At 37.0% G+C, this 264237-nt stretch overlaps 31 protein-coding genes, 4 long non-coding RNA genes and 1 pseudogene across 59 annotated transcripts; 13 read left to right on the top strand and 23 right to left on the bottom strand.

Annotated features, from left to right (window-relative positions):
• Positions 1 to 5432: 5432 nt before the first annotated feature.
• Positions 5433 to 6890, bottom strand: LOC135803784 (uncharacterized). Its single transcript, XM_065317477.1, has one exon. It carries the CDS (start codon positions 6888 to 6890, stop codon positions 5433 to 5435), a length of 1458 nt encoding a protein of 485 aa, XP_065173549.1.
• Positions 6891 to 19840: 12950 nt separating this feature from the next.
• LOC135789652 (uncharacterized) lies at positions 19841 to 25666 on the top strand. Of its 2 annotated transcripts, none has more exons than XR_010547631.1 (4): positions 19841 to 20098; positions 23907 to 23992; positions 24070 to 24356; positions 24477 to 25666. It is a non-coding gene; the product is annotated as an uncharacterized lncRNA (long non-coding RNA). The 2 variants fall into 2 exon arrangements; XR_010547632.1 differs by lacking the exon at positions 19841 to 20098 and adding an exon at positions 23633 to 23824.
• Positions 25667 to 27479: 1813 nt separating this feature from the next.
• LOC135804057 (uncharacterized) lies at positions 27480 to 32331 on the bottom strand. The gene is made up of 3 exons (XR_010550964.1): positions 31970 to 32331; positions 30663 to 30701; positions 27480 to 28462 (listed from the first exon to the last, which is right to left on the bottom strand). It is a non-coding gene; the product is annotated as an uncharacterized lncRNA (long non-coding RNA).
• A 621-nt stretch (positions 32332 to 32952) lies between these two features.
• Positions 32953 to 46147, bottom strand: LOC135803906 (cell surface glycoprotein 1-like). Its single transcript, XM_065317640.1, has 6 exons — positions 45994 to 46147; positions 40723 to 41009; positions 39981 to 40346; positions 35546 to 36673; positions 35108 to 35203; positions 32953 to 35045 (listed from the first exon to the last, which is right to left on the bottom strand). The coding sequence occupies exons 2-6, from the start codon at positions 40897 to 40899 to the stop codon at positions 35016 to 35018; spliced, it is 1797 nt and encodes a 598-aa protein (XP_065173712.1). The 5' UTR covers positions 40900 to 41009; positions 45994 to 46147; the 3' UTR covers positions 32953 to 35015.
• Positions 46148 to 47185: 1038 nt separating this feature from the next.
• On the bottom strand, positions 47186 to 50418 carry LOC135803909 (sphingosine-1-phosphate phosphatase 2-like). Of its 2 annotated transcripts, none has more exons than XM_065317642.1 (6): positions 50028 to 50418; positions 49858 to 49962; positions 49505 to 49785; positions 48377 to 48627; positions 48144 to 48316; positions 47186 to 48078 (listed from the first exon to the last, which is right to left on the bottom strand). In XM_065317642.1, the coding sequence occupies exons 3-6, from the start codon at positions 49782 to 49784 to the stop codon at positions 47661 to 47663; spliced, it is 1122 nt and encodes a 373-aa protein (XP_065173714.1). In that variant the 5' UTR covers position 49785; positions 49858 to 49962; positions 50028 to 50418; the 3' UTR covers positions 47186 to 47660. The 2 variants fall into 2 exon arrangements, with proteins under 2 accessions (XP_065173714.1, XP_065173715.1); XM_065317643.1 differs by having other exon boundaries at positions 49858 to 49948.
• A 692-nt stretch (positions 50419 to 51110) lies between these two features.
• On the bottom strand, positions 51111 to 51651 carry LOC135803910 (mitochondrial translation release factor in rescue). The gene has a single exon (XM_065317645.1). It carries the CDS (start codon positions 51649 to 51651, stop codon positions 51193 to 51195), a length of 459 nt encoding a protein of 152 aa, XP_065173717.1. The 3' UTR covers positions 51111 to 51192.
• Positions 51566 to 51940, bottom strand: LOC135803912 (mitochondrial ribosome and complex I assembly factor AltMIEF1). The gene is made up of 2 exons (XM_065317647.1): positions 51773 to 51940; positions 51566 to 51705 (listed from the first exon to the last, which is right to left on the bottom strand). Exons 1-2 carry the CDS (start codon positions 51938 to 51940, stop codon positions 51667 to 51669), a joined length of 207 nt encoding a protein of 68 aa, XP_065173719.1. The 3' UTR covers positions 51566 to 51666.
• A 172-nt stretch (positions 51941 to 52112) lies between these two features.
• LOC135803905 (uncharacterized) lies at positions 52113 to 55259 on the top strand. The gene is made up of 3 exons (XM_065317639.1): positions 52113 to 52249; positions 52388 to 53033; positions 53116 to 55259. Exons 1-3 carry the CDS (start codon positions 52124 to 52126, stop codon positions 55035 to 55037), a joined length of 2694 nt encoding a protein of 897 aa, XP_065173711.1. The 5' UTR covers positions 52113 to 52123; the 3' UTR covers positions 55038 to 55259.
• Positions 55035 to 57416, bottom strand: SCOT (Succinyl-CoA:3-ketoacid CoA transferase). The gene is made up of 9 exons (XM_065317641.1): positions 57075 to 57416; positions 56889 to 56991; positions 56608 to 56834; positions 56287 to 56543; positions 56041 to 56209; positions 55641 to 55975; positions 55506 to 55581; positions 55275 to 55445; positions 55035 to 55213 (listed from the first exon to the last, which is right to left on the bottom strand). Exons 1-9 carry the CDS (start codon positions 57135 to 57137, stop codon positions 55073 to 55075), a joined length of 1542 nt encoding a protein of 513 aa, XP_065173713.1. The 5' UTR covers positions 57138 to 57416; the 3' UTR covers positions 55035 to 55072.
• Positions 57417 to 57545: 129 nt separating this feature from the next.
• Positions 57546 to 69443, top strand: LOC135803903 (DNA-dependent protein kinase catalytic subunit-like). The gene is made up of 7 exons (XM_065317636.1): positions 57546 to 57935; positions 57993 to 60440; positions 60505 to 60698; positions 60756 to 67424; positions 67476 to 67929; positions 67983 to 68616; positions 68672 to 69443. The coding sequence occupies exons 1-7, from the start codon at positions 57815 to 57817 to the stop codon at positions 69366 to 69368; spliced, it is 11217 nt and encodes a 3738-aa protein (XP_065173708.1). The 5' UTR covers positions 57546 to 57814; the 3' UTR covers positions 69369 to 69443.
• omd (integrator complex subunit 5 omd) lies at positions 69369 to 75386 on the bottom strand. 2 transcript variants are annotated; one of them, XM_065317638.1, is made up of 8 exons: positions 75186 to 75386; positions 71866 to 72417; positions 71669 to 71807; positions 70923 to 71583; positions 70613 to 70863; positions 70323 to 70534; positions 69683 to 70264; positions 69369 to 69625 (listed from the first exon to the last, which is right to left on the bottom strand). In XM_065317638.1, the coding sequence occupies exons 1-8, from the start codon at positions 75231 to 75233 to the stop codon at positions 69407 to 69409; spliced, it is 2664 nt and encodes an 887-aa protein (XP_065173710.1). In that variant the 5' UTR covers positions 75234 to 75386; the 3' UTR covers positions 69369 to 69406. The 2 variants fall into 2 exon arrangements, with proteins under 2 accessions (XP_065173710.1, XP_065173709.1); XM_065317637.1 differs by lacking the exon at positions 75186 to 75386 and adding an exon at positions 72480 to 72845.
• Positions 72908 to 73650, top strand: Phf5a (PHD finger protein 5a). The gene is made up of 2 exons (XM_065317646.1): positions 72908 to 73146; positions 73200 to 73650. The coding sequence occupies exon 2, from the start codon at positions 73220 to 73222 to the stop codon at positions 73550 to 73552; it is 333 nt and encodes a 110-aa protein (XP_065173718.1). The 5' UTR covers positions 72908 to 73146; positions 73200 to 73219; the 3' UTR covers positions 73553 to 73650.
• Positions 75387 to 98172: 22786 nt separating the features above from the next.
• Tpst (tyrosylprotein sulfotransferase) lies at positions 98173 to 119341 on the bottom strand. The gene is made up of 5 exons (XM_065299147.1): positions 119112 to 119341; positions 105702 to 105791; positions 100219 to 100597; positions 99397 to 99948; positions 98173 to 99328 (listed from the first exon to the last, which is right to left on the bottom strand). The coding sequence occupies exons 3-5, from the start codon at positions 100566 to 100568 to the stop codon at positions 98977 to 98979; spliced, it is 1254 nt and encodes a 417-aa protein (XP_065155219.1). The 5' UTR covers positions 100569 to 100597; positions 105702 to 105791; positions 119112 to 119341; the 3' UTR covers positions 98173 to 98976.
• Positions 119342 to 119515: 174 nt separating this feature from the next.
• On the bottom strand, positions 119516 to 133286 carry dom (domino helicase). The gene is given in 21 exon segments (XM_065318058.1): positions 119516 to 119693; positions 120182 to 120457; positions 120512 to 120855; positions 120921 to 122655; positions 122739 to 122774; positions 124846 to 125067; positions 125130 to 125465; positions 125701 to 126012; positions 126267 to 126639; positions 126879 to 127638; positions 127867 to 128131; positions 128352 to 128538; positions 128758 to 128894; positions 129083 to 129363; positions 129366 to 129759; positions 129955 to 130482; positions 130690 to 130892; positions 131090 to 131284; positions 131287 to 132298; positions 132364 to 132573; positions 133073 to 133286. Coding segments are annotated over 20 exon segments (7752 nt in total). The 5' UTR covers positions 132511 to 132573; positions 133073 to 133286; the 3' UTR covers positions 119516 to 119684.
• A 153-nt stretch (positions 133287 to 133439) lies between these two features.
• On the top strand, positions 133440 to 135455 carry LOC135804263 (uncharacterized). 2 transcript variants are annotated; one of them, XR_010551006.1, is made up of 4 exons: positions 133440 to 133771; positions 133830 to 134472; positions 134563 to 134674; positions 134809 to 134839. XR_010551006.1 is itself a non-coding variant. In XM_065318082.1 (2 exons), the coding sequence occupies exons 1-2, from the start codon at positions 134532 to 134534 to the stop codon at positions 135327 to 135329; spliced, it is 678 nt and encodes a 225-aa protein (XP_065174154.1). In that variant the 5' UTR covers positions 134481 to 134531; the 3' UTR covers positions 135330 to 135455. The 2 variants fall into 2 exon arrangements, 1 of the variants encoding a protein (XP_065174154.1); XM_065318082.1 differs by lacking the exons at positions 133440 to 133771; positions 133830 to 134472 and having other exon boundaries at positions 134481 to 134674; positions 134795 to 135455.
• A 314-nt stretch (positions 135456 to 135769) lies between these two features.
• On the bottom strand, positions 135770 to 146077 carry Ttd14 (TRPL translocation defect 14). 3 transcript variants are annotated; one of them, XM_065318072.1, is made up of 9 exons: positions 145502 to 146077; positions 145108 to 145175; positions 144780 to 144817; positions 144470 to 144507; positions 138914 to 139006; positions 138437 to 138702; positions 138043 to 138376; positions 137453 to 137842; positions 135770 to 137389 (listed from the first exon to the last, which is right to left on the bottom strand). In XM_065318072.1, exons 1-9 carry the CDS (start codon positions 145545 to 145547, stop codon positions 137238 to 137240), a joined length of 1425 nt encoding a protein of 474 aa, XP_065174144.1. In that variant the 5' UTR covers positions 145548 to 146077; the 3' UTR covers positions 135770 to 137237. The 3 variants fall into 3 exon arrangements, with proteins under 3 accessions (XP_065174144.1, XP_065174145.1, XP_065174146.1); XM_065318073.1 differs by lacking the exon at positions 138914 to 139006 and having other exon boundaries at positions 145502 to 146071; XM_065318074.1 differs by lacking the exons at positions 138914 to 139006; positions 144780 to 144817 and having other exon boundaries at positions 145502 to 146073.
• Positions 146078 to 146779: 702 nt separating this feature from the next.
• On the bottom strand, positions 146780 to 149332 carry slim (scruin like at the midline). The gene is made up of 3 exons (XM_065318075.1): positions 148919 to 149332; positions 148634 to 148845; positions 146780 to 147634 (listed from the first exon to the last, which is right to left on the bottom strand). Exons 1-3 carry the CDS (start codon positions 149330 to 149332, stop codon positions 146992 to 146994), a joined length of 1269 nt encoding a protein of 422 aa, XP_065174147.1. The 3' UTR covers positions 146780 to 146991.
• Positions 149333 to 149673: 341 nt separating this feature from the next.
• Positions 149674 to 151456, top strand: LOC135804264 (uncharacterized). Its single transcript, XM_065318083.1, is given in 7 exon segments — positions 149674 to 150124; positions 150176 to 150406; positions 150409 to 150457; positions 150553 to 150698; positions 150934 to 151039; positions 151098 to 151299; positions 151348 to 151456. Coding segments are annotated over 7 exon segments (870 nt in total). The 5' UTR covers positions 149674 to 150063; the 3' UTR covers positions 151423 to 151456.
• On the bottom strand, positions 151319 to 152188 carry LOC135804268 (zinc finger matrin-type protein 2). The gene has a single exon (XM_065318087.1). The coding sequence runs from the start codon at positions 152062 to 152064 to the stop codon at positions 151465 to 151467; it is 600 nt and encodes a 199-aa protein (XP_065174159.1). The 5' UTR covers positions 152065 to 152188; the 3' UTR covers positions 151319 to 151464.
• A 216-nt stretch (positions 152189 to 152404) lies between these two features.
• Positions 152405 to 153393, top strand: LOC135804267 (elongation factor 1-beta'-like). The gene is made up of 2 exons (XM_065318086.1): positions 152405 to 152582; positions 152746 to 153393. The coding sequence occupies exons 1-2, from the start codon at positions 152506 to 152508 to the stop codon at positions 153326 to 153328; spliced, it is 660 nt and encodes a 219-aa protein (XP_065174158.1). The 5' UTR covers positions 152405 to 152505; the 3' UTR covers positions 153329 to 153393.
• A 457-nt stretch (positions 153394 to 153850) lies between these two features.
• Positions 153851 to 155465, top strand: LOC135804261 (putative protein FAM10A4). The gene is made up of 3 exons (XM_065318077.1): positions 153851 to 154012; positions 154106 to 155058; positions 155113 to 155465. The coding sequence occupies exons 2-3, from the start codon at positions 154129 to 154131 to the stop codon at positions 155320 to 155322; spliced, it is 1140 nt and encodes a 379-aa protein (XP_065174149.1). The 5' UTR covers positions 153851 to 154012; positions 154106 to 154128; the 3' UTR covers positions 155323 to 155465.
• Positions 155452 to 156305, bottom strand: LOC135804265 (tetratricopeptide repeat protein 1-like). The gene is given in 3 exon segments (XM_065318084.1): positions 155452 to 155694; positions 155697 to 156180; positions 156183 to 156305. Coding segments are annotated over 3 exon segments (831 nt in total). The 3' UTR covers positions 155452 to 155470.
• Ctns (lysosomal cystine transporter cystinosin) lies at positions 156305 to 161978 on the bottom strand. Of its 4 annotated transcripts, none has more exons than XM_065318078.1 (10): positions 161678 to 161978; positions 159443 to 159723; positions 159307 to 159362; positions 159128 to 159218; positions 158006 to 158170; positions 157787 to 157927; positions 157332 to 157722; positions 157159 to 157276; positions 156988 to 157099; positions 156305 to 156493 (listed from the first exon to the last, which is right to left on the bottom strand). In XM_065318078.1, the coding sequence occupies exons 3-10, from the start codon at positions 159344 to 159346 to the stop codon at positions 156454 to 156456; spliced, it is 1098 nt and encodes a 365-aa protein (XP_065174150.1). In that variant the 5' UTR covers positions 159347 to 159362; positions 159443 to 159723; positions 161678 to 161978; the 3' UTR covers positions 156305 to 156453. The 4 variants fall into 4 exon arrangements, with proteins under 4 accessions (XP_065174150.1, XP_065174152.1, XP_065174151.1 ...); XM_065318080.1 differs by lacking the exon at positions 161678 to 161978 and adding an exon at positions 161265 to 161462; XM_065318079.1 differs by lacking the exon at positions 161678 to 161978 and adding an exon at positions 160336 to 160474.
• Positions 160606 to 163383, top strand: LOC135804269 (uncharacterized). Its single transcript, XR_010551007.1, has 2 exons — positions 160606 to 160850; positions 160919 to 163383. It is a non-coding gene; the product is annotated as an uncharacterized lncRNA (long non-coding RNA).
• Polr2B (RNA polymerase II subunit RpII140) lies at positions 162537 to 166705 on the bottom strand. Its single transcript, XM_065318059.1, is given in 6 exon segments — positions 162537 to 163297; positions 163300 to 163354; positions 163556 to 165663; positions 165666 to 166167; positions 166228 to 166451; positions 166542 to 166705. Coding segments are annotated over 6 exon segments (3519 nt in total). The 5' UTR covers positions 166561 to 166705; the 3' UTR covers positions 162537 to 162686.
• A 296-nt stretch (positions 166706 to 167001) lies between these two features.
• On the top strand, positions 167002 to 211764 carry LOC135804258 (phosphatase and actin regulator 1). Of its 11 annotated transcripts, XM_065318068.1 has the most exons (14): positions 167194 to 167336; positions 167864 to 168525; positions 168635 to 168703; positions 174909 to 174962; positions 195098 to 195262; positions 195365 to 195463; positions 195523 to 195840; positions 208013 to 208198; positions 208334 to 208576; positions 208641 to 208881; positions 209039 to 209071; positions 209230 to 209585; positions 209674 to 209950; positions 210016 to 211764. In XM_065318068.1, the coding sequence occupies exons 4-14, from the start codon at positions 174911 to 174913 to the stop codon at positions 210029 to 210031; spliced, it is 1986 nt and encodes a 661-aa protein (XP_065174140.1). In that variant the 5' UTR covers positions 167194 to 167336; positions 167864 to 168525; positions 168635 to 168703; positions 174909 to 174910; the 3' UTR covers positions 210032 to 211764. The 11 variants fall into 11 exon arrangements, with proteins under 11 accessions (XP_065174137.1, XP_065174140.1, XP_065174138.1 ...); XM_065318065.1 differs by lacking the exon at positions 167864 to 168525 and having other exon boundaries at positions 167002 to 167336; XM_065318066.1 differs by lacking the exons at positions 167194 to 167336; positions 167864 to 168525; positions 168635 to 168703 and adding an exon at positions 168942 to 169570.
• An 11197-nt stretch (positions 211765 to 222961) lies between these two features.
• Positions 222962 to 230550, bottom strand: LOC135803665 (uncharacterized). The gene is made up of 4 exons (XR_010550846.1): positions 230098 to 230550; positions 228344 to 228381; positions 223378 to 223481; positions 222962 to 223300 (listed from the first exon to the last, which is right to left on the bottom strand). It is a non-coding gene; the product is annotated as an uncharacterized lncRNA (long non-coding RNA).
• Positions 230551 to 231285: 735 nt separating this feature from the next.
• Positions 231286 to 232590, top strand: TBC1d7 (TBC1 domain family member 7). Its single transcript, XM_065317330.1, has 4 exons — positions 231286 to 231562; positions 231623 to 232085; positions 232144 to 232273; positions 232336 to 232590. Exons 1-4 carry the CDS (start codon positions 231376 to 231378, stop codon positions 232438 to 232440), a joined length of 885 nt encoding a protein of 294 aa, XP_065173402.1. The 5' UTR covers positions 231286 to 231375; the 3' UTR covers positions 232441 to 232590.
• EMC6 (ER membrane protein complex subunit 6) lies at positions 232187 to 233032 on the bottom strand. The gene is made up of 2 exons (XM_065317338.1): positions 232795 to 233032; positions 232187 to 232729 (listed from the first exon to the last, which is right to left on the bottom strand). Exons 1-2 carry the CDS (start codon positions 232922 to 232924, stop codon positions 232521 to 232523), a joined length of 339 nt encoding a protein of 112 aa, XP_065173410.1. The 5' UTR covers positions 232925 to 233032; the 3' UTR covers positions 232187 to 232520.
• A 76-nt stretch (positions 233033 to 233108) lies between these two features.
• LOC135803658 (PR domain zinc finger protein 10-like) lies at positions 233109 to 236965 on the bottom strand. Its single transcript, XM_065317327.1, has 5 exons — positions 236785 to 236965; positions 235958 to 236716; positions 235481 to 235639; positions 233873 to 235417; positions 233109 to 233681 (listed from the first exon to the last, which is right to left on the bottom strand). Exons 2-5 carry the CDS (start codon positions 236691 to 236693, stop codon positions 233662 to 233664), a joined length of 2460 nt encoding a protein of 819 aa, XP_065173399.1. The 5' UTR covers positions 236694 to 236716; positions 236785 to 236965; the 3' UTR covers positions 233109 to 233661.
• A 137-nt stretch (positions 236966 to 237102) lies between these two features.
• LOC135803659 (nitric oxide-associated protein 1) lies at positions 237103 to 239818 on the bottom strand. Its single transcript, XM_065317328.1, has 2 exons — positions 239368 to 239818; positions 237103 to 238980 (listed from the first exon to the last, which is right to left on the bottom strand). Exons 1-2 carry the CDS (start codon positions 239685 to 239687, stop codon positions 237129 to 237131), a joined length of 2172 nt encoding a protein of 723 aa, XP_065173400.1. The 5' UTR covers positions 239688 to 239818; the 3' UTR covers positions 237103 to 237128.
• Positions 239819 to 239880: 62 nt separating this feature from the next.
• gammaCOP (coat protein (coatomer) gamma) lies at positions 239881 to 243035 on the bottom strand. Its single transcript, XM_065317326.1, has 5 exons — positions 242822 to 243035; positions 242635 to 242759; positions 242184 to 242578; positions 240186 to 242128; positions 239881 to 240123 (listed from the first exon to the last, which is right to left on the bottom strand). Exons 1-5 carry the CDS (start codon positions 242859 to 242861, stop codon positions 239993 to 239995), a joined length of 2634 nt encoding a protein of 877 aa, XP_065173398.1. The 5' UTR covers positions 242862 to 243035; the 3' UTR covers positions 239881 to 239992.
• A 1000-nt stretch (positions 243036 to 244035) lies between these two features.
• Positions 244036 to 251978, top strand: LOC135803663 (transmembrane protein 47). 5 transcript variants are annotated; one of them, XM_065317331.1, is made up of 4 exons: positions 244036 to 244654; positions 245873 to 245949; positions 248757 to 249093; positions 249160 to 251978. In XM_065317331.1, exons 2-4 carry the CDS (start codon positions 245896 to 245898, stop codon positions 249384 to 249386), a joined length of 618 nt encoding a protein of 205 aa, XP_065173403.1. In that variant the 5' UTR covers positions 244036 to 244654; positions 245873 to 245895; the 3' UTR covers positions 249387 to 251978. The 5 variants fall into 5 exon arrangements, with proteins under 5 accessions (XP_065173403.1, XP_065173409.1, XP_065173404.1 ...); XM_065317332.1 differs by lacking the exon at positions 244036 to 244654 and adding an exon at positions 245337 to 245801; XM_065317337.1 differs by lacking the exon at positions 245873 to 245949 and having other exon boundaries at positions 244038 to 244654.
• Positions 251723 to 254080, bottom strand: Snm1 (DNA cross-link repair protein snm1). The gene is made up of 2 exons (XM_065317329.1): positions 253938 to 254080; positions 251723 to 253833 (listed from the first exon to the last, which is right to left on the bottom strand). Exon 2 carries the CDS (start codon positions 253807 to 253809, stop codon positions 252517 to 252519), a length of 1293 nt encoding a protein of 430 aa, XP_065173401.1. The 5' UTR covers positions 253810 to 253833; positions 253938 to 254080; the 3' UTR covers positions 251723 to 252516.
• A 131-nt stretch (positions 254081 to 254211) lies between these two features.
• LOC135803655 (zinc finger protein 418-like) lies at positions 254212 to 258441 on the top strand (annotated as a pseudogene).
• Positions 258442 to 258619: 178 nt separating this feature from the next.
• Positions 258620 to 263157, bottom strand: LOC135803656 (DENN domain-containing protein 2B-like). Of its 2 annotated transcripts, none has more exons than XM_065317325.1 (6): positions 262988 to 263157; positions 261071 to 262343; positions 260870 to 260953; positions 260047 to 260460; positions 259235 to 259984; positions 258620 to 259176 (listed from the first exon to the last, which is right to left on the bottom strand). In XM_065317325.1, the coding sequence occupies exons 2-6, from the start codon at positions 262265 to 262267 to the stop codon at positions 258730 to 258732; spliced, it is 2892 nt and encodes a 963-aa protein (XP_065173397.1). In that variant the 5' UTR covers positions 262268 to 262343; positions 262988 to 263157; the 3' UTR covers positions 258620 to 258729. The 2 variants fall into 2 exon arrangements, with proteins under 2 accessions (XP_065173397.1, XP_065173396.1); XM_065317324.1 differs by lacking the exon at positions 262988 to 263157 and adding an exon at positions 262423 to 262908.
• Positions 263158 to 264237: the final 1080 nt, after the last annotated feature.

Here is a 264237-nt window from a genome sequence, read left to right as displayed (position 1 = left end):
TTTATCTTTAGCTTGCAACATTTATCTTTATTTTGTATTGAGTGGGATTAAATAGTTGTTGCCAATTGTTATATATGTATTTGTAATAAAACTAAAAATAAAACATTTGTCAACGCAAGTGTAGTTGAGAGTGTACAACAATAAAAAATATGTAACAATGTTATGAGTAACTTTTATGTTGTTATTTATTTATCTAAAGTTAAATTTACTTTTTCTACTTTTCTCGGTTTCGAAGCACGAAAAGTAGAAATGTAATTATATTTTATTTAAATTTTAATTAAAAAAAAAGGAATTTATTAGTGTTATGCGAACAGATTTTACAAAGGAATTGTCAATCAACTTTAATTTATTTGATCTGTACCCATTTATAACGAAGCTACTTGTAATTTCAGCACGCAGGAAATTAAGAAGTGCTTTAGTTTATTTTTAATTTCTAAAACTGGCTTGGTAAACACCATATATTTCCGGCATGAATAAATCAATTTTAAATTGCATAATGTTAAATGATAGCTTAAGACTCCCTTTATAAGATAAATATATTTTATATCCATCAAATCATTGGCATATGATCCAAAATGCCCTTTAACACTTGCTGTTTTATACAAATTTCTGAAATTAGACGTGGAAAACACCTTATATGTCTGGTACTAATCGATCAATATGAAGTATTGCAATGTCGTAGGATAGTTTAAAAGGCCTTTAATATAATGGACATATTTTATGCCCTTTAAACACTTAATACATACCCCAAATTGCCTTTGGAAAATTGTTGTACGTACAATTTTCTGAGAGTTAACCTAGAAAACACCTTGTATCAAAGGTATTAATGATTCAATTTTGTGGTTTTCAACGTCCTATCACAGTTTATGAATCCCTTTACATGATGCGTACACTTTGGACCCGCAAACCTTCGAGTAAATGCCTTAAAATGCTTTTCAAATATTTTTTTAATATTTTAAAAGTTGGTGTGGAATGCACACCGTAATTTAGGTACCAATGCACTCATTTAGACAACCGCATCATCCTCTTATAGCTAAAGAGTTCCTTTATAATATGCGTATTTTATCAACCCTTTAAACCCTTAGAAAGTTTCTTAAAATGCCCATTCAAAATTGTTATTATTTTAAATTTTTTAAAGTTAGTGTGGAAAACGCGCTGTATCTCGGGAACCAAAGGTATAATTTAAACAATTTTACTGCCATATAATAGCTAAAGAGTTGTTCTACAAGATTAGTACTTTCCGTCTCTAAAAATCTTTAGGAACTGCTCTAAAATGGCCGACAAAAATTGCAAATTTTTCACTATTTTTCATTTCTATGTTGAATATTTCGATGAAATTAATTTTGGTAGACAGAGGGCGCTCAATAAGAGTTCTCGAGGGCCGCACTTTTGCGTTTAAATTATTTTTGGTCGAAAGACAGGGCCGAACTTTTCCGTTTAAATTATTTTTGGTCGAAAGACAGGGCCAAACTTTTACGCTTAAATTTTTTTTTAATAAACACAGAAAACAACTTTTTATTATTCGTAGAAAGGATTACATGATTTATAAAAAATTGGCGGATGCGCCGGACATTTTAATTGGTTATCGTAAAAATGAATAATAATTGTTTAGAACCTTCTACTTAATTGAAGCAAGGATTTATCGCATAGATGCAATTAAAAGAAATGTCAACTTGTCAACCATTATCTCAGAATCTAATAATGATAATCAAAAACCGAAAACGGTGTTGAGTTTAAAATAAAATTCTGTATCAGATAAGATGTTAAAATTTGAATTTGTAAGGTAATGAAAACAGATTTTCCAACACAATTTTCTCGGAAACTATAAAAGTTATAGCAAAACTTTTTGCATTTTCTTCATGTCAAGATTAAGATCTGTAAAATGGCAGATTTAGATTTTTCATTCTAAGAAGTTCACAAAAACCAATCGAAAAGAGTCAAGTGGTTAACTTGACTACTTTTTGGCTTAAAAAAATAATGTTGAGCTAGAAGAAAATGGAAAACCCCAATCGATAGAGTATTCCAAGGGGTGGAAGATATTTAGTCTGTTTTCCGATAGCATCAATATTTCGGAAAATGCTTGGTAAATTCAAAACTGATGAAATAAAACCACGTCTCCGATTTTCGCCAAACTTTCCATACCAATATAAAACAATGCCAGGAATCCAACAATCCAGATTTGGTTGCGCTATCTTATTTAGTTTTTAAGTTATTGTCCATTTTTAATTATTACATAAATGTCGATAAGTGAAAATTTTAACTTATATTATGTAAAATTTAAATCTACATACGAATATGGAAACCGTTTTTCTGTATCTCTAATGGTTATCAATATATGTTCGAAAAACTAGTTTATTAATTGTCTCCATCATTTCCTATGTAAAAAATAAAAACTGAAAATTTTACTTTTTTATTATCGAATATCGAAGAACATGTTATTCTACATACTTTATCTTAATAAAATTTTGTTTTAAAATGAACTCTTTTGATAATAATCACCTTAACAAAGTCAGGTTTTGTCACTATTCAAGTTACATTAAAACTGTCATTAAAGCCTAAATTATTAGTGTTGGAACAATGTAACACTTAAATATTTCAATTAAAATTTAAGAATCTGTCTGAATCCGAAATCAGAATTTAAAAATACCAATTTTTAATTGTTGATAATAAAAGTGTCATTCAACAGATAATATTTTTATTAAAAAAACTTCGACCCTGTCTTTCAGCATAAAATATTTTAATTAACCCAGTTTTGTCCAATTCGAATTTGTTGACTACATCATTATAAAACAACAAATAATTCAAATATTAGACATCTATACTCAATTAGTTGGTAATAAAAATCTCACCACAAAATATAATAATTGTAATAAAAAGTGCACCCATCCAACAATAAAATATCCCTTGAATCTGATCAAAATGAATTGCTTTATGTCCACCTTTCGGTGGCTCTCTTTTATATCGTTTCAAATAAATATAGTATCTAAACTCATTTGAAATTTTTTCGTAAATACCAGTTTCGAATACATTAACCATAATTTTTTTAATCTGTTCAAACATTGGATGACCTTTTTGGAGTATCATTATTACATTGTACAATATCTGACCATCAATCAACGCAAACATAGTTGGATTAGGATTTGTTACTGCAAATCTATTGGAAGTGATACCTTTGACCACATTCTGGCTTTCACTATTCCTACGAGTAGTAATTCCGGTAATATCTCGTTTAACTGGAATTCTCTGCAGTATTGCATTCAATTTTAACGCGTCGTCTACTTGAACTGAGTGATTATAGATGTATTGTTTTATTGGGTCTGTGGGGTCATAATAAGATTTCTTGACTGAACCTGACATTGTTATTATAAGTTTGCTATCTATAACATCTTGAATTGTGGAAATTTGCCGCTCATATACAGGCGTTGTCAAATTGCCAAAAAGTGCTCCACTGAATGCTCCTCCAATAGTAAAGACAAAAATCAGTGTTGTAATGTGAAGACATTTGAGTTGAATAGATTGTGATGAATGCTGTTCTACTTCACCACAGAAATTACGAAAAACTTTAGTGGTGACATTCCACATTGATAAATAATATGGGTATTTTACCGGCAGCAATCTGGGAACAAAGACCCACGCAATCGTTAAACTTGCACTTGTTATAAGTACCAACATGAAAGTTTCTCTATTAAAAACCATCACTAGATTTACTAATGAAGTGTATTCCAAAGCTATAGGTACAACCCATATTGCTGCATCATCATAATATGCGTCAATGATGTCAAAATCGTCGTATTCATCAGCATGTGTGTACATTGCACCGCCTAGTAATATGTCAGCTTTTTTACTTTTAAGATCACCCATACCACCAATGTATGCTCCATTCGGTAGCTTGGTTCCCCAATAAGTGGATTCCGATAAATTCGTAGACATTTGCAAGCGAGGTTTTAATACTGATTCGACCAGAATCACATCAGAACCATTTCGAATAGCTCCCAAATAATATGGAAGCAGAAAAACGTAACAAGCTGTTATTGTGGTGTTTCTCCAAAGTTCCGGCAATTTGTTCGGGAAATACTCCGAAGTTGTAAATTCTTCATAGGTTAGTAATGGATTGCGCACATTTTCATACTTGTATGGATAGTATGTTAATGTTTTATTGTTTGAAACAACAATCACGTTATAAACGTAATAGTATGCCAATGTTTTAAATAAGGGAGTTAAGATTTCATCATTTGACTGTTCCATGTGAATTATAAATTTTGCACGTGAATTCCACAATCTCATTATAGATATTTTTTCAAATATAATAGAAATGTCTTTTGATTCTAGATTAATCACATAGGCATCTATTTTTGGAAGAATGTAGTTGGCATTTAAAATATTTGAATTTTGTGTTTGATAGTTATATACCAATGTTGAATGCGACAGAATGATGGATGCAAAATCATTTTGGATATTGCTATAGTAAAGTATAACGTCTTTTGGTAATAAAACAGTTTTCAGCACAATTTCCATTTTCAATACACATGCTATCAAACTTATATTCAACATTATGATTTCAGGAAACCAAACAAACTGCATAAACATCGGTATTTATTACATTGCTAGAATGTGCGTGCAAACAACAGCTCATTTTATTATCAATTTGCCGATAAATATTTTTCACTAAAAGCAATAAAGTCCTGGTTTCAATTAATAATAAATGATTTTTATTCTATTGTGGTACTACAAGATATGCCACTCACATAAATATATTATAAGATTAGGACATTTCTACTAGTATTTGTTTGTTGTAATAATAATCATTTTTGTAATAAATCGAGGAACAAAGTATGATTAAAGTTTAATTAAGTAGGTAATTATTAAAGTATGGTAGTACCGGGAACCATTTTTGCTTTTACATTATAACAATTCAATAGAGATTAGAGTATTCATAAAAATCAAAAATAGTTATATTAATAAAAATTATTGCTTTCTTAGACAAAAAAAATATTAAAAACTACTGCAAAGTTTCGTACAAATTTGATCGGTGGCTTTTAATAACAAAGTCAACTAATTGCACCCTCCTTACTTTATTAAAACCCAACTTGCAATACAAGTCTGCTTCTAATATATGTATATCGGTTATACATTAACTATTTACTAAAAACTTATTAATATTATATGAAGGTGTGATAAACATGCCATAATAACATGCGCCACTTTTTTATTAAAAAACACGTAGGCAAAATCACAAGCAAAAGCCAGTTTGTAACGAAACTTAAATTGTTATAAAATTATTTGTGTAATGGAAAATATAACTTTTTCTTTTTTATTTATTTATGTATAATTGAATTGACTTTTACGTTAAATTCAAATAAGCATTAAATACATCCAAATCCATTAAAACAATAAAAACTTCATAAACACACTTTGATTTGATGATAGCATTATTATAACACAACAAATAATTCCAACATTAAACATCTATAGTCAATTACTCGATAATAAATAATCTCACCACAAAATACAACCAATGCAATAAAAAGTGCACCTATCCAACAATAAAATATCCCTTGAATCTGGTCAAAGCGAATTGCTTTATGTCCACCCTTCGCTGGCTCTCTTTTAAATTGTTTTAAATAAATATAGTACCTAAACTCATTCGAAATTTTTTCGTAAATACCAGTTTCGAACACAATAACCATAATTTTTTTAATCTGTTCAAACATTGGATGACCTTTTTGGAGTATTATTATTATACTGAACGGTTCTTGGCCATCAACCAATGCAAACATAGTTGGATTTGGATGTGCAACTGCAAATTTACTGGAACTGATACCTTTGACCACATTCTGAATTTCCATGTTTCTACGGCTAGCAAATCCGGTAATATCTCGTTTAACTGCAATCCTCTTCAATATTGCATCCATTTCTACCGCATCGTCAACTTGAACTGTTACATTATAAATGTATTGTTTCTTTTTGTCCGTAAATCCATAATAAGTATTTCTCATTACGCTTGACATTGTTATTATAAGTTTGCTATCTATAACATCTTGAACAGTAGAAATTTGACGCTCATATACAGGTGTTGTCAAATTGCCAAAAAGTGCTCCACTGAAGGCTGCTGCGATAGTAATTACGAAAAACAGTGTTGTAATGTGTAGACATTTAAGTTGAATGGATTGTGATGAATGCTGTTCTACATTACCACAGAAATTACGCAAAATTTTTGTGGAGACATTCCATATTGACAAATAATATGGATATTTCACTGGCAGGCATCTTGGAATAAAGATCCACGCAATAGTTAAACATGCACTGGTTATAAGTATTAACATAAAAGTTTCCCTAGTAAAAACCATCACTAAATGTACCAATGAAGTGTATTCCAAAGCTATGGGTACAAGCCACAATGCAGCATCATCATAATATGGGGTAGTGGTATCAAAATCATCGTAAGTATCAGAATGTGTGAACATTGCACCGCCTAGTACTATATCAGCTTTTTTACTTTTAAGATCACCCATTCCTCCAATGTATGCCCCATTCCTTAATTTGGTGCCCCAGAAAGTGGATTCCGACATATTCGTAGACATTCGCAAGCGAGGTTTTAAAATTGATTCGACCAGAATCACATCAGAACCGTTACGAATATCTCCCAAATAATATGGAGGCATAAAAACATAACAGGTTGTTATTGTAGTGTTTCTCCAAAGTTTCGGCAATTTGTTTGGAAAATAATCCAAAGTTGTAATTTCTTCATAGGTTAGTAATGGATTGCGCATATTTTCATACTTGTAAGGATAATATGTTAATGTTTTATTGTTTGCAACAACAATCACATTATAAATATAATATTTTGCTAATGTATCAAATATGGTAGTTAAGATTTCATCATTTGACATTTCAATGTTGATGAAAAACTTTGCCCGGGAATTCCACAATCGCATGTTCGATATTTTTTCAAAAATAATTGGGATGTCTTTCTGTTCTAGATTAATAACATAAGCATCTATTTTTGGAAGAATATAGTTGGCTTTTAAAACATCTGAATTTTTTGTTTGATAGTTATATACCAATGTTGAATGTGATAGAATTATGGGTGAAAATTTATTTTGGGTATTGCTGTAGTAAAGTACTACGTCACCGGGTGATAATGCTGTTTTCAGAACAATTTCCATTTTCAATACCAACGCCACTAAACTGATATTCATCATAATGACTTATTGATAGCAAAAAAAAACGTTCACTGTAGTATTTGTTACAATTTCTATGCAAGCAGAAGCTCATTTTATTATCTACTTTTCTATATGTTACTGCAAAAGTTGAAAAATCCTTGTTTCAAATACTAATAAATACTTATTATTTCATAATTCTAGTTCAACATATGCCTATCACATAAATATATAATAATATTAGTATATTTCTAGCTGCATTTGTTGTAATAATACATATTTTTATAATAAATCAATAAATATAGCATGGGTGTCACCTAGGCTTATCTATGATAATGTGAGATAATGACTGCTCAAACCAGACATATCAATACAAATTAGAGTATTTGTTAAAAAAATAAAACCTTCATTATTAAATAATTAATGTTGAACAATTAGTTGGAAACAAACTCGTTATTATACTAATATATACTAACATTATATTGGTGACAATAATTATAAAAATGTGTTCGTTTACTTTGAAATAGATTCTCAGAATTTTAATATAATAGTAATGAATAAAATTATTTTTATAATTTTAGTCTAAAGTCTTCATGTCATAATAACAGGCAAACGCTAATTTGTAAAAAAACTTAAACTATTATTAAATTATTTTACGACACAGGTATAATTAAGAATATAACATTTATTTTGTCATTTATTTAGTTAAAATTGAATTTGCATTTATATTTAACTCAAATATGCATTAAATATGTCCGAAACCACCCAAACAATGAAAACTATTTAATCAAGACATTGTGATTTTATGACTGCATTATTATAGCACAACAAATAATTCAAACATTAAACATCTATACTCAATTACATGATAATACATAAGTTCACCACAAAATACAATAAATGCAACAAAAAGTGCACCCATCCAACAATAAAATATCCCTTTCATCTGGTCAAGTCGTAATACTTTATGTCCACCCTTCGGTGGATCTCTTTTAAATCGTTTCAAATAAATATAGTATCTAAACTCATTCGAAATTTTTTGGTAAATACCAGTTTCGAATACATTAACCATAATTTTTTTAATCTGTTCAAACATTGGATGACCTTTTTGGAGTATCATTATTACATTGAATAATATCTGACCATCACTCAAACCAAACATGGTTGGATTAGGATTTGTAACTGCAAATTTACTGGAAGTAATTCCCTTGACCACATTCTGACTTTCACTATTCCTACGAGTAGTAAATCCGGTAATATCTCGTTTAGCTGGAATTCTCTGCAGTATTGCATTCAGTTTTAGGGCGTCGTCTACTTGAACTGAGTTATTATAGATGTATTGTTTTATTGGATCTGTGGGGTCATAATAAGATTTCTTGACCAAACTTGTCATTGTTATTATAAGTTTGCTATCTATAACATCTTGAATTGTGGAAATTTGACGCTCATATACAGGCGTTGTCAAATTGCCAAAAAGTGCTCCACTGAAGGCTGCTGCGATAGTAATTACAAAAAACAGTGTTGTAATGTGAAGACATTTAAGTTGAATGGATTGTGATGAATGCTGTTCTACATTACCACAGAAATTACGAAAAACTTTAGTGGTGACATTCCATATTGATAAATAATATGGGTATTTTACCGGCAGCCACCTGGGAACAAAAACCCACGCAATCGTTAAAATTGCACTTGTTATAAGTATTAACATAAAAGTTTCTCTATTAAAAACCATCACTAGATTTACTAATGCAGTGCATTCCAAAGCTATGGGTACGACCCATATTGCAGCATCATCATAATATGGGTCAATGATGTCAAAATCATCGTATTCATCAGCATGTGTGTACATTGCACCGCCTAGTACTATATCAACTCTTTTACTTTTAAGATCATCCATTCCTCCCATGTATGTCCCATTCGGCAGTTTGTTTCCCCAATAAAAGGTTTCCGACAAATTTGTGGACATTTGCAAGCGAGGTTTTAAAACTGAGTCGACCAGAATCACGTCAGAACCGTTACGAATAGCTCCCAAATAATATGGAAGCAGAAAAACGTAACAGGCTGTTATTGTGGTGTTTCTCCATAGTTTCGGCAATTTGTTTGGAAAATAATCCAAAGTTGTAATTTCTTCATAGGTTAGTAATGGATTGCGCATATTTTCATACTTGTAAGGATAATATGTTAATGTTTTATTGTTTGCAACAACAATCACATTATAAATATAATATTTTGCTAATGTATCAAATATGGTTGTTAAGATTTCATCATTTGACATTTCAATGTTGATGAAAAACTTTGCCCGTGAATTCCACAATCGCATATTTGATATTTTCTCAAAAATAATTGAGATGTCTTTTTGTTCTAGATTAATCACATAAGCATCTATTTTTGGAAGAATGTAGTTGGCATTTAAAATATGTGCATTTTTTGTTTGATAATTATATACCAATGTTGAATGCGATAGAATTATGGGTGAAAAACCATTTTGGGTATTACTATAGTAAAGTACTACGTCTCTGGGTGATAATGCGGTTTTCAGAACAATTTCCATTTTCAATACCAACGCTACTATAGTTATATTCATCATAATGATTTAATGAAAACAAACAATCCGTTCACTGAAGTATTTGTTAAAAGTTGGGTGCCAGCAGCAGCTCATTTTCTTATCTACTTATCAATACATTACTGCAAAAGTAGAAAAATCCTTTTTTCAAATACTAATAAACACTTTTTATTTCATAATTCTAGTCCAACATATGCCAATCACATAAATATATAATAACATTAGTATATTTATAACTGCATTTGTTGGAATAATAATCATTTTTATAATAAATCGATAAATAAAGCATGGGTGTCACCACGGTGTCACCTAGGCTCAAATCAGGCATTTCATTTCAAATTAGAGTATTTGTTAAAGATATAAAATTGTCATTATTAAATAATTAATGTTGAACAATCAGTTAGAAACAAAGTCGTTATTATACTAATATACACATTATATTGGTGACAATAATTATAAAAATGAATTCGTTAATTTTGAAATAGGTTCTCAGAATTACAATAAAATGGGAATGAATATTATTATTATTAATATTGTACTACACTTGCCATAATAATATCCAAAAAACTAGTTTGTAAAAAAACTTAAACTGTTATCAAGTTATTTTAGGACACAGTTATAATTAAGAATATAATTTTTACTTTGTGATTTATTTATGAAAAATTGAATTTACATGTTCAACTCAAATATGCATTAAATATGTCCAAAACCATCTAATGATTTAATGACTGCATTATTATAACACAACAAATAATTCAAACATTAAACATCTATACACAATTACTTGATAATACATAAGTTCACCGCAAAATACAATAAATGCAACAAAAAGTGCACCCATCCAACAATAAAATATTCCTGTAACCTGATTAAGCCGTATTACTTTATGTCCACCCTTCGGTTTCTCTCTTTTAAATCGTTTCAAATAAATATAGTACCTAAACTCATTCGAAATTTTTTCGTAAATACCAGTTTCGAATACAATAATCATAATTTTTTTAATCTGTTTAAACATTGGATGACCTTTTTGGAGTATCATTATTATATTGTACGTTGACTGACCATCAACCAAGGCGAACATAGTTGGATTGGGATGGGTAACGGCAAATTTACTGGAAGTGATACCTTTTACTATATTCTGGCTTTCCATGTTTCTACGAGTTGCAAATCCGGTAATATCTCGTTTAACTTGAATCCTATTCAGTATTTCATTCATTTCTAACGCATCGTCAACTTGCACTGAGTTATTGTAGACGTATAGTTTTTTGGGTCCGTGGGATCATTAAAAGTACTTTTAACTATACTTGACATTGCTATTGTAAGTTTGTTATCTATAACATCTTGAATTGTAGAAATTTGACGCTCGTATACAGGCGTTGTCAAATTGCCAAAAAGTGCTCCACTGAAGGCTGCGGCGATTGTAAAAACAAAAAGCAGTGTTGTAATGTGAAGACATTTCAGTTGAAAGGATTGTGATGAATGCTGTTCTACATTACCACAAAAATTACGTAAAACTTTAGTGGTCACATTCCACATTGACAAATAATATGGGTATTTCACCGGCAGCCATCTGGGAACAAAGACCCAAGCAACCGTTAAACTTACACTTGTTATAAGAACTAACATGAAAGTATCTCTATTGAAAACCATCACTAGATTTACAAATGAAGTGTATTCCAAAGCTATGGGTACGACCCATATTGCTGCATCATCATAATATGCGTCAGTGGTATCAAAATCATCGGATATATCAGCATGTGTGTACATTGCACCGCCTAGTAATATATCGACTTTTTTACTTTTAAGATCACCCATACCACCAATGTATGCCCCATTTTTTAATTTGGTACCCCAAAAAATGGATGTCGACAAATTCGTGGACATTTGCAAGCGAGGCTTTAAAACAGATTCGACCAGAATCACGTCAGAACCGTTACGCATTGTTCCCAGATAATATGGAAGCAGAAATACGTAACAGGGAGTTATTGTGGTGTTTCTCCAAAGTTTCGGTAATTTGTTGGGAAAATAATCCAAAGTTGTAATTTCTTCATAGGTTAGTAATGGATTATGCACATTTTCATAATTGTATGGATAATATGTAAATGTTTTATTGTTTGTAACAACAATCACATTATAAACATAATAGTTTGCCAATGTATCAAATAAAGTAGTTATGATTTCATCACTTGATAGTTCGATGTTGATGAAAAACTTTGCCCGGGAATTCCACAATCGCATGTTCGATATTTTTTCAAAAATAATTGAGATGTCTTTTTGTTCTAGATTCATCACAAAAGCATGTATTTTTGGGAGAATATAGTTGACATTAAAAATATTTGAATTTTTAGTTTGATAGTTATATACCAATGTTGAATGCGACAGAATGATGTGTGAAAAATCATTTTGGATATTGCTGTAGTAAAAAACTACATCACTGGGTGATAATGTTGTTTTCAGAACAATTTCCATTTTCATTATCAACACTACTAAAGTGATATTCATTATAATGATTTAATGAAAGCAAATAAACCGATCGCTCGTGCGGTATTTGTAACAATTTGCGTGCAAACAAAAGCTCATTTTGTTATCTATAATATATAAATATGTTGCTGAAAAAGCTGTAAAATCCTTGTTTCAAATAATAATAAATGATTATTATTTCATAATTCTAGTGGAACATACGCCAACCAGATAAATATGTAATAATATTAGTATAGTTTTAGCTGACTTTGTGGTAATAATATTTTTTTTTATAATAAATTGATAAATAAAGCATGGTTGTAGATAATAGATAGATCAATACAAACTAGAGTATTTGATAAAGAAATAAAACAGTCATTGTTAAATAATTAATGTTAAACAATCAGTTAGGAACAAACTCATTGGTATACTAACATGTACTCGTACTACAAGTTTGAATGGACTCGATAACGCAAATAGCCCATAGACTACTGAATAAAATCCACGTGAATAAAGCAAAAGCTAATTTTATTCTTCATGAAATACAACCTAATTAATTCCTGTTCATAATATCTCGTGGTTTAATTTTATTATAAATTATTTCGCAGCAAAACACAACAAACGCAAGAAATAAACCAAGAAACAAAAAATATAATACTCCCTTAATCTGAATATAACGCAATGCTTTTGATTGTTGAAGGTCACTCAATGGTTGATTTTGAGAGTCACGTACATATGTTACATACAAGAAATCTAATATAATTTTCTGATAAATGCCGGACTCAAAAACATGCGTCATAATCTTATTGATTTGCATATACATTGGGTGTCCCTTTTGCAATATCATTATCACATTCATATGAAAGTGTCCTTCTTCCAACGGAAACATCGATGGTGGTTGGAATAGTGGTAAATTACCTACAGTATTCCCTTGTACTAAACTGGTGCTTACCATACCTGTTTTTGTTGCATATACTGCTATGTCACGTTTGAAGTGTAATCTCTCCAGTGATTGTACAATTTCACCAACATCGTTTTGTTCAATCGATATATTAAATATTTTCTTATGCTTTGTATCAGAAGAATTGCGATAGAAATTTCTTATAAAAGCCGGCATGGATATTATGAGTTTGCTATCAATAATCTCTTGGAAAGTAGATATCTGATGGTCATATTCGGGAGTTGTTAATTTACCGAAAAGTTCTCCCGTGAAGGCAGACCCAACAATAAATACGAAAATCCAAGTAGTGATGTGTAAACATTTCAGTTGAAACGTTGGTGGTTGATGTGGTTCGATTTCACAACAAAGAAATCGCAGTACTTTTGTGATTCCATTCCATAGTATAATATAATATGGATAATTTTGTGATAACCACCTGGGAATATAAATCCAAGCTAGTGTTAAAGCTGCAGTTGAAACCAAGATTAAAATACTGGCTTCTCTAGTGAAAACCTTTACTAGACTATAAAATGAAGTACTTTCACGAGCAATTGGAACAAGTAACACTCCAACATCATTAAAATACATATTAGTCGTGTCAAAATCAAAATATACATCAGGATGGGTAATAAACGCTCCACCCATCAACATATCAGCTTGTTTTGTTTCCACTGCTTGTAATCCGCCGTCGTAATGACCGTTGCTTAACTTTGTTCCCCAATAAAGCGAATACGAGAAATTTATATTTGTATCCAAACGTAGTTTTATTATTGTGTGCATTAATGCGTCATCTGAACCCATCCTGTCACTTGTATATGGGTAAACTGCGGCATAATTTGGCATAAGTGTAGTATTCCTCCAAAGTTTTGGAAATTTGTTAAGAAAATATTCTTGAGTTGTGATTTCTTCATAGTTTGTATTTGGTTCATGTAGATTTTCATATTTGTATGGAAAATATGTAAATGTTTTATTGTTTGATACCACAATCACGTTATAAATATAATGTTTCGACATTGTATTAAATAATTCACTTAAAATTTCATCAGTTGATGGGTCTATGCAGATGATAAACTTTGCACGAGAATTCCATGAACGCATAATTCGTAATTTATCAAAAATTATTGGAATATCGATTTGTTGAAGATTCAATAGATAAACATCCATTACTGGAAGCAGTAAGTTTATATTTGACAATGCAGGTGTTTCCTCTTGATAATTATAAACAAATTTTTTATGTGTTTTTAATGAAGTTAAAAAATAGTCGTGGTTGCTTCCATAATAAAGTAAGTTCTCGTTTGGGGAAACGTTACACTTTTTAATAATGTCGTCTATGATTGAAACGTTTACTATGAACGTTAGCGTACTGATATTCATTATGATTTTAACTGATGATGATACAATGATTTCGTTAATAAAAGTAGAACGTAGATTCCACACAAATTGTATTATTAAAACAAATATTTTGGTTTACATTTTATTTAAAAGCAAAACCGTGTTACTAGTAGTTATTACTTAGTGCTTTGCTACATTCTATTATTATTAATATATAATACATTATATCATAATTAAACAAATACAATAAAATATATTAATTTAATTGTTATTTTTATAAATTTATTTTTAAAACAAATCTGTATAACATATTTTTCATTTTAGAAGCAACTTCAGTGCAATAACAATACTATTTAAAACCCGAGTGCAAAATACAGGTAAATATTTAATTTTTTTCCATAAATTGATGTTTAACTTATCAGCCGGTCCTGTAAGTGCGAATTTAATTATATGATTGCCACATATTTAGATAAATTCATAAAGTTTATTTGCTTGCATCACAATATATTATAATTGTGCTATATTTGCAATAAGAGTAAAGTGGGAATCGGCATATTTACTTCTTGTAATGACTAGAGTTACTAAAAAAATTACGGAACTACTAAAATTTCTCCGAAATTTTTTCTATTCAATAGAAGTTCAAAACAAAAAACCACAAACGCAACACCAAGACCAAACATCAATATATAAACCAACCCAGCGATTTGATCATAATTAATCGCTTTACTTGTAATCCTTTTAACGTCAACAATGTGATCATGCACACGAGCGCGGTGTAAAAGCAATTCCATAAAATTCAGATATATTCCACCTTCGAGAACTCCCACCATCATACGATCAATCTGTTCAAACATCGGATGCCCCTTTTGTAGAACCACTATTATAAAATACAGTATTGCAAAATCTTCAAGAGGGTACACAGCAGGCGTACCATCCGCATAAACAAAATCATGCAAGGTTGTATTTCTTCGCAAAAGAAAATAATTGTAGTTTCTTTGCGTGGTACAGAATGTTACATTACGATAGCGCTTCAATGCAACAATAGTTGCCTCAACCTGCTTCACGTCATCTGTTACAACTGTATTATTGTAAATATATCTATCTCTAGGATCATCCGAATCAAAGGAGGTGCGTATGAATGATGGCATCGTAATCGTCAATTTGTTGTCAATTACTTCCTGAACTGTTGATATCTGATGTTCATATTCTTTCATTGTTAACTTACCGATGAGAGCACCTTCAAATGCACTTCCAATCATAAATGAAAAAACCCAGGTCAGCAAATGAAGAAATTTTAATCTTGTGGTTCGCGGTGTATAAGACTCTACTTCAGCGAAGAAAAATCTTAGTATTGTAGTGCTAGAATTCCAAAGATGTTTAAAATACATCAATTCTGTGCTTGAACATTTAGCAAAGAAAATCCATGCTGCAGTTAGCACAATACCAGTAATCAATATAAATATCCAAGTAATTCGATGAAATGTATATACTAATTGAAAGAAATCAGTTTGTTCACGTGCTGTGACCACCATCCATAAGACTCTGTCATCATAATACATATTCGTTGCGTCAAAATCAATAAATATATCTTGATGATTGTTTGATACTGATCCAATTAAAATATCTGCTTGTCTTTTTTGCACCACAGACAAACCACCATTGTAATTTCCATTTGGCAGCTTGGTGCCCCAATAAGAGAGAAAATTAATTCTCTTTTCCTTCAATTTGAGGTGTTTAATAATTATTTCATTGTACATAGTGAAATCGGTACCACTTCTCCCATCTTTTAATTTATTATAGACTGCATAATATGGTAAAAATTGTATGAACTGGGGACAAATCGTCGAGTTTCTCCATACGGATGGAATTTTTTGTGGAAAATATAAATTATTAGTTATTTCTTCATAATCAGTTTGTGGATTGTTCAGATTTTCATATTTATACGGATAATATGTATAGACACGATTATTTGAAACAATAATCACGTTGTATATGTAGTGTTTTATTAAAACTGTAATTAATTCTTTCCAAATAAAGTCGTTGAATTGTTCTAAGTAAATGATAGATTTGGCTCGAGAATTCCATGATCGCATTTTAGACAATTGGTCAAATGTATAGCTAAATTTTGGTTGTTTAAAATGAAAGAAATAAGCATCCATTCTACCAAACATTAATTTTAAGTTTAAATCATAGGTGATATTGTTATTTATTACTGTTACAATTTTATAATAATTTGAAAATACATCTATATCATTGAGATTGTTATCACTGCAATATAACAATTTCATATTGGGATGTAATACGTCTTGAATTATATCAGAAATGTACAATAATTGTAATGATGCACTCAGAAGTGACATAATATTAGTGGCGATTGTGATATTCATATTGCTAAAGTTTACTTTATATTTCGTCAGATTTTGCTATAGTACTTACTGATGCAACGTGTGAAAACAAAGTAATGTAAATTCAGAGTTACAATAAAATTAGTTTAATTTTATTATTGATTTTTATTTGATTTTTCCGTAAAAACATTCGAGATTACTTTTTTGAGACATTTAAACTACTCATTAAGTTAAGTTGCCATTAAATGTAATATAATCATAATTATAACTAATATTCTTTATGCACTTCTAGGATGTAAAAGAGACTACTCGTATACTTGTATGTTAATTAACTTGGATGGGTACGATACTCGTGCATATTTAGTAAAATGACTCTTATATATATGACAGGATAATGGATATACATTTCTAGTAATACACATGATTTGTGTAAATACTTTCACCAGGCAGGTTTACACATGCATTATGATGGTTTCCATTATTTTATGAATTATATATGTTTTAATTTATAAATATATGAATAAATGGATGGTACGCATATTTTTTTGAAAGTTTTTGTCTCAAACTGTATTGAAAATGTTCAATAATTGATACCAGCCTTGTTGCCGAGGGGCAAACATCCTACATCTCTTATAGCAAACGATTACGATTTTCTCATTATCTAGTAAATTGTTTCTAAATTAAATTATACTTGTGAGTTATGTTTATTAACTGTAGTTTATTATTGCAAGTAAACTGCAAGCAATTCTCCAAAAAATATCAGAATTGAAAGTGTCAAACCAAGCAACCAAACATACAGCAACCCGGAAATCTGCTTATAACTAATCGCTTTGCTCACAATTTTCTTCACTTCCAAATTTTGTTCAAATACCCGTGAATTATGCATAACTTCCTCTAGAAAATGCAGATAGATTCCACTTTCAAAAATCCTACTTAACATATTATTTATCTGTGGAAATATGGGATGACCTTTTTGAAAGATCAAAACAATTGCCAGTGACATAGAAAAGTCATCCAAATAATATACGGCAAGAGACCCATCCGGAAACACAAAATCATGCGTTGTTTTGTTCCGCAGTGTAATCATATAGTCGTAGGACCTTTGAGTTCCCAAAGTGGTAATGTCCCTGTCGTGAATAAGTCTTGCGATGGCTTCCTCAATCAATTTCACATGATCCAATTGAATGGTAACGTTATAAATGTATTGCTCTCTTGGGTCGGAAGTAAGAAAAGATGTTCGAAAAAAACCAGGCATGGAAATCAACAGTTTTTTGTCGAGAACTTCTTGTATCGTAGATATTTGATGTTCAAATTCTTTCATTGCAAGTTTGCTAATCAGCGATCCTTCGAAAGCGGATCCAATGGCAAATGCAAAAATCCATGTTAAAACATACATTAGTTGCAATTGTCTTGTTCGTGGCATATGATGCGATAATTCAGCAAAGAAATATCTTAACACCATCGTGCTAGCATTCCAAAGCACTTTAAAATATTTTAATTCCATAGACGAATATTGTGCAATAAATATCCAAGCACACGTTAGTGAACCAAAAGTTACAATTATTCCTAACCATGATAATTTGTTAAATACGTAGACAAATTGAAAGAAATCTATTTTTTCTCGGGCTATTGGTACAAGCCAAATGACTTTATCATCAAAATACACTACAGTGGTACCAAATTCCATCATGATTTCAGGATAATTATTAGAAGCGCCACCGATTAAAAAGTCCGCTTTCTTTTGCTTGACCAAATCCAAACCGCCATTGTATTTACCATTAGGAAGTTTTGTGCCCCAGTAATAAAGGTATTCAAGATTCTGCGTAGACATATGTAGTTGTTTTACGAGTATTCTATTTAATAACAAATAATCTGTACCTTCAGTACTTTTAACTTTTCTAGTAGTGTTTGCACAGTAAGGAGCAAGAATGATAAACTGCGGATGTATTGTAGAGTTCCTCCATAATTGTGGTAGTCGTTGTCAAAAGTATAAATCATCAGTAATTTCTTCGTAATCCGTGTTTGGGTTATTGAAATCTTCGTATTTGTAAGGATTATATGTAATTACTTGATTTTTAGTTACGACAATCATGTTATAGATATATTTATCCAATAATGCATTATATAATTTATTCCATATAAAATTGTTTAAAGAGTTCAAATAGATAATGAATTTACCTCGGGAGTTCCATGAATGCATTTCTGAGAGTTGATCAAATGTCAAAGAAAAATTATACATATCAAAATGTAAAAAATAAACATCCATTTTGCCATATATTAATTTTGATTTTAAATTGTTAAACACTGATACATTGTACGTATATTTAGGAAAAGATGAAATTGCAGCTATGATATCGTTGTTGTGATCACTATAGTATAGTAATCTATCGTTGGGTTGCAATATATCTTGCATTAAACTTGTGATATAAGATAAATGCAATGTAGTGCTGACAAATGTGAGCATATCGGTGGTCAATGTTACGTTCATAATGTCGTAATAATTAAACAACCGAATATACTTTTTTTTTCATACCTTGAACAAATATACAATGTAAATATATTCATGATTGATAGATGTGACAACCCAAAATTTTAATCACATTATATTTATTAAAGGGAAACAATGAAGGGTCAAATTATGCTTCAATGTTACTTCGCCACACGCCTTTTGACGAGAAGTAATATTCATTTCATTAATTTCGATTGGTATCATTTCCAATTTTCACTTTAAAATCTCACGAAAATTAAACGGATTTTAAATACTGGATTCTTGCATAATTATTATGTTTGTTGAGGTTTAATCAGTAATTTAGATTAATTTAACACTATAATAGTTAAAGAGTTCCTTAACAAGATAAGTATAAAAATAAATGGTGCAATCTGGGTAGCATATGTCAATTCAGTAAGATGCAATGCACAATAAGTAAGATACTCTATAAGAAGATGCAATACAATATAGAAACAAGCACGAAGTGGCGTGATCAAGCGCGATTGTGGATTTATCTCTTATCTTAGTGCACAACATACCGATGAAAACAACTTCACGCTGTGTTTACCTGTACACGAACTGCACTCTGCAGTTACGTCCGGTCTGTTTTTGGTGCAGGGTGGTACAAACTCAGCTCGCGCAGGTTTATTAAAAATTTAATTTGACGAATCTAATTTAATTATATTAAAATTGAAAATATGTTATTTGAACCGGGCGTCTTGAGTTAATAAGTCTGTCTGTGATGCGTTTGCTAATCCGGTGCCGAAGTGATGCGTATTTATAATCAATTAGCACTCTATTTTGGATCAGGTAAGTAACATAAATCATTTATTTCATGTCTTAATGACATTACAAATATTTTTCTTAACGCAAAGGGCAAGAGTTAAGCGACGCCTGACTAGGCAAACTGACCGTTGCACGTTGTATACAATTGGGAACTAATATTACTTACATTACTCACAATTCTGGCCGGCTTATTTAAGTTTTATATAAATGATTACACATATATGTATATTTGCAAAATTTAATATCGTCAAGTATCTGATTACTTGGATTTTATGCTTTGTTTAAAAAACGCCCTCGCAGTTGATTTTCGGTGCAAATTTTATTGCACCAGGTTGAAATTTCAATGCTTGTCTCGTCACGTATGCTGCGTGCGCGCGTGCCATCATTCGGCTCAATTTGTTGTTGTCGATCTATTAATGGACAACCATCCTATGCTTATAGTTTATATGTTATGTAGTTACAAACATATTTGGCTTAGTAAAAATGATTCCCACGTGAAATGTTCTCAAAACGCTATGGGGTAAGGATCGCAATAAGGAATAAATCATTTTCAATTTTCATCTCTTGTGGAACCAAGTTGTTGACAGTCGTGCGAAATGATCTTAATCTCTTTTTTGTTTCATCACTAGCATTTGATGTGCGGCATGCAATATGCTGATAAGTTAATAATTAATTATCCATGTTATACTTATATATGCGCGTAGTACCTACATGCATTTTAGAATTGTATTCGTTTCTTTCTATAATCGCTTATCAGTGTTTGTGTATAAACAACTTTTTTTCTTTATCGAACTCGACTTTCGCGTGCCGTTGCAGTATCCACAACGTGCTTTGAAGTATTTGACTAAAATGCTATGTTTATAATCGATGTTGGTACTAGTATAAGTTCTTCAACTCCTTTTCCCTAAATATAATTAACACTTCAGAACTATTGCGCACAGAGATTCTCTATTTCAAATCGAATTGCCGCCCCCCGAAATCACGCTAGAAATGCCCTAAAATCGCTCTGACATTTTTACAATTTGTGTGAATTTTAAAAACACAAGGTGGAAATTTGGCTGTATCTCGGGAACGGTTTGTGCGATTTTAATAATCTTTGAAAATTTAGGTAAAGCGATAGGTATTATATGCTATACGACATTACAGCCCCCCGAAATCCCGTTAGAAATGCCTTAAAATCGCTCTTAAACATTTACGATTTGTGTGAATTTTCAAAACATTTGGTGGAAATTAGGCTGTATCTCAAGAACCGTTTGTGCGATTTTAATGATATTTTCAAATTTAGATAAAACGATAGGTATTTTATACGATGCGACATTGCCGCCCCCCGAAATCACGCTAGAAATGCCCTAAAATCGCTCTTAAACTTTTACTATTTGTGTGCATTTTTAAAACACTCGGTGGAAATTTGGCTGTATCTCGAGAACCGTTTGTGCGATTTTAATGATATTTTCAAATTTGGATAAAGCGATAGGCCTTTTATAAGATGCGACACTGCCGCCCCCCGAAATCACGCTAGAAATGTCGTAAAATCGCTCTTAAACTTTTACTATCTGTGTGCATTTTTAAAACACTCGATGGAAATTTGGCGGTATCTCGAGAACCGTTTGTGCGATTTTAATGATACTTTCAAATGTAGATAAAGCGATAGGGATTTTATGCGAAACGACATTGCTGCCCCCCGAAATCACGATAGAAATACCTTAAAATCGTTCTCAAACTGTTACAATTTGTGTGAATTTTCAAAACACTCCGTAGAAATTTGGTTGTGTAGCGGGAACCGTTAGTGTGCTTTTAATAGTATTTTCAAATTTAAATAAAGCGATATGCATTTTATGCGATACGACATTACTGGCCCCCAAAATCACGATAGAAATACCTTAAAATCGTTCTCAAACTTTTACGATTTGTGTGAATTTTTAAAACATTTGGTGGAAATTTGGCTGTATCTCGTTTGTGCAATTTTAATGATACTTTCAAATTTATAAACATAAAGCGATAGGTATTTTATCGACGCGACATTGCCGCGCACCGAAATCACGCTAGAAATGCCTTAAAATCGGTCTCAAACTTTTACAATTTGTGTGAATTTTTAAAACACTCGGTGGAAATTTGGCTGTAGCTCGAGAACAGTTAGTGCGATTTTAATGATATTTTCAAATTTATATAAAGCGAGAAGCATTTTAAATGATGCGACAATGCCGCCCCCCGAAATCGCACTAGAAATGCCTTAAAATCACTATCAAACTTTTACGATTTGTCTGAATTTTCAAAACACTCGGTGGAAATTTGGCTGTACTAAGTTATAAAATAAATAATATATTAAAAAATTACTTTTGTTGTTATTAAGTTAACATAATAAATTATATAATTATTTATTTCAATTTTAAAAAGTGTAGTTACAATACACTAACACTGACACTGAAAAGGAAGTAAATATACACTTTATAAAGATGCCCTCAGGGCAAAACATGTTATGTAAATTGAAATTCCAATATTCACGCAAAGTTTATAAATAAATATTTCAAATAAAATATAATTCATAAAACATAAATATTTAAAATTTTATTTTTGTTTTTGTTAAGTTAATGTAATGACTTTTGTAATTGTTAGGTTAATTTTATATGGTGTTGAGTTACAATTATAACACTATAACACAGAAAAGGAAATAAATATAAGTTTAGTGACATTCAAACGTGTTTTATAAAGTGTAAAGTACGCTTACAATCCACGTGTGTGTTAGCTTAGCCTCGGTATTTTGTCACAATTATACATAAAATATCACTACATAGTATAAAGTAAAGTCGCTTTTTTTCCGGTCCCTTTGTGAGCTTAAATCTTTGAAACTACGCAACGGATTTTGATGCGGTTTTTTTTTAATAGATAGAGTAATTCAAGAGGAAGGTTTGTATGTATAATAACATCCATTAAATAGTGGAGAAGTACTGTTATTTTTGAGGTTTCTAATGTGATATCGTAAATACAAAGTTTTCGATTATTCCCGTCTGCTCTTTGTGCGATGCTTCGTAGCTTCCCCCTCCAAGCATAGACGTGTGTATGTGTGTACGTGTGGGTTGAAGTTGACCGGTAGATGTTTTTGTTTGGAGAAGGAAAGTCGCTTTCTCTGTCTGTCCCTTTGTATGCTTAAATCTTTGAAACTGCGCAACGGATTTTTTTAAAATTGCGGACGTAGCGTTTTCGGCGGTGCCGGCCGGCCGCCCGGTGCGGCAAGAGCGTGCCTATAAATAGCGCGTCTGAGGCCGCGGTTTTCCCTGTAGCACTTTGAATTTAGCAGCGAAGATATTCCAAAGACAGCAGGAAATCTTCATGGTATAGGGAAAGGTGGATAGTTTTACTCCAAATTTAACGCGTGCGGGCCACGGGCAGTAATGAATAAATCAAAACTACTGGATCGATTTTAATCACATAGGCTATATATTTTAAACCCGTGCGAAGCCGTAGCGGGCCGCTATGTTTTTATATACAACGTTCACAGTTTTTCTGTAGTGTATTTAGTATCAGTATTGCAACCGTGCGAAGCCGGGGTGGGTCGCTAGTAATACATATAACATAAATATATAAAATTTTACTATTGTTTTTATTAAAATTATATAATAACTTATATAATTATTTATTTCTATTTTACAATGTGAAGTGTTATAATTCTATCACTGTTGCAGTGAATTAAAAATAAGGAATATTTTACTGTCCTACACACACATAAAAGAGTGAAGTAACCTTTACAAAAATGTTTGTGTTCTATATGAGCCTTAGAAGTTGTACATAAAAAATACTACTATAAACTACTATATTTAATTCTCTTTTCTCATAGTTCTCGGGAGCGCCGTCTTAAGAACAACAGAACAGTTTTTAAAGATGGGCTGTTAAATTGATATTCGGATTCTAGTCTACTTTGCGGTGAGTAAATTGGATGTAAATTGTTTGAATTACTCCTTGTTCGTTGTTATGCTAATGCAGTTTTGTTTTCACCTCAGGTGGATGTGGAAGCGACCTATTAATCTGCACGGGGCTATCGTGTTCATGACGATAAGCGTCTTTTGGTTTCCTCAGAACGCACTAGGATTTTCGGACTTGTTTCAAAATGTAAGTGATAGAATTTACTGTTTTCCTAATTTTTTACGCAGATTATGGTGCCGGACAAAATGATTTCTTGCCCTGTATTGGAGAGAGTTTTGTTGAAAATATAACAAGCCTAACAAGAAAGCATCTTTAGGTTTCTTTACAACGTGTTCTCAGGACACTGCCTAATTTTTCCCAAAATGTAAGTAATTTTATATAATATTTTATTTTTGCTATAATTTTCCATATATTTTCGGGCATTTCTTATGACGAAAGACTAAAAATATGCATACGTTTCATTCTAATAATGGGTGCGTTTTAGGTTTAACGCGGCGCCGTCGGTTGATGAAAAGCAGCACCGAGGATGAAACTACCGAATGCTGCCTTTGAATTTGAATGCGAAAAAAGAAAGACCAAGCACTTCTTGACCTGACCTGTTTGAGAAGTGAAACCAGCTCCCAAATCCAACCAATTGTGCAGGATAAGACTCAACAAGACTCAACAAGAACTGATGAATTGTTACCTGCGCTTTTAAGAATATTTGTTTATATAATATGAAAACAACTTGATTGAAAATTTAATGCTGCTGGAAAATAGCGCCAAATTTAGTTTTACGACGCACTTTATTTCAAAATGCAGCCCAAGATTTAATCCCAAATTGTTGTTGCAATATATGTTAGATTGTATTGTTTTTACTATAGACATATTCAATTCCACGCCGGGAATAAAATTGTATTGTTCTATATTTTATATTTTCGTTATTCTTTAATTTGACTGAGATAAGTAACGTAAAACTTTAGTTATAAATTTAATTTAGACTACTCCTAAGATGAGCAAAATTCGGCTGATTTTGATTCTGTGCACAAAATGCTACAATAATTTTAAATTGTTTGAAATATTGCTTTGAAAACAGTGGAATACAAGTGATAACATAACAAAAAGATACGGAACGCAGAGGTATGCGAAAGAGGCCTAAAACAGGACAATAATTGTTTATCAAGTGTAAATTGTTAGTTTTCATTTACTCTTTGCTTTGTTAAGTACAGCGTTAAAGCACAGCACTGTAAATAGTCGATTCAAAATAAAATTTTACATTTCATCAACAAGTATATTAGGTAGCCATTTACTGCTATGGATGTGTTGTCATGTGTTGCAAATTGCGTTTAACATTAACTGCACTATGGCGGTACAGAATCGGCACTTATATTTGCTTATTACAAGTCGAAACATGTAAATTTTTAACTTATAAATGTATTTTCACTGAGAGCGTTTTTTTGTCTATTTGCACTGGTTTAATTGAAGGATCTGCAATTGTTTCGCCGGTGAGGACATCGTCAGGACTATCAACACGGCACTTCAAAGACATTGCTTAAATAATATTTCTAGACTTAAGTCGGCGGAGACGCGTACTTGGATGGAATAATATTTATTTTGTGATACCTATTTAAACTTTGCGACTCTACCACAGGTAGGATTTTTAATTTATTTTTAAAATGTATGACAAATAAGCAAGTTGTAAAATGATGTACTTAATTATTTAGGTTTATTACTTTCTTTGGCGAATATGTAATCCATTTTTATATTTGAAATATTTATTTATTTATAATTTTTCGTGAATATTGGATTTACAATTTATATTTGGAGTTGACATGTTTATGAAGTTTATGAGTTTATGAAGATGCCCTCTGGGCGAAACATGTCAACTCCAAATATAAATTGTAAATCCAATATTCACGAAAAATTATAAATAAATAAATATTTCAAATATTAATTATTTAGGATTATTGGAACACAAGCGGAGCGGTAATCAAATAAAAATGAATGAATCAAAAGTAATAAATACTACCCTGATGCTTTTAATTTTGTTTTGTCTCTGCTATGCTGCTTGTGTCGGCGCAGCGCGTAAGTTTTCTTGCTTACATATTTAGATAGTACTAGTAGGGGCTATCTGCTTTGTTTACGTTTGATGTCAATTCTCTTTACAGTTTAGTCGATCGCGCGCTGTGCTACGGTTAACACGTGTTTTGTTAGTCGATCGTTAGTCGAGCGACTTTTCGCGTTTCTTAATTTAATTCTGTAATTGTCTTTATCGGCCTATCTTAACAGGCTAATGTGGCGCAGCCTGTGCGCTTGGGATGTTCCGTCGGCCGTCGTAATGGAATTATCTGCAATGGTTTCAATGGTTCATCGGCAGTCGTTTATCTTTTCGCATATTGGCAAAACTAGGATTTACTATAAATTCCTGCTGATAAACAACGTTGGTGCTCAGTTTTTGAGTTTGGGAGGCATGGAATCTGCGATATACATGAAAGAAGTATAGGAGGTGCGCACATTTTAAGGTAAGTCTTTACTGCTACGATATTTGGGATTCATCAATGTTTTTTATTTGAAAGATATATGTATTTTAAATGTTGACAATAAAGCATATTGTAATGTTATAAACTAATTCTTATTTATTTTCGTGGCTTCCCTTTTGTTGTTTTCTGTATCGATGTCTTAAATCATATAGTATATAAATCTTATGTGCGTGAAGCGTGTACAATGCATTGCTGTTGTCTAAATTGTGTTGATGTTTTTAAAACATGATAAAAACTGAAACATATATAGAAGAATCAAATAACAACAATAAGAACACTCGGTGGTCGAGTGGAGACGTGCACCTGCTGGCATGCTAGCAGTCACGGATCGAATCTCAGGTATGGAAGGCATTTTTCTCAAATATAAAAATAACAGATGTAATTTGGGTTGCATATATGAATTGCAACGAAATATAAGAGAAATTACAATACAGAGAAATAGGAGAAGTAGAAGAAGGAATAGCAGAGAAGAGAAGAAGACAGATGGGAGAATAGAGTAGAGAAGAGGAGGAGGAGGAGATATAAGAAAGAGAACAGGAGAGGATCGGATTTTTAAATTTTTTGGCCCGTGTCGTTAGACAGTCTAAGCCCACTGCTTCGATGCGTCCATTGCTCCCGGCCCATCCTACAGCTACGATGCCTCTGCGCTTCATCCCCGAAATTATCAGGCATATCGACAATTTTTATGGTGGGGGATCACCCCCAGAGAGAGGGAACTCCTTATAAAAACAATCCTTATAAGGTCTTGTTTAAATATTTCTAAGTTTTAAGTCGGCTTAAGAGAGGCGACACTTAAAAATATTCTTACAAGTTTTGACCTGTAGCTGAAATGAAAGAAGGAGTACACAAATCATACAGGTTACTTTAACAATTTCTATAGAGGGGATCATCCCCTGAGAGAGGGAACTCTCTTAGAGACCTGTTCCTGAAATGATAGAAGGCGTTCATACAAATCAAAGAAGTCAGCATATCATACTATTTCTTTATTAACAATAGAATACTAGTTTAGACTTTTCAAGTCAACAGAATATATGTCGCCATATTGAAACAGGACTTACGACCTGCTAAGCCGCGCACATATGAGCAGGTAGCACTTCGTACAGTTCTGTCGGAATAAAGAAATTAGCAAATAGTTCATTTTCTTTGAAAATGAAAACAAATATACAGGGTGTTATTTTAAAAAACAATGCTGCAAAAAGAAACTCACATTAAAACAATAAACTTTTCTCATTTATAGCTGGATTTAAGGGAAATGTGATATACTGGGTGTTACAAAAAGTATTTAGAAAATTAAAGAAGAAAAAATCTGGAAACTTGAAATTTTATTAATGTTTGTAAATTCAAGGAAAATTAATATACAGGGAGATACAAAAAGAAAATTACTAATTTAAAAACAAAATCAAAAGTTCAAAAAGAAAAACGCCAATAATAATCAGTTTTTCAATCAAAAGGAAAGAAAATAAATACACAAGGTATTATAAAAAAATATTACTACATATATTATTATATTATCATTGGAGGACTTCCGATAGAGGATGACCCAAGAAAAATACAACTACATTTTGTATAAAGTACTAAAGCGATAGAAGAAAAACAAGAACAATGATACCTGTTTCTCCATGGAAGTCAAACAAAAATTAAAATAAGGTGATAGATATATAAAACACCAATAAGAATTTAAATCTTTTTTTTTGCAACGAGAGTTCCCGGTACTCTACCATCAAAACGAATTTGGAACATGGAAAACGTCTTTTATATAATTAATTATCAAACTATTAAACGCGTTAACCCGATTACAGAATTAAGAATACAATAAAAAAAGGGTGTGCTGACAGGAGTAGTAGAAAAAGTTCACGCTACATCATGAATATAATAATGATGTAATAACACACACACAAACTTACCTATTTAACAGGTAATCAGAACAGAACAGGTAATAATTCAGAAATAACTGAAACAGAAAAAAAAAACACTTGAGTTAGAACTCGCACTATGCTGTATAATTAAATATTATGTTCGTTCCGTCGGATAATACACTTGTATTGCATGTGGTATTTTGACTCACAATGATCTGATCATTACGAGCAAGTACTTGTAAACTTGCTTAAGTAGAATCTCACCAAGGACAGAAGTTAATTATATGTACTCGAAATTAACAGTGGTATATATTTTATTGAAACACTGCACCTTGTAAAATAAAAATAAATAACTACATAAGTGACTTCTTTAGCTCAATAAAACTAAAAAAACTAAAGTAAAATTTTATTTATTATATTTTTTATGTACAACTTCAAAGGCTGCCTTAACACAAACATTTTTGTAAAGGATATTTCACACTTAATATGTGTGTAGTATCGTAAAATATTACTTTTTCTATTTCACTGTTACAGTGCTATATTTGTAACACCGCACATACGTATAATTGTGTCAGTCTACCAAAACTTAGTTAACACACCCTTGGTGTGTAAAACGTACTTTGCACTATATAAAACGAGTTTATACGAGTATTTCCATCTCCGTGTTACAATGTTATAAGTTTAATACTACACCATATAAAATAGAAATAAACAATTATATAAATCACTTCGTTAACTTAACCCCCCTTCCCCGTTTGATAATTTATTTCCACGATTTTTGATAGTGAATATCTTATAAAACTTTATCTAAATAAAGTTTCTTAGCAACTTGAAAATTATAAATTATTCCAAGCGCCACGAGTACTACAGCGCAAACACACAACTTTCAATATAACTCGCGTTACGGAATTTTCTCGCAATAAATTTCAATACAGGGAGAGACAAAATAATATTCTGCATCTGGAAATACCATTACGAACTTATTGTGGCACTGCGTTCGCGTGTAATATTAAAAACTACAATTCCTAGTGCAACGAGTACTACGACGCACACACACAACTTTCAATATAACTCGCGTTACGGAACTTTCTCGCAATAAATTTCGACACAGGGAGAGACAGAATTAAATTCTGCATCAGGAAAAATCATTCCGAACTTATTGTGACACCGCGTTCGCGTGTGATATCAAAAAACCTACAATTCCTAGCGCAACGAGCAGTAGTGCGTATACACACAACTTTCAATATAACTCGCGTTTCAGAATTTTCCTGAAACAAATTTCCATACCGGCGGATACAGAATTTAATTCCACATCTATAAAAATTATTCCGAACTTATTGCGACACCGCGTTCGCGTGTTATATTAAAAAAACTACAATTTCTAGTGCAACGAGTACTACGGCACACACACACAACTTTCAATATAACTCGCGTTACGGAATTTTCCCGCAATAGATTTAGACACAGGGAGAGACAGAATTAAATTCTGCATCAGGAAAAATCATTCCGAACTTATTGTGACACCGCGTTCGCGTGTGATATCAAAGAAACTACACTTCCTAGCGCAACGAGTACTAGTGCGTATACTCACAACTTGCAATATACCTCGCGTTACGGAATTTTCTTGCAATAAATTTCTATTCAGGGAGATACAGAGTTAAATTCCGCATCTGGGAAAATTATTTCGAACTTATTATGACATCGCGTTCGCGGAATTTTCTCGCAGTAAATTTCAATACAGGGAGATACAGAATTAACAATGAGTACAACGGCGCACACACACAATATTTATACAAATTTTCGTGGGTTATTAATAAATTGAAATGGGTAGCGGAAGAAGTGACTCCCATTCAGTTCACCGTACGAGGCTAGTGGTAAGTGACTCGTGTTCAGGGCACCGTACGAGGGCAGCAGTAGAAGTTACTCCCATTGCGAAATAATGGGCCAAGGGTGTGCGGTATCCTGTTTTTTGAGAATTTAGGAAATATTTTTTAAACTAAAAATGCTAGCGACCAGCCGATCGAAGATAATATAATTAAATACGGAAATAATTAAAATACGGGGTGTAAAGGTTTTGAAATCGTGTCTAAAAGTACAAAAAAGTGAACTTTTTAATTTTTTGAGAGTTTTCTCCGATTGTGAATATCTCGAAAACTAAAAGAGATACAGCGGATTGTAACCCGACTGTCTTGTGTCTTTGCAACACGCGGTGGAACGTGAAAAAAAACTACTTAAAAACTACTAATGTACGACGCAGAAATTAAAACGAAAAATATAATTGAATTATAAACTTACCAATGCAGAGACACATCGGACTCCAAGGCATGGCAAATACTGTAAATAAGAAAAGAAAACATTATATTCATGTAATATTATATTCAAACAGCGGAGAAAAATAAATGGCACAAGAGCCCGTGACGGCTATGTGTGCCCCCAACACGGGTAAGCACGATCCCCAATTATGAAACCTGGATTGTGGTTCCTTTGGCAGTTAACAGCCAACAAAGATGAACCAATTATAATGTCAAATACGTTATTTTAGTAAACTATATTTTTGCATATTTTATTCGTAACATTATTATAACATGCGCTGCTCATTGCCAGACACTTGGTATGGTTTCAATTCCAGCCAGACACCCCAAAACTATAATATTTTTTAATTATAGTTACGTCATATTAGGAAAGCAGAATTTTATATATAAATATTATTCAGAGAGCTATTAAACTTAGTCGCCAGACAGTTTGGTGGATTCTATCATCCTGCCAGACGCATTGAAAGTGTGTAATAGTTGCAAAAGTTAAATTGTTCAAAAATTTTACCGAAAAGTAATTTTATTTTCAAATATTTAATAATTTTTATGATTGTCCTCAATATCTCCATCTGACCTACATGTTTCGAGTACGTACCTACTTCCGAGAAAACATTCGGGGCGGTTTTGGTAATCCATATACATACTCGTATATCCGACAGCCGATCGAAAATTAATTCTCGTAATTCTCATGCACAATAAATAAAACACAATCAAATATATAGACACCGAGGAATCACGAAACACGACGTCTTGAATGCAACAGAGTCTAGTTTAACGCTGCGCGGAGATGTAAACAAACAAGTACCTGATAAAAATTGCACACGGCACGCGTTTGCTATAAAATGGCAATGTGCACTACCTCAACAAGCAACGAGTTGCGATAAACGCGTATAAAATTAATATGAGCATGCATGCGACATCTCTGATCACCTAAACTTATTTCAACTTATGCTTCGCTATGAATGATGCACCGCGAGAATCGCACGGACAAAAGTGTTGCACTGATACACTCATAATCTAATAAACGCAAAAAGTAAAGAATTTCACCACTTTTTTATTAAAACTGCGACATGTTTCGGCATACATATAAATACCCAAAGATCTCTATTTTATTAAAAAATTAATAATAGAATTTCATTAAGTAAAAGCCTCAACAATTCAAATCATTGAATATTTAAATAAAACAATAATTACAATTCACTTTTAAAACGCGAACCACAACTCCACGGCACCATGCTATTCTATGTTGCGACGGGTCTTGTACTTGCTGGTTAAAAGTGTGGGACTCACCTTCGTAAACATGCTATGCTAAAAAAACTACCATTCCTTTGAATATCACTCGCATCACAGAATTTTCTCGCAATAAATTTCGATACAAGGAGATACAGAATTGAATGCTGCATCTGGGGAAATTATTCGGAACACGAGAAGGTAATAATGGATACAAATAGAGTATCCGACGGCCGACGGAACATCACTCCCGTTTTACCTCTGCGTATAAACAATTCGCATTTAACGAACGCCGCACATCACTCGCGCACAATGGAAGGAGCATTTAGAAGTATTACGTAATGACGCGAAGAAATTAAGGAACTCAAATTATTGTGAAGAAAATGTGCGTGCAAATCACCCGACGACAAATAAGAGACTGACGTGGTAGGCAAGCCAACCACGAGGCGAACCGCGTGGCAACCGCTCAAAAATTGCACGAGATAAGAAAACTGGTTTGTTTGTAAACACTGACACATTCAGTGTGGTAATGCAGAACATGAAAAGAATTGTACTCGTTCAATGCATTAATTTCGATTAAATTATGAATTGGAGACCAGTAACAAAATTAGTAACCAGTAACCAGTAACATTATTATATATAGGTGTGTAAACACCTATTTTTTTTAAATTAAAATTGCAAATAGGTCATATACGTTCAATGTTAGGATAATAAATACATTATGTAATTAGCTCATATATAGTTGTTAAACTGTAGCCAAACTACAATGATACAATTTCAAAATCCATTACCATAATTATTTATCTGAAAATGTATTATTGGATGTTGTACGGTAGGAATGCATATCAAGTATACTTTAATGGCTTATTTTACGACGACGTCCATTTTCAATATGTATAATGCTGTATGGTAGGCATGTAATTTTAAATATTCCAAGCATTCAATTGCACTTCATTGTATACTGCACAAATATATCTATTTTACTGCAACAGAAATGTAGGAAAAATGGGCAAACATCTAGGAATAAATAATAATACAGAAAATATCTTTATATATCATGTATATTTATATAAACACATTCACACGTACATATTAGTAGTATTTAAATCGTTCTATACACAGCCGTTTTGATAAGTCGATACTCTAAGTGATTTGGCGAGTGCAATCTTTCGAATATGCATTTTGCTTGCTTTCATCTTCTCTCAATTTAGCATGTTTCAATCGGTTCAATTGCGAAATATCAAAGAGCTGTGTGTGTAGCAGTTGTCAACAGCAGAACATAGTTTCGAGATAATTCACCGTATCGTCCTACAAATCGATTAAATTCAAAACTAAATTCCATTGGCAGAGATGTCCCTCAACTTGATCTTGCTGCATCAATTTGTTTGCTTGCTTGTTTCTTACATACAACTAGACTAACATGTTCAAAAACTCATTCGCGTTCCTTCCCCATTCTCGAACTACCCCGCTAAAGCCATTCTAATATACCATCGTCTAACATTCGTTGTTTCAATTATAATGTACATGCAGAGAACGTGTTTAATATAGAATTTGCCAACTATACATTATCATTATTAGTGTTTAGTGTAAAAAGGCTTTGGAATGAGATCCAGCGGCGCCCGCCCGACCAGTCGCGCCGCCGCCGCCGGAAGCATTCAAGCTGCACTGCCGTTATTATCAAAATTATACTAGAATTTAAAATTACAGTCAAAAAAACGAACGAACGTATACATTTTTCCTTTTCATCACCATTCGGCATAGAATGCTATTCATCGGTTTGTTTGCTGGCTGGTCGGCGCGTGTGTGTATGTGTTTGTTAAGTTAAAAATTCTTTGACATGACTTATCGCTGATTAGATTATGACAAATGGATAAAATTACTGACGTACGCTTACATCTCACATCCCTCGCTTCCAACTCGCAGCTTTCTTTCTGTGTTCTTCATATACTCTTTATTATAATATTATGTAAAACGTATTTTAAAAGTACAACCAATAAAATGCACTTTTCAAGTGTTCAAGAAACGATTATAACTTTTATAATACACTTTTAGATATACAAACTACAGATAGATAGATATGTAAGAACTAATCTACTATTTATATATTTTAGATTCGTCGAGTCTCCGTCCACCTGTCGCTTGCTCCCGTATCGGAATTTTTCGTGTATCATTTTTTTTTGTTCGTCCAATTTTCCCTTTATTATCATTCTCTAGCGCACCACGATGATGTGAAATTTCTAAACTTAATACAAAAATATATAAAATCCGAGACAAACGATCCAAGTAAAAAAGCGTGTTCGTGTATAATTAAGATCATTATCAGTTTGATTACACTTGTGCAGACTGCGCAAACCATAAAAGACGCAAAGCGCGTACGATCGACAATACAGAATTGAAACAATATGCATACTTGTCGTTATCATTATATCAGTAATATTACATTTTTACAAAATTTCCGCTTCATCAAAACTGCGTTTCGTTCAATAGTTTTTAGTTTGTTTTCATTTGTTTAAGTTTCATCGTACAAAAGTTCGAAAATGTATCCAAAACTCGCGGCCACCGTTGCAAATATCCAACGGGTGGACGCGCGAGCAATTCGTTATTCCTTAGGTTGTTGGTTGTCGTGTATATTGTTACGATGACGATTTCTCATTTCTAATGTGTATAGTTTTAATTAGTAATATTAATAATTAGTATTATTAAAAAGACATACAGTATAATGCATATAAAATGCCTTATTTTAGTAAAAGACGAGTATTTTTGCGTTTCTTGTAAAATCCTAGATAAAAACTATCGGGTTGTTGTTCTCGCGTGGACCATCGCAGTGTCGATTATTTTGTGCGCATGATGACAAGTAGATCGCTTCGCGTGTCCGTAGATAATTGGCGAATATCTATGATTTGGTCGGGCCCCAAGTGCGGCTGCAGCTTGACGCTAGTTTGCACTGCCACTGTTTGTTGTCTTTTCATTCTTTTTTGTTCTTTTGTTTGCACGTTTACGACGACCACATGTTGTGTATTCGAAATGAATGTTGATTTTCTTCCGCAATGTAAGCAGTTATAAAAACGTTTTAATTGATCTTTGTAGAATTCGCTCGATCGTCCGCTTATTCCTCGGCCGCCACTGGTGTCGCCTCCTGTAAATAAGATGGCGGCTGTTTAACAAAACCGGGTACGAAATTTCATATTATGTGCATACCACTGGTGTCTCCGCCTTCTTTACTTCGGCGGCGGCTTCTATCCTCTCCTCAGTCTGTTGCTGCTCTTCCGAGATCACATCGGCTGGTTTCTTGACCTGCAAATGTCAAGTTTCATTTAAGTCGCGAGACGACAATCAAATTAATGTGGCGTTAAGTGGTAGGCAAGTCAATTCAATTCAATCGAGTGCATTCGCTTATTAGTAACAAACAAGTCTCGAGTTAGTAGGGATTCATATACATGTTAGAAATCAAGACTCTGAAACAAACAAACAAACAAAACGAACAAGGAGTGTCCAGAGCGTGTTAGCACATTGCCGATTTGCAATCAACCAAAAAACGTGTAAACTGAAATCATATTAAAACCATAAACAACGCCATTCTCTGTTAACGCAAGTACTCTCTTTCCGGATTCTATTCTGGTGCACACGAGTATTCACCTGTTTCAGAGGTTCGTCAACCGCAGGCTGCGTCGTGGCGTCGCCGTTGACGTACTCCTCGACGGGCGAAATATGTCCGTTTGTTTTGCCGTTGGTCATGGCGGGTTCTTTTTCGGGAGATTTCGGCGCAGAGTCTTGCGGAAGCTCGGACGGCGGTTCGGGAAGCGCTTCCGCGAGTGGCACCGGTACAGATTCAAGAGGTGGCAGTGACATGGTTTCGGGCAACGTCTCGGAAACGGGTTCCGGCAGCGAGGGCAATGACTCGGTGGAAATGTCGGGAATGGAATCGGCATTAGCAACTGGTTCGGAGATGGGATCAGGAAGCGACGTGGGTTCGTCCGCGGGCGGCTCTGGAAGCGATTCTTTAGTTTCAGGCGCTGCGGGAGCAGGAACTTCGGTAGGTGGCGTTGCCGCCGGTTGTTCGGGTTCTTTGGGCGTCTCCGGCGCTGGACATTCGGGTTCCTTTACTGGCTCGGGTGTGGGTTCGGGCGCCGGTGCTTCCGGCTCCTTTGGAGTTTCTTCTTGTTTAGGAGGTTCAGGAACTGTTTCAGGAACTACTTCCGGTTCTTTGACCGCCTCCACAACCGGCTCAGGCACAACCTCCGGCTGTGGTTCGGGTTCTTTAGGTGCTTCTGGTTCTTTCACTGCTTCTGGTTCGGGTACTTTAGGCTGTTCTGGCTCTTTGACTGGTTCGGGAGCAATCTCCGCCGCTTCAGGAACGGGGACGGCGTCGGCTTTTGTGGACTCGGCGAATACCGTAATAGGGTTTGGAGGGTTCGAGGACGGCAAAGGCGGAGGGACTTCCTCACTACGCACCTCTTTGGTCGGTTCCTCGACCACGGGCTTAACAGGTTCGGATACCTCGTTGTTGCTGGGAGCAGCAGGGGGATCCGCTACTACAGTGGGGGTTTCCTCAACGACAGGAGTTGGTTGGGGTTCTTCTTTAGGCGCCTCGGCAGCGACAGGTGCAGGCGCTTCGGTCTTTGTGACCTCCTCGGGAACTGCCTCGCCATTTGTCACAGCAGTGGCGGCTTCCTCAGCAGGCTTCTCCTCGATTTTCGCCTCTTCCTTCACATCGACAGGCTTATCCTCAGCTTTCGGGCTTTCAGCAGTGGGTGATGCAGCATTCTGTAACCGACAAACATTCCATTTCAAACCCACGATAACCACTGCTGGAACTGCATGACCAATTGCAAATGATTAATTAAACTCTATTAAGATCCTTAACGTTAGTACATAACTTCAGTCTAGACGTCGACAAACATTCGGATATACCACTGCACGGAACGGATAAAAACATAAAAGCAACAAATAAAAATTGTGGAAAGAAAACAAATCAATCAACAAATCAAGTACCCTCTGTTGCGGCCGCTTCCCGATTAAGTAACACACGATAAATTTGACGCCGCTCGCGATCAACACAGAGGAACACAGAAAAATGATGATGGATGAAGTGACACCGAGCCATTCGGTCGTTTGAGTTACCTGGCTGTCCATTACGATCGAGAGCGAGCCGCCAAAGTGCGCGCGGACTAATCAACGAACAACACGGGAGGGCAAAAACTTCGCTAAAGGCACTTGTGAGCTCGGATGTCTCAACTGCAAGCCGGCGTCTTCGCAGAGCGACTGGGAGCCGCACCGAGATTCCTCGCGTATTTATAGCCGCCGCTCTTGAGTTGGCACACACCGGCCGGCGCGCCGCGCTTACACCCTACACGACTTTGCGGACCGCGAATTCCATCGCCACCGCCGGAATATGTATGCATTGCTATGTCTACGCGCACTCATTCATACGCCATGTGCAGATAAACAATTTTTGCAAATATTTCAGCATAAACAAACTCTGTAGAAACGTGAAACGCCTTCAGAACGAGTTTACAGATATTAGAACGCAATTTGTTCCCAAAACTATATCCCAATTTAGCACAAATTTTGCAATAAAACGCAATAATCTAAGCGTTGGCGGGCTGGCGAGCCGGAAACGTGTGAATGCACACACTACACGATTTTATTTACGCAAATGCGCGTTATTTTTATTACGAGTTTTCAATGACTACATATTTCTGTGCTCTGGCCTTAGAAATGTTTTTCTTGCATATATTTTTAGCATGGATTCACGACCAAAATCCGCATCCATCAACAGCTCCACCGCGCACGTGTAAACGAAAGATAATATTCGATAGATATCGAATTGTACAACACAACAGTGTCAAATATCAACGTGGGAAAACGTAAATTGTTATTGAGCGTGCGACTTCAAGGATGCGAAGCAAAGTACCTACGCCGAAGGAGCAAATATTTATATCAAAAAACAGGTGCGAATCAAACCCATTTAATTTTAGGTTTGATACTGACCTTAAAAACCCACTACAAGTTAAATACTTTTTCTACGAAAATGTAGCAAAAATTTTCTGGCGAATAGCAAATAAAAGTCATGTTTTCGGAACACTCGTTGGAGATAAATCAGACAGCGCAAACACTTGATCACACATGTTCAGGACAAATTCTACGCATTTATCGAAATCGTCGGGAAACGCTGAAAATCCGTGTTTTCATCAAGGTCGATCAACGACGCAATTAATTGGCATGAAATCTCATATTAAAAATAAACACAAAATTAAATTAAATCTAACAAATCTGTCTCTGGAGGATGTGTGCATTTAATCGCGATCGCATGCAATGAGTACAAAAATATCGGTACCAACTCGCCGGACTGGTTCAAGAATGTGCATCGCGAACGACTTCATCCAACTTCACAACGATCGCAATCAATTTCAGCGCGCAAGAGTCACACATACCCAATGTGCGAGTGGGTAACGTTTCCGTTCTAAGAATAAAATTATGCATGTAATTACATCGACGGTCAAATAATTTGTCGCCGAGAATGCACTTCTGTTTACATTGGACAATGGCCCAAAAAACACGCGAATTCTCAAAGTCAAATAACAATCCCTGCTAATTCCGTAGACGCCGGTGACTAACAACTACAAATGCTAAACGGCTAAAGTATTGATAATCCAGTCGTTGCACTTTGACGATTAGAACATGAGCCCGTCAAAGTTCAATAAACCTTTGCCTTACGCACATGTAAATATAACCAACCTGCGAAACCTACGCGCCGCGACCTGGCGATAAAGATTTATTAATGAATATTAAGGTGGCGCGCATGCACCTAATATCGCCTTGTCCAACATGCACCTATTAAATCAATCCATTTTTCCCTTCAGCGAATATTAAAAACGCGAGTCGTGCAGGTCGCGCGGCGTCGTCCCACGTGCCGAAAACGAGTTCCATTCGTCGCTCATCGACGAATGGCGCGCGCGCGCGCGCGCGGCGCAACAAGAAGTTCTAATTAGAATTCGCTTGCGCGTGGTATCGCGCGCGCCGGAGTATGTGTGATAGCGCGCTCGAAAGTCTCGCGGGCCTGCGCCGGGCTATTTATAAACATTCGCCCGCGGAGTGCGTCTAACAGCGCGCAAGCCAACTGCGAGATAATTGCGGTAGGTCGGGGCGGATGACCGCGCGCGCACGGGTGTGGTGCTGAAGCAGCGCTCCTCGCCTACCCACGTCGCGGCATAAATTCAGCGACGGCACGGTGCCGCCCTCGGTAAACGCGAGTGCAGAACTATTATACGCAAAACCTGTATGCATACATACTAGAAACCAGTATTTGACACCGTGTGGCGCACATGTGCGCACTAATCGCAATCTACTTCACAAGATTATTACCTACTTGTACAAGCAGTCAAAACCGATATTATCACAAACAAACAAAAAAATAGTTTTGAAGAGCATTTTACTACGATGAGTCGCTTTCCGATCGCGTGACTCATAAGATGTCTGGCAGACGAGAAGAAATCGTCCGCCCACGCTGTGTCTGTTGTCAGTCCCGACAGCTTCAGAAAAATGTCTTGCGCAAAACCCACGCAGAATGCAGCAAACGCAAATATAGGCAATTCTAATAACACTTAGAAGCAGTAAATTGAAATTTCGAAAGATATACAAGTGTGGTTTGTTGGGAAAATTGCTGAATCGCCATGACAACCGGCTTTATCGATCGCAAATTATTCGCCGACCGCCCCTGGATAATGCTAAAAACTTGGGGCTGACGAGGGTTGAGATTTTCAGCGCATACAAACAAACAAATATCGCCCGATAGATATAAAAGTACAAGCAGTTAACACACAATGTTAACGAGTAGCTAAAATAAACCTGGGCGTCACGTCCGTTGAATTTGTATTATATTTGTACGATGTGGTGATATGGATGCACCCGGTGTCCGAACGACCGGAAGCAGCAGTGCGTTACGCGAGATATTAACATGCAGCGCGCGTGCGTTTGCGATACATTGAAAAATTCAATGCGATTTCAATCATCATATTGAAGAAGCAGCAGAACCAAAAAAAAAAAAAAAACGCGTCCTCCACACACTCACCTCCTCCTCCTCCTTGACGTGTCCGTTCTTGTCGCCGTCCTTGTTCGGCTTGGACTTATCCTTTTTCGAGAACGAGATGGAGCGGAAGGACCACTTCTTCTTCTTCTCCTTCTTTTTCTTTTCCTTCTCGAGCGACTCCTCGATTTTCTCGTCCGTCTTCTCCTCGATCGCCTCCTCGGACTTCTCGGTGCTCTTCTCGATGTTCTTCTCGTTCAGCTCGGAAGTTTCGTTCGTCACGCGCTCGGCTTCCGGCGTTTCGGGCTGCTTGCCCTCGTTGTCGGACGCGTCACCGTTGACCTTCATCGCGTCGCCTTTCTCCTTCTCCTTGTCGTCGCCGTCGGCCTCCTTGTCGGTCTCCTCTTTGTCCTAAAACAACACGACATCAACATTCAGTCAACATATATCTTCATCGCCACACAACTTGACTGTGTGTGTGTTGAACAATCAAACATTTAAATCGAGTATAAAGACGCAGGCGTTACTAATGCGCATTGTTACTTAAATTGATCAATGAAGTTAACAAGAATCAATCGCAGTGAAATACGGGCGGAATTTTTCCCAGAAGAATTACTCACGAATTAAGCTACAAAACACGACGCCTGATAAAGTCATAAAAGTCTGTTAGAAATACCAATCTGAGAAAATATCTAGCGCATAACAATGACAAATATTTAGTTTTCCACCCATCTATCTATATTTACTTATATAGATAGATAATAAATATTTGAAGCTGAATACTTACAGCGTATTCGATTTCCGCATGATTGACAGACCCGTTGGTGGTGACCTTGGCTTCCAGCTTGGCGTCCAAATCGGCAATCTTCTCCACCTTGCCCTCGCCCTCGACCGGCGACTCAGCCTCGCCCTTCTTCGGCGTCGTCGTAATATCCACCGACCGCTTTGACTGCTTTGCGCCCATGCTTATACTCTTCTTTTCAGTCTTGTGTAAAACAATTAGCGAGTAGTAAAATTATCCAATTCGCGCGATGCAGACGGTCCAAAACGTGAGAAACGTGTGTGATAAAATCGCTGAAATCACCAACCAACAAACAAACATAAGTCAACAAATCACCGAGAGAGGAGTATTAAAAAAATATTACAAATATTATATATAACGGCTGGTAATGCAATGATTCACGTGAATACACCCGATAAGAGTGTACACATCTTGCTGACGATGCAAAGTGCGCTTATCGCGAAGGAAACGCGAGCTATTTTTAAAGCGCATTATTAAATGTCCCCATAATGTTGGACAGCGATAATGCGCGCATTGTGCGCGAGTCGTTGATGAGAAAAATTAACATGGGCGGATTTAATCGTGGGTGAAAAAGCGCCACGAATCGTCCACGAATTTATTGTAGCGAAATTATTGCAAAACATAAAAAGTAAACATAAAACACGCCGCGCGGTGATACAATTTGATTTCTTGAAATTGATTATCATTTATTTGCGCTTTTTCAAGCTCTTAATGATTAATTCTAGGCGAAATACCGCGTGTTTCTGTGTTTAGCGTTTACTCATTGCGCGTACCTCACTGGTATTTCACGAATATCAAGCAATTGAGTCATTTGGAATTTCAGCGTCGCCTCTGTCACTTCCGTTCGCTGTTTGCTACATTTAGCCGGTCTTTGTTGGCCCATTCTTATTTATATGGACGCAATGAAATCACATTATATCCCTACCATGCCTGCGGATGTTTCAAACATTGAAAAACTTTTATGCATTGTCTGGCTAGCCATGAAATATGCCAGCAAACTACGTTTCTTTGTTATTTTCAACATATTTTACCTGCACGGCTGACATTTTTTTGACACGGATAAGATTAAAATATGATATAATAACAACAAAATAGAAAGTTTTTCGTGAAATATTTTTTTCTGAGAATTGAAAAATATTTCGAGTACAAAACAGTTGATGACACATTCCCCAGCTGCTTCTCTTAATGACAACGATCGCAATCTCCCATTTAATTAACACGCTGCTTAATTAATATTTGACACGCTAATGGGCATGTCCAACCCAGAGATCTCCAGTGAAGATTCTACCCTTGAACAATATGTTATTGACACATTGTCAAATCAATTAACATTAATTACAATAATGACAGTTAAAATGATTATTCTTATCGTTCTGAGTTTAACTACCATGTTCCACGCTCAAGATCTGCCCCAATGCCACGAAAAACTGCGCACCTCATCCGGTGGCATCATCACCTCGGTAAACTACGACCCCCATTTGCTGGAAGCCCGCACGGATGGCAGCTGCGTCTACAAACTGCTCTCATACAGCAGCTATCTGCAATTCCACGTCGCAAACGTCGAGCGCACACTGCTGGTCAACCACACAGCATGCACAAACGCAGCCGACTGCTGCCATCACCTGCAGCTGGTGGTACGCAGCGAAGAAACCCAGCATATATCCTGCGCCCACAATATCACCACCACCACCTCCACTGCGGGCATAACCATGCGTGGCAGCGTCTTCGAGTTCAAGTATACCTGCAGTGACATCTACCCGTACGCGGTGCGCATTGCCTTCACCACGTCCATGCTCTGCAAGAGCCATCAATATCAATGCGCTGACATGAGCGGATGTTATCAAAAGCACGAGATCTGCGATCACTACGCGCATTGCATCGACGCCAGCGATGAAATCCAATGCGCACGCAGGACTTGCAATAATTATTTCATTCAGGATGATTTTTTCCGATGTAAAAACGGTAAATGCGTCAAACTTTTACTTCTGCGAAATGGTATAGATGACTGTGGGGATAATAGTGATGAAAATGTTCCAATACGAAAAAATGCATACCTTTCAATAACGCTGGTGGCATTACTAATGACATTCTTAGGATTAGTCATGCGTTGGTATATCAACCGACGCGATATGAGACACCTTCTGAATAATCTGCCCGAGTTCCCGCTTCCGCCCTTCGTCGCGCCCGGTGATTACTCCGAGCGAGAATACCGCGGTGGTGATAATACGCAGCGGAATTATCAGGCGGATGTGCGATGTGGCGGGGATATCTACGAGGGATACGAGGAAGGAATGCGGACGCGACCATCGATAGTCGATTCGAAGAGTAAAAGTCAAAAGACTGCCACAAGTGCTGATGATGCGGACGATAATGTGGTCGATAACAACTGTATTGCTTTAAAAAACGAAGAGCCTGAACATAAAGAGTCGATTTTACGTACAAGAGAAAGAGATGGAAGGCATTCCAAGCAAACCAGGCACGATTCATTAACGGACATTGAAGAACTAGAAGATTTGACGACCACAGGTTGTAAAATGAAGGATAACTTTGAAGAAAACAAGATAGAAGAGATAAAACAACGTTCACAAAGTGCAATATATAATAATCCTATTATTTTTGAAAAATCCAGAGCCATCAAAAGTAAAAGTGCTGGAAATATTGAGTATAAAGAAAATTTTCTTGAAGCTTTGCGAGAGATTAACAATTCGTTGAGTTTAACATCAAATTCATGCTCACCGAAACAAATCACCGCGGATGTAATTGTTCATAACATACCAGAAGCGGAATTATCTAGCACCAAAGACCCGAAACTATGAAGATGTATGAAAATGTATGAAAATGCCCCACCTTAACATGAGGAGCTACTCAAAACCCACTTAACTGTAATCTAAACTTTGTTCTCAAACACGTACGACCTCAAAAGCAGAATTGCAACCGAAAAGAAACGCAAAGAATGCAAATAAAAGTTAATTTTAAACACGCGCGCAAGCTTCAAGTTGGTGCAGCACATTCTTACGTTTATATCAACATACAAATTGTCAAAGAAGAAGAAGAAGAAAAAACGAGGGAATCATAATTCTCGATTCTAAACGGTCGAGTACCACTACACGCCGCCGACATAATAACATATGTTAATGCGTACGTTCGTCTTTTTTTCCTTAATGCGTGTTTTAATTTATGTGCTATGTGCAGCGCATAGTCATACACACACATATAAGTCATAGGCTTATGTTTGCATTTGCACAATTGTCGAACGCGGGCAGCTAGAAAAGTGCACAGTCATAAAATGATGAAAGAGAGCCAATCGTCGCACTCTTATCTTGCGAATTGCAAATGGCATTGTACAAACACCATCTGCTCTGCGCGCGGTTTTCTCACGCGAATCTCAAACACACTGTATGACAAGTAAAACAAATAAACAAATGAATTAATTCGTTTAATAACAACACCAAACGATAAATTACAGTAGGAATATAATCGAGTGTTTATGAAATGTGAGTGAAACGAATTACTGATGTAATTACCAGTGAATTATAACTTGCGTTACAATTATTTCATTAACGCAGACGTGTGCATTAATCAAGCTACTCGTAATTGTTGATAATGAAGCGTGAAGCGTTCGAAATTCAACAAACACGTGTAGCGAAACAATTGAGTCATGCATTTACACGGAATACGCAACTAGTACATGAACAATACAATAAAAGAATATAAACATTTTGGAAGTTTTAATAATAAAATAAAATCGACATTTTGTCGTTGTGGACGCTCGAACGGACGACTTAAGTAAGTGCGGTCACATTCAATTGTTTCGCGTCGTTTATCTATCAGTTATAATTACATCGCTGCAATTGTATCACCAAATGTCAACGTTCTGGATGAAATGTGATTATTTAAATACTTGGCATAACATAATCGAGCGTGTAAACAGTTGCTCGAATTGCACGACATGTAATTCCAGTGATATATACACTTGATAGCCATAAGTGCGTAATTAAAGTCTTCGTATCAGTAAAACTACAAACTTCACGGAATGAATAAATATAAATAACATTTTGCGCGTTTGTTTTTCGTTTGCTGTTGTAAATATTGTAGCATGTAAGAATTTGCTTTGATTTGATTGGTTGGCGTTGACATGTGTGCGTAAGCGCAGTAGCGAAGATGTTGCGCTCGCAGCCAATTGGGGTTACAAGGTCGACATTGTAGATATGACACTTGCCAGCCCTGCATTGCAAGCTGCAGACACAACGCCAACACCAAATGCAGCAGTGTTTAAGTCAAATCAACTCGTATTGACTTAAACATGCAGGCAGCAAGGCGAAACAAGCATCATCTTTGGTCTGATTGATCTAATTTATCATGTATCGAAGGTTGATGCTTGATTCAATTCGCGCATGCAAGAAAAAACATGGATAGGGTTACCATGCGGTCTTACACTTTGTAAACATCGGCGAACGCAGGTAGAAACCGCTGGGGCTTCGTCTATTTTTTCGAATTATGACTTAATTAATTAGCGATAACCTGTTTTTCTTGAGAAAAACAACGAAAAACAAACGAGAGTGGCGGCCATTTGTTATTTTCGGTTTTCGCGTTTACGTTGGAAATTTGCAAGCGTGAAAACAATGACATCTGCGTGTTTGGTTGCGTTGGGCTTTTAAAGAGTGTCGGTGTTGTATCATGTGGGTATCAGAGGCACTTAATGCCCAGCCAACAACCAACACCCTTCCGTGTGACAGCTGGGTGCACACACGCGCGGCGTGCGATGCGCGACCAAGGCGAGACATGTCCGTGTGCGCATGAAGGGCACCCGGGGAGCCACAACCACCCGACAGCGGCTAGCGACGGGGCACATTGCGTGCATGCACGATGCGAATCGCCGCCCGCCCCGATATTGCGACTTTCGCACCGTAGGGCACTGCTCATCCATGCAAGACGGACTTTTGTCGCGAAGAACTTATCAACTTCTACGTTCAACATTCACACGAACATGATAACTTAAAAACCAGAAAACTCTTAAATTCAATTGTATCTAATACGATTTAGTCTTTCCAATGGAAAAGTACAAAACAAGGGCGAAACCGATTGGATTGCTGCGCTCCGTGCACCAACCGTCTTTCATTTGTCGTTTTTTTTTTTTTGTTTTAAATCGCAGATATCTTTCACGGCGCTCGCTAATCGCATGCCGCTGCGTTTGCGGCGGATGGAGATTTGTTTTCGGCGCCCGGTTTAATTCATGAAAATGCGTACGGCACTCACCTTTGGCGAACGTAATCCGGGTAAAAAGTTGGCTCTGCTTAAAAACGAACGGCACTTACACAGAAATCGGGCTAGGAACACACAAAGCCGGTCGCACCGCACTAGGAGGAACGCTCGGCTGCGTCGGAGTGCTGTGCGCGCATATAAACGCGCACGCAAGTTTGAAAGATGGCGGCCGAGTCCCCACCAGATGCACGCGAGCGATTGGTGCGTTCAAACCGGCGACGCTGCAGTGGTGCCAACAGTGGCTTGGAAAATGCACCAGCGGCGCGCCGCCCGGGCCACAGGGCACCAACAGGGTGTGGTGTCACGTGGTTGCGGCTGATTCACCGGATTCACCCACGGTAACTGCGAAAATCCAGGGGGTGGTTGAATCCTGCTAGCGGTGATCGGCCACGTTGTTGAGTAAGGACTAATCGCGATGTGAGTTGCATACGTATTGTCGTTTTAGGCAAAAACAGTATTTCATTACAACTCACGTACGCAAAATAAAACTTTTAGGCTTATTTTTCTCTTTGACAAACGATAAATAATAAAATAAATGTTATAACTCGGTATTTTTGTTTTTATCCTGAGAGGAACAACGTGCGATAATTTTGAGGTTAGTTCAATATCACCGGTAACCAAATTTAAACAAAATGGCCTCTGCTTCTGCGCATTAGTGCACAAAGTCTCTTTTTGCTATTTTTATACAACAAATCAACTTTCTTTAACTATATTACTTTCTTTTCTTTAACTATGTTTACTAAATTTAAAGCACTAAATAACAAAACACTATTATTTAATGATTGTACTATTTGCAACGATAATAAAATTCGTTTACGTATCCAAATGACCCCAAAAATGCTAATTTATGCAATAAGTACAAGCTCAATAGCAGGCATAGGCAGTAAATAAAGAAAATTGTAGTGTCACTCTGTAAACTACGTTTTTTTTTTGTATGCGTGTGTTTGTAGAGGGTGGCGACGCGAGATTAGGGGGCGCCGAAATAAATTGATGATTCATTGCCCCACTACAATTATCCGTATGCAGCTAGTTTACAAGAACCTCAAGGGTCACAAGCAGCGAACAGTAGCCCGCCTCTTCAAAAATCAATAAAGTCAAACGCATTACAGCTTAAAGTGCATTTTTAAACCGAAATAAATTGAAATTGATAGCTGCCGAAAAATGTAAGGTTATGTAAGGTCACAAATTGTTGAATTCAAGAATTTTAATATAACAGTTATATAAGTATCTAAATTGCGTGCAATTATTAAGTTTGGAATTATATTGCTCAATATAAAATTCGTTCTTTGAACATGAAATTGCATTGCTGATTGCTCAATTGACTAGTACTAGTATTGACGATTAGATTGCTATCCCGGCGATCAGTGGCAACATTGCTTATCAATAACTTACATATGCGTACGAACGCGTCGTAGAAATTACGAACGAATTATCACTTGATTACATACTTCTAGATTGTGAATTTGGTGCATTATAAACATGTTGATTGTCGTACTCATAAAACAATGAGTACATATGCATGCTTTGAAGCGTACAGCATCTACTCTCTTATCTAAATCGGTTCATCGATTTGGAAGCATCGTGATTATTCATGATTCATCAATATAGTTACTAGATGTGTGATGCTGCGGCGTAAAGCGTATAGCAATAGCATAAATTTATCAAATCTCCGTGTAGAATGTGGGCCGTTCAATGCCCAAGGAGCGGAATAACAATGGAATGAAGTAAACGATGTGTAGCCCGACAATGGCGCAGGAAATAAATTTGCAGCTCAATTCCACGAAGGTTTTATGCTTGTTATCCAGGGAATTCTCGCTGTTTTTAATATTATCCGGATTTTGACCCAGTAATGCGCATAGCCAGTTGTATGAGACGCGTTTGCATGTTGTTAGAACCAGTGCGATGATCGCCAGACCCAAGATCATTCGCATTATTATACACAGACACATGTATTGTGATGGCCAGTAGATTTCGTAAGGTGGAGATAATTCAGCGACGGACATGTTACCGGTTTGATAATTCAACCATGCGCCGATGTGTAAACCCACTGTAACGGAGATAATCATTGTTGTATCACCCCTAAAATGACAAATAATGAAAGTTAGGTTGAATTCAAAATATTTTCAGGTTATGTATGTATGTACCTAGTAGGCGTCCATTTTTCACTATTGGGATAGTAAACTATCATAAGAATCGACGACATCAGTATCAAAATCGGCGACATCGGATTTGTAAGGAAGTAATTGTCTAAGTAATTAACGCATGGCACCAATGGGAACATAAGTATAATGGCTAGTGCAAGTCCTGCCAGAATATCCTGTAAACCAATCAAAATTTTAAGAATTTTTCTAATAATGTGATTAATTTTTATTCTTACCAGCACAGTGTGCATCCCCAAATAAACTCGACTAACACAAATCAATAAACACCATAGCACCGCGAATGTGAGCCCGATCTCCGTGGTGTATTTGTACCTGTTCAATGTGAACAACAAGACGGAGAAGGGAATTGACACGCCGACCATCGCATGAGTTGAGGGCATGCCATATTCGAGCGCCCATTTCTGCTGGACTCGAACCGCCGGATATCCGGGCCTGGGCCATCTTACTATGTCTTTGATTCCTTGACCTTAAAACATAATTTATATAAGACAATAATCTTAGTCTAGAGTAGATAACATCAATGTTGAGTAGGGTAATTGTTTGATTATCTTTGAATGGAAATATTTGTGTAGTACTACTTCATTCATACAATAAATGTAATTTTTATCAACAAAATAATATTATGAGACATTTATGAGTATCACTGTTTAAGATCGGGTTACGAGGCACAGCAACGCCACTCAAAAATATTGCTTTTTGGTTTTGCATTTCGAAAGCAATGCAATTATTTATAATTCACTAGCTTTTGCCCGCGACTTCGTCCCGGTAGTGTTTAATAAAAATGTAATTTGTTTTTACTCTCTTGTTCTCGACATAGTATGTGTTAACTCTATCAATAAGATTCGCTATTTTATTTTAAAGAAATTAATTATATAAAGAATTGCTATTAATGCGCATCAGCGCGCCATCTCGGATTCAACTATTTAACTATAACTATAATTGAAACTCAATGCCAAATTATATCCTATAGAAAAGAGCTGTTTTTAGGGTTTTCCCGGCAATGATTCAGATTTTTCTCGCCGTAAAAACCATCTTTGCACTTTAACGAACATTTTAAAAACAGAATTGGCCAAATTGATCTAGGCGTTGTTGAGCTATGCGCTTACTAACAGATTTTGCAATTCATTTTTATATTATAGATTATGTGCATTTGATGAAGAATTAATTTCTCTTTAATTTAATATGCATATCAATGCTGTGCATTTTGTATATTCTTAGATATTTCAGGTTAATTGAAAACAATTATGAAATTTATTCAAAATCTATCAAATAAAACCATTTTGGTTAAGTTTAAGTTATAAAATAGAAATAAATGATTAATATATTATTAATTTGATACTAACCTGTGTACATAACAATTGCCCAAGCAAGAACAACCCTCCTCCCAACATATCCATCAATATTCCAAAACCAGAATGGAATAAACATGGAATAAAACAATTCATCGCCCAACTCAGTCCCAAACAGGAAGAAATAATGTAAGAACTTTGAGGCTATCGTAAAACTCTCTTTGTCTGTCTTCTCTATGCTGGCTTGTTTTGTTGAATCCACTCGCTTGATGCCAAAAAATGTTTGTACTTTATACACCAACTCAGGGCTCTTTAAGTACTCAATAGTTTCCATTCTAAAAACATTCAAATTAGTATAAGTTTAAGTTGTGTCATATGACCTCATGTATTAATTAATGTCTACTTACTTGAGGGTTAAGAATTGTAATTAAATTGTAATGTAATATCACAGTCAGCTGTAATTCTGAATGTTTCACGAGTTTGAGCCTGGACTGCAGCCTTCACGCACACCGCTTCGCATTAATAAGTGTGTTAATTAATTGTTTAAATGGTCGACATGAGGGCGACCCGTGCATACCTTTGAATCAATGCAAAGTTCGAGGGTTTCAGTGCGTTTCAATGCGTAATTCCGAATGTCTAACCCAACCGAACCCAACCATAGCACGCGATACGTACGTGCCACACGACGGACCAGGCCAAACTGTTTCCAATTCACAGCCGCATGAATTCACAATTCCGATTCCGATATCAATGTGCGTCGAATCTCGATGTGCGCTGCGGCGGTGGTATTCGCGTCTATTCGCGATATCGCGGTCGTTAGACTCGTCGTGTGCGCAGTCTTTGTACACTTCGTATCTCCGGTTTGTGTGTTTTCGTGTGACGAAACGTCGTAAACTGTGAAAACCGTAGACTTGGAATCGTAATAGATTACGTGCGCAGCTTTATCACTTGCTTTATTATTTAAAACTTGGGATGTGCACGTGCGCACTGCACACGGTTCTCAATTATATTATCAAATGGCAGGTGTAAATTGATGTGTTTTCAGACACAATGGATTGAGAATTCGAATTGCGTCGTCAAGTCAACATTTATAATCATATTTATGTGTCTATGTGATTGCAATTTGTTTTTATTATATTCAAATTGATTTTATTATGTTTTAATTACAAGAATTCGCAGTTTTTTTATAGTTTGTGTAATATTGTACGACTTATTGCGATGTTTATTGGGTCGTCTATATTGAGAAACTAAATAAGAAGCAAAATAACTTCTTTAGGAGCTTTAGTTTCCAAGTTGTATTGATTTTTACTTCCTTTTCGAGTGAGATTTCGGAGTTGCGACGAATCTGGAGCAAAACAAGATGGCGACACGCGCGAATAAATTATTATCTGATAGTTTCATTGTTATTATATATTTTAATGCGCAAAAGCAAATAATCCTATAAATAATCCCCACCTCCTGAGTTTAAATGTAAACAAATTGATTGCGCGCAGGTAGAGCAAAAGTTTCGTGGGTTTTTACTAAGATAACTCATATTATCAAAACCACTTACATTATTTACTATTTTCTGAACAAACTAATAAAAAATCATTAATATCGTCATTCAGAGATACTATCTTTCTTTTTTCTCACGTGTAAGTCAAAATGAATCATAAAATAATTAAGTCAACTACATAATTTTTACTACTTCATAATGTACATAACTTTATACCCAACAAATCCATTTATTATGCATTTATTATTTATTTAACTACATCTACGTTTTCTTTTTCACGTTCCTTCCACTTCTCCTTTAATTCGCCAAGTTTTCGACGACGTCTATCCATTTCATTACTCTTCTTACCATTAATTTTGTCCATTTGTGCTTGGACACTGTCTTCTTTATTTATTAGGTTATCTAATTTTGTAATCAAAATATTCCTTGCGAGTTTCCTATTTTGATCCAATGAACGACTCTGGTGGCTTTTGACAACAATTCCAGTGGGTAGATGTTTGAGGACAACACAATTTGATGTTTTGTTTGTGGCTTGTCCTCCTGGGCCAGCTCCTCTTACATGTTGCTCATCTAGTTCTGATTCTCTTAATATGGGTACTTTGGAGTAGTCTATATTGGTGTGTTTATAACATATGTAGGTGTTGTTGATGAAAATATTAATGTGTTTTACAATTTGATGGTTTCTAATTACAGTTGTGTTCAACATTTTGTATTGTTTAAGTTACAGAACTGAATGTCTTTCAAGAAGAGCTAAACCTTTCTAAAAATAAGACAAAATAGTAAATAATCATGATAGAATTGAACATTGTAGTGTTGCAACAACTTACATTATAATAATGATTGATATCTCCTGGATTATCCAGGTTTTTGTTAAGTTTAAACTCTGATTTGATTTTTTTATAAAAGTATGCTTTATCTGTGTACTGGACTTGCTGACTGTAGCGAAGGAGACTTTTATAAAGCGATAGCACTTGACGACTTGCAAGTACGCACATTTTGCAAGTTTTGAAGAGTTTTAAAGAGACCAACAGCCTCGTATTTAGTTTTTATCAGCTGTTCACTATTGTTGCACACAATTTCTGTGTAGTTTGAGTTCATAACCTTAAAAATACGCAATAAAAGCGTTAAAATCAAGTTGACAAGGCACTAAACTCAAAAACAGCATATTAAAGAGTAAAATGTTTGATCAAAGTGCTGAACTTGAAGAAAATCGTCGTCTTGATAAATTACTTGATGTCCTAGCGAGTCAAAACAGTGATGACGACGATGATTCTGATGATGATTCAAGTGATTCTGATTCAGATGTGAGTATTTTCAATATTTTCTTTTAAAACCATATAAACAACAAGAGATTTATCTTTATTCTAACACATTTCATCAAATAATAGTTATTAATTAATAATGTGACAATTAAAAAGTGATATTAATGTATTTCTTCTTAGATACAGTCAAATGATGGAGATTCAAGTACATCCAAAGCAGCATTCTCAGTTTTGCCAATTCAACCATCGCAAATCGCACGTGTGGATATTTCTCACATCGCTACATTATCAAACCTATTCCAACATATATCATTTGAAGAATTTGACCTGATAACAGACTGTAAAGACCCTGAGTTAAAAGAACTCATGGTGCTCAATCGCGCTAAACATGTGCAGATAAAAGCGCTCATCACAAAATACACTGAAATGCTTGCTGACTGTGAAGACAGTTTACGTTTTCATGAGCACAATATACAAAAAATTGAACCGCTCATCAGAGGAAACCTCAGACTGAACCGATGTGGTTTCCCGTATTTTAACTACAATCAATTTCGGCCACCAAACAACCCGGATTATTTCCGAAAGAAACAGGCGAATATTGTCAACTTGAACTACGTAGTTCGACGGCAGAAGGCTTCAGTGAGAAAAACCACACGTCTAAGAACATGCGTGCTTTTTCATTATGTGATGCAACACGAAAACCGCGATGTGTTGGGCGATATTTCCGATGAAAATGCCATGGTTAATATTAGTAAAGTTAAACCACCGGCATTATATGATGATACTCACATAAATTGGCATACGATTGCTGAAAATGATTTCGGTGGTGAGTATTTGCATGATGTACATTTGGTTGCATACTAACTTAACCTCTTCTAACCATAATAATTGTATTATATTACGTTTAGATCCGGAATTAGCTGATTGTTTGAGGGGATTGTGGAATAACTACGTCCATCCGAGTTTGAATACTTCGAAATTCACACAAGAGGAAACTGATAAAATGATAGCATACATCAAAGATAATCCAGGGGCATATTGGATGGATGTTGCGAATATGTTACAAACAAATCGTAGTGAACATCAGGTTTGTTCACATTATCATTATTTCACCAATGTGGATCATACAAATACTGTTGTACCCGATGATGAAGTTGATTTAAATCAATGTCAACGGATCGGGTGGAAGCCATCTTGGTTTGCATTCAATCGTGCTCTTCGTCGTGAGCGATATCTAAAAGATATAGTAGATTGCAAAGCAGGCGCTTTTTCTATGCAAGAAGACTACAAAATCCTATCATTGATAAAGAAATACGGCGTTGATTTTCATAAAATAAGTGAATGCATGCCTCACAGATCAAAAGCGCAGATTTCTCAACGGTATAAGAATAATCTCCAACTTTTTGACCACCGTTTCGGCAATTACAAGCTCCATGACGACGAAACTATCTTAGAACATGTTAAAAAACACGGTGAAGCAAATTGGATGATTTTAGCGGAGAAATTGCATCGGAACCCGGGGCAAGTGAGGCATAGATATAAAAGACTCCGGAAGTACATGGACGAAAATGGCAGAGTTGATTTACAATCAATTCCACGGCGAATTGGTTATGGCGAACGAGCTAAACGCCTACAGATAAAAATCATGCACGCGAATAGCTTGGACGAATCAGAGATTGATGCACTAGCGATGATGCCAGTTCGAAAAGTTCGCATGCATTCGGATATTGATAATTTAATCGTGCAGTTTTTTTCACCTACTGCGCAATTGAAGAAAGTGAAACAAGTGAAAACTATCGACGAAGATAGATTGGATCATTGCGCAGACAGTGTGCGCATAATATTGAATATTTTCCAGGCAACTTTAAATATTCCAGAGGATTTAACTGAATTTCCTGAATTGGATAAAGTTGATATGGAAATATTGGATGAATTAAGAAATGAAACTTTTCAACAATCAGATAATATAGTAATACCACCGAATGTCAGCTCAACTCAAGCATTGAGATATTTCCTGATGCAGAGTTTTTGTGGTGGTAGTGAAATACAATCGGAAATTGGTGAAATCACACCAGAAATGCAAAAGTTTAAGGATAGATTTAAAGCATTCTTCAAGATACCTTCGTTGATGTCGATTGTAGAGCCGCCCGATGCTATCAGAGAGTGGATATCCGCTGCCAAAGCATATACGAAGCCAAAGGAAGCACCGCCGAAGCGCACACGTGGTAGACCAAAGAAGGACTTGACGAGGATTCATCGAATGCTTGAAGCTAAAGCTAGAAAAGCAGAAAAAGCAAAAGGAGTTAGAAAATCACCGAAAGATGTGCAAGTAAAGGCGAAAAGTCCAAAAAGGAAACCGAAATCTCCTAAAAAAACAATAAAATCCCCTAGGAAAACAAGAAAATCTCCTGTGAAACAAATAAAATCACCTAAAACACGAACAAAAGTTGTTAAACATGAAGATAAACCAACAACTTCAAAACAATTGAATAACAACGCTAACAATAAACTTCAACAAGGTTTGGCGTTTACATTCGACGGTAGTAAATTAATACCTGATGATAAACCTATTATAACTCCTGCTCCTCAAGTTGCACCGAAAGTAATGATACTGAAAAAACTTGATAAAGCAACCATTGAAAGATTGAAACAAAAGAATCTCCTCAAATCGGCAAAACCAATAAATGTGATAGAAAAAGATGTTGAACTGGTGCTTTCGACTGCGAATGACAAGAAACGTCCGTGTGATGCATCACCAGAAGAATCAGTCGTTAAAAAACTTAAAATTACCGAAGTGGTTTCCCAGGCACAAAATGGCGACTGTAAATAATTATAAAAATTTATATTATCTTGTTATAAACATGTTCATTGCATCTGGGACATCTTTTTGAGTTCCGGAGCCACTTGGAAATTACATCCGGTTGAAGAGAGAACGTCTTCGACGTTTACGCCTTCGGCAAGTTCGATTAATGTTAATCCATCTTCAGGATGAACATTAAACACGCACTGTAAGAAGATATTTTTCTTAATAAGAATCTATTTTTGATTAAAATATTATTATGTTTACCTTTTCTGTGATAATCATGTCAACGCATCCTTTTCCAGTGATTGGCAGCGTGCAATTCTCGATAATTTTCGGACTTCCATCCTTGGCGTTGTGTTCCATGCATACAACGACTTTCGTTCCGGGTGCAGCGACTAAATCCATCGCACCACCCATGCCTTTCACCATTTTACCCTTAAAATCATAGAAATTATGTTTTAACAATCAAATGTCTATTAATTGATAATTTCTTACCGGAATCATCCAATTGGCTAGGTCGCCATATTGCGACACTTCCATAGCGCCCAAAATGGTCAAATCAATATGGCCGCTTTAAAAAATAACATTTTTCAGTATAAAAATTTTAAAATTTGTAATTTTAAGACATACCCACGAATCATAGCAAAACTATCATCACTGCCGAAATAGGAAGCACCTGGCAGAACAGTAACAGTTTCCTTTCCAGCGTTAATCAAATCAGGATCGACTTTATCTTGCGTAGGGAATGGTCCCAATCCAAGAATACCATTCTCAGATTGCAGGAAGACTTCTACATTAGGCGGAATGTAATTGGATGCTAGCATTGGCATACCAATACCTAAATTTGCATACATTCCATCTTTGAATTCCATGGCGGCACGACGTGCTATTCTTTCACGCATTAATGCAGCTGGAGAACTCTTGGCAAGAGATTTCGGACCGCCTTCTTTCGTTACTGTCACTTTCTATATAATTAGAGCATTTTTATATGAATATTAATTATAAATTAGGTTATGTTATAGTTTCTAACCTCAATTCTCTTTTCGTAACATGGCCCCTTAATAATCCTATGAACGAAAATACCTGGCAAGTGAATCTCGTCAGGTTTCAAATCTCCCACTTCGACGATTTCTTCAACTTCTGCGATTGTGATGTTTGCTGCACGCGCCATTGCCGGATTGAAATTTCTAGCTGATTTACTAATAATAAATAAATTTACAAATCCAGTTAATTATAAATTATTAAAAAAAAAACTTGATATGTAAATGTAACTTACTTGAACACAACATTGCCGGCTTTGTCGGCCTTGAGACCTTTGATCAACGCATAATCTCCTGTGATTGCAGTCTCCATGATGTAATTTTTACCGCCGAAGAGACGCGCTTCCTTTTGTTCGCTCGACATAACAACGTTTCCCTTGGTGTCGTATTTGATTGGTGCACCACCTTCATGTACCAGTGTACCATAGGCAGTCGGAGTGAAAAAGGCTGGGATGCCTGCACCACCAGCTCGTATTCTTTCCGCTAACGTACCCTAGATATCATAGCACAACATAACCTTTAATATATTAATCTAACCTATGTTTTATGCTGCTTACTTGTGGCGTTAGTTCAACTTCTAATTCTCCGCACAAATATTGTCGCTCGAATTCAGCGTTTTCACCGACGTATGACGAAATCATCCGCTTTATCTTTTTCTGGTTTAATAACAAACCCAAACCAAATTTATCTACCCCAGCATTATTTGATACCATTGTGTAATTACCAGCTTCATGTTTTAATAGAGCAGCAATTAGGTTTTCAGGGATTCCACACAAACCAAATCCTAGAAATTATTTTATGATTTTATTGCATTGTCATCAAAATAAAAGACATTTACCTCCAACAAGAATGGTTGTATCACTCTTGATATCACAGACTGCTTCCTCAGCACTGGCATAAACTTTCTTCGAGGTTTTAGTTGCATAGTTACATGAACTGATCTACAAGTTTAATATTTCAACAATAAATAAATAAATTAAAGATTGATTGTTTCTTAATTGTTTGTAAATCAATAGTTTTTTACCTTATAAAGAGCTCCCAACAACCGTACGTTCGGTCTTTTGTTTAAAATCTGTTTGATTAACATTTTTATCAACTAATTCGTTTCTAACCTATTTTTCTACTTATTTACGCAATTAAAGTGTTTTAGCAAAAACTTAGTAACCGATTAACAGCAGAAATGATTCGAATGTATGTTTTCTTCAAAGCTCGCAGTAAGTATGATATAATAACTTGTTTCAATTTATTTAAATTGCGATAAACTGCGCACCAACACCACAGCAAGGACAACACATTCTACATTTGCATACTCGAACCGGGCGACTAAAAAAAGCATTACGTATGTACTATAACGGTAGTATATAGGCGCATATGCAATAAAATGTTATGTTCTGATCTTTGCTCCCTTCTTTAATGTCACAGCAATTTATTGTTAAACTGATAACATTTAGAACAGTACAATTTCATAATAAGTTTTAAATATAGGCAACCAAAACATCATATAAAGTTTATATTTTTTTACTTGAAATAAAATTATATTTTAAAACATTTAAATTGCAAATTTATTCTAATGAATTTTAATTTGATTCAGTTTCCATTAAATATATTTGATATCAAAATAAATATTAAGTTTGCAACCTAATATACATCTAATCATCGTTTCTTGAAATTGTAACCTACAAATTCATCACCGGTTGTGTAAATAACCGACTTCTATCATCTATTACACGCGATAAACATTAAAATAAAGTGCTTAAGTGTAAGATGGAGGACTTACAACGTAAAATATTTAGTGCTCTACAAGAGAATGACTTGGATAAAGCCAACAATGATATGTGCCTATTCTGCAGCACGTTATCTGAGGACCTCAGCTCATCATCAATAGGTGAGTGCTTAAATTTCAAGCAGAAACAATAATACCTTCTATATCCACCACTTTCAGATGCATACATCAGTCTATTCTTTACTAAAGGTGCCAGTGTCATGACATACCTACAGAAAGTATTTGATGCCAACACTTCCAACAATTTCAATGAATACCAATCGATCACATCATGTTTGAGCCTCATTTACATGCTATTAAAAAACTTCCCTGCACAAATGTCTGATCACATTTCTTCCATCATCACAATGAGTTGTGTTATGATATCTGAACCGAGATATTCCAAATTTAAGCAAAGAAATGCCGAAATTTTATATTTAATTATTTCATCCAAAGAAATCGAAGTAGATGAGAAATTCACCGTGTTTATTTACGGAAAGATAAAGACTAGATTAAGCAATGATAAATCTACATATGCGTTAGCTATTTACATTCAAATAATGGGCGCTTTCACTGGTAATAAATACATGAAACTAAAAATCGAAGAAATAGCAAATATCATCTTGAATTTTATTAAAAACATCCCGGGGCACAAAACAGGCGTGCAAAGTTTACTGCAGGGTGGATATAATGCAGCACATGAACTCATGGCCCACACAGAATTCACAAGTGAACAAATTCTATTATTATACCAATATATGAAAAGAGATGTTTTATTCAATGAAGATCTTGGACGTAGGCAAGGTTCACGAGCTGTTGTTGATTTCACAGCCGCAAATTCAGAAAGTTTCGGGACTTGCATCCAAAACGACGTACAAATATGGACAGATATGTTATATTCGTGGTTCAATTCACAATCAAACGATGATTCTAAATCTGGATATGAAGCATTGATATCAGTCTACAGAGCTGTTGGTAATGCTTGGTCACAAACCGAAGATTACCCTCAATATTTCCCAACAATGCTTGACAACGCAAAAGAAATATTAGAAAAGAATAACAATGACAATGAAACTAAACTGGCAATTTATACGATAGGTTTTCTTGCACCAACAGCAGCGAAATTCATGACAATGAAAAACTTTCGTGATTTATTCTTGTTTCTTCTGCAAAGAATTGAATATTTGATTTTTGTTAAAACAGACAGTAATGCGAATGTCCTCACAGCGAATTCATGCGATTACGTTGAGGCAATTTCTCCGTTTCTAGAAACACTTAAAACCGACATTCAACTACACATTAATCAATTCAAACGTGTTACAATCATTCTAATCAAAATGTTTCCTAATATTTTAGTTAAAAAACACGATATTGTTGTCAAAACTCTACGTAGTATGTTTAAAAGTATTTCAAGCAATGCTGTATTCCATGATTTTGTTAAAGACGTCGTGAAACAAGGTGTAATTTGGACGTGTTCACATCATTTAGCGGAAGAAGTCGAAATTTTAAACCTGGATGAAGTTACTTATAAAAAATACTTACCACTTTGGCAAGGTATACTTCACAATTCAAATAAACCCGTTTTGGAAGATACACAGAAAGAATTATGGAATCAATTGATAAAAAATCTTTTATATATGAGTGATAAGTTAGATTTGAGGATATTAATTGATGTTAGTGATAATTCTGACCAAATGCAACCGCAAAAATGTAATGATTTGGTTATTTTTGCGAATTTATCAGATTTTTACTGCGATTTATTGAATTTTGCGAATGCAGAGTGTATGAAACCTTGGTTGGACACTCTATGTGACCACATGATAAGAAAATCAATGCAATTGCCTTTAATCAGTGGATTTTATAAAATAATGGCGACCGTAATGAAGTTATTCGATAAAGTAGACCATTTCCATCAAAAACGCGTCGATCAAAAGGAACACGTGCGTGTAACTTATGAAAATGTAAAGAATTACTTTCAACATACCTTGAAACAAGTCCACCGCTTCAAGAACGATCTTCAAATGTCTTGTGTGTTGTTAATATTGCATATGCCGATGTCAATAGTCAAATCAATCCATTATGATTACAGTGGATTTTTCATAGCGGCGTTTAAACTCGGCCAACATAACTTTTCATTGGCTAATGAAGCATTGGATACATTATCAAAGTGGTATCATCAGTTGCCTGAAGATGTGTCTTTTGATTTATTAAAGAAAGTTGTACCGTGTTTGGATGCGTACTTACGAAATCAGTTTGTTGTTGGTGATAGTTTTCATGTTGAAGGGCGTAAATTGAAGAAGTATAGCCAGAGAAAGCTGGATGTTGAAGTAGAGCCGGAATTAGTACAATTACAGCATAAAGTGTTGAAGTTCTTGGCGATTGTACCAAATGAAATCTGTTTGGAGTTGAATTCGATTAGTGGTGGTTTGAAATTGACGAAAAGTGATACGAAATTGTTGAAAGTTAACTTACCATTTGCGGAGAGGTGTTTGAGTTTGTATTTGGATCCATTCTTGGATAGAGTTTTGATTTTGAGCATTGAATGTACCGATAGAAAGGTTAGGATCACCGCTTGTGAGCTGCTACATTCGATTGTCATCGTGTTTCTGGGCACAAGTAAACTTGCATGTAAGTATATACTGAATATTTTTATAGGTTAGCTTTGGTTATGTGGATTTTTATATTTATTTAGCCATACAGAATAGTGCAAATGAATCGGATCCACAATTGGAGCGGATATTATCCGCCATTTTGCGACTAGCGAGCGATCAAGACACTACAGTTGTTTCCCTTTTCAACCCTCTTTTACTACAGATGGCGCATTGGTATGCACATCCTCTACATACAAATTCAACACACGCGGAAATTTTTATTAAAACTCTAATGGTAAGTTTATTTTAAACTTAATAATTTAATAGAATTACATAAATTTATATTAAAAAGGATGGCGTTTCAAATGAAAATGACGGTGCAGTCCGCGACATATCCGGGAACATTCTGCGAGAATTCATAGCTTGGACACGCAAACAAAACTCGAAAATGTCACTCAAGATTAACATAAACAACGTGAAACTAATCATTGCGTATCTAATACAATTTTGTCTGCATCCAGACGAAGCTAAACGTTTTGGTGCAACTGTAATCTTCAATAATATCTACCGTGAACTCCGCGAAGAAGATACTTTTGTAGATTTCTTCTGGTTGGAGATTTTGTACGCGTTTGTGATGAATTTATCACTAGTAACACCAGCGACAAATGATAATAATCTACTGAATGAAATCAATTTGTGTTTGGACCGTGTAACCCGTTGCCTTCTTCAGAAACACACATTATTCACCAGGGTGACAACAGAGCGTAGAACACCACCGAAATTTAACGGTAATACATTCGATGATGCAGCTTTGTTTCTTCTGCAACACACCTGGCAAATCAACACACATTGCCGCACGAAATGTATGGAAATATTCAAGAAGTTACCATCGGAGACTTTGGTGAAAGCACTGGGGCATTATGATATGAATTGTTACATGCATGACTTGCACACGACGCCATTTTTTCACTATGTGACAAGTATAGAGGATGTTTTGAGATATTTTGCAAGTTTAACTTGTTTTATTGATGGATATATTTTTATTACGGAATTATCACCGAGTTTTGACCACTCTGAGAATATAATATGGTCTATACTAGATAAATTAATAGAAGATGATTTTAAAAAGACGAGTTTAAAGGATATTCAGAAGTCACTCGATGTAAAAAATGATGTTTTGGTGCGAAGGATCAAAGATGAGTTTGTTTACTACCGTGCGAAACTAGTTGAAAAGATACTTTCACTTTATGAAGTTGCAAATAGCGAGGTGATTAATGAAAACGTCTGGAATTTCCTGGCGGATTTCATTTTTGACTATCACAAGTTGGGATTGATTGATTTAACCCACAAAAACTGGGAAGATAGAGCTACTAAACTGATAAAATTGTTTATGGATACGACAAAATTTAATTCCATCACTGTACAAGTGTTTGCTTTGACTTGTAAATGCGCCATTTCAAAAATAGTCGAAATGGAGAATCATCTAAGTCCAGATTCTGAAGTGGAATGGTCTAATCGACAAATATTGAAAGGATTGATTGTTTTACAACGTATTGATAAACATAACGAACTAGAACTACCACAAGTTATTAATTCATCACCTTTGGCCACCATTCTCAATGTATTAAGGTTAGATAAGATGGAAGACGATGAAATATCAACAATCACAAAATTAAAAGACTCCCAACGGGAATATTTCACGTTGAAACTTGAAATGATGTTGGACGAAGCCCATAATCCCGATTACAATCAAGATTTTGATTTGTTATTGAAATCTTTATGTTGTGAACAATTGGTTTACAGTACCGAGTCGAATACTACACTCCCACAAGGTGTTGTTATATTTTTATTGTTTAAGAAAACAATTCTCAAACACACTGTACAAGAAAATCGACTTTTTACTACACTAGGAACAATTGCAAATGAATCCAGTATTGAACTCCGTGTGAAATATTTCAAAGAATATTTAAAATATATTTATAACACACCAGTACTAAAAAATAATCATCAAATTAAAGAAGAACTAGTAAAAAGTATAGAATATATTTGGCCTAGGAAGCAAGCTGATATAGAAATGTTATCAGACGCGGATTGCATGGAGTTAATCTATGATCTGCGATTGATTGTGGATGAATTGTCGTGTTTGACAATGTTAGACACAGTAGCGGCCATTTTGAAACGCAAGCAAGTCTCAGACACGCAGCAAGTTCATCATCTCACACAAGTCGTGCGTGTGTTGGGAATGGTTGCACCACGAGGGATATCCTTAGACATTGCAAGAGTTTTGTATGAAATGAAAGCAGATAATTTGGTTTATTTTCAAGCACAGACTAAACGTGTCACTACCACATTGTTTATCAAGACTTTGTTTGACGCTACACATTATTCTTACTGTTTAAACTTCTTTATCACTGCGTTGGACTTTTATATCATCCTAGAGAATGATTTTGAAGTAGACACAGCGTTTTGCAAGGAATTCATGAGTAAACTTCCAAAAGATTTACAAGCACCGTTGATAAATGAAATTTTTGGCATTGACAATGAGTACACATTCAAACAACGGATTGTATTGGCGTTATGCTTGTGTAATATAATGGCATATTGTGAATATGAAGTGTTTGAGGACTTTTATGTCAGAAATATCAGTATTATCTTGGAAGGATTTAGTATGGATTCAGTTATGAGCAAAACAGTGTCTTGTATTATGTTGAATAGATTGTTTGGTAACATAAACGTCGATAACTTTGCCAATTTAACGTGCAAGATCACCAAAGCTGCTTGTGCGACTGTAAACACCGGAAGGGAGCTGATTTCACGCGTTGCTACTATTCTAATCAGCATTGTCAAGGATCATTTCAATCCTGGTGATGATCCGGAAGAGTTTCGTTTGTATCAGTGCTATGCCTACAATGCATTTGCAACTTTTGTGTGCAATGCACGAATGAATAAAGAATTCTACAGTAAATTATTTATTCGTTTAGGCAGTGATGGAGAAGACATTTTATGGACTAAACTTGTACCACTGCAGAAATCTTATGATTTCGAAATAGTAGCTGATGACATTCCGAAGAAAAAGAAGACTTTGTCAGATATAAGGACACAGATTACAACTGATATTAAACCAACTGAATATATTGAAAGTCAAAATTTGTTTCTGAGTACTCTAGCTGAAGATATTACTAATTATGACTTTACCAATGTCTGCGTACGGTATGAAGAAGGCAATAGACTTGATACATATAGAAACGATGCAATGGCATTGGAAATTTACGATGAAGACATCAACAAACACGAATGTATGCTGCAAATTTGCGCTGTGATCAAACACATGTACGAACACGACTTGTTACAAGCTGATGTACCACCCAAATGGGTTTATGATTTTACAAGTATGTTATTCAAGGGCAACACAGCGGTAAACATCCGGCAATACCTCTGCAAAGTTATAGAAAACTCTCAGGAGTATCTGAAACAATATGCGCACATTTTAATCCCCGGTGTGATTCGTACAATTTGCGAAACTTGCAAAGGTTTGAATAGTCTTGCGAGTGATTGTGTTGTTATGTTGTTAACAACTTGGAGTGAACATTCACCATGCCGGCATGATGTGCAAACATTAATTCAATATTTGATGATTAACTTATGGAATTATCGCACGGATGTCTTTAAATATAACGTTAATCTGTTGAAAACCACGATTGAGACTTATAAAACGTTTGAATTACCCGATGGATTCTTAACTACACTGTTTGCTGATAATGTGGAGTGTAAATCGAACAAGTCTGTCATTCATATCATCAATATATTGCTTGTGAATAACATTTCACCATTTCCAAGCAAATTGAAGACATTCTGTACTAAAATGTGTAAATTATTGACTTGTACTGATCGGTTGATTTATACTGCAACAGCGGAGACATTGGGTTTAGCTTTGAAGTTTTTGGACGAAAATGGACACAGCAGTTTGACGCCATTTAAAAAAATGGTAACTGATGAGTTGCAGGCTATTTGCAGCAGTAAAGATAATGCAAAAGGGAAGACGTTTGTTTATATCTTAGAAAGTGTTGTCAAAAACTATCCGGATATATCTGCGACACTTTTAACGTCGATTGAAAGACTGATTGCTTATAGAACTTGCACAGAAATAAGCAAAACAGCGTATTTGAGGATTTATTTAAAGTGTATTGATAGAGTTTGTGAAACTGGATTGATAAATAGATTATCCCTGACTGATTGGGTGTCATCGTCTTCTTTAGACACAGTTATCTTGACTCTTGAGATAATTCTACAAGGAGTTGATTATTTCGATGGTGTTAAGGCCGAAGCACTTGTAGAAAAGGTTGTTAACCTGCCTAATAACAACACAGTCTGTCGTAGTATAAGAATCGATATCCTAAATGCATTTTATAAGAGGTTTTACCAAGGGCAGGATAATAGAAGTGCGATTATTATGAATATGGTTAAGGAACCTTTGATAAATGCTTTTGTTGAGGTTGAACAGGAGATACGCAACAAAGTTTATGCATTTTGGACTGGAGAGGATATGTTACCATCAAGTTTGGAAGAGAAATTGTTGTATCTCTTGGAGAATTTGTATGACAAAGCAAATGAAGAACTATTTTTGACGTTCTGTAACTTTTTAATGTTACATGACCTTAAAAATTATGATCAACCAATCTTTCCGGATGCTTTGTATAAATGTGATTTCCATGAATATGAAGTGAGCTCTCATTGGAGATCCAGGAATTCCGCCATGATGCCTTTGTATACTGCTTCATCACAGTCTCAAGGCACACAAGGATTTTATCTGCGTGCAACGCAAAGTTATGAGTTTGAACAGACACAACAATTGGCCACACAAAGACAATCTTATACACAATCTGCATCTGCGATGACTTTTGGTAATATGCCTGAGTCAACACGTCCTGATAATAATCAATTTAAAAATCCTAATGATTTGAATATTTCTATACCAAAAGTAAAGAAATGGAGGTTTTTCAAGAACAAAGCCGATGTGAGCAGGCAACATGCTATTAGAGAAATCCACAAAGGACAGAATATTGAAAAGCAAAAACATGATGCGAAAAAAATGAAAGAAGTACAAGTGAAAATCTACAGAAAGTATAGATCTGGTGATTTTCCTGATATTCAGATTGGAATCAAAGCTGTGACGGATCCGCTGAAAGAATTGAGTAAAAACGATGGACATATTGCACAATTACTCTACAAAAGTCTATTTGATGCGATTATTGACACTGCGATTAATGAAAACTTTCTGGAACAAGGCAATACAGCAATCCGTAATATTTTAGCTACAAGTGCAATGTATGATCCTGTGTGTATGGGTGCTTTTCTTCAAATTGCTCTGGAACACAAACACAAGATGCGTTTCACACCAGATTTAATCAAAACTGTAGCTACTAAAAGTGGTAATCTTTCCTATGGCTGTTTACTCCTTGAAGAATATTTGATTAATCGTGAAGGTAGTGAAATAGAAGGCAGTACATTACATTGGATAAGACTTGCTGATTTGTATAAGAAAATGGAGGAATGGGATGTCGTTCAAGGTATTTTCGCTAACAAAATGACATGTACTGGTAATTTGTTAAAAGAAATCAAGATGGCGATCAAATGTGAATCGGAGAATTACTGGGACACCGCACGAAAACATTATTTACAGCTAATACAAAAAGATAGTGATGTTAATCGTAAAGATTTCTATTATGAATCGTACTTTAAATGCTCGGAGGAGTTGTCTGATTGGCAAGAGATTGAAAAACGCTGCGCACAAACTACAAGAAGTAATCCATTGCTACTTTTTGATTCATTATGGGTTACGGAATGGAACAAAGAGATTCTTCTGCCGTATTATATCAAATCACAAGTGCGTATGGGAGATAATCCAACGAGTAACAAACCTGAGTTTACGACTACGTTATTTGAAGCGATGAAAGATGGCGGCAAGAAATTACATCTACGCAATGAATTCAGTGATGAGTTGGCACTTTTATATCTTGATAAATTACGAATTAAACTCGCTGGGAGTTCGGCTGAGAATCACGCAAAGCGGTTTCTGAAGTTGTGGAAATTTACACAACCTTCTTATACTTCTATGCAAAACAAAATGATTTTGGCGATGAAAAACACCGCTGAGATTTCTGTACTGCTTGAATTATATGACAACATCGACGGGGAAACTTATGAACCAATAATTGGACATCTTGAAACACTATGGACGAAATCAAATGTAAAAGATAGCGTTATTCCTACACAACATTTAATCACCCGAATTACTTTGAGAGAATCTTTTGTAAATCTAACAAAATTAAAGTTACAAACTTTATTGTTGGATGAAGATGTAGTTGAACGAATGTCTCATAAATTATCAGCGTTATCTTTCGGTGCTGAAGTTAATATTATACAGAAAGCTTTACAACAGAAAAATTTACACCTGGCGAAATATTACGCCCGCAAGAATTGTAATAGAACTGATACGAATGGATTAGATCAATGTATATCTTGGTTATTGTACAGTAAAGTTGTACTAATGCGAACGGATTTTCCAAAGGCATTCAAAGGACATCACAAGTGCATTACACAATTGAGTTTGATTGACGAGCCTTCTATTGCTATCGATGCAGCGTTACACCTGACTGATTTATGTAAAAGTCTTGTAGATGCATCGGAAAAGTATGAAATTGACTTGGGATTGTACCGACCTTTTGTTACCACTTGCACAATAACTAGATTCACTGATTTGTTGAGTTATAGTTTTGAAAACCTGCGTGATACTTTGTATGATGTTGATCGCCATGAAAAAGTTAATGGCGAACAGTTAGCCGATGCGTTTTTGAACTTGGCAAATGAATATGCTGCTAGAGGCGGCGGATATGAGAATAGATTTATTGAGTGTTCACTGAAAAGTATGAAATACGGATCGGAAAAGGCTAGATTAGTCTTTCCGAAGTTATTGGCTGTTGATGGATTACGAGCTATTCATAAAACACAGTTTATTCAACAGGTATTTTATGTTTTTACCTTTTTGTAATTTTATTAATTAATTTTGTTTTAGTCTTCATCTGTACCGATTTATATGTTTATTTCATGGATACCACAATTGTTGGCTTATTGCGACACGGATAAAGTATCAGTGATTAAACATATTGTGATAAACCTGGCTAAAGAGTACCCGAATTCCATTATCTACGCTTATAAACTCAGCAGGGCTAAGTTTACCTATGATTTTGAAGAGACTCGTGATTTGACAATTGAATTAGACGATTTACTGAATAATGAATTGGTGGATAAAATGTTAGCGGCGTTGAAATATGTTGCTGTGCCTTCTACAATCATGAAAACAGCGCTGGATAAATTAAAGAAGGCTTGCAAGGAGTCACAGGAGGCTTTTACACAAACTGCTCAAGAAGTTGTTGCTTTGTTTAATAATGAAGATGATTCCATGTTGAGAGGAGAATGTTATCAACGCGTCATCGAGTGTAAAGATGAATTGCTGTCTATTATAAATTGTAAGTTATTTAAAATTCATAATAAATAGAATATTTTAAAGAAATTATTTCAGATTCTCCATTTGATGAAGAAACAATTTTCAAAAAATTGTGTGATTTCACATTGCCAAGTCACCGTTCAAATGACTTGGGGCATTATTCTCTCTGGTTGAAAGATTTTCATGCTTCTGATTACGAACAGGAGATAGAAGTCCCCGGATGTTATACTGGTAATTGTCGACCATTACCACATTACCATCCAAAGATATCCAAGTTTTCCACGGATGTCAAAGTGTTTCAATCGTTGCAAAGACCAATTCGCATATCAATCTACGCGAATGATATAAAAGAATATCGATTCTTGGTTAAATACGGTGAAGATCTGCGACAGGATCAACGTATCCAGCAGTTGTTTAAACTGATGAATGTTGTGTTATCCGCGGATGTGAAATGTCGCGAGAGGAAGTTGACGGTGTCGACATTTGAAGTCATTCCGTTGACTGCAGAGTTGGGTTTTATACAGTGGGTTGATGAGACGGATATTTTAAGGAATGTTATCACTAATCGATCAGGGTATCCCAGCGTTGAACCGAATATACGAAAATTAAAAGAAACTCATCGTTCGAGAATGAATTTAAGATTAACTAGTGATGAAATACGTGATTATTATAAACAACTTGTTGATGGTATACCATGGGACGCTTTACGGTAATTTTTTTTGATTAAATTAAAATATTTGTTTAATTTTAATTCTTTTTGATAGAAAATCACTTTGGAAAATGGCACCAGATCCAGAAGCATTTTTCGCATTGCGCATGACTTTTATCAGGAGTTATGCAGTGATGTGTATAACAAACTGGTTGCTTGGAATTGGTGATCGCCACTTGGATAATATCCTACTCAACATGGACACTGGTAATGTGATTGGTATAGATTTCGGACGCGCGTTTGGATCAGCTACACAACAACAACTTATCCCCGAACTAGTACCATTCCGTTTGACGCCACAGATATTAAATGTTATGATGCCATTAAAAGAAAATGGACTCCTACATCAAGCAATGGTACATTCCCTAAGAGTACTACGCGAAAATTGTGATATATTACTATCTACAATGGATATATTCATTGTGGAACCCACTTTAAATTGGTTAACGTTCAATGAAGCAACTTGGAACCCATCTATCATCATGCAACTAGCCAAGAGTAAATTTCAAGGAAAGAATTCAATCAGTATTATGATAGAAGAAGTCAAAGCAAGACAAATTGGTTCACTAGATGATAATAACACTTACATTGAATGTTTGGAGAACTTGTTGGATTCATTCGTTGATGATACAGATGATGATGATCAAAATGGCGGCCTGAGTGTACATGGACAAGTCAAATGTTTAATTACTCACGCGACTGATGCAAACTTATTAGGACGTATGTTCTACGGCTGGGATCCATGGGTGTAATTGTTGTTTAACTGTAAGTTTGTATATTTTTCAAAGAATTAATTATTAGCTGTAATAAACATTCGCGAATATAAATGGCCGACTGTTTTGATGTTGCGCTGCATAATCGTTCGCAGTGTTTTCGTATACACATCGTCAGGGCGAGTTCGTTTCGGGTCTCGCCAGCTTAAACCATTTGGATCTTTCTCGAACAACGCTGGTGAAGGAACATTATCTCGCATGTAGCACCAAATACATTCTCGGAGAATTGAAACAATCTTGGGAGAAATATTAAGATTATTATCAATTTATGTTTAATATATTAAATAATTTACCTCATGGGAATTTAACTGTGTGATGACATCACGGACGTTACAGAGAGGAGCTGGCAGTAACTGTCCAAGTGCCATTACGTCCAACACAGCAATTGTTGTACCCATTAGATCTTTGTAATTTTCTGTATCAGTTGACTTGCGCTGATCGCCCATACTCGTCCATTGGTGAATAAGCGTAGCTGTCAACGCCCGTAAGAGAACTGAGCAATAGCATAGTGATGGGCGGTGCTGTGCGACTAGATTGAGCAAATCCCACAACAACGGTACACTGTTAAACAGTCGCCGGATGAGGAGGTCACGTTCTATTGTTACTTTACTAAACTCCTCCTCTAACCACGGCAACCCGTTGTACATCACGTCCGGACTGACGAGTTGTACAAGCGTTAACGATATCAGCGTCAAACTTGCGTCCGAGTCGGAAGGGCGAACGCACGACTCTTTAATGGCTGTAATTAATTCTTCCGAGTTGCCAGCGACCAGATCCACGGGCAGACGATACAAACTGATTGATTTCCGTTTCCCGTGCCCGATTACACCGCCATTGTATACGGAAGAATGTTTTGAGAGTGGAATAGTTTTGCTCTGTGGATATTACAGCTTGTTACAGTTTAGATAACTTTGAATAGAATTTATTACTCACGATTTTCTTGTTTTCCGTGATTAGATCTTTGTTGCTTTCTGCTGGTTCTTCTTCTTGTTTTGGTTTAGCGCCGAATAACACAGCATCTTTTGAAAACAGCGCGCGTTCTAATAATTGACGTAGTGCTAAGTTTCTTGCCACTTTGGAAGATATACAGAGTTTCTTCAAGATACTCCTTGATTGTTTAAAACCGCTTATTCTTTTCATTAAATCTGAAATAAAATTAATGTAAAATTAATTATGTAGGCATACCGTTTCACAAAGCGGCCATTTTCTTATTGAAGACTTACCGGTTTCATTGCAACATTGAAAGAAATAATTAACAGCTCCATGTACATAGTTAAGAGTGACTTGTACAGACATTTGAGAACTATTTGCATTGGGTATGTCCAACAAATCCAAAACCTCACACAACATATCAGTGCATTTAGCGCTTAATACTTTGTTTCTAAATATACCAGTCAGTTCAGTTAAATTGAATTCAATTCCTTTTGAGATGCATTTTGATTTTAACATAAATATGTTGTTAGTTTTCTCCCACCTATAAAACACGATTTAAAGCTTTAAATTATCTTTTAAAAGTTATTCTAAACAACTTACTTTAAAAGTAGTAAAATATTACTCCACATCTGCTCAAACTTCTCATACTCTGAATCAGTAGTGCATCCTTTCATCCTCACAAAATCCTTATCAAGAATATGTTGTAATACAATCGAGAAAGGTCCTCCTTTCTCAGCATACGGTGATTGATTCTTACAAATCAACTCATTGTTCAATATCCTCACAAAATACGCCAAATGCGATGGTTGTTTAGCATTTTGCAATAAAAACGACAGCGCCTGAATCAAAAGCGGCGGATTAACAACACCGATGTAGATAATTAATCGCGCAGCGGTTTGAGCAGTAAGGGCATCATCATGTAGAAGAAGCAGGTAAATGTAATCAATGTCGTAGATCAATGAGTTGAGGAAAGCCGCAGGCATCATGTGATTCGAGCTGTGGAAGCGCACTTTATAGTCGACTTCCTCCAATACGCACTCTAACAATTCGCGCGTCCAATTGCTAATGTCTTCGTACTTCCTCCCCTTGCCCTTCTTGTTCAGCGCGATGCACTTGAGCAGTAACTCGATGATGTGCTCGCCGCCCTTTGAGCACTTCATAATGAGAGCCACCATTGTTTCTTGGAGTGCGTCAATCGAACCGAAGAACTTGAACCAGTCGTTTGTCATGTTGTATAGTTTCGTTATAGTGTGCACAGTCACTAGAACAAATAATTAATTCAATTAATTCAATTAATTAATATTTGAAAACATAAAAAAACAAAACAAAAAAGAAAAAAAACTTACGGTTTTCTTTTATTTGGTCACTAATCGCGTTTAACATTGTATCTGACAATACAAAAAGTTGTATGAGGAAGGGAACAGTTGCTTTCCGATAAATTTCATTCTGTGGAGATGAATCTTGTTTGTCTTCATTAAGACAAGACTAAAAAACAAAATAACCTTTTAAAAATCAACTCAAAATGATAATTTTAACCTAATACCTTAAATAAATCCAGCAAAGCATTTTGTATATTCCCCGGATGACTTGTTGCAAGATGCCCGACAATACCAACAACCGATTTTAACTTCGGCGACTCAATTCCTTGTCGATATGATTTATTCTCACAGTAATCCTTCAGCCCACAAAACAGTACACGTTCAATTACTGTCTGTGGGAAACAGCTGCCAACATGAGCCACCACCCAATCGAAATGCGGTGAGTGTTTTACGGACGTATCAAGCAATGCACTAATGCACGCCTCGGTATTCGTGTGCATTAAACATGCAAGACATTGTGTGGTGATATCAATCAATGTTTTGGTGGCTCTGCAGTTCATCCATAATTGAAGCGACTCATTCAGTCCATTAACACATGCTCTGCCTGCATAATGGGTGGATATTTCACCTAATAATTCAAGAGACCATGTGCTGATTATTGGAGCCCATGCTTCTCCATTTGATGATACAAAACTGATGAGTAGACTGTAGATGTCATTTATCATTAGTTCGTCATACTCATTTGGAGGAGAAGACTTTCCTGTACTCATTTCCTTCTGAAATGAGATTTAAATAGTTTTAAATAGGTTTTTATTTGTTTTTGTTTTAACGGTGTTACCTCAAGGTGGATGATGTGATTTAATGCAACAGAGTCAAACACTGATTTTAAGCAGTGTAAAGAGGCTGATCGACTTGCTGGTAGGTGTTTTAAGAGGAATAAACATGATTTTGTGAGTTCAACAGTTGTTATTTTTGTTTTTGTTGTGGTTGCTGTGATGAACAGTCGAAGATCGTCGATTAATGCGCCGTGGGTGGTGCTTTTCACCGTCATTGATGGCTGGACACTCATTTTTAGTGTTTATGTTTAATTCATTCCAGTGGAAACTTTTAAAATTAAGTATTTAATTGTTAAAACTTAAAAGTTTTCACAACAGTAAAGCAGGCATAACCTTTGTCTGTTTTGTGTGAACTGATGTTAAGGTAGCATACGCTTTCTGTTAGGCAACCAAATTCACGTAAGTAAAATATGATTAAATAATAGTAAAACACTAAAACTTTTACTGAAAAACTTAAAGAACATTAAAACGTATTCACATTAAATGAAATTATTGTGTTATAAAAGTAAGTTTTAAAGATTTACTTTGTTTCACTTAAAATTTAAAGTGTGTAGATTCTGTCGATGGTTACATTCACACACGGATACAAAACGTTTTTATTGCGGTTATGTTTACTACAAGCCGAAGCACGACAAAACAACGTTTCATCACTTAAATTTATTTAAAAAGGTAGTATTTTAAACAAATTTAACAAAACATTATAATTAAAATATTTTTTTCAGATTCACTTCAAGTTTGAATAATGGCAAAGCATCATCCAGATTTGATCTTCTGCAGGAAGCAACCCGGAGTAGCTATTGGTCGATTATGCGAGAAATGCGACGGCAAATGCGTGATTTGTGACTCATACGTGCGTCCCTGCACATTAGTACGTATTTGCGACGAATGCAATTACGGCTCTTATCAAGGACGTTGCGTAATTTGTGGCGGCCCAGGTGTATCTGATGCGTACTATTGCAAAGAGTGCACCATACAAGAGAAAGACAGAGATGGTTGTCCCAAAATCGTAAACTTAGGAAGCTCCAAAACAGATTTGTTCTATGAACGCAAAAAGTACGGGTTTAAGCGACGATAGGCTAATTCTTTTTATAGATTTTGTACTTTAAACATTATGTGAATTTAATTTATAAGTAATTGCAACAAGAAATAAATGCCTGCAATAAATCACTTCAATAGATGAGAGGTTATTATATAATCCATTTAGTATTAGTACTTCTTTAGTTTGTATAATATTTTATGCACTATTTAGTACTTAAATAAGGAGCAAAACCATTGAAAATATTTCAACGGGTTTAATTCTATTAATAAAAATTAATTGCCACTTGTATCACTTGAAACTGACTTGTACGGATGGAATGAACGTTTTCCATGCGCGATTTAAGTAAAACCAAAGACGCAGAGAGCTGAGACTGCACTACTGAACCACTCGGACACGGCTGAGCGCATGGCGTAGGTAGTAAACGAAAAAAAAAACACAAAATACGAAAAAAAACACACTGCGCACTGCGCGCTCCCCTTTTATACTCGCGGCAAACCCGCAGAAATAAGTGGGGGAAGAAACACTGTTTCACGGCACGAACCAGTGGTAGTGGTGGGGGGACATGTGTCACCGTTTGCGCAACCCGATGTCGTCCACGTAAGGTCAGACGTCTTTGACAAGGGGTACCAAGGAGTACTCTCGCCATTTCAAACATACGACCCCCAAGGGGGTCCCTTGTTGTTAATATTAGACACCGCATCCGGCCATTCATTATCCTCAAGTGATTACATGTGCAGTTTAGCTTTAAACTCAATATAACACAAAAATAACTCGAAATGCTATAAAATTTACAGAATTCACTTTACCAATAAACCGTAAACACAGCCAGTTTTACGACTACATATTAATATGCTTTTTATAGAAAAATACATACCCTCTAAATTAATATATTCCAATAAAAACAGTTTTAATAAATCACGTCCTTATTTCGCAAATTTAACAACCCGCATGCCGCAGATGCTCTCAAAATTAATATTAACAAAACCTCCTCCAATGCGGTACGCATTACAAGCCATAAAAACCACGCTTCAGTTTTTGGTCCGGCCGCAAATTCACAAATCCATGCAGTATGAGTAATAAAGTGTATTATAAACGCGTGTTTTCGCCGAGCTTTATAGCGCACTTCGAACAAAGTACACTCGATGTCGACGGAAGTTGGCGCGAGTTAAAAAACTCGTTCATCACAACGTTTGAATGGATATTAATTCAATCGTTGGCGCGGTGCGCAACGCATATTTGCCGAAAAGTTTGCATGTAAAACTCGCTCGCGAACATCAAATACCGAATGTTTCACAACTGAAACTCATTCCAAAAGTTCTAGTTATTATTTAATATTGGTGATTATTAGACAAAATGGCTGACTAAACAGTCCAATCAAATTTTAGCTGGTAACAAGCATCGTCAGCGCAATTTTCAAACAATTTGTTTCGCAAAACGTGCACTTTACAATAGCTACGCCGGTGGATATATACAGGAGGAGTCTACGGACGCAGTCCTTCTTGTTATTGATTGCGCAGGACGCCAGGACGACCGAGGACAAGTGCGAGTATACCGTGTCGCCGGCGGAAGTATAACTCATGTGTGGCAGATTTGTGATTTTATTTGGCGAACCCTTTTGTGCGGCGATATTTCTTACGCCTCATAAATTGACACGCATGCCGAGACTCACCTCGCAAATATTTACGTCCTTGTCCTCCTTGCCGTCGTCGATCTGCATATTGCTGCGCGAAAAAACGTGGAAAACATTTCGCGTGTGTTCCGGGACATCACAACTTACTTGAATATTTTATGTCGCCGAAGAAAAATGGAGTTAAACACGGCGGAAACATGAAATTCGAATAAAATTTGACAGAGTTGAAATCATCTGAGTGTAAAACGTGACGCCATAGTTTATATAACCGTGCGCCATCTGTCTAAATGCGTATAAAGTTTTATACCAAAAAAACAAACATTTCCTCGTTTTTTTTTTTTTTTATTTTATATGTAAATGAATGTCTTGTGCGCTATTCTTGACGCTGGAAAGTCTTGCGGAAAAGTTTTAAATTAAAATCCAAGCGTATTAATTAATAGCATGTTATTTCCGGTTGGCGCAGCTGTAATATTTCTTCCAGCACCCTTCGTTGGTGCGTTTTTTGTTCTGGAGCTATTGCGAAGCCCGCGGGCGAAAAGAATCTTCTCCAGTTGGGGCTGTCTGTCCACAATTCGTTCGGTGTGCGTTAGCCGGGCGGATTTACTTAAATCCGCACACCGCGCTGCAATTTTCTGAGTCTTATTGCGAAGCTGGGTCTCGTTGTCACTTCCTGTCCCTGTTGTCACTAGGCGACTGTCAAATACATTCTACTTTTGCATTTTTCTGAAACAATATGGTGTATTGTGTACAAAAGACACAAAATTGCGTTTGTTTAACATTTCCAGTCATCAATCAATACTCTTTTGCATAAAGTATACGTTTTTTATGACTTTGGTGAAATATAGTGTCATACAATGTACAAAATTGACAGAAGATGGAAGTGTATATTTGGTTGACAACATTCAGGCGTTAATTTTAATTTTTGTTCGAAATAATTGATTTGATGCGATATGAAATGTGAAATGTAATATGAAATAATAGCATTAGCAAATTATATGTTCCCGCAGCGAGGGTAATTTAATTTTCCACGATGCGCGAGAGTAAACTAACGCGGAGGAAAGCAATTTACGCTCTTCGATTCGAGATTATTTCATTTTCCCATCGCCGTAATTTCGGAATTTTATTTTCGATGCAAAACAAACAATTGCCAACCGCACTATTCGATTTGTGATACGATCAAATTTATATATCTATATCGAAACTAACCGGGAATTTATTATCTAGCAGAGGTGAATTAATTTTACGGCCGAAGTCGCGGCTATTAAATTGGAAGTATATAAAAATAATATTTGGAGCATTCATCAAAATAAAGTTTAATATGTGTGTGATTTAATATGAAAGTTTATACAAAATCCTGCGGAAACTTCTCTGCCGGGTTATTTCCAAGGGCGAAGCTTCCGGGGACAATATAATTATGCCGGATGCAATTAAAACTTTTCACTCAATAGATTTATTTCTAATGCGCCAGTTTCCGCCTCTGCATCGCGTTCTGATCATAATTACATCCTGTTAATTACGACAATTGATTTATAGGAGATTCAATTCTTAAAAACAATTTGTGTTTATAAATTTATTGAAAATTTTACGATATCTTGATGTGAATTATAAGTTATATTCATTTAACCAACTTTTCTCTCTTATTTTACTCTCTTACAGTTTTATTTTACCAATATAAAGTAGTTTATGTTCTTTGCAAAGGTCTAACATACTTCTATAACAAATTTTATCAAAATCGGTCCAGAAGTTTAGATGTTAAAAGAAAAATTCATAGAAAAATTGATTTTTAGGTTAAATTTCTGTAAAATATAATATTTTAAACCGGATTATGATTTTAAATTGATTAAACAAGCATCGCAAAGTGCGATCATGTACAGATATCATTAGGATTGTAATTAATCATGGACATGAGCACGGACTCTCCGCATCTTAGCTATCAGCGCAATGCTTTCCCCAAATGTGTTGCACAACATTCTAATTACACCGAATTAAATTAAACCAAATAACTTTGGTTGCCAACAGCCGTCGGGTCGCTATCCTGAAATTCACCCGTAATGGCATGACGCAAATTAATTAATTTATTAATAACACCGCCCTTACATGCGATTCGATAAATTTAATTGCGATTTTTTGTGCTTTGTGATTGTGTCAGAACATTAAATTTAATTGTATGATGTAGGTAGGATGTACTTTGTGCAATTATAAGTACAAGTACTCGCAATCGGCAAATTGTAATTGGAATGGCCGTTTGTTCCTGGCTAACCTAATCGCCGCCAGCAGCTTGATTACATTTGGTCTCGTCCGCGCGCAATGAAACCTGAGCCAATTAACTCGGATTGAATATCGTCACATACGCCAAATGCCTATTTGTACATTTCATTATGTTTTATAGCTAAATTGGTTAGAGAGGTTGTCAAGTGAGGTTATGTAGTTTAAAAAATGATTATTGTCATGTTGGTTGCAGTATACGCGACATATGTTTGTGACCAAACTTCAATACTGGTAATAATATTGGCATTTTTCAATTTCGAGGATGTGGCACCGTTTACGCGCAAATTGCAACAAACCATCGATGCTCCACGACCTCGGGCGATGTATATAATCTTGACTGTACATACTGCTTTTGCTGTTGGTTGATTTCGGCGACAAGCTCCAACGAAACGGAACACGAAGCCGTGGGGTTTGTTTGCGATATGGTCTAGTGTGGTGTGGTACTTTTGGTCGGGTGCGCATGTCGTCGGTTGCCATGCGAGGAGACGTGGCGGACGGGCGCGAACTATTCGCTCGCAATAATGGACGCCGCGCGACGACGGAAGGTATTTACACTCCATTCGGTCAACATGTGGCATACGTATGTAAATACGCCCACGCGCCAGAGCAAGCAACATTCCCAATTTCCAAGTTTCATTTCGCCACAACGCCCACATCCAAATAACGGACGTAACCTCAAATGAGAACCCCCACAAGATACACACACGCTATATATTTTAGTATCTATCGGAAAAATGACGCACGATTGAAATTTTGTTACACAACCCCGTCGCAATTTAATCATCTTCGCAGATTTAAGCATCGCATATCTCTTTTTTATGACTACTACTTCCGATATCTGCCGGCGCTTTAAGAGGAAAGTTAACTCGTGTCACTCTTCAAAGGTACCATTAAACTTTAGATCTACACGTGCCGGTTTTAAACGACTTTAAAGGACATTAAAATTAGATTAAGATGCTTTAAGCGTACGAATGTGGGGATAATAAAGGTGTTGAATGCGAAATGTGGTAGCGCACAATTTCCATGCATACGAAGAGACCGTTTCTCTCCGCGGCTGCGAAAAGTCGGCAAATTCCAATTTCGGTTTGCCGTCCTAAGTCTATAAGGCTTTAAGCAGAAATATAATCGTGGAATTCATGAATGCGTACTCCACCAGAAACTTTTCGCAAAGTTTTTGCGCTCAAAATATGTTAATTCTAAATAAAAATATACGTAACCTCAAATTTCGACTGCGGGTGAGATATGCTAGAGATTTACTCGGATTGCGGATAGATGTCGCCACGTACACATCGAACAAATTTGCTCAACGTGTCTTTCTTATGTCGGATCTGCGTGGGCTTTTCGATGACAAAGAACCGCCGGATATGCGGAAAATGCGGCGAAAAAGGTTGCACGCATGCAAAATGATAGCGTTAGTTTCCTCAAGGGCTCGTATTCTCTAACGGCCTGCAGGAAAAAAGCGTGTTCGGGAATTTTAGCAGCGATCCGCTGCGATAAAACGAATTTTCTTACGCTGGCGGCTTTGCGTTTGTGAACATGAAACACATTGTTTTACATAATTTTAAACCTCGGCGATGCGCTTTTTACGTTTAGATTTTCATCAAAATGTTAAACAACATGATTTTTATTTCGTAATATTCACGTAGGTGAATACGCCACGCTCATTTATCGTACTTATTTCTTGTTTTATGATTTTCCACTTAGAATTCAGATGTGCTTCGTGTATGCAAACAGGAACTATTCTAGTTTGTATGTTTTGTATGTTTGGTTGCCTAGACATGTCTTACTTATTCTGCACGTGCTGCATGCGTCATGTTTATTTACATATTCGTTTCTTGTATTTGTTGTGTGCTACACACATGAATCGCAATTTATTTGCGAACTTGTTCTAAGCATCTGCACACATACTCACACTCCTTAACTCTTTGCACACTGAGTGTTTATACATGATATCAACATAACCTATATGTAACACTATCTAATTTAGATGATGCCATGTTGAATTTGTTTACCGTAACGCTTCGTATGCATTATATGCATCGCAATTTCCATAAAGTGCTTGGGGAATAAATCTTGGAATGTTTACGTTCTCCGGTTTTGGATTGAGCTAGAGAAGCTGCTGCGTCTCAGTCGTTTGCAGGCGCCCTCGGGGGACGACCCCTTCGGAAATAATATCATGAGCCGCGCGCGACCGGTGCCAAAATATTGCCGAATAACACGATTACTGAATCATTGAATCGCGTGTGTCATAAAAAAGATACTGAACAGATCAAAGGGCTGTTGGTTAGGCAACTCAAAATGCTCCCGCTTTCATATTGTGCGTTTGGTTTCATACCACTGACAAAAAACAAGTTTATCCATTTATTTCTTTTGATTGTGAAACAGACTGTATAATAATAATAATACATTAAAATGTAACATCTGGTTTGATGTTCTGATCGATTCTGGATGCGATGAAAAATATAGTTGCAGACTTATATTTCTACATTCTTTACCGAGTAACACGAAACTCTTCTTTTAGGGTAGCGCGGAGCCGCTGAATATGAGATGACTTTATGCAATTTATGTAAATTTATAACCGACTCTTCCAAAAACTTCAGCTGCAAACATCTTGCCTTTCCCGTACTGCAGTGCTATCATACATAAGTTACAATTTTAATAATAAAACAAGGAATGCGATACTTTATACTTTGTAATATAGTCCTAATGTTATTTATCGTAGCTACTGTAAAACACGGCGCATTAGTGGGGATATTTGGGTCAATGCGCGGAATAACACTCGTAATTTACGTTCATTTGCATTTCGGGTAAAACGAAAGGTGTTTATGACGTGCGCACACCTATTTCATTTACAAACTGTGTGTGCAGGAAGTTGAAGTGCGGGGGAGTGAATGACTGACACTTGTGTTTACTAAAATAACACTAGACGAGTGTCTAGGGATGCCGGGGGTGAATACAGTTGTTACGTCGGATGGAACACAAATATTATATCTACATCACCTTTGTGTTTGTTTCGTACCATTCTTTGTTAGGTGGAGTAACTTTAATGACGTCACTCCTTCAAATCATGCAAATATACTAATATACAGTACCTGCGACTTTGTTAGAATTGATTTTGATTAGAAGCCTCCCAACTAAAATTTTATTATAAATTTTAATTTAAATACACAAGAAATGTTAATAATTTACTTTTACGCCATCTAGACTTGAATTATATAACTAAATCTATGATTAAATCTTAATTTTAACTCTTATACTTTATTTAACGCCGTTCCAGTTTTATTTTTGCAACAAAAAGTAGTTTATTTGTTTTTCTCGTAGTTAAAAATATTTTTACACCAAAATTTACCAAATTTGGTTGAGTGGTTTTTGCGTGAAAGTGTAACAAACACACAAACCTACATTTTTACTCGAATTTTTGATATTAGTTTGGATATAGATAATAATATGTAGTAAATATTGTTTGGAAAACCTCCGGTATGATTTTCACAATACGCAATATCGGTATGTTTCCTCGCTATGACTTTTGGCCCGAAGGCAAAGATGCACGAATGCGTAAAATAGGCAGCTTCAATTTTCTTGATATTACAATTTACTTCCTTGTATTAGATGCCAGCGAGGCTGCGTGCACTCCCACTGCATTACTCTATTACATTTATGATCCTACGTTTTACAACCAAACGGAAAGCAATAATCTTTGCTAGGTATTTGTATCTTCTTACTGAAATATAAATATAAATACACTTTTAAATATATTTTTAGAAATGGTGAATTTCTCATTTATACAAATGCGAATAATTTTAATGAGAATAACGAAAAAAGGAAAATTGCTTTTCCCCTTAATATTAAAATGTGCCCACGGGGTAGACGACTAATGTTTAACCCCAATTTTGTTGCTGAATGTCGCGGACGTTTGTGAATACTAAAACGCAGCAAAAATTCGCAAAGATAAATTTATGCGCATTTACAGAGCGGGATACGATCGAATGTGAAATGGATGCTGAAATTTAAAGTGTTCCCGAGTACACTTGATGAAATAAACGCCGCTGCAGCATAGCAGGATGGCCGTGGCAGGATAACCGCTTAGGATAAGCGCCGCTCTGCGCCGCGCCGACGATGAATTATGAACATTCATTAGCGCTGTCCGAAAAAAACACTCGCTATCACCGCGCGCGAGCTTTTGCCGGCCGCCCTCGGGGAAAATGTCATTTGAATAATTTTTAAATTAAAATACGATTGATTTTGTCCCGAAATAAATTTCGGACATTTTATGAAGTTTTATACTTTGACCCCGAAACAGAAACAGTTTTTATGTTCCCCCTGCCAGCGATGGAGGTTTTATGTTTTTCGCCGGTGTGTGCAGTGATTCGTCGCGATGAAATATTAATACGAATGCCAGATGCACTCGCGTCATTTATACTTCAAGTAGCGTTCAGTCTGACCGGGCGGCGAAAGTTTAACGAACTAAATTTCGATAAATTTGACAACTTTCCAGTGGCTACATAAAACCGGCCGGAACTCAATTCCTCTTTGGCATGCCAGCCAGACGTGCTGAAAATGGTCTTGTTTGCCAGTGGGCAAATGCTTCCATTTCTATTGTATTAAAATCCAGTTATGCATATCTGTGAATAATTTAGCGCGAGGATCGTGCTGTTGAATTTAATGCTCTCGGGCGGTCAACCAAGTTTACGGCCGTCGAACGAAACATTTAATTGCATCAGACCCTCTAAAATTTATTTAAAAATATAAAAAAAATCATAAAATATTTAAAAAAAAAATCAGATATTTGAAAATATTATTTGTCTGTTTTTTTTATTCATTAGCTTTAATGTGATGTAGCAACTGTACGAGTATGTGAATTGTGATACTCACCCTTTTTTACTACAGGACAAACAATTCCGACATTGTCACAGAGCATTTCCAAGGCAACCAAATCTAATCAAGGGTAATGTATGTTGTGTCCAGTTGAATTCACAACAACAATCCATTTTCCAATACAATTACTGAACGACAAAAGGCAAATTATAATTAGCAACATGTCAAAATTGAAGTAAATAAAAGTGAATTTTGAAAAAAATTTTAAAAATTAATTTTTCCACTTTTAATAAACTTGTATCAACATAAAAACTAATTATAAACAAGAAAAAGGCATACTAAGTTAAAATATAAAATAGGAAATTAAATTTATCGCTATAGTAAACAATCAATAACACTTTCTTCAGTCAGCTGCTAAGCGTTAGCACTTTATAATTATGTTTCGGATAAGTGCACACATTTTTTACTGACCCTTCACTTTGCTCGCGCCGACCCCGAAGAGCCCGCAACTTTGTTTCTTTTCCCTCGCCTCGTCTTCGCCGCGTGCGCTTGGGTGAATCGCAAACTTTACTGCAACATCCAACCATTTGTTTATTGGCACCCTCTTAGTATCGGAAGCGAAACCTTATAAATTACCCAATTTTCGACATTCCATTCTCTGCTCCGTCGCCGCTCGCCCAGCGCACCCGACGTCCAAATAAACTCGCAGCATAAGCCCCGAGAACCTTTAGGCCAACCAAAACAAATGAAGCGAATTATTTTCGTTTCGACTCTTTCCGCCAACGCCGATGCCGCCTCCGCCGCCTCCACAAACGCCCTCATCAATTCAACCGAAATGACTGCGCGCAGCCATCGTTATTCTTTCACATTCTCAACATTTCCTTCGCACTTTTTTATTGCCTTCCATTAACTATTTTCTTGACATGATTTCATTACGCGCGCCTTCCCACCTCACGCCGCACTTTATAATGCCGGCACCCTTTTGGCTGGTTGATGTAATAACATGCCAAGACGTCGTTTAAAATATTATTAAATCATAATGCCTCCAAACCTCGGTATGGGTTAATGGTGATGATGGTTGTTATTAATTCTCGCATCGGCTGTGCGTTAATTAAAATTGACGCGTGCGGCGCGCAAAAATCTTTGTGTTTTTATGAAAAGTTTTTATGAAAAGTTCACGTGAACCTAAATAAAAACGCGTACGTGAGTTCAACAATAGCAATAAAACGCAGCGCTTTTTCTACCTTGATATTTGAATTTGAATGCGGCAGCGGGGGGTGGCAGTGCTTTTATGTTACGGGCCGGTATTATTAGGTGGCGTGTGTAATTTTTTTACGCGCCGCCTGGGATACCCGCACGAACGCATATTTATTTTTTCCAAGCAAGATTATACTTCTTTCAGAGTTTTTGAGCCTAAAGTTGTGCGGTTTTACGATGCGCAAGGGAAGAAAGAGATCACGTTTACAACATGTTTGGGTGTGCTTAAATATTAAAATTTTTAAATTATTAACGGCGAGCTTGATTAAATGCACAGCAACATAAAAACGACTTAATTTTCTTATCAATGAATATTTTATATTTTTCTCTGTCGTTTTTATGATGCTAAAGTTGTTTCTAACTCCCGAACAGCAACATATCATCTTAATCATTTTAATAGCGCTTGTTTTTCACTCAGGAGACGATTGCGCTTGATTTTCCTTCCGCTGGCAGATATACCTATAAATTATACCCAGCAGGCACTCTATTTGTGTAAAATATCATCTCTCTAGTTGCCGGTAGTTCGGCGCGGCGGCCGGAACATAAGAATAGGATATACGAGCACATAATGTCGCGGCAGCAGTTTTCTAACTTCGCGTTTACTTACGAATGATTTATTCACTCACGATTGAATTCCACGTGGAGTACGAGGAGGTACTCGACTAACCCGCCGGCTGGAGGGATAACGCAGGTATTTGCTTACTCATTGTTTTATAATCATTTTCGTCACAGCAGACGCCCGGGCGTCGCCGACAAATGAAGCAAAACAATCTGAAAGCCACCTGGGAGCTTTAAATATTTACGCTATTTGCCAACAAAGCCGTGATAAATGAAAACTTTATTTTCTGATGTAATACTGCCAACCTAGACGCAAACTTATGCGAAATTTATATTTACAACATTGCATATTACACTTGTATAACTTAATTTGTCAAATAAATGTTGTACATGATTCCTGCCAGTTTGATGAACTCAATTGTTAAATTATGGTGTGTATGTAACAACGTTACCATGGAAACGTATTAAAGTTACATGGCTAAGTATTATGATTTTAGAATTCACCTGCGTGTTATGATAAAGAAGTTAAACATAATACAACGTTCATGTAACTTGCAAGATTGTTGGTAGAATAATATTTATCTAAAGTTGCTGTTCATTAAGTTAGTTTAACGTAAATATGTACAACTGCAACCTGATTTCATTCAATTTTATTATTCCAAACTAGCTTTTGCCCTCGACTTCGTCCCGGTATTGTTTAATAAAAATGTAATTCGATTTTAGTCTCTTGTTCCAGACATAGTATGTGTCAATTCTATCAATAAGATTCGCAATTTTATTTTAAAGAAGGTAATTATATAAAGTATTGCTAATACACTTCAGCGCGCCATTTCGGATTCTACTATTTAACTATAACTATGATTGAATCTCAATGCCAACAGTCTTTAGTCTTTCCTGGCGATTATTCGAATTTTTCTCGCTGTAAAAACCATCCTTGGACTTTTACGAACATGTAAAAAAAAGAATTCGGCAAATTGGTCTAGGCGATGTTGAGTTATGCGCTTTCCAACAGATTTTACTATTCATTTTTATATTATAGATATTTTCCTACTCTCAATAATACAGTCCATAAACTCCCGTAATCAAGTTTAGTAATCATGCGAGTTGGAGATAATGCAAAATTTCCACATCTCTGCATCTTATTACGCGCGATCGTCGTCATACCGAGCCGAATTATTGTTTGCCATTCATTAAACTGTCCGAAATCGATGATTTGTTGATGGTAAGATACTGCAGCGCAAGCAGTGGGTGTGTGTTGGTGCACTGGCATTCGAAAATCGATCGTCCAGATATATGCACCTCGATGTCGCGCTGCCTGCGCGCCACCCCGGCGGCACGTTTATTCATCTCGCCATTGAGCAATCTCACAAGCGCTGCCTCCGGCTGCGGCGGCGGTGCGAACACGAGCGCTTTACGATTAGACCGTAATCTATTTTCGCCGCGCTCGCGTTCGCGTTCATTCATAATGTCATCGATTTGCGAGCCGCCTTGAGTGGTGCGGCTCCGTTACTCGTTCAACCATTCACCAGCTCACTCAGCCACTCAACTACCACTATACCTGGCGGCGGCACTGTGTGTGTGTACGTGGCTGTGTGGGGAAAAACTTATAACGTCATGACATATTTTCATACCACACCTGCAACTAGCATATGATCGTGGAGGAGATGAGTTGAGGAATATTCCATTGAGGTTGTAAAAAGCGGGTAACTCTCTTTTTGGAATATTAATTATTTCGTCTTTCTATCATTTTTCACATCTGCGGAACACGTTGTACCAACGTGTATCCTCCTACAATTTTTATCTACATTTTTGGGGTGGTAGTTGGATTAAAAAAAACAGAGAGTGGTCAGTGAGTCTTGAATCACAACCCCGAAAACACTAGTTCTACAAAAGTTTTTTCTCGAAGTTTTGTGCATAGATGATTTGGCGTGGGTGATTTTCAAAACTGCAGTCAATAATCAACAAGAGCTTCTATAAAGGTACATCGTTAATATTTCTTATTATATTTATTATTTATTATTATTTGTTATTTCTTATAATTTTTACAAAACATATTTGTGCAATATTTGTGTAATTATTTTGCAATTTAAAATGCAACGAACATATTTATCCGGCTCGGAAAAGCGAAAACTGAAAGTACAAAAGGAAAAAAGAAATGATCTTCAAAAAAATTCCTTGTCATCATATTTAATACGACCATCATTAAATCAGGATAATCCTCCCCAAAGCACATCAGAGCAGATTAACACGGCAAATCATGTTGAAATTAAAAATCAGGTAGACAACCTAGACGTGGGTGATAAAGTGGACGACAGAAAGGAACATCACACCACAAAATTTCCAAGTGATATTGCTTTGTGGCCAGAAAAAATAAGTGAAAGTATGATAGAATATTTCATAGTTAACATTCCCCAGAACTTTGGGAATATTGAAAATTTGAAAACCGAATTTGTTGACAGAAACAGAAAATACTTTAGAAATTTTACTAATGCTAATTTCTATTGCACTAAAGTTAATGGTTCTAAAGAAATAAGAGAATGGTTAAAGTTTTCAGACACGAGCAAATGCATTTACTGTTATGTTCAATAATACAGTCCATAAACTCCCGTAATCAAGTTTAGTAATCATGCGAGTTGGAGATAATGCAAAATTTCCACATCTCTGCATCTTATTACGCGCGATCGTCGTCATACCGAGCCGAATTATTGTTTGCCATTCATTAAACTGTCCGAAATCGATGATTTGTTGATGGTAAGATACTGCAGCGCAAGCAGTGGGTGTGTGTTGGTGCACTGGCATTCGAAAATCGATCGTCCAGATATATGCACCTCGATGTCGCGCCTCCCTGCGCGCCACCCCGGCGGCACGTTTATTCATCTCGCCATTGAGCAATCTCACAAGCGCTGCCTCCGGCTGCGGCGGCGGTGCGAACACGAGCGCTTACACGATTAGACCGTAATCTATTTTCGCCGCGCTCGCGTTCGCGTTCATTCATAATGTCATCGATTTGCGAGCCGCCTCCTTGAGTGGTGCGGCTCCGTTACTCGTTCAACCATTCACCAGCTCACTCAGCCACTCAACTACCACTATACCTGGCGGCGGCACTGTGTGTGTGTACGTGGCTGTGTGGGGAAAAACTTATAACGTCATGACATATTTTCATACCACACCTGCAACTAGCATATGATCGATATGATATCATTAGTTTGTGTTCTCCCTGTCGACGCCGACGGCACTATTCATAACCAGCCGTAAAATATGCTGTGTGAATAGTTTTTGTTTCAGCCGCATACATTTTAAACTTTTAAAAGGTTTATTAAAGCATAGAATTTTAACTGTTTTTGTCGTATGAGTTTTAAGTTGATGTTTAAAGTATAAATTAATTTAAATTTAATATATACTGCATATTATATTATATTATTTTTGCAATATTTGAAGAATTTAAGGTAAAATCTACCTTATTAAATTCTCCCACTCATCTATTTTCCATAAATCCCGGCATGCTTCTATGATTTTCCAGGATAATCTGAATATATCAAACCCGGAATGATTTGTTGGCGAAAGGTCGAGACCGGCGAGAATCCACGATTCGACAGAAATGAAAAAAACAGCCGCGGCGCAACCAACACGCAAACGATTCCAATTCCATATGAAGCCGAATTAATGGCCTGAATTTAAAATAGATTTGCGCACAAAACTTAGCATATGCACGATCCACGAACCAGCTGGCGCATTTGTATCCGTCCGCTCACAGGTATGCTGCACCGAAAGCAATCTGCAGATGATATTATGAAGCGCCTGAAAATGAAATTGGAAGAGATATACCTATACAGGATTCGGGACGCATTGGACTGCACTATCGGGAAAAGGCAATATTAAACTTGTAATTTGATTGGAGCTGCATTTGCGCATGCATAATTGATGAGGAAATGTCGAAATAGAAACGCATGCGGAACGGCGTACCTCGTTTGTTTGTCCTTTGTTTAACGTCGTTGTAATCACGCGATAAGTTGTTGAAGACGAGGAGACGAGCAGGATTGCATTGTCGGGCGTGTTGCTGTAGATAATATGGCACGGCGTGCTAGAAAGTTTGCCAACATGATAACCTGCATAATGTTGTATAATGCAGTTTGCGCAAGGTCCGATGCACGTGAAAGGGTGACGTGCAGTGACTGCAAACGCATTGTTGGGCCGTTAAGGGAGCTTTCGTAAACTAGTTTCATGCGGGTATTAAGTAGGAAAGTTTATGATGAAAGTTCATTAGGATTCATTGACATTTGACATATTGATCTCTTCGGTATTTCTTCGTACCTAGTAATGAGTATATTTCAAAATTACGCAAGAAACGCATTAATAGAGCATCTTGCCTACCTTCTCCATACCTTTAGTATTAAATTAATTTAGAGTTTTTCAACGTTTTATAACAATTAAGAGAACCCTTTGGCATTGCAAACCTTGAAGGACTGCCTTAAAATGCCCTTATAGCTAAAGTGTTTCTTTGTATGATGCGTTTCTGTCCGACTATTTTAATCCCTAAGTAGTATCTTAAAAAGCTCATTAAAAATTGTTCTTTTTTCAAAATAACGATATGTTTTCAAATTAACAATTTTTTCAATTCAATTAATCATCTATATATATAAAATTTGCGTGTCACAGTGTTTGTTTCCATACTCCTCCGAAACGGCTTTACCGATTTTTACCAAATTTTATATGCGTATTCAGTAGGTCTGAGAATCGGCTAACATCTATTTTTCATACCCTAAGTGATAAGGGTTGTTCACCCTTAACTTTTTTAAATTTTTGGACAAATTCTTTTGTTTTATTTTTTTATAATGTGGAATTAAAAATACATACAACCCTAAATTTTAGTTTTTATCACCAACCCCTATTTCTTTATAGCCATTTTAGTAATTTAATCATTTTTCATCCCGCTCAAAGAAAATTTTTATATGCGTATTCAGTAGGTCTGAGAATCGGTAACGTCATATCTCTAAGTGATAAGGGTTGTTCACCCTTAATTTTTTTTAAATTTTGGTCGAAATTTTTTGTTTTTAATTTTTTAATGTGGCATTAAAATATACATACAACCCTAAATTTTTGGTTTCTTATCACCAACCCCTATTTTGTATAATAAGTAGGTTACTTTTTGTCTACACTAAAATTTATCTAGAAACTAGAAACTAGAAATAATGTATATGGCAAAACAACGTTTGCCCGGTTAACTAGTTTTATATAAAATGTAAATCCAGTAAAAATCACGTAAAACTTTAATAAATATATATTTTTAAACTATACAATGTTTTTCGAACATATATTGAAAACCATTTGAGATAAAGAAAAACGGTTTTCATATTCGTATGTAGAATTAAATTTTACATTATATAACAGGTTAAAATTTTCACTTATCGACATTTATGTAATAATTAAAAATGGACAATAACTTAAAAACTAATTATGATAGCGCAACCAAACCTGGATTCTTCGATTCCTGGCATTGTTTTTCATTGGTATGGAGAGTTTGGGGAAAATCGGAGTAGTGGTTTTATTTGATCTGTTTGGAATTTACCAAGCATTTTCCGAAATATTGATGCTATCGGAAAACAAACTAGATATCTTTTATCCCCTTGGAAAACTCTATCGATTGGCGTTTTCCATTTTCTCCTAGCTCAACATTAATTTTTGAGGCCAAAAAATAGTTAAGTTGATTCTTTTCGGGTGGTTTTTATCAATTTCTTAGAATCAAAAATCTAAATCTGCCATTTTACAGATCTTAATCTTGGCATTTAAACAATGCAAAAAGTTTTGCTATAACGTTTATAGTTTCCGAGAAAATTGCGTCGAAAAAACCTTACAAATTTTAATTTTAAAATATTATCTGATGCAGTATTTTATTTTAAACTCAGCACTGGTTTCGGTTTTTGTTTATCATTATTAGATTCTGAGATAATGGGAAATTAAATATCGCTGGAAGAAGAAAGAAAGATCTTTTAATTGCTTATATACGATAAATCCTTATTTCAATTAAGTAGAAGGTTGGGTATATGGTAATGAAACAACCCTCTAAACAGTTATTATTAATTTTTACGATAACCAATTAAAAATGTCCGCCGCATCTGCCAATTTTTTATAAATCATGTATTCCTTTCTACCAATTGTAAAAAATTGTTTTCTGTATTTATTATAAAAAAAATAATTTAAACATATAGGACTAATTTTAGCTGGTTTTAGGGATTTTGCACCAGAGTCTGACATTGTAGAAGGACCATTCTAGCATCAGAATGTAAGTATTCAATTTCATCATCATTTTCTTAAATAACTTCTATGATTATCTCACAAATTGACCCCCAAAATTGAATTTTTATGTTCGAATGACTAATTTTTGCTGGTTTTAAAGATTTTTTACCTGAGTCTGACATCGTAGAAGGATCATGCTTACATCAGGTTGTAAGTATTTAATTTCTTTATCATTTTCCTAAATAACTTTTGTGATTATCTCCCAAATTGACCATCAAAATTGCATTCTTATGTTCGAAGGACTAATTTTTGCGGGTTTTAGAGATTTTTCACCTGAGTCTGACATCGTAGCAGGACCACTCCTACATCAGGTTGTAAGTATTTAATTTCTTTATCATTTTCTCAAATAACTTTTGTGATTATCTCACAAATTGACCCCCAAAATTGCATTTTTATGTTCGAATGACTAATTTTTGATGGTTTTAAAGATTTTTTACCTGAGTCTGACATCGTAGAAGGACCATGCTTACATCAGATTGTAAGTATTTAATTTCTTTATCATTTTCCTAAATAACTTTTGTGATTATCTCCCAAATTGACAATCAAAATTGCATTCTTATGTTCGAAGGACTAATTTTTGCGGGTTTTAGAGATTTTTCACCTGAGTCTGACATCGTAGCAGGACCACTCTTACATCAGATGGTAAGTATTTAATTTCTTTATCATTTTCTCAAATAACTTTTGTGATTATCTTACAAATTGACCCCCAAAATTGCATTTTTATGTTCGAAGGACTAATTTTTGCTGGTTTTGAGGATTTTATACCTGAATCTGTCATCGTAGAAGGACCATGCTTACATCAGATTGCAAGTATTTCATTTCTTTATCATTTTCCTAAATAACTTTTGTAATTATCTCACAAATTGATCACCAAAATTGCATTTTTATGTTTGAAGGACTAATTTTTGCGGGTTTTAGAGATTTTTCACCTGAGTCTGACATCGTAGCAGGACCATTCTTACATCAGATGGTAAGTATTTAATTTCTTTATCATTTTCCTAAATAACTTTTGTGATTATCTCACAAATTGACCCCCAAAATTGCATTTTTATGTTTGAAGTACTAATTTTTGCTGGTTTTAGGGATTTTTCACCTGAGTCTGACGTCTTAGAAGGACCATTCTTGCATCAGATTATAAGTATTTAATTTCATTATCATTTTCCTACATAACTTCTGTGATTATCTCACAAATTGACCCCCAAAATTGCATTTTTATGTTTCAAGTACTAATTTTTGATGGTTTTAGGGATTTTGCACCTGAGTCAGCCATCGTAGAAGGACCATTCTTGCATCAGATTGTAAGTATTTAATTTCTTTATCGTTTTCATAACTAATTTTTGTGATTAGCTCATGAATTAGTGACGTAAATTGCATTTTTGTGTTGCAAAGGACTACTTTTTGCTTGTTTTAGGTGTTCTGCACCAGAAGTTGACATCGTAGCAGAACCATTCTTGCATCACATTGTAAGTAATTAATTTCTTTATTATTTTCATACATAACTTTTATGAATAACTTATGAATTAGCAAGAAAAATTTACATTTTGTGTTTCGATGCACTGATTTTGCTGGGGTTTAGCACATGAACGCGTCATCCGCGTAATATCAGCGAGGTCCCTAAAGATGTAAAATTTAATTCTTCATGGCGTTATATTCTAATGTTGTAGGAGATGTACCTGTAGAACGTGTATTGTTGGATAAATTGTACGTTTCGTACGTTGTTCCATCGATAACTTGTAACTGTTTGTTTACATTTAGTCATTTCGAATAGTTTTTGGATTACATATAACATGGATTGTGTTTTATTAATTTTCGTTCAAGTGAGTGAGATAGAAATACCAGGATGAGGTGATAGCAGGTGGGTTAGAATAAGAGAGTAATAGAGAGTGTTTCATGTTTAATCCATGTTCTCTATATGATCTGCAGAATTTTCCCAACTTTGTTTATGCTTTCAGTTCGACCTTGTCTTACGCAGCACGCTGTGCGCTGCCATTTGAAATTTGAACAGTACCGCATAGCTCGCCGTGTGTCCTCGGGTTCAAGTGACAGTTCGCTATACTAATGCGTACATCTTGCGCTGGCGTATTGGCTATTGTTTTTTCCTGTTTAGTCAGACGGTGATACGCAATTGTGCTGTGTGCGTGTGTTCTCTTTCTTCTCTGCCACTGTTCGTTGCGACTGTTAGTATTTCGGGCGCTTTTAATACGGTGCGAGCCTTATAATTGTTTAGTCATGGAATAAACTCGAGATTTAAGACACCACGTGCGTGTGTGTAAACCAAGGCTGGCCAATGGATTTTCCTGGAGGGCCAATTTTTTTAGAATGCGGCAGCACCGGGCCACAGACTATGGCCATTCATACATAAAATATTATACATATACAAAAGTTCCAACTTTGGTTTGTGCGGCGGGCAAATTCAAATGTCCTGGCGGGCCACCTCGTGGCCCGCGGGCCTGGGATTGGCCAGCCATGGTGTAAACCATCAGCCGCCAGCCGTCGAATCTCTTACGTTGGGCTACGGATTCCAATTGGATTTATAGGCCAAAATGGTATTGATAATTAGAAGGGATAAATCACGCGTTTTCTCCGTGTGGCATAGTTGTTAGTGCAAAAGTTATACAGTGACTAGTCCATCAATTCTAATAACAATTCTACTTTGTGTGTAACGTTTGATAAGAGAGTGTTGTGACTCGATGGTATGTAGGATTTGCCTTGGATCGTATGTACGTTTGTTTTATTAAAAAGAAAAGAAGAATGTATTGTTAAATATAATTAATAAAACTCAATTTAAATTTAAAATCTCATTCATATTTTTTGTGATATCCTCTTTGTCGTTTTCAGGATATGCGTGTTAAATCATATATCATATGAAGCTTATGTGAGTGCAGCACAGCAAAGGCTTGTGTTGTTGTTTTTAAAAAGTTGAATAAAATAGAAACATAAATAGAAGAATCAAATATAAATAATAAAAACACTCGTTAGTCGAGTGGGCACGTGCACCTGCTAGCATGCTAGTAGACACGGATCGAATCTCAGGTGTAGAAGGCATTTTTCTCAAATATAAAAATAACAGGTGTAATTTGGGTTGCATATATGAATTGCAACGAAATATAAGAGAAATTGAAATATAAGTGAAGGCAACATGAGAAGTAAGAAAGTAAAAGGAGAACGGGAGAACAGAGAAATAGAAGAATGAGTAGTAGAGAATAGGAGGATAGAAGGAAGAGAACAGAGAATAGAGTAGAGAAGAGGAGGAGATAGAAGAAAGAGAACAAGAGTGGATCAGATTTTTAAATTTTTTGGCCCGTGTCGTTAGACAGTCTAAGGTCGATCTCCCAGAGCGCCTCCGGCGATCGCCCACTGCTTCGGTGCGTCCATTGCTGCCGGCCCATCCTACAGCTACGATGTCTCTGCGCTTCATCCCCGAAATTATCAGGCATATCAACAATTTTTATGGTGGGGGATCACCCCCAGAGAGAGGGAACTCCTTATAAGGACATCCTTTTAAGGACTTGTAAAAATATTTCGAATTTTTGAGTCGCCTCAAGAGAGGGGACACTTAAAATATTCTTACAAGTTCTGACCTGTAGCTGAAATGAAAGATGGAGTACACAAATCATACAGGATACCTTAACAATTTTTATAGTGGGGATCATCCCCTGAGAGAGGGAACTCTCTTTGAGACCTGTACCTGAAATGATAGAAGGGGTACATTCAAAGCATAAGACATAAGATTTCTTAACATTTCTTTATTAATAAATACAATGTAAAATAATACAAGTTTAGATTTTACAAGTCAACAAAATTCATGCCGCCATATTGAAACAGGACTTACGACCTGCTTAGCCGCGCAAGCAAGCGCGTACCACTTAGTGAAGTTCTAACATTTAAAGAGAAAATTCAAAATTCAAGTAGGGAATTATATATCTAAAACAAGTCAAATTAAAATCAAAGGAAATTAATATACAGGGTGATGTAAAGAGAAAACGACAAAAACTTAAAGAAAAATCCTAAGTTTAAGTAGCATGACATATCTTTTATATCTTTTCCCTTTTGACAAAATCACCACGGGAAATTAGTGTACAGAGAGTTACAAAAAATTACTACGGAAAATTATAATACAAGGCAATACAAAAAGAAAACAACAATATTTTAAAAGAAAATCCTAACTTTAGATAGGATAACATATATCTTTCCCCTTTTGACAAACCCATTACGGAAAACCTTAATACAGGGTGATACAAATAGGAAACTACCTACAATATTTTAAAGAAAAATCCTAAGTTTAAATGGGATAACATACATCTTTCCCCTTTTGACACCACGGCAAATTAATTTACAGGGTGTTACAAAAAGAAAACACTTGGTTTTAAAAATAAAACGCCCAAACACTAAGAAATATGGTATATTAAATGATAAGAAAAATATATCTACTGAGCAATAGACAAAGAACAATTAAGATTTAAGTAGGAAAACCTATGGAAACAATTAACAAGGCAACAACAACAAGATAATATAAAAAGAAAGCCATCTAGAATTTTAAAAAATCAAAATGTTTAGACATTTAAGTAAGAAAGTAAGAAAACATAAAAATAACATAATTTTAAAAATTTTAAAAATTTTATTTTCTTTGGATATGAAGAAAATGTGATGGGTTGGATATTACAAAAAAAAAAGCACAAAGCAGAATTTTATTTTAAGGGGGTATTCTACTCTAGAGGTTTCAAAAAATCGATTTTTTTTGTTGATATTTTCAAAGTTTAACTATTCAAGAATACGTGTACAAGAGGATTTTTCAAAATTTATATTATTTTCCGAGATATAGCCGTTTTGGTGACGCGGCATCCGTACTGGTTCGCATTGACGCGAAACTTTAAACGTGTTTTTCTCGAAACTGTATTTTTCGAGACGGTACCCACGATTTCTCAACTTCTACTGAACCGATTTGAAATTTTTACCGGGTCTTCTTTATAGACTTTTCTTTAAAATGAACTACGCTTATCCCCAAATTCCGATTTTAAATATTCCAAAAATAATCTAGAATATCAAAAAATAAGGGTAAAAAAATCACTATTTTTTCAAACAATCGCCATTTTGTGAAAAACTTTTTTTTTCACTTGCCCATAGTTCATATGATTGTGACATTATTCTAGATTAATAATTAATTATTCTAGATTAATTCAGATCACTTGGAGGGCTAAAATCATGAGTACGGTCACGTGCCAATTTTTTGGGACCTCCCACTTCATCACCTGCTGGAATTTAAAATTTTGAACTTTTTTCAGTTTTTATTTTTTTTTTGTATTCTCAAAACATTAATAAATAAGTGTTAAAAAAATGGATAGTAAAAATATTAATTGATTTTTTTTACGGCCTTTCAAAAATCACATGAAATTCATGCCTCTAGAGTAGAATACCGCCATAAATCATATAAAACAACCACCGACCAGCCCGGAAAGGTGCCAGAGGACCAAGAACGCAGCCGACGGCATGCGACTATCTTAATCTTTTTAATTTGTACATTAAACAAAAACAAAACAAGGTATCAAATACGTAATGCAAATCAACGGTATTAAAACAGAGACAAAAATTATTTGTAGGCTTAAAGACCACGCAGTTAAGGTAGAAACAAGTAAAGGCAATAATGGATTTGATTTTCCAATGGCTTAAGAAATGCGAGAACATACCTTGATGCAAAATTAATTTTTGCGCTTTTGGCCTATCCAATAAATTGTAAGGGCTTCAATTATGCACAATGTAGAAATTATGAAATACGCGTATCATACAAAAAGAATATCCGACGGCCGACGGAACATCACTCACGTTTTACCTCTGCGTATAAACAATTCGCATTTAACGAACGCCGCCCATCACTCGCGCACAATCGAAGGAGCCTTTAGAAATATTTCGTAATGACGCAAAGAAATTAAGGAACTCAAATTATTGTGAAGAAAATGTGCGTGCAGATCACTCGACGACAAATATGAGACTGACGTGGTAGGCAAGTCAACCACGAGGCAAACCACGTGGCGACCGCTTAAAAATTGCACGAGATAAGAAAACTTGTATTTTTGGAAACACTGATACATTCAGTGTGGTAATGCAGAACATGAAAAGAATTGTACTCGTACAATGCATTAATTTCGATTAAATTATGAATCGTAGAACTGTAACAAAATTATAGGTTAAAGATGTATCACCTTTTTTTAAATTAAAATTGCAAATAGGCCATCAACGTTCAATGTTAAGATAATAAATTCTTAAACAGTTCTTTTAATTCTACATCGATTATTTTGGTAACTTTTTTCCTAAGATTAACCGTTTTGGCCCTATTTGCAAATTTTAGTGAAAACTGCATTCGACATAAAAAAAGAGAAATCTTTTGCCTTTTTAATAATAAGAATTTTTGAATTCTGCTTTTGGTTTTTGAGTGTATATTAAATTCTAAATCGGAAACATGTAACACAATTGCACATTAAAGCCATTTTGGCATGTAAAATTCATTTTTTTTATAATTAAAATTGCAAATAGGGCCTAAACCGGCAATGATGGTGAAATAATAACTTAAATAATCAATTAAGAATAAAATTATCTTTCAAAATCTGAAAACAAAATTTAAAAATTCCAATTATTTCTAAAGCTACACTAGCTGAAAAGAAGATTTCATCATAAAAAAGGCAAAAGATTTCTCTTTCTTATTTTCGGAATTAAAAATTGTATGTAATAGTAGTGGTGGGTAGTGGGTTTTGCCGGAAAAAGCCGCCAAAGAATTAAAAACGAAACCGACGGCACACGACAATCTTAATCTTTGTAATATGTACATTAAACGAAAACGAAAAAAACGGCAAAAATTATTTGTGTTGTTAAAGACCACGCGGTTGAAGTAAAAACAAGTTAAGTCAATAATGGATTTGATTTTCACATGGCTTAAGAAATGCGAGAACATACCTTGATGCAAAATTAATTTTTGCGCGATTGGCATATCCAAAGAAAATACGAAATAAATATGAAATACGCGTATGATACAAAAAACGTATCCGACGGCCGACGGAACATCACTCACGCTTTACCCTGCGTGGGTTCAATCCGCGCTTAACGAACGCCGCACATCACTCGCGCACAATCGAAGGAGCATTTAGAAGCAGTATGTAATAACGCGACAAAAATTAAAGAACTCAAAATATTGTAAAAAAATGTGTGTCCAGATCACCTGATGACAAAAATGAGACTAACGTGGTACGCTCACCAACCGCGTGGCGACCGCACAAAACTGCAGAAGATAAGAAACTTGTTTGTTTGTAAACACTGATACTTTAAGTGTGGTAGTGCATAACATGAAAAATATTGTACACGTACTATACATAGAACTATTAATTTTTATTAAATTCATAATCGAATTCTGAGAGATAATTTAACTCTACATCGTTTATTTCAGTTACTAACAATAACCGTTAAGACCCCATTTACAATTTTAGAAAAAAATGTATTTGTTTTTCGCAGATCTTTATGTTCTTGACAAAATCGTCAAAAAATTTGAGCCTGTTCTTCGACCGAAAAAATGTTAAGTAAAAAAGTTCGACCCTGTTTTTCGACGAAAAAATTTTAACAAAAAAATTCGACCGAGAAAATTTTAAAGGAACAAATTCAACCCTGTTATACTGCTTGAAAAAGAAATACATGTTGTGAGGGTTTCAAAAACTACGATATAACTAGGAAAAACTTACTTCTATTGTATAAGACTAAGTGCTTACTTACCTATTATATTTCCTAAGCTGTGAAATTACAAAAACATTTGCTTGAAATAGGTGCAGATCAAATAAATAAAACATACTTGGAATTCTGTGATAAATGTTATAATTTATATTCTTTATTAATATTATGTACATATAGTTGGTTCACAATTCCTTTGTGAAATCTGTTTCATCTCAGCACAATTCTTCACTCTAAATTTATTAAATGCTCGCATAAATTCATTCGAATTCTGCCATATGCAGACTCTTACTGGCCCAAAGTTCGTGTAAGAAAATCGAAAAAAACCGATGCGACTAATAACAACTTTGCATTGCTTTCAAACACACTAATAAATTCAAATAACAGATAGAAAGAATATACAAATGTGGCAGCAATGTATATGTAGTTACAAAATGACTCATTATCAAAAAAGTATTCACACATTAAAAAATCTGACAACATAAGACCTATTAACTATAGCCAGGACAATTCTAGCTAGACAGTAATTGTTCGTTAGCGCATCCAACAACCTGATTAGAGTGAATGCTCAAGCCTCAAGTAAATTCGATATGTTATCAATAGCCTAGAGAGTTTGTACATTCGTTCGATAAAAACGCTCGTATCCTCAAACAAACTTAACAATAAATAGATCATTAAACGTTTTAAATTTCATAGCAAGTAATAATTAACTATATTCAAGTGTCCAAATAAAAATCCGTCATTTCAAAACAAAAATCGTTTGCGTCTTTTTGTGTGTGTCACATATAAAGTGTTGTTAATGTATAAAAACAATCGTCCTTGCACTCTCCACACTTTTGTTCCCGATGCGAATGATGCCAACGTCCACTAGTTGCCGATTTGGGTGAGAAAAGGTGAGAAATGAATAAATTACTTAAGCAGTTAACATGTATCACGTGTCATTGTTGTTGTCGGTGGCGTCGTTAAAAGCGTCGCCGTCGTTGTTGCCGCCACCGGCAGCATCAGCAAGGAGTTTATTGTTGGCAGCGTTCAACTTGAACATCTCGCGCGCCTTCTCCTCCCAGCGCTTACTATTGCGCTGAATGTCGCGAGTATTGTCAGCGACATTCGAGTCCGGTGTACCGTAGTTCGGTGGATTCGCGTACGGATCGTAGCCGAGCACGGATAACATTGGAGCGATATCCGCCATGTCTTTGATCACGTCGTCGGGAATGTTACCCACCCACTTGGTGAGTGCTTCCAAGTTAACCGGTTTTATTACCTGATCCGATGATCGCTCCACTCTAAGTCAAAAACAATAAAAAGAATAAATAAAAATGAAATAAAACGAAACCACTAGTAAACAACTTACTTGCTCAATTTTATCCCATTGTTAATAAAATCCTCATGATGCAATACAGACTCATTCCACGGAATGTCCAAAAACTTCAACACTTTTTCCATCCACTGCTTCGGATGCAGCACCAATTGCTCGTAGGGAACCCTCAGGCATTTTCCAGGACCCAACTCCTTGCACTGCATATGCATCGACTCGACAGCACTATTCCACTTCTTCAAGCACTGCCGATAATTGGTCAGGTCAAATCCGGTGATGGTCACTTTGCGCGAGATGATTGAGTGCACAGTGGCGCGGCCATCACGAGTCATAAAGATAAACTTGGCATTCGGAAAGAGCTCCACCACATACGTGCCCATCTTGATGGTGAGCGGGTCCTTGTTGCAAAGCCGCGCCGCAGGCTCTCCATGTTTGGCTATGATTTCCAAGCTAAAGGCGGCGATCGCCGAGTCGAGCACGGCTTTGCTCACGCCCGCCTGCTCCAGACGCATCGACTCCTTCTCGGATTTTAGCCAGTGGCGGCTGATTTGCAGGAGGCGAGGGATTACGCGCGTTTCCTGACCGCATCTGGAAACACGAAGGTTTTTCAAAAAAAAAAAGTGGCTTATAGGATACAAAAAATATTACGGTAATGGCGCAGAACACACCGAAATATATGGCTTAATACTAAGAAAACAGAAGTTATGAATTTTTAATGATAAGATAACTCAAGCAAATATTATGTGGAAACCCCGGGTACTTCTATCTTAAAAGTAAATGTAAATAATGATACGAATGCGCTCATGTTTCCCCGACAATAATAGATTTCAAGTATTTCCTGTAGCATCTAAAACAAACCTGATATCAGGATGAGCATCCAACATGGCTCGCATGAGCGTGGTGCCAGATCGTGGCACGCCGCCAATGAAGATGAGCGGCATGTCTCGATTGTATTCGTACACCTTGCGATCAGCGCCAACGACGTACTTGTCGGCGGTGATCATAGCCGGAAAATCGTTCTCATTGTAGTAGAGCAGTGTGAAGCGTAGGAGTAGTCCGGTGGCAGCTAGGAGCGCAATGCCGTAGAACATGAAGCGCCGGCTGCCCATCATCCTCTTGAGGCGCATCGTCATCTCGCTTACGCGTAGCTGGCTGCACGCCGATTGCACATACACATTATCGCGCGTGCTGTGCGTGTGCAAGAACATACACTCGCCGGAAATCACATGCAGAGGATCTGAAACAACAATAAAAAAAAAACTTTGATCCAAAATATTGCCAAACTAGATGTTTTATTTTTGTGACGCCAGATTTGAGCTGAAACAAAGATGTTATAAAATTTGCCAAGTTTTCATCCAAGATTCGCAGCGAAATGATTTCAATTCGCAACATTGTCAGTGCGCAAATGTAAAAACGCAAAAAAACATCAGCGCTAGGAAATGAAACAAACTTGCGTCCTCCAACTTTGGGAATCCGTGAGCGAGCAAAGAGTAAAGAGGAAAAACGCATTTTCTTTTGCTCGCACTTCTTTGCGCTTTATTCAGACTTTGTTTCCACTGGGATGATTTAACAACTCGAAACTTTCTTCTCCCCTTCGGGCGTCTTCAAACGCGTCAGTCGGTAGCGAAGAGAAGAAGAAAACTCAAACGCTCGCTCGAAACAACAACATTGTCGCGGCAGCCTTCACATTGATCCTCCCGCCGAGGGACTACGCAAGGATCGAGGAGAAATTCCTCGCTTGCACTACATTTCGTAATTGCGCAAATGCAGAAACTTTGCGCTGTAGCCGGACATTATTACGCTGGAGCATAGCACACAATGCCCAACATAGTTTGACATATAAAACTTACATTAAAATGGATATTTATGTATCAAAGCATTTAAGTTGTGTGTAATTAAAACAACTTTGATGCGAAATTAATAATTTCCTAATATTTTCCGAAGCTTACAATACAAATATTTGGTTCAGCGCAATTTATAAATTTTATTTTGCCTTAAATTTCTAAATTATTAAAGTATTTCAACGCCACTATGGAAAAATACCTTCTACCAAAAAGGACACACGAAGATGGGAAAAAAGGCCAGCGAAAAGAGCAACCTGATTTTTTTTTCTGTGGTGCAAAATGAACTGCACCAAATTTAGAGGTTTTCGTTACAATTTAGGTAAATTAACTGTTCCATGAATTTTGAAATGCATTTCATGAGAATACCCGACATTATATTCATAGCCAATTAAAACAAGTGTAAAAAAACCTATAAAAATTAAAAATTAATAACAAATATGGTTGTATTCGAAATGTTTTATAGTAAGATTTAAAACATATTCGCTATCATAAAAACGATTGAAGTTAATTTTAGTATCTTATTTAGAAAAAAAGAATATTATTGACTATGCAGTTAAATTTGGAAAAGAAAATTAAAAAATTATAAATTATTTATAGCCATAAGCTTACTTCACAGAAAGATTGAAAAAAATACGTACACCTAAATCGATTCTATTCAATATTTTTCATTTGATAAAAAATTCAATTTTTCATTTGTACCGTCATTGCTTTGTTGGCGCGTTTGTCAGACATCTCCGCGCGTGGGGCATCAAAGAAAAACCAAGATTGTGTGCAGCGAAAATAGTGTTGCGTAGCGCGCCAGCGGGGATATAAAAGTGATGGATGGCAGGTAGGAAAATAATAGAAACGTCGGAAATATCATCATCGGCGTTCCTCCCATCCGCTTAATACAGGCCGCGCTATTTTCCGCCGCCCCTTTGTTGCTCCCACCCGTCTTTTCTTTGCCGCCAACTCGCAACAACCCCACTGCGATACACTCTCTGTGTCTAGCGCTGTCAAAGTAATAATTTCCTCTGCATCTTTTGCGATCTTTCATTAAAAACACCGCCAGGCAACTGCGAGTTTATTAGTTCTTCGTTGAAATTTCATTATTATCAAAAACGAAAGAAGCAGAAACTTGCAAACATAAAATGTATACTTTATTACGTTTGATCATTTTACGTCGTGTTTACGCTATGCCATTTCAATCAAAACGTCCTGCACTTTTGAACCAAATAAAGTATTTAGGGCGTCGTAATACTCATGATATTCCAGTGCAACTTTAGGACAGACCTCATCACAAAATAGTTGCAAGCAATGTAGCGACATGTCTCAACTAAGAACTCTTTGTACAACTAAGTTTAATACGTGCAATCATTTCTCGTTCGATAATTAAATTGATGCATTAAGCATGGCAAACTAGCAAATTAAATTACGGAATTTGTCGTCTTCAACAAAGTGACCATTTCTCGAGTCCATTAGGAAAATGCGCACTGAATTCTATGTTCGTAATTTCCGCAAAGAGGACGTTTTATTCGTTATTACAGCGAATAAATGTCAGCAACTCGGCGAATAAATAACGCTAACGTTGGCATGCGGCCCTGGCGTGCCCTCCGGATGAGCAGTTATGTACCGACTCCAAATTGTAGCTTTCGCGCATTTTTTCTGGGTCCTAACGTAAGAAAACAAAAGTTTTCGCGTGAGGTGTAAACATAGCGATAAAAGAAAACATCCAAAACACCAAAGTAAAATGTACCACAACAACAGTCCAATATTTCACCCGCTAATTAACTTGTATTGAAAACATGAATGTATTGCCCACGCATGCAATAAAAAATATGTTTGCGACGACTTACAATGTATTGTTATAAAGCAAAAAAAATGTAAGAAACTACGTAAACATATCGCAAATAAAATGTCAACAATAACGTCCATATAATATCAGAAACAATAATTTTTTTAAAGTAGCGCATTGCGCACAACAAAAGAAATTTGAAGCAATAAATGGACCGCAATTGAATGTCAAATCAAAACAATCAATATATTCCCTTCAATTTACTGCAATAACACGATTGCAGGAAGTGATACGCTTTAAACGCATGAACAGATAAAACAATTGAATTTAATAACCTTTTGCTGTATATTTTTTGAACACAAAGATTTATTTCCTGATTAAAATAATAATATTGATTTTTTTAACAATACACGTTTTGTTCCGTTAGTGACCAAAGATAATTGCATGCTATATCAATTAAAACTCACTTACGATACGAATTGAAAAGGCCATCAAATGTTTGTCATGGCTGAGTTATGAACAAATCGATATAATCGCAAATGAGTTTACCTGTCGCGCGCTCGAGGGGCTTACTGCCAGCATTAAAAGAACACGCGCAAGAACAACGACGTCCGAGGCGCAAAAACGAGCGCCCACGGCCAACTTGAAGCCCGTAATCCCGCGGGCATTAAATTTAGGGTTCCTCGGCCGACGCGAGCGCAGCGGGCCGTATCGTGTAACTCGTGTAACTAGATTCTAATCGACGGGCAACAACCGCAGCTTAGTGTATTAGGGCGCGAGCGAGTGCTTATCGGGCGAAATATATTTGCACATAGCCTGCGGCCGGCGCGCAGGGTATCGGGCGTGTGGAAAAGCAGGTGGAATTTACGTGAGTGCGCAACAAATTTTTGGATGCCAAAGTTTGTTTAAGCGCACAGTTGACCCCACGATCGTTGAGACTTACAAGTACCTGGCAAAAGTGTGATAAACTTGATAAAATCACATAGGTCATTCAATTTTCCAGCGAAAAAATTAACAAAACTTGGAAAGTAAAATATTTTCTAAAAATTTCTATCTACATATCATACAATCTAAGAATTTAGATGTGAAACAAATTGTCTGTTATCCGTCACGATTTATAATGACAGTTATAGCAGTGTGCGAAATTCTGGCAATGCAAAGATATTCCCAGAAGCGGAAATATCACTGGCGCGATGAAAGGCCTTTGTAGTCTCGCGCACACTATCGCGGACATTGTTACGCAACAAACTGAAACTGGCCGTGCCGGAGTTTGAGCGGCATAGGTGGGTCATTCGCAGCAGCAAAACAATGCCATAAATAAAACTATTTCTTGTATTACATAAATCGGTCCCGGCGGACCGCTTAGGTGTGCGCGCAGGAAATATTATACGGGCGGGAAAAATACAAAGCATAAATCGCCGACCCCTGAAACTCTGGAACTCCTAAACTCGCAATGGCTTCGCGCGCAAAACAAAGCTTAATAAATTCCACTTCGACTGTCAGAAAAATGTACAGTACACGTCCAAGTTTTCTTTTTTCGTTTTCCTTTTATGCACCTTGTTACATTTTGTTTGAAGTGTGGAGAAGAAGAAAAAAGAACAACTTGGTGATTTAAGGGCAAAAATTAAATTCCCCGCACAATCCGCAAAATGAGTCTTCTCGGCGTGTCATTGAGGTTGATTGATTTTAATGTAATATCGCGAGATTTTTTCATCCTGAACATCGCACGCCCGCCGTTCCTTACGCACGTCCGCTCGAAACTTTTACGTCTCGCCAACTTTAGCCTCGACTTGCCGCTACAATTTGCGCGCCTTGCCGCGGCGGCACACGCCGCCGTCGACTTATTCGTTCGGTTTATTCCTTTATTCCGCCGACGGCGCTCTCGGTGACCGTGGCGGCGTTTGGAAAATTCAATTTAAACTTGAATATTACGCAATGAATGATAACGAAGCGAGGAGTTACGCTGCCGGCACACGCCGCCACCCAGCTCCCCTCCAGCTAGGGGCTCCAATCTACCCCGCTGGCCCGCCGAACGGATATCAAAGTTTATTATAAGGCGGAGCCGAGTGTTTTTCCATCTTGTACTTATTTATGCGGTCGCACCACGCCGCCACTGCTGCCTTTCTGCTCTTCTTTATTAAGCGGCCGGCAACCGCCCCCGACCGCCACGCCGCCCGCATATTAATTTGAATTATTACAGAAGCCCGCACGCTGCGCGAGCATACAATGAATGAATTGGAATGATAATAAAGTCCTACAAGGTGTTAGAATTTCCGTTGGACCCTTCGCGTAATTAAATTGTTGAAACATTGATTTCAACCAGATTGAAAGACACAACTAGATTGGCTTGTTGGGAAAATGCTATTATTCAGATTGAAAATTGTGAATAAAATATTATGCGTGCGAATCTCGTCACGATAACAGGTTTATTGTGGTGATGCGGTTCAAACGCGGCAAAAAAAATCGCTTTAAATTGGACATTTCCCGATTGGATGCGCATAAATTTAAATAATGCATGTAATAAATAAAAAGCGTAAAAATATGAAACTGATTGCCGCTAAAATATTCAAAATGTCACATTCCTTTAAATATTAGTTCATTTAACTTGAATGGAAAAAAATGTAAACTCGATTGTGAAATATGCACGCCAAAAAGTCAATTTGAAAAAATAATTACCCGCAATATGCCAAAATCAAAACGGGATATATATTGCAAGCACTCACAGTATTAGTCCGGTGGTCGTCGAGAATGATGAATTGTAGGAGGGCACTACATTTATTAGCCCCGATCGTGATTGATTGACATCGTATTATCTGCAACAAAACACACATGTTAATCAATCGAAACCAAAAAACTCGCAAAATTACAGAAATATAAAAAAAAATTAATTTTCCCGAACAAAACAATGAGCAACATTTTACGCACCATAAAACAAAATATGGCAATATTATTTTTTATATAAATAATCGCAAAAATACATAAAAACCAACTTGACCGAAGCACAGCACAAACCACAAACAAGTATAAACAGAATTTAATTTGCCTTATATCCCCAAGAAGGCAACACAATTTTACAAACGATGAACTAAATAAATTGGGCAATCCTTTTATTGATTATGTTTATATTTCGATCCCATACGCGGTGGAATGCAATCTGCCATATGATCCTCAATGCGGTGACGGACCATTAGCCGTTACCATTGTCCAGTAAATGCAAAAATTCATATCATCACGTATGTACCTAATCATTATCCCCGCATGCCATGCATTCGCTTATCGCACCGAAAGCGGTTATGATCACACCACCCACAACTTTTAACAAGTGCATTACAAATTGGATTAATTATACCGTGGCGAAATAAACCCACCCGAGCAATGCAACGGTAAATTAATATTAATGCGCACTAAACACGTTCAAATTTATTGGTAATGTTTTCAACAAAACATAAAATTCGGGGGGCACAATCAGGACATAAAAACGTGGGTGATATAAATTATCCACAAGAACAATAACAAATGATAAAGGATAATTACATTTTATAGCGAGTACTAAAATAAGTAAGCGCGCAATTAATCGGCACATTAAAAAAAAGCTCTCAATTTTTTTTCGTCGCAGTTGCCACGTTAATTTCCATTTAGTTGAGTCATTTTTTTCACTGTCATCATCGTACACGACTTGACAATTCACCGCAGCAGCCCTCATTGACCAAGACCGTTGTTGATCGCGGGAAATAAACGTTCATTAGTTTGTCGAACGTGGAAAGCCCCACGTCTCTCGCAACCGACGCAGCGATTACTCCTCCGCGCAAAACGGGCACCAGACAGGCGCAGTTGTCGCCGCCGCCGACGTCCGCCTGGTATCAGTTTAAGTTCACGTTCACGACTGTCAACATCCACCATTATCCGCGCACATAAAACCTTTTTCCTGTTTTCCGCCTCTCTCGCTGCTGCAAACCACTCGAGCTCCTCGAGGACGACGTCATTAATCACTAATCCTCTCGATAAAATCTACTCCTGTATTCGCCCATCGCTAAATTCTTCCACCCGCGCACATATTTTTCAAGATGGCTGCGTTTCCAATTTCCTCCCGGCAAGCAAACAAACGCAAAAAGCGCTCATCATTAACCCGCATTAAAATGAATTATTAACTTTCTCATCACAAAAGAAAAAATCATCACGTGTATTTTATGTGCGCATTCGGAAATCGATTTGTTTTTATGTTGATGCGTGCTGCTGGCTCGTTTGCGCGCGGAAATTGAACATTTCGAGCTCGGCGACATTTGTTGCATTTGACGTAAAATGGCGCTAGAAAATTGTAAGATGTTTGCGCGGTAGTTAATGGCCGAGCGAATGCGACCCCCGAGCGGCGGGCGCTTTTTCAATTATGCCGCTCGTCTGCGCTCCGCGACAGGCAATTATGCGATAAATAAAAAGCTGAAATGTGTGGACATTAAATTAAATGGCAAACGTTTAACTTGATTAAACACGGACACAAACTGACGCAAACTGCCGGTATTTTATGCAATTAGCCAGCTAAGAATAGAAATAATGCATCGAAACAGCAAAAACTATGTACAAATTGCAATTATTCACATAAATCGCATAAATAACGTGTAAATTATGCGTACGTGATTCAAAACAAGCTATTTTTAACAATACGCCATGTTCCTGTATCTATATCTACTACGAAGACAATGAACCAAATAAAAAAGCCACCGTCGAATCACGAAATCAAAAAAAAAACACACAGCGGAGCATCATCACTCCTCGCTTGATATATTACGCCTTGCTTCCGCTCCACAACGTCGCCGGCGCCATCACCTTCGCTCACAAACAATGATTACAAAAAACTCGCACGTCACTCTTCGCCCAGCTTAGGGGCCACCATCTCTCTATTCGATATGCCGCATGTGAAATTAACAGATGGCGCAATTAGTGCAACCACACGAAAACGCCGAGCATTGCAAAGATGAAAAAACCGCGCACAAACAAGCCCACAAAAACAAAACAAGTTGGAAAACACGGAAGCCAGCGATGAAATAAATAGTTATTTATACATCAACGCATTGGACAAGGAATTATTTTTAATAGTGCGTAGAAATAATAATATGCAGTACAAAGATATAAACATTTAAGAATAGGATATTTAAAATGATTTATTGTGAAGTTTATTAACATAATAACAAAATTTAACGATAAATAATTGATAAAAGATATTTTTAAACATCGTTTATTTAATTTTAATGCTTTAATTCTTTTGTCTATCCTCTTCATTATCCGCTGTTAACATGCTGCGTAAATACAGGTTTAAATTTTTAAACCATTAATTAATTTCACCGGAAATCCGTTGCGTGACATATTAATCAGTCCACAATTCGACTCTATAAATTTGCTTGCAATTGCTTATAAACAAAAAACTCTGGGCGTACAATAAAGCATAAAAATTCGCGGTCTATTAAATTAAAACCAAAGCTGGCAAACAAAAATTTTATAGCGTATTTAAAATGTTCGAAAAAAGCATAAAACCGATACTCACAATATTTACAATTCCTCGACAGATTGTATCAAAACAATGGGAAATATATAAATTAGGTTATTCTTAATTTTGCGCATGATGAGATTAATTTTATTGAAATTTAAATATCTGGCTTGACAATAATATTAACTGTGTTTACGATTTGGTACTCTGTGAAGTAGTAAATAAGTTTATTTATATTTTTAACAACCTGGCCGCTAATCGCTATATAAAATAAATCGCCGAGTGTAATCAAAAACGCGCCGAAGCATAGACAAATAAACCCTATGCCCACACAAATTTCCACGTGTGTGTACTATTTACATTACAGTGAAGAATGTGCGGAATAGAATTTTCGGCGATAAAAACAGCGCGGCGCGTTTTCATTAATCGGGTTTTTCGCAAATTCCGCAAACAATAGACGACGTCACGTTTCCGGAGCAACATTTAGATTTCAACCGGGTCGACGGGGCGAGCGTCGACGCAAGGTAGCTTTAAGTGAAATTTAATTACTGCGCCGTGGCGCACAAAGTCGATTAAGCATCTTTTTGAAGTAGGTACCAAGTGCGGGAGAGCACCCAAAAGTCACGCAAAAAAAGTGCCGACACAAAGAACTTTCAACTCTCATTCCAGAGCCTCACATTCGTGCCGTGAGTTCAAATTCTAAAGAAGGAAAATACACAACGTACGCGAAAATCACCAAGTGTTCTTTGCGAGTGCAACGTGCGCGCAAATGAACACAAAAACTTGAATAATTACTTCGAAAAAAGGGGAATAAACACTCTTCTTCTACACAATCAACTGAAAAAGAATTGGGGAAACTCGAAATAAATACACTTGAACGAATTGCAGCAGTAAAGTTCAGATAAATCGGGTATTCAAGTAATACTCGATGAAATTGAATCAGTGAAAACAAATAAATATTTTATTTTGTTGATAAAAATGCGTAACTAATTTTGGAATTGCTGCAGTGAAATATTGATAAAAATAGCATGAAATTAAAATAAGGGGCAATTTACTGCTCAATAAATAAATTCAGTTACAAATAAATAAAAATTCAACAAAGTCACAAGTAAGCGTAAACTTGGGCATAATCATGAACTTTACGATAAAATTCATAACTTCTTTCGTTACATTTTTCTCCCTACGTATTCAGTACGAATAAATTATATGCACTTCAATAATTCTGATAATAATAGCAATGAAAAGAAATGTTTTGACATAGAAATAACTACGACTAGGTAATATTTCGGAAATTATTTCATTATTACGTCAAAAAAATAAATATGATTGACATTTCAAGCATAGTAACAAAAAAGATTGAATGCAATTGCACGTGACATCGTAAATTACTCCACCAAACGCAATTAAAGCCCATGACGCAGGATTTAAACTACGAGTACGACACACAATTGTGAAAAATCGATTAATCGCGAGCCAACTGGTCCCTATAGAACAAAATCGCCACGCGTTTTATTCCGCAGCAATCAGTAAAGATAAATAATCACTTGAACACAAAAAAGATACCAAACCAAACAACGCAGAAGCAAAAAAAAATGATTGCAAATAAACAAAGGTGTGAACAAACACAGAGGACACAAATTTGTAAAACATTCGCGATAATTAACCAAATAACAAAAGCAGCTTAAAACAACATTCATTAATGCAAGTAATGCGTGAAACATTACAAGATTGCCGATGTAAACCTCAAAAATCTCAAAAACATCAAATTTTAACCAGAAATAAACAAGAACACGTTATGTTAAACCACTTAATCCAACTGTACATACACCGATGTCAAGTCAAATATAGGTATGAACTGATTGAACTCTTTTGCTCGCGCTACTTGATTTCCTCGCGTCTCGCACGTCAAATTTCACAAATATCACAACTTGACATTTGACGATGTGAATGCGGGATAACGGTACTATACAACCTAAACATATTCACAACGCGTTGAACTTTATCAAAAAAAAATCACCTCAAATATATTTTTATCTATGTTGTACGTAATCAGTCGGTCGTAATCTTAAAAACCGTGTGTTTTCGGTAAATATTTAAATTACGCGTGAGACATTGTGATACGCCCACGTAGAACAATGCAAACACAGAGAATTCAATGAAGCGAAAAAAAAAACAACAATAATTGGCATATATGTCAAAACCTCACTTTACCAAAATTGCACTTGCCGATAAATCTCCTCGCTTTCTGATTGTGGAAACATTGGTGAAATTCTTATCGCCTTGTATTAATCACGTTTTTATTCACGCGCGCAAATACGCGATTAATAACTTAAATTTCCGTTTTCAATTCAATTTCGATTGTTTACCACTTTTCTGCACTCCCTGCACTCCAGCGATTCAAATACCAATCGTGCGCAGACGTTCAACCTCTTTGCTCAAATTCCTACCCGCCGATTCCCAAATGAAAACTATCAATCTTGCGCCGATCCCGAACACAACTCTCGACATTGTTGCAAATACGCAGTGCGGCGCTCGCAGCAATTGTTCCAATTCGTTTTCATTTACGTGCAGCCGTGCGCTTTGCAAATATGTAATAAATTGCAGTTTAGCACGAGAGCGCGTTCCTCAATAGAAATTTCCCATTAACAATATGTTCTATTATTATTATTATTGTAACAATATCAAAGAGCACGCGTGTGTGTGCTGTTCGTTGGTTATCAATCGGTGTGCGCCAACATGAAACGTGCAAGAATGATGAATAGAAACTTTTTCAAACATCAAACTCAAACATCCGGAACGGTACTATACTAGTACACTCGTACTCGTACGACTCCACCGGGCTGTTGTTGATCTTCAGCGTAATGCATTATTTACATTTGCCGGCGCAGTCTGTGCCATGCTTTTTTCATTTTATCAAACTCAACACATTTCTCTTTTTAAAATTCTGCTTATTTATCACAATTAGATAAATATAAAATGTGCACGTTAAAAAAATAAATAAATCATGCACATGGTGGTAAAATATAATCTATATATATAAAATTTGCGTGTCACAGTGTTTGTTTTCATACTCCTCCGAAACGGCTTTACCGATTTTTACCAAATTTTATATGCGTATTCAGTAGGTCTGAGAATCGGCTAACATCTATTTTTCATACCCCTAAGTGATAAGGGTTGTTCACCCTTAACTTTTTTAAATTTTTGGACAAATTCTTTTGTTTTTATTTTTTTTATAATGTGGAATTAAAAATACATACAACCCTAAATTTTAGTTTTTTATCACCAACCCCTATTTCTTTATAGCCATTTTAGTAATTTAATCATTTTTCATCCCGCTCAAAGAAAATTTTTATATGCGTATTCAGTAGGTCTGAGAATCGGTAACTTCATATCTCTAAGTGATAAGGGTTGTTCACCCTTAATTTTTTTTAAATTTTGGTCGAAATTTTTTGTTTTTATTCTTTTAATGTGGCATTAAAATATACATACAACCCTAAATTTTTGGTTTCTTATCACCAACCCCTATTTTTTATAATAAGTAAGTTACTTTTTGTCTACACTAAAATTTATCTAGAAACTAGAAATAATTTATATGGCAAAACAACGTTTGCCCGGTTAACTAGTAAAATATAAAATTCATTGAATTCACGCTGCAATTTAACGCGCATCAAAAGATAAAAGTAATTATAAATTTAACTGTACAATACCATAATGTTTCCAATTGCATGCAACACAATTTCCACCAAAGTTATCAGCGAAACCAACTTAGTTTCATTTCATTCTCGTTACCGTCCGTTAATATGAGCAAAAAAAAATATTACTTTCAGATTTATGCGCGCAGAAAATGTGTTTTATGCAATTAGACCGTATCTAACCAGATTCGAAGAATGGGTGAGATAATTAATTGCCAGTTTTATGATTTCGCCAGCTAACCGGTTAATTGGTGCTGGCGCACGCGCGGGTACGTAATGAAGGTTGGAATTCCGCCGAGACCGACCACCCCTTGTTCGAAACTGCTGCGAGAGATAGTAACGACACGATATTTAAATTAAATTTTATACCCGTTCCGGTCATTTCCGCCCCCTGCTGCCATTTCCTAATGTAAACTAATATGAAATTAATTTCTTACAGGAGAGACATTTAAAAACGCCCGAATTAAATTTAGCAATTTTGCGAAACAAATTCGCACTAATTCCGTAAAGCAACTTCATTTCCTCTTCCTTTCTTCCCTTACATTATGTACACTACTCTTTTATCGCAAACTTCCTGAATGGTGGGAAAGTTAGACGCCGCTCCTATTCATCAGGAGATCGCTCGACGTCCGCCCCATGATCGCCCACAGTTTCATTGTTATTTTTGGTATTTACTTTCAATTTTCCCACCGTGTGAATGCCGCTATACGTATTTGCAGCTATTGCTATTTTCCGTTTTCGGGGCGAGCGTCGAGACGAGACACGTTCCAGTACTTCATGATTATTGCGGGGTTATATCGGCGCCATAAAGGCAAACGATAAGTCCAAGGCTGTGTAAACACACACGCCAACGACGGCGGGCGGCTAGTTCATCCCAAATTGTTTAACAAAAAGTATAGAACCTCTTCCTCGCTCGGGAAAATATACCCGAATAGATAGCTCTGCCAGTTGTTGCCGATGGGAGGGTAATCGCCGCCGAAAGGGGAAACGAATCCTCGAAAATATCCAAGGAGGTGCCGTACACGAGAAATGGTTTAAAGTGGACCGCTGCTCTCCAGAGTATTAACATTTATATATTTATACAGGGTGTTGCATAAAAACAAATAAAATCCGCCGAAATGTGGAAAATTCGCCCGAGAAGTTTAAATATTTCCACTCGGATGGATTTTACTTGCATGCAAACATAATAATTGGATTTTGAGCGTCTGAAGTTTCCCAAAACTCGTGTATCTAATAACTCGTCTACGTCGCCGTCTTTTTTTTGTCATTTCGTTTTCCGCTTTTCATCGCGTCGCGTCGCTGCCGTCGTTTCGCTAGATTTACCCCGGTCGCGCTCGCTCGCATCTTCGGAAAGCATCTCGTAATGATTTCGAGCATCGTGCACCGCCCGTAATAGTAAACTTCGCTAAACGGCTGGACAGTGGACGCGCGGCGCGCAAAAGAACCTACAGAGCTACTCGTCCACTGCTTGCTTGCCAGGATGCGCACATTACTACCCTTGCTCGTTTAGATTATTGGCGCGCGCGCGTCGTGATACCACCGCCGCCGTCGCCGCCGACGGGAGGCCATCCATTGACATAAAAAGGCCCCGCAATCCCCGAAGCGGATCCCACGCATATATGTCCACTCCGCTTCGTTCGGCATATGCCAAACAAACAGCTTGCAAGAGTTTTTCCCGTTAGACCACATTACAAACAAGAACAGAAAAAAGAAGAAAAAATCCAACGCGCAACAAAAAATAACAGCATGGCATTTACTTAATGGTGGAATTAAAACAAACAATGCGCAACCAAAACGCCACTGAAATGTAATCAAAATTAATCTAAACGCAACCACAATAGCCATCAAAAAACCACACACTCTTATCACTTCCATATCTTTCGGTTATTTCAGCAAAAAGCAGCACTCTCACGATTAGCATGTGGCAAATGTAACGATTTTATGATTGTTAAAACAATTTGGCAGTCGTTACGTGTTTTAAATTCGTTTCGTTGCGGGCCACATCAAATGATGCGACATTATGAAGCGCGCGCGCGTGTGGAATATATTGCGTTGTATGTGCACGTGAGTAATGTCCGCATGTCATTGTGCAGATGTTGAGATGACGCTGATTATGAGCAACAAAACATATTTGCAGTACGACAGTCAACACAACTCTGCTCGACTCAGCGAGTGGAATTATGCATGACTGCTTGTCTTTGTTTTGTGAATTCATTTATTAAACGGGGCCATTCATTTAAACTATTTTTATATAAAAAATTCAGATAAAATTTTTGGCATGTGAAAATAAAATTCAAATACAATAAAATATAAATTGCATCCGAACTCAATAAATTAATAATTGCACATGTCGATTTGGTGTGTTTACTAATTGATTGCAAAAAAAAACTATTATTCGAATTTTTCCTGAATACGAATAGCAATTTTGCTATATAAAAGTTTTTTGATGGCATAATATGCCGCCGACAAGAAAGTGTAATGCAATGTCAACACTTCTAACTTTGCACTATAAATATACGCTGATGTACTTTTTGGGAAGTTGATAAATTTATATTACGGCAGCGGGCACACAGCCCAAGAAAACGGGGCCGCCGAGCTCTCAAGATAAAATACTCCGGGTTGTCATCAGCGTATTTTTACGGACATCCGGCAAAATGACGCGCTTATATTTCATGTTTAGTGCTTCAATAACCACGCCGACAAAAACAAACTAAAACAACGCCGCATGTGGTGCGTGTGTACACAATCAATATCCATGCATAAATTTAAAAAAAAAAACAGCTTCTGTTTTGCTTAAACTCCACTTTTAATGCACTATCGGCTGCCTATAGTGGCACGCATGCGTGGTCAAACACATAGGCGGAGCTCCCGTGCTGACAGCTTAATTAAATCTTCATTAAAGCAGCTTTGTTCACATTTCACAACGTTGCTAAAAGCATATTGTTTAATGCGCCTCATTACACACGCAGAGCAACAGATCCAGCTAATGTTGACCAGCATGCGTACGCGCGCGCGCGCGCAATGTTTAATTGAATGTCAATCTGGCCGCCGGGATCTATTGTTAATGCGTTGAATGGGCCGTCGGCGGCGTGCCAGCCGGAATTAATGAGCGCCGCCATTCGATATACTCGATACAATATCGCGCGCCGCGTTGCGCGCACACATATTACTACAATAATCATAATAATATGCTGACGCAGCGGTACAAAATCTGCAGCCGCTATAAATAGAGATGCTTTATTTATTTTTCGGCGCGGTAAACATTTTCTACATTAACTAGATTAAAATTTATTAATATGGAACAAGATTTAATCACTCTGGAATAGTTTGAAATTGCATTCCAATTGCAAAATTTAATTCCTCACCGGTATTACAAATTTGCATTCCAATTATGAACAATGAATAATTTAGTGCTGGTTATAACCCGCCGAGTATTTTGACAGTTAATATCAATCAATACATAATAAAAAGAGTTTTATTGCCTGTGCCCACTGCAATAGCAGTGAATTTACAAAATTTAAACAACAATTATTTTCGTATTTCGGTGTTTAACAATCAAAATAATGCAGTAATAAAAATACTTTCGCACAACTCTTGCAATAAAAGAAACGATAATCGAAAAGTTTAAATTTCTTCCACTGCGTATTCGTGTTTTACGCGTTTACATCGCTCTGGGCTCGGAATTTACGAGTCCCGCGCAAACGAAGAGACGGAGAAGTAAAAAAAGTTCCGAGCTATAAGCGATCCATAAATTCGAGGCGATTTAATGACATAATCTTTAAAATTGGAGAGGCATAAAAGGCAACGCGCGCGCTCGATTGCACCACCTGAAACACGCTCCAGTTTCAATCAATATCACAGCAGTCGCTTCGAAGGTGAGTTTAGCCTCACACACAAACCTCCTACAAACGCGCGGAAAGCAAAACGAGCGGCTCGGTACGCCGTGCGCGCAGTTGGAGCGAAAAAAGTGAAAGTAAAGCGAATTTTTCGCACGCTTCTTTCTCGCGCACAGCAAGACACCAACACACGCCCGCGCACGGATCTCTTCTCAGCAGCGATACGCATTTACATATTCTACGGCTCATTCATTATTTCGTATATTAGCCATGAGCTTGCGACTTGCGAGTATAATTTCCGGAATTTCACACAAATTTACACGCGCGCTACACAATCCGAAAGGGGAAGGAAAAAAAGTAAACGGAACAAATTATTTACTGGTTATAATTGGTTATATCATAGGAAACTTTCCAAATTAACGATTAAATTATTAAAACGCTTTCATTTGATTATAGGGGAACCTTCGATGAATATTATCGTAGGGTTAAGTTGGTGTAAAAAAAAGTGTGTTTAGGCCTTGCAAAAGTTTAGAAAGGAAAAGATCAACAATATCGTAAATTAGCTTTATCAGCTTACATGGAAAATGTCACCAATGTTAAATTTTTATTTTTATAATTAATATAAGCACCTTTTGAGGACATGAAACGAAATGAAAAAGGGCAGGCTCATTAAGTGACAGTACGTTTACCCCTACCACTTTTAGCGGGTCGCACATACATACTAAAGGCTCCGTCGTGCCCAAGTTGTCTAACAGAACAATTTTAGTCATATTCTTCTTCCTCTACTCTTTTGGTTTTCATATAAAGCATACCACCACCCACTTCTATGCTCGTAAACTCTTCTAAATCACTTCTGCCAAACCCAATTTGTTTTTATATGTAAATATTTCCCAATTCATTGAACACGAAAAAAAGTTTCGCACAACTTAAGCAAAGTTGTCGCCGCATTGTTGGCGCCCTGATGCATTTTACAAGCAAATATAAATCAAGTGGCAGTCGATGCCGTTGGTGCCGCCCGCCACACCTCTCTGGACGTCTTATTTACACATCGGCGCAGTCGCACATTACTATTGCGTTTATAAAACCGCAATTTATGTATAATACATGGCGCCTGCCCGCGCGCGCCAGCTGAATTCCCAAACGGCCCCGTGCATTGCAGTGTGCGCTCGCATTACTTATTTTCCACTTGGCGCGAATGATAAATTCCTCATGAATAAGTAACGCGATTTCGACGAACATCGACATCCTTAAATTCTTTCCTCGCAATCTCGCAACTAATGCCATAATGCCCACAAACGCCAAATTCCGCGCCAACTTCGCACCAACGCCATCAATCAATAACTTGTTGTGCTCAGCGCGCTTTATTTTTTATTTTTTGTAATATAAATAGAAAAAAACGCAATTAAATGGCCGCGCACAAGAAATAAAAGAAGAATGAATCTTTTATTAGTCCGTCGGTCGTTATGTGTCATAAAAAATTCATTAAGACCCTTTTTCCATTTCCCTTTCTTCGCAAGCTACAACTCCCGCCTCCGCCGCCGCCGCCGAAGAAGAATACGCACTTTGCGGAGCATTGTGTGCGCGCCGATGAGTACAAACAACTCGCCTCCCGCAGAGATTAACTAGCGCTCTGGATGAACAACACACGCACGTACATCGTTTGTATTTATCTCTGTCGGCAGATTTTTTTATCATTTTTATTATGCGCAAGAGAAAAAAGTTCATTAAAGATGTAAGAAAATACATCATCGCCATTTTATCTCTTTATTAACGAAACGAAACAAATTTGTGAGAATATTCAATATTCTCGGCGCAAACAAATAAACTTTATACATAATATCAAGTTTAAGACGGCTAAACATTCCCCAAACTCCAATCTAAATCATTTTAATCCAAAGTTGTGTACCAACATCTTTGGCAATTAACGAACAATTAAATCGCAATATAATTCGCAGCGCAGCTGCGCGCGCGCGCAGAGTTATGACGGCTAAAACAAATCAACAAACTAATTAATTCACGCTTGAAATCGTCAGACGTTAAATTGTTAAAATCAGATTAAAACTTAAAACTGCGCAGCGACGTGCGCGAAATCCCGATGGCGGGATTTGCTGCCATCCGCGCGAGAGCAGGAACGCGGCGTCAAGCTCCCAAATGTCAATTACCTTTCAATTTCGTTTTCGGTACCTACGCCGGCGCGAGGTGACAAATGTTACAATGGATTAAGCAATTAATCAAGCGGCATGGGATTACAATGCGACTTATTTGAATGAATTGCAACGCGAGGCGCGCGCAGAGATTAATCGTTTTGATATTTCACTTCAAAATTCATAAAAAAAACAAAAATTTTCAACTGAAAATTTTATTTTTAATGCAATTCTGTTGTGAATTGTGCGAACGCTGAATACAAACGAAGTGTCGCAATCGCAACATCGCGGAGATTAATCCTTTTGCATGTGTGTGTGCAACTTGTCGAAACGCCACTAATGGAATTCCAGCTTCCAGCATCCAGCCGACCGCTTAGTCTCTGTAGATGTCAGATTGCTTAGGATAGTTGAATTAAATAAGGCCACGCGCGCGGCGGCGGCGATGACTGGCCGAATCCGAGTGAGCTGATTATTCGATTAGGATAATTGAAGTGCACATACGTGTAAATCGAATCCTCGCATGCGAAGAGAACCACATCGACGACATGCATACATATCCACACACACACACAACTTCAACATTCAAGTTATTAGTTAGTCAAACGCGCGCAGATAACCTCGCCGAAATTGTGCGCTAATATCGTTGCTAACGACGCGTCAATTTTCGGCCGGCGCGTCGGCCCAGTGGTAACGGTAGTAGACTAATAGAATTAAATTTCGAACCAACTAATTAACAAACGCGTTAGGACTCTTCTATACCTGCGTCGATCGTTCTTCATTTACATGAGCAATGACCTTTTCCTGCGTTTGGTGCCCTTGCCCGCCGGCGCGCGCTAACGGCATCACATCGACACACGACATTCAGCAAACAACGTTTGTTCAGTTGCGCACAGGAAAGAAATCAACAAATGTTTACATAAGACGCCGACGTGCATGTGATGACAGACTCGCGAGATAGTGATAGTAAGATGCGTGCACTTACCTTGGCAGAGGACCGACGTGTCTTCGGCGTACGGCAGCAGCGTCGATTGCAGAACGCACCTCCGCTGATTGTTTCATTTATTGCGGCGCGCACAGTTGAGGATCGGCGAACACGACCGGATTGTACGTCCTACATGTGGGCAAGTGGCGATAGCACGCGCGAAACAACCTGCCGCTAGCGCTGCGACGCGAAAACTGACTTCTTTGCGTCCGAATCGCACAATGATGGGCCGACCAGCTGTCAAGGATTTATTACCTGTGTTCTTACACACGCGACATCTATTATCTAAATTCTAAAACTAAACACATGTCGCACATTACACGCAACCAAACATACACCTGAATTAGACGCATCTAAAACAAGACAATTTTGATATTGTTTTCAGAAAAACAAATCCCAAAGAATGCAGTTTTTAAATTATTTATTACAAAAAAAATTTACATCACAATATTTTATTAGAGTTAACTTTGTAATTAAATTATTCTAGCGCATTTATACTTTTTTTGTTTAATGACGAGTGCGTGAATGAAATTCGCATGCCGAATCACGCACACAGTGCACATCCTCTGGCATTCAAACCGCCTGAAAGCAAACGAAAATGTTTTTGATCCGCGACAACCGCCTCTGTACACTACTAGGCTAGGAGGTACTCTATGTATATACAATCCGTATAAAAATATCGACTATATACAGTGAACTAAAAAGAGAGTGAAGCCATGATCATCTAAATAACTCTACGAACGAAATTTTATCACAGCAGAACTTAAACGTTAAGATTATAAAATTAAACAATAATGAAATGTTGGGCATGTAGACACGTACAGCTTGTGAACAACAAACATAAACGCACACCAAACAATTGCGGGTCAGCCGGTGGATGATGATAAATGAAAACATTATTTTTTTTCCTCTAATTTCATTTAGTGTTTTTTTTTTCGTTTATCGGTTTGGAAGAGCTTTGCTTATCTGGTAATACTGAACGGAAATAACTTGAAAAATACATCGACAATTCAAGCAGGATCGAAAACAAAAGTTCATTCACTTCACGGTTTCTTAACGAATCTACTCACGTTATCGTTGGGCTTGTCGCCCGCCCCAGGCTGCAGGCTCGGACTAGTGGATTGCTGCACGGTGACGGTACCGGCAGTCTGGAGGCGCACCGGGGAGCTTTGGCGCACGTTCTGCCCCAGCACAGCGGATACATGCGAGAGTATCGCCTGCTGCTGCGAGTGGCTAGCGCCGGCGGCATTCGCCACCTTGATACCCGCCAACGTCGCCGCTGTTAAGGTCGATGACGTTTGCGGGCGTATTGTCGTAGTTAAGCCAGGTGACGGAGATGTAACAACCTAGAAGTGCATTTATTTAATAAAAATATTTTGTTTTAATTTCATGTAACTTACTTGAATAGTAGGTTTAGTGCCCTGGCCGGCATTGACAGGAATCATGCGTGAAGTAGTTTTCGACGCCGCCAACACCACCGGAGGAACCGCGAGCGGTGAACGTATCACCTGCTGAAATTGTTGCATCGTCATCGCCGTGGCAAGCGGCTTGTTGCCGACGATGAGCTGAGTGGCGACGCCACCTTTACCCGTAACTTGAGTCACACCAGCAACTTTCTGCTGATGCAACAGTTTCTTTTGCATCAATTGCTGGATTTGCATTTGTCGAATTTGCGCCTGTGTCGCCTGCGTTTTCAGGCCCGTAGGCAGCGTCTTCACCTGAGTTCCAATCATTGCTGGTGTCACTGAACATTAAAACAAAACAAATATAAAAAAAACTGCTTTTAATTCATAAAAATGTTAAAATTACCTCCAGAAGTAGAAACACTTTTAACAATCGTGGCCACCTGAGTCCCAGAAGGTCCCGCCTGTAAGGTTTGCGTAAATACCTGTTGATTCGCAAGCGTTGTCGCCTGCCCAGCGAGTTTCTGATTCTGACTCTTCAGTTTCAAAAAGTGGGCAACTTCACTTTCAGTCAGTGTACGCGTCACTTTATTGTTGGCCACCGCCACTGTTCCGCTCTTGATAATATGTGCACGTGGTTGCGCCTGTGTGAATTGCACAACGGCTGTTTGACCCGGCAAGTTCACCACAGTGGTGGTTTTTAACGCTTGTTGAGTTATCCCAGCCGTCTGCAGACGCATATGCTGCGTTTGTTGCTTGAGCGTCGCATTGCGCAACATCATAAGCTGGGCCGGACTCAAAGCCTTAGCAGTCATCGTACCGGTACCAACCAACGTTGCTTTCGACTGTCCAGCAGTACTGGAAACAATCAATCGCTGCGCTTGCAGTTGACCTGCACTAATACCTGGCAATGAAACAACTGATTGGTTTTGCAGAGTGGATGCTGCGACAATTCTCTGCATCCTAGCTGCATTAGGTGGAGGCGTATTCGGAGTAGAGGTCTGAACCGCGCTGACAATCGTCGGCACTGTAGTAACCTGTATTGTCTGTGAAACAGTTTGAACCTGCTGCTGTTGTTGTTGCTGCTGGATGACCACTTGCGATGTACTGGGTGTTGAATTGGGCGAGTTACCAGCCTGAGCCGCTGATGCAGCTTGCGCTTGCACCTGTTGGCGTATCAACTGCAACTGCTTCTGCATAAGCAATTGATCAGGCGGCTTCTTGTCACGATTACGCTCAGCACGTTTGCTGGCAATATCCACCGCGCTCATCGGATGATCCAAATCAATTCCATGCTCAATTAAAATACCCTCATGTTTCGGATTTTTCAAAGCAATGGAAGCAACGGTAGGCGTTGCTTTTGGTGGTACTTTTTTAGTTGGTGTGATCAGCTTAAGCGCATCGTATCTCTGCGTCATTAGCGTGGTAAACGTGCTATTATTGTCTTGAATATACAACTGCGAAGTGGGTCTGTTTGCTTTCGGTTGCACCTGGAACTTGAACATCATGCCACTGTTCATAGCGCTCTTCTGCTTTTTCTTCTTAGGAGATGTATCGATAATTTGCTTGCCTTCCTCACGCGGAACTAATATACTCTCATAACGATTACGGCATTGTTTCGGAGATCTATAAGTGTTCGAGACAGTGTTTACAAAATCAGCAACAAAGTCCCAATTCGGTGTGTGCCCAGCGTGAGTAATAGCCAAGCTAAGACTAAGTCCCTGATACGATTGTATAACTTTCAAGATGGCGGCATCTTCATGAATCGTCCAATTGTGTCCGGGTGGCTCCACATGCGGTTTAATCCCGGGGTATTTCACCCCCGGACCCATGGGCGCCATTTGCGGTCGCATAAGTCCACGGAATTTCTGAATGCGTGCATCCCTACGCATCTTCACCGCAAGCGATGTGTTGAATATAGACTTGGGTGGTTGCATAATATCCTCGCGCTTATGCACCTTCGTCGGCCGTCGACTATCCACCAAACCAGCATCCACACGAGTGCGTTTCGTCTCCTTTCGAATGTAGACATTGGGCAACTGCGTTTCCAGCATGACATTGCTGGTATCGTAGAGAAACGCCACCGTATGATCAATGTACACGTCATCATCCTGCTGTGGTGGAGTCGGCGGACACCACATCTAAACAAAGTTCATAACATTCAGCACCATACGGCCAACCAGAGAAGAGAGATGTGCGAATTCAGTATTATTTCTACACTTACCGGCATCTGTTCGCTCGAGTTTTGCGATACCCAAATCTGTAACCAACGCGAGAGTCATTGTAAAAACAAGTCAGTTAACTTTGCTGAAAGCGAGCCGCACTGCGGATGAAAGGTGTGAATTGGCGCCGGGGAAAAAAGGATGTGCCGAATGGGAAAGGATAATCGCAAATTGATCATGGAACGCGTTTCTGCCGGTCGCGGGGTAGGTCGAGGGTTTTGCGAGTGCCGCTCAGACGCTTAAAGAAGCCCCCTTGCTCTGTGTCCGGTTCGTGTCCAGCGGGGCGAGTTTTGGTGCCCGCTGCGGCACGCCGGAGCAAGTTGGCACCAAAACCTCCGCCCACCCCGCGCACGCGTTCCGTACCATCTGCCAGTTTCACATAAATAAAACGACGACCAGCACACAGTTTGCAAGAGAACTTCTTTATTTATCTGCTAAATATAATAATTATCCATTAAAATAACTATGTACATGGCTTAAACATACAACAGAACAGAAATAATCACTGGTAGTGTTAAAGAGAGAGAGAGAATTCGTTTACGAGACAACGTGTTTGTTTAAATATTTTACACCATCGGTAAAAATCAATTCGGTGGTCGGCTGAACATTCGAGCGCAGACACATAATATAGCTTCATTTTTGGAATGTGATTCGGCATTCTTGTATGTATATATGTGAGATATTCTCGTAATTGTGAAAAAAATATGATGTAGCGAGACGCATCATTGAAACTAGTAAAAATAGTATACGCAAAAACTCACATTCATGCTGGAATAATTTACATTCTGTACATAAAATTAGATGAATCGATAAAAAAATTAACTCTATTTTGTTACTTTTACTATGTACAAGTGTGTATGAGGAACGAGACACAGAGTTCCTTCGAAACTCGTCGTTTACTAAGCGTAGAAAGATTAAAATCAACGAATCACAAGCATCATTTGGGCGGTTCTTGTGACGACTCGTTTACTACTACTCCGATTTGATCGCTTGATCACATACACTATCAGCAAGTTCCTCATCATTGACAGTCTTTTTCAGCCAGCCGTCTAACGTATTCACACAATTATTGAATTTGTTAAACTTGGGCGCAACGCGTCGCTTCTTTCGACTCCTATCCGGCGACAACAGCGAATTCTCGTCATCGTCGTCGTCTAAAGCTGTATTATTAGTGAGATCGCGACTGTTTTCGTCATTTGCCGATTCGTCGTGATTATTTGAATGGCCTACATCGTTCTCATTGTGATTCGTCTCATTTGCTAGATCTACGGATGTGTCGCACTCGGGCGTGCAGTTCGCGTCCTCACTGGTAACAGACGCGAGCTCCGTCACATTATTTAATTTGGTACTATTCACAATGTTTTCATGGATACTATCAGTCTTCTCTTCGTCGCTAGACTTAATTTGATTCCTATCATCGTCCGAACACATCGAGCTATCCACCGACATTTTGCAATCCTCGTCGGTGCAATTGCTCTTGCTATCGTTGGGCGCAAGACTGTCTTTATTAATTTTAGCACGTGCGCGATTAAAACGGCGACGCTTGCGCAAACGCCTGCCGCCATGGACAGACGGTTTGCCACTTTTACCGCGACCGACCTGCATGTTTTCCTTTTCCTGCTTGTCGTTCGCGTTGAGTGTTTCGTTTGAGTTTGTGCGCCGAATGTGCGGAGTGGAGCGCTTCGTCGGCTTGACACCGGGTAGAATTGGACTCACGTCCAGCGTCCACAGATCGATTGCGACCGTACCACGCGATCGCGTACGAGGAGAATTATGATCTAACTTATTGATCTTAGGACTAACTGCTTTCTGAATTTGGATAAGAGGCTGTGAGTCTTCCAAGTCAGAAGAGTCGTCCTCCGACTCGGATTTGGCAGTGTGCGGTGATTTACTACCGTTCACCGCCTCCTCCTCGGGAGGCTCGGGACTTGTATGAGAGATGCGCGGGTGTGAACGCGTTAAACGTCGATCAGCGTTATTTACTACACGATTTGTTGCGTTACTGCCACGAGTTGGCTTATTATTCGACGTATCCAGCGTCGGTACCGTTGCTTTAGAAGCTTTGCGTTCGCGAGGCGGTTTATTATTTAGTTTTTGGTTTTTGCTGACCTGATTCGTTGCGTCCTCGCGGCTAAACGTGAGAAGCTCGCTCTCTTCCTCTAGCTCGCGCGCCCGACGCTCCTCCTCCTCGCGCATTGTCGCTATGCGGTTCTCTTCCCACTCACGCTTCTTCTCTTCAATTTCGCGTTCGGCGGCTGCAAGTTGTTCGACTGACCAAGCGGATTCGGTCTCTTCGATGAATCGCATTGCGTACCTCTCGATAGGCGTTAACTGGCAAAACAAAAATATTAATAGAAATAATTCTTCAATAAAAATGCAAAAAAAAAACTTACTTGTTTGATGAGATTGACAACTTCTTGCTCTGCCTTGCTGATTTCTGGCTCTTTTTCTTTGTCTTCCTTATCTTCAAGAGGGATGTTTTCGTCAAACTCTGCTAGTTCAGCTACAGCTTCCGCCTTTGCTGTACAGGCAGCAATGACGTCTTGGTCATCCTCGGCAGCGGCTAGAGCACTCTCCAATGCACCCATCGCAGACTTCTCGTCCGATGCTGATACAGACGTCTCCTCAGCGTGTTTTTCACGCTCGCGACTACTTGCAATGACATCAGACATACGTGTCGCCGCTGATTGTTCGCTCTGATCAATACTGAATAGATCTTGAATTGTTGTCTGCAAAATAAATTACAAACATTAATATAACAATAATAAACAATCCCAACACTAAATCATCTTCATTCAAAGTAATGTTTGAATTAACATTGAGGACCATAAGATTTTAGACACTTTGACCACACCCGTAACTCAATTTATTATTTCCCTTAGAATAAACAAAACAACATGCAAGTTGAGTTATAAACAATTCATTAGGGACTTGGCAGTGAATAAAATAATAATTAACACTCACGCTCTTGAAGTATGCAGTAGTAAAGTTGCCACCCTCAATAGCAAGATCACCCAATAATCGCTTCTGATTGGCTTTCTTGAGGATGTTTTCCTCGATGGTCATCTCGCTGACCAGGCGATAGATGTGCACATCTCGTGTCTGCCCGATTCGATGACACCTATCTTGTGCCTGCGCGTCCATGGTCGGATTCCAGTCGGAATCGTAAAATATCACAGTGTCTGCGCCCGTCAAATTCACACCAACGCCACCAGAGCGTGTCGAAAGGATAAACGCGAAGATTTTCGGATCTCCATTGAAACGCTCCATGAGTATCTATAAACAAAGCCATGATTTATTATTTTAAAAAGTTTCAAACATCCAAATTTAAACTAATGATTTAAAATAAAAGAAATGTCTGCGGAGTTCTAGAGGACTTTTAATAGTAGAACATAAAAGCCTGCTGACATCCCAGTTACAAATAATCTTGCATTGATGCAAAAGTAAGAGTAATAACCGAAGTCTACAGCTTACTGATCGTCAATGCGTGAATAGAAATGGTTCGTATTTATTTTGCTTTGACAACTAACCTGTCGTTGATCGATTCGTGTCGATCCATCAAGTCGCAAGTAGATATGTCCGTGGAAATTCAAGAACGCTTCCAGCACGTCCAGCATCTTTGTCATCTGCGTGAAAATGAGCACGCGATGCGAACCGTACTTGAGTCGTCGCAGCAGCCGGTCGAGCGTCTGCAATTTGCCACAGTCATACTGTATGAGACGCGGATGCGGAAACTGTGTTATCATGCTGGACGCAATGTGATGCAGCGGCTCGGTAGGTTCGCTCAGCTGCAGCGCAAACTGCTTGCGCTCCTGTATTCGGCCCCAGTACGTGCTTGGGTTAGGATTCCACACTTGCAGCTCGGGTTCAGGCGCGTAGGCAGAAGGCACGTAAACAATAAATCTGCAAATGAAAAATTATCTTAAGAATTGCTCAATGTGCAACAGCAAAATAAAATGATAAAAGATTAAATAAAATGTTTGATACAAGTCACCCAATTTTGGCACTGACTAGTCAAAATCGGTTGGTAAAAGTATCCTTTCGATCTCCTTTCTTTGAAATTGTAGAAGACTTGGAAGTCATCAACTACATTGGATGAGAAAGGAATGAAGAATAAAAAAAAATAACAAAGTTACACATACCTGTCAAATATATAGTTAAGTTGTTCTATAAGTTTTGTCGGTGTGTAGATGATTTCCTTCAACGTATCCGACGTTTGTCGTTCATTCAGACCATACTGCACTTCATGACACACTCGCCTGCCATTGCTCCATGAATTATTCGCACTTACAGCGGATCCAAATTTCCTCAAACTCTCTAACAAATCCATCCCGTAAATTGGTTCGCCCGAGCAACGCGTCTCATTGAACCGCGCCAGTTGATCCAGCTTATAGCTCTGCCACGTCTCTGCATCTTCCTCATCCTTCTCGTCTTCGCTCTGACTGAACGTTGACGCATACCGTACATCAATACTTTTATTGCTATTCGGCGCCTGCATGTACAGCCGTTCAATAAACTTCGAGTCAATCGATTTACGCGCTGGCGTAACGTCAACATTAATGTTGTCTTTGGCGATTGGCGAGCCCGCATTGTTAGGCAATGATGTGAGCTGCACCTTTACAACTGCCTTTGCAATAGCTGATGATTGATTGTTCGGTGTGGTGGATGCTATCGACTGTTTGGGCAACAGAGTAAGTTTTTGTCCGCTTGATGTCATTACAGTCGTTGTGCCCGTAATACCCATGCTGTTTGTATTGATGTTGCAGGTGGGCGTGAACAGGATGTGTTTGCCTGTGAGAGTTTCCACGAGTTGAGCATAACTTGGTACGGATGGTGTTAGAACACTGGATAAATTAATGGTACCTGTTGTTGGGGTTGTTGATCCAGTTGCTATTTGCACAGCTAAACAAGAAAATACGAAATATTAGAAAATCAACATTCCAACAAAACATAAATTAATAAAATTGTATGAATTATGATTGAGGATGTTATTTATGAAGCAATAACTTCCACACCTGTAATTCATCATTAATCTAACCCTCAATGGATAAAATATTCCAACAATTATGAGTAAATTAAGTCGAAATATTCAGAAGGTAAAAAAGTAAAGATTTAAATTCAAGTGAATACCTTTAATTCCACCTGGATGTTGAATCAGTTTCACTTTCGGTGCTGATTTAACTTCATCTTTTATCGACGAGGCTTTATTAACTGGATTTCGATGCACTTTCAGGCATAATCTCGACGGTGGGCATGAAGGTGGCTTAGTACGAGTGGAAATTACTTCGATAAGTTTTCTAGTAGTTTTTAACTGCCGCTGACGATAACACTGATAAGCACCAAAGTGAAACTCCAAGTGCAGTAGATTCAAACCTATAGTTTTGAGGTCTACGTTCTAAAATTAAAGAAATACGAAATTAATTTTTAATACAAAAATGACATCACCAAAGAAATATTGTTCGAGTTATGATTGAGGGCGTTATTTAGATTCAAACAACATCCACACCTTTAACACGTTTTTACTCTGCCTTCAAATTTAAAATAAATCCAACAGAATATAAAGACTCAGTTGGATGATCCGGAAGGCGTGACATTTACAACACAATCATGCTTACCTTCCACACGTCGTAATCTAACGCCGAGTAGACTATAGCCGGTACGTGCTGCACGATTCCCTCGCAGTGAAACGGCGAGATCGTCGGGCGTGCCTCGAACAGATTAGGATGGTTGCACACTTTTCGTAGTTGCATGAGCACATTGATAACGCTGAGCAAGTTTCCGGTCGAGAGGGTTTCCTTCGTCCTAGAAACAAGAGATAATTAATATTTAATAACTAGCTATTTTTAAAAGAATTTTAAAGAATGTTTTATACAAGTCACCCGATTTTTGTCACTGATCAGACAAAATCGGTTGGTAAAAGTATAACTTTAATATTCTTCCCGTGAAATTGTGAAAGACCGGAAACAATCAATCACAGTGGATGAGGAAGTAAATTTCAAAACATTAAAGAAAATAACTTACTTCGATCGAGACATGTAGTCATCGTAGAGAAATCTTTGTCGCTTAGACAAGCGACACATGACGACGTGCTCAAACTTCTGGGGCATCTGCTTCTCCACTTCACATTTTAACCGTCGTAGTAAAAACGGTCTTAGCACCTGAAATAATAGGCAACAGTTAAATATTTGTGATATTTTGTGTTACACTGAATGTGAAAGCAAAATACGTCAGACAAATGCCTCGATGTAATCACTATTAGGAAAAACCTGAATGGATGTTTATTCCATCAGTCAATCGAATCATCATTTTGTAACTAACACGCAATATATTTGGTAATTATTTTTACCTTGTGTAATCGCTTGATGATATTCTCGTTATACTCCGAATTGCCTTCAATCATGCCAGTCACCGGGTTCGAAAACCACTCCTTGAACTCCCGATGTGATTGAAACACATTCGGCATCAGAAAGTGCATCAACGACCACAGCTCCATCAGATTATTTTGCAGCGGTGTACCAGTCAATAACAACCTCTGCTGTGTTTGAAAGTTCAACAACAGTTGCCATCGTTGCGACTTGAAGTTCTTAATGTTTTGCGCCTCGTCCAAGATGAGATATTTCCACTTTTCCGGCGGAAACTCTGATGGTCTTGAATCACCAGTTTGTACGAGGTGATGCAAATGTGAAATGCGTTAGGCTTCGTCCAACCGGTACGCTTCAGCTTACGCTCCTTCTGCGAGCCATAGTACGTGAGGATCTTGAAGCCAGGACACCACTTCTTGCACTCCATTTCCCAATTGAGCATTACCGATGTGGGTACGACTATAAGATGCGGGCCCCAGTTGCTTTTCTCGCAAGCAAGGTGCGCGAGCAACGCAATCGTCTGGATGGTTTTACCCAAACCCATCTCATCAGCCAATATGCCATTCAGCTTGCGTTCGAACATCGTCACCAGCCAATCAAGACCAATGTGTTGATATTCTCGCAGTGTGAATTTCAACAGGAACGGAATCGGTGTAACGACCTAAACAAAAATTTACTTAAATTAGAAAACAATTAAATAAGATAATAAATAAAATTGTGCAAAATTTAATACATCAGACAAATGCCTCAAGCTAATCATATACCGATGAGATTATGAATGGATTATCTACATCGTCAGACCGTGAACTCATCATTAAACCAAAATTTAAGTATCAAGAAAAGATTAAATACTTACACTTGTAGATGACAGAGTATTACCCTTCGGCTGTATACTCTCGGCGATGGCGGCGGCATCGTTAATCAGATCGTTGTTATCAGTCTTGATCTCCTCTCCTTCCTTGGAATCGTCCAAGAGTGATTTCAGGCCGATTTCCGTACGCGATTCCTTCTCGGACGTCGTGGACATCTTGTCCTCATCGACTTCATCCTCGCTTTCACTCTCACCCGAAACATCATCATCGTCGCGCTCTTGATCTGACGTTGCCGCCTCATCGCCACTGGTCGGCGTCATATTGGAACTCTCGTCGGGTGGTGGTGACTGCATGTTCGCATACTTCCGCCGCAATTCCTCAATGTCCATCTCTGCCTCATCATTCAAGTCGTCAATTTCGGCCTGATGATCTTGCTCGCCTTCGGCTTGCTCCTGTTCTTGTATAGTGTTCTCGTCATCTTCTCCACTAGAGTCCATTGTGAAATCCTCGTCAATGACTTTTTTCGTTTTACTAGTTGTGGAAGCAGTCGTAGACGCTTCATTGGAATCGCTCTGAATAAAAAAAATTAATCAATCATCTGTTTACGTGTAATTTTTGATTTAAGTGTAATTTAAGAGGGAAATAATCAGACAAATGCCTCATTGTCTTCACTGATAGGTATTGTTATGAATGGATACAATACCCTCATAATTGTTAAGTCATCATGTTAAAAATAAGCGAACGTAAATAAAGAAAGAAAAAATCAAGTGTTTACTTACAGATTCCGATGACTCACTGAGTCGAATCTTGTCTCTGTGTATCAGGTAGTCCTTTGGCAATTCACTTAAGAAGTCATCGAAATCCATTTGCGATTCCCGCTGCAACGCAGCAATCTCCTCACTCTTCTCGCCTTCGTCTTGAGCCTCCTCTTGTGCAATCGTCTCCTCATCATCAGTACTGTCAATATCTGGACGAAATTCATCTGAAATAAGTAACAACGATATTAAAATGATATCATTTCAAAATAAATATTATTGTAATCTTTAAGTTGAAATTTCAGACAAATGCCTCGATGTAATCATTACTAGGAAAAACCTGAATGGATGTTTATTCCTTCATTAAATCGAATCATCATATTAATATAGAGCATTAAAATTCAATTCTGTGAAAATATCTTACCATCAGAATTAGCATTCGATGCCGGATTCGAGGTGCTATTTTGTTCGGCAATCGGCTTATTCATGCCCTCCGCAAGTAATTGCGAGTACTTCTCGGTCTGGTCCACGATGAAACTGAGATGTTGATCGAGCGCTTGTTTGCGTTTCTCCTCCAGCCGTGTGTTTTGCTTGTACTCAACCAACTTCTCGACGTTCCCCAGAAGTTCTTAATCTCTTTAGCGACGAAGGCGGCAACGCGTCGCATGTGCTGCTCGTGCGCCTTCTCGGCCTTTTGCGCCGCCTGCGCCTTGTCCTGAAAGTACTTCTGTACCATTCGCGCGCATTTCTTCGCCGCCGCCTTCTTCCACTTGCGTTCCTGCGCAAAGTCAGCGGCCAGCCATACCATCTCCTCCAGCAGGTAGTCCCAATGCGCTTTCACCCGCGGCATTTCCTGCACTTTAGGCAAACGCTTCTCCGTCCAGAGACCCTCCTTCTGCAGATCGGTAATGCGCTGCACGATATAAGCTTCGTGCTTTGCCTTTTCAACAATCTGCTCTGGATTGGTGGGCGTTGTCGGTGCCGTGGGTTGTTTGGGTACCTTCACGGTCGGAGTCTTTGTATCCAGTGGCGGTTTTGACGCACTGGGGACAGGACTCGACACCGGCGTGGAGGAGTTCATAATCGCAGAAGTAGTCGCCGTGTTCGTGCTGGTGTTGCTTGACATACCAGGCAGGGAGCTGGCCGCCGTAGCCGTCGGAATCGGCGGAGTGGTGGCCTCTTCGACATCTTTGGGATCGATACTATTCTCTTTCATATACAAGAGAAATTGCGCGGTTTTCGGTCGTTTGGCAAACTGGTACAAGTCCAGCAAGCTGCCTCCCAACTCCAGGTGGTACATCTCCAACAAGTGCTCGTTATACTTCTCACGAACGTACTTCGAGCGCACATTGCGATGATTGAGGACGCGCTGCAGTTTCGTGGCGTAGGTTTCCTTCTTGTCTTGCGGAGTTGGTAGAAATCGCTTGGGTGCCGTACGAGGGGCTGGGGTTGATGTCGTGTCGTTGGCATTTTGAAGCAGTAGTCGCACATTGCTGGCTGGTGACCTGGTCTTGGTAAGGGCTTGAACAATACTTTGATTGGTCAAACTGGGTCGCAATGGCGTTGTTTGGTTAACTTTTGTTGGACTTATGTTAATAATACGTTGAATGCCTTGTTGTGAACCAGCAACTGACTAATGATGAAAGAAAATACAACGTTAAATTTAATTTCGATGTTTAGCGCTGTTTAACGACTTACCTGAGGTATATACGCAGGGTTTGAACTTTGCGATGTGACGACGTACTGCCCACCTGCCATCTGAACGTTACGAACCACCGCCGGCTTGGATGCCAAGCCCTCCCGGGGCAGGGCACTCTGTCCAGCCCCCGGTGTTTCATCACTCATCGCCTACTTTGCAAGTATTTGTCGAAGGTCAATCGTTTCCCATTTAAAACGAATAATAGGCATCTGAAATCAAACAAGCTCGAAATGGAGGGAAAATTCAAGATCACCTTCAAAACTTTTTCTACTCCACGTTTGAAAATAAAAAGGCGCCAAATTAAAATTTTCAAATATCACTACAATCTCATATCAGAAATTCTAAAATAAAGCCGCGCTTTATTTATTCTAAAATGAAATTGTACAATAATTTCTAAATATTGCACCACGCATCGGTTGTCGCAAAGCTATGCGGCTATCGGCGCTTGACTATCGCCAGCGCCGCCGCCTGTATTTGGTAGCACGCTATCCAATGTAGCTAAGATAAAAGCGCAAAGAAACGTTAAAATAACAGGAAGCCATTATATTTAATAGTGATAATCTAATTTTTCGACGCCGGGCGTCGATTCGCCGGTTATTTACCGAAAAACAACGTACGCAATCAAATCGCCCCGGCGCACAAAGCGAAGCGCATACCGATGAGGTGACGCCATTTTCTAATCGAAAGCGAACAAAAACGGAAACTTACCATCATGAAATCCGCGAATATCGGCGCACTGGTGGCCCATCCACATTTGAAAACACTGCCACGGATCGTGTCGACTGACGGCCAGTCGTCGAATGCAACGCTTGACGCACGAAATGAATCACATTCGTGTTCGTTGCATCTTACACGTTCGCAGAGAAGGACGCTTCATCCTATCCAAACATGGCGACTGGCGCTTCTACACGAATGGCCAGTGCCGCGCGCCGCACCGTACCGCCTAGTAGCTTGCGCGCGCAGCCATATCCGCATCTGCGCAGTACATGCAAGCGCTTGCCTTCCGCTTCGAACGTGCTCGATCTCACACGAATCAAAAAGCGGCGGATTTAAAACTGAAACGTTAACGTTTACGCGCGGTGAAAACAAAAATAAAAAGTTGTTTGTATTCGGTATAACCTTAAAGAATTTAAGAATTTAAACAATGGTTGAGTTAACAACGGAAGTACATCCGTTATTAACACAAGAGTTGATTAAACTTTTAAGAGATAAGTGTGTGTCCACGATTTACCAATTTCTGGAGCAAGACGCACAGGTTTTGAGCAAAATCACAAAACTACCATTCAAATCGATTCTTGTCATCAGAAAACACATTTTAAACAAAAACGCGGCAGTCACACGTAACGGATTGGACTACTACTATGAAATGCTTCAAAAAACAGCAATTATTTCCACAAATCATTCCAAGTATGAATCATAGCATGAATAAAATAACAATAAAAGTAACAACAATTTTATTTGACAGTTTAGATGCCATTTTGGGTGGAGGTTTTTACACTGGAAGCATTTATGAAGTCTGCACACGATCCGCACAACAATTACCAATGTTTATTTATAAATTCATGCTTGATTTCTTAGAGAAACACAAAAATCAGCAAACTCTCATGTATTATGACACAAAATTCACATTCAATCCTTTATATTTAAAGTATATCTGTGATAAACAATTTGGTATTGGTAAAGAAGACGAAATATTTGCTAATTTATTCGTTGGGCAAGTTAAGGACATTGTTCAATTAATTGATGGCATGTATGAACTCAAGCAAAAACTTGAAAGGAAGAAAACAAAAGTGAGAGTAGTTGTGATTGATTCATTAACAGCCATTTTATATTCTAGCATAAGAATTGAGAAGCATAACATGTTGTTGAACTGTTTAATCAATGTTATGAGATTAATGGCTGTAGAGTATCATATTTGTTTTGTTATCACTAGTTTACTGACTGTTGAGGGTGATAAAGTTTATGGTGGGAAGTATTGGCAGACTTTGCCTAATGTTAGATTAGTTTTGGAAGCTAAAGAGAATCATTTTCAAATTAATATTGTTAAAAATAACTTGGGTGATGCCAATCAACATTGTACTATCGTTTTATAATTTATAAGCCAAGCAGTAAGCAAATGAATTTTTTAAATTAAAAATCAATTCCTAACCTCAATCAATTAATAATCATGTCGTTGGTCGCTGCGTATGGTGATTCAGATTCTGAAAACTCGAATAATTCTGATAATTTCAATGGAAATAAAGATTCGCCAGAGAGTTCAGGGCGTTCAAGTGAAGATGAAGAAGAAACGAAAGGCAATAACTTAACTAGGTAATGTATACAGCACTAAAATGTATTGAAACTAAGTCCGCCTAAACCATCTCCCAAATTCGGAATGCGTAGTGTTAGTTAAAGAGTGTTTAAAAATCCTTCAGCTGCATAACATTTCAGTTTACCAAACCAAGATACACCATTACCATCAGCTGATAAACTGCCCATACCAGGCTTCCTAGCAAAAGACAACAATGGCTACCTTCCAACCACATCAGTCTTCTCAAATCCGTTTGTTGAGGCTGAAAAAGCCAAGAAATTGGCTCTGGAGAAGCATGTAAAGATGGTGGATAACGGAGCGGCCATTACTATCAACGGGAAAAAAGTCTGCTGGAATTATCGAAAAGGACGCTGTCGGTTTGGCCACAACTGCAAATATGCACATGATTCAGATCTGCAAAAGAGCACAGCACAACTGGCTGCAGAGAATCAGATTCAGGAGACTGTGGTGTGTCAGAGTGACAATACAGGGCCGAAACGAAAACACAACGCAAGATTACAAGAAACGAATGGAAACATATCAGATGAAGAATTGAGTACAACTATGGGGAACAACAAGAGAAAACGGCCGGGATTATCACAGAGACTGCAGCCTGGAAAGAAAGTAATCAAACAATATCAGAAACTTAAGAATAATCATAATCATCATCAGTAATTAGTGGTAATTTAGATTTAGGGTGTAATATCAATGCAAATGAGGAGACTTAAATATTATGTACCTAAGATTTTGAAACGTTTAACTTAAAATGTTTGTAGACACATTAAATTCGATTAATGTTGAGTTTTGTGTGTTTTGTTTAAAAACCCAGATATTTTTGTTTAATGGTGGCTATTATATTGACGCCATTTTGTGTTGATCAAGAATGAGTGTTTAAACATAAAAACTTAAGTTCTATGACTAAAAAAGTTAAAATTAAAATTTTATCGTTGTGGATCGCATTTCATCTTTTTCAAAGGAATCCAACAGAAAATAAAGCTTTCTAGAGGGTTGCATACCTAAAATGTTAGGTTAACTGTCGCTTTTTGAATGTTTTACGAATTCTTAGCAGTTATTTGCATGAAATTAAATGTTTTATGAGATAAAACAATTCGCACTACAAAAATCATATCACTATTTACTCTAAATAACTAAACATAACATATTTCATTACATTTGTATGTTTAGTGATAGAGAATACTTTATTTTATGACTGTTCGACTGCTGCTTCTGACTGGATTACACTTCGTTCGCAGGTCTGACAAATAAATTTCGTGCCTGCAGTTTATACAAAAATAGTTGAGATGATTTTCTGTTTACAAGTTTCGAATGCTTAAATATTTATATGTTACATCAGCGTATATATCATACATCTTCAACGCTCTCAAATTGAATTCCGTCATCAAAAAATACCCATAGAAAAAGGCGATACAAGTGTTTTTGCTTCTTTTTTAGTTGTAGTAGTATTACAGTAATACAATTGTTGTTGGTTGTTTCATCAATAAGTCGAGAGAACCCAGCTGGTTACATAATCCACAATCATCATGTTATAACATATCAAACAATATGCCGATTATTCATCGACAATCACATTCATTAGTAGGTAAATGTTCTCGAAGGATTAGTGTGTTTAAAATCGAGACACCGCGCGCGCGCACGCGTACAATTTATTATAAGCGTATCATACGAAAATAGAAATTTATTTTCATATTTGTCATTAAAAATTTATTAATACCACTTAAGTCACCAATATATCTGTGCAAGTGTTCTGATATATCCAGGTACGATTCATGTGAAGCACTCGAAACCACTGGTTTTACAATGCGCATCAATATTTATGTACATTGATGCACATTGTAATCATTCGAGACAAACACCGAGTGCTTCTTTGCGTTACTTCAAAAATTCCAAATTATTACTGCCTACGATTCTCTAAATCTAATGTCTTTGATATTGCCACGCTAACTAGGTTGCATCTGCGTGTTTTTTTTTCTTCTTTCATTAACAATTAACAAGTATATTTCCACTAAAATTTCTGACTGATAAATAGTTTTCGACTAACTATTCAACTAGAACCACCATGTGGTGTGTGTGGCTATGTATCGGTGCTAATATGTATACACTCATTTTAAGAAATACTGCCTTTCAAAACCCATCCACTTCATCCCGGTCATATTAATAATAGATTGGTCTTAGCGTTTTTGGCCTGATTGCGCAACAAAAGTGTTTCGACAGGCACTGAGAGAATCAACAATGAAAAAATTCTAGAATCGGATTGCATTGGCACCAAAAGTGTATCAAAATTTCCAACCAAACTTAGCATCCCACGTGACTATCAAGATTATCACTAACTTAATTAAAACTAACGACATTTACACATACACGTTTTTTTTTGCTTGTACTTACATACGGTAGAAACAAAAACCGAACAATTATTTGAGCAAAATAAACCGTAATCAAGTAAAGATCAAAAGAATCCATACTCTACTCAAGAATCAAATAAGGAAAATAAAATACGATTAAAAAATAAAAACGACCGCAAAAGAAAATTAAGTAAATCGTCGAATACATAGCGTGATTTACACGTTAATAGATTTCCGGCTTCATCTGCTTCATGTCCGGCAGACCATTCGTCGGTTGAATTAGTTTAAAATTCAACTGGCTGCCGGTGTACAGATGTCCGTTGGTTTTCTGCTCGGCAGGTAAGTGCGGCTCAGAGATTGGTGGACTCTCCGAATCTAGAGAACAAAAACACAAAATTAAATAATATCCATTAAAATAACATAATATTATGATTATACCTGGTATGGATCTCCAAAATTTTTTCGACGTCTTCCAATCCTCCCGCAGTGACAGATTATACATGGAATAATCCGGATTTCCAGTGACTTCCTTCTCGATATTCAAAAACTCCGGCAGCCATTTATCCACGGCATAATCAAGCGCAGAATAAGTCTCAAGAAGAATCAAACCTTTACATCTCGGATGCCCTGGTTCTTCATAGATATCCAACTGGAAGTACTGATTGTTCACCAGGAAACAACGACGCTTCTTGTAGATGGTGAAATGTGACTTATCCTTCTGCGCAAGATGGTTGATGTAGTCACGATGCGTGATCTGCGTTTTTACTTCGACAATCTGACCACCAGGTTCGCGCTGCCGGCGCACAGTGTGAATGTAACTGAAATAGCCTGCAAGCACGAGAAGAGGACAAGAGGTGAGACCGCGTTTCAGGTCTGTATAAAATTTGCAGAGCAATTAGTAGGAAACTAACAGAGAATGTTAATCGTTCAATTTTGTTTTTCTCATGTAGAGCAAACAATCGCAACTTGTTTTAATTTAAAACATACAATTTAGATGTATCTGATGGCGTATACTTTTCGATTCTCACCTTTCTGTCCGCGCTTGCGCAAGCGCACCTGATTGGGCGAGTTGCTCTGCAGATAGGTATGCACCACTTCAAAGTCCTGGAAGCGTGGAAACACCTTGTTCTCCGGTAGAGGGCCTTTGATAAGAAACTTCAGCTTGCGAGATGTATTCAACAAGCGATCGCCGGTGTCCAATCCGATCTTGTTACAAACCGAACCGATCATACGACGCATTTTACCGTCAAAATCGGTCGAGTTATCGATGACATCAAAGTATGGATGACCGATCCAGGCGGCAGCAGCGTTGTAATCAAGTTCTTTTGCCAATTCAACACCTTCGGAACGACATGAATGATCCTAAAGTAAGAAATAAATCAATTTCAAAATGGCCGCTTTTATATGTCATACAAAACTAACCTCAGTTGTGTAAAACTCTTCAGCACCATTAGCAGCCGAAACCATATGAATAATCTGATTGTATCGATTATCTCTGAGCTCAACATCATTCCAAGAATTATCCCGGAGAAGTTTCTCCCATTTATCCTTGGAGATAAACGCCGAGGCATCCATAGCACCACGATCACAAATAATCATACAGTTGCGCTTGCAGGTTTTTCCAAGTTCGAAGAAAGTGTTTTCAATCTGGATCATAGTCCGTAATAAATTCTCTTGAAATTTCAATGCTGCAAACACAAAACACAACACAAATTAACACAAAATTATGATTTTTAGGTGTAAACATGGCGGATAGACGGTGCTAAATTAATTAGCGTACCAGTTAGCTACAACAACGCGAATCAGGTACAAAATGAGAAGAGGACAATCGTAATGTAATGTATTCGGTTAGCAATACAATATGGATGCATTGATCTCTGATTTACGTTTGTCTCTCACCCTCGCTACCCGTAAACGCCACCCGGCAGCATTCTTCGCAGTCGTCCGTATTGTGCAGCTCGCCAAAGAGAGACAAACGGCGCTCTTTTTCGACTGATTGCATATTGTTTGTTACCGATTAAAATCAAAAAGAAAATCATTGTTAAAATAAATGCATGAAGTGATACAAAAGAAAAGAAAAACAAAAAATCAAGTCAAGGTAATGTTGTATTGTGTAAATCTGTGTCTTATTTCAATAATAATTTCCATAAAATTGTTTTTTTAGGTTATGACAGAGTGCTAATGCACCGACGCAAAACACGTGTTTCTACAGTAATTACATTGACGTTGGCAACTTAAACACTTGAATTTTTGCAATCTAATCGATTTTAAATTACAAAATCTGTCGCAATTACATGCAATGATATTGCAAGTCATAAATAATTAAACACACACTTGGCACGTGTGTATTACAGTGATTTTTATAAAATCAATACAATCTGAAGCCATAATATAAGTAAAAATAACATCTAGAAGCCTTAGACTGCTTCCCTAACTCAATTAATCACGCTGATAATAATAGTAATCATAAACTCCAACTCGCAGTTGTCACCGCAAGTTTTTAAACTTTGTAAACTTTTTCGTGCGTTTCCCGAAAATATTTTCTCGCCCAAAAATACGCGCCGCACCAATGCGGGCGGCCATCGCCAACAATTCGACCCCATAACGCGCGCCGCCAATGTATTATTTTAACTTTAACATTAGCGCAAAGATAGGAATAGAATAAAACATAACGCGACGCGTGCGAAAAGATTTCTCCGCTGCTCTCAGTCGACCAGAGCGCAGCATCATGATGAGGATTAGCGTCTATATTATAAAAGCTCAACACTCTGGTGGCGGAAATATTTTGGCCGGCGTTCAAGACGATGCTCAATCAGGACTTTAGCGTATTTTTAGCGCAGACGTTTCTAAATAGGTCTGTCCGCGTGCGCGTACGGCCGCCATCTTGTCCAACTCAGGTGATTTGCTATTTTCACTCAGAAAAAAATCAGAAATTATCAATTTGTTGATTCAATATTTATCGATATCGATGTATCTCTCATCTATTTCAATATTTGCTGATGTACTTGAAGATTAATTCATAAAACAAATATTTATGCGTATTTTGCGCAGGAAATTCAATATTGTTTGAGTGCAAATTTGAGGTCATAAAATAAACAAAATCAGTTGTAAAAATTAAATTGTCGATCGACAAAATATGATGATTTTACTGATTCATTACCGCGTAATTAAACTGGCGTCGCTCCAGACATTTGTTTATATCCACTGGCATTCACGCGAGTACTACTCATCGATTTAATCGAAGAATTATTTGTAAACAATGTGGAAACATTTCGGCCGAGTTAGTGTTTTATCGCGTCAACAACATAAACAATACGCGTTTTTAATTATTTGTAACCAGAGTGCGAAAAATGTCATGTGACACATCGTAACAGACGCGTGTCACCAACTTCAAATAAAATATAATATCGATATAGAAATTTATGCAATTGTTTTGTAAATGTTAAAATTGCAGCCGACATAATATAATGATAAGTTTTGCAATAGGTAACAGCGATTTGCATGCAAATGCAAAGTTTAAAAAGCGCGATATCGACGTTTAATGCGTTACATGTTTCGTGACTACTCGAAACTTAAACACTTTTCTTATCAAATTGTTGAAGTTCGAGTAATTTACATTTTTTGTACTTTTGGAGTGACACTTTTATTTTAGAGTTTGTATTAAGTAACAAAGAAACAGACGATTTTAAAACTAAAAATGTATGTGTCGATACAAAGTTGTCGAACTTTTACACTTGACCCAAGTAAAAAAAAAAACACTCATTACACAACTCTTTTGAAAGTACCGCTAATGATTTCAAATATGTACAGATATAAATCTATCAATCGTACAGTATATTATTGTATTATTTGAAAAATGCTTTGTATGCCTTCGGGTATTATAGAGTAAATATGTTTGTAATGTGACATGTTTGATTATAGCTGTAATTTATTTAAAGTAGACGAAATTCCATGTAAACTATTTATGTTAATGAGATTACTTAAATTTGAAATAAAACCAAAAACCAAAAAGGTTTATAAAATATTAGACTGTTAGAATGTCACTAAAGCGGAAAATAAACTAAATGGTATTTTGGCTGTCTAGAGTTGAAAGTAGATAAATTGCAGTCAAAATAAAATACGAATATGAACATCATGTTTGCGTAATGCATAACTCTTTTCATGATCATTTAATCATTATAATGTGATTTATATTATAATAACCTTGGACTAAAATACGTGACAACTGCCTCTTTTTTAACTAAACAAATTAGTAAGAGTTTTTTTTCCTGATTGTGAAATAGTTTGGTTAAACTTTAGTCAAAGTATATTTCAAAATCAATACTTGTGGGACTTTTAATTGAAAAAATGTAATTATTGTTTGAAAAATGTAAACATTTTGAAACTTTAATGAAAATATGTACTTTTTAGACTATTTTTCAATCTTACTTCATGAAAAACTGTGTTTAAACGAAAAATATACACAAAAAGTCCAAATCAACTCATTTTCGGAAAGTTAGACATTTTAATAATAAAAATATTGAAAAAGTGTAAATTTTCAAAGACTTAATAATTAACTTTTAAAAAGCAATAGTTCAGTTAAATTTTGTCAGAATAAATTTCAAAATCAATAAATTTTCTGTTCTATTATTTGCAAAAACAAAACAAAAATATTATTTTCACAAAGCACGAAATGTTAAAAATCTCCTTAAAATATTACGATTTTTGACTATTTTCAACCTTATTTATTGAAGCTAAGCTAAGTTATAGGCATTTGAAGAATAAATTCAGTGAAAAAATGATTTTAAAAAATCTATCATTTAAAAAAGCTGAAGAATTTTTAGATCAGAAGTATAGAATTGAAAATGTAAAAGTTAAATGGACAAGACAAATTTGAACATGTTTCAAAAAATCGCTTTGAATCACTTTGAAGTTTCTCGAACATATCTTTATGTTACTTTCCTGTTATTCTCAACGAGATTATTTCTAAATTTACTTTTCTCAAACTTTTTCCCCTTCAACAATCACACAAATGATTCAATTCAATTAAAATAGCAGCAATCATAACGATAACTCATTCACAATTCACAATGACGTATATCTCGTACATTCGCAGCATTTCCCGTTTACTGTTATTGTGCATATTGCACAATTTTGCATCAGCCAGCATGAGAAGCGCAATTTACTAATCACGCACGTGGTAAACTCCGCACGTGATTTGCCACGCTAGCAAAAGTTTCAGCGCACAACCAGCAACAACACTGACGTGCGTGCCGCTGCGCTAATTCACATCTGTACGCGGCACACATTTTCATTTTCATTCATAATATTTATACGATCCATTAGGAATTTTGGCACTATTTCTGACCTACGTAAATACGCAACTACTTTTTGCTTAAAGAAGAGAATTTACATTCACAATACCGACTCATACAGGCAGTTTTCTCAAAGGTTTAAGTACAGTAGAATAAATTTAGCACAAATTACATGTGAGAGAAGCCAAAAATTGCTTATCTCTTGACGTTGGTGCAATAAATCACAATGGATTAATATGAACACCTCTAAACTAGACTCAAAAATTTTATGAAGGCTTAAAATAAATATTTAAAAAATCAGTTTGTACAAATCTATAGAATTATTTGTATTGGGTAAACAATATGAGAGATTTTAAAACTGATAATGACTGAAATAAAGTTGGATTATTTTTTGTGAAGTTCAATAAACTCTGCAGCTACTGAAGCAGTAAAAATGTGTGTTTAAACATTAAACTCAGACATAACAGTTATTGATGTTAATGTTTAAAAAAGGGATTTTACAAGTGTCGAAGTCATATTATTTCCCAGCTGATTCATAACTGGAATCGATAACAGCAAAAATAACACCGCGTTGACATCATGACTTACTTGGTATTAATATTAATCGCAAGAAGTTCAATTCAACATCGTATTACATTTTAAAGAGAAAAGTGAACGTCAATCGGGTTTTTTGTTTTGTTGAAAACTTTGTTCAATCGAATTGCAACTATGTACGTAATATTAATCGGTATCTTATAATATAATATTACCGTAGGATATTATTACTTTCATGATATTTTTTTAATCTTAATATAAACACGGCGTTAAGGCTGCTAAGAATCAAATTATTCATTTTTTAATCGCAAATTCCGGGTTTAATTCACTTCTGACCCATTTGATATCAAAATTTAAGCTGTCAGCAGAATTATATTAATGTTATCGTCTGGTACATATTCTAGACATACTGACACAGTTTCTTTCGATGCCAATAAATAAATAAAACGTTTTCATTCGTGAAATACTGCACCAGATTAAATCATACAATAGAAAATTTAAAATTTGCAGGAAGTATTGTACTCACAGATTAAATAAAACTGTTTTGACCTAAAATGGAACCTGCCAAAATTGTATTAAATCAAAATATCCATGACAATTGATAAGGATAGCCTTAAACTCTGCATGAAAACTATCTTCAACCATAAAAGTATCGAAAATATTAAAAGTCTAGACTTTAACTCAAATTCAATATCAAATTAAATCAAAAACTATAATCTAAAATATAAAAATGAATCGGAAAATCTGTTGGTAAACGCATAACTCAACAACGCCTAGACCAATTTGGACAATTATTTTTTTTAAATGTTCGTTAAAGTCCAAGAATGGTTTTTACGTCGAGAAAAATTCAAATAATTGCCGGGAAAACCCTAAAGACAGCCCTTTTCTATGGGATAATTACACAAATTTTTATAACACACTACCGGGACGAAGACGCGGGCTAAAGCTAATCTTTAATAAAACCTGTGAATATTAATAAAAATAATCAAATTACCAAAAATTCCGAGAATAAATACCAAATCTAACTAATACAAAGATTAATTTTCCTATTAGTTGTCCCCGAGTTATTTTTACCTACACACAATAATTGGAAACGCAATAAATTCCTATTCGTAAAAAAACTGTCATCGATTCATAAAGAAGCCCAACCTTGACTGCGCCTCGAAAAGTCGTTAAACCCTATTATCTCCGCCGCTCACGTGTGCCGTCCGATTATTGTACAAACATTAATATTCGTTAATAAATTTTTTCGTTGATCCGCGCCGCACGAAAATCTACATACGACGCGCACGCGAATATCGTGTTCGAGCATAATTCACCTTCGAGACCCAATCGAATTAAGTAAACAATACTAAAAATAACAACAAACCCACACTGCGACGTAAATTAATCGCCAATTAATCAATTGTCAGCAGGTTGCAACCAACATGCAACGCGGCATTTAATAATCAACACTCGGCGATATTTTCAATTCGTATTGTGTGTCAACTCTGGCCTAATTACACGATTGTTTGGTGTTATTTTGTTTTGTTTTGTAATCGATGTTGTGGTGTGGGGGGATAATTGCGCACAATTGTAATCAACTACTAGTAATAATAATAATAAGATAAAAGTGGGTGTCTCTCACCTTCCGTTTCGCTGAGATCGCTGAATTTGATTCCGCCACTGGAAAATGAAACAAACAAAACAGAGCGCAATTAGTTTCGCATTGTGACATGTCGTTCCTTCGGTTTTTTTTTTGCTTAGATATTAATTTACTATTACAAACTTGCGGAATATGAAACCGAAGGATGTAATATGAGCATAAAAATAACAAAACGATCAATTATTTATCTGAATTCACGCCTTGGAGTTTACTTTGAGATAATTTTTAATGCTTTTGTTTGATTTTTAAGACTTGAAGTCGTGAAAATAATGATGGATGAGGAAATACCTACCTGAGTAGCACGCTTGCCGTCTCAGGTACGCGGAATACCTGCAAACAAGTACGAAATGCCAACATTGTTGTTGCTACACCCCCCAAATATTCACATTCAGGTTGTGAAAAAATTCAATTTCTCAACAAAAAGACCCAAAAAATATTTAAAGAAAGAAAGAAAGACGAGTCATGTGAACAGAATATACCTGTGTTTCTGTTCGTGTAGCATTCGTCTTTCTGTGTTTGAATGTTTTTAACTTGCAATCTTTAAATGGCTTCTAAATACTTGTTCTTTTAAAAAGTCGTTAATTTGATTGTATGTCATTTAAAATAGAGGTCATGCTCACCTTCCATCCCAAGTTCTCAAAGAATGTACACAGCCTGGACTGTCCTGTTGTTTTACCACCGCAAGGACCTAAATTTAAACAAATAGTTTATTATATTATAGCACAAATTAGTGTGATGCATGTGTATTAGATGTATATTGGGTTGCATAACAGTGGAAATGTGCCCGCGTCCAAAAACGTGGTCTATTCCCGTCGATTTCGCCAGATTCGCACTGGATTTGACGAGTGATTTCAACCGCAATTAACATTGCGGTGTTAATAGTTTATGGCAAGCACAAACAATCAGCGTGACCTTCAGTACAACGCAATTTCAACAACCTGATGTAATACGATTTTAGGTTAAAGCCGCATGATGAATAAGTGCATGGCTGAGTTTTAAATTATTTTAACTTACCGCCTGTTAACACAAGTTTATACACTCGCTTCTCTTCTTTATCCATGATTGCGAATTATCAAGTCGATGTGGAATAAAATAACGTTGAAAATTTATTTCACCCTTCACAGGTGAAAATTAGATGGACGTTGTGTGTGGTGTAGTAGTGCTGACGATGTTGGTGCGCTACTGGATTTTGCCCATGTTGGTCTTGTCGGGCGATGTGTGGGGCCTCTTCAACACTCACTGGTCGTTGTCGTCATTGTGATTTGAATGACACTGGTCGAGTTGTTGTTGTTGCGTTGCAGTCCCACGAAGGGGGTTGGTTGTTGCTGACGAGCGAACGAGCGCTGCTCGACTCGACGGACTCGACGACGTGCGGCCGAATGCGCGGCGAGACGTGTGGACGACGTGCGCGACTGCGGCGACACCGACGAAACGGTGACGGGTGACAATTTTTTTTAATTTATCGGCTGCGCTGCCTGGCTGCCGCCTTGGGCGACGTGCGGCTCGAGAAAGGGACAATTCACGAGATTTGGGAAGCGAGCGCCCGTCGGCGCTGCGCGGGACGGGACGATTCGGATATTTATGGCCATCGGCGCGAAGCGGGAACAAAGCCAGCGTGCGTGCGGCGGCGTCGTTGTTGCCGCCTCCGATTGCACACGCGCATTGCGCAGTATCCGCGGCGGTTTTCAAGGCGAATATCCTAATTTAACTGCAAGAAAAATTTCCACAATTAAACTATCGGTTAAAAATGGCGCATGCTGAAAACAAAATTATTAAGTATAACAATCGGAGTATTGTTATAAACAATTACCTGTTATCATTATCCACATAACAACTACAATTACACAAGCATGCCAAATATTATCATTTATACTGCAACAGTTTATAAAAACAGCAATTTAAACAACTTTAGACTAATTTTTCAGGTTCGGAAGTGTCAGCCATGTTTGAAAAAGTTTTGACATGTGACAGACAACCAATCAGCGAATAGCATCGCCATTTTAACATTTTCTCTAACAGAAATAAAGTTTTTCTAAATTTTTAATGTTTTTCTGTTAAAAACGTAAATAAAAAGCTTGTGGATACAAATATAGGTTATAAAACGTCCTCCCGCGCATGCGCTTTTCCTATATTTCGCAAGAAACGAATGTTTTCGACTCTTGTTTGATAATTTTAATTAAACAGCACATTATCTCAACAAAAACACGGCTTTACTCGCATATCTCATTTGTTTAACAACAAGAAGCATGGTCTGATTACACAAAGGTAGGAATAAACTGAGCATGTTGCACATTTCAATATTTAACATTGTTTACTGTTTTAATGAATGCAGAATGATAAAACTGTACACAATGCTTTTAAAACACAAACAATTTACGCATTACAAGAAACGCCTTGTATCAATTGTGACATTGCAACTTGTTATATTATATTATTTCCTTCAAATTATCATAATCATATAATTCAAGTGCAGTCTACAGTCAAATTCGAAATTGTAAGATATGTCACTGCTGTAAACGATGGATGAAATGCCGTGGCATGCCAATGCTGATCAACTCATCGTTGTTATACTTGGTCAATACTGGTCGATAATGCAACAACGCCTCGAAGCACATCTCGCTCAGCTTGGGTATCCGCAGCCATGTCGTGTACACCCAATTATTGCGTTTGATCTGCCCCATTTGCGAGATGATTCCACCAAAAATGACTAATTTACCCTCGGGGGTAACCGCAGTCGAATGAAAATATGTCGGATTCGGTAATATACACGTGTCTATTCGTGTCCATACGCTTGTCCTGAGATCCAGTCGCCATAAATCGGTGAAGATTTCAGTGCCGTCACTGCCGCCGCAAATGAACACTTCTTGGTCATTTTGCACAGCGCCATGACACCGACGGCCTTTTGGGAGACCATAATGTGGCGTATTTGCGTCCGGGTGGGTTCTGACTGAGCGCCATTCGCGTTTTTCGAGGTTGAAGACTGGTAACTCTTTAAAATCGTAGGCGACTTCGGCGGTGCCGCCGCCTAGGATGTACACATCAGTACCGGTGAAGGCCACTTCGTGTCGGTAGCGTCCAGGTGGTTCGTGCTCTTTGTTTCCCTGACATATGTAGACTTGCTCCCAGACACGGGTTGTTAAGTTTAATCTTTAACAAAAAAAGGAAAAAGATTAATATTATTGTTATCAATTTATGGGTAGTGTTAGTGTTAGAGTGGATCAATGTAAATATTTATGATTTAGCTTTTGAAAGCAATAAAATCATGAAAAGCTTATCAAATAGATATAAATTCATCGAAAACAATATGAAAGTATTTAAAAAACTTATTTACGCATAAATAAAGACCGAATGACGCTATAAACACGCAAATAAAAATAAATACCGTTATAATTTCGGAACTAAATGTAGTAGAAGTATAATTATTGTTTCTAAAGATAGATTCAAGCCGAACTTTAAACAAACTAACAAAATATTATGATTCATAAGTATTTTCCATGAAAACGTTGAACAACAAAGAAAAACACATGTATTTAAGTGAATTAAGAGTAAATAATGCTCGAAAAATAAAAAATAAACGTAAAAATCACTGTAACTCGAAAACTAAATTCGATAAAAACGTCATTTTTGCTTCAAAAGGGAGATTATAAGCTAAACTATTGAATTTACTAAGAAAATATTGTACATAATTCTTAAATATTTTTGAAAACGTTGAAAAACAAAGAAAAACGCATGTTTTTAAGTGAATTAAGAGTAAATAATGCTCGAAAAATAAAAAATAAACGTAAAAATCACTGTAACTCGAAAACTAAATTCGATAAAAACGTAATTTTTGCTTTAAAAGTGAGATTATAAGCTGAACTATTGAATTTACTAAGATAATATTGTAATTCTTAAATATTTTTCATAAAAACATTGAAAAACAAGCAAAAACAAGCGTATTTACATGAATAAACATCAAATAAAGCGGTGGATGCGGAAAAAATATAGAAATCGCTATAACCCGGAAACGAACGCAATAAAAACATAATTTTTGCGTCTACTAGTAAATTGTAAGCTAAAATTTAATGTTGGACACAATTTTCCTAACAAAATCTCACAATTAACACATTTTTAAAGATAATATTGAGAAACTTTTCAATATCTTACCTATGAATATCACAAGAGTACGCATATCCTGTCGTCCCACCAATCGTGTATAAATAATTATTGTGATAAACTAAAGCCTGTCCATACTGAGGTATTGGTAACTGTCCAGTGGTATTGATCTCCATCATTTTACTGGTGTCGTCTTTTAACGAACACAAATACAACGAATTGCTGCATCGTGTCCCAAACGGAGATCCTGTTCCTCCATAAACCTACAATATAATAAAATATTTAATAATAAATAAATTAAGGATAAATAAATAAATTAATATTTGCAATATTTACCATTAAATAACTCCCCAATCTAACAACCGCATTGGAAGCTAACTCCAAAGGTAAAGTTCCACAAATACTAAACAAACTCCACTCCCTGGAGGCGAAATTAAACTTCCACAACTCTTGAAACAATGGAAAATCTTCATCCTCGCGACGACGCTGATAATCAGCGGGTATTTGTGGATTGTAGCCACCAAACGAGTACAAATACTTGCTGTCTGCGACGATGCGATGTCCGGATCTCGCCAACGGTTGCTGTTGTTGTATCGTGTTGGATTCCACTTTGATGTACTTGAAGACTTTAAACACATACGGTTCGTTTTCGGTGGCATGCTCATCGGTGTTGCCCATGGCGAATTTGTACAACTTTGCCATCAAAACAATGACAAAGGCGGTAAAAATGAAGAGACTTAGGTGAAACATTCATTATACTATCGTCGACGATTGCGAGCAGCAGACTAGTGCAGGTTCCATCACTACCATCGTGTATTTGTGTTGCTGCCTGCAGCGCGCAATTAATGGAGTTTAAGTGCGGATTGCGACAACCAGTGTCGACATCACTCTCGATTCTCTCGCTGGACCTGGACGCGAGCTGCGCAAGTGCAACCTTCACTCTTGACTTTTTTTGTGTGTTATTGCGATATTACGCGGCGCGTGATGTAATTGAATGAACGTGCGGCACACAAATCGCAAATTGCAATGCGACGCTCACGGGGAAGGAGTCTGCAGCGCTCGGGTACTTTCCATTATGTGTCGACCTTCAAATGTGCTGCGGAAAGAATGTCAAATGTCAAAATTTGAAACATGTTATGTCAAATTTGAAAAGTTTTAAAGTTTTCAGAAGTTTAAAAGAGAGAAATTTGTATTTAAACTATGTATTAATTTGTTTTATTATATATTATTAATGTAGTACCTAAATATTGTTCAGCCACCAATTCTTTTTAAAATTTTATGTCAAAATTCATATTTCTTGTTAGTTTTAGTGTTTTTAATTGTTTATAACAATTAATACACTTTCTAAGTATAGTTTAATACAATTAGTTCGCATGAAACGCTCCAGAAACGATTTGTACAATAAAAAACAATAATAATTACAATTTGTTTCTTCACAAAATGTCAAAATGTCACTTATAACATGTTTGTGACATAGTCAAATGCATGTAGCCCATTTATTAATTTATATAATCATTTTTAAAGCCTTTATACACGACCCGGGTATGTAAAACATGCTAAACACACTTTGTACTTACAAATAATTTATTCTAGTCGAAGCAACCATCTTGGATACAATCAAACAGTTCTTTACTCACTCAACAAGTGACGACAGTCAGGAAAAAGTCGAACCTTCTTTCAAACGAGAAAATACACAGGATCATGTTAATATAATTCAGCAGACAATTAACAAACGAATGACTTGCTTGATGAAACGCGAAGCGATGAATGTGTGCGACGACGAGGAACTGATGGTTTTCCTCGCTGAATTGCAAGTCACCAATCCGAGAGTATTATTAACTTGTCCACGCAGGAGGAACTGCCAGTTATTTGCAAGTATTTATTATTATATAGACACGCACATTTCTAAAGTATTGTTTATGATTTTCGTGTTTTTATTGTAATTTTGTTAATTTTGTTTGTTTTTATAGGCGCGTGAGTGATTCTTTGGCGGGAATGGAAAATTATCTGAAAACTTGTACTTTGCCTAGTGGGAAAGATTTATATGTGCAGTTAATCAAAGGAATCGCTCAGTTTGTGGATGTTATGTGTGAAAAAGACACGGAAATAAAGAAAGGTATTTGTTTGTTAACGTAAAAAGTAATTTTAGTTGTATTCTGCTACATTTTGCATCAGTTTTTGTAAATTTCTTTAAAGTGAGGTTAAATAATAACAGTAAACATGATATTTTATGTTTTTTGGTTATGATTTAAACATTATTCCACAAAAACTAAATAAAAGTCCAGTTAAATGTTATTTTGAAGCAAGATATAACCTTTAAAAGATGTAATTAATGCAAATTATCACTTTAGCATTCACTGAATGTTCGCCATGTTTGAAAAGTCTCCACTCCGACTTTGAAAACTGCTACGGCCCATCAGATTGGACTGAAGACATAAAAAAGCGTGACATTTGTTGGTAAATCAAATATCTACCTCCTCAATACATAAACTTTTAATTTCTAAAAACTTTTTAGTGCATATAAACAAATTTCCGACTGTTACTACACGAAAGCAGCCGAAGTATGCGGAAAACACTCTGCGCATGTCATGAAAAAAGTTGTCATGAGTATTATAAATGTTATTATACCAGTGCATTGTGCAACCATTGTGCTGGAACCCTGTGTGGATAGTGTGGCACCAGATAAAGGATCACAAACCTCCTTAAAAGCAAACAAGGTATGATACATTACCTTAATAACTTTTTCTTGATGTTTATTGTTTCAGATATTGGTCATTGTACTAGTCATCTATACAATCACTAACAAATGCAATTCCTTTTTACAATTATTATACCTATAAAATATGATTATTTATTAATTTTAATGATATTTAATTATTTGTTTATTTCTTTTTTGAGGTTCCAAAGCCACTGAAACCCATAATTGCGGCCATTTCATCATTTACTTCACCAGAATCATCAACTTCATCAATTTTTCTTTTGCTTTCTTTTCTTTTTTCTCTTCTGTATTCTTTTAGTTTCTCTTCTTCCTCTGCGAGTTCTTGCATTCTTGCTGCCATGTCATATTCTTTCTTCTTTTCTTCCATTTTTTTCTTATTGAAATCAAATCGTTGTTTGACTGAATCCAATGAACTGCGCTCGATGCGCATTGACATGCCTAAATTACGCTGATGTTTCTTGCCATTGATGTGATCCAGGAAGTTTATTGAATCTTTGACAACACAATCACACACATTGCAGTAATATCCGCCTGATTGGGATGTTGGGGTGCTTTTGTTAATGACTATACTCTTGCCGAGTTTGGAATCCAAGTCGATTTTATATTCGCGTTGTTTTAAGAGTTCACGTTTTACTGGAGGGCCTTTTTTGCCACTTTCTTCTTCTTCTTTGGATTCGCGCTCGTCGCGTTTGCGGTCTTCGGCTAGTTTTTCGTATTCTGCGCGGTCCCATTTTCGGCGATGGTCGTCAGGTCTTTGGGACATGTTGGTTGATCAAAAGTTAAGTTTATTTAATAAAATATACAATCGCAAGAAATTATTTGTTGTGATTTATGTTACTTCAGGTTAACTAGACACAGCTGACAGATACCTAAGTGGTGAATATTTGGTTGCATAACAATATTAAAGCATACAAGTAAAACTAAATAAATAGATAAAAGCAGTGAATAAAAGGCAAGAATTTCTTTGTGTTATGTACAGTTGTAATTTAAATATAGTAAGTATAATTCCTATACTTTTTAATCTTTTAAATGAGAAGAAAATACACGAATGTAATGCGCATGTGCAGTATTTCGACAAGCCAACACGCGACAATCGCGGCGCACGCTCTGTTTCCGGCCTTTTCCTCTCCGCAATCTTGGCAGACACCACGCAGGCACCGTTCCAATTCGTGTCCAATAAAATTCAATAGAATCATCAGCAAAAATGGGTTTCGACGTTAAATCAGACAAAGGTCTTAAGGAATTCAACGCTCATCTCGAAGACAAGAGCTATGTCAATGGGTATGTTGAGTATATTTCTACAAATATTCATTTCTTTCAAAGAATTTGGAAAGATTTTTCTGGCTTTTATCCAGATTTTCATATTGACTTTAGTAAAAATTATTCATATATACTTTACAACAAACTAAAATAAATTGAAACTTATTTCTGTTAAAATTTGCAGATATACTCCATCCCAGGCTGATGTGGAGACTTTCACAGCATTTGCAAAAGCTCCAGCTGCATCCCTCGTCAACGTCTTGCGTTGGTACAATCACATCAAGTCATTTTCCGCTGACGAACGCAAGAAGTTCGCCGCTGGTGGTGCTTGCCCAATGAAAACAGCCAAAACCACCACAGCTGCTCCAGCTGCTAAAGACGACGATGACGATGTAGACCTATTCGGATCCGACGACGAAGAGGAAGATGCGGAAGCCGCGCGTATCCGCGAGGAACGCCTCAAGGCCTACGCTGACAAGAAGAGCAAGAAACCCGCCCTCATCGCAAAGAGCAGCGTGCTCCTTGACGTCAAACCATGGGACGACGAAACCGACATGAAGAAAATGGAGGAATGCGTACGGAGCATTGTGGAGGAAGGTCTCTTATGGGGCGTCTCCAAACTGGTTCCAGTCGGTTACGGCATCAACAAACTTCAGATTATGTGCGTCATTGAAGATACCGTTTCGGTGGATCTTATTACTGAGAAAATCGAAGGTTTCGAGGATTATGTACAGTCTGTTGATATTGCTGCCTTCAACAAGATCTAAATTGTCGATGTTTTTCTTTTTGTCAAGCTTTAATAACTAATAAATTGTTCAAAACAAAAGTAAAATTGGTTAAACTTATCTGAAAGTGAATTTTATAGTGCGGCCATTTTGAATACAAAAAATAGCTGCAGTTCTTACTTATTTAACTGCTTGTAGCACAAGTTGTAGTGAATGAAGTTGAATATTCGTTTTGTTGATGTGTTGTTATTCAAATACATGCAAGTTTTGAGCAATGGTGAATTTTGTTTGATTAAAAAGATAAAAGTGTAACATTCCGTGGAAATATGTATATTGGGTTGCCTACCTACTTAATATTTTGCACGTTTTGTTGTTTGCTACTAGTTAAACACGAAAAATTAAGTTTTTCAATTAATTTTACAATTAACAAAAGAAATATTGTTAATCTAAGACAATTATAATATTTTTTCTTTTAATTTTCTGCTCAATATAAGCATTTATCACAGCGGTGTTTAAATATCGCGCTTCAATATCATTTCCGTTCCCTTTTGCAGCGCTTCGTACCGGCACTGCAATGTTTTTGTGCTGAGTTCATGTTGGAACAACGCATTGCATACTGCACCACCACTGCATTTTCACGACCTTACTCTCTCACTATACTGTTACAACTACGACGTAAAACAACAAACTTCACTCAAAAGCCGGCATTCAATTTGTTTTCAATCGGTATGTATGAATAATTGATTGTTCTATAAATAACAGTATCCAACAATACTGCACGCTACTAACTGCGCAAGTATTCCGATTATTTATTTCCAGTTGCATCGCAACCGTCGTAGAAAATGTCGTGCCCATTTAACGCAGAGAGCTTGGCTCAACTCAAAGCCTTCACGTCATTTTGCCAAACTCGCCCCGAGTTACTCCACACACCAGACTTACTCTTCTTCAAAGAGTTTATCGAATCTTTTGGCGGTCGCATTCCGGAACCAAAAGCAAAACCTCAAAAAATGGATGACACCAAACCAGAATCGCCAACTTTAAGCGATGAAGATCTCCCGGATCTCGAGGAACAGAGTGATCCAGAGTCCGATCTGGAATTGGACATGGAAGGATGCATCGAGCCGGACAAGTTCGACGAATCGCAAAAAATGGGCGACCCGGACAAGGAGCCCACTGAGGAGGAGCAGGACCAGGCTGATGAGATAAAACGCGAAGCTCTCTCGGAGCTGGGCAATGGTAACATCGAAAAGGCGATCGAATTATTCACAAAGGCCATTGAAACAAATCCGAAACTCGCCATTTTGTACACCAAGCGCGGCCAGGCTTTCCTCAAGCAAAACAAACCAAATGCATGCATTAAGGATTGCACACATGCACTTGAATTGAACCCGGATTCAGCAGCCGGGTATAAATTCAGAGGCAGGGCGTACAGATTGATTGGTAAATGGGAGGAAGCAGCGAAGGATTTACGCCAAGCTTGCAAGATTGACTTTGATGAACAGTCAGATGAATGGTTGAAGGAAGCGCAGCCATTCGCGTTGAAAATTGAAAATCATCGCGTCAAACAAGAAAGGAAGAAGTTGGATAAGGAGGAGAAGGAGAGAAAGGAAAGACTGAGGCGGGCGAAGGAGGCTCACGCCAAGGCAGCGGAGCAAAAACAAAAGGGAGAAGAGTCAGGAGCTGGGGGACGCGCACCAGAAGGTGGTATGCCTCGAGGAATGGATGATTTCATGAAGTTGATGCAAGATCCTGAAATTATGGAAGCTTTCCAGGTAATAATTTAAAATTTTCCTAATAATAACAATTTTACGATGAAATTTTTGTAGGATCCGGAAGTAGCAGCCGCCTTCCAAGACATTTCCTCAAACCCAGCGAATATCGCCAAGTACCAGTCGAATCCAAAGGTGCAGGCGTTGCTCTCCAAGCTGACATCAAAGATCGGCGGTGGTGGATTCCCAGGTATGGGCGGCATGCCCGGAATGGGTGGCATGCCAGGTATGGGCAACTTCCCACCGCAAGATGACGGCCTAGACTAAACTATAATCTAAAAAAAAATACGCGTCCAAACAGGAAAAACCTCATCTAATCGTTCACATTCGTCTGAAAAAATTGCAATATCGATTTATCGTGCAACATCATTGCCATACAAGCGAAAAATAAATTCATTTATATAGTCAAATTGATTTATTGTTGAAAATTCACTGAATAACCGCCCGTGTTCGGATCTTGCTGCATTTTAAAGTTGTTGGTTGATAAACCAAAGGGTTTTAAGAACATGTTTCCTAAATCTTTTAGTTTACCCAACATTTCATCTTTTAACTTCTCGTTTCTTGCTTGTATTAAAGGCGGAAGGCGATGTATGGCTTCCCGTGCGTCTTTCTGACCTGGATCTAACTCTAATAATTTTTATAGTCTTCCAGAGCTTCATCTAGTTTATCTTTTTCTTCGAAAGCGGCAGCCCGTCGAAGATATGCGCGTTGATAACCCGGATTCAATTCGATTGCTTTTGTGCAATCATCAATAGCTGCTTCAATTCGTTTCAGTTTGATTTTTGATGCAGATCTATTGCAATAGAGAATAGCTCTGTCATTTTTATGTTTTAGTGGACATATATGCAAACCATCTGTGTATGTTTGAATTGATTCCAGGTATAATTCATCACGAAATTCTTGATTGCCTTTGTTTTTGATCTCAATTGATTTTTGGTGTCTTTCTGTTAATTCTGCTTCTGTCAGGGTGGATTCTTCTTCTTTGAGGGCTTCTTCATCAATGTAATCTTCTGGTATTGCGGGTTTATTACCGTTGGGTGATTCGCTAGTTTCTTCTTCGTTGTCATCTTCGGTTTTATCGTTTAGGGCTTTGTTAACTAGTTCTTCTACAGCTGATTCATCACTTTGTGTTTTGATGTTTCTAGAATATTCTGGGTTGTGGCAGGTTGAACATCGTTAGCGACACAGTGGTTTTCTAAATCTTTGGTGAGGTCGTCGATTATTTCATCGCAAGTCGGCACTTGTGACATTTTGGTAATTTAATGTTTCAATCGCGAACAAAAATCAACATTTCAGGAAATTGTGGTGTGGATAACTTGTATTTATAACCTCGCTTTTTTCGTGTATGTGTGAAGTGACATTGACAGCAATGACGAATCCAAAACGATGAAAAACGAATCATGGGTCGGGAATGTCCGAACCTTCGATGGCAATAAATCTGCGAAAAATTAAACAAATTATTAAATTAATAATTAATTCTACCAACTCTACATGCAATAAAGTTACTAGGAAGGGTGAATATAGTTTAAAACAAGTATATTTGGATATATATTCATAAATTAAACGTGTTTCCGATTTCGATTGTCATTTGTTAAAAAGTTTGTTAGCTGACAAAAACTGAAGCCATTTTGAAAACGTGCCTCAAATGAAGAATCATCATGATAAATCTCGAATAATTTAAAAAATAAGGTACGTTTGAGTTTAATTATGCATTAAACCTATAGTTTATTATGATTATTGCACAAAAATCCCAAAACAAAATTTAAAACAAAATCAAATGGCCTTATTACTGGTTTTATTGGACAACATCAATGGTTCTACGCTTTCGTCCTGTTTAAAAACACACATGCATTTATTAAATAAAATTCAAACAGGATTCGAGGATTCGCAGGGTGTGTAGTATAATTTATTTGATGTCATTTCGATTCGTACCTCGAGTGTGTGTAAAGAACGTAGTGTTGCACAATAAAAAGTATGTCGAACGCCACCGAAAACAATCCCAGGCCAAATTTCGTCAGGTCACTGAATATCGACACCCAATCATCTAAAAAATCAAAACCAAGTATATCATGGTAAAAATTCAACAAAATCAACCAATCATACCGTAATTATACGCGTTTACAATCATTTGTAACATGGATAACATTCCTCCGGTAAAATCTAGTAGAATATTACCAATACTCCATCCAACTGTACTTTTCCGTTGATAATTCATATACGCCTACAATTTACACACAAAATAATAAATTTTATAACAAAATTGTGATAAATCATACTTGTGGGACGTATTTTATCAAAGTTATCGTCAGTTTGACATAACTGCAAATATATAGAAAGTCCAACCATTCTAAAACTTTGCATGCTGACAATATCACACTGATTATGATCACGGCAGCAAAGAAACCAAGAATTAACCGTGCTGTCGTCGAAACTCTTTGCTCTGCACGCTCGTAGATAAAAGTCTGTGTAATTGTGAATGCACATACAATGGCAGCGTGTACAGCGAAGACAATATCGTTCACTTGCACCGGATTCAAACCACCCGGATGGCGGTCGAAGTACTCTTCTTTAATATCTTCAGAAAAGTACAAACCCAAGTTGAACACGCCATAGAGAGTGAATCCAACGATGTTTAAGTACAGAAAGTCGAAATTTAATCCGATAACGCTAAAAATTTGATAGTTTTTAGTTTAATTTAATATTTTCTTAGGTTTTTGATTGATTTTTAAACCTTTTTCGTTTATAATTTGTGTAAATCTGTGGGTAGAAGGACACAGACCATGCGATGAAGTAGATCCATCCGATAACAACAGAAAAAACGTCGAGACCAATGTTTTTGAGGACGGTGACACGTAGTAGTACCTTGTCGTCACTGAAATAAACAATAATCAGTCACAATCAGTCAGTTTGATTTATAATTATGGTGTTTTAGGAGAATGAATGTATTTACCCATCGAATTGTCCGTTGATGATGACATGGCCAGCTCCGACTGCTTCCACGAGGACAGGATAACTACCGTTGGATGATTTTGGTATAGGGATTTGATTTGGTGTTAATTCGACGATGTTTTTGGCTGAACGTGTGAGATTTAATGTACCGCTGGTTGCTACATTTCTGGAAAAAGGTAAAATATTAAAATATAAATATTATTTGAATAATCTATCTATAATATAAAAATGAATCGCAAAATGTGTTGGTAAGCGCATAACTCATCAACGCCTAGATCACTTTGGCCAATTCTTTTTTTAAATGTTTGTTAAAGTCCAAGGATGGTTTTTACGGCGAGAAAAATTCGAATAATTCCCGGGAAAACCCTAAAGACAGGCCTTTTCTATAGGAAAAAGTTGGTATTGAGATTCAATCATAGTTATAGTTAAATAGTTGAATCGAAGATGGCGTACAGAAGTGCATTTTTAGCAATTCTTTATATAATTAATTTCTTGAAAATAAAATTGGGAATCTTATTGATTGAATTGAGACATACTATGTCTAGAACAAGAGAGTAAAAACGAATGACATTTTTATTAAACACTTCCGGGACGAAGTCGCGGGCAAGTTCTAGTTATATTATATAATTTCATCTCTAATTTTACACCCTGTATGTTATGTTTTTCTGACAAAACCTAGATTACTTGCATTTCCTAGCTCAAAACTATCTGTATACCAAAATGTATCTAAATTGCATTGGATTTTGCAAGAAAACGTCAAAAATATGAAAACAAAGTCATATTCGCATTTATAATATTAACTAAAAATAGTAATTGATTAATTACCGGGACATTTACTATATATTAAACGTGAGGGCTTAAAATAGCTATTTTTCTACTTATAACTTGTTACCCAACCAAGCAACAAGTAAAATACTCAGTGAAAACAAAAATATAAAGTGATATTGATCGCAAAAGACACATTAATGCATATTTACTGCTGACACAGAGCAATATCACTTATTACACCATAAAATATTTATGGTAATGCACATTATTATATTTTCCTATGAAATACACCCATACCCCACTTAATTAAAAGTACATACTTTAGAAGTAGTAATAATTAATTTAATTCACTTACTTAACAATAATTGTAATATTTTCCTTCTCGTCAACCAATAACTGCAGATCTGTCACTGACGCTTCGAAAATGGCACCATTAATATACGAAACTAAAAGAAAAAACACAATAAATTAAATATATTCATCAGAATATAATTAATTTAATTAATTATTTATATATTGATGTTTAATACTTACAGATTGCACTTAATGTCACTAGTTTAAAAAGTAAATTCATCTTGAAAACCTCACAACTAAAAACAAATTTATATTCATTATAATTTTATCCAATTTAAATTTATATGAATTTATAAAAATTATATAAACCACTAACCTTCATTAATTATTAAGATAAAATAGAATAAAAAGTTCTCGTCGAAAACATCGTCTTCGACATGAACTCAAAACCGTGCTGCCCGTGATCTCCGCACCGCATTCAGCGGTGTTATGATTCGTTCTGCTGTCGATCGTCGAATCGCCAACGAAACCGGCCGCGAACTGCGTTGTTTTAATGAACTTTTACGAGTTCTCGCGCTGCCCAAACGCCCGGCGAGCAACCGTTTCGAATTACATGGAATTGCCTGCCTTCAACTCGTCTCTGCTCCTCGCGCCACGCTAAAACAGAGAAATTTAAACGTACTCGCACTCGCGTCGGGTATTTGCGAAGAAAAGAAGTATCACGCGTAATACAATCTGTCCAAAGCGGCTGATAATCTAACAACAATAACAAATTATAAATCGAATAGTCTAGATAAATTCATTTTTCGTGCTGATAAGATTATTACTGTGAACAGAAACTAGTGTGCGATTAATTTTGAAATTGGTACAGTGTAGTAGACATGATTTTTTTAAAATCGTAAATGTGGAGCGTGTCCGACACATTATTTTCCGATTGTTAATTTTGTGAGTTTCGTGATTTTGTGACGTTTTGAGTGGCTGGATGATATGGCATGTATTTACTGATTGTATACGAGTACTTCCGTTGGAAATTATAATTGGAGCGTATTTTAGCGGATTTTAAATAAAATAAAAACTAGAGTCAAGGACGTGAGTTAAATCATTGCTTGTTATATTATTCATATGAAGCTAATTATATAAGCAAATAATTTATGTTTAATTATATTGTCGGAACATGGTGTATGTGGATAAATGTAAGTAAGTTTGTTGTAAGAATGGTTTTTGATGTTGCTGGGCTTTCTGGGCTTCTGTTCGAGTTTCGTATGTTACCTTAATGTTAATTAACGCATCGCAAGAGTGGGTTACTGGTTGCTCTTCGCGTCTTCGACCTACTAATTTTTATTCGAGTATTCTGTCACTCTATTCGGTTTATTATCGATGTTTGTGTGATGAGAGTGGATGTTACTTGACTCATCTTGACCACAGATAAATAGAAACACATTGAGGCAATTGCACAACTCGCGTATTAAATCTTGCGATGTTTAATTGTTTAATTGCAGAGTCATGCAAGATATTAAATGGAGCGTCTAGAAGTTTTAGTTTTGGGCTAATAAATTATGATGACTTAACAGAAAATTACTAAACTTTATTTAGTAGTTTGTGTTTATTTGAAGAAAGTCAAGTCATGCAATACCCAAAATGCTGGTATTTATTGTATTTTATCAAATGTGAAGTAGTTGATTATTTCAACATCAAGAAATTGTGAAATTGGAAAAACCGGCAATCAGGAAAAATAACTCAACATTGACGTCATTTCCCCTATTCAGGTTCAATCAGATATTAAGGTAGATGACAGGCACTCGATAGTATTTTGAATTTAGATTTTAAAGAATTCAACTTTGTTTATTTTTAGTTAATAAAATTTCTATGAATCTACTCCAATATGCGTCCAATTTTCCATTTTGTCAACTAAACTTTGACGTTACAACTAAAATCATTAATTTTGGCACAAATTTAAAAACTATAAATTTAAATCTAATTATTAACCAAATAAATCAACATATTTTATAATAACATCCGATTCATTGTAAATAAAATATATTTCTGTGGATTATATATTTTTTCAAAAACAATTATCATGCCAACTAAATAAAACGACTAAAAATCTACTTAGGTATTTATTAAATAGTTAATATCATGGTCATTGCTCTTAGTTTTCCCTGCCCATGCAAAAACAACAATGTCATCATGTCACTTACCTCCGTTTTAACTTTAATAACAATAAATGTTTAAATAACACCGACACGACACTTAAATAATCCAAAAATTGTGCACTTACAAAAACACATTACTTCAATAGCTATAATAAATCTATTAAAAACGTGCTAGACTATTGTCACGTAAAACTCATAAAAAAGTTACTGCAACAATTAAATTTACTTTGTGAATCATCAATGCACCAATGCATTCGTGTGCATTCATGTTTAATCGGCTTTTGTATATACAGTGCTCTATACAACCCATACAATTGTTCTTTTTCACTACTTTCGTGATTATCGTTATCAAAATTTCAACATGACTCAATAATTTATACTTATATTTATTAACAACTCCTCTCAGTAGTGAATAATAATGGAATATTTGAATGACTTTTATTGGAAACTTTACTCACCCAAAACTTCCAAGAACTTAAATATTAAATATTCTTCACAAATGTTTATCACATTTTGTTTATAAACACACTAATTGTCTCAGACACAAATTACACTATGTATATCAAGGTAAAACAATAACAATCTTCTTAAATCTAGATCACTTTAAGTTTTAAGGTTATGAATTCATATAATATCCCGTCGCATGAAGATATAGACACAGTTTATGCGTTTATAGTGTTAATTTACACTTATTGTTCTCGTGATAAGGTGTTTTTCATTGTATTTACTAAGATTGCAATCAATTTGTATGCACTACCTATTGTCATCACTTGTTTATAGTATTTACCTTGCTATTGAAGTAAAAAATCAAAACAGAATACAAATTAATGATTTCATTATGTAGTTCAATATCACTTGGTCACACTTTAGTGAACAAACTAAAATAAAAACGCGCTATGTGAAGCACATTATGCGAAATATGTCTTATCAGATCATGAATGTTACCACATTTATGGTTTTGTTGTCATATGATTCGTTATTTCGCATTATACGCTGTTTTATTTTTATTACTAATGATAACAGAACAATTGTGTTCCGCACAATTACATTGTACATATACACTACTATATAAATCAGCGTTGATTCTCTCCCAGTAGGTAATTATAATCATAATCCCAATGATTATAATCAGTTAATGCGGTTTAATACAACCTGTCTGCTCCTCTGACGAGATTAGTTAGATTACTTGATAGTTGTTCACCTCGTGCGCTTATCACGGTCATGCACACGATTAGCATCATTCGCATGACATTTTCGAATAGAAATATGCCATATATCATAACTCACAATCAACGTTATTATCGCAGACACAAAAAATCAGATTCATCCTTTATTAATAGGACAACGTAATCATAGTAAATATTATCCACAGATAAAGAAAAACTACTACAACTTATATGTATCCATCTTGAAATCATTCATATAAAACTATTATTTATCTTATACATACTAAAATTAACTTAATGTTTAAATAACCATCAATCGCGGTGCAATATTCATCGACATCAATTCCTGGAAAAGCAACTTCGCCGCATACGGTAATTTCACCTGTGAAATCTGCGTCTTATTCTTACAACCCTTACACTCAAACGTATTATTCCTCATGTTGGCAATCGCAATTAACCCGCAGAAGTTACAAATGTGTATACGATACGGATCTGACACCTCAAAGAGACGCTCTTTCAAAAACTGCGCTGCGCCGTGACTGATTTGACAATCACGCTCCATCTCACCGAAACGCAAGCCGCCATCACGCGCCCTACCTTCCATAGGTTGACGAACCAAAATCTGCACAGGACCACGCGCTCTTGAGTGAATTTTATCATCCACCATATGTTTCAAGCGCTGATAGTAAGTAGGTCCAAGGAAGACCTGCGCGTTGATTTTCCTTCCTGTATGACCATTGTACATCACCTCATTACCACGCAAGTGATAACCGTACTCTTGTAAAAGCGTGGAGATTTTCTGTACGTTGACAGCATCGTTAAATGGAGTAGCATCACCGATTTCTCCTTTGTTTGAGGAAACTTTACCCTGGATACATTCAATCAAATGACCAATTGTCATACGTGAGGGATAGCGTGAGGATTGATGATGATATCCGGTGTAAGACCTTCGCAAGTAAATGGCATATCCTGAAAATTAAAGATTATGTTAAAAATGATTTAATAATAATTATTTAATTATTTATTTCTATTTTATCACGTATTGTGTTACTTATTTTTAATTTAAACATGTTTCTCCTAAGATAAAATAAGTAACACAACACAATATAAAATAGAAATCAATAATTATATACTATTCACTCAGTAGCAAACGAAAAAAAAAATTATTACCTCTTGGCGATATTGAATCCCACAAGTACCTTTCTGTCCATGTCTTGACGCAAACTTATCGCCAATCTGTGGAATCCGCACAGATCGCACCCTGATTTTACAAAACTTGTAACCCTCAGAATTCAACGTCAACATGACCTGATCCACAACTCCTGTCTCAGAATTCCTCAAGAAAGTAGAAGCGTCACGTTTAGTAAACCTCTTCGTGGTACCATCCAATTCATCATCATTCTCTGGTAAATTAATCGTCTTACCAATGACTACATCATCACCAGACACACGAATCCCCGGCGAGATAATCCCATCATCATCCAGTTTATCATACAGCGCATTACGCATACCCTGACATGTCTGCCTCGTAGGTTTCTCAAACTGTTCATCCTGATCACCAATACGTTTAGATTCAGCATCTTTATACGACCGGTAAAACACCGATCTAAAGAACCCGCGCTCAACAGCTGAGGCGTTCAGAATAACAGAATCTTCTTGATTATAACCAGTGTAACACAAGATGGCGACGATACTATTAATACCAGCTGGCAATTCTCTGAATCTTAGATATTCCATCGACCGGGTTGTTACCAGCGGTTTGTGTGGATAGTATAAAACATGCGCGAGTGTGTCCATCCGCACATGGAAGTTGGTAATATACACACCCATGGCTTGCTTACCCATAGCACTTTGATAAGTATTCCTGGGACTCTGGTTGTGATCAGGGAAGGGAATAATCGACGCACACACGCCGAGAATCATCGCCGGGTGAATCTCACAATGTGTGTATGTTGTACAATAAGCACAATCTTTTTCCTGGCGGAGATCTTCTGGAGACATTGCAATCATCACTGTTTCTTCTTCTAGAGTATCAATATATTCAACCACACCTGATGCAACTAATACTTGCCATCCGTAATTGTATTCTCTGTCTTTTAACATGTCAATATGTCTTTTCTTTAGTAGCAGAGTACCATTTTCTACGATTAACAACGGACGACAAATACGACCCGCATCAGTGTAGATTCGTATCTCTCTGTCACGAATATCACGAATCATGGATACTTCAGACACGATGATGTCCATCTGTCGACGTAGTTTACGTAAAGTAGCCATTAACTGTTCGGGATCTCTATGGATACCTACCCAGCATCCATTGACGAAGATTTTCGTCGCGTCTGCAATGGCTGAAGGTGCAATTTCTTCAAGATTCTCCATCGACCATTCTTCCAAGAACTCAAGAATAGGTGATGGTTGCGAACCGACGGAAATATAAGCCATCAACGCGAGATTTTTTACTAAACCTACAGCAGCGCCTTCGGGTGTCTCCGCTGGGCAAATCATACCCCATAAAGTGTTGTGTAACTGACGTGGTTTAGCCAGTTTACCATCACGACCAATCGGTGAGTTAACGCGACGTAAATGTGACAATGTCGAAGCGAATGTAAGTCTATTCAATACCTGGGATACACCAGCACGTGCCTGATGCGCTTTCTTTTGATCACCCCAGTTACCAGTAGCAAGAGAATACCTCAACCCATCAGTGATTAATTTGGTTTTAATGGCTAAACTAAAATTGAAATCTTTTCCGCGATCGATGAATTTCTGCGCAAACATTCGCACCTCTTTGATTAAATTCTTGAATAATCCTCTAAAAAGGAACGCGAGTAGCGGACCAGCGAGATCCAGGCGTTTGTTACCGTAGTGATCACGATCATCTAACTCACGACGACCTAACGCTGCTAGTAATAATCTATGAACCATGTAACCCAAAAAGTAAGCTTTTTTCGTTTCGCAGAAATCGGACACGCCGACATGCGGTAACATTTCTTTCTGTAAGATTTCTCTTGCGTATTTAATACGTTTTTCACGAGTTACACCCGGTCGTGCACCTCTGGCTCCAATAAAGTTTAACCCAACGTTTTGTTCTTGGATAACAAAAGCTTCATCAAGGGATGGTTTGACCATTTCCATCATTTCTGGATCGTCGAAGTCGTAGATGATGTGTTCGAGGATATCTCGATCGGCGACGAAACCCAAAGCACGGAAAACAATCATGATTGGGATTTCCTGTTTGATGTACGGTAAGATAGCGATGATTCTTTGACCGATTGCTGCTTTTTGATAGCTTGACCACCACGAGCCATCATGTTTACCCAGAGGGTGCTTGTAGGTCTGGAACTGTGTTCTAAACATGAGCGGATTTCTGCTTTGAATGCGTATTTTCCGTCTTTCATTGCGAATACATAAACTGTATTCGTCGCCATTTTTTCTTGGGCGATTAGAACTTTTTCAGAGCCGTTGATGATAAAATAACCGCCTGGATCAAGCGGGCATTCGTTCAACTCAGTTAAATCACGATCTGTTAATCCAGAGAGTAAGCAATAAGTGGATCTCAACATAATTGGAATTTTGCCAATGAATGTTTTTTCGTGTTCAGTTATGATTGGTTCTTCGTTTTCTTTGACGATGGTTTTACGGATATCCACGTACAACGGGGCGGAATAAGTTAAATTTCTTAATCTGGCTTCATTAGGCATCATGGGTGATGGTGCACCATCTTTTTCCCAATGGGTTGGTTTTGATAAGTAAATTTGTTGAAATTTAAACAAATATCTTGGCTATGAAGAAATAAATAAAATTATTTAATTGTTTATAGATTAAATTACGTATTTTCTTACAGGATTTTCAATTTCTCCACTGGTATGCTGTGCTTCTGCTTGTAAATCAATTTGTGGTGAATCTTCAACAATTCTCTGGACAGACATCTGAATGAATTCATCAAAACTGTCCAGTTGTTGTCGGACGAGACCTTTTTCGTCGAAATATGCGTTGATGACAATCCAGCAGGCTTCCTGCCATAGTTCAGAGCTGATATCCTCACCTTCTTCATCTTCGAATTGATCTGCGTAGAAAGTGTTGAAATTTAGCGGTTTTGTTTTAGGTTAGGATCAGGAGTAACGCAATATTGTTTAATCATGAAAATGTGCATTACCTTCTTCAGTGTCATACATTTCTGCGGGTAATTAATACACTTTGCAGAGTTTAGTCAGTTTTTATAGTGGATTTCTCATGAATTCTCGGAGAAGAAAGTAACCGACGTGCACAGACCCGACGCGGTCCGGTTTCTAAATTTTTGTTTTTACAGCAAGCACAACAGTTGTAGCGCTTGTATACAAAGTGGTTGGGTAACAACTAAATTTCAAATTTTAGACCCAAAATCAGCTTTAAACGTACTTTAAGTACTATTAAATCCAAGTATATAAGGTATTATTTAGTGTGTTAAAAATTTAGTCCTCAATTATTAAATTTTTATGACTTATTTAATTTAAATAACTTTATAAATATGTAGCAATCTTGTAGCACTCAGTGTAATAACTTGACCGCAGCGCCACAAAAAGCTGTTTTACGGCAGACATATAAACTAAAAGTGACACAACGCGTTTCAAACACATGCAGAAACTAGTCGCACACATACGACGCTCGCGCGAGCTACGAACGCAGCATGAACGCACACTGACAAAACAACAACAATCGGCGCGTTCGACGTGAATCTCTAACTTTTCGGTGGCGTGTGCGGTTGGCCATCAACATCACCAGCGTCGGCGAAAGATCGCGCGCGTCGGGCGCGTGCTACCCACGAAAATGGCTGAGTGCAGCAGCCAGGAGAAGACGCCGACGACCGACGACGGTCGCAGCGCGTCCACCAGCGCAAAGTTAGTGCAAAAAGTGGACGGCACCACCACGGCCGAAGAGGACGACAAGGACGAGAGTGAGCATACGCTCAAAGGTGATTATCTGTGCCCATCTTCAAACATCTGTAAACATCATTTGTGCCATTTCTGTTTGTAACGACGGCTGGATTTTTACATCCACCTGTCGTCAGCATTGCCAATGTGCTAACGCGGTAAAACAAAAGTGTTACGTTCGCCCAATTTTAAAACCTGTTTGGGTTATGTTTACAAACGAAAAATTCATATTATATTTATATAGTAATATTTTATTACTATACAAACGGTGAAATGATAATTTCGGGGGTTGAAATCACATTCTAACGAAGAAGTAAAAATAAATCAACAGGTTATTCAACTGTTTGCTTCCCAACCAATCAAAATCCGTGATTCGGCCGGCGACCATTGAAGCATAGCGCGCGAAATTCAAAATTCCACACTTCATCACATTGTGTGTTCATTTGTTTTCTGTGTGTTTCTCTCTCTGTGTGTGTGTATCGTTGCAGTACAGTTAAACCTCTCGTTAATTATGGTAAATATAATTTAAACAATACGAACTGAATCGTTGATTTTTTGATATTTTTAGTGACATCTGTACAGAGCCCTCTGTTGATCGAAGAGATCGAGGGTGACAACGAGCCTATTTCCTATGCGCTCGTGCTGGAACGTCTGGAAACATTGAATAAAACACCCAGCGCACTCAATAAATACGATATCATCGTGTGTTTCATCTTTGTTATAATGCTAGAGCAAGGTTTCATACCGCTGCATTGCGCTGAAGAGTTTTCATCAGTCGGCCATTTTGAATTCGACAAGCAACGCGTACATAACCTCTGTAAACGTCTTCCTGACACATGGAAGAAATCAAATAGTTTGTATGAACTTACATTCGTGTTGGGTTGTTTTCGTCGACAACAGTGTAGATTACTATGCACTATTTGTATGGACGATTTATTGGTTAACTGCAGTGTGCAAGGCGTGCAAAATGGCAACTACTCGATGTTGATTGATCCATCGCAGTATGTGATTGACTCGAGAATCTCACTGCGCAAAAGATTTCAACACATTAAACATTTTGCGACTAATTTTAAGAATTCCATCGCGAATCCTGCAAAATGGGACGTTCTGCAGGTGAATGATGTGCCAACACCGCGGTTGCAGGATTTACCGCCGGAGTTGAAGATTGAATTGGAGAAGTTGGTTAAAGTCGAGTTCTTTAACGATTTGTGAATTAATTGTAGTATTTATGTAAGCAATAAAATTAATGAATAATTGTGGTGTTTATTTATTTATTTATTTTATGTTTAAATATTGTTTATTTTTATTTGTTTTAATTTATTTTATTTTTATTTTGCAGTTAATGGAAAACATGAAGATCATCACAATGATGATGGACGAGGAGATGAACCTCATGTCAACGGTGATAGTAAGTTTTTTATATTTTTTTAAAATTGTGGTTAGATTTGAAGTTTTGGGGAATTTTTGTACGTCCACATGTTTTTTATTGCGTTGCTATGGTAACTGGTGTGACGTAGTCGCGCGCCCTCTTCTCTGGCGGCGGCAGGGAGAGATGCCTTTGCATCCCCCGACAGCATCCCTCGCCACGTTGCGACGGCGCGTTCCCTTCGCTCTCCCTTGACGTAATACGTGTATGCGTGTGGGCGCCGCGTTTCTATTGTACGGGAGTCGGGATCGTTTTCGGGATCGAAATCGTTTTTCGGTTCGACTGTACCACGCGTAGCGCGCAGGGTGCACGGTGCGCGCTCCGTCGAGGGCAGGGAATTTTGGGGTTGTGAGACGCAGTCATCTCGGGAGAGTGCATTATCCGCTTTGTTATCTCGTGCATTTCGAGTGGTCAATAAGCAATAATTATACTATAGGATTAATCTCCGATCGCTTCCATTGCATTTACATTTTGAGCGCGTTTTTTTTTGTGTTGTTTGGTGAGTGTGTGTGAAGTTCCAAATTTCTGGAGCGTCTCTATTGTCTACCCGTGTGCGAAGTGATTCACAACTGTACACGCTGGAGCCTGCGGAACGCTTCGCCAAGCTGCCACAAACAGCGGCTGTTGTGCAACAGCTGCAGCGCATTCACAATCAACAATTGCAACAACAGCAGAATCACCACCAGCAGCAGCAGCAGCCACAACAGTATCAACAATATTCCCAACCGCCCCAGTTTCAGCCGCAGACGCAATCGACAGCGGACGGCAGTCAGGAGCGTTCCTACTGGAACGGTCATCTGATGCTCACGCACAGTCATAGCGATGGCGAGTTTCCAGTTTATAGTCAAGGTAAAGTCAGCATAAATAGAATCCTGTTGTCATCCTGTGAGTCATTCAAGGTTATATCTGTACTTTGAGGCGTTTGAGATGCTTGGGAATGCTGGGAACGGAGGAAGTCATCAATAATCTAAGCCTAGGGATGAACGTGTGTTGTGTTTCGGGATTGCGTGCTTTTGAGCATTCCCCTAGCTGATGATGATACCTGGCTTCCAGCAGTATGTGTCGTATTGCACGTTACATCTGGGGGATTCATTGTTACGACCCATACAATCTCACAATGTGTAGATAAAACACTTTGAAGTTTCAAAAAGGGAAAAAATGAAGAAAAAAGTTGTTTGAGAAGAGATCTGAGTTAAATAATTAAAATATTTCTATTTGGTTAGATTAAAATAGATTTTACGAGAGTATTTAATGGTTGCATTTTTAGCAAATTTGGAGTATAAAAAGGGAAAAATTTGATAAAAATATGAATTATTTAAGAGATATGAGTGATTTGTAAAATAGAAATTTGGGAAGCTAAAATAGAATTTGCGAAAGTATAAAATGGTTCACAATTGCATTTTACTGAAATTTGAAGTTTTAAAAAGGAAAATAAACGATAAAAAGTTGTTATTCAAGAGGTTATAAGTCAATTAATTGAAATAGAAGTTGATTCATACAAAAATAGAATTTGCGGAAGTAGTAAATGGTTTAAACTTGCATTTTTGTGAAATTTGTAGCTTAAAAGGGAAAAAAATGATAAAAAGGTTGTTTTTAAAGATATAAGTGAATTAATTAAAATAGAAATTGGGTTAGACAAAAATAGAATTTGCGGAAGTAATAAATGATTCAGAATTGCATTTTCGTGAAAGTGGCGCTCCTGGGTCGGAATTGGAAATGTAATTAACCGGAAGTTTTTTCGGTGAGGATATCGCCAAGCACTTTTTCACACCTTTTCACCACACATGTGAATTTCTCCTTTCTGAATTTAAAAATCAGCGCCAAACAAAATTTACATCTTTTCAATCTTTTCGAATATAAAAAGGTTTAAGTTTTCTTTTTCCTTTTGGTTTACAAACTTTTGATATCTACGCTTTATAAGATAGGTAGTTGGGTATTGAAAGACCCTTCCGATGTGAATTAAGCTTCTTAGATGAACTGTGTGCGCATAAATTTCGCGCCGTCGCCGTCGCTGGGAAATTTACTTTTGCGAATGCGATTGAAATCGTTCGAACGCCGGAATTGAATTGAAAACTGCGCGAAATTTAGGTTAACGATACCTGCTACGCCATGCGCTTCCGTCCGATTCGTGAATAACGCCCAATTCACGATGGCTAAAACAAAGCCAATTTCATTATTCCTTTAGACTTTTAGACTAAACAATTCCTGAAGCAGGCCGTAAACCCGACCACTCTTCTGTTGTTGTTGTTGTTTTATGCGTTTTGTGTTTGTGTATAATTCAATTTGTACCGCGTTCTATTTTGAATATGTTGCAGTTTGTAGGCGTATGTATTACGAGCGCAAAGAAGTCGTATAAATATTTGCTAATGCGACTTGTGTACTGGAAATGTTTGCTATAAAAATATATATCGCTGTCTTGTCGGGGCAGTAAGTGCCACACAACAGTCACAATAGCCCGCAACACAAGTATTTATCTACGAAGAGATAGAAGTCCCACATATGACTTTTCTGAAGTTTATCAGAAGTTTCCGCGATTGTTTTCTATTTTCTGCACTCGAAACTTTTGCTTTGTGGTCGCCGGAAAGCTCTGTGGTTTCATTTCTTCAAAGTTAACTTTCAGAAGCCTACTAAAAGCCACAATTTAGTCCACTGACAAGGATTTTATTTCTTCATTACTGTGTAAGTTTTCTTCTATTTTTTGATATTTTTTTGTAGTGAAATAGAGTTTTGGAATTTTGGTGGCAGGAAGGAAGTCAATTTGATTTTTGTTTCGGATTTCCGCTTGCCAGTCGGGTAGTAGTCTAATTTGGCGGGCGTATTCACCCGTCTGGACGCATTTCCGCGCAATGACGTTTTGATTTAGTTCCGAAATTTTCAATCGGCCTACTGCTTGCAGCAGCGGGGTTAACGAGTGATTGGCAAACATCTGATTGGTTTTTAACTAGCTATTTGATTTGATTGCTCACAATCATAATCAGCAAAATTCAAAGAAATTAAATTACACTTTTCCATTAAAAAAAACAGTTTGTTTTTTAATACAAAGTTCTTAAAATGATAATAAAATACAGAAAAATTGCATGAGAATTTTCTTTTGAAAAAGTGAATTTAAACGCCATCTAGGCGTCAATTATCTAATTTTTACAACGAGATAATTTAAATATTAACATTCAACCCTTATTTTTCACCCTTAACGCTTTATTTTTACTACAAAAAGTACTCTATGTTTTTTTCCATGGTTTAATCTATGTCTATACCAAAATTCATAAAAATTTATTGATTGGTTATTGCGTGAAAGAGTAACAAACATACAATTTTCTTCAAACCTTCACTTTTTTAAATATTAATTTTATTATGATTTCAAATTCATAAAACCAACACTCACAATTTCCTGTTTGACAACCTTTATCTAAATATACACATAAATTGTAAGATTAGATACTAAATAATACTCAATTTAATTCACACCAAACAATTGAGTATACCATTCCATCCATTCCATCAAAATGCGTCGAAGCGAGAGTTTCAAAAACGGCCGTGATCGCCTTAGTAAACTAGTCCGATCTTTATCACACCGTGAAGATCGCGCAAGCTGGCGCAAAACCTCCATCCGCAGCAACGCCTCGTCATCCATCGATAACACCGACTCGCAGAGCGATAGTGGTCAATCGACAAGCACCAATTCTTCGCGAGTATCACGCGCGCGTCGCAAACTCGTGCGATCCATTTCGCTCAATGGCGATTACAACTATCGCGCGATCTATGAAGATGATGACTACATGACCATCGCCGAACGCATCGAAATAAATCGCGAGTTTCAAAGTGAAATGCAATTATTACTCGACCGGTTGAATGTAAACGCCAAGACAGTCTACGATGAGTATAAATTAAATCATGGGATTGTTATCAGTAGTGGATCGGAATATTTACATTCGGATACACAATCCGAATACAGTGATGGTAGTTTGGTTGAGTATAATATCAACGACTTAGAATTGGAATATGAAATGAATTTTGGTAATTATTTTATAGTGATATTTATTATTTGCTATCCACCTGTTATCTAATCATGTGTTGAATGTTTGTGCTTGTTTCGAGTGCTTCGCTGAGTCAAACTTTGTGCTTGCAACTCCGTGAATTCGATTGCATTCAGTTGCGATCAGTCATTTACAGGTGAATAATGTGTGCTTAGGGAAATAATGATTCGACAAGTGCGTAAGTTGGTGAAAAAACTATCGCACAACGAAGATGGTGATGATGTGCGTGCGCGGATGGCAGACAAGTCGAATATCGCGGTGGATATGGATGTGGACGTGGCCGACGACGCCCAATCGATATGTGCAAATCAAGTTAAAGAGGATGTTGTGAACGCGGTGAACGTTATAAATCGGCTCGACTCGCGCAAGGCGACGCCGCTCTTATCGCGCCGGCATCGGAAACTGATAAAGACGACTTCGACAGCCACATCGGAGGTGGAAACGCCTGAGGTGAAGGTGATGCGTGCGGAGCACGAGGAGAAATTGCAGGAATGTGTTGGAAATGTTGGAAATATTGAAAAAAGCAGAAGTGGAAAATGTAGAAGAAGAAAAAACAGCACATGAGGCAATTTTGCACGCAAAAAGTGTTGATAGAAAAGAAGTAGAGGATAAAAATGAGGATGGCAGTGACAGTAGTGACGATGAAGACGATTTGGAGACCAAAATTAGGAAACTTTCGGAATATTTATCGAGGAGTACTGAGATGTTGAATAGTCAATTTGAAATTGATGAAAATAAAGTAACTAGTGATAATGTCGATGGTTTTAATGAAGAAGCCAATGGGAATATTAATAAAGAAGAAGAAATTAATATTTCTGAAGAAGATAAAAGTATTAACGAAGTTTTGCCGTATTTAGAGACAAATATGGATGATTTTGTTGATAATCCAACGTCAACTGATGAAAATATTAACATTGGTAAATTTAAATCAAAATTAAAACTAATTTCTTTTATGGTTTAAAGAATGTAAAAATGAATCGCAAAGTATGTTGGTAAGCGCATAACTCAACAACGCCTAAACCAATTTGGCCAATTCTTTTTTTAAAGTGTTTGTTAAAGTCCAAGGATGGTTTTTACGGCGAGAAAAATTTGAATAATTGCCGGGAAAACCCTAAAGACAGTCATTTTCTATAGGATAAAAATTGAGATTCAATCATAGTTATAGTTAAATAGTTGAATCCGAGATGTCGCGCTGAAGTGCATTATTGCAATTCTTTATATAATTCATTTCTTTAAAATAAAATTGCGAGTCTTATTGCTAGAATTGACACATACTATGTCTAGAACAAGAGAGTAAAAACGAATTACATTTTTATTAAACATTAATAAAAGTAGTGATTTTTCTATTTTTACCTCTTTAACTTAAAAAATAATATTTATCTGTGTGCGATTTTGTGTCACAGTGTCACACTGTCCTACATTTTTCTCGCTTTCAATGTTTCAATGCAGCCGACATCTCATTCAGCGCGCCGCTGCCAAATTATTTGCGCGTTTCAGTTTGCCGATTTCGCCTGGACTTAATTTCTGCCGCTGTTTTTTTCGATTCCCGATTTGCGCCTTGGATTCGGTTCAAATATTCATTACTGGTGGTGTTTGTACACATACAGATTATGTGTGTGTGTGATGGTAATTCGTAAGCAGTGCAAATACTCGGCGTCGTTCACAAATAGCGCAACGCGACGACGACGCCTCGAACTCGCATAAATTCGTAACGAGCTTTAATAATCTAATAATAATATGCTGCTCTGTGCTTTCCGCCGAAGTTAGTTAACGGCCGGCGTTGACATTAACTGTTTTCTTCTCTTGCTTGTTTTATTAAATATTTAAAAATTGATTTCATTGAATGTTTTTGTGATTGTTATGTGAATAATTTGTGTTTGTGGTTTACGAATACGATGAAGAAACACTAGTGGAGAAGTAAGGAATTAAATTGTACCTACGAATTTGATTGTTTAGTTTATTGCTTCGTTGATGTTATGGGCGGTTAATTAACCGTGCGTTTTCTAATTAATTGCCTGCTTTGCCTTAAGTAATTAATTGATGGTCGTTGCGGGCATTGCGTGCGCATTCAATACTACGATCATTGGATGTAAACTGCAATTGTTTTCAAGGAGTTGAAATTGAGTTGAAATTAATTTTCTCGTTTGTTTCAGGTATGTGCAATGACCAAGAAATGTCACAAAACTCACAAGACACATCTGAAAGTGGTAAGTCAACACAAACTCAACACTGTTTACTTTTTACCGTCTTTTTAGTCCCAACCAAATTTACCTTTTGCTTTTATTAATTAAATGTAACGATATTTTATTACAACATGGTTAAAGTCTATAAATTTTGTTAATATGCGCAATGCGCATAATAATCAATAACTCATATGTTTGAACGAATTTTTACATAATCCTATAATCGTATTTCGTATGAATGTCGAAAAATATGGATAACAAGTGTTCGTGTGTGATCAACGGTAAAAACGAAAGTGAAAGTGATTTACGAGTATAACGCGCTGTTTTCTGCGCGTATTATGGCGAGATCTATTGACATAATCTTGATAATGTGGAGTATTAGACCAACTCATAACATATGGGAGATTTTTTTAATAATCGCGTGTATGTTATATATTTTATTGTAGTTTATTGGAGTCACTTTTTTTTATTTGTCTGAAAGGTTTTAGTAATATAGATTACGATTTATGGTAACTCGGTTTAGTTTTAAAATTAAAAGTTTACGAAATAAGTTAAATAAAATAAAATAATTGAGGTGGTTAATGTGAGTGTTTGGTTAAATTACTGTTAAATTACTTCTTAAGTTTTGGAATTGTTGATGGAGGAAGATATTGTGAGAAATAGAAACAATAGGAGATGATAACAATACAATTAAATTCACATGATGCACGTGTTTCCGCAATTTGCGCAATTAGTGGGAGGAAATAGATTTTTTTACCAGTACTTTTTTGTTGTATTTGAGTATTATTTGAATAATTAAATTTTTGGGTGCTTAACGCAATCATTAATTTCAACGACGCTAAAAATGACTAAGAATAGAAAATCGAAATACAATTCAAAAATTAAAGACAAGACCATTAAACAATGTTGGATAAAATGAACGTGAACGTAAAAATCAAATTGTAGAAACTGACAATTGAATTTATCGCCATTTTTGCACTAATTTACTCTTAAATTTATGGAATATTACACTTTAGGCTATTGCTGCAATATTTTCACACAAGAAATTATTGTTACGTTAATATTAATAAATTTGAAGATACTTTTGTATGCAAATTCCGATGTATGTCATATTTTCGTTTCAAAAAACGTATTTTTTTATTCTTTATTACATTCAATAGCTGATATCTTTTGTGTATCACGTCAAAATAAGAAATTAATCATTAAAATAATAGGAGTTACATTAAATACCACTCAAATTGAACAATTACACAAATTAAATTCATTTTATTCTTGAGAATTCAACTCGAATACAAACAAATCGTATTTTCATGTTAATTTAGGTAATTGTAAAATATTTTCAGAGCATATACATCACCTAGATACTACTATTTGGCTTTTATTTGATTGTTTGATTGTTATTATGTTCAGTTCGGAAAACTTTCACTAAAACTAGTACGTTATTTCACAAGCGAGATTGATGCGCCTCCACAAAAGCAACTTTTGCATATATTTTCGTTTTCATTATCAATCTGGGAATAAAATTACGCCGAGGATGTTTCACACGTTGGCGCTGTCATGTAACGCTTTCATTTGCGCATACATTATTAGATATTTACCGGCATAGAATCGTTACTTGGAAATTTACTGATTCATGCAGGCAGACATGTGAACAAATAGACTCGCTATGCAAAGCATAATGTTTGTAATCAATGGAACAATCAAAATATTTGTAAAGACTTGTCGGATTTTTGCGATACGAGTAATCTATTTCTATATACATACACAAAGGAGAATCTTGTTAGTTACAGCATTTATTACTCAAGAACCGCTGGACAGATTTTGTTTAATTATGATTTTTTGGATTCGTCTGGATTTGTAATAATAGAATAACTATTAAAATATCAAAAAATATGTTTTAAAGGGTGTTAAATAGGGGATGAAAGTTAATATAAAAAGCAAATGCTAGTTTTAGTTATATAATTTAAATTTAGATGGCGCTAAAGTGCATTATTTGCCGTTTTCATTTATCTATAATATAAAAATTAATCGCAAAATCTGTTGGTAAGCGCATAACTCAACAACGCCTAGACCAAATTGGCCAATTCTTTTTTTTTAAATGTTCGTTAAAGTCCAAGGATGGTTTTTACGGCGAGAAAAATTCGAATAATTTCCGGGAAAACCCTAAAGGCAGCCCTTTTCTATAGGATAAAAGTTGGCATTAAAATTCAATCATAGTTATAGTTAAATAGTTGAATCCGAGATGGCGCGTTGAAGTCCATTATTAGAAATTCTTTATATAATTAATTTCTTTAAAATAAAATTGCGAATCTTATTGATAGAATTGACACATACTATGTCTAGAACAAGTAAAAACGAATTACATTTTTATTAAATACTACCGGGACGAAGTCTCGGGCCAAAGCTAGTTTTTAATAAAGTTACTCATTTTATTGATGAAATTCGCAAAAATATAAAAAATTAATTACATTATAACTAAAAAAATTACGAGGACAAAGTCGCGAATGATTAAATTATTTATTCATAACAATCGTGGTCCCGTTGATGACGTCGTTTGGCTGCAAAAGTAAAAGTATTCCAACGATTCGTTGATTGAATCAAGCGTGCGTCGACAATTGAATTACGCACACGTCACATTGGCGTGGGAGGTTGCGAGTTGTAACTGTGTGTATGTAAGTAAGTGTACGTGAAGTCGTCGGGCGGGCGGTTCAATGATTCAGAACGCGCCGTCGTCTCGCCCGCAAGTCGTAAGCCTCTAACGCCACGACGACGACAACGACAACGCGACGCGACGCCGCATTCAATGAGTCGTTCATTTAACAATTTATCTATTTTATTCTTTGTGTGAGAGTTTGAGCTGTGTGAGAGATGCATTCAAGGCATTCAAGAGTGGGTGCATGATATGTCTGCAAGAAAAGGAATCAGAGTCAATTTATGCATGAATTGAAGATAATTTGCTTAAGGTTTATGGTTTTGTAATGATAAAATTTGTTTATGTCTTTGGAAGAGTAGAAAATTTGAGATTTTTGGTTTATTTGATATTTTTTTGGAATTCCACAATAAAACTTGGAAATATTGGCAAAAATAACAAAAAGATTAGTTTTTAAGTTGATTTTTTTTGTGACGCGATTACTCGGAAACTACTCGACTAATTTTGATAAACTTTGGCATAGAGCTAGTTTTACTCAAAGGAAATCAAATAGGCTACTTTTTATTACAAAAATTTAACTTGAAGGGTGTTAAATACGGGAGGAAAGGTAATATTGAGATTAAATCATGTTTATAGTTATTTTATTTGAATATAGATGGCGCTAAGATCAACATATTAGCATAAAATATCTTGCGTGTTAAAACAGTGGTAGTTATAAATATAATTCACAATTTTCATGCGCATTTATTTTATTTTAAACGCAAAAACATTAATAAATAATTAATTTTAAAAAATGTATTGCTTTATAAAATGTCTGGTGGGCGGAAACTGAATAGACACAAATGACATTAAATTTTATATTCCGCCCTTGGCACACACAATAAATATTTCCAACCGAGGATAAACAACAGTTGTATGTTGATTTAATAATATTTTCGGTTATTATGTCATCAATTAGTCTATTACTTAACAATCCGCCGACAATTTGTAGCCACATTACACATTATTCAGCCCGCTTCTTGTTTGGACCAACGCATAATGGCCGCATAGCATCCCGGAAGTGATTATGCTAATGTCATAATTGTTGACAACGTTCCGTTGTGTTTTTTTTTCTGTCTGCTTCTATGTGTGTACGGGTATCTCAATTCGTTTACGTCACTTGAGACACGACCACGGTTTTGTTTTTTGCTTGTGGAATTTTTATGTCTCTCCGAGTCTGTGTGTTTTTTTTCTTGTTTGCTTTTTGCGTGTGTTTCCCAAAACGAGTCAACTGCAGCGTCGACACGTTTTTCCTTTTTCTCGGCGCCGCGTGTCTATTAGCATTTATCCTGCTATCTGGTCGGGTGGCTGGCCTGATCGTGTGTAATATCCGCTTTAGAAAAGGCATGTTGCCACCGTGGAGGCCATCAAGGCGAGCCTGCCGTGCGAGATTTCCATGGCAACGCGGGGCCTACCCTTAAACTATTCGGGAGCTGATATGCTCAGAGTGGAATATTTTTGGGGCAGGAACTGTACAAAAACCCAGCACGTATTTATTATGTTTTTCTAGTTATTTATATAACAACAAAAAATATTTGGTATTATCTAGTTAACATTACTAATTTATTTCATAAATCTATAATATAAAAATGAATCGCAAAATCTGTTGGTAAGCGCATAACTCAACAACGCCTTAATCAATTTGGCCAATTCTTTTGTAAAATTTTTGTTAAAGTTTAAGGATGGTTTTTACGGCGGGAAAAATTCGAATAATTGCCGGGATAACCCAAAAGACAGCCCTTTTCTATAGGATAAAAGTTGGCATTGAGATTCAATCATAGTTATAGTTAAATAGTTGAATCCGAGATGGCGCGCTGATGTGCATTATTAGCAATTCTTTATATAATTAATTTCTTTAAAATAAAATTTGCGTATCTTATTGATAGAATTGACACATACTATGTCTAGAACAAGAGAGTAAAAACGAATTACATTTTTATTAAACACTACCGGGACGAAGTTACGGGCAAAAGCTAGTATTTAATATTTCTTTTTTAATTTACTCAGCATATAATTATTTATTTCATTATTTCAACCGAAAATGAACAAAATTTAAAATTAGTAACCCAAAACAATATAAAATGAACATAAATAATTAAATCTTAAAAATTAAAAATATTTAGTTAAATATAAATCCGGTCCTGATATATTCGTATAGGGTGGATTCCTGTTACACATACGTACGGAATACTACCAATTTTCTCCTGTCTACAACTCTACACCGTCTGCACCCTCACTCAGTTCGCTCAGTTATTTCTCAGGAACGCAGGATATACTCTTTCTAGTAATAGGACTATGACTTGCAAGGCCTGTGTCTGCCCGCGCGGAATTAAACAGAGAAATAAGAACACGGCGTTTACCTAGACGAGCAAATTACAAGGGGAAAGAAAACGCGCGTGGGTAACCGACCCCGAATCAGACGTTACGTTGTGTTATGCCCGGAAAAAATTGCTTGTAAGATTTCTACGCGGAATAAAAAAATAATAAGAACCCGAATCAGAATCTAGCGAATATTCATGGCGTTTAACGGGCCATAAAATTAAATAAATCGTACGGAATCTACACAGCATTCAGTTTCAGTATCATAAATATGATTTATGTTGGACGGATTTTTAATTACTTATCACAGGAGAATTGAAAATTGAGGATTTTTTTTAGCTTTTTTAGCTTTTAAATTTAAAATTTTTATTTTCTGGAGTTTAAATCGATTTTATATGGGTTTAAACTCTTTTTGAAGTGATGAGGGTGTTGACGGTTTACTATTACTGCCACTACCACTACCTCACTGCGCCTTATCTTGGGTAGGGCCATTTCGTTGCGGCGCGTTTTGGGGATTTCCTCGTCGATTTTGTGCACCATGTTTGTGCACTGCAGGTTGTTACGGGTTTAGGCAGGTCGGTTGGGTTTTATACCTGACTCTTTGTAGGCACGTGTAAAGGGCATTATTATTTCGTGCATGTACACATACTCACGATATACAAGACTTTTAGAATTAGTAGAGAATTTTAAAGGTTTTTGGAAAAAAGAAAAGAAAAAAATGTAAACGTGTAACTATCATAAGCATACAACTGAAATTTATTACCTTTTTTCTTTGTTTCATTTTTTGACTGTACGTACGAAGGAAACAAAGGTAACAAATCAATATTTTGGTTTGGGAACAAAGCGCAATAGAGTTAAACGTGTGTTTACTGTTACCATAGCAACATAAATACCTGCGATATGATTATTAAAGTTTAAAAACTTGTTTTGCTTCTTTTAGTATTTGTATTTTCATTTTTGAAGTTAATCTATTGTAGAAATTAATATAAATATAAATAAAAGCTGAATTTTCTAATTTTTATCGTAAATTCTTACCAAATTTTAACGAAAAAACAAGTTTTTTTATTTTCTCAGAGTTTTAATACTATTATTCGATTGGAAATATTTATTAGAAACTGTATAAATATAAAACTGATATGAATATTAAGTTGCGCAGCCATGACTTGCGCAGCACAACAAAACGCACATTCTGAACGCTGAACGCATCGCAGTGCGTGCGTACCACGCGTACGACGCACAACTTTTCCAACTCAAGCTAGCATAGCTTAGAGCTCTACTCTACGACTACGAGTCTTACGAGACAAACACAACCCTGCCAACCGGCGGCAACGACAACCGGTCGTCTCGTCGTCGGGCCGTTCCGCGTTGTCGTGCGTGCCCACAACTCGCCGACGTCGGGCCTCTCCACCGCGCACGTTGCACGACGTTCAGTTAACCGCCGCGCGCGTTGGTGTGCAGACACAAACTCAAACTCCGCGAACACCAACAATTCAAATCCACTACAAACCAACCGTCGCGCTTTCATATTTCATATTTCTGCGCATTCTATTCGCTAAATTTATTTATAACAAACTGAAAGTGAAACAAATGTGCTGGAAGTTAAATTGAGTAAAATTAATTTAATCGTCATGTAAACACTTCCAAGGTGTGCCAAGGTGACTGTATGTGTGTTTTCTGTTCTGTGCGCGGAGACAATTTAATTGTTTCATCATTTTCCTCTCTGCGTGCGCACGCAACGATGTTAAATTACGATCAAGATGAGGATCATGACACAACACAATGCATACACATCTCGGAAACTCATCGGCTGAATAAATAATAGACTTGTTTGTTATTTGTTGTGCTGTGTTGTGTGTGTGTGTGTGGATGATGCAAGCAAGCGGGAACGGGAATTAACCAGGCGACAATCGAAGCACTTTTATTTTTATTTATTTTTTAAATTTTGTATTTGTGTGATGTTTTTATAAATACACGAAGAAGTGGAAGGATGGAGATGAAGAAAAAATGAAAATCGGCAACGCTGCGTGAACGCTGCTGCATACCACTGCGACGCTAACAGGTGTTTACAAACAAACACGAGAAACGTGCGCAAGCGTTACCAGGCAACTATATCACCAGAATGTTACCCACGTCGTTGCTCACCGTTGGTATGATAAACGATGAACCAGCGGTCGCCACCCACGCGTCCACCGGCGGCGATTACAGATCGGGTGCAGTCAGTCCGACGTTGACCACCACGGTTACCATGATGGTTAATATGGGTAATGGTCATCGCAATGCCGGACACTCGAATAATACGACGAGTTCTTCTTCTGTGCATAATGATACTTTACCAACGTCTAATGGAAGAACTAAAACGAAATCTGTGGCGATTGTTGCACCGCAACGGAGCAACAGTCTGGATTATTTGAATTTCGAAGAAAGGCGGCAGTTAATCGCATCGTCTTTATCACTATCTGATTTTTTGCAATCGGCTGCTTGCAATGGCGCCAATGGGAATACGGTGAATAATAATCAAAAGGAAACAAATGGCGTTGCTGCAGTGTATGTTAATAGTGGTAAGTTGAATAACTTGCAATAATAAACCTGTTATCTATGTGGATTGTTGATGTGAAGTGTGTGAGTAATTAGAACAAGTGAAACTTGTAAATATTTGCAGTGCAAGTGATGCCTGCGGTAGCTGTTAGGTGTATTATGTTTGGTATTGCTTACAAATGACAAGTTGAGGTTTTATTGCGTGGAAAATATTGGAGAGGAATGTTGGCGGCCTTGGGATGGCATGCGAAATATTTTAGAATTTAAATGCGTGTTGATGTGTTTAGAATTTCGGGGATTTAAATTTAACATGTGTTTTTTGGATGAATCATGTATTTTCTTATTTTGGCACGTATAGAGGAGAAGGATATTCGGTTGGGAAGAGAGTGAATATCCGGTACAATATTTTGACCATGTCGATTACCGTTTTTGGCGATGTTTTAGAGATGCAATTCGTTAATATTTATTTTTGGAAATTTGTGAGTATGTTTTTCCTATCTACGTCATCTGTACGTTATGCAGTACTTAAAATAAACTTAAAATTGCATTACAATACGATAAAACACAATATTAAAAGTTTTTCCTCGGTTTTGCGGCACTAAAATACTTTAGTCACGGGCTTTAGTCACGGGGTGGAGCTTGCGCATGCGCTCTCAGTCAAACAACACTCGATACGCTCGTTTTTAATTAGTCTCGTAACAAAAACTTCTCTTTAGCCACTTGATACTTAATATACTAAAAAAATGAAAATCAGTCATTACGTTATTTGAAATATTTATTTATTATAATTTTACGTGATTTTTGGATTTTACAATTTGTATTTGAGTTGACATGTTTCGCCCAGAGGGCATCTTCATAAAACTGTCATTACGTTAATTAAAATATTCCGTATTTTTATGTTTCATTTCATATTTTGTATTGTTATTCTAATATTTTTCATCGTAATATTTTCAATGCCAATTAATTTATATAAATGAAATAATAGACCGAATATTCGATGTTTTTTGTCCAATTCACCGACTATAAAAGCATTCGAATATTATTATTTTTCGATTAGTTTTATTTCACTTAAAGCAAAAAATATGCATTATTTGAATTACTTACGTAATTTGCGTTTTCAATTATATTAGCTTTGAATGTTGATTGACGAATTCAAGTCAAGGCCATCCGAGACGACTTTAAAATATTTAAATATTTAAAACTATGCGCACATCATTAGTATTCTATATAATACTTGTTGGCTGTCATCTCACTGGCATTTTTTTTCCAAAGGTAACCAACTTTATGATGTGTTATGTATACGTTTTATTTATGATCATCCAATGAGCACAACCGTGTTTGTTTTCAAGTATGTTAGCTTTATTATTATTTTCCCCGCTGCTCGCACGCTGTCAAAGTCAGTTTGCAGCAGATCTTGTCGCCGCGTGTTAAAAATACCCAAAGATCAAACAAATTTTCGTGCTTTTTGCGCCTACAAGAGTGCTGTAAAAGTGTAAATATTTTCGAGTTAAGTTCACAGTATCATAAAGTAGCTGGAGTAAAAGAGTTTGAGTTGAGTGGTGTACTTCCAGGCTCGGGTGCATTGAGTACGACTACACTTGATAGACGATAACGTTCTTGTTCTCTCGTTTGTAGGAGTAGTTGTATAGTGTATCGAAAATCGAGATGGTAGGCATCGCGAGGCCTTGCAGTATGCATGGCACTGGCGTGTTGAGGGCTTTATAGGGCACTCATCTTGAAATTGTCGCCTCAAGGCGCTTGTTATGCGGAGTTGGGTGCTGTTGAACGACATCCGAGCGCTTAAAATACAGCGCATTGATTAGTATGCGCGGCGTCGCGACGCCGTGGCTAAAAATACGCGTCGCGCGACGCGGCCGTATGTGCGGACTCATTAAAGCGTGAATAGAGAAAACGAAAGGGAGGAAAGTAAGCAAATACAGGAAATGTATCCGCTTTTTTTGCGCGTCTTTTTCTTCGATCTGTTCTGTTTTTAGACTTTTTCATTCATTTTTAAATATAGAATTCATCAAGAAATATGTAATCCAATAGTTGGTATTTTTAGAAAATATTTAATCATCTCTAGGGTTTAATTATCGTTGGATAAATGGTTTATTCTTTCGTTTTGGTGAATTTTGTATGTGTATTCACCTTTTTTGATGACATTTTCGGCAGCAATGCTTAATAAAATTGTTAAATTTTACTTTTTCTGGATAGGAATGAAAATTATAATGGAAAAGTTGGGATTAACCAATTTTATAAGACAAAACTTGGTTAATTATTAATAATTTATATGTAAAAAATGATTTTATGCATTAATTATAATTCCATAAATTGTTTGAGGAAAATTTTCCATTTTTATTATGAATAATAAAGGTTTCATTGCAATTATGCGCGTTTCGCATGCAATTGGTTTGTGGTAATCCAACGCGTTGATAACGATAGGTATGCGTATCGAATTGTGTTCTTTGCGAAACGCGCACTGTTTAGATTACGCACACATAATTTCTAATGTTTGATGCATAAACGCGGCGCCATAAGATTGTTTGCTTTAATCGTGCGACTAATATCGCGCCGCAATGTTTGCTGTTTAATTTATGCCGGCAATTGCGCACTCGTATTGCGCGCTGCCGTGGTACAGTACGCTAATTATGCGGGTGTTTATTATCACGTATAGTGTTGTGGGGATCTTTACCCAAAGCTTATTTCTGTATTTCAAAACTTTATAACTTTCTTCATCTTTATTGTATACCGTAATTCTTCATCCAAAATTCCCAAATTTCCTAATATCTTTTATTACCTTGAAAAACCTAATCCCCGAGTCGGACGGTTTGGCACGACTCGGATTCCCAGAATCCAATGGTCAGCTTTCCCTCTCTTCAATGTCATACACTTTCTTCTACCAATCCAATCTATTACTTTCTTCCTACTTCCAAATTTCTTGTCACCACCCATCAACCTGAAGGGTTGCTGGTGGGTGACAAGGGTTTAGGAAGGACAGTTCTTCACATTACTTCAAACACTACAGTTCTTAACTATTCTTCTCTACAATACTTCTTAACTATACTTCTTCAAGACTTCTTAATAAACATTGTTCGTGATAATAAACATCGTGTCTTTTAACACACATCAATTATAACATTTGCACTCACTCACCGATCCCACAGTGTCACAGAAAAAATAGAAATCAAAATTAGAAATTAGAAGAATAAATAAACACTCAGTATGAAAATATTTATTTCTTAAAAAATTACGATAAATTTAATAATTTTTGTGTTTTAAACATTTTTATTGCCTGTAAAATATTTATTTCTCGACATTCCAGTGAAAGATCAAAAGAAACAGTGATTATTTACGCGTGTACTGACACAACTTTGATAATTAGCTCGAATTAAGCAGTCATGAATGCAGAATATTTCATAATCACAGCTTTACACACGAGACTATCAGCTAAATTTATGATTATCGATGGCAATTGCATAACGAAAATAATCACCTCTCTGGTAATCACGATCTACACACCTCTAGAATTCTCGTTCGTTCGTTGGTGGTATTACGAGTATATGTGTTGTGCGTGGCAATTCGTACCTAGGCTACGAACACTCTGAGAACGAAAAAAGTGGATACATAAATTAACGCAATTAAATATGATTCATTGATACTCTCGTCGCGCCGCTTTCAATTGACTCGCCGGCGCGGCATAATTATTGCTCATTTTGGCCGCTTCGTGCGGCTCATATTTTCGCGCGAGTGTCTCGTGCGCGTGCAACACTCGAAGACGTCGGGGCGTTGCGTAATTGCGTAAATAACATCAAATGGTATTAATTAGTGCGGCGGAAAACTCACGTGATCGCTGAATTACTTCTAGAGCAATTAATCCCGGTTGATATAGTGTCAAAAGTTCATGACGATTTTAATTAAACACAGTGCAAATTGGTGATTACTAAAAATAGCAGAAGAATGAGGAAAAAACAATAGAAATTGGTGGAATAAAGTAAATTGAGTAAACAGGAACAATTGTGGATTGATGATGAATGCGTCATGTAGTGTAATTAGTTGTACGAGAGCGAATCACATGATTTCCACTGAGGTGTTGTACAATTCAAGTGAGGTAATTAAGAGAGGTTTATTATCTTGAAAGTGCAATTAAAATGCAATGAATCGCGATTGTTTTTTGTGTTTTGCTGAAAATTTATTTGTAATTGAGAAGAGTAGGGGATTTTTTGAAGAATTTGTTATTAAATGGTTTTAAGATCTTGTGTAAGTTATATTTTACTTCCTTGATAATAAGGAAGAAGGTTAGCTTGGTAGAAAGGTTAAAAATTGATGAATATTGTTGATAATTTCACTAGGATAGCTAAAAATCATTGATTTTTGTAATAATTGTTTGTTTGTGCCGCTTTTACGCAAAAACCATTGAATCAATTTTGATACATTTTAGTATAGAGATATTTATTGGCTAGGAAAAGCTAATAGAATAATTTTTTATGCAAAATTTTAATTTTAAGGGCGTAAAATAGGCGATGAAAGTTTTTATGGAGTCTCTATCATAATTATAGTTATATCTTTTGAATCTAGATGGCGCTCAGGCACACAAATTTGTGTTTAATTATTATTAAGTTATTTTTTGATAATTTCCTATTTAATTTTCATTAACTCCCGAAAATAACATCAAATTTCCCAAAAACTATAATTTCACACACTTTGAATTCAGTTCATGTAATTTTCTATTCCACACCAAAATGACACCAATTTATTCCAATCTGATTCTATGTTATTGTGACTAATATCTTGTTGTGTATTGCATTAGCCTCAAAACTGCGTGTATTATTTCACCTAATTCATTGTTGCATTGTATGCATCGGCATTTAACATCTCATTACGCATACATCTACGTAAATATTTATCTGCCCAATATTGTCGAATGACTCAACTGAAAACTCGACCCGACTCAACTGTACTCGTATTTTGTGCGCGCCGACTATAATGCACTCTGTGGGCAAGTCGAACACAATGCTGCCGAATTGTTCACGCCGTAAATAGTCAATTGTTATTTCAATCTGTCAGTCTCACACGCACTTTAAAGTCCATTTGAAAGTGAAGCACGAAACAATGGCGGCGGGTTTAGACTAGACTGCGTGCTCGATTTTTAGGCGGCGCGAATGTTTTGTCAGCGCACTTTTTACATATTTGCTCAATGGCAAGCAATGAGAGTGCAGTGACAGACGGGTTTTAATAATTGGGATAAAATGCATGCGAAATACTTTTACCGAGTATTGTTTAGAGATTAGAAAGTTTGAGGAATTTGTATGTTTAGAAATATTTCTAAATATTTTTTAAAAATATTTTCTTGAAAGTGGTTTACGCCTGTTTTATAGGAAAAGAATTTTTATTATAATTTCAGAAATTTGTTCGATTTTATAAATTTATGTATAACTTTTTGCCCGCGACTTCACCCTGGCAGTGTTTAATAAAAGTGTAATTTGTTTTTACTCTTTTGTTCTAGACTTGCTATGCATCAATTTTATCAATAAGATTTGCAAATTTAACTTTAAAGAAATTAATTATATAAAGAATTGCCAATAATGCATTTCAGCGCGCCATCTCGGATTCAACTATTTAACTATAACTATGATTGAATCTCAATGCCAACTTTTATCCTATAGAAAAGGGCTGTCTTTAGGGTTTTCCTGGTAATTATTCGAATTTTCTCGCCGTAAAAACCATCTTTGGACTTTAACGAACAAGTAATAAAAAGAATTAACCAAATTGGTCTAGGAGTTGTTGAGTTATGCGCTTACCAACAGATTTTGCGATTCATTTTTATATTATAGATAGATTAATTGACTTTCAGCTTTCATCCTATATTTTACCCCTTTAAAGTTTTATTTTGTGACTATGTCCTTTTATAACCTCAAATCTACCTCTACGACAAAATTCATCAAAATTGTACCACTGGTTTAGCCGTGAAAGGAAACAAACACTCAAAATTCGATTTTTTTTCTTCTGTTTTTCTTTCTTTAAATTTTTATCGCATATTTAATGACAATTACAACGAAAATTTATTATGAGGTAACAAATTTAATAGTTTCCTTTCTAAATATCATGAATATAAGGAACTAAATAAAAAAAACTCCATTTGTTTTGTTAATCTGTGATGATAATAATAATAATAATATATTAACATTCAAAAGGTATGATTTGCGCTCGCTCACGTACATGTTGAAACGCTCGCTTTACAACCCTGCGCAGTAATAACTTTTTAACGACTTTTTGTGTCATAAATATTTCCGTAACGTGATATCGCAATATTTATGCATTTCTGACGCTCATCGGTAAATGATTTTTATGATTGCCTTAAATATCATTCCATACTTCAATGGTTGACAAATTAATTTAAACTACAATAAATCAGTTTATCAATGTATGTAGGTGTAGATACAATTACTATTATTAAATGCGTGCGTAAACATCTCACTTTACACACGCAAATTTACCTACCAACGCATTTACGTATTACGTAGCTGGAATAAATGTGTTACGATTCTAGAACATTTGTGGATTACTTTAATCTTCCTTGATGCTTATATCGAGGCAGCTTGTCACATGTCATGTTGTGTTTCTCTTCGTTTTGTTTCCACTTTCTGGCATCCTGATGGTGACGCCGTCGACGCGCGCTGATATTCGAGAACGTTTTTCGCACAATGTGGACGTCGAAGGGCGAAAACGGCGACACATTTTAATACGGATGTACTGCACATTACCACTGAGTGTTTTGCAAATTTTAAAAAATGCATTTATTTCATACAATTCTTTTGTTTAATGAATTTTTTAAACTTTTTTTTCATTCGTTGGTCTGCTTTTATATTTTCTACATTGTTGCATGTTGATAGCATCCAATTTAGTTGTGGTGCATATGTGTGATTATAGTTTTCATAGCAATCATGTGCTATGTGCACGTTATGTTTGACTGTGTGTGACCGGCGCTAGATGAAGGGTTCATTGACTTTGCTCTTTCGCGGCGCGCGTACGCGTCACGAGAGTATTCGTACGCTCCCAGCGTTTTCTGCTCGGCGATGCTTTCGTAATTTTGCCTCACATAATCCGATCTATTCGACCAGACGAATACGATACATACATACGCTATACTAAAATGGTAAAAATTCATGTGTTACGGTGAATAAAAACACATTGTATGTAGGTTGGTGCGTGAATGTAGGTTTTGTGGTGACAATTGGGTGTGTAAAGTTGTATTTATGTGCACTAGAGCGGAAAAATGCATATTATAATCGTATCCACACAAAAATTAATTTTTTTTTGGTTAAAAATGCAATTTTTTTTATTTTTTCAATTTTAAAATTACTTTTTTTCATTATTTCGCGTTTAAAATTATTGCTGAGAATTTCCAGCTATAATATTAATAAAAAAGTTTTGTTATCAAAGAATTTGAGGATTTGGCATCATTATTGTTAATTTTGCTCGTAAAAATCGACTTTAAGTTGAAAAAATCAATTTTTTGTATTTTCTTCTAATTATAGCTTTAATAAAGTACTTTTACACACTAGAGCACAAAAGAACAACTTTCCACACGTATCCAACTACTCCAAAATACTCTTTCAGTCCAAACTGTTTAAAAAACTAACTTTTTCTTACAAATTTTAATATTTTATGCAAACAAAACATGCACCACATAATTTCGACGCAGAAATTTTTCGAAACTTTTACTTTTATTGCCCAAGAAATGAGATTTTCTACCTAGTTGTTAGATTCTGTGGTCGCGTCCATTTCCTAGCTTCACCACAGCTTGTTTCACTCCATTTGGCAGTAGTAGTGGCTCATTGTGCGTCTATCCGCACCGTGCGACATGAAGGAATTTAAATTGCCAATAAAGAATGATTACACCTCGAACGCGCCGAGTGAAACTTGTCTTTTTCATTGACGCAATCACCTCTTTTATTTTTTTACGGCGATCCCTATGAATTTATAAGGTGTGCGCGCACATCTTGCCGCTTTTACCCCATATGGCAACAAATTCGAGCAGAAGCAGGTGCAGGTGTCTTCAATTAACTGCCCGGTAAATTGAATTTCAACGAATAAATCGGCCTCCACCCGGAGTAATTTACTTTCCGGAGTTAATAACGTAATTATTTGTGATTTAGGCGTTATTTTTAACTTTTTTTTTGTGTTTATGCTTTATATACGAATTTCATTTTGAATGATTAATGATGCGTGCGGGATTTTACGCGTCCGCACATAGATTACTATGATTTATCTGTGTCTCGGACGGAATTTGTTGCGGTGTGGAATTTTGTTACACTTGTTATACTTATTGCGATGCAATTGAAATTCAATGAAACGAGCAAGAGCAGTGCATCCACTATCCACATTAATCATATTCACATTCTGCAAGTTATTATTAACCACTAGCTTAATAGCAAACATGGAAAAAATTAAAAAAATCTCGTGAAATTTATTGCTTTTCCATTTATTAAAAGAAATTTATATGGAGTCATTTTTTAAATAATATTCTTTGGTTTTTCTGTGTGCTGCGTATCTTCTTCTTGTGTCTGTTCTGTGAGGATCCGCGCCTCTGCGAGGAATGTTGTTATGCGCTTATGTAGTAAGATGTTGTTTATTTGTTTGTCGATGCGAACGCGATGCGATTCGTGATAGTATGCTGGCGCGAAGATGTGCGCCAGCGTGGTGCTGTGTGTGCTGATCTCGGTTGATTCTTGATCGCGGCGCAATTGCTGCCATCAACGGCCGCCGGCGAGACGAAAGTGGGAGGCAAGGCGACTCGTGCGAGAATGTGATATCACCTTTGTTTTCGTTTTGTTCTCTTTGATCTCGCGAGGAATGCAATCATTTTTATTCTGGTGTAATGAAACGGCTGCGTTTTGTTTATCTCATTTTAATTGAATTCTTATAACGCTTGTGTAACGTGATAAGGGTGTACAATTACGCGTTATTTTAACTTTTGTTAATTTGTTATTTATTTGTTTTCGTGTTACATTAGGCCAGGTGTAATATTAAAAATAAAAGTTAAAAGTCAATTTAGATAACAAAAATCAAAAACACGCATTGGAAATTAGGTTATATCTCGGGAATCGTTTTAGTTATTTGTATAATCTCTTCATATTTAGATAGTATAAGAATTGTTCTAAACGATGCATGTTTACCGCCCGAAAGAATATGACGGGAATATTCCTAATAACTCAGTCAAATTTGTCACATTTTTCGAATTTTAGTTTTTCGATTCAGGTCGAAGAAATTAGGCTTTATCTTCCGAATCATTTTAGATTTTTGTATGCTTTCTTCATATTTAGATAGCCCTAGAGTTGCTCTTTACGATGCATGCTTACCGCCCCCAAAAATATCACTGGAATACTCTTTAATACGCAATCAAAATTATCCAATTTTTTAAAATAAAATTATAATATAGGTAATAATAAATAAGTAAAATTCAACTTATATTACTCGCTGATATTGCAGCTTTCTAAAAGTAACAAGAATCCATAAAAACGCCAAGAATTTTCTCTTGATCATATTAAAAAATGTTCTCTAGTGAAAAAAGCTTTATGTACAAAAAAAAATACCTCAACGTTATAAGGGCGTATAATGCCCGCTCTGCGTTGTGTATAATTTCTGAATTTAGACCAGGTTTACACATGTAAGTCGTAAGTGGTGGAACGCGAAATAATTTTTTTTTTATCTCTCGTACCAGCCGGAATCTAACGGATGTAAATAACCATGCTCGATCTGCGCGCATATTTCCATTGCAGGCGTGCAGCGTAAACGGCGCGAACACGCGAACATGCAACAACGTTTCCAACGGATTTCTAATAGCGCCGAGGTGTTTTAATTATTTTTGCGCGCTCTTGAATACACAAACGCGCCGAGCGGCGAAAAGCATTTAACGATTCGTTTGCTGCTTTTTTGAATAATAAATAAATTACGTATTGATTGCAAAAATAAGTATGATTAATGCCTGCCAGATTCCAGCCGTACAAGGAGAATATTTCTACGCGAGAATACATTCCAAACTAATTTCTAACTGAGTATTAAATTGAAAAATTTCGTTTTTTGCTCTCTTCGTTTTATTCTTTGAAATAAATTGTTTGTTTTATTATTATTAGGCTGAGTGCTTCTTGTATTTTTTATTTTTTTTTTATTTTTATGTGTATTCGTGAGCGTTTTGTATGTAGTATGAATTTATGATGATGTTCTCATGACTTGTTTCCTATTAGCTACTGTTGTGAGAGTTAATAGTCGGGACGAGTGAGTCGGTGGCTTGTAAAATTGTACAAGATAAAGAATCTAGTCGACATGGCGCGTACTCGCGCGTTGTGTGAGCAAAAAGAGCGTGATATATTTCGAATGGGATATATAGAATATCCCATCGCTAATGTAGCCGCTAATGAGGTGAATTAATCTATGTCACTGCGCACGATTATGCTACTTACGGCGATGCGGAGAGCCGCGTCTCTCGTGGTCGTGCGTTTCCGTCATGAAGGTGTCACGCAAAAAGTTGAATGGATAAGAAGCTCAAGGAAAAACTTTTGATTTGAATGGATAGGTTGAAAAAGACATGGAAATTGTTTTTATTTTTTTTTTTGTTTTTGTTAAGAATGAAATTGTTTTGTTGTGCGCTAGTTGGGTTAGTGGACAAAGTGGAAAACACAGGTACTTCCTCGTTGTAGTTGTTTAATTGCATGATTTAGGCGAGTCCTGTTGCGTTCGGTGCTCCACATAATTGCCGCCGTGCGCGTAATTACGCACCGCGTTTACTGTATTAAACTCGATGGCTAATGAGCAAGCAATCATCTTTGTTCGCTATCTTAACGGTGGAAAAAAGTTGAAAACTCATAAAATGGAGAAGTATTTGATTTGATTTGGTTTGATTAAAGTCGGCAGGAGACAACAAACATACCTAATTACTATTTTATACCAAATTTTACAACCCAAAAATGAAATTTTGTTTCGTTTACTGTAGTTTTTCCAACGAATTACATATGCAACCAATAATACAGTACTTTAGTTGTAAATTTACCGGTAGGGGACCAGAAACATAAGCTTCGACAATTACCTATTAGAATATTGGCGTTAAACTGTTGTTTTCGGAACGAATTGCTTATGCAACCAAAAATACATTACTTTAGTTGTAAATTTACCGGTAGAGGGCCAGAAACATCCTAACCTTCGATAATTATACGCGTTATTTGCGTTGAAATATGTGTGTTTTTGGTATACTAATGATAATGAAGCTTAAAATTACTTCAGGTAGTGAAATATTAGAAGATTCACGCAGTAAGTTGATTGTTTATGGTTTTACCACGACTGATACCGAAATTATCTGTGCATGTTAACGGTTGTTGTAAATGCGAATCTGAGTGTGTTTGGTTGTTCGACGCGTTTACACTTAAACTGCTCAATCATTTTGGAAAATAGAGAAATTTTTGACTTTCATTGGGCAAGCAGGCAACTTGTTATTGGGAAAATATAGCTTGATGGATGCAAAATAAGTGATAAAAGTTGCTAAAGAGATTTAATCATAGTTGTGGTTATAATATCCAATCGAGATAACGTTAAAATGCACATTTAGCATTTCTCATTTCTTAAAAATAAAATGAAATTCAAGAGAAAAAAGTAATTTTTATTACAATTAACACAGACGAAATCGCTGCCAAGTAAGTTTTAAATTAATCCTAGTTTATGTCCCCTTTGCGCTTTAAATATCTGAATATTTTTTGTGGTATTTTGTTAATTAAGAAAGCTAATCTCGCTAATTACTAATAATTAATAATGTACCATCGAATGAATTAGTTTTCTACAGATTTCTCTTATTCCTGTCCCAGTTATTATCGTAAAACACATTCACGATGTTCTCGATACACAAGTGAACACAACACGTCGATGACTGATAATAATTTTCCAATGATTAATGAGTAATGTTGATGGCGTTAAATGATTTCCCGTGTTTGTTCTTCACGCTGAAAGTGCATAAACATTTAATACATATGTGGCGCTGGCGCACTTTGTAACATAGTTACTCACGAGTACGACTATGAAATGAAATTATTATTGTTTGCTTGGCATTAGATTTGATTGAGAGCGTAACTAGCCACCTCAAGGTCACTCGGCGCATTGCATGCATAAACACGCAGCATAGCTGTAATAATAATACAAGAACGAATTTGAAACACGAAGCCACGACACGACATTTAACAACTGCGCGCGCGCGGGCGGTTATATATGTAATAACAATAACGTTCGACTTTGTTGGCGGCGTGCAATTAATAAACACACAGGAAAATATTACTTAACACAATATGAGTGTATGGATATCGTGATATTCCCCGAAACGTGTTGGAAACAACGCACGCCTTGAACAAAAATTGAATTCATGAACAATTTGCATTTATATCGATTAGACATTCATGCGCCGTGTGCCGTGACACTAAAAATAAATACGCTGAATATTTAATTTTTTAATTTCAATTTTTGTTTAACTCCTACCCAATCCTCTCTTTATATTTAATAATTTATTATTTTATTTTTATTTTATTTTGCTATAAATGTTGGCTGTTTGTACATTTGTCGTTTGTTTGTTTGTTTGCAGCCAAAAAACAAAATGGGAACGCGTTCCGAACGAATAGCCTCGGGAGCGGCACGAGGACGCCGCCCCTGGAGCGCAAGAGTAAACTGTCGGCGCTGGGCAAGTTCTTCAAGCCGTGGAAATGGAAGAGGAAAAAAAAGTCGGACAAGCTGGAAGCCGTATCGCGAAGTGAGTACTCCATACACGTATCACGAACTCAAACAAAAGTGTTTGCCTTATTATTGATGTCGGTAAATATTATCAATAACGTTTGTTTTTGTTTTTTTTTAGCGTTAGAACGTAAAATCTCGGTCCGAGCCAATCGTGACGAACTCGTCCAGAAAGGTATTTTATTACCGGAGAGTCAATTCGCGCCCATCTCCGAACCAGGTGAGAATTATCTACTTATACTCTTCTTTGTTTTGTTATTTTAATTGTGGCTTTTTTAGGAGAACCAATTCCGTCTCCAATGTATCCAAATCTATCGTCGTTGAATTCGAGCTCAACGACTACGACGACGATGAGCCAAGCAAAGTACCAGCCTCAGCAGCAGCAGCAAGCTGGGCATCAGCAGCAGCAGTCACATTATCTGCAACAACCACAGGGACAGCAGCAGCAGCAACAGCAAAGTCCGCAGGGACCGCCACCGGCGTATCCTTCGCTGCCGCCCTATTCACACTTCCAACATTCGATGCTCCAGCAGCAGTTGATGCAGAATGCCCAGTTTAACGCCCAGGCTGGTGCTAACAATATGGCAAATTCCAATGGTGAGTACAAATCTATTTTTCACTAATTTTTCAAAGAAATATTGCGTTAATGTTAGTTTAACATAGGCAACCAATACTACATCTAAATTCTACATTGATTCAAGTTACACTAGAAAAACATTTCTATAGGCAACCAATGTTACTCTAGTTGAGTTGAAATGTTTTTCTGCTTTGAGGGTGCATATGCACACAGTATACCTTCCGAGGGTTGTCCGTTAGGTGTCGCTAGGGCGCGTCGCATCGCAATATCGCTGCGTCTCTGCGCGCCGCCCCCGGCGCGCGTTCGCCCGGCGTGCTGTCGTTGTGTTAGTCCTTCGTGCGGCTCAACGACGACGGCATCGTCGATCCGAATTATCCGCGTCGTTCGCGGCGGTTGCCCGAACCCACCAAACAAATACACCACACCGCCGACAATCGGTGGGCGGCAGTCGGCGGTTCGTTACCTCCGTCGGCCGGCGTTGTTCTCCGTGCTGGAAAATCAGCTCGTTGTGCTTGCGGCCGCACTAATAGGCGAATATCGATTGATCAAAAACAAGCTTTACACGAAGAGAAAAACTAAAAAACATTTTTTAAATTTATTTATTTGAGGGTTGCAAAATTGGAATGTGCCTTTGAGTTGCGTGTTGTTGTGTGTTGTCAATCAAATCAATTCGCTTCGGTGTATTCTGTCATCCCCGATCGCATTTGGTTTCGTGTTTTGAAGCCATAAAGCAAAAACGACTCGCTGTGAACTTGTAGTGCCTCGGATTTTTCACCCGGCAATGACAACAACTACACGGATTGCAATTCGTCTTTATATACAATCTGTGTCCGTCGCCGGACGAGCGAGACATGTATGCGTGTAGGAAGTAATAGGAATAACGCCGCGACCTGCTCCTCCTCGCGCTGCACATTTCGGTGGAGGTGGCGGTCAGCGTCACGCTTCCATTCCGCGCAATTCAATTTTATTCATCGGCGAGCACCGCGATCTACTGTTATTTAATTTTCTAGTCTCGCAGTCGCATTATAAAAAAAACGTAGCAGAGTGACATTGTGTTTGGGTCACTACTTGATGCCCGGCGTCGTCGGGTGGGCGTTCAGTTGACTCTCGCTGCTCGTTGTGAGCGGCTGGTGGACAATATGCGAATCATCCGCGTGTGTGATCTATGTGCGTGCGTTATGCAATAGCCGGGAGAATTCTTCGGGACGTTGAGAGCGCTGGCAGTGGCGGGCGCGCTCCCGTCCGTCATCAATGATGGGCTACATCATGGGTTGTACTTGCTTCAAAGGTATCCCTTCACCACCTGCAAACTCTTAGTTTAGTTTTGCGTTTTTGTGTAGTGTTTTGTGCGTAGAAATGCAATTTCTGAGTGATTGTCATAATTGTCAGCGGTACGATAAGTGTCTGGAGAGGATTTCCACCGTGGCTGGATGCGTTGCGGATTATTTGAGTTTTTGTAGTTGTTTCTTTGTTACAGGTAATTGCTTTTATTTTTAATTTTTTTGGTAGCGAGTTTTGGAATTGTGTCTGTCTGTCATTCATTGAGGTGGACATCAATTATTTATTCAATGCATTGAAATCACCGGATGCTGCTTTGTGCGATTGTTTACCTCGCTATTTCGTGTTCGGCATTTGTTCGCATCGAGACGACTAAAAGTTTATAATTATACTAATTCCATGTTTAAATATGTACATGTGTTCGTGTTTGTATAATAAGTGCGCCTTGCACGCTAATTTTGATTTAGTTTGAGTTTGAGTCTTTTTTTTGCACGTTGGATTAAATTGAGAAAATGAGGAAATTAACTGCGGTGATTGAGTTTTTTATGAAGTAGTGCATATAAAATGCTTGCTGTTGCTGCTGTAAGTAAACTATGCAATACAGTTAGTGATTATCTAGTGGTTTGTCGTGTTAACATTTTATTTTTACATCTACACTAAAGATAATTGACTAATTTTATTGCTTACTTTATTTGATTACTCGTATTTCTTCAGTGGTATTATAAAATAGAAAAAATAAAGACGTGGGTTTCATAGATTATCCTTGGAAGAGTTTATGGTATGGGGAAAATTATTATCATGAATATATTATTAAAGTATAGGTATTTATGTTCTTATCCATCGTTATCTTGTATTATCTTGTTATATGGGACATTCAGCATTACATCTGATCAAATTTTGCTTGTTGAGGGTAGTGTAGTGAATTCCGAAATATAAATAAGTTTTTGATAATCAATGTTTTTACTCTGCTTTAATTTTTCAAATGTTTATAACTGGGTAAAAATCACATATCAGGACGTTTTTTCTTCTTCAAAATACTTTTTTATGCATATTTATTGACAAAAGTAATGGAAAATATGCAAACCTTATTTCTATAAAGTTTCCCAGTTATGATATTATCGACTTCTGAAAATTGCATACTTATCGTTTTTCTTGAAATTCTAATTTAGTAAAATAAAAATATGTGTTTTTACGCATAATATTCCCCGTTTTTATTCAGAAAAAAGTTTAAAGTGACATTTTTGCACATGTAAAAATAAAATGCAGTTGCTTTATTTTTCATGCACTAATTGTGCTCACTTACTGTATTAATTTAACTATGCAATACAGTTAATTTGTTCACCCAACATTTTTACATCAACACTAAATAAATTCAACATTCTGGTATTTAATACCACTCATTTCTGAAAACTTGATTTAATATTTTTTTCACAATTTCACTAATTAAAAAATTAAATAGATCTAAACGGCATTATAATTTGCTATAAATTTATAGAGGTATACTCGTATAATTGCGATTGTAATTAAGATTCACCAAGGAGTGTTGTGCTTATATAGATATGTTTGATATTTCATTTTTACGTTTCGCTATTTGCGGTCGGGCGGTAGGCCGGTTGCGGTTCGAGTGGGCATGATGAGCATTAGCGACCGCGCAAAAGTAAAGTAGGCACCAGCCAACATTGTTCTGCGCTCTGCGGCTGGGCGAACGGTTAAATCGTCGGTAATTGCGAATGCGCATCGCGACTAGCTTTTTATTCATATTATATTTCTATTGGTATCACTTGTGTTCACCGTTGGAATAATATTATAATATTAGGAGAAACATAGACGTGAATGAATGTGAATAATGTTGGGGCGTCAATGATCGACGTAGTAGGTTTATGTCGGGGCCTAATTTAGTTATTGTATGTGCAATAGGTAATGCATTTCTTTTTTTATTAAACCCACTTTGAATATAAAGTTAGGAGTAGTGTTATGATGAGTTTGTTAATTCTATTTTAATCGTTGTTCGGAAATTATTTTATGCAACAATAGAAAGTTTTATTAACTTTTCGCAGATTAATTTACTAAATATTTATTTATTTGCTTTATATTATAAATTAAATATAGAAATTCATCAAGTATAAGCTTCAACTATTCAAAATTTTAACATTTTTGACTTGATAACGATATCATCGTAACAATTCTGGTATTAATAAAGTATCAAGTGCGCTAAACGGTATTTTAACGAACCTATAGTACCTATAGTCACGGTCTTGGCCATCCGTGATTAAAGAACCATTTTTCGTGTCTTAAAACCGTGGAAAAAGTGGCGCTGTAAGGAAGGAAGTAGCAAAAATATGTTTTGTAATATTTTTTACAATTTAACAGTTTTTGGATAACTTTAACTGTCGTTAATTGTCCGAAAAGTAAAAATTGAATGATTGAATCAACACTCGAAATTTTAATAAGTTTAAATTAATGTATTTTTATAGCTTAAAATTCACCATGCACATTAAGAAAGTGCTATTTTTAGATTTAATTAAAATTGTGAATAGGTACTTATTGATGTTGAGCCAATTTTTGAAATTTTAATCGCACACGTGTGCTGTATTTTTTTATATAACTGCATGCGCATATAATTTACACACTCATTCGTGAATAATATTCACTGATGGGAGAGCTGCGAGCATCGCTTTAATGCCTGATTCCGAGGCTGAGTGCGCCTTGAAAAGTCATCAAATTAATCACTCCTACACCGAAATTATAACGACACTCAAGATTTTATTCGTATATGATGCACATTTCAAAAAAGTCTAAAAAAAACTTTCAAATTAAATCAAATATTTCTCTTCCATAAGTTAATTTAATTTGAGGCAATTGAAAATTGAAAACTTCGGGACGATTCGAAAACAAGGCGATTATAAAGTGGAAAACTTTCCGTTTACTCTCTCGGATCACTAAAGTATTGCCACCGCCGCCGGCTGGGGGGTTAAATACATAAACATTGCACATTGGCCGCGTGCGCCTCGCGCTCGAACACCACATCAATATCCTCCGGACGTCAGGACGCCGACCTACGGGAAAACTTTCCCTTCGAATGCTGGTACATTATACTCTCATTTGGACGAAAAGGTGGAGAGGAGAGAGGAGAGGAGCGAAAAAGTTCACATGAACCGCCATGGCACGCACGCCACATACCTCTATTCACTTCTATTGATGCGCGTGAATAAATAAAGCCGAACAAGCGTATAAGCGTATTATTATTCAATCACACAAGCTGATTTGATTTGGTTTGACTTGATTGGATTGTGCACACGAAATTATACATACGTAAATTTAATTCTTTGTATTTGATTAAAATTTATCAAGGATAAGAATTTTAAATGTTGACACGTTTTTCGTTTCTCGGTTTTATTGCGGGCGATGTGTGTCGGGATTGAATAATGGATCAATTTTTTCGACGTCGCTTCCAATGAGCCTAATGGAACATTGAAACATTCGAGTGGATAGTGGTTCGAAGGTTGTGAGGGTTGCGAATATGGGTTTTAGTTTTTTTCGTGTGTAGTGTGTGGGTGTGTGTGGAGTGGACTGACTGTGAGACAGTGTCTGGGTTTTCATGTGGGAGCTTTCGTTCGGTAGCACGTTTTTTGATTGATCGACTAGATGGGGGGTTGATTCGCGTACATCTACTTTGCCAACTAGCACCGGAGTAGGAGCTTTATATAGTTACTGTAGTTTTATTAGGTAGAAAGATGAGGTTAGGGGATTGTATGTTTTTTGGGTTGCATACATTTAATATATTTTTCAATTTTTGGAATTTTAAGTATAAATATTAAACAAATAATATTTTGACTTGATTTTTGTGCTATTGCGCATACGCAGTTATCAATCAACGTATTTATTCATTTTCTTTGCTTTTGAAATTTTTCCTGCATATCAACCTTTATATTTTCTGCAATGTTTGTTCTCACTATGATAACCCTTGGCACCGTGACATGATTTTGCTGCCAAAGAAGGGTGCCGTGACTATATATCCTCCGTGCTATGCTGTAATAGTGGCTGGCAACCCGAATACCCCTCATTTTTCTTCCAATGAGCGTGTTTTATGCTCGTGTAAAACGAGGAAAAACACAGCGATCCGCAGTGTATCTCTACATGCAAGCTGTTCATTTGACATTTTTAATATTCCCAACAAACAAACAAACAAGCAGGACGCCGATGAAAACGTAGAAAATTTATAAAAGTGAGATTGATTGTTTTCAGATAATGATTACAATAGAAAAGCATAAAATTGCAACTCAACTGCAGCGCACAAAGCGCAAAATCTAAAAATACCTTTATACCGCACTAATGCTATATTTAAGTCTAAATTCATATGTATGTGCATATTTGTAGCTTTGTAGCATTGGACATGATTTCCAATAACGAGCGACAAACGTTCGTTCATTCGGAAGATTGAAAGCCCTTGTTTCGCTCGTTTGCGCTGTGTGTTTATGCATTCTGTATTTGTACTCAAGCGCCGCTATCTCGACGTCAATGTCAATGTCGAGGACAAGCCGAGGGAGACACATTACATACAATTTACACCATTTCTAGCTACCACGTGCCAGTTTATGCCTGCCTCTTCGTTGAGAGATTCTCTCTGTGCATGGCGCACTCGTTTGTTGTTTGACGCGTTTAACATTGAACCGTTTTCCGCTCGAGTGCCAGGCGCATCCACCATGATTGTCGTGCGAAACAATTATTGTTTTCATTTGCGTGCACCGCCCAAGGACATAGTTTTCTATGCGCTGAGCAGAGTAAAGGTCTCGATGAGGATCTCCTCTCCAGGGAGCGATAATTATGCATGGATAAACTTGCATTTTGTATTCAATTTGCGACATCGCCGAGGGTGCGATGCGCGCGGCAATTTGCAATTTAAATTGCGCGCTCATTCATTTAAATTGATTTATTGATGACTCGTCGTAGAATACCTGAACGGCAGTTTAATGCATTAGTGCCTTGTTTGTTTTTTCGACTCCCACATACGGTAACCGTAGCCGCGCGCGCCATTCCGCTAATGTCGCTTTCGTGTCGTTTGTGTAAGTTGGTACTCGTGTTACCACACGGCAAACACACTCACCCCCGTGCGGAATGTAAGAGCAGCGTATAACATAACATGAGCGATGCACACACATGCATACTTTTCTATCGATTTATTTCACAGCGCGTTCACGTTCTCGTTAGGAAACGTTCGCGGCTGCTACTGCTGCAAGAAAAGTCCTAAATGCTGTGCGCTCGAGTGTCGCGCCGCGCGACGTCCACTTGCACGGAAAAAATACGCGAACAAAAGAACTTAATACACCATCGTCATATCAGCGTCACGCGTCGCTGTATTTATTATTTTTCTATGCATATGTGTGAGTTGCTGGTATGAAAGCAGCAAGGATTGCTATCAACTATCAAGGATAATACCATGCTATTGTGAGCCACATGATGAACCTTCATCATCCGGCGACTTACAACAACGTAACAATTTTTTTATGACCCCAAACATTATTAATATCGTGTTTTACAACTTGTAACTTATCTCAGACACGTTTTATTACTTTATTGGGAAAATTTTGTGATGCAGATTTGAAATTAGGAAGCGTATCTTTTCATGTGATGATTTCTGCACTGCATTGCAGTGAATCAACATTTGAGTTTTGAACTTCTTGCAAACACGGCGAAGTTAAGAAAGTACGTGTTGGGGCTGCCGTGCGCGGAAAGTCGTCCAGGTGGAAGTGATCACCGTGGAAATCCATCCTGCGCGTTGCGCGCCTCAGCGCACACGTTTCTCGCGACTTACAGTCATTTAGTTACGCTTTGCGACTGATGTTGATGATTCTCTGCATTTCTACTGCAAATGTATCCTTCAAACATTTACAAGTCTACATTAGGATTTTTCCGCTTCTGTGATGTACATTTCTTGACATTACATAATTGCAATTGCAAAGATGTAAATTTGTACTTTATACTTTTATATACGCAGATGTTTTGTTGGTTGCCTACGGTTTTATACTAAACTTGTTTTATTTACGTGATTTTGTGATCGTTTTACGACTTGGCTGTAATTTACATTGTGCGATAATCCACGAAATTGTTACGTTTCGTGTCACGTTCCTACTCTTTACCGGCGGTTATCTGCTGTTCGTCTAAACATTTAATAACCTCTTCCATGGCAGCACGATTTTTCACCCGCGATTTTTGTTTTGGCTGAATTAAATTTATTTGCCGGCAAAGAATTTTGTATTATTCTCCCCGGCGCTGGATGAAACGTGTTTGGTTCCTGCCTCAGCGTGGCGCGTTTTATTATTCTGTGCTTTCTCGGAAAATAAAGCTTTTTTCGCGGGAGTAGAGCGCAAGCTTACTCGAACTTGCTTTCAGGCGTGCGCTAGTGTGTATGTTGGGTGGTATATGTATGTGTGTGCGTTGTGAAAATGGTGAAATATGTCCGTGGCGAGCTTTTCGGCCACTAGTTTCTTGCCGTATTTCTTCGCCGGCGACATTCTCTCAGGTTCGGCGAAGACGACGGGCCGACCGCATTAATTTCAATTCCTAAAAGTTTTATGCTTTTCTTTTGGGCGAGTCAGCCACGTCGTTTGTTTTTGCGCTGCGCGCGGTGCCAACTGAGGAATAGGCGAATCCTTGCGGATAAGTTTTTCTTACGCGATGTCGACTGAGACCAGCGATTAAATTCAATTTTACGTTTTTTAGAGATCGAAATGTTGTTTTATTTGGTTGGAAACGTGTTATATAGTTGCCACGCCTTAAGATGGCGTTGTGTTAGGTGTAATGTTGGTTGCAGAAATTAATTTATAATGAAAGAATAGTCATGTTTTGAAGTTTGTCGTATGTTTTTGTGTAAAGTTTAAACAGAGGAGAAAAAGCTGTGGAACAAAGCCAATAGGGTGGACAGCCAATTTTTAACATAAAGCTCATGCTTTTGTTTACAAAAAGAAAAAAGAAAGTATATAATTTTTATTTTGCATTCTCTTGGCAAAATAATAAAAGCGAGTTTTTTAAAACCTAATTCACATAAATTTTTATACCTTGTGAATTTAGTAGCAGCCAAATTAAATTTTCAATTATGACCTTTTTATGAGAAAAATTATGACTCCAGTAAAGTCAATGGTAATTATTTGCGTGTGAAATCATAATTGCTCCTGTAGCTGACATTACAGAAAAAACGTGTCCACGAATAATCGCCGATGATAGTCATCTTCCAACTATGTAAAATGTATATTAATAGCAATATTAATAATATAAATGGCCTGGTTTGTTTGCATTTAAAAGTTCAACAACGAAGGTCGTCATGCTTTTGCTATTGAACTTCGCCGCGCACACCTACCTGCACACATTGCACGTTTACTTGTTTACTTCGAAACACGAGCGAAACTTTGAAACGACAAAAACGCACGCAAGAAATACATTCTTTGCATCGGAATTAAAATAATTACGAATAATAATATATCATTTCAATTCTAAAATTATTCCGTGCGCTAAAAATAATAATTTACCGTAGTTAATTAAATAATTTCATTATGGTGTAAATTTTACGCGCCTTTGTGGAGTGTTGGGAAATGAGTAGAAAGGACACAAAATCCTTTTTTGGCAAAGAAAACACGAAACTTAATTAAGTGTATTCTTCCTGAATTTCCTGCCTTTGGAAAACGTGTCCTTGTTGCATCCTCGCCTGCGTATCCTTGAACCTTTGAGATACAAGCTAACAAGTTAGCGGGAAATGGAAAAACGGACGCGCCAGGCGCAACAAATGTTACGAAATGGCGCGGCGTGTGAAACGCGCATAAAACGAAATAAAAAAAAAAGCAGCATGAATGTGCGCGAGACAGAAAGCTGTCAGAATGTGTGAGTCATGGTTTTCTTTGCGAAAGTTATTTCTTCATAACACGAAGTGTTGTGCTAACAAAACGATCATAACCTGCGAATGGAAAATTACTTAGCGGACATGTTTCAAAATAAACACTGGGAAAAGATGGAATCATTTATATATCACAATTTCGTTGATTGCTTTCCATTTGAGGTTAGAATCGTTTCCGTGCTGGTGAGATAGTAACCGTTTTCCATTTAACGGATTAGCTCATCTTTAATGCATCCAACTTGTTGATACCCTTATAGGGCGGAATGTCCCTTTAACAGATAATATCATACGGCCAATGACCGCCGGTCCTATCCTCAAGTGTCGTTAAGTATTTACTGCTCGCCAAAAATGTTGATTATACAACACACAACACACCCGGGTATTTGTGAGTTCGCAATTGGGGTCTTAATCCAGATATCCTGGATTCCTCTCTATGCTTGATATCGATATTGGGCTTATACCGGATTTTGGCTCTGCGAGGCAGGAAAGGATGGCGGAAATCCTAGACCCGCACCAGTAATTATTCAACACTTGATGAATGTTTCATTCGAGGTGTATAACGAGCGGATAATGGCCAAAAACTTAGTGGTGCTTTTTTTCTGTACCTGTGGGGTGCAAGGTTGAAGTTGTGTGAAGGGGTGGAAAGGTCGACGCGTTTCGGGGTTTCGAAGGATGGTTTAATTAACGGAACGGATGAACGGCAACAAGGTTACTATGAATTAATTAATAGCGAATTTATTTGGGTGATGAATTTTTTCTTGAGTTTGCAAGTCTTTGTATGTCCTTGATGTGTTAATCTTTTTCTGCCATGGGCGTCTTTGTTGTGGCGACATTGAGGGGGATCGACGAGCAAAAGTTTGTCTTTCGCCTTGGGCATGTTATGGCCCGAAATCTGGGAATCGCCCCGAATGGAAGTCAAGGTTTTCAGCCACCGCCACAGCCACCCTTTCCTCATATTCTATGTCTGTGTGTATTAGTGAGTGACGTCACGAAATGCTGCAGAGGCGAGCGCAGTGCAGCAGCTTCCTTTCCATTTCCACCGCGCTGGGATTTCCCTTACATGCCTGCCGTACACAGTTTTGCGGCCGGCGTGCCACATTACCATGCCGGGGTGTCGAGCGTGCTGGAGAGGTGATGGGTGTAAACGGTAAAGGGTGCGGGGCGCGATCTCCGCCAACCAGGCGGGCCAGTCGAAGTGACGGTAACGATCGGCGGCGGCGGCGGCAGTGGCAGTGGTGGCGTGTGTGTTTTGGTGCGGCGCGCGTGGGCGGCCGGGACGAGAGCAAACGCGCACAGCTGTGTCCGCAGCGCGAGAGAGAAGCAAGATGGCGGCTGGTCGCGCGCCCGGCCGAGCTTTTCGGTTGGTCGGTAACGCGGTGCGCCGCGACGCCGCCGCTGGCTCTGCCGCTTCTTTTGCGTTTCGCGGGTTCACGCGGCGGCGTGTGTGCCCGTCGAAAACGAAACCGATTCAGTCGGTCGGCCGCCGCTCCGGCTCCAGCCTCGCGCATTTGAATTCAATTTAATATATACAATATGGCCTTGCAGTGCCGATAACTCCACGCACAGCGTTGTTGTTGATTGTTGACTGTTGTTATTATTGATCGAAACAAAAGTTGTTGTTGTTGATTGTTGAGTTTTATCGCATTAAGTGTTTGTTATTCGGGAAGCGTTGAAGAAAAATGAGTGGTGTTGGTTTTCTGATGAAGACGTTCACGCAAAGCGGTCGCCGTCGAAAGAAGTGCGACAAGCAACAACCGCTGCCGCCGCCACCACCACGCGCTCCAGCCAACAATGGTTGCTGTTATCATGCCGCCGCAATGGCGATTGCCTCGCAGCCGGACGTGGTGCCCTGCAGTTGGGAGCCCATTACGCCGCCGGCGGCGTTCATGTCGCAAGAGTTCATTCGTTTCGGTTCTGGTAGATTCGGTGAGCGAAAAAACACACACGAATTTTTCACATTCTCGACGAAATCCCGACGCGAAGAAGCACGTACTACCTATCCACTATTTTGGCGCCCGGCCAAAGAATGCTCTGTTTGCATTCCATTGTAATTGAAGTATTCGGGATGAGTTTGCGCAAGGATTGCATGGAATTCCAGAGTTTTAGGTCAGAAATATAAATATAATTCCGGTCAATTAACACGTTTCAGCGCTGATTTCATTCATGCCTGATGGCGATTGGCAAGCGACTGTTGATAGGTGTGCGGCTGGCAAACGTAGGACTTGTAGGAAAATAGCGAACAACATTTGGATGCGATTCAGAATTCCGAAAAAGCATCTTTGGTGACTCAAGCTCACGCTGGCGCGCACATGTTTTTCGTTGCATCCAATTTTTGTGCGTGGTGGAAATATTTCTCACCTAGTTTTTCTCGTACAGTTAGGTTACTGCGCGTCGCTTCAAAAGGCAGGCAAGGCGAAACTTATTTGCGGTGTCGTCCCGCGTGTTGGCAAACAGCAAACTTTTTGACTTGGCTGCTAATAAACAATGCTATAAAAATGTGTAATATTTTGACTTTGTAACGAGAAAACAATGCGATTTAAATAGGTTTTATCGTTATGTACGATTTTACATAATCTGCTAGTCATATTTCACCTTTTTCAAGGTGCTTTGCATCGGTAATTGTTTATTGATTATTGATTTAGTTGTTGTTTTTTTATATACAATGTTTTACAATTGATTTTTTTGCATACGTATGAGGTGAGGATAAAAATATATCGTGGAATGTTCGGTCTATAGATAAATACGCAAATGGGACGGACTTTGGAATGCGTGAAACACATTCACATTCATCAGATTGGCATTTTAATGCGCGAATATGAGGAATTTACTATTTTTTTTTCATGTAAACATCCGTTTTCTTTGAACTCGGAATGAAACTGAATGAAAATGTGACTCGCGCAAAAACTTGAAACTCATTAAACGACGCACGGGAATTTATTTTTTTATGCTTCAAGTTGTTTTTTTTTTTTAAATTGAAATTTAAATATATGTTGTGTTTATTGATTGTGTTTATTGCTTGCTTGTTGCAGAACCGAAAAAAGACAAGACTGATGGATCAGCACACAATAACGGCGCACTGTCGCCGAACGGCGAGATGCCCTCGCCGACGATGCAGCCACCTGCGTACGGTGAAACGCCCGGCAAGCCGGAGCGCCCGAATTCGCTAGGCCCCGGCAAGCTGACGCGCCGCCTCCTCTGCTATCACAGCGAACACTGTAAGTCCATGCCGCCGGCGCCCCGCCGCGTGGCGCGCGCTTTGCTCGCATCATTAATATTCCATCGCGCGGGTTTTGTTGTCGCCCGAGGTCGCGCATGATTGATCACGTAATTTACCAAGGACTCGCCGCCAGTTTCAGATGGACCACAGGGCCCGCCCGGGAGCACGCCGCCGCCGCATGAGCGCCACCCGCATCCGGTGCTGCCGCCGGTGGCGCCGTCGTTTATGCTCTCCGAGCTGCCGGAGCCGCCGATCCCCGTCTCCGAGATTGGCCCCATCCCGCCGCCGCCGATGTTCAGCTCGCCGAGTCCGGTGCCCGTCCATCGGCAGCCCAGTCCTCTGCCGCCGCAGCAGATGGGCGATTATGATTATGATGGTACGACTTAAGGTTAATCCCACTTTCAATTGATTATAAACACAATGTATGTTTATATTAATAGATCAGGACGACGATGACGACGGGATAGATCCCGAGGACGACGATTATTTGTACCGCATGCCCCAACCAGACCCCACCATAGATACCAATCGAGTGGACGAGATTCCGGCGAAGGAGCCAAAGTTCAACGCAATGCCGTTGAAATCCGCGCTGAAGAAAAAGGGCAGTGGGAGTGGACCCGGCACGCCCACACAGGAAACCCGGCATGTGACCATGAGGAATCAGGAACATGTCACATTCAAGTGAGTAGATTCACACAAATGATCTGAGCGCTTTCTAAAGAATGACAACATTATCGCACACTAAAAAGATTCGCGCACTTAACATTGAATGTTGTCTAATCATGAACTTTGTCTTTACGCACACCCCCGACATTAAAACAAAACCAATTAATCCTAGACGTGCTCAAATTCGGCCTAGGATGCGCATCTGGTAACTATGCCTTTGAATGTACTCTTTATCTTTTATATTTTGATGTTGCCCCATCTTATTAACGGTATCAGAGCTTGGTGATTATATTATACCGTAATTTAATTTGGTTCTTGATTGTTTTATTGGATGATATTTTATATAATTGTTTGTTTTTTTAGTGGCAAACCCGGGAAGTTTGGTCTGCCGTGTACGATGGAGAACAAGGAAAACACCCGACCGTATGTGATACGCGAGAGCAACGACGATGATGGTCAGGACGGTCCGATTCTCTATCGCGATGATGACCATAGTCACGATGATAACCGGCTAGCGGTGAAGATCGCCCGTAAAGAGAGTCTATCGTTGAAGCTGTCGTTACGGCCTGACAGGCAGGAGCTCATTAATCGCAACATCCTACAAATGCAGTCCGAGAACGAGCGGCAGGAGAGCAAGGAGGCAATCGGAGCGCGTCTAATTCGCCGATTGAGTATGCGGCCAACACAGGAGGAGCTGCAGGAACGTAACATTCTCAAAAGTATGTTTTTGACATGTTTCTATTTAGCGATATCAAGATGGTGGCCGGGGACGAGGAGTTTAAAATGATCGCATTGTGCTTTTGTTAGGAACTACGCCCGCCGAGGAGAAGAAGCAGAAAGAGGAGAAGAAACGATTCCTGCTGCGAAAGCTCAGCTTCCGGCCGACGGTCGAGGAGCTCAAGGACAAGAAGATCATACGCTTCAACGACTACATCGAGGTGACGCAGGCGCACGACTATGATCGACGCGCGGACAAACCGTGGACCAGGCTGACGCCGAAAGACAAAGCTGCCATAAGGAAGGAACTCAATGAATTCAAGAGCTCGGAAATGGCTGTGCACGACGAGAGTCGTCATTTAACAAGGTATACAAAACAAATTTATATGCAAAATTCTGTATGGTTCTAAATATATGTTTATTTGTTTGCAGATATCATAGGCCTTGACAATTGCAAGGCGCGCTAATAGAAGAAATACTAAGAAAACTAAATTCTGTGATGGGCATAGTTGTCATTAGTAGAACTCAATTTTCCCATAACTGCTTGTTCGTTTATTAAACTTCTGATAAGTATACCAGAGCGAAAGTAAGAGAAACAAAACGCAAATGGTTACAATACCGAATAGAACAATTGTAATACACTAAACTCACAACACAGGACTATTGGGCAAACGTAGTAATGGGGAAGAAACAAATGATTAATAAAAACACATGCATATATATTATATATATACGAATCTATAAGAAATATTCAAATTCCGAGAAGACACATGGAAAATATTCAATTGCGAGATATTATTTGACTTCATTAGCTTTTTACCTCGACGGTTACATTAAATTAGAAGACGATAAGAGGTTGAAATGTTGACCCGAACGTTGTGAAGATCTACTACCTAAAAAGCGCATAAATACTTGTAATAATTGAGTAAGTGACGAACGAGAAGAAACCTAACAAGCTGTTTTTTTGTACATACAAAATGTGATTTTCTATTACTACATATAACAAGATTTAATTAGACATATTAATGTAAGAGTAAGAAATGGCTAACTTGATAAGCGATAACTTGAGGAACGAGAAACAATGAATTTTAGATAGAACAAAAGAATGGCGGATTTGCAGCAAATGGTTATAACATTTATAGATGTGTAAAGCGTAAATAATTCAAATAATCTTTACAAATAAGATGATATGGATGGCACAGTGTGAAACGAAAGAAATTTGAGATTGAGAAGAGAGAAATTCATTCCAAACCGATTGGAAGCGCATACAGGAACAGGAGAAACATCCATTTACGGATCGTTTTACCGAGTGGTAATCATGCCTACTCGGCGTTATAACGTACTGAACGCCCTGTATATAGTTTGCAAGCAATTGCAGAGCGATGGGAACGCGAGTTTGAAGCACTTGATGATCAAATTTGTACATATGTAGCATAAATTACTTAGGTTCTCGTTCATTTTAAATAAGACAAAACTGGAAGTGATGAAAATCAAAATACTACAGTCTACACGAAGAAGACGCCCGCAGTTAGAACGTGTATTTAGAGAATACCACCCGCAATATCTGATCGTTGATATGATACGAACAAAAACGAGTTTTACTTTTTGTCTTTCTGTTTTGATATTTACTATGATTCGTTACTTTGTGCGCCATTTTGTTTTGCGGCTCACACTTGCTAAAGATGCAATTTTAACATTGCCGTACTATTTTTAATGTTTGTCCTTGGCTTAATTTATTCGAATTTACAAGACAATCTATCAACAAATTCAATCACGCGCTTGCTAGCGACGTGCGGCAATACGTTTTTTCTTCTACTTGTTCTTTGTTAGCGTAAATTTATTGCGTTTTATTCTTGCGAAATGAAACATTTACTATACAGCTACAGTATTAAGTTAGAACATTTTTTATTTGCAAGACGCAACTGTAACACGTCTACTTGTAAGTTTTTAAACGTATCGATTCATTCATTGTATTTTCCTGCATAATATTAACCAACCCAACACGTTGTTCTGGGTTGAGAGAACCGCCGATGTTCACACACACACATCTACCACACCAAAACAGAACCCACACACCGAGAGAACAAAATGGAAGCGTTGATTAAATTATTAACATTAATTAAAATGTTGAATGTATTACTTAGTTATACCTTTGACCATTAAAGTTACAATTTTACATGATTCGAGGCGATTCATTCAATAGCGTCACGTCGATGAAGCCGTTTCACATATAAGAGTGAACATTTTGTATTTGTAAGTAGATTTTTCAGCTATTTCAGCTTTTGCAGACTAGACCAAACTGCTGTGTGTAATATAGTAAATTTGTGGCGAGGGTTGCGACGAATACGGGGACGGTTCAGTGAGAGGGTGAGGATGTATTCAATATTATTACTCAAACAATTTATACTGGTGTAATAACACGAAGATGTCTTCCAAATAAACAAGACATTAGTTACAATTACATGATTTTTCTTTAATGGAAAGTCTACTTGTTTTTATATCATTCTTAGATGGCGCTAGGATGCACATTTTAACTAAAAGTTTTGGTGAAGAATGTGGCGTGATCTTGCGCGACTATGCGCTTTATCTCTTATCTCAGTGCACAACGTGCAGATGTAAACAAGCAACCTGCGCGCAGCGTTTACCTGTATTTACAAGTGAGAACGTATCGTATCAACCTTCTTATCGCACTCCACAGTGCTGTACGGTCAGTTTTCGTCGTATTTTGTTAGTTGCTTCATTCTCAATGCACGGGCACGTTTATTAAGACTTTATTACGTCCAATAGTATTTTACACTATTAACAATTTATCTTATTTTGTTTGTTAACGCAGTGCGTCGGATTTAATAAGATTGTGTGCAGTGGCATGTTCGTAAATCAAAAAAAAAAGTGTGCTTTCTGTGTCGGAAAGATGTGCTGCTGTCCGACTTCGACATCTACTTTTTATTTCTACAATTATTTTCCACTCAAATTTGGAACAAGTAAGTAACATAAATCTTTTATTTACGTTTCTAATTGCTTTACAAATATTTTTATGGTAATGCGAAGTGCAAGACTTATGCGACGTCTGACTGGGTAAACCGACTTTACACAAATTTCTTTATTATTCTTTATTATTCTTTATGATTCGATCAAGTGGATCAAGTGTTGACACAAAATGGTCTTACTCTTCTCTTTTTTTGTTTCTGCACTTGCATTTGATGTGCGGTATGCAATATGCTGGAAAGTTAATAATTTATATTTGCATGTCACTAAAATACGAGGGTAGAACATGCATATTAGAGTAGTATTCGTTTCTTTCTCTACTTGTTATCAGTATTTGTATATAAACAACTTTTTTATCCTGCGTTCAACTCTCGCTCTTGGCGCGCGCTGTTGCAGAATTCACGACATGCCTTCCAGTCGTGTTTAATAATTAAATTCAGTTCGAACTGACTGATATTTTGTTTGTAATGAATTATAACCAAAAAATTCAAAGGTATCTTAAAAAACCCCCTTAAACTTTGTCAATATTTCCGTTCGTCAGAACGTATCATGGAAATTTGGCACTATATCGTAAATTATTTAAAATATTAGAGTTTTCTTAAAATTTATATAGCGCAAAATAGTCTTTAAAATTCCTTCAATTTTAAATAGCGCCCTTTTTACGTTGCGACGTAAAGGAAGTGCCTTAAAACTGCCCTCAAACTTATACGAGTTTTGGGAATTTTCGAAACACGCGGTGAAAATTCGGCTGTATCTCGTGAACCGTTCTTGCGATTTTAATGATTCTTTCAAATTTAGATAGCGCGAGAGGTATTCTATACAGGGCCAATGAGAGGGTGGGTCAACTGGGGTAAATTCCCCGGGGCCCGGCTAATCGCTCTTAAATCGCAAACACAAAAAAATTAGCAAAAATGCACAATTTATCTCCTAATTCAAAATATCGCCATTCAAAAAGGGCAAAAAAAGAAAAATTGCACTTTTAGTCACGTTCTTGGTCCTATTATCCCACGAAATTAAATTATTTTAAGTTCTTATCTAATGCAGAATTTTTCAATCTTTCATTACTTTCAATCCGTTGGTGGAATTCACTTTTAGTTTAAAAGATACGCACTATTATCGTTCATTGACTCGAATATGTCAAGGACGGTAATTTTTTCTTGTTTATTCAGTTATATTGCAATCGCAATTGTATAGTTGAGTACCGTATGAGGGTAGCGGTAGAAGTGACTCGTGTTCAGAGCACCGTACAAGGGCAGCGGTAGAAGTGACTCGTATTCAGGGCACCGTACAAGGGCAGCGGTAGAAGTGACTTGTATTCAGAGCAGCGGTAGAAGTGACTCGTGTTCAGAACAATCAGCTTATCTTATAGAAAATTTTCCGTAGATTTAGAATTTTATATCTGTTCGTATATATATCTTTTAGTTTACGAGATATTTGCAATTGAAATAAATCGTCAAAAAATGAAAAATTGCAATTTTAAGCACTTTCAGTCGTGTTTTTAAACTTTTTACCCCATTAAATGAAATTATTTTAAATTTCCGTCTGGTAGAGAATTTTCCAATCTTCCATAATCTACTATTTTCTGGCTGCTATCCCTTTTAGTTTACAAGATATTCGCTGTCGAAAATCGTCGATAAAAACTACAATGTATCAATTAATAATAATATAATAATGATTTTAATAATATTATAATTAGATTCATTTATTTTGAATAAGTATATTCTATTGACTTCTATATTTGAAATTTTGAGTTATGTGTAAAAATTGCTATTTGTTTAGATAGGGTGGTGCATGCGTACTCTCGTGTACGTGTGATACACGGACACGGCCACTTAGGTGGGTGACACTCACTGATACATAGGCAATCGCTCACTGCCTCATATGTACGCCACACTTTTTGAAACGCTTTGTATTTTCTGGAGGTACAATAAAGAATCCTCAGGCGGCGCAACGATGCATATTTTAACTAAAAATATTCCTGCGAGTGAAAGTCAGCGTGCACAGTTGTGCAGTTGGCACTCATCAGTTCGCGCGTCGAATAATAATACTGCAAATACTCGTGTTTCCCGTAGTATTCGATATATCGCGTTATATTTTATTGAATTTAGTGTTAATTATATTTCCGCGTGAATTTGTGATCGGTTGCCGTCGGACGCCGGCCGGCCATGTGTGATTGTAAATAATATTCTAGTTAAATTCGGACTTGTGTGAACCATTTTTGTCTTCAGCAGAACTTGTCGAGGCAATGTGCTACCTGGTAAGAATACTCATTTCAAAAAACTTTGGGGTTCCGCTGGAATTTAATTCTACATTGTCTGAAATTGTGTATCTAATGTTTTGTTTCTTCTTTATTTCAGTATCTACTCACATTTGATTTGCGTTGTTCAATACACTGGTAAGTAATATTTTTACTGTTTTCCTGCAATTAGAAAATTGATATCTTAAACTTATTTTTGCGGAAATTTCTTTCAAGTACTCCGCAGAAAATTTGAAAATGGAAATTTAAACTTTTTATTGCGCATACCTCCATATGCGGGTATGTGGTTCTGAACATTTTATGATAGTAAAGTGGGTCCTAGTGTCCTAGTGACCAAATGTGAATATACTTTTCAGCAGAAAACTTATAGATGAAAATTTATAAGTTTTTTTACTGAAGTGCCATAAAATGTTGTGGAAAATCGCAATAAATAATTGGAATTGTTCATTACTTAAACATAAACCGAAATAGACTAGAAACAATACATGTTTGAATTAAATTTTACTTAAATATTCGATGTAAAATAGGCCATTCTTTGAGCATAAGAAGTCATAATTTCATGATTTTAATTTTAAAGTTTTAATAATTTTAATAATATAAATTCCGGTACTACTACTCGTATCTGTATCAGTCATACTAGCATGAAAACAAAAATAGAATTGTATTGTTTATTTCTTGATTTATCGACAAACGTGGGCATTCGGCACGTGAATTGCGTTTGTTTTGAACACAACTTTCACTTTCTTATCGCATTCGCCGCTTGGAATGCAACGCATGAGATTCTCACAGTCTAGTTTAATTTAAATCGCAGGTATTGCGCCTATTGCAATTCGTGCACAAGGTCGCGTCCCGTCGACGCGCAGCCGACTTTGCGCATCTATTGCAATTCGCGCTCAAGGTTGCGTGGTATCGACGCGCTGGCTTTGCGCATCTATTGTTTTTGCCTGCCGGGTTTATGCAGCAGGCACAGAGTCTTATAGTGAACTGTCGCATCCTTGCGTGCGCAGTTTCGGCAAGCGCTATCGATGGATTGCAGTCAGTTGCCGGTCGCTGGAGTGTGTAGACGTATTTCCCGCGACGCGTATCGTTTGATCGGTCTTCTATTTTCTAAATTTGCATTTCGAATATGTTCGGTCATCAATCGACTTAGTTGTAACATGCATCTCCAGTGTTATGTTAGTGATTAATTGTGCGTTTATGTTCATAAAAGTTTTTTTTTGCTCGGTTTTGATGTTCATTTATCAAATTACAAGCTGCGGTTTTATTGTCGGTTACTGTGTGACTTTGTCGGTCAATCGGATACATATTCCTGCCATGTTTTTTTCCGTCATTAGGAGGTCCTTTCGTGCTTGAGTAAGTAACTTTTATCTGACCTTTTCGAATGTTTGTTTTTCTCCGATGTGTGAATATAATATTATTTTATTGTATCATAGAGTATAAATTAAAGCAATATTTGCGATTTGATAGGCATTATTAAATTGCTTATAACTGGCATTTTCATGCAATATCAACTTTGTTGCATATTTGGTAAAATGTGTTTTAAATTTAAACCTGCCATTACTAGATAGTCGGTTTGATGTCATGTTTTCGCGTTAAATATTGCTTGTCGGTGGTAGTGAGTGCACACCGTGTCCGTGTGCGATCACGCGATTTCGCACAAGAGATAAGTTTGTTTACCTGCAGATATCACATCTTGCAGTTCATATTGGCATCATCTAAGCAAGTATTCTTCAATTTTCAAGTCATGAATATAACAAACAATTTTACATTAGGTGTAATAGTTTATTATAAAAATCTAAATCTATCCTATTTTATAGAGAATAGTCCGTAGATTAAGACGCTGCGATCCTAATTATCTCTTTTAGTTCACGAGATATTCGCGATTGAATAAAATGGACAAAAATGGAAATGTCACTTTTTAGCACTTTTTGTCGCGTTTATCGATCTTTTACTGTAGGAAATATAATTATTTTATATTTTTATCTGATAAAGAATTTTCCAATCTTTCATAATCAGCAATTTGCTAGTTGTTATCTCTTTTAGTTTACGGGATATTAATTATCGAAAATCGTCGATAAAAATTATCAAGCACCCCCCATTGGCAATTCAATATTCTACATTTGTGTTAGACTCGAAGATCAATCGATTATTTTATTCGTACTTTGCGACTATAGTAATTTGTTAAATGTTCGGACATGCTGGTTTTTGATCGCGTTTGTTATGTATATTACAAGTCACGTGATAGTAGATTTAATAACATTCTTCACTCGGCGTTGTGTTTGGAGTCGGTTACTAAATTAATCGGATATATAGCGCCCCCATTCAGAAAGATCCTTCAGGCTCTTTTAAGTATTGTTCTAACAGCACAGATTGTTTATTTTGTGTTGATTGTTAATTATAACATAATTCAAAAGTATGAAATATATTCCGTAACGCGAGTTATATTGAAAGTTGTGTGTATACGCACAAATACTCGTTGCGCTAGGAATTGTAGTTTTTTTAGCATAACACGTGAACGCGGTTTCATAATAAGTTCGGAATAATTTTCCCAGATGCAGAAATTAAATCTGTATCTCCGTGTATGCAAATGTATTGCAAGAAAATTCCGTAACGCGAGTTATATTGAAAGATGTGTGTATACGCTCTAATACTCGTTGCGCTAGGAATTGTAGTTTTTTAGCATAACACACGAACGCGGTGTCATAATAAGGTCGGAATAATTTTCCCAGATGAAGAGTTTAGTTCTGTCTCTCTCTGTATTGAAATTTTTTGCAAGAAAATTCCGTAACGCGAGTTATATTGAAAGTTGTGTGTATACGCACTAGTACTTGTTGCGCTAGGAATTGTAGTTTTTTTAGCATAACACGTGAACGCGGTTTCATAATAAGTTCGGAATAATTTTCCCAGATGCAGAAATTAAATCTGTATCTCCGTGTATGCAAATGTATTGCAAGAAAATTCCGTAACGCGAGTTATATTGAAAGATGTGTGTATACGCTCTAATACTCGTTGCGCTAGGAATTGTAGTTTTTTAGCATAACACACGAACGCGGTGTCATAATAAGGTCGGAATAATTTTCCCAGATGAAGAGTTTAGTTCTGTCTCTCTCTGTATTGAAATTTTTTGCAAGAAAATTCCGTAACGCGAGTTATATTGAAAGTTGTGTGTATACGCACTAGTACTTGTTGCGCTAGGAATTGTAGTTTTTTTAGCATAACACGTGAACGCGGTTTCATAATAAGTTCGGAATAATTTTCCCAGATGCAGAAATTAAATCTGTATCTCCGTGTATGCAAATGTATTGCAAGAAAATTCCGTAACGCGAGTTATATTGAAAGATGTGTGTATACGCTCTAATACTCGTTGCGCTAGGAATTGTAGTTTTTTAGCATAACACACGAACGCGGTGTCATAATAAGGTCGGAATAATTTTCCCAGATGAAGAGTTTAGTTCTGTCTCTCTCTGTATTGAAATTTTTTGCAAGAAAATTCCGTAACGCGAGTTATATTGAAAGTTGTGTGTATACGCACAAATACTCGTTGCGCTAGGAATTGTAGTTTTTTTAGCATAACACGTGAACGCGGTTTCATAATAAGTTCGGAATAATTTTCCCAGATGCAGAAATTAAATCTGTATCTCCGTGTATGCAAATGTATTGCAAGAAAATTCCGTAACGCGAGTTATATTGAAAGATGTGTGTATACGCTCTAATACTCGTTGCGCTAGGAATTGTAGTTTTTTAGCATAACACACGAACGCGGTGTCATAATAAGGTCGGAATAATTTTCCCAGATGAAGAGTTTAGTTCTGTCTCTCTCTGTATTGAAATTTTTTGCAAGAAAATTCCGTAACGCGAGTTATATTGAAAGTTGTGTGTATACGCACTAGTACTTGTTGCGCTAGGAATTGTAGTTTTTTTTATTTAACACGCGAACGCGGTGTCATAATAAGGTGGGAATAATTTCCCCCGATGCCGAATTTAATTCTGTATCTCCCTGTATTGAAATTTATTTCAAGAAAATTCCGAAACGCGAGTTATATTGAAAGTTGTGTGTATACGCACAAGTACTCGTTGCGCTTGGAATTGTAGTTTTTTTTAGCATAACACGTGAACGCGGTGTCATAATAAGTTCGGTATAATTTGCCCAGATGCAGAATTTAATTCTGTATCTCTCTGTATTGAAATTTATTGCGAGAAATATCCGTAACGCGAGTTATTGAAAGTTGTGTGTGTGTGTCGTAGTACTTGTTATGTAGATTAAGAATTAGGGGTAGACGTAACTCGTGTTCAGGGTACCGTACGGAGATAGCGGTAGAAGTGACTCGTGTTCTTTTACGAAGGTAGCGGTTGAAGTGACTCGTGATCAGGGCACCCTACGAAGATATACTTATTTTGCCTATTTTAATACTTTATTTTATAGATATATTATTAGTCGCGGTGTTGTAAACATCAATTATTTAATTAACTAAGATATACAGTAATCTTATTCGAAGACAATTACGAGTAGAAAATAATAAATTATTTATTTGTATTGGTACATTACAAATTCCTGTTTATCTATATTCTTATTGCGTCACAAAACCAATATATTCTTTTCTTATGTCGAGAAATATTGAAAGTAAAAGTAGATTTCGTATATTGTGAATTTTTACTTTGGTCTTCTCAACTACGTGTTTACCACTACGTTTGTGTATAAACAACTTTTTTGTTCGACTGACGCTACGTACGCTATCGCTTATCGCTACGTATCTGCCTTGTACCTGGTTTCGCGCAGCGCACACGGCAGTCGTTTCACCGCGTGGTCCGCGAACGCGTGTCTCTAATCGTCACGCGTTTTCAGACTTAAATTATTCAATTAATCATCGTGTGTTCTTTTCGTCATCAGCAAAATATTCGAAACGAGCATGTGTGCCTGCTTTGTTTGATGAGTTGTGGCGGTTAGACTGTTCCTAAGTGAGAAATAAGTGTCCGTTAATCTCTGCGCGAGTTTTCAGTTGATCAGAATCAGATTTATTTCTGGGTCTAAAATTTCTGCATCAATGCACTGGTACGTGTTTAATCACTTTTTTTCGCGGAAAGTTAAGACGGTTTAACTTAAATTGATTATTCCATTTGAGGGATATTATTATTTTCTAAGTTGAATACGTAATCCATGGTTTATAAAATGTATTTATTAAAATAATTTTGTGATTTTCTTGGATTTTACAATTTTGTATGCGAGTTTTACATGTTTCGCCCTGTGGGCATCATCAGAAACTCGTCAGAAACGCGTTTAATAAATACATTTTATGAGAGATATTAATTTTGCAGATTACAAAAACATGGTAGCATTTTTATCAAAATTCTTAGTCCTGGTTCCGAAAATAACATGCATAATTTAATTATTACAAACACTGTCTTAAAAAGTATCTGAGGATTATTAAAATGATAATATTCATGTGGTTGACCACGCTCACTTTGCCGTCGACCGACGGCTCGTTCCTCTTTTCGCTGAACGAAATCGAATTACACTCCTTATCATCATTAAATTAAAAAGTTTCTTGTTGATCTAATAAAATCTTATACGTTGAATAGTTTTTCGCTATAATAGTTTCCATATTGTATCTTAATATTTACAAGTAAATAGTTATTTTTATCGTATTTACATAAGCATGCCGTCTGCTGATTTGGATGTTTTCCGCCTGATGTTCTATCAATTTATGATGACCCGTCGGTTACCTTATGCAGTTGATGCTATCAACTGATAAATATATACACAATATATTAAAATGTTAGTGTTTTATTCTTGTAGTAACATTTTTACTTAACTTTTCCGATGATTTTCGGGTAAAATCTTTGAATTTATGTTAAAATATAGTTGTTCCGGTATAAATTTCTCTCGTCATGATGTGAATGTTGATCATATTTGTAGTTTTTAAAATTTTCCTTTTGTATCACCTTGTATATATGTTTTCCTAACAGTACTTTAGTAAATAGCCTTTATTTGTGAGTTTTTAGTGTTCTTTGTTTTAAACTTGGGATTTTCCTTCTGGAAACTCTGTATATTTGCTTTTCTTTGTATCCGTGAAAACTTTCCTTCGGTTGTGGTTTTAGAGATTTTTTTTTGCACTTTAAGATTTTTGGTAACACCCTGTTTAATAGTTTCCCGGAGCATCGGGTGGAAACGAGCAATATTTGTAGTGTTTAGATGTTTTCCTTTTTGATGGTTGAATTTTCTATTTGTGACACCTTGTATAATAGTTTTCCTTCACATCTATGAAAATTTTGTTTTGACTGTTATTAGAATTTAACTTCTAGCATTTTGAATTTTCTTTTTGTAACGCCCTGTATGTTTGTTTCCCAGAGTAACCGTGAAAACCAGCGATATTTGAGTGTTTAGATGTTTTCCTGTCTGCACTTAATTTTCGTTTGTAACACCCTGTATATTTGTTTCCATTTGCAACCACGAAGAAAATTGACTTTCCTAATTGCTTTATCCCGCTAGAACTTCACTAAGTGGTAGGTACGCGCTTGCTTGCGTAAGTCTTGTTTCAATATGGCGGCATGAATTTTGTTGACTTGTAAAATCTATACTTGTATTATTTTACATTGTATTTATTAATAAAGAAATGTTAAGAAATATTATGTCTTATGCTTGGAATGTACCCCTTCTATCATTTCTGGTACAGGCCTCTAAGAGAATTCCCTCTCTCAGGGGATGATCCCCACTATAAAAATTGTTAAGGTATCCTGTATGATTTGTGTACTCCATCTTTCATTTCAGCTACAGGTCAGAACTTGTAAGAATATTTTTAAGTGTCCCCTCTCTTGAGGCGACTTAAAAATTAGAAATATTTTTACAAGTTCTTAAAAGGATGTCCTTATAAGGAGTTCCCTCTCTCTGGGGATGATCCCCCACCATAAAAATTGTTGATATGCCTGATAATTTCGGGGATGAAGCGCAGAGACATCGTAGCTGTAGGATGGGCCGGGAGCAATGGACGCATCGAAGTAGTGGGACCGTAGACTGTCTTATAACGACACGTGCCAAAAAATTTTAAAATTTCATCCACTCCTGTTCTCTTTCTTCTATCTCCTCCTCGACTCTACTCTACTACTCTCTGTTCTCTTCCATCTACCTTCTTCTTCTCTACTACTCATTCTTCTATTTCTCTGTTCTCCCGTTCTCCTTTTACTTTCTTAGTTCTCATGTTGCCTTCACTTATATTTCAATTTCTCTTATATTTCGTTGCAATTCATATATGCAACCCAAATTACACCAGATATTTTTATATTTTAGAAAAATGCCTACTATAACTGAGATTCGATCCGTGTCTGCTAGCATGCCAGCAGGTGCACGTCTCCACTCGACCACCGAGTGTTTTTATCATTGTTATTTGATTCTTCTATATATGTTTCTGTTTTTATTATGTTTTTAAAAACAACAACACAATTCAAGCAACAGCAATGCATTGTACACGCTTCACGCACATAAGATTTATATACTATATGATTTAAGACACCGATACTGAAAACAACAAAAGGGAAGCCACAAAAAATAAGAATTAGTTTATAATATTACAATGTGTTTTATTGACAACATTTAAAATACATATATCTTTCAAATAAAAAAACATTGACGAATCTCAAATTTCGCAGCAGTAAAGACTTACCTTAAAATGCGCATCTCCAATACTTCTTTCATGGTTATTATTGTTATACATTTTAAAATAAATTAAAAACCCTATGCTACCAGTAGTAGTTTCGCAATTACACTTGGTAAACAAAATTATCAGGTTGTCATGCACAGCTATGAACCTGCTTTCATGTGCAGCAAATAACATTTAACACTAACTGCAACATGGCTGTACAGAATCAAAACACCACACACATTAATTCGACAATACAAATTTGTGCAATATATCTACAGACTAAAACAAGTTGGTAATTTCTACATTAAAGTATTCCACTCGAAACATGTGTCTTTGCATTAAAAACAACAACATTTGCATTACAACAGCAATAAAACATAGTGTCTACGTTTTACACAAATAACACAAGCTACATTTATAAACAAAACACAAATACAATATATCTACAGATTAAAACTAGTTCCCAAGTGCAACGCGGATAACACAAGTTACATTTATCAACACAGACGATTTAGCCATTAAAATAAACTTCTAAGTTCCACATGAATAATACTAGAAGACGACATTACTTAAGTGTCCCGAGAACACGTTGTAAGGAAACTTAGAGATGCTTTTTTGTTAGACTTGTTATATTTTCAACAAAACTCTCTCCAATACAGGGCAAGAAATCATTTTGTCCGGCACCATAATCTGTGTAAAAAAATTAGGAAAACATTAAATTCTATCACTTACAATTTGAAACAAGTCCGAAAATCCTAGTGCGTTCTGAGGAAACCAAAAGACGTTTATCGTCATGAACGCGATAGGCCTGTGCAGATTAATAGGTCGCTTCCACATATACCTGAGGTGAAAACAAAACCAAATTAGCATAACAACGAACAAGGAGGAATTCAAACAATTTACATCCAATTTACTCACCTTGGTACTGCTTCTCACGGCAAAGTAGACAAGAATTAGAAAATCAATTTAACAGCCCATCTTTAAAAACAGTTCTGCTGTTCTTAAGACGGCGCTCCCGAGAACTATGAGAAAAGAGAATTAAATATAGTAGTTTATAGTAGTATATTTTATGTACAACTTCTAAGGCTCACAAAGAACACAAACATTTTTGTAAAGATTACTTCACCCTTTATATGTGTGTAGGACAGTAAAATATTCCTTATTTCTATTTCACTGCTACAGTGATAGAATTATAACACTTCACATTGTAAAATAGAAATGTAAATTTTATATATATATATATGTTATATGTATTATATTTTATGTATAATTGTGACAACACACCGGGGCTAAGCTAACACACACGTGGATTGTAAGCGTACTTTACACTTCATAAAACACGTTTATATGTCAATATACTTATATTTATTTCCTTTTATGTGTTACAGTGTTATAATTGTAACTCAACACCATATAAAATTAACCTAATAATTATATAAGTAATTACATTAACTTAACACAAACAAAAATAAAACTTTAAATATTTATGTTTTATGTATTATATTTTATGTTGGCATTCGTGGTTGGTGTAATTGTGACAATCTACCAAGGCTAAGTTAACACACACGTGGTTTGTAAAGTGTTCTTTACACTTTATAAAACACCTTTAAATATCAATAAACTTATATTTATTTCCTTTTCTGTGAAACAGTGTTATAATTGTAACCTAGCGCCATATAAAATTAACCTAATAATTATATAAATTAATTTAATTACTTAACAAAAACAAAAATAAAATTTAAATATTTATGTTTTATGTATTATATTTTATGTTGGCATTCGTGGTTGGTATAATTGAGACAATCTACCGAGGCTAAGTTAACACACACGTGGTTTGTAAAGCGTTCTTTACACATAATATAACACGTTTATATGCCCACGAGTCAATAAAATTATATAGAGCGAGAGCCAGTGACGGCCAGACTTTCGTCATTTTAGGAAAGATGAAATTTTGTCCATGTGTTTCTCCAACACAGGTAAGAACGATCCCCAATTATGAAACCTGGATCGTGGTTCCTTTGGCAGTTAACAGCCAACAAAGATGTACAAATGATGACCTCAAATTCGTTATTTTAGCAAACTCCATTTTTACATATTTTGTTCGTCACATTATTATAACATGCGCTGCTCATTGCCAGTCACCTGGTATGGTTCCAACCCTAGCCAGACACCCCTAAAGTATATTTTTTTTAACTTTTTTACTTTCGTTATATTAGGAAAGCTGAATTTGATACACATTATACAGAGAGCTATAAAACTGTGTTTTCCAGCACACCAGACAGTTTGGTCGGTTCTATCATCCTGCCAGACGCATTGAAAGTGTTAAAAGTTGCAAAAGTTAAATTGTTTAAACATGAAATTTTCAGAGTTATTTTATTTGAACAAATATTTAATAATAATCATCACTGTCGTCGATAACTGTTTTCTGAAAATTTCATGTTTAAACCATTTAACTTTTGCAACTTTTAACACTTTCAATGCGTCTGGCAGGATGATAGAACCGACCAAACTGTCTGGCGTGCTGGAAAACACAGTTTTATAGCTCTCTGTATAATGTGTATCAAATTCAGCTTTCCTAATATAACGAAAGTAAAAAAGTTTAAAAAAATATACTTTAGGGGTGTCTGGCTAGGGTTGGAACCATACCAGGTGACTGGCAATGAGCAGCGCATGTTATAATAATGTGACGAACAAAATATGTAAAAATGGAGTTTGCTAAAATAACGAATTTGAGGTCATCATTTGTACATCTTTGTTGGCTGTTAACTGCCAAAGGAACCACGATCCAGGTTTCATAATTGGGGATCGTTCTTACCTGTGTTGGAGAAACACATGGACAAAATTTCATCTTTCCTAAAATGACGAAAGTCTGGCCGTCACTGGCTCTTGGTCTAATATTTACCTACTTCCTTTTCAGTGTTAGGGTTATAATTGTAACAAAACTTTTTAAAATTAAAATAAATAGTTATATAAGTTATTTTGTTAACTTAATATCAACAAATGTATTTTTTTAATTATATTATTTATTTTATAACTTAGATACAGTCAAATTTCCACCAAGTGTTTTGAAAATTCACACAAATCGTAAAAGTTACAGAGCGATTTTAAGGCATTTATAGCGTGATGTCGGGAGACGGCAATGTCGTATCGCATAAAATGGCTATCGCTTTATATAAATTTGAAAATATCATTAAAATCGCACAAACGGTTCTCGAGATACAGCCAAATTTCCACCAAGTGTTTTGAAAATTCACACAAATCGTTAAAGTTTGAGAGCGATTTTAAGACATTTCTAGCATGATTTCGGGGGGCGGCAATGTCGTATCGTATAAAATACCTATCGCTTTATCTAAATTTGAAAATACCATTAAAATCCCACAAACGGTTCCCGAGATACAGCCAAATTTCTACGGAGTGTTTTGAAAATTCACACCAATCGTAAAAGTTTGAGAGCGATTTTAAAGCATTTCTAGCGTGATTTCGGGGGAGGGCAATGTCGTGTCGCATAAACTGCCTATCGCTTTATATAAATTTGAAAATATCATTAAAATCGCACAAACGGTTCCCGAGATACAGCCAAATTTCCACCAAGTTGATTGAAAATTCACACAAATCGTTAAAGTTTGAGAGCGATTTTAAGACATTTCTAGCATGATTTCGGGGGGCGGCAATGTCGTATCGTATAAAATACCTATCGCTTTATCTAAATTTGAAAATACCATTAAAATCCCACAAACGGTTCCCGAGATACAGCCAAATTTCTACGGACTGTTTTGAAAATTCACACCAATCGTAAAAGTTTGAGAGCGATTTTAAAGCATTTCTAGCGTGATTTCGGGGGAGGGCAATGTCGTGTCGCATAAACTGCCTATCGCTTTATATAAATTTGAAAATATCATTAAAATCGCACAAACGGTTCCCGAGATACAGCCAAATTTCCACCAAGTTGATTGAAAATTCACACAAATCGTTAAAGTTTGAGAGCGATTTTAAGACATTTCTAGCATGATTTCGGGGGGCGGCAATGTCGTATCGTATAAAATACCTATCGCTTTATCTAAATTTGAAAATACCATTAAAATCCCACAAACGGTTCCCGAGATACAGCCAAATTTCTACGGAGTGTTTTGAAAATTCACACCAATCGTAAAAGTTTGAGAGCGATTTTAAAGCATTTCTAGCGTGATTTCGGGGGAGGGCAATGTCGTGTCGCATAAACTGCCTATCGCTTTATATAAATTTGAAAATATCATTAAAATCGCACAAACGGTTCCCGAGATACAGCCAAATTTCCACCAAGTGTTTTGAAAATTCACACAAATCGTTAAAGTTTGAGAGCGATTTTAAGACATTTCTAGCATGATTTCGGGGGGCGGCAATGTCGTATCGTATAAAATACCTATCGCTTTATCTAAATTTGAAAATACCATTAAAATCCCACAAACGGTTCCCGAGATACAGCCAAATTTCTACGGAGTGTTTTGAAAATTCACACAAATCGTAAAAGTTTAAGAGCAATTTTAAGGCATTTATAGCGTGATGTCTGGGGACGGCAATGTCGTATCGCATAAATTGCCTATCGCTTTATATTATTTTGAAAGAATCACTTAAATCGAACAAACGGTTAACGAGATACAGCCGAATTTCCACCGCGTGTTTCGCAAATTCACAAAAGTTGTAAAAGTTTGAGAACAATTTTAAAGCACTTCTGGCGTGATTTCGGGGAGCTGCAATGTTGCATCGTATAAAATGGCTCTCGCACTATATTAATTTGAAAGAATCATTTAAATCGAACAAACGGTTCACGTGATACAGCCGAATTTCCACCGCGTGTTTAGCAAATTCACAAAAGTTGTAAAGGTTTGAGAGCAATTTTAAAGCACTTCTGGCGTGACTTCGGGGAGCTGCAATGTTGCATCGTATAAAATGGCTCTCGCACAATATTAATTTAAAAGAATCATTTAAATCGAACAAACTGTTCACGCGTTACAGCCGAATTTCCACCGCGTGTCTCGCAAATTCACAAAAGTAGTAAATGTTTGAGAGCAATTTTAAAACACTTCTGGCGTAACTTCGGGGGCGGCAATGTTGCATCGAATAAAATGGCTCTCGCATTAAATTAATTTGATAGAATCATTTAAATCGAACAAACGGTTCACGAAATGCAGCTGAATTTCCACCGCGTGTATCGCAAATTCACAAAAGTAGTCAAAGTTTGAGAGCTATTTAAAGGCAGTTCTAGGATAATTTCGAGGACGGTATTCTCGCATCTTATAAACTATCTCTCGACCTATATTAATTTGAAAGACTCATTTAAATCTCACAAACAATTCCATAGATACAGCTCAATTTCCACCACGTGTTTCACAAAAAATATAAAAGTTTGTGAGCCATTTTAAAGAATTTCTAGGGTAATTTTGTCGCATCGTATAAAATACCCTTCGCGCTATCTAAATGTGACAATAACACTCGAATATCAAAAAGGACACTCGAGATATAACCCAATTTCTACCGTGTATTTTGAAAATTGTGAAAAATTGTCGAACTTTGCAGGCCATTTTGGGACATATTGTGCATAATTTTACAGGAAGACGTAAGTGCGTTATCAGTAACAGCCTTCCCTTGTCTGAATGAGAAAACAACATACTGCGCGTAATGTTCATTTTGGCGGAGGCGTATTATTATTATAATACACGTAGAGATAATAAAAAATATAAAAACGAGTCCCGAAGAAGTTCCCGATTACCCGGAGATCTTGCAGAGCTGGCACGCAACTATCCTGCGCTATTGCAACTTGCACGAAGAACGCGATAAAAAATATTTATTTACAAGGATGCATTAAACATGTACTTTCACAAAATATGGTAGAAAATTATATACTCACCAATACATTGTTCAAAGGACCCCAATGCTCAGAAAGTACTGTAATTAAATAAAAACATAAGTTAGAACATTTGATATTATGGTCACAAATAAAAAATAGAACTTGTTCCACAACCTATGTGTACAATATTACAACTTATGTTACTTACACAAGAACTAATACAAAATTAAATTCAATCCATCTCACTTGACGATAGGAGCTGCGAGGAATATGTTGCAACTCGTCCAGCGACGAACACTGAACAATCCGAGCCTAGCAAGCAGCAACGACACACGATAACGGACAATGTTTTTACTCGTAGTTAAATACGCGGCCATTTATGAATTGCAATAAATATTCACAAAAATCGCAAGAAGAAAATAACTTGTGCTAAGGGACTTTCAGCGCTCGAGTAACCAATGTTAAACGAATATAACGTGACTTGTCAAATATGCAGAAATATTTTAAGCCGCGAGGAACACGTCTTAAATCACGAGTAACCGGCACGGAACTAGTCCCACCCAACCGAAACAGCAAGCCGAGTATGCAGCTACGGCGCACGACAGTTACTGATAAGAATGAAAATGAAATGCGCAAGGCGGTGTGTCGACGGCACGCGATTTTGTTGCACGAATCAATAGGCACAATACAATACATTACATACAAAATTTGATAATTTTTATCGACGATTTTCGATAATTAATATCTCTCAAACTAAAAGCTATAGCTACCAACGAATAGCCGATTATGAAAGATTGAAAAATTCGCTATCAGATTAAAATATAATATAATTATATTTCCAACAGCAAAAGGTAAAAAAACGCGACTAAAACTGCTAAAAAGTGACATTTTTCAATTTTTGTCAATTTTATTCAATCGCGATTATCTCATAAACTAAAAGAGATAATTAAGATTGCATCGCAGCGTCTTAATCTACGGATTATTCTCTATAAGATAGGCTAGTTAAAGCGGAAATCTGAGAGATGAAATTTTATTTCTTAAGAAAAAATTGCCAAAAAGGTGCTTGATAATTTTTATCAACGATTTTCATAATTAATCTCTCTTAAACTAAAAGAGATGGCAAGCAGAAAATTGTTGATTGTGAAAGATTGGAAAATTCTCTATCAGATAAAAATATAAAATAATTATATTTCAAACAGCAAAAGGTCAAAAAACGCGACTAAAAGTGCTAAAAAGTGACATTTTTCAATTATTGCCAATTTTAGTCAATCGCGAATATCTCGTAAACAAAAAGAGACAATTAGGATCGCATCGCAACGTCTTAATCCTCGGACTATTCTCTACAAGATAGAATAGATTTAGATTTTTATAATAAACTATTACACCTAATGTAAAATTGTTAGTTATATTCATGATTTGAGAATTGATGAATACTTGCTTAAACGATACCAATATAAACTGCAAGATGTGATATTTGCAGGTAAACAAACTTATCTCTTGTGCGAAATCGCGTGATCGCACACGGACACAGTGTGCACTCACCACCACCGACAAGCAATATTTAACGCGAAAACGTGCATCGTAGTGCCATCTAACCGACTATCTAGTAATGGCAGGTTTAAATTTAAAACAAATTTTATCAAATATGCAACAAAGTTGATATTGCATGAAAATGCCAGTCATAAGCAATTTAATAATGCCTATAAAATCTCAAATATTGCTTTAATTTATACTCCATGATACAATATAATAATATTACATTCACACATCGGAGAAAAACAAACATTCGAAATGGTCAAATAAAAGTTACTTACTCAAGCACGAAAGGACCGCCTAATGACGAAAAACAACATGGCAGGAATGTATCCGATTGACCGACAAAGTCACACGGTAACCGACCATAAAACCAGCAATCTTGTAATTTGAAAAATGAACATCAAAACCGAGCAAAAAAAACTTTTATGAACATGAACGCACAATTAATCACTAACATAACACTGCAGATGCATGTTACAACTAAGTCGATTGATGACCGAACATACTCGAAATGGAAATTTAGAAAATAGAAGACCGATCACATGATACGCGTCGCGGGAAATACGTCTAGATACTCCAGCGACCGGCCTGCAACTGACTGCAATCCATCGATAGCGCTTGCCGAAACTGCACGCGCAAGAATGCGACAGTTCACAATAAGACTCTGTGCCTGCTGCATAAACCCGACAGGTAAAAGCAATAGATGCACAAAGCCAGCGCGTCGATGCCACGCAACCTTGAGCGCGAATTTGCAATAGGCACAAAATCCGGATCTAAACCATAGAAGAAAGTGCTGCACACGGGATATTGCAGATAGTGCTGCCAGCATGGTGAGGCGTAAGGTGACGGCGATGAATGCAATAAAAAAGTTGTTTATAGACAAACTCAGATAAAAGCAAGCACAAATGCTCACGTTTGTCGATGAATATAAAAATAAGAAATACAAGTCTATTTTATGATTAAAAGTGCATCATAGTCCCATCTATGAATGAATGTGATAGTAGTGCCATTATTTAAATTATTATATTCTACACCAAATATTTACGTTTGAGTATTAGACAATTAAAAACAGGTTGCATTGATTTGAGGCGACCCAAAGTAAGGTAAAAGTCATAGTAAGTGAGTGGGGAAGGACTGCACATACCTTTGCATCTGAGCAACCACGCAACTGTTGCGGGCACACCTTCCCCCACTACATTTTGCGGGTCTGACGCAGGTATAAAAGGGCAGCACGCAGGAACCAAAGTGCTTTGTCTGATTTGTCCAGGCAGTTTTTAGGTTCTTCTCATCTCGTTCTTCGGGTTGTTTTAAGCCAGTTGGGTTGATGGATGTATCATCTCGGATCGAATATGATCCGTAGTTTTGCAATTATTTATTTATTATTTTCAGATATCAATGTTTATTAACAATTTGATATATTTTAAATTTAAACAATATCTTCACGCTTCTTTTCAACTCATAGAGGGCGTTTGTTAATATTGAAAGAATAACCTAAAGTTAAATGTATGAACATTGTATGTCTCTATAATAAACAAACTTTATAATCCGATATTAAAATGGCAAACGAAAAGGGCAACTTCAGACTGCCGTACTATGAAAAATGTGGATTTCGAGGCGAAGAAAAGAAGTCACTTGAAATAATCCTCAAGGATAAACCATTAGACAAGATAAAACTGCAAAAGTTTTGTGTTGGTTTTACTGTGCCAGCCATCTACCGAAATTTAGTGTGGAAGCTCCTTTTAGGTTTGAACTAATTTAAAACCTATTTAATTCAAACCTCATTAAAATAAAGCACAATTACAGAAGTAATACCTGTTTATACTGACTCCCATGAGTTTGTCATGGAGCAGAGAAATCTGGAGTACAAGGAACTTGTGAGAGCATTACAAACTATGAGAATAATTGATGCCTGCACACCTAAAACACATGTATTTTATGCTGCCTGGCTGCTGCAAAGTGGCAGATACAGTTACGAATGGACACAACCACAGCAGGATGATCAGTTTATAATGTTAGCACATGTTTTCCTACAACACTTTGATAATGAGGTGGATATTTACTGGCTGACCAAATATTTATATGAATATATCATCAAATACAAGAATGACTATCCAAAGTTGATTGATAGACTGTGGAGCTTGCTGGAGAAAGAAGATAAGGAATTGTTTCTGCATTTACAACACACTGGTTTGCAGAAAGCCATTCCAATTGGAAAATGGTTTGATAGTTGTTTTGCTGGAATACTTAATGAGAATCCACTAGCAAAGTAAATATTATATAATATTAAGAAGTAATTTATGTGTAATTTTGTTTTAAATTTTTAGGATTTGGGATAAAATTTGTGGTGGATCAGTAAAAATTCTCATCTTTGTGACAATTGCGTTATTAACGATACAAAGACACGAGCTACTTAAATGCACAACATTACAGGCTTTCCTAGACTGCCTAAAAAATGTAATTAATACTATAAATCTAAATATTTGCTGTTCCATAACAATATTTGCATTGTTTTACAGATATCAGAAGAGACAGCCGACCTAATTGCAGTGAAATCCATTGAAATGTGGCAAAAACACGGCAGTCCAAAGAATGTCAATGCCAATAATAACTCTAATAATTGATTATCATAATTATTATAATTTAGGTCTTGTTATAACTTAAAAAATTCAATCAAATTTAGATTATGACTTGTGATTTACATTTAATATACATGAACCATGCCATAGAGGAATGTCCAGCATAGAATATAAGTGAATAACTGACCAAAGAAACCATTTGTGAATACTTGTCTCCTGGAAACAAAATATTTGTTGAATTGTGAGCCTGCCTTTGAGATGATCATGAACCAGAGGAGGAATACTGTAAAGATGTAGAATGCAGCTCCATACAAGCCAGTTAATCCAAGTAAACCTAAAATCATTGTAATAATAGTAGATTTCAATTATTTTAATTGATTAGGAAGTGAGTTATTATACCTGCTGTACATCCTGATAATGCAGCCATGGATGTACGACAATATTCGACAACTGTGGCATTGTTACGGATTGCTGCTTCGCTGTACGCTACCGGCTGCACGTATTTCTCAGATTTATTCTTTGTCGACATCGCAGAAGAGCGTTTTAATTGATTAATTAACTATTTAGTATGTGTGATGACAGCGATTTTTCGTTTCAACTTCTTAGGTTATGTGCTACGTACAAGTAAACATACAGGGTCTTCTAAACTTCTCCCAAGTGAAAAATTAATTAAACTGCTTCACTAAACGTACTATGAGCTCAAAACATGGAAATCTTTAAGCAAGCAGCAATATATTAATTAATAAGCTTCAAGATAAAGTTGTACAATTAGTAAAATTCAAATATTTCCAAAGTACACATCAATTCATCTTGACTAGAATCAATCAGCAAAAAGCAGAGCATTACAATTTCATCACTTCTGCCATCTGCGGGCAAATAGCACTAAATTTTTATCAAAGAGACCCAATTTTAAATGTCCACAAGTAAATATCTTCGCAAAAGTGAAAATGCGCAACAATCGGCAAACATTTTTCACTAAACAAGAACAATGTCATATCGAATTTTTGCGTCAGCGGCAAGTACAAGTAACAAAACAATAAATTAAACAACGGTTGAATCATCTAATGGTACGTGGGTGTTCAGCCCACGGCACAAAAGCAGTGCAATTCAATAATTCACCCCACTTCGCAACGGACGCTTCTAGTAGCAAGTCCGGTGAAGTGAAACAATTAATTCTTCCTCGGGTTACCAATTCGCATTGTCTTCACAATGCATTCAACGAGGAATCCAAAAAGTTGCCAACAATTTCAGATCGATTGCGATTCTTCAACGTGGAGGAACAAGACCTAAACAAAAAAAATATTCATTTAATTTTTAATTCATTAATACAAAATGTGGTTTTGTTTCACTTCTTTTATTATTTGTGATGTGTGTTGCCTAATCGACATTTTCAACTGTCGATATTTGCAAAAACGAAATAATTTTTTAAAAATAATAAATTATATCAAAACAAAACACAAATTGATTTATAATTTACCATTTTCAATGTTAACAAGCCCGTAAAGCCTCTCGTCGGTTGATATGTCTTCAGGATGATGATTGCCATTCGCAAGTGAAATCAACTGATAATACCCTTCCTCCGTCCCAGCCACATCACAAACCTCCGCCAGGAGATTAACATCCTTCTCCGCAAAGTTCTGCTTTTCCATTTCCATCATCTCCGAGTGCTTCTTACGCTGATGTTGCAATAATTTCGCTTTACTAGCGTATTGCCGATGGCACCAACAGCAGGCCTGCGGACGCGTCGTAAAACTACCAACAGTCTGCGAAAAAGTCGGATTCGGCAAATCCATAACTTTACTGCTTGTATCAGCAGCACGGTGTCCCAACGGCAGCGCCAGTCCCGGGTGATTTTTCAAAATATGCGCTTTACGCTTCGAACTCGACTTGTAAATCTTCTCGCAATAGTTACAATAATAATCCTTGGTGATCCTATAAATAGGCAAGTTCAGCTCCGGAACTGTTTCAGGACTCACATCCGGATGCCGCTTTGCGAGGTGATTCACCAACATTCCACGACGTTTGAAACCCAATAAACAAGCGTGACACTTATAGATAAATCGATGATAATCCGTCGGTTCAGTTTTAACTTTGCGTTCGTTTTTTTCTTCGCCGTCTTCGTTGTGTACCTTCTTGCAATGTTCACGGAGTTTATCTTTGCGTTTGAACTGTTTGCCGCAGTCCGCGCATAAAAACTCGCGATGATCCGAGTGTTTCAAAGTATGCATACGGAGTTTATCGAGAGTCGGGAAGGCTTTATCACAATCAGGACATTCATGCACTTTATCGCAATGGAAAGCCCTGATGTGTTTACGGATAATGCTGTACTTAACGAAAACTTTCTTGCATGAAGGACACGTAAATTTTCCGTCAACGGAATGTTTCGTCACGTGACTTTTCAGTTGTAGAATATGCTGGAAACTCTCTTTGCAAATCGGGCATTCGTAAACTTTAACACCGAATAAGTGTGTTTTCAAATGACAAGACAGCGCGGAACTATTGAGGAAACGCTTGTGACATTTATCGCATTGCAATGGTTTGGTTGCCTCATCGCCGTGAACCATCATATGACGCTGAATGCGATCACTAGTCGCGAAACCTTTGTAACACTTCGGACATTTGTATTCCTCTTTTTTCTTCACTTCTGGTAATTTACCTTTATTCGCTTTAGGTACTTCTGGTTTTGATTGCTTTGATTGTGTCTGCGTCTGAGTATTTCGGCGGTTATTCGACGCGAATTTGTCGTCGTGTTTCTCCAAATGTTTCTGAAACTCTTCGGAGGTAAGAAATTTCATGGGGCACTCGTAACAAGGCCACAGATCGTCTTCGTCTACTTCCGCTTCCAAGACGGGGAGGTTTCTGCGCAAGGCGTAACTAGAACTATAGCCGACAAGCAATTCTTGCTTAGCGTGAATATTCTTAGTTGTAAGAAAGTATAAATGGTTGTCTTGTTGAAAGAGAACCAGGTTTTGCTCGGAGTGTTTCGTGGCGAGTTGAACAAAGCACATCCAATTAGATAAATCTACATAAAAACAATTTTTACATTAAAAAACAATAAAATTGATTGAAAAAATGCATATCTTACTATCATTTGTAACATACAACCGCTGCAAAACTCCATTAACATCAACGGAAAGATGTACTTGATCCTGCTCGTATTTGATTTGATCCATGGATAAGACACCTTCGATCGGTCCGAACTTGGTTCGGCATGGAATGAACTTCTTTGCAAATACACTTTCATCTATAATATAACACCAGCAATGCAAGTATTAACGATATTAACACCATCATATTAAATAACGTAACCACAGTCCATTTACACTTTTCATCCATTATTCCCTAATTAATTAAATTAAATTTAATTATGAACCAGGTCTTGGACAAGTCGGTCTGTCTTTTATAAAATAAAGTAATCCACCAAGCAGTAATGTAAATATAATGAGATTTAATGTAAGTAATGTAGCAAAAAGCTTTTCTGCATTTGTGAACTTGGCAGTCATTTTAAAAATTTGACTTTTATGACAAATTTTGATTTTATTGAATGTAAACAATTACTTACCACCGCGTTGATTTTTGTTTATAACCAAATGTGAAACAGGCAACGATGCTCTCGCGCGTGTCTGAATCGGTCGATCGCATATTTGCTGCACAGCCAGAACTAAATCCTCTTCATGTTCAATAAACTCATTATTCTCTTTTGTTTTCAAAATTTCCTGCCCTAAAGTTTCTTCTGTTATATTCTCAGCAAGTTGAGATTTCAAAACATTCTCATCCAGTGATAATAAATCACTATCCAACAAAACATCTGTGTCCATAAGTTGAGAATCATTCAAACATCTCTCAACTAAATAGGATATCCCAGTAGCCTGGTCTGTGATCAGAATATCAACATCTTGATCCTGATCAGGCACCATTTGAATGTTTTGTACCACTGGATGTGAATTATCAACCATTTGTAGGAAATCATTTGGTGATAATTCATTGGGTTCAGGTTGTTGGCTGGTGTTTGTTATTATCTGTTTAACAATGCCACTTTGGTTTGTTGTCTCAGTGTACATGGGACTGTAAGGTGTGATTGCATCCATATGAGGGTCTAACATGTCCAAGTTCTGGTCAAATTGGTGGTGAGTGTACACCTGTGAGTGTTGTTCAGGTGGCGGCTGCATGTCGGTCGTGGGTAATTTGTAGTCGTTCTTGACGTATTCGACGGCGATGCAGAGCACCGAATCGTTGTTTGGCCAGTCGAGGGGGCCATCGGTGCAGGGCTGCAGAGCCCCCTTAATGCTTTGCATCATTTTGTCAATCTATCCATACCAAACTGTACAAACACGCCAAATTAAATTATTTAATTCAGAACTGGAGTAATTGCGGTTTTATTTCTCTTACCTTCGAGAAATTGCTAGGTTTATTTAACAAATGAAAATCAAATCGGATCGGAAATTTGTTAGGATCCACCATTACAGTTTCGCTTGTTGACGTGCATTGTTGCCATTTACATTCAACGTTTGACAATGAAACAAGTGAAAACAACGCAAAAATTTAAATTAAACCGAACAATATTTAAAATTTTACGTAAATTCAAATAAAAGTACAATAAAATTATTAATTTTAAATGTTTATATCAATTTTATACTAAAATTCTCAAAAAATCACATTTTTTCTATCAAAAGTTACTTTGTATGCTGGGTTGCCTACACGTAGCCATTTTGAATGAAACTACAAATGTAACTTTATTTCTTTGTTTTATAAGCACAACTCCCACGAACTTTCTTCCCTCTAAATCGAACAATATTTGGCAATAAACTATCCCTCAAATAAATTCCTCTACCTTCTGGCGTCCATCCTTGAACAACACACTTATTCGCAGTATCAGGTGTAATAGCAACCCATCCAGCACTAGATAAAACTAAATCAGCACAAGAAGTATCCCTATCTAATCCCGTCACAGTAAACTGTTTAGAAGATTGCAACCCAGGCCACAATTTCAACCTATCTTCATTATTAACCGGCACAGCAAACGCATCCGATCTTAATAATTCATCATATAAACTATCCGCACTTTCTGTTTTACAAATCGTAATCGGAAGTGCATAGGAAGCAAAAACAGTAAACCTACACTTCCTCAGTCCTTCACAATAATCAATCCTTGCAATTCCGGCTATATACAAACTCGTACCGGGTGATAAACTAAAAGTCCTCGATCTAATCAAAATATTCGGGAAAACCTTCATTAATTCATCAGTAGTAAAATGATGAATAATTTGTTCCGGCTGGACAACTCCGGGTGTATCATAACACCACTTAGCGAGTGCATAACGCTTATCTTTCATATCCAAACCAACAGGTTTCAACGCGCCACCATGCGAACGCATTTGCATCGCGAAATTATCTTTCGTTTCATCAACAGGATCAATATCCGTGAATGTCCGCTCGATTTTACCAATCACCGACGCATATTTTGGATTTTTGGTCTTTTTATACATCCTCTGCCTCAATTCGTTTTCTTGCTTCTCAAGATGTCTAGCATTCCCTAATCTTTTATGTCTCGCGTATAATCTCCAGCCTGACGGGCGTAAAATAGGAAACTTTAACAAGTTTAACGTCGTTCCTGGCCAGGGACTTGTTGTGGCACGTTGAAGTAAATCCTCAGCTGCATGTTTACAATAATCAGATTGTAATAACGCGTTGAATAAACTTGACTTTCCTACATTCGTACAACCGACAATGTAGACATCACCCTTGTATTGCCATAGAGAATGCAGACGTGTGATTAATTCTTCAATACCAAAACCAGTTTTGGCCGAGATTAATCCTACGTGTTTAATGTTTGTCATTCCAAAACCGTTTTCCTTCATGGAATTCACCAGATTCTCTTTTACTCTGTGTAAATATCCTTTTCCATCGTCTGGTAATAAATCAACTTTGTTTCCAACAACGATTATTGGTCTTCCTTTGCCAATGAGATCCGAAATCCCCGGCCATATTGAACAAGGAAAATCTAATAAATCCACCATGAGAATAACAAGCGCCCGGTCTTTTTCAGCAATTTTTTGTAAGACTTTAGGATAGTCATCAGGAGATACTCTTACTTGTAGTGCCATGTTATAGTGTTCGAGAAAATGACATCTTTGACAATGTATACCTTCTAATTTGATTCCGCCGAGTTTATTATATTGTGTGAATATTTCGGATGGGATGTATCCGGGGATTGATGTGTCTCTGCAGTGTAGAAGTGCTCCGCATCCTCCACAGGGTACATTACTGGTTGGGATATCTGGTGCGGGTGTTCCGTAGTTTATTCGCGTGCTTGTTTCTTCAATGTCTTCGTCAGCTTGAGTTGCATCTTGAGCAAGTGGGAAGTTTTCATAATCGTACATCCATTTTAAATGATTATTGGGTTTGTTGAGGAGTTCCAGTCGAGTGCGGATTTCCATGTTCGTTTCATCTGCAGGAGATGATTGTGGTTTACTGTCGGAAATACTTGTGAATTCTACGGATGCGTTTGTTTCTTTGAATGGAAAGTGAACAGGATTTTCTGGGTCGGTTTCAGGTTCAGGAGGATCTGCAGTTTTCTCTTCTTGTCTAGAATTTAATAGGAAAAGTATGTTAATAAGTAGTTCTTATTTGTAAAAATTAAATAAGCAAGAGATTTTCTTATGAATTTTTGATAAGATTAACGCCGAAAAAGTTTAAAATTCATTCACATGCCTATAATCTAATGTGAAAACTACAAGTTTTCAAGTTGAGCACTATAATAACAACAAAATCTGTAAAAAAATCGTAGACTACAAAAAAAAAACCAAAAATCATATTACAAGAACAAAATTGTCCACGCCAAAATACCGGCAAAGCAAAACTGCGCATTAGCCGAAGAACTAACACATAAGAAGAAACTTAAGCAAAATATACAATACTTAAGATTAAATTAAACAAATAAGTAGAAATCTTTATATTATTTAAGCTACTCACATTGAATTTTTTGCAGATTCCATAAACTTTAACATTAATGGTAGAGGTTCATGTTGCCTTAGTTGCTGATTAAACTGCGTCGCCTTTTCCATCACATCCCTAGCAATGACATTCCTTTTGTATCCAAGTCTAAGACGATTCCTCTCCAGATAGTCACTGTAGTATATATCTTCTTGGTGTTTTTTAAAGAGTTTTTCTTCTTTGGTGAGTACTTCATCTTTGCTCACAATTTTTGGAACAGTGCTCAAGCATACACATTTTATGTGAGAAAAATTTGTGTTTACACTTCTTCGGTAAACGTTAAACAATAATAGATTCATTTTGACTAATATTCGAGCTTATAACACATTATTTTTGTTTTATAAAAGTTTTGCAAACACTTAAAGGTAACCTTAAAAGAATTGCATGGCCAAACATAAAATGTATGCAACCAAACTGTCTCCTCTAATGTAAAATCATTCCAAAATTAATTTTATCTAAACTTTTTTGAATAGTTGTTAAAAACAATCGAACTTTGCATGGTAAGAATTATATGGGTAATTATTTAGCTATAATTTACATGATTAATTAAAAATAAAGATATTAATGTAATAATCAATGTTTCACTTTAAAATCAATACATTTCTTATCCAACGGCGGAGGTGACCAATTCGACTACATCTGAATTCGGTGATCGAACAGTCAACTGCATTGTTACACCTTCCGCCAACGCTAATTTCGCACGAACTAAAATATCAAAGCCACCACGGAAAACCCCTAAAAATTTGCAAACAATGTAATTATTAAGTTATCAACTTACAAAACAAATAATTTCATACCTGCTAATAATAAAGTATGTGTAGTTTTACCCTCCTGCACACGATCCGTCTGCTCGGATGGCTGCAGCCCCAAAAACTGAATAATATTCTTAATCGCTTCCTCCAGCGAGCCCATCGTACTCAACGAATAAGTATCATCCATCTCAACCATATTACTCGCAGCATCCTCCCACGCCAAACCCCAGTTGGCCTTATTAACCCTCTGAATCTGATCACCAAGTGTAATCTCCAAATCCTCCAGCATATACTCATCATGATAACTATCCTCAGAATCTGGCAGACCTGTGCTGGGATCACAATCCTTCACATCAAACTTTAATACTGCCCCAAAGGTAGCAACAGACGCCGAGAGATCTTCCGGGAATTGTAACACAATAAAAGTCGATCCAGTCTCGTTGTAACACAACTTCAGACACGGTATCTCCGAAATGATCTTATAACCCTCACTCGGGTCCAATTGTACACGGACATTTTCCAAAAGTTGATCAGCCAAGGTATTTAAACAATCAAACTGCAAGACCAAGAAATTCGCATAGCAGTGCTTAATACAACGCACGACATATTCAGTTTCCGACTCGGTGAGCTCAACAACATCAGAGCTACGGAATAAACTTCCAGCTTGTTGAATGCCAGGAATCGCCGAGAGTTTCGCAGCGAAGTTCTCTTCACGTGAAACTTGTGGCTTTTTCTGCGCGGCTGTATTTGTAACGAGCATACCTTCCTGTGCTTTCTGATTAGCAATGTCACTCGGTGTAGGAACAGCTTGCAGAGGCACACTCTTCAAATCAAACGCTGTCAAACCATCACCCTGTATATATTCCCTTAGAGAACGCTCCAGAGAAGCGATGGAAACTTGCGGACTCTGAATAATATAATTTTCATACAATCCCGGATCAGAATACGACAAAATGTTACTGTAGTAAGTCGCACGATCACGGACTTCATCATCAGTATCCATTTGACACCTCGCAAGTAAAACAAGAATATTATCCAGGAGATCCGGACAAGTAGCGCCGAACTGCGCCATGGCGGAAACAGCCGCAGCTCGGAATGTTGGATTCTCAAGAATCACGCGATTATAAATAAACCTGATATATCTCGATGGTTGTTTAGTCCTGGGTCCTTCCTTTCCAAGCAGATGCAGAATCCTCACGGCTAGTGAAGTATGCTCACAATCCTCAATGAATTCACACAAATGCGCCAAACCTGTTTCCTTCGCTTCTGGATTATCTTCAATTATAGTAATGATTGTATCAGCAATAGATGCTTTGTATTCCAACCCGCCTTCATCGCGTAACATCGCCGAAAGGAAACTCATCAACACGCTGTGTTTCCGCGGGAATTTCAAAGACAACGCGCGGATTGCTTGCACAACGACAACTTTGAACTCATCGCTGATTTCAGAGACAAATGTTGAGATTTGTTTCATTAATCTCTCAACGGAAGACTCAGCGCCGGTTTTAAGTAGTGTGGTAATCGCAAGAGTTGCAATAGATCTGTTGGAATCAGTGATTAGATTCTCTAGATCCATATTGCATGCTGTAACGGCGGATAAGTGACTGATGGCGACTTGATTCAAAGTGCGCACGGCTGCGAATCTTAGCGTGGCTTTGGGTGAACCGCAGAATAACTGAAGGACAGTTATAGCAGCGGATAATTCACGCGGTGTTGTGCGTTTGAGGTTGACAATTGCATGCGCTGCTTCGTAGATGACCATTTCGGACTTGTGGCGAATGCAACTCTCGATAAACTCGAAGAATGGATAGTTATTATTGCCTTCTTCTTCTTCTAAAAGTTTGGCTGTCATTCGGATTAACATACACACGGCGTATGGGGATTTAAGCGATGATTTTGTTAATTTCGCCACGAGTTTGTTCACGGCCAAACGATCGGTTTTACGAATGTGGTAGAGGACTCCCAAGGCGTGATACTGAACCATTACGCTAAATAATATTAAATTATTATTACATTAATTAAAGTACGTGTTTTTTTACTTACTTGTCACTGTTAACTGCTTCCTGGGCTTCATTCACATAACGCTTGACAACATCATTTGCTTTTTTCATCATGTGCAGTGAGCTGACAAGTGCTGCACTGCTCACAGCTGAATTTCTATCAACAATTGCTTGCTTCATGTACCTTTCAATAGCTTGCAACATGGTGGCATCAGTGATGCTGCACAGCGCCCTGATGGCTGCTGCCCTGTATAAATCCTCCTTGCCAGTCATGTCCTTAGTCAAAGATGAGGTAACAATAATGACATCATCTGCTAATGCACTAAGCTCCTTGATGCCTAGGTATACCATTCGGCGCAATACAACATCCTGGGATTGGAATAACTTTGTCATTGCAAAGAAGCATTCTGTTGCTTCTGTTGTGCTCAGTTGTTCACCCTAAGAATTTTTATGTTTTAGAATGTTATTTATGAAGATTATGATGATTTTTATACCTGATTTAATATGTATAGAATCATTGTCATGATCCTAGTGCATTTTTTGGGATTGACGGGTGTTTCGTTGAATGTGCGGCATTCTTGCAGTACGGCAGTCTTCTCCAGCATTGCAAACATTGCTCCTGGGGTTTAAAGAAGAGATTGAGTGAAAAACATTGTAGATATAACCAAACTAATGTTTTACCATCTTCCTCCTCCTTTTTCTCTTTCTTGAAGGACCCCATATTGGGAGAGCCGGTGTAGCAAAGCGCACTGTCCTGCGGGAGTGGTAGTTTCACAGAAAATAAAGGTTGTTTCGTTGCTTTTCCAGCACTGCAGTGAACTCCTTCGTTTGCCACAAAACACCGACACGTCACGTTCCTGCCGAACTGCCAAGTGACAAAACACAACTGACCAATCGGAATGAAGGAAATTTGAAATCATGTACAATGCTTTGATGTTTGCTGAGAATGTGTATGTTTGGTTGCATATGTATACATATTACACAAGCTTACAAATTAGTTATAACTATTTCAAACCGTTTATTATGTAAAAATATAGTGTTTTATGCATGCAATATTATTTTAAAAGAAATAATTAACATAACCTGAAACAAATTTTGTTTTTAAACTAATTTTACAGATGATGTTATTTAATTTTTATGTGTTGCGGCAAAAGTGCGTGATCAAGAAATGATCGCCCATTTAACACCTATTTTTTCATTTAGTATTTTTATTAATTCTGTCTTTGATTGATCATGTGCTTTGTATCCAAGCGGTGCCTTTAACAAGTATAATTCACAAAAATTGCACATTATGACCGCTAATAAATCATCATTCATCACATTAACAAAGAAACCGTTGGACAGTCAGTTGAACAGAAAAAATGTTTGTTTTAATACCGTTGAATTAAATTTAATTTTTAGGTTCACTGATCGATTTTTATTTTGGGATTAGCAGAAACAAATTTTCTGAACTTGTAGTAATACAACACGTCCAAAATTTTTAATCTAAAACTAAAATAAAATAAAATTGAAATTGTCACTTTGGAACATTTATGTGAATTTTATGATAGGAAACACTGCAATATAATAAAATATTTAAAGTCGTGTTGGGAATAATCAAAAATAACAAAACTTCAGTTAAAAGGAAAATATCAAGTTTAACCAATTGTAAATTGGCTGCAACCAAATATACAGCATGCGCAACACAAGCCAAATAACATCAGAAAATTAGTTTTAATTCTCAAGTTAAAAACTGTTAATTTGCTAAAATAAAATATCAATTCCAATTACCAATTTAAAAATATAAACCAACACATTTGAATACATTACATCATCATCATATTTAGATGATCATCAAAATTTACTCTGTTGCCAGCGCTCCAAACTACACTAAACGACGCATTTGAAATTGGTGCGAGAGAAGGAGAGAACCGAAACATTTCACATTTCTTCAGTTTCTTCACGTGCTGCCATAGCTCCCAAACCGCTCTTTGCTCCCTTACTCCTCTGTATACTCCCTGGTTGAGTTGTTTCACGAGAGCAGTCAGCGAATAGTCGTCCGCTTGCATCGCTTTCTCTGCCTGAATGAGCGCACAGCGTGCGTCATCCGCTCGCAGCTCACAACACAACAGAAAGTGAACCAAAATAACAAACTTAAAAAAAGAAGAAGCGCGACGCGAAATTAAAACAAAACGCAAATTTACGCTGGATTGACGGTTACTCAGCTCCTCGTAATTCGTAATAATACTCAAGTGAATTCAAGCGGTTACATGTTGAATCATTCATACATCTTTAATCCTCATTTAGTGCGTTCAGCAAAATAAACTTCCGTGCGTGATAGTGCATAGTGTGCAAAACTAGCGCAAGTCGCATTTAACGATGACGACTTGTCTTCAATGTTGACACAATTACCTATAAATGGAGAAATGCATTAGCCACATTAGCAAGCGGAGCGAATGTGCATGCACGTGAAATAATCAACACCAGCACGAAATCGTCGTCGCAAACGGTCGGCGTCCGTTCTGCATTCGGCACGTAAGTTAATTTTCGTCCTAAGATTAGAACCCAACAATACATTCGGTTACGCATATCGCGTTTCATTTGTTTCGTTTTTTCCCATTATTCACACACATTCTCATTTGTATTCATTCGTGTTCATTACTATTCATATTCACGACGTTTCTTTCAACTCTCATGCTAATAATCGTCGCTGGCTGGTTGTGAAACGAAAGTGTTCCACTTCGCATTTCATCTTATGGTGCGATTCTGTGTTCACCACTTTACAAACGAACGTACGAAAGCTCCAAGACGCTTCGTACGGCGAAGTTATGGATCGGCCTTAAGTGGTATTCTGTGCGCTCATCTGTATCTTTACCTAAAGTCAACCCCGCTGCACCCTAAAATTTGACAGAAAGCGCGCGAGTTTCAAATGTATGGGTTCTTCAATTATTCAAATATGCAACAAATATGTGTTAATACTTATTATTTCTATTTCGGTTCAATACTGACGTTTGAAAAGTCGCAATCAAAAGTTGTTATTGTTCATTGTTTTGATTTTTAAATTACCTTTGAAGAAACACAATCAAAAAATATAAATAATCTTTTATATGCTACGTATTTGGCTCATTATCAGCAAATACTTGTGAAAAATTGACAAAATATTTATCTCAAATTTATTGTTTTAGGAGTTTTTTTAATTTGAAATTTTTGCTTGAAAACGTGGAATTTTTCATTTGAAAAATACAGATACACTCGATGCGTGCAATTCTTTGTCATCTTCATCTTTTTTCACATCTGCTGAGCACACGGCTCGGCAAAATATTCCACTTACCAATTTCGATGAATAGGCAGACTGAGACAGCAGACGACCGAGTGCGGTTGTGAGTGAGAACGAAGAGCTGCGGTAAGGCAGTTTCACCCGCGCCAAGAGAGCAGCGCATGCGTACAACATGTTACGAAGGCTATCGGCACCCTCAAGCTGCTCGAAAAATTGAGGCGACCCGAACCCTCCAAAAGACCTCCGTTGGGCACTCAGAATTGCAATCTGCGTTCGTTCGACAGTACGGCACTTCGGGTGCTGCTCAGAATAACACCATTAGAGTGTTACACGTTTGAATGCAAGTTTAATTCATAGATTCAGTTATATTAGTGCTGTGTGTGCAAACAGTTGGGAGATTAATAAGTAAACAACTTTTGTTTTGTGCCGACCTAGGTTAGGTTATTGGCAGGTTGACAGTGATTTTCTTGTTGCAGGTTGATTTGTTGATAGCATCACCATGGCTACACCGCAAACAACTATCGAGACTGTGACTATCACAAGGCCACTCAAGGTAAACAAAACGTAAAACACACTTAGAGATAATTATTTTATACAGTGTTAACGGAATTTACATTGAGGGTTGTTGTACGCATGCTGGAGGGTCGCGGCTGCGCATTGCAATTTATACAGTATCATTAAAAATAAATTCTTTGAATATACAAGAAAAAAAGATGGCGTTTTCTAGAAAGTGAAAAATATTTTATACTTATACAACCCACAATACACACATCGCCATTTTGTTTCATAACCTACTAATCTACGCTTTTACTACGTAAATTACTTTATAATATGAGTTTGATAGAGTTATTACAAAAGTTTTTCAATTTGAAAACTTTAATTTAATGTTTTTTCTAGTTTTAATGTTTCTTTGACATGAATCGGATACAATTATTCGCGTATTGTGAGTTCTCGCACACCCCGTGTGGGGTCGGCTGCTGCTATTTTCGCCGATCGATTTTAATCGCGTCGGTGTGTTGCGCCGCGCGCGAGGGTAGGGTCTGCTTCCTGTTCGCCCGCCGTCCGCACGCACCACGTTCGCTGTGTGCATATTAGTGGGTAGCGGTCCCGACGTCCCCGACTAAATATCCGCCACCCTCGCCTTGTGGGTCCCTTCTGCGAGCGCATCGCGCAGCTGTCGCGGCCTGGACAAACTGTTCGCGATTACAATTCAATCCAATCCCTGCGCCTGCACAGTCAACAAACGTTTCGCAAAGTAAAGTAAAGTGAAGTCATTGTGTGTGCGCTCCGGACCCTGATTCGGATTTAGTCGTCGACCAGCTTTTCATTATTCTATATATATATTTTTGGTTCGGTTTTGTGTTTGGTGTTTTGTGCGTCGTGCACCTGGCGGAATAGAATTTCGCATTGCATTGAATCAGTGCGCTTGCATTTGTTTGTCCAAACATGATTGTTGAGAAGTGTAGTGTCTGAGTTTGTTCCTTTCATTGTGGATTGAGCAATCGAGTGGAACATTTGGACGATGCATCATCGGCTGCTGATGGCAGCCAGCAGCTACCTTTTCGATTTCACGCGGAGTGCGTAACTGCCGCCGCTGGGTCGTCCGTTTGCCGCCCCCGCTTCCACTGAATGCGCGCAGATAAGTGTTGAGGCCGAGTTGAATTGCCCATAAAATTAGATTTAATGGCGGAGAATCAGATTGCACAGGTAACAGAAAAAGTTCCGAATTCTTTTCGTACGGTTGAGCATCCTTGACATTCAGATGAACCATCCATGTAGAAAGTAGACATAACAATAGGCTCGTTCGGTTTGGCAGGATGGATTTCATTGGTTTCTTTTATGTTTATTTTATTTTGTGTGCGTGTGTGTTATTTGCGCGGGTTTGCAGAGTTACAACTCTATTATTCGAAATCATTTAAATTGAAGAATTGTATTTTTCGGATATTTTGAGTGTATTCACGAAAAATATCTGTAGATTTATTTTTTCAACAGACACAATGAAAATTTTATAGAATTTTTTTAGACATGCTGAAGAGTCTAAATGTCAAAACATCATGTTTACACTTAATATATTCAATATTTTGTAATATTATAATGATGTTGACATATCTTTGCGAATTCGGAGAGCAGTTTAATTTCAATGAAGTATTTTTTTCTTTATATAATCAATAAAATCATAAAATACACTTAAATCGATATAAATTTGACTTTGCACCCTTAAATGACTCCATAAAAGTCTAAATGTTTAAACTATTTCATAGAATACTTATTATCATTTATAATACTTGCCTGATTATAATTTTTCGGGAAAAAAAATCGAAAATTTCATTTTTAATATGCTAAATATGCCTCTTCTAATATTCTTTTAATATAATCATAATTTTGGCATAATTGAGTGAATTTTAAGTGATGTTTAATATCAATAACACTACTAATTTACTATATAAATATTTAAAACTAAATACAAGCAATATTTACACATAAAAATGCTAGAAGTTTGATTTTACACTATTAAATACCTTAATAAAATTTAAAAATTACAAATTATGCCACTTTTTCCATAATTTACTGAAAAATTCAACAGAATTGTAAAAATATATTGCTTCCACTTCCAATTTCGATTTTACTCTACTTGATGTTTACTGAGTAAATAAAATAGATGTAATGGCAAAGTAAAAAGAAAAGAAAAACAAGCAAAAGTCAATTCAATATCAAAAACAAGTAAATATCAGACAAAACCAACATTCCGGTTTGAGTTACTCGATGACTAACCAAACAAGCTTCCCAATTAACATTCAATCATGCTTTTTTTCCTTGAAAAATCACTTGTTTCACTTGTATTAGTCAACCAATAGTCCATTCATTTCAAAGTGACGCGCGCACTACACGACTAATGACATCATATTATTATACGAGTGTAAATGTTGCATTCAATACCATTACTATTGAAAGAATGCATTTTCTGCTACACTTAAGTCGACCGATAAGAAACTTGATTTAATCGTGTTTATATTTAAAAAGTACACATTTTTCCGCACCTGTAGGCGCATAGTGCGTCTGATATGCAGGCAGTTATCGTTTGTACTTCGGCCGAGACTGAATGAGTCTCAGAGCCGCGTTATCTATATTTATATATCGTTTAGTGTTCATGTTCAGGTATCCAATACATTAGATAACGAACAAACAGTGTACTAGTATACTACAGCTAAGAATAGTTCATTTGGAGTTTGAAAATGTCTGAAATCAAAGCTCGGTTAGCAGTGAAAAAACGCGCTATAGAAATGTAAAGTTTTTATACATTTTTCTTCTTAACTTTAATATGAAATTTTAAAACATTGATTTAATTTGTTGTGGTTTTAGGTGATTGCATTTATATGCGGCCTGATCGTGATCATCCTGATGATCATGGGTCTGGCATCCACCGATTGGTTAATGGCGGCTGGATGGAGACAAGGCCTCTTTCTGCACTGCATCGAAGAAGGCGCACCACAACCGCTACCCTTCAATATGCAGGAACCTGTTGGATGTTACCCATCACGAGATGCTGGGTATATCCGTGCAGCTGCAGGTCTTTGCATCATCACACTCCTCGCGGACTTGGTAGCTACAGTTCTAACAGGACTCGGGTTACGTACAAAGGAACATCACACTAAATACAAGTATTATCGGCTTGCTGTTGTTGCAATGGCAATTGCACGTAAGTTTTCTGCTTGTTTTTATTAAAACATTTAATATTTAACTGGTTTTTAAATTGTATTTTTAGTGGTTGCGATTATAATGGCTCTGGTAATCTACCCAGTCTGTTTCGCTGCGGAATTAAACCTCGGCAATCGCACGATATGGGAATTCGGCTGGGCGTACGGCGTCGGCTGGGGCGCCGCCATTTTCCTCTTCGGCGGCATCGTTCTCCTCATGTGCGATAAAGAATCCGAGGAGATTTACTACAAGGAAAGAAAGATCGTTCATCATGAGAACGACTCGAGAGCCTAGTGGCCACATAGTCTGCCCGACGTTGTTCTCTGATCGTAAGGACGCGTTTCCACAACGCGTCTCGCGTTTCAATCAGACGTGACGACGATGTATACAAGACGCAAGAAGAACGCGCTTCTCTCTCGTGTTGTGAGTGATATGAATGCGAACAATGTATGCATGTGCGTGTATGCGGTGATCAAATGTAAAATGCGTGTGTGTGTTGTATGAATGCCTGTTTGTGAGGCTGTGATGATGATTATTTAATTTCGTTTGACATTCGTGTTTTGTTTCGTGTTTTTGTTTTCTTACATTCAATACGTTTATCATTATATCAATTGAGTTGTCTTTCAGTTGGTTACACACACACATTGTGACACGTTGCGTTTAGTTGAGACGAAAAAAAATCTAAAACAAATTATGACAAAAGATAGGAAGAACAAACTGGTGATAAATATTTGTGAGTGAGTGCATGATCGCGAGACTGAGAGACAACCCGGGCAGGCTAGCTGTGTGTTCACAAGACTTATTACTAATTCACTAAGAAAACAAACAAAAGAAGAAACACTACGCAAATTGATAGCATTAATTAAATAATTCTAGTACGCGAGCGCGCAGGGCGGCTGTTTAAGTCGAGACGATGTGAAGACAAAAACAAATGCAAACAAAACCAACGTAAGTAGTTGTAGGAGCAAATCAGCCGAACACTGAAGTTTCGTCTGCTTTGACCGATTTTTCCCGACACATGTCTGTTGATGTCTATTGAGTGAGGGCATTAATTAATTTATTACTTTTTGTACGTCGATTATACTAAGCAAAACATAACCAAACTTAACAATGTGAGACATATCGAAACAAAAACTTAAGCAAACACATACAATCCGTCTTTGTTGAATTTGATTCCATTTAAAATAGAGATATATTAGACACGTTGGCGATTCAAACACTCAAAACCGTTTAGTTAGAGTAAATATTATCGGACCAAACAAGTAATTCAATTGTCTCCGCACACGATGAAAGAAACCAAGCCAAATTTATGATAATGCGAGCGCTGCTTGTAAATTACTTACAGACACACACACAGAGATGCCGAAGATGATATACATTTGTACGATAACTGCCAGAATTCCATTGTTCCACACCTACTTGAATACTAATATTAATTAATTAGGTGTAATCTAGCATTGAGATGTCGCATAGCCGGACAGACAGATAGCGTTTCTCCATTTAACCGAGTTTGTATTACACGATGATATACCTGTTGTAGTTTGTATAATCATTTGCACACACATTCAGTTCATCGCGATGAACTGCTTCGAATTAATCAAAAGTTGCTTTATGGCCAACCTCTTTAGGTGAATTAACGCTTATTTAATTTATTGCACTTGTATATATCCTATAACACGTTTAACAGTTGATAGTATTAGATGTGCACTAGATATAGTTGCGGTGACAGAACGCGAAGCGAAAAATGTTTTTGTTTAGTTATTAATGAATTACATGAAAACCACGCAAAATAAGTTAAATATTATTTTAGAAACATGTTCTCAATTAAATTCTTCGCCCAATTATGCGAAAATTTTGTTAATCGGATTGTTCCACATAAAGTTATAAACAATTTAAGTTGCATTTGTATAAATGACTCATATTTCACTATAACTTTAGATAAACTTGTCTTATCAGTCAAATTTTTATTTGGAAAGGTTAAGAATTTAATACCGATTATATTTCCATAGAAATAATTAATTTAATTCAATTGGTTTTCTTGTAATTAATTAATAACTAAACTGATTGTTCTCGTGCTTTGCAAGATGGCCGCGACTATATGTCAAACATTTATACATACCTCAATGACGCATCCAATGAATTGACTTGATTTGTGCTGACGACGTGTTTGAACTTTGACTTGTTTTGTTACCCGAGTCCACGAACACTCTTTGACATTAAACTATAAAAATTATATCACATTGCAGTACCATTACCAGATAAAGATAACAAATTATATATAAACTATAAGATGTACTATATAAAATTTACTGATTGAATATATAATATGTTTAATTCGTACGCTAGCTGTAAGAAAAGTAAACAATTAAGCAAAATTGTCAAATATGAATATGAAGCGGAGGAGATTTAAGCAAAAGGACGTGAAATACGATACAGTAGTTTATGTTCGTAGTTTCTACTGAATATTACATACATACGTAAGTGTATGAGTGAACGAACTTTGAAGCGGATTGAAATTATTATATTCAAGTATGTAGATTATTACATATACATACGGACAAAATATCTATTGTATATGATATGATGAATGAGGTTTAATTTCTGAATAATCCAAGTTGACACTTCCAATCTCAAGTAAATACATAAAAATGTTTATTTGCGTTAATGAAATACAGAGAATGTTGGAATGTATTTGGTTTGACTGCTTTGAGTTATACTAATACAAACGCACCACATTGTTATATCTATAAACGTAAGCAATTAACGAATTGAATTATTGATCAATTATGATTGTCATTGTCATGTATCATTCATTGAATTCGAACGGTTATGACAGAATGGATAAAGCGAAAGATAAAATAAATTATTTGTATATAAATATAGAAATATGTTTGTTCTTGTTTGTTCATTTAATACCAATTTAAAATTGACTGGAATAATCAGTATTTTTGCAATTTTTTAAGCCACAACTTCGCAATCATTTAAAATTATTAATATAAAAACATATAAAAAGTGGATATCACGTAATCTACTATATAAAAAAAGCTATTCTAATCAAGTCTAATTAATTTTTATCATATTTACGTCTCTTAACTAACGTATTTTTAATATTTCAAGTTTCTAGATGATTTTGACGCGTAAATAAATAAATTTAGGAGAATATTAAACTGATTTGTAAGTTCACTCTTAAATCTTTAGCAGTTTTCAATGAAATTTAATTATTAGTCTGCTATTACAACGATTTTTAGGCCCAAAATAAGAAATTATTGGTTATACAATCGTCTTAGTCGACTATTCATTAAATCTGCATCCACAAAAACATTGTAAGCTAAAGATTCTACATTAAACTTATATAAATCACTTTAATATTTTCCTAAATCTATTTATTTATCTGTCAAAATTATCTAGAAACTATTTTCTTTCTCTAGTCAAACATGCTGAGATCAAAATCAAGACAGCGTTTTTCTCCGCCATTTTTAATCAAATTTTTATCCTTAACTGATCTCAATTTGTGAAATTCTTCATCGTAAACATCATCATCATCACTAACTTCTACATTTACATTATTATTACCTTTTGTATCAACCTTATCAGTCTTCTTCTGACAGTCATAATATTTTGAATGGCTTTCTTCACTCAATCGACTCTTCATCGGTGAACGTTTAATCGGTGTATTGCCTTCAATGCACTCATCAATCAAATCCAACATTTCATTCGTGTCACATATATCATCTTCAGGCACGACGTTTGCTTCCACTTGTTCTGGTTTTATAAACTTGAGAATGTCGCGAATTTCCTGTAGAGATGCGTGTGTTGAATAACAGGCACGACAAAAGTTGCTGTTACTTGTGGAAATATTGATCTGTTTTTCTTTGGACCAGTCTTTCCAAAACATAGCGGTTATGACAATTTTACGTATTGTTGTTTCTCCTGAGGAACAAAAAGACTTATAGCCATTACAGTAAGAGTGTATGCGAGTATTTTTTGATAGTGTAACACATTTATCCATGTTCGGTAGATATTTATAAAACTCATCATAGGATCTTTGATCTACATGCACTGGCATTTTAAATCTTTCATAGATTTTACTAAGAATAAATTCAGCACCGTAACGATAACGTGTGTCCAGATTAACGATATTTTTCGGATCTTGTTCCAACCATTCTTCGATTAAATTGCAAATGGCGCCCAGGCTTTCTTCTCGTGATGGAAACTGTTCATAGCGTTTGAACATAAAAGTCGTATCCAGATGAACTTTCTGAATTCGTTTTAAAGTACCTTGTGGAGTATACAACCCTTTGAACTTTTTAAATTCAGCTAACTTAAGTCTGAAGTCACCAGTGTAGAGCACCGTGTGTTTGTCGCTTTCGAAAAGGAACATTACCGACCCTGGACAATGTCCAGCTGGTAGTAATGTAACGTTGAATTCAAATTTGTCAGCGGTTTTCAATGTTGTTGGTAGATTTATCGGTAAGTATTGGAAACAGTTAGCGTAGTCTGGATATCGACTACGTAAGAAAATTGTCGAAACTTCATGGGAGTACAATGTTAACTTTTCGTTTGCAAGACGTTTGAGAAACTCACATTGGTACAAGCCTCTCATATGATCTGTATGGACATGTGATAGAAAATAAATGCTTGATTTTAAGTTGTTTCCTTCAAAATCGTCGATGCTTATTCCTGGAAATTCATCGATTTTCCCTTTAAACGTACTCATGGTTACAACAGAGCTTGATTACGACTGAAAAAAAGAAGAATATTCATAAAAACAAATCGCTTTATATTGAAATTGCAACGGTAGCCATTTTATGATTTGAAATTCGTAATCTCCCAGCATGCACTTACCGGATATGCATAGACAGGAAGCGGAACCCGAAGTGCGATCCGAGCGTCATCGATCACGCCCGAAGTCGCATGTTGCCGCCGTGCGCGTTGGGCAAGCTTTTCAACTCCCAGCAAATTTGGCGCAAGATTATAGGTTATTTATCTGTTTGTCGGTTAACCTAATTCAGTGATTTTCCTTCGTGTTGAATTCGCGAACACCGCCAAAGCGTAAAGTGCCCGCCGTGGGCTTTGCGACGCGTAATTATCTCACGCGGCGTCGCTTCCCCCGGCCTGCGGTAGCTAGGCGCGCGGCCGACTCGATCAGGCGCTCAACAAACACACGTACGCCATTTTGAGTGAACGAACGACGTCGCGTTGAAGGTCGACACCGATGCTTGGTTAGGAATTCAACAAAACCATCAATAAACACTCAATGTAAGTAAATAACAACCAGTAACGCATTCCGCGACGGGGTGGCCATAAATTTTCCTACAATTCTATCCTTAAATGCCATTTCGTGGATGATGTAATTTTCCTTCCCCAGCATTGACTCGCAATAGTGCATGCTACATATGCAAGCGGACGCGTATGTGCGACGCAACGCACGAAACACGTTCGTTCACTTTTTCTATTCGCTTTTTACTTTCATCTGTTAACAAAAATCTTCCGAAAGCTTTGTGTTTGTTTACATTTTTCAAAAAAGTAACCTTATTCTGGATAACCTCACATGTCAAAAAATGTTTTGCCCACTTTTGCTAACCTTACGATGGTTGTTTCGCCTTGCAGTTGCGATAATGGTGTGAAAATAAACGGACACCATGGAAGAATCGTACACGCTGACCTGGGAACAGGCCGGCGAGATCGTCGAGACCGAGCAGGTGATATGTGGCATGGATAATGATGACATGATTGCTGAAACTGTTGACTATGAGGATGTATGTGAAGAAGTCATCGTCAACTCGGAGGAGGTGGTGCCCGATGATGGTGTGGTATACCTCACCGAAGACGTTATTGTCATGGAGGACCCGCAAGAGTTTGCGCCCGATCCGGCATACATGGACTGTGTCACAGAGGAAGTTGTGGCTGACAATTGGGAGGCCTGCAATGAACTGGTGGTTGGATCAGAGGAGAATATAGGCATTGAAGATGATCAGGAGGAAGATGTGATGATACCGCTGCCGACCGACCAGGATCAATATTCGGCGATGAGGCCTTATCCGTGTGATTTTTGCAGTCGTAGGTTTAGAAAGAAGGCGAATCTAATGAACCATATGGTCGCACATCAAACCGACAAGCCGCACGGGTGTAATCTCTGTGGCGTGCGCTACGTGCGCAAATTCGATCTGATGAATCACTTGAAAATTCACGCGTATGTGCCAGAGACGGATAATCTCGAAGAGGAACTCGACGACGACTATGAAAAGATGCGCAAACGGGCGAAACCGGCGTTTATGAAGAACAAGAACAAAAAGTTTGGCAGGAAAATCAAGGACGAGCAAGGTCCTAGTTCACGGGTTTATAATTATGATGCAGATGGGCGATTAATAGAGGATAGCGCTGACGGTTCAGAGAATTTATTAAGCGGGGAAACACGGTAAGTCAAATTAGATGACAGTTTTTAATACATATGTTATAATAAATATTTTCAATCGTTATTTTTGTTTAGATACCCGATAACGGACTCACGCAAACCATTCGTGTGCCAATACTGCGGAGTGGGTTTTGCTAGAGAGAAGGCACTCGCATCACACGCACGCATGCACCAAGGCGACAGCCCATTCGAATGCCGGCGATGTGGTGAAATGTTTTGGGATGCGAATACAATGCGTGAGCACATCAAGAACAAACACGATGGCATCGAAGACGATTTCCTCGATGAGGACGAAGAGTTCTCCGAAGATGATAACAAATATGGCGAGTTCTTCTGTCAGACTTGCGGCATGACGTTCCAGCGTCAAGAGCAGCTCAAACGCCATCAACGCGTGCACATCAAGACCGAGTACACCAACGATAACGAATACCTGCACATTTGCAACGTGTGCGGGGAGAATTTCCCCGAGGCGTTGGATTTGCTCGCGCATGCTGAAGTTCACGCGCGAACACCGGAGTTCCGTTGTAATCTCTGTGGCGATACCGCCACTGATGAGCAAGCGCTGGCGGCGCACGTACAGGCCAAGCACGGTGAAAACTTGCCGGAGAATACTTGCCTGCACTGCGGTAGGATCTGCAAGGATCGCCGTGCGTTGTTGACGCATTGCTTGGAGCACTCCAAAGAGAAGACATTCCCGTGCCCGAAGTGCCCGAAGACGTTCCACAACAAGGCGCGCTTGAAGCGCCACATGTTGTCGCACCGAAACAAAGCGGTGCAGTGCGACGTCTGCGGTGAGGACTTCCCCGATGGGCGCTCGTTGATGAACCATCGTCATAGCCATAGCAGCGTGTCTGGAAGGCAGTTTCCATGCCGCGAATGCGGTAAGACCTTCGGCTCGCGCAGCTCCCAACAGATTCATATTCGAATTCACACTGGTGAGCGACCGTACGGTTGTCGTTTCTGCTGGAAAGCATTTGCCGACGGTGGTACTCTGCGTAAACACGAACGCATTCATACCGGCGAGAAGCCCTACGCGTGCGCGGTGTGCCCACGTGCATTTAACCAGCGCGTGGTGCTGCGAGAACACATTCGCTCGCATCACTCTGGCCCCGATCCCAACTTCAGCCACAGCATGACGCCGTACAGTTGTGCGGTCTGCTCGGACATGTTCTCAACCTCACAGGATCTCATCCTGCACTTGATTCATCATTGTGATTTGAACACGGCGATGCGACGCCAGCCGCAGATCGGGCCGAGGAAATACAAACGCAGACGCAAGTTGAAACCGCATGAGATCCATCTCATGGACACCGTGAACACCAACAACACGTACGGCGTGGAAGATGTCACCGAAACCATTAAGAATGAATTTTTCGACTCTGAGGATGATGCTGCAACGGCCGCTGCCAGCATAAAGACGCCATCACCGAAGAAAAAACGCAAAAACTCTACCTCCGCGTCCAAGTCACCGGAGACGTCGTACTCTGATATGTACAACAGCTTCTCATCTGCCATCGAGAACATCAACACTATTGTCAACACAAAATCAGCGAAGCCTCGAAAGAAGACCGGAAAAGAAGCGCAGACGAGCGGCGGTCGCCCGAAGATGATCCACACCCAAAAGACCAAGGTGACCATCGAGGGTGATCCCAGTAAGCTGAAGCACAAGACGAAGACGCTCATCACGCGAACTCAACACATGTCTGAATTGAAATCAGCGAGTGGAGATCGCATTCGGCCGCGTACGAAAAATGTAAGCTACCACATATTGACACCAGATAAACTACCACTGGCTACATTCGAGGATCCTACCGAACAAGCGGTAAACAGCCTGCTCGGATTAAACCAAGGTACAGATCATGAAGAAATCATCAACGGAGCAGACATTATAGAAGATCCACTACGGTCACCGACCAAGGATAGACGCCGCAGTACCAGCAGCAGTGAAGGTAACTTATCCATGGTATCTTCAGGGAATAGTCTGGCACCAGGCAGGCACATCATCGGCGGTGGCCAGGTGGTGAAATTCGTCGGCAGCGGGATGATTGTCAAGAAAAGGTGAAAATCGAGCGCCCCGATCCCGTGGAAGAGATCGAAACCGAAGAACAAGATCCCTTGGCGTCTGAGTTCATCTCTGTCAAGCAGGAGATCATCGAGAATCCGCTGAATGAGCTGGCGGAGGCGTCGATGCATCACGCACAGAGCGCGTTCAAATGCGAGATGTGCAGCGAAGTGTTTCCGGACCGGGCGCAGCTTTTAATGCACGTACCGATTCACATATGATCATAATCGCTTTGTAACGAACAGGTGAAGCCCACTTGTAGGGCTGACATTTGTATATAAGGTGAGTGAGTATGTGGCAATCATTCAGGTGCACTCAGCGGAATATTACAGAGAATACCAACACTAACCAAGATAAGATTTAGTTCGAAAAGTATTACTTTATGTTAAAGTAGTAAGTTCCCTGAATAATCGCTCACATAATTACTGAAACATTAGGTTGCAAATGCTAAATTGATGATTAGATGCATACGGATTAATCTAAACAGCCCAATTATCTATCTAACGATGAACATGAATGATGAATATACTAGTATAAGACGAGTAACGCATTAAGCATACTTTAGGATAGGCGACACACATTTTATTTCTCCTGTTGTACTGTAATTTTTATTAATCTTTAGCTTTCTTAGTTCGTAGAAGTTGCTCTGATTCGATTAAAAGAAAATTAAGATAAGTGTAATTTTTGATTTGCGCATCACGTATTATGAACGATGTACATGATTGAAAGTGCGTGGACGGTGTATCATGCTGTATGACATTGTAAATAATTTAAACCTAGGAAGAAACTCGAGGCGTTTGAAAGAGTATGTGCATCGCAGGGAGTGCGTCTCGATTTATGTTTTTAACTCTTGATTAAACGCGTAAGCATAAGCAGGCGAGACTTGTTTATTGCCTCACAGTGTTGCCAACACAAAATCCCATAAATTCCTAGCAGCTAAATTTGTTAGTGTTTAAAACGTTTACTTGGAAGCCTCCGGTGATTAATGTTAATTGCGATTCATAAAAACAGTTCTCACGTGGCGTGGCAAGTTGAATTACCTCAGCGGCATAATTTATACTCTCTTTTTTATTAAATAATAAAATATAACAAACGCAGGCGTTAACGGTAGCCCATGATAATAATCTGGTCATAATAACACATTCCTGCATTAATCTATGCTAGTCTCGTCGCCATTCTTTCATCTTTTCCAAAATGGTGGTAGCATCTTGCGCTCGGTAAATCCTCGTGCGACTCTCGAAGATTTTATAATAGTTTTTATCGGCGATGATGTTTTCCACGAACGTGGAGAACATGGACGTTTGTGTGAACCATTTCAGGAAGCGTTGTATCGTCTTTTTAGGACGCTGAATGTATCCTTCCAAGTCAAAGCCTTCATCGCTCAGGTAGTCTTTGTAATGGCCGCAGCTATGGACGAAAATACGCAGGAATGCATCGCTCAATAGAACGTTATAAATGCTACGCTTTTCTTTATTAGGCGAACTACGGTGGACCTTGGCCAAAGCAAGTCCATCTTTGAATTCTTTGATGAGGCATCTGGGTAGGATACTCATTTCATCGCCGACATCTTGTAAGAGTCGCCCGTGATCGAGATCGATTACAATCGCCTATAAAATATTATAAAATTAACATTCAACATGATAATAAGTTTATTATTTTACTTACGTCGTTGATTTCATGCTCCTTAACAACATTAACTGAGAGAACACCACAAATTAATGGCGTTGGTGCCTCGACTATTTCCCATAAATCCCTGGGAACTACTGGTATCAACGTGTGTGGCCATGAGAATGGGTAAAGAATATTCTGCAGTGCTTCCATGCATGTCGATAATCTGCCCAATTGACCACTCAGCAAAATAACCTTACGCTCTAATAATAACGACGCGAACACTTTTAATAACAAATTGGTATCTTCCAAACACTGACACAACTCCTCCAGATCATTTTCTTTATGTCTAGCATCTTGATGCAAAACAATATCCACATGTTCTACTCCACCATTTTTCTCTGTGACGCCATTTCGTACACCGCCATTGACTAACGCATAATGATGCAGAGGATTCTCTTCCGAGAACTTTATCTGGAAGGAAACCGCGTCTCCCGGACTGGGAAAACATTTCAGGTAGAACTCTTGCAGGAGAATATCACGGTCTTTATCTGGTATACCATGTCGAGATTCAATTTCCTCCAAAATGCGATTGTAAAACCGCGGCGCACGATTGCGACTCAGAATGCAGTAAGCTAAAGGCAGGCAGTTTTGTGAATCTTCAGGGAGAACGCGTCTGCAATATCCGTAAATTCGCTCGCCATCATCGTTGGTGATCACAATCGAGTAGCACTGCGCTTTGGGGCCACTGTCAAAGCATGTTGAGTCCGGGAAGACGAGATTCGCTATACTATTAGGTAATTTGGCCTGCAGAAATAAATAAAACCGTATAAAAATCAAAATGGCCAACATAACACATGTTTACTTACATTTGGCGGATACTTAAACTTGATATACGGCACCTTATCGCACAAAGTGACCAGCATACAGCAATGATACATCTGTCTCTGTTGGTGTTTCTGGCGCGACTGCGTGATCATTTTGATCGTTCGCACGTAGGTTTCGAATTTCCCCAGCATCGCTTCATCTTGCCGTTTATCTTCCGTATCGTTGTTGTTTGTAATCAGCGGCGCACCAACACCACCCGAATCATTAAAGCTCTGCTCCAGTGTGTGTCTCAACTGTTTTTCCAGTTTTTCAACACGATCGGCAGGCGGATGCACCGGCGGTGATGAAGAGTTGCTATCTTCAAAGGATTTGATGAGATCCTTGATTTTCAATGGCGGCTCATCCAATGAGGAGCGCGACGAGGAGGACGGCGTGTCGCACATCGCGATCTCATCCTTTGCGTTACCAAATAAAACAGAACACGTCCAATTAATGCTGGCCCGCTGCGTGATTCACAGATGCAATTACGAGCAATTAATCGTGCGGTTGGTAAACGCGCTGTGGTATTTTGCGTTGCGTTTCCAAGTATAACACGATCAAGTAATCGCCGGCAAAGCCTACGCGGTTTTATTATACACATGGTTCTAATTTTAGGCATTCGGCATAAACAACTTTTCATTTAAACCCAATATTCTACTCCTCTACAAGTGCAAGGTGCATGCAGACCACTACTGTTTATATTGTTATATCATAAAAAGTGTACAGAATAAAGCATGCAACTAACAAATTAGTCTACGGCGCGCTGAAGCATTCGGCAAACCATATCCCAAATCAAACGTTGTATGTTTTTGGTTGATATCTTACGTCGGTTTTGCGCGCTGCGTCCAGGAACTGGGTGTCGGCGGCTTTGTTCAGCAGCGGCGTCGATTCGGAGCCAATGGGTGTACTCTAGATAAACAACCAACAATCAGAAATGAGAGAAAGCAGCACAACAAGGATACAAGATGATAAACAAACAATGCTTGCGCGCATAAAAGTGAAAATAAATTATATAATATTGATTACCATATAGTACAGACTGTTCCTGTTGGTTTTACTGGTATTGCCGTTGTTTATATCACATTGATTTGGTTTTTCTGCATGCGTTGCCCTTAGGAAAGCAAATGGTTCAGCATAGACAGGCTCATCGCCTCTTTTATTACTACTATTGCCATTATTTAAGTCTGGCAATCGTTCGTATGTGTTATTCGTGCAATTCAACGAATGTAAACAATTTAAATTAAGTTTCGAGCGCGACGTCTGCGCATTCAAGTCCTGCAATCGTCTGTCATCTGAATTCACCGGACGCGCGTTTTTCTTTATTCGGTTCGTTTTGAGAGCGTTTTCTAGCTTGTCAAGCATGTATTTTGGGTCTGGTTTGGTAATACTGGTATTATTGCTTCTGGAATGATTGTTGTTTGCTTTCAGTGTCAAACTCTTCTGTAAATTGACATTCAACTTGGCAGCAAAATCTTTTCGGGCGTTGTTTACCATTACTGGTGAATTGGTTTGTGATGTAACAGGTGATGTAGTTGAAGATTGATGCATGAAGGTTCGTGGTGGTTTTTGTGGTGCTGGGCCTGATGGTAATGGTTTTTTCAGTGCTGATTTCAATGTGTCACTTAAAGCTTCCAATTTGTAATTGATGTCATCACTAATTGCGGTCGAATTGTGCGCGTTTTGTACATTTAGCACTTCAGTCTTGTTACTCTTGTCAGATATTTTCAAAGTTGTCATGTTGTGTATAGCATTAGGCCGTTGGTTTTTTGGTATTGGTTCCGTATATAAAGCTGTAATATTAACATAATCGCGATGATTTGCACACCTGTTTAAAATAATTTCAGCACTAGAATTGCTTCGTTCGTTCAATGCTTTCGGAATAATTCGTCGTTTGGGCAGATCATCTTTAGAATCAAAGTGTTTTCTTAACAAATTCACATTGCTGGGTTTATCACTGACTTTTAAAACGGTTTTCTTCTCTCTGTAGCTGGTGGCGTTTGCGTTTCCACGCTGAAAGGGTTTCTGATCCGACCGAAATGCTGGCGTTCGTTTCACCTTCACAGGATCACTGAGTTGTCTTGATAAGCTCGGTAATGTCTTGGTGCGTTGCTCCGGCGGTTCTTGCACACTATTCTCAGTGTTCTCCTTTTGCTCAAACTTGCTCTTGATTGACATCACCATGTTGTTACTTCTGTTTGTTTCGGCGTCCTTAAATCGATTCATTGTTCAGCACAACGCAACAGTCGGGTATTCATACAGCAACAGGTATCGTCGGCGACGCTCGCAGACGACAAACATGCTGCAAACAAACATTCAACAAGCGTTATCGTCGAAGAATTCGATGACTACGTGCCGCAATTATTTCATGTTTTGCGTACCCACGAATTGGTAACAGTAACAGCCGATGTAATTCATATCACTCGCGACGCTCCGAATTGAATAATACGTCGTTGTTAGCGATTTTTTGCAATCCGAATGCGGGTTAGGTCAATAATACGAGCACACGACAAACATTTCACCGACTGAATAAGTTTTACACATCAGTGCAGAGTACGGACCGCACAGCGAAGAGACTCGGTGTGAACTTGATTTGTTATTGTATTGTTGCGATCGTAAATGAGCCCGATCTTCCGAGCGAAATGAACAAAAAACACAGGAAACGGGTCGTTAATTAATAACAAAACTTCTTGTAGATGCTATTGTGTGCGCACGTACGTGCACGACGCACATATGTGTGCGTACGTTCGGCGTGATGTGAATGGTTGTCTGTTGTGTTGGGTGCGCAAGCGTGTAAATGAATATGATATGTGCATATGAGAAAACAGAAACATACGCAGGTCACGATCGACGTTTGCGCAGGCTACTTAACATACTACTTAAGCAGGCAACAACCAGTAGCAGCCATCAACGGCTGCAAGTTTATGTGTATAAAGGGTTACATACCTTCTATACTCCTACAATTATCTTGAAAATACTTTGTTTATGTTTGTTGGTGTTTTTTTACTTTTTGGTCAAGATGATTTCCAATAGTGCAAACTTGAGTGGTTTTTGATTTTTATTTGAACCAACACTAGAAATATATCAGCTTCATTGCGCAGCAAAAGGATAAAACTGAAATGCGTATGCAACAAACGAGTAAATAGACAATGCACGATAACGCTTTAGTTTTTTTTATTGCCACTGCCAATCATCGTAGCGCAGTGCGATTAGCATAAGTAGCTGTACTTGTCTGCTCTATGCAGGTGTTTTAGCGCAATCAACGCAATCAACTATCCAATGCAATAACCTGCTGCGCAGAGCAGAGATTTGCATTCATCACGATTTATATGAGAATTACACTTGAACGATGTGCATGTATATGTTAATTCTAGATTAATCATTTCAATGCTATTTTATTTGAATATTCACGATTTACTATGGTAAAAATGTTCTACAAAAGTATTAAAAATGGCTAAACGAATATTAAATATTAAATCACCGATGACTGTGGATGTGCTTTATTTTTATTGACCTCTATCCATGGTAAATTTTGAAAACTTGGTCTGTAAAACACTCAGTATCAACTGCAAGATTAAAATAATTTGAAATCATTCTTTCTAAAATAACAGATAAAAAGTCTCTTTATAAAATCCACATGGTTTTCATTCCCTAAACACCCAGGAAATGCCCTAAAATGTTCACCAAATATGGTCTCTTCATCTGAAACTTATTGCTACTTGTGGCGACATTTTTCATATTTTGTCGAACGATTTTATGTTGAAAGACAGGGTCGAACTTTTATGGAAAATTACTGTGGGTCAAAACACCGAACAAAAGATTTTGTCACAAAAAGTAATCTTTTTTCCCTTTCTTTTTGTTCCAAATTAAAAGTTGGCATTTTTAAATCTGTTTGTTGTCAATCATTCTATGTTTTGTCCTTCCATTGGGTTGAATTACTTATAGTATAAAATCTATATTTTTTAAACCTATATATGATTTTGGCGGAGGCGCCGGACATTTTAATTGGAGATTCTAATAAATATTAAAAATCAATAACACCGTTGTGGGCCTTTTAATTATTTCATATACAAAACTTTCGAATTAATTCTCGACTTAGTTTTGGGTAGATGCAATTAAAAGAAATGCCACCTTCCAGCAATACTTAATTTCCCATTATCTCAGAATCTAATAAAGATAAAGAAAAACCGAAAAGA

The sequence above is a fragment of the Atheta coriaria genome, unplaced genomic scaffold (genome assembly GCF_025399875.1).
Source record: "Atheta coriaria isolate IRGN ID8LTWV9N9 unplaced genomic scaffold, Caltech_Dcor_3.1 hic_scaffold_3_pilon, whole genome shotgun sequence".
Lineage (NCBI taxonomy): Eukaryota > Metazoa > Arthropoda > Insecta > Coleoptera > Staphylinidae > Dalotia > Dalotia coriaria.
The sequence above is the reverse complement of the archived record's forward strand: the minus strand, read 5'-3'. Positions and strand labels throughout refer to the sequence as shown.

Coding starts and splice junctions, on each gene's coding strand:
- gammaCOP (XM_065317326.1), bottom strand. CDS start 242,861: ATGGGGTCCTTCAAGAAAGAGAAAAAGGAGGAGGAAGATG. Junction 242,129..242,183: donor GAAGCAGTTAACAGTGACAA/GTAAGTAAAAAA, acceptor AATATTATTTAG/CGTAATGGTTCAGTATCACG. Junction 240,124..240,185: donor ACATACTTTATTATTAGCAG/GTATGAAATTAT, acceptor GCAAATTTTTAG/GGGTTTTCCGTGGTGGCTTT.
- Tpst (XM_065299147.1), bottom strand. CDS start 100,568: ATGTTCTTGCACACGCACAGCACGCGCGATAATGTGTATGTGCAATCG. Junction 99,949..100,218: donor GATGCTCATCCTGATATCAG/GTTTGTTTTAGA, acceptor TCGTGTTTCCAG/ATGCGGTCAGGAAACGCGCG. Junction 99,329..99,396: donor AATGGGATAAAATTGAGCAA/GTAAGTTGTTTA, acceptor TTTTTGACTTAG/AGTGGAGCGATCATCGGATC.
- LOC135803656 (XM_065317325.1), bottom strand. CDS start 262,267: ATGAATCGATTTAAGGACGCCGAAACAAACAGAAGTAACAACATGGTG. Junction 260,954..261,070: donor GGAACAGTCTGTACTATATG/GTAATCAATATT, acceptor TTGTTTATCTAG/AGTACACCCATTGGCTCCGA. Junction 260,461..260,869: donor ACGCAGCGCGCAAAACCGAC/GTAAGATATCAA, acceptor GGTAACGCAAAG/GATGAGATCGCGATGTGCGA.
- LOC135803912 (XM_065317647.1), bottom strand. CDS start 51,940: ATGTGCGTACTTGCAAGTCGTCAAGTGCTATCGCTTTATAAAAGTCTC. Junction 51,706..51,772: donor ATATCAATCATTATTATAAT/GTAAGTTGTTGC, acceptor TCTTATTTTTAG/AAAGGTTTAGCTCTTCTTGA.
- Ttd14 (XM_065318072.1), bottom strand. CDS start 145,547: ATGGATAAAGAAGAGAAGCGAGTGTATAAACTTGTGTTAACAGGCG. Junction 145,176..145,501: donor TAAACTTGTGTTAACAGGCG/GTAAGTTAAAAT, acceptor GTTTAAATTTAG/GTCCTTGCGGTGGTAAAACA. Junction 144,818..145,107: donor TTGAGAACTTGGGATGGAAG/GTGAGCATGACC, acceptor ACTTGTTTGCAG/GTATTCCGCGTACCTGAGAC.
- LOC135803658 (XM_065317327.1), bottom strand. CDS start 236,693: ATGATGCAAAGCATTAAGGGGGCTCTGCAGCCCTGCACCGATGGCCCC. Junction 235,418..235,480: donor GTTGTATGTTACAAATGATA/GTAAGATATGCA, acceptor GTTTTTATGTAG/ATTTATCTAATTGGATGTGC. Junction 233,682..233,872: donor GCTTGTTAACATTGAAAATG/GTAAATTATAAA, acceptor TTTTTTGTTTAG/GTCTTGTTCCTCCACGTTGA.
- SCOT (XM_065317641.1), bottom strand. CDS start 57,137: ATGTTAATCAAACAGATTTTAAACAAAAGACCGAACGTACGGTTGTTG. Junction 55,582..55,640: donor AGTTTTGCTATGATTCGTGG/GTATGTCTTAAA, acceptor TATTTTTTAAAG/CGGCCATATTGATTTGACCA. Junction 55,214..55,274: donor ACATGATTATCACAGAAAAG/GTAAACATAATA, acceptor ATCTTCTTACAG/TGCGTGTTTAATGTTCATCC.
- slim (XM_065318075.1), bottom strand. CDS start 149,332: ATGTTTCACCTAAGTCTCTTCATTTTTACCGCCTTTGTCATTGTTTTG. Junction 148,846..148,918: donor GATTGGGGAGTTATTTAATG/GTAAATATTGCA, acceptor ATTATATTGTAG/GTTTATGGAGGAACAGGATC. Junction 147,635..148,633: donor TACTCTTGTGATATTCATAG/GTAAGATATTGA, acceptor TTTTTGTTAAAG/ATTAAACTTAACAACCCGTG.
- LOC135803663 (XM_065317331.1), top strand. CDS start 245,896: ATGGCTACACCGCAAACAACTATCGAGACTGTGACTATCACAAGGCCA. Junction 245,950..248,756: donor CTATCACAAGGCCACTCAAG/GTAAACAAAACG, acceptor TTGTGGTTTTAG/GTGATTGCATTTATATGCGG. Junction 249,094..249,159: donor TGTTGCAATGGCAATTGCAC/GTAAGTTTTCTG, acceptor TTGTATTTTTAG/TGGTTGCGATTATAATGGCT.
- Phf5a (XM_065317646.1), top strand. CDS start 73,220: ATGGCAAAGCATCATCCAGATTTGATCTTCTGCAGGAAGCAACCCGGA.
- LOC135804261 (XM_065318077.1), top strand. CDS start 154,129: ATGTCGTGCCCATTTAACGCAGAGAGCTTGGCTCAACTCAAAGCCTTC. Junction 155,059..155,112: donor AAATTATGGAAGCTTTCCAG/GTAATAATTTAA, acceptor AAATTTTTGTAG/GATCCGGAAGTAGCAGCCGC.
- LOC135803659 (XM_065317328.1), bottom strand. CDS start 239,687: ATGAATCTATTATTGTTTAACGTTTACCGAAGAAGTGTAAACACAAAT. Junction 238,981..239,367: donor GAATCTGCAAAAAATTCAAT/GTGAGTAGCTTA, acceptor ATTAAATTCTAG/ACAAGAAGAGAAAACTGCAG.
- LOC135803903 (XM_065317636.1), top strand. CDS start 57,815: ATGGAGGACTTACAACGTAAAATATTTAGTGCTCTACAAGAGAATGAC. Junction 67,930..67,982: donor ATTGCTGTCTATTATAAATT/GTAAGTTATTTA, acceptor AAATTATTTCAG/ATTCTCCATTTGATGAAGAA. Junction 68,617..68,671: donor ATACCATGGGACGCTTTACG/GTAATTTTTTTT, acceptor TCTTTTTGATAG/AAAATCACTTTGGAAAATGG.
- LOC135803784 (XM_065317477.1), bottom strand. CDS start 6,890: ATGTCAAATGATGAAATCTTAACTACCATATTTGATACATTAGCAAAA.
- omd (XM_065317637.1), bottom strand. CDS start 72,710: ATGAGTGTCCAGCCATCAATGACGGTGAAAAGCACCACCCACGGCGCA. Junction 70,864..70,922: donor AATATTTTACTACTTTTAAA/GTAAGTTGTTTA, acceptor CGTGTTTTATAG/GTGGGAGAAAACTAACAACA. Junction 69,626..69,682: donor CACAGTTAAATTCCCATGAG/GTAAATTATTTA, acceptor ATTTCTCCCAAG/ATTGTTTCAATTCTCCGAGA.
- LOC135804258 (XM_065318060.1), top strand. CDS start 172,225: ATGCGTCGAAGCGAGAGTTTCAAAAACGGCCGTGATCGCCTTAGTAAA. Junction 195,263..195,364: donor GCTGGAAGCCGTATCGCGAA/GTGAGTACTCCA, acceptor GTTTTTTTTTAG/CGTTAGAACGTAAAATCTCG. Junction 195,841..208,012: donor CAATATGGCAAATTCCAATG/GTGAGTACAAAT, acceptor TGCTTGTTGCAG/AACCGAAAAAAGACAAGACT.
- LOC135804263 (XM_065318082.1), top strand. CDS start 134,532: ATGTCGTTGGTCGCTGCGTATGGTGATTCAGATTCTGAAAACTCGAAT. Junction 134,675..134,794: donor AAAGGCAATAACTTAACTAG/GTAATGTATACA, acceptor ATAACATTTCAG/TTTACCAAACCAAGATACAC.
- TBC1d7 (XM_065317330.1), top strand. CDS start 231,376: ATGGCAAACGAAAAGGGCAACTTCAGACTGCCGTACTATGAAAAATGT. Junction 232,086..232,143: donor AATGAGAATCCACTAGCAAA/GTAAATATTATA, acceptor TTAAATTTTTAG/GATTTGGGATAAAATTTGTG. Junction 232,274..232,335: donor TCCTAGACTGCCTAAAAAAT/GTAATTAATACT, acceptor ATTGTTTTACAG/ATATCAGAAGAGACAGCCGA.
- LOC135803906 (XM_065317640.1), bottom strand. CDS start 40,899: ATGGGCGCAAAGCAGTCAAAGCGGTCGGTGGATATTACGACGACGCCG. Junction 40,347..40,722: donor ATGCGGAAATCGAATACGCT/GTAAGTATTCAG, acceptor GTGTTGTTTTAG/GACAAAGAGGAGACCGACAA. Junction 36,674..39,980: donor ACGTCAAGGAGGAGGAGGAG/GTGAGTGTGTGG, acceptor TGTCGGTTACAG/AATGCTGCATCACCCACTGC.
- Snm1 (XM_065317329.1), bottom strand. CDS start 253,809: ATGAGTACGTTTAAAGGGAAAATCGATGAATTTCCAGGAATAAGCATC.
- LOC135804268 (XM_065318087.1), bottom strand. CDS start 152,064: ATGTCCCAAAGACCTGACGACCATCGCCGAAAATGGGACCGCGCAGAA.
- Ctns (XM_065318078.1), bottom strand. CDS start 159,346: ATGAATTTACTTTTTAAACTAGTGACATTAAGTGCAATCT. Junction 157,100..157,158: donor TGTAAACGCGTATAATTACG/GTATGATTGGTT, acceptor TTGATTTTTTAG/ATGATTGGGTGTCGATATTC. Junction 156,494..156,987: donor GTTCTTTACACACACTCGAG/GTACGAATCGAA, acceptor AATTTTTCGCAG/ATTTATTGCCATCGAAGGTT.
- EMC6 (XM_065317338.1), bottom strand. CDS start 232,924: ATGTCGACAAAGAATAAATCTGAGAAATACGTGCAGCCGGTAGCGTAC. Junction 232,730..232,794: donor ATTATCAGGATGTACAGCAG/GTATAATAACTC, acceptor CAATGATTTTAG/GTTTACTTGGATTAACTGGC.
- LOC135803905 (XM_065317639.1), top strand. CDS start 52,124: ATGTTTGATCAAAGTGCTGAACTTGAAGAAAATCGTCGTCTTGATAAA. Junction 52,250..52,387: donor CAAGTGATTCTGATTCAGAT/GTGAGTATTTTC, acceptor ATTTCTTCTTAG/ATACAGTCAAATGATGGAGA. Junction 53,034..53,115: donor TGCTGAAAATGATTTCGGTG/GTGAGTATTTGC, acceptor TATTACGTTTAG/ATCCGGAATTAGCTGATTGT.
- LOC135803910 (XM_065317645.1), bottom strand. CDS start 51,651: ATGTTGAACACAACTGTAATTAGAAACCATCAAATTGTAAAACACATT.
- LOC135804267 (XM_065318086.1), top strand. CDS start 152,506: ATGGGTTTCGACGTTAAATCAGACAAAGGTCTTAAGGAATTCAACGCT. Junction 152,583..152,745: donor GACAAGAGCTATGTCAATGG/GTATGTTGAGTA, acceptor TAAAATTTGCAG/ATATACTCCATCCCAGGCTG.
- LOC135803909 (XM_065317642.1), bottom strand. CDS start 49,784: ATGGAAACTATTGAGTACTTAAAGAGCCCTGAGTTGGTGTATAAAGTA. Junction 48,317..48,376: donor TGGGGATGCACACTGTGCTG/GTAAGAATAAAA, acceptor ATTGGTTTACAG/GATATTCTGGCAGGACTTGC. Junction 48,079..48,143: donor GAAAAATGGACGCCTACTAG/GTACATACATAC, acceptor TTGTCATTTTAG/GGGTGATACAACAATGATTA.